Below are 288,358 nucleotides of genomic sequence, written 5' to 3' on the forward strand. Positions count from 1 at the left end.
TGTATAATGTTTTTCAGAAAATAGTCTACCACAGGTTCCTCTCAGAGGCTGGTGCATGAAAGGTTCCACTGGTACTTCAGGTGCATACCTTCCCTTGAGAGTGATAACATTTGGGCTTCCCACTCAGGCTGTTATGCCCTTGCAGAGGCTGTCTATTGTTATTATTCAAGAAAATTCCATAGGAGTACAATATGAATGTCACCCAAACAGGGATGTGTAGATCTTCTTCTTTTATATGACTACTCTTTCTTGCACATCAGTTGAAATGAGAGGCTTGTGTCTCATTATCTTGTAAAAAAAACTTCAGGGTGTACTGGGTCTGGCTGTGGAGTTAACTTTCTCTGAAGTGGCCCATATAGTGCTCTGCACTTGTAACTACAACAGCATTGCTATCACACCAGTGTTTTGTCTATTGCTGAGAAATATTGGCACAGCATCAAGATTCCTTCCAACCCTCCCTTTCTCCCCCCAAGCCAGTACGCTGGGGGTGGTGGACAAGAGGTGGGGAGGGGACGTCATTGGGGCAGCTGACCTAAACTGACCAAAGGGATATTCTCTACCATATTCTGTGTCAAACTCAGCAATAAAAGTTGGGTAAGGGGTGGAAGGGAACCTCTTTTGATGAGTTATCTGTCCTCTGAAACAACCACTATATGTATTGAGGCCCTGCTTCCTGGGATGTGGCCAAACATCCCTCATTGATGGGAAGTAGAGATTATATTTTTTATCTCTTTTTGCTTCCTCATGACCTTCACTTTTTTTTTTTTTTTAACTTTTCCTTTAATTAAATTATCCTTATTTATTTATTTATTTATTTATTTATGTTTCCAGCATAATTTCTTTCCCCCTCTTCTGAGTCGGAGTGAGAGAGAGGTTGTGGTGGAGTTCAACCGCCCAGCAAGGTAAAAGCACCATGCAGGGTACCTTGAAAGTGAAAATCAGTCAATGAAACCAAATTCTATTAAATTCAACCTTTGCAAAAGTAGTTGAAACAGAAAGCCAAGAACCGAATTAAAGGCACCGGCATATACAAAAACATTTTGGACTTCACTATCATATATTTGTTAACCTAAGCTGGTAAGTTTCAGTCTCTAGAGAAACAATTGACTCATTAAGATGTGAATTCAGATGTGGATGCTCTGAGGATTTCTTATTTTAAGTTAGTCCTCTGAACAGAAAAAGGAGAAAACCAAATACCAAAGCTGCATTATCTATTATTTAATTCTTACTAGTGTATATTCCTTAATGAAAGTACAAAAGAAATATTAAAATGAATTCCATTTCACTAATCTAACACAGCTTAGCTTTCCACTTTTTAAATAAATGTATATTCTAAACTGAAATTAACATTTCTTTTAATATGAGCCCAAAAAATCATTTTCAAGGAGAATCACTGAAGTCTCTTGTAATTCAAAGGGACAGAGCTGGTAGCTCTAATTCAGAGTAACTTACTTGGAAATATTAATTTTGATACCATTTTGACATTGCTCTGCAAGCAGATAAGGCTAATAATATTATTTTATAGTGGACCAAAGGCAGTTCTCTGCATAATGGCCTAAGTATATTCATTGTATAATTCAACACCTGATTGAAAACAAACAAACAAACAAAAACAAACAAACAAACAAACAAACTTTTAAATATATCTAAACCATTTGTATCTTTTCTTCAGGAAGTAATAGCAGAGGCACATCAAGAAAGAAAATTATCGATTATTTTATCTCTTTTACTCACCTATTTGCTTTATACGATTTCAGGAATTCGACATGTATACCTAAGAGTATGATTATGGAATGACCCCTGTTTGCAGGCAGGAGAATTTAAAATTCTTTCATGACACATGATATTAAGCTGAGGAAAGTTGTCTTGTCTATTTTTGTTTTTAGTATATATATTTTATGTTTCTCCACCCCTTCATAAAGTTTCACAGTACAGAGTGCCTTCCATGATACAAAATGTAGTGAGATCTCACTTAAAATCACCATGGACCTGCCTGAATCTCTGATTAGACTGCTCAAATGAAAAATTACATGCGTGTGCAGGTGTCTATCAGTCAACAATTCACTGTCACCACTGTATGTGTATATATTATATATAATCCACTGACAAAAAATAAAAAATAAAAATAGAAGTAATATTGGTAATGTGTATTGGTAAAGAAAGAGTAAATAACATTTTGCTGTTGGTTAACATTGCTTTTTTACCTTTGCAGGATATTTTTCTATGTTTTCTTACATTTGAGGAATTATCAATTCCAGAACACTGAAATAAGAAGCTGCCAGAGAACATTCTCTTCATAATGCCTAATGATATGAAGTTATGAAGTATCAAACTTTTATTTTAACCCTTGAGGTTAGATTTGTTACCATGCCAAAGCAATTCAGACCCCACTAAAGCTGCATTGAAGTTATTCTACATTTTCAGGGCAGAGCACATTGTCAAGGCACATTAATGAATCTAGTTTTTGTAACTGACTTTACAAAAGCTTTAGAGGGCTTCAGAGTAGAAACAGAGTAAAGTAAAAGCAGAGTTGCAAAGTAAAAGCAGAACTATGTGAGAGCTAAGCAGAGAAACTCACATTTTGGAGTTCCTCTATATGTCACTGAGTGAAAGGATTTCCTTTTGTTTTTCTCCTCTCATTTGCCTGCCACCTTGTGCTTTGGACAAAAAGAAGTCATGAGAAGTCATTCAAGATTATGGCAGCAAAAAAAAAAATCACCTTTGAGGAGCATTAGCTACCACACATTGAACATTCTTCAAATAATCTCCTTTTTTTTTTTTTTTTTTTTTTGTCTTCCTGAGTCATCTCATCATAAGGACTGTTCTGTGATGTTTAATTCTAAAGAAAAAAATATTTGACCATCCAATGGCACTTCTTGCTTTAATTTGCTGAGAGGAGCTAATTGGTAATCTATATAAAGAAAAAGAAGACAGTGAAACAAACGCAACAATTCCTAAAGGGAATGTTTAATTTTTTTAAATAATTTATATGATTTATTTCCTAGAATCATTTCACTAGAAGTTATTTCAATGGGTTAGGCCAGATACTTGGGAAAAAATTATGTATTACTTTTCAAACAAAGCTAATAAGCAGAAACTCTGATTTAAGCAGAAAATTGGATCCCAACCATCCTGTCTCTTATTCACAGGATTTTCATTGTGGAGTTTTTAGAAATTCATTACTTAATGATCTAACCATCTCTGGCATCATAATTGTATGAATTAAGATAACCAAAAAATCATGTAGAGAAATCCTACAAATTCAGACTCGTTTTAGGAAGAAAAAAAAAAAAGTAAATTCTTCTAAGTATGTCTTATTATATCAGTCTTTATCAATATCATCTATATCTTTATCTATACCGTCTATATCTATCTGTGCTTTGGTTTCTCAAATAATAAGTGTAGAGAGATTCCTTAAGAGGATGGTTCAGCATGTTAAATTAAAGTCATCTTCATTTAGAAGGAAGCTGTCTCTCTCATTGACTAAGAAAGTTGTGGAGGTTATCCTTTTTCTACTCCACCTCTTGTCAAGTGTTAGCAACTCTGAAAAAGAAAACCCACTAATCCATTTAAAATGGATTTATAATGGATATTTTATAGAAGTATAAAAATAAGCCAATAACATAACATAACACAAAATGATTAAGATTAAATATTATTTAAGCTCTTTAGATTCTGACCTTAGTTGGAGTAATTAGCTAACAGAGTATTTAAAGTCCCTTTCAAAACATGGCACAAAAAAATGATGTTTTCTAAGTTGTTGAAAGATTAACTTGAAAACTTTCCATATTCAAAGAATAGGGACTATTAATTTATTGTACGTTCACACAGTTATTGAGGTGTACATAGGAGAGGCTTATACTTGTATATGAGTGAATATCAACTTTTGTTGTAGGTACGATACCTTCACAGAAAAAAAAATCTGCTGGTGTGAATTTATAGTTCTACCGTCAGGAAAACATTGAGGCCAGGCAATGTAGTTCTTAATCATAGAATCATAGAATATCCTAGGTTGGAAGGGACTAACTAGGACCACTGAGTACAAGTCCTTATTCCATGCAGGACCACACAAAAATCAAACCATATGTCCGAGAGCATTGTCCAAACACTTCTTGAACTCTAGCAGGCTTGGTGCCATGACCACTTACTTCCCTGAGAAATCTGTTCCGGTGCGCAACCACCCTTTCAGTGAAGAACCTTTCACTTCTGTAAAGCCAAGAGCTGTACTCAATGATCTTTGTGGGTCCCTTCCAACTCAAGATATTTTATGATTCTATAATTCAATGACAGAATGCTTTAATGCATCCCTAAGTGCTTATGAGAAAAATTTGATTGTGGGACATGGAATTTATCATTCTGAGATTATAATTTCAAATTTGTATTATTTCTTTATCATTTACAATCATTATTCCCAGCAGCTGGCTCAGCATCCCAGTTGCCAGGCAGCAGCAAGGACCATCTGCTTCTGGTGCGTAGGCGCCTGTCCCACTGTCCTGGCAAGGTGGCAGAGTGGGCCTGAAGATGGCAGATGGGTTCACCCAAGAGCCCAGATCACTAGTCAAGGCCATGTTAATCAAGTCTGAGCTCAAGACAGGACAACAGGTCAGGATCAGGCCTAGGTAACCGAGAGTAACACAGTGTGTTAGGCTCCTCCCTGAGAACTGGGACAGCCCAAGGCTGGGTTTGGGACACAGCCTGCAGGTGGGTGCAGCCTTGCAGCTGGTGACTACCCCTATTATGGCATCACTGGGATAGAAACTGACAGTACTGGAGCCTGACAGAACGTTCATTGTCCTGGGCAACATGGGGCAAGCCTCAAGGGTGGACAGGGCCAGGCAGGGCTGGCAGTGCCCTCAGGGCCATAGCACCAATATTCAATGCACTATGTAGAATAGGTGGCTTAACTGCAAGTTTATTGCATCAAAACTTCACTTGGTCATTCTGGAGGTAAATAGCTTCTAGATTTCTATCTTGAGTTTTAATATTTTGAGGTTTTATTTTCTTGCATACATACTACCTGAAGACATTAGGATTAATCAGAATTAATGTAGATACTGTGTTCTTACAAGACCGGGGCTGTATATTTTCAGAAAGCAAAGAGAGAGGCTCTGTACTCATCTAAACATTCACCCAGGCAAAATGAGATAATTTCAAATTCCATTTCCCTTCCTTCCAGGTACCTATTATAATGCATAAGGAATTCAGCTGGCATGACAGGGCACCTGCACTATGCCAGAGAGAATGCTCAAGCAGAATATATCCCCTCCATCCATCTAGAGCAACAGTTATGATTTTCTAGCTTACAGTTTCCTGTGTGAAATCCTCCTGGAGCATATATCAATGCTACTTTATCTTCAGGATTAATTCAATGCTACTACTAAACCCTATTTACTCATCATCTTTGACGTCACATCCCAGGCATTTTACCAGCATCTCCTTTGGCATCTGGAACATATTTCCATTTAAACTGATTTACCTATAATTTCATATGTATGTTTATTATTTCCTTAATCCATTTTAAATTTTACACGTAAGTGCATTTATATATAATAACTAGAAATATCATTAAAAACTTTGTTAATATTGGGATTAAATTTAGAGACCTTTATTTCTACTTTAACAGTTCAAATAAATCAGCAAATTTAGTTTTACAACTAAACATTGAATAACTGAATTTGTTGTGTTTTCTAGTAATTGCATATATATATTTTTTTAATTATTATTTATTTATTTTTTTAACATGTACCTTTTTATTAGCATTGCCTTATTTTCTTTATACTTACTTCTGACCCACAGTTCCTTTGACTGAAAGGTTTGGACCTTTGAGAGACTTGTATAATGACACAACTTTCCTGAGCAATGTTTCTTCAACTTTCTTCAGCTTCTGTTCCCAGGATTCACATGTAATAGGAATTTTTTCTTGGAGCAAAGCACACTATGGAAGGAATAATTTTGTCATAATACTGAGCAGAATAGCAATTTGATGAAATGATATATAACCTTTATAAATTTTCAAGATTTAGTTCCATTTTCCTCTTATGTGTTTGAACTCTTTTCAAAGGGGCTAGCAGTATTTTGTTATTCATTAAAAAAATGTTCACTTTGGAATTAAATTTGCAATAGAGCTGTCAAACAGAGTTTCTGAATTGGAAGAGTCATCAAAACATCCATGAAGAGATTAAGATGAAGAGGATTATTATTATTATTATTTTTTTTTTTAAGGTTTTACTTTTTGTAGAGGACAGACAACAATCATCCAAGTGATGAAAATACTCTCTGGAATTTCCTAATTCTTGATGAGTGTTCTTCCCAGTCTGAAGTCAGTCAAAATACTATATCATTCACATGATTTTCTGTGTCTTTCCTTATTCACTTAAACATTGTAATCAACTGGAATATTGTTATTTCAGCTAGGTTAGCAAAGTTATTGCCCTCTAGTGGATATATTTATTTGCAATTGTATAAATTATACTAAAAAATAATTGAAAAACATATTGCTCTGTAATATAGAACTGTGAGACAGAACCAGAAAATATCCTTGATTGAAAAATATCCCATGAACTACTTTTGGGGAATTATGTGTTCTTCCCACCGTAAATTACACTGAGCATCTGTCTACATAGGTAATCTCTTTTGAATAAATGGGGCCTTCATAACTAAAGTGAATAATATTTTATAGTTTGGAACAGGAATCAATGAAAGTTTCTTTGGGATATGTTTGAATTTTTATGAAATATAGATTAGTGAGATTAAGATGTGGCTTCACACATATCGCAAGTATAAATGTAACAATTCTAACAACATATTTTGGGCATTTAATCTGTTTTAAACATGTAGTGGGTGTTGTTTTAATATTCAGACTTCATCAGTAAGACTTATTTCATCCAATAAAGGGCAACATAAATATTTGTTAAATGACTCATTATTTCACTAAACCATTTCTTAACACATAACGGGGTTGAAAATTTGACTGAGAGAGACTGATTTCTGTAAATTCCATTGCTTATACTTTGAAGCAAATGGTATTACTTTGGATTTACACTGTTGGGTCCTGAGTGTGCTAACAGGCTTTACTACCTTAAGCAGCCTCACCTGGACCTTTACCCACCCCTTCTGTGGTGGCAGGAGAGTCTAATTTAAGCTCATTCCTGGACACCCAGACCTGCCCAGAGTGATGCTGTAGGTGTCCATGAGCCCAGATATGCCTCCTGCTGTCCAGGTTTTTAGGCTTCCTGGACAGCCAGGCTGTAGGTAGGGTCTTCAATCCTACCTCCTAGGCTCCCCCTGGACTTGACTCATGACCTCACCTTGCCTGTGACTGCTGGTTGAGCCTGCTTCCCTTACTACCCTGCCCTGAAGCTGTGGGGCTGTGCCTTCATCATGGAAGGAACCGCCTTGTTTGTCCCACCTACTGTCAGCTTCTCCTCATCAAGAGCCCAAGGCCAGATGAGCTCTCACTGCTCCCTGTCACAGGGGTGAATAAAATAATGTTTCCCTAATAGTTTTACATTTTGTATAAATAAATCAGGCCCAAATTTATATTTGTTTTAATTTTATGAATCATATCTGATAATTTAGAGTTTTAAAGGCAGACTGGACTTCTACACATTGTAACGTGTAAAGAATTAGATAATTTTTCCTACCAGGTATTTCTTGCATTATTCAGAATATTCTCTAACCTAGTTGTTCAGCTTCCGTCATACCTAATGCATTCATAAAAATTACCTTTCACATATAAGCACACTTCAGAGATTTTTAACAGTCTCTAAAATGGTATTTAATTGTTATGTTGTATCTAGAATTTAAAATTTGTTTTCAGATTGCATCATTTGCCAACTACAATCTCACAGCAACTGTTGAGCTAGGCAAAATAAATACATTGGGACCCACAAGTAAAGTAGAAAAGACTGTGCAAGTAGATGTTTCTGCAACTGAAATATAAAATTAAGTAAATACAAATCATCCTTGGATGACATGGTGCTTACCCAAGGAGTTAACCTCTCAGGGTAGTGGGTGGGCTGCACAGCAGCAACCTGGTGATGAAAGTGTGGTCAGATATCATCTTGTATAACCTTGGAAAAGAAAGCAGAGGGAATCTGAAAAGCAGGTGTTTTGCCTGTGCCATAATAAATGATCAACTATACAGGTATCACCATAATGATGTAAAGCATCTGTGGTGGTTTTACCCAGCTGGGCAGCTGAGCTTGACTATAACCACTTTCTCAATCCCCCTTCTCAAAGGAAAAGGGGGAGAAAATAGGATGGAAGGAGCTCAAGGGTTGAGATAAGGACACGGAGATCACCCAACAATTATCATCATGGGCAAAGCAGACTCACTATAGGGAGATTAATAAAATTTATCACCTATTAGTAACAAATTAGAACAGTGAGAAACAAACAAAAATAAAACAACTAAAAACACCTTTCCCCCATCCACACTGTTCTACTTCCTCCCCGCTGAGAAGCACGGAGGAACAGGGAATGGGGACTGCAGTGAGTCCTGAACACTTTTGTCTCCACGGTCACTCTCTGCCCCTGCTCCATGTGGGGTCCCTCCTACGGGATGCCGCTTTTCCCGAACTGATCCTTCATGGGCTGCCCACATGCAGCAGATCTTTAAGAACTGCACCCACATGGCTCTGTGCCACAGGGTCCATCCCCCAGGAGCAAACTGCTCCAGCACGGGTCCCCCACAGGTGGGTGGCAGCTCCCCCCAGCCCCCCTGCTCCTGCGTGGGCTCCTCTCCACGGGCTGCAGCTCCGGCCCGGGGCCTGCTCCTGTGGGGGCTCTCCATGGGCCACAGCCTCCTCCAGGCCACACCCACCTGCTCCACTGGGGGCTCCTCCATGGGCTGCGGCGTGGAGATCTGCCCCATGTGGGACCCATGGGCTGCAGGGGGACAGCCTGCTCCACCCCGGGCCTCTCCACAGGCCACGGGGGAACTGCTGCTGTGTGCCTGGTGCACCTCCAGCCCTTCTTCTGTCTGGTTCTCACTCCTCACTCTCCCAGCTGCTGTTGTTCAACAGTTTTATTCCCTTTCTTCAACCTGCTCTCCCAGAGGTGCAAACAACATCAATTAGTACCTCAGCTCTGGGCAGTGGCAGGTCACTTTGGATCTGGCTGAAACTGACCCTTATCTAACATGGGGCAGCTTCTGGATTCTTCTCACAGAGGCCATCCCTGCAGCCCCCCACTACCAAAACCTTCCCACATAAACCCACTAAACCATCATATACATGGCTTCCTACAGTGAGCAAGGTGAGGACGTTGATCTCTCAGTCATGCATGCAGTTCCATCACTGTAATATTTCTGGGTCAGACCAACAAGAAAACCCTTTATATGCAGCTCTTGATAGCATGCAAGCATTGAGCTGGTCAGAATTAATTGTGATCCAACACTACATCAAAATAGTACCAGTAGAGTGTATTCCTCATGTTAAGGCATCAGTTGCTATTCCCGCTAAGTTTGAAACGTACCTATCTTGACAGTTTCACAACATTCTATGAAATTTTAAGATTAACTCTATGAATAAGATCAGCAAATCAAATTTACATCTATACACATGAGAAAGGTTATAGTAGTTGTTTTAGGAGATCTTCAGGTAGCTCATTTTTACTGAAAATGTATTGCATGCACTTCACATTAGATCTGTGGTTTTATATTAATTACCCTGATGTTTAAACAAGAAGAAATATGTACATCTATCTCATAGAAAGATTCCACTTTTTGGTACTTCATGGATTTTAACTGTTTTCCAGCATGAGAGATACGGTCATTTTATTTGTATATGTCAAGTAATGTCACTGTAGGGTTTGCTTCATCTCAGCAGGCTACATTAACATTATTTATTCCTCTGTGTAGTTGGTATATTAGTGCAATAGAAAGAGAAACACATTTTTCATTAGATAACACATCTTCTCTTCTCTTTCCAAAAGTGCATATGAAGTTTGCCATGTTGCATAAAAATGTATGTATTCTTTCAATACAAGTGCAACATGCTTCTCTGCATGGTATTACTTTCTACATTTTGTTACCCTTACAATCTCATTCTGTCCCCTGCCTTTTCAAACACCCCTATTATTAACTCAAGGTCATAGCTGGTATATAATGAATACTTTGAAGAATAAAAATATATACTGCTCAATAGATTGTCCAAGGAATTTTTCTTAATAGAAGAGGTACAAGAGATAAATTTGGAAATACAACAAAATATAAAGGCAAATATTTAATGCACTTTGAACTCATATCTCTAGGCTGTAATTAAATTACAGACCTTTGTTTTGAATTTCAGTGGACTCATGATTTCACCATTTTTCTTGGGAGACAAAATCCACTTTCTGTCCTACCTGGATATCAGACTTGGAGGGCAACAACAGTTCATTTTTTAGCAGAGTAAGGGGGTGACTGGATCCAAATATATATATATATATTCATTTTATTTTGTTGTTGTTGTTGTTTATAAACATTTTTGTAGTCATTTTGTAATTGTTTCAACATATTCCTGGCAATCTGCAAAGATCTTTTCTCCCAGTACGGTCAAGTGGGTAATGAAGCCACATAGTTCCATTTCTTGATCTCATCCTATTACTTCATTATTTCTTCCTCCCATTGTGCCAGTCATGATGTTCTCAGATGGTATCATTTTTCCTGCTTTTTCTTAGATACACCAATATCTCATCCTTACCACATATAATCAATCTCCTGTCTACAGCTGCAAAGGATATTCCTCATTTAGCTTGTCTCCTTTTTTTTTTTTTTTTTTTTTCTCTTTCCTTATTACAGAACAACATGAAAGTGGCCTTTAGATGGATGTCACAAACACAACCTTCCACTGAAAACAAAAGAGATGGATTCTTCCATTCACCACAAAAGTGCAAATTTCTCTCAAAGAATGGTAGAACAAGCAGTGGCATCAACAGGAAATGGTGAAAGACAGTGATGCCCAAGAAGGCTGATATTGCTGATATTCTTAAGGGATATATCAGAAATTTTAAGCTCACCTTCTACTGTTCTTTTGCCTGTCTGTTTTATAATTTTTCTCCACTTTTTTTTTTTTTTTCTTCCTCTATTCTCTACTATCTTACAGATAATTTTAGATCTATAGGTAACTGATCCTGTCTTCTACAACCAAAAGGAAAAGTAGCATTAAGGGAAGACTTAGTTTTACCCATCACCTAGGATTGCAATACAGACTGTGTACAGATTGCAAAACTTTACAATTTGCAACCAGAGTCCATATGGATGCAGCAGAAAGCAAAGACAGTAATACAGATGAAAAATAAATAAATAAAACAAAACAAAATAAAATAAATTGCTGTGTAATTACTACATTTTTAAAAACTAATTTTTCCTCACCTTCATCTAAACTGTTGGTGGCCCAGATATGAGAGATGTAGGATGATCAGAGCTAGTTTCAGTTATTTTATCCTTACAACATAAAAGAAATGAGAACAAATTCCTTTGACTAGTGAAGTGGTATGCATGATTTTAGAATGGGTCTTCTGAGGAGACTCTGCAAATGGAAAGAAGATCCAATGATTCTGTTCCTGCACTCATCAGAGGGTTGTTTCCATGTAGAAGTGGGAACAATTTCTGTTCTGTGTTGTTTCCCAGTTGGTCATGTAGGAGTGGGAACAATTGCTGATTCTTTGAGTAAAATGAATGAACATGATCGAAAAAACAAACAAACAAACAAACAAACAACAAAAAAAAAAAAACAGAGACATAGGAAAGATTATCTCCCCTCTCACTACAACAAAGTCATAGAATCATAGAATCATTAAGGTTGGAAAAGACCTTCAAGATCATCTGGTCCAACCATCACCCTGTCACCAATATCACCCACTAATCCATCTCCCTAAGCACAACATCAAATCTTTCCTTAAACACCCCCAGGGACAGTGACTCCGCTACCTTCCTGGGCAACCTGTTCTGATGCCTGACTACTCTTTCCGAGAAGAAATGTCTCCTAATTTCCAACCTAAACCTCCCCTGGCACAACTTGAGGTGATTCCCTCTAGTCCTATCACTAGTTAATCTGTGAGAAGAGACTGAACCCCGGATCCCCAGCTCAGGTAGTTGTAGAGAGCCATAAGGTCTCCTCTCCTCCAGACTAAACAATCCCAGTTCCCTCAGCCTCTCCTCATAGGACACTGTATGGAGCCACAGGAATAAACTTCTGGAGCTGCTTCAGTTTAATAGCTCAGAGGAGGAGAGGTGATACTAAGGAATGGCATCAGTAACCTCAGACACTTCAAGGGGGAGAGATGTTTCCTAGGACATTTTTGTCATTTTCTACTTACCTTCAGTTGAGGAAGTTTCCAGTTGCAATGTAATGAAATTGCCATGACTAGTTTTTGTTTACAGGTGCAGGACTCCTCTTCCTGAAACATTCTCTAGCATTTACTTTATTTTATTTTTTTTTAATGGTTAACTAACCAAATAAATATAATCATGCACACTAAGTCTAGTTCACTAGAATATTCATAGACAAACAAAACCAATAAATACAATGCTGAAGTGAATTCATAAAAAAAAAAAAAAATTATTTACAGAAATCATTCCCTGTGTTCACTAGTTTATCTTAATGCAAATTTCTGCAAATTGCTTGCATAAAGAGTAGATTACTGAATACAAGGTCATGCCCTTGCATATCTCACTTTGTGTGTTATTCTAAACAGTACTGCTGTCATGCTTTGTTTTTCTATGCCTTAATGTCTACTTCTCTACTCATGTTATAGGTATTCAGCTACACCAGCCGTGAGTCATTTGTAAGGCACTAAATGCTCAGCATGTTTCTTCTACTACATGTTTCTTCTTCCCTGTCTTCATTACTGAAACTACGTCAATGGTCTTGTTGGCAGTAGACCTTTAGGCTGAATAAGACACATAACTGCTTACAGTAAACGGCAAGTAGAAGAATAGTGAGCAATATCACTTATTTTGAAATGACCCACTTACAGCTACATGAAGACCAGGGTGATCTTCAATAATGTGAACCAAAGTTTAGAAGTTACCTGTTCATTAATTTCTTCCTCCTCCAACTCAGAAGTAATAACTATTTTAAAAAAAAAAAAAAAAAAAGGCAACAAGGTATTTTAAAGGATAGCTACACTCTGATTATTGTCATCTGTATAGGGTCCAGATAATTTTATCCTTTCCCATCTGTAGAGGCAAGTTTAGAGACTGTATTGGTAACTATTACGATGAGCTACGGGTTTCTGAAAATGAGATCACTTCCCAAAGCTGGATATGCTGTAATTACATCACAATCATATTATTGTCATCATCTTCTCAGAATGGCAATCTCATACCATTCCAAGCAAGTACATTTTTAATCATTAAATGAAAAGCTTTTAGTTACAAGAGCTAAAGAAAAATGTATCATCTGTCAGCAAAAATGACGGGAGAGAACACTAGTGTTTCAAAGAGTAGTCCTGTTAGTCAGCTTGCTACTGTGTTCCACAATAGCTCACAAAACTCCCCATCATGTGAGGATCTTTCCTGACTAGGAAAAAAAAAATAAAAATGTAACAAAAATGGAGAAATTAGAAACTTATCTGTAATGAATGAATTTGGGGTAAGAACTGGAGAAAAGCAGTTCTCTGGTCTCAGTTGATTCTTGAGGAGTAGAACAAGTAAAAAATACTTCCCATGGAATAATAATAATAAAAAAGTATGTGCACATATATATATACACACACACTTAAATCAATACAAATTTGCTGTTTGTTAAATGTTGATTGCACTGCTTACCTATAATTCATTAAAAAGGGAATTCACCAGATTGGTTATTTATTGAGTGTACTCTACTCTGTGACATGTACTCTGTTCAGGTACCCTAAATATCTTTATAGATATTTAGAATATAGATATAGAATTTTCATGGCCTCCATAAATAGCCTCTTCCAATATTATGTACTATTAGGAAAAAAAAAAAAAAGTCTAAATTAAATTTCTTGATTTGTAATTAAGTCAAATTTACCCCACAGTGACAGGGTGTAAATGTATGCTTTTTATGATACTTGTACATTTTCACAGATATAATTACTATATCCTCTGTAGTGAATTCCTTTCTAGGCTACACAAAAAATTTCCAGTCCAAAACAGAACCTTTCTTATATGCTTTCAAATCTCCTATCACTTTGTTTCAGATCACTTTCTATTTGTTTTGTCTTACAGTATGGTAACCAAATCTAAAATTCCAGTTGAGATCTTAGTAAGACTGAGTAAGGAAAAAAAAAAAGTATTACCCAAAGTTGTCAATTTTCCATCAACCATTCCCAGAATTGTATTTACCTTTCTTTTTTTTTTTTTTTTTTTTTTTTTTTTTTTTTTTTTGTAACATTATATTAATCTTAATTCAAATTATGGAACATCTATAGTTTTTTTTTTTTTTTCCCAGTCTTTCTTGCATTGTTCTTCCTCATTTTATGTTTGTCCATATCATTTTTTCACAATCATAGTACATGTATTTATCATCATTAAATTTAATAATATTTTTGACCTTTTCTCTGACATGCATTTATCTCCAGAATACTTACAAACTTCACAAAGAAAAAAATTTGCAAATTGCATTACCATGCCCTTCATTTCATTGTTTAGGTTGTTAAAGAAAATATGGAATTGACCTTCACAGAAGCAGTGTCTATGAATGGGTCAACTTGAACAGAAATATACCCCCCTTGTAACTAAAATTTACTTAAAACTGAGCTAGCACAATATTTTTTTTTCAACTTTTTTTTTTTTCTTTCTAGTAATTTCATTTGTACATGATAGAATGCTGTTATGGAGTTGTGAAAACTACATTAAGAAAGGAACTTTTTTCATCATCTACTCATGCATTGTCCCACATTTTCAGACTTGACTCCCTCCTGCCCTCCATGGAAAAACAAACAAACAAACAAACAAAAGCAATAACAAAACACAAAAACAACTAAACTGATTAGTTACTGATACCAAGTAATATGGAAATATTTGTTTCACTATGGCAACAAAATGCTTTGGTGAGGAACAGAACATTCATCTAGAACATATAAAGGTTACACAAACTTGGGATCTGAACCATAAAATCTGGCAAATATAAAATATGAACGGTTTTGATTCTATGGGAAGGTAAGAAAATTAAGATATCCCAAGAGGCAGTATGATGCCAAGTATCATTGAATGAAATGCTGTCAAGTAATTTAAGATCCCTGAGGCTTGGAAAAGGACATAGCTAATGATACTACTTATAAATAAATAAATAAATAAATAATGTTAAATATAGGCAGAATGTGGTAGCAAACTATATTACCTATATGATTACAATTTAAAGGTAAAATAACATAATTAGGAAAAATATTCACATTTTATTAAGTATTTGTGAAATAGCCTAATAAAAAGCATCCTTAATACACACCAGAACTACTTCTGGATATTGAAGTAATCTTGTTAGACAAAAGACTTATGTTCCATAGACTTTGCATTTACCTGAAATTCATACTAATAAAAATGAAAACAACATGTAATTTTCAAAGTTATTAGTGTTTCTTTCATCAAATATGTATTAATCTATTCTCTTACTCATTAGAAAAGTATTTGATTGTACTGAGTTGCAAGATATTATTTAGGTCAAATATAGATTTACTGAGACAGGTGCTTGAGGTTCACCCACCTGAAATAAATGTATCTGAACATCACTGAAGTTACTAATGAAGCACAGACTAAACATAAAATAAGAAATTTCCAGCTAAATTATTTTATGAACTCCAGTCTCAAGTTATAATAACAACTAACAAGCTCACTTATTTGGATAATAAAATATGGTAAACTTAAATTTATGGTAAAACCAGATAGAATAATTAAATGTAGTACAGTGGAGCTTGCTCAAATGATTAATGAGAAAATTTATTTTACATGATCTAATATTCATTAGATGTTAGTCCATATACATATATATACTATCATAAGCATACCATACATATGTACCACTCATTTTTTATACAGACTAGATATGTATGGACATCATGTGCTTAAAGTTAATATCTATACGGGCTTGGGGAAAGCAAGAAGTCCTTGTCTCGGAACTCCACCACACCCTCTGCTTTTTGGCAGATTAATGGATGCTCATAATGAAAAACTAGAGATTATATCCTCTTTATTGAAAGAATCTGGAATTCTGCCTTGCTTACTCTCTGTTTCTCTCTCACACATACATATATGTGTGCACACATGCACTCTCACAGAAGACAAATGCTAATATCTCTATTAGAATGAAAACAAACAAACGAACAAACCACATATTCCTCAAGTTGCTGTTGTCATCCTCTATCCTCCAGAAATTTTACTTGACAAACAAGTGAATGTTTTATCAAAATGTGCAAAACTTTTAAAAAGGTACAAATGTTTTCAGCTGCCTTTGGGTCTGGAGGGTACTAAGCCAGCTAAACGCCCCTCACACATAAAATGCACTCACTAAAGGTGTTTTTTTCACTGTGAAGGTCTGGACACAATAGCAATGGTAATAACACGAAATAATAGGAACAGTTAGAAAGGCTTTCAGAGCATGTAATAAGCTGGGCAACTGTGATATCAATCAATTCAGGTAAACACTGTGTAAAACTCATGTGATGGCTAAGCAGCTAAATAAATAGCAGTAAATGCACTTTAAAAAAATAATATATATATATATATATATATATATATATATATGTATGTATGTATGTATTAGTAAGCCCCTGTGCTTTTCTTGTTTTTCCATTCCTTTATTTTTGCTTTATCCTTTTCACCACAGGGCAATGAAACAGGTGAAGAAAGAACCTAGTATTTTCATATCTGCTTCTGTGCATACAGGTTTGTCCAAGTCCCAGAAAATTAATGAGAACTAGGTGTTCAAATCTGTTAGGTGGCCTTGAGACTTCAACCTGAAAGTATGAGCAGTATTTGGAAGCCTCTCTTAAGCTAAAGGTCTAAGCATAATTCTGCCTCTTCTTCAGATATGCATGAGTAAGAACATATGCTTGGGATCTCTACTGGGAGCCTCCTTAATGATATGGAAATACTGTACAACCAGTTCTTGTGCTTTTATGAGGTGTCTTGCAATACAGAAGTTAGAAGAAAATAAAATTGAGAAGACCAGAAAAATCCCAGAAGGAAGATAGAGAAAAGATTAAAAAACTGTATGTCTAAGATTAAGGAAGATATATATATATATATATATATATACACACACATATATATGTATGTGTATATATATATATTTATCTTCCATATATGTATATATATATATTTATATATATATATATTTATCTTCCTTAATATATATATATAAGTCAAAATACATGAACCTAGCGAGCTTTTTTAAGAAAGACATTGTAAAGCATTACAAGTTCCAGGATGGTGTTTGGGCTCACATGTTGTACAGAGCAAAACTGAAGGGGGTGTTACAAAACTCTTCAGTAGTTTTCTTGTGACTTTTCTGCACATGAGTTATGAAGGCCACATCCAACCGAATAAATAAGACTTTGTAAAAGATCATAACATAATCTAGCTACTTTCTCTGAATTTCTCCCAGAATACACACATAAAACTGGTCTGCTTATCTTCCTCTCCTGACAACTTCCCCTCTACTATTAGCCATGTACAAGCAGATTTTTCAAGGCTAATAACATTGTTATACCACCCCAGTTTATCACCCCATCTTCTTCCTTTATCATAACTTTTCCTTGATATAGTACTAGAACAATATAATAAGGTTAAATCTGTTTTTGTAGCTCTATTCCACACACACATACAATACAATCATATATACAGATGGGTTTGAACTGTACCTCCCCTTCAAAAATGCTACAGTAATTTCACTGCAGGATATCAGATTCAAAGGAACTTCCTACCCTTCCTCCCAACAACCACATCTACACCAGCATCTTCGCCCTTATGACATCATATTTAAAACTTTTTTTTTTTTTTTTAATTACTCTTAAGATAAAACTAAGGACACAACTGGCACTGGAATAGAGAAGAACAGGCAATGCCATGAAATTTGACTGACGAAAAATGTTAACAAGGCAAAATTCTGTTTAAGCTTAACTGATATAAAATCCCTGTTCCTTTCTTTCCGTCCAGGACAAATATAAATATGAAAAACAACAGTAAGAGTAAAAAGAAACTGTTACCATTGCTTGAATCCAGAAGTAAATGGTGTTAAAAACAGTATTTCATCAGAGGAGCTTAGGCAAAGGAAAACTGAGTCCTGTTCAAATTTATATTTCCCCTAACAACATCTGTTTGGGGCAACAAGATCCTGTAAGTGTGTAATGAATTTTTATACACTGTAGTCCTAATAAACATGTCTGTCCTTCTATTCTAACAAATTCATTTTCCAGGTCTTAACTTCCCTTTTTCTTCCCTACTCTTTTTTGCTTTGGGGTAAGTGAGTTTATAACAATACACCCACACTTCAATACTCCCACACTGAAAAACATTATTTCTAAAATTGTTAAATGTTGCTTTTTAGACCATCAGCACCCAGGTTACAAAGTTGAGACTGCAAACAAGACTTTAATACTAGTCTCAAGAGAACATACTTTATTTTATAGTCTTCTTTGACCTGACCACTATTTCCCAAGTGACAAAATTAACCTATTTCTACAATTAACCAATTAGAGAAAAGGGATGTTAAGATAACCCTAACATGGAAGTAAAAGTTGCCTATTAAAGGGGGGAAAGGGGGGAGGGGGTGAAATCAGGTTGTAATCAGAGGAACTTAGACATAGAAAAACTGAATCCCCTGTGCGTGATTTGTCACTTGAATAATAGCTGTTTCTATCTGATAGATATCTGTAATTTTGGGTATCTATTGCAAAAGGGAGTAATGCATAAGCTTAACCCTGGGTGAAATCTGTTTCTTGCAGGCTAACCTCCTCAGATACATTTTCAAGTGAGCCCTTTTAAAACATATTTTCTATTGATAACTCTGCTCTCTTTTTACAAGCAGTGTGAAGTCTTTCTTCTATAAACATTTATTCTTGATCCAAAATCTCATATATAAATGCTATAAACTAAAATGATCTTAAGGAATGTTATACGTGTCTATTTTAACCCATGTTGAAGTTGAATTTCCAGTCAGCTTAGAGCAATGCAAAACTTGGGATAATTACCTTTCATTTAAAATTCAAACTAATATGAAGTCCTTTGTATTTATGTTGTAGAAGCCCTCAAGTAACTAGACTTTTTCATACTTATGAAACACAACTTATGAAAAACACCTGTTGGTTCCTTTCTTGACCAAACCTTTCAAAGCTTAAAAAAAATATTTTATATATTTTTCAAAGCACTCTATTACCTTACAAGCCAATGACTATGCTTCTCAGAACTCCTGTCTGTCAGACTCACCTGTTGTTGCTCTACATTATTTATTTCTGTTTTGTGCATCATGTTCTTTCCTTAGCTTTTAAAAACATCAATATGGGGCACATTGTAAAAAATGAAGGAGATAATATTCAACATAAATTGTTAAGATCTTACAACATTGACTAGACTTCTATTCCTGCATTACCTAGTGAGTAATCAGCAGCACAGTCCAAAGGACAGCTGGACCATTCATACACCTTTGGCTGCATGGACCCATTTAGTATGTTGGGAAATTGCTGATGGACTTGATGTTTAAACAGACCTTCCTTGCTCTGGAGACTCAGACAAAAATCAGAAAGCATGGAGAGAATGTATTACAACTGAAAGGGAAAACAGTAGCATGAAAATTGTCATAGAGTAGAGAAAATAAAGTTTTATATGAGTACTTGCATGGAGTAAATAAGGAGTTGGCTGCTTTGGTGCATTTTTTTTTTTTTTTTGATCTATTATTCACTAATACAGTACTAACTCATGCAACTATTTTTTTTTTAAGATTTTATTACAGAAAAATAGATTATTTTTACTGTTATTGTGTAGTTCACAATGTTTTTGTTTCCAAGAGTCATTTTTCTTTAACACTGTGTCTTCTTTCTCTTTAAAATGTACTTCTGTCAGTCTTTAGCTACAGAATTTTATTTTCAATAGCTATTTCTCTTGGTGACCTCTCCTACTTTTAAGAGATTAGGAGATATCTGCTCTAGTTTCTGAAATGGATGCTGTCACTATGAAGACTAAAATAACTGGAGGCCTGACAAATGCCACACAAAAGAGATTTTACCCTTGAAATATCTCCCTGACACAGGGAAATCATTTTGCAGACTAGGTTATATACTTAGGTTAGGTTAACTTGATTTGTAACTCTCAGAACAAGCACCAGAGAGAGTAGCCTAATCTGAGTTGAGTCTGCTTTGTGCAGGCAGTTGGACCTGATGACTTACAGAGGCCACTGTGAACCTAAGTTATTCTATGACATTATGAATTTATTACTTATTCTATGACATTATGACTATTAGAATTAAACATTCAATGGATACTTAACTAATTTTATTTAGTTAGTTATAAGTTTTTACACTTTCAGACTTCCTCCTTGACTTCACCGGCTTTTGGTGAAAAATAGCAACCAAGCATGAACCAAAATATGAATTATTAGTGCATTTTATGATTCTAGGATCTTTCCTTGTGATTCTACTACAATTGTGTGAAGTTTCACAATATTACTTCTCCTGTCTTTACTCAGCTACTTTATAAAGCCATTGGTGGAGCTGTAAGACAACATAGGAAAGTGTACTAGCAGTATAAGTCAGTTCTAATTCCTGACTACATAGGCTTATGACTACAATGAAACTTGCACAATAAAGACCAATAGTGACCTGAACAGAGGCAATATGAGCCTAATTGTTGCAGGAATGCATGTTAAATGCAGTATTCCCTGTACTCTGTTAAACTTGTTGCCTTCATATCCTGTAGGACCTGCCAAATAGACACATCTATGAAAGCCACATTTCATAAGTAAAAGGTCATGTGTGTAGAAAATCTTTCCAAACTATATCTAAATATAGCAATCCATAGATATGTAAGATTTGTGATATTCACCCTTACTTCTTGCAGTTTATTGTATGTTTCAACAAAACCCTCTTCCTTTAAAAAGTTCCAGCTTGCACTATTAGCAGCTAAGCACCACAGAAGTCAGCAAAGACAACATGTAATATTTTGTGTTTTTTTACTTATCTTTTTTTTTTTTTTTTTTAATTCAGAATTGTATATGCAGTAATGTGGAAGATGTTTGCCCTGTATTCAAAGCTGGACATGGCATGCTCAATGATGCCTATGCCTGCTTCTAGTACATACTATAGTACATACTAGTACAATATAGTACATACTAGTACAGTACATACTTATGTGACTGCAGTCATACATAAAAGATATAATCTACGGAACCTAAAAAACTGAGCTAGTAGGTTGGTTGGGAGCAGCAGGAAAAGACCTCTCCTTGTATTTGAAAAAGGCCAAAAGGTTTTTTTGCTTGTTTTTCTTTTTTTTTTTTTTTTTTTTTTCAGTTTCACTTCCCTGCAAACCTGCTCACCATTTATAAATTACTGCTGGTAAGCAGTATGAGCAGTAAGAATAGAAAATATCACACTGCTATTTCATAAAGATAGAAATCAGCAAGACACTAATAAAGTACAGGACTTGAATCAATCAAGTACTTCAAGAAATATCTCCAAGTTCTTTCCAGTTCCATTTTTCTTCTTCTTTCCTTTTTTTTTTTCATCTTCATTGCTCTTTCCTGCCTTTTCTTCAATCTCTCACACACTCCCATACACAGATATCTACCTACAGCTCACTGCATGGAGTTTCAGAATTCTTTTCTCTTTCTCTCTACCTTGAACGTCCAAGAGATTCTGATGGTACTCCTGTATATTGATGCCCCCAGCTTACACATAAATATTCAAGGCCCTTTCCCATCACTGCTGGTGTTTCCTCACACAAGCATTCCTGAATGAAATTTTTCACTTCAAAGGTCATCTTTGTCCTTCATATGGACATTGCCTCATTTCTTCCCATGGCCACATATTTCTGCTCTTTTTCCTTACCAATCTCTTTCTTTATCACTATGGTCTCTCTATCTTTCTCACACAGCCTTACAAGCACTTGTGTGTTTTTGTTCTCCACTGTTCTATTCATACCATTGCTTTTCTTCTTTCCTCTTCTAATGGATACAGTGTAAAGGAAGAAGGTAATCATATTGATAGTCCCATGTTTTTCAGAATAAATAGTCAGAGCAGTCCTGACAGGGGCATAATTTGCCCAGAGGAGCTGTGCTCAAGGCCAGTTTGGATGGGGTTTTGGATAACCCAGTCTAATGGGTGGTATCCCTGCCCATGGTAGGGAGTTTGGAAGTAGATGATGTTTAAGGTCCCTTCCAATCCAAGCCATTCTATGATTCTATGATTTATGTATCCATTTTCAGGTATTACATTAATGGCGGACGTTACAAAATACACCAACGAAAACAGAGCTAGCACTTTCTGAGAGCACAGATAAAAAGAAGGTTCCTTAGAAGAAGAGGAAAAACAAAAAGCACAGGATAAGTGCTTCTTTTCCACCAGTTACTGATTCACAGAGTAATGAATTATCAGTTGTTAGTTCACAAAGTAATACCTGAGTAATAACCAGTTACTAATTCATAGAATAATAAAATGAATGAAACTACTAATATAATAGCACACCCCCCCCAGAAAAAAAAAAAGAAAAAAAAAAAAGATGAGATCACATATTCCAATCCATTATACTGAAAATGGAAGGTATAGCTATAATATTATTGCTTATCAAACCTCCATATGAAAGATATTCCACACTCCCCCTACGTATCTAGTTCCCAATATTACTACCTTTATATTTTAGGAAGAATAAATCTAGAAAAAAAAACAAAACAAAACAAAACATAAATTTAGAAATAAAAAAAAATAAATTTAGCAATAAATTTATAATGTTTTCATCTAACTTTAAATCTAAATTTTTTAAATAATTTAGTTGATACATTTTTCCTTCATCCTGAAGACTGAAAGAGTATTTTTGTCCTTTTCACAGCAACATTTTCCATACAAAGAAAATTTTCCATACTATTTCCCCTAGGCCTTGTCAGACTAAAGAAATGGTGTTTATTTCAAATTTTCCATGTCTTACATTCTAAATGTTTTAGTATTATTTTCTTCTGGACTCTCTCTAGTTTGAGACTAAACACTCTTGGCTCCACCAGTCCCTAGCAGAAAAATCATCTGTCCTATCAGAAATAAAGGACAACTATTAATACACTGTATGATGAGGTTGGTTGTCTTTTTTTTTTTTTTTTTTTTTAACTGTAGCATGTTGCTGACTCATATTTACTTTAAGGTCCATTACATCGCTCAGATTCTTTTCTGATGTGCTGTTGTTGTTTTACTGGTGTCATACTTTTTGATCTTTCTTCCCAAATGTAATTTGCATTTGTCAGTATTAAGTTTCTTGCTATGGTTTCAATACATTAATTTGTTAAGCTCATTTTGACTTCTGATGACACCAAAATGCCAGCAAGTCCTTCTAGCTTGCTTCCAGCTCTATATTTCATGATTCCATCATGCACATTACTAAGAATTTGAAGAAGAGAAAATGCCTTTTAGATCAAGCAGTTAATGTTAAAAAGAAAAAAAAAAAAAAAAAAAAAAGGAAAGAGAAGAAAAAAAGAAAAGTGTATCACAATAGGAATTCTGCTAAATTGCTAAACTTTTGGTTAGGCAGAACATGACATCTTCAGAGATAACTGCCTTATTTTTAAGATATCAAAAGACGGAGAACCTGCCTTATTCCTACATTCTGCTACTAAGTGTTATCAAAACTCTATATGTCTAAACTGCATGAGTTTTAATTCTGGTCATTGACCTCAACTACCCAATAAAGTAGACTTGTCTGTCAGGGATGCCTTCTATTTCCAGTCTGTTGCATATCCTGATCTAGTGCATCTTTTTTGATAACTAAGCATATTGTAAGTTTTCATATCTTGGAATCTTCTAAATTATTCTTTTTCTTCCTGTGTTTTTGTTGTTGTTGTTTTTCAGTACATATCTGAACAAGATGCATTACCGCAACAGCTTGTCTCACTAATGTCATGAGTTGCTCCACCTTTGACTGGGCAGCTCTGCTAAAACATCAAACAGCTTCATAAAACGATCTATTTATCATAAAATCACAATAATTGCTTATGTGCCTAAATCGGAAGGCATTTTTTCCCCCAATAATATGACCGTACATCTGAGCATATTAAAATGGATTTTGAAACTAAAAATACACTTTTATTTTTATTTATTTATTACTGACTTGCTTACATCACCGCTAACTACATCATTCGGGGAACTTTCCCCGCGGTGGTTCTGCATCCATCCCCGGTCACCCGGGGGCACCCCAGCGACCCCTCCACCTCTCCCCCCGCGGCCCGCAGGGGGGCGGCAGGGAGGCAGGAGGCACTGGGGACGCTGCGGGCCCCTTCCCCGGCAGAAGCGAAAAAAATAACGGGATGGAAGAGCCGGGCCGGCGGCGGCGGGGAGGCGAGGGACGGAGCGCGGCGGGGCCGCCTGGCGGGGCCGCCGCCTTCAAGGTGGCTGCCGGGAGGCAGGCGGGGCTGCGTGGATTTGGGATGAGGAGGGGGGAAAGAAGTGGGGAGAGAGGAGAGGAAGGGCAGGGAGCGGAGCCGAGCCATCCCCGTTAGGAGGCGGAGGCGGAGGGGGAGGAGGCTGAGGAGGAGGAGGGAGGGACGGACGGACGGAGGGAGGGGAGGAGGCTGAAGAGAAGGAGGGGGAGGAGGAGGAGGAGGAGGAGGAGGAGGACACGGGGAGGCGGCTGCTGCTGCTGCTGCCGGGCAGAGAGGAGTCGTGCCGGAGCTGCGGCGGCACTCGGACGCCACATTCCCCCCGTACGGGACTGGCGGGGAGGATGAGCGATAGCTGAGCCTGCTGCCGGCGCTGCCAAGTGCCCCTTCCTTCTCCTCCTCCTCCTCCTTCTCCACCTTCTCCCCTGCTGTGGGTGAACCTGCGCTACGGGCTCTTCACCGACCCGGGGAGGGGGCTGGTTTGTTTGTGTATTTGTTTAAGGAACAGAGAGAGAGGAGGAGAGAGAGAGAGAGAGAGAGAGATCTTCCATCCGTTGAAGCACAGTTCACTATGATCGTACTCGCATTCAGCACTGGAAGCCGGTTGGATTTCGTGTCTCGGTCCAGGGTGTTTTTCTTGCAAACCTTCCTTTGGATTTTATGTGCTACAATGTGCAAAGCGGAGCAGTATTTCAATGTGGAGGTAAGCTCAGCCGTATGCGTGTGCGAGCGTGTGCTCCCTCCGCTCCTGCTTCCCCCTTCCCTTTTCCACATCCCCTAAATAAAACCGACCCCCCCCAGCCAGCCATGTCATCGAGCAGCCAGGTCGGTGGCGGTTTCTTTCCAGCAGCCGGCAGCTAGCTCCTCTCCCTGATGGCTGCGTTTCCGAGGGGGATCCCGCTGCCGGCGGCAGCTCCAGGCTCGGTGCCGGGCTCTGGAGCGCTGCCCGTGCCCCCTGGGCCCCCCCGGGACAGGCGGGCAGCCCCCGGCCCGGCGCTGGGCACTACAGCTCGGGGAAGGCTCTCTGAATACCGTGGACCTAAGATATTACTGTATAGCTGAGGTTACCCCCACCCTTTTCTTCTGATCCTTCTCTCTTCCTTAATTTTTTTGGAAAGAAGAATGAATGAAAGAGTGTTGTGGGGACAGGAGGAAGGAAACTTGGGATGTGGGGCGCGTTTCTTTGTGGTGAAGTGTTTGGCAAAATAAGATCTTTTTCCCACTTAAAGCTAACAAAAAGAGTTGCCACTAGAAACGGTGAAACAAATGGCATAAAGGTGCAACTACAACACAAAAGTTAGAGGGTGTGGAGGACCAGGAAATACATTTTTTTTTTTTCCTAAGTGAAAATGAAGGTTAAAACATAGTGTTACCTAGATGGGGCAAATCCTAAGAGTTTGCAGCCACGGTGAGAATTCAGTGAACAGCTATTTCCAGTCACTCTTCTATATGCTCCCCGTTTTCCATTTATTTATTATTAAATATATATTTACATAATGCTAATGCTTCCTATTAAATAATGAGCTTTTACTGACTTTACAGCAGCTATTCTCTCCTCCTTTTCCCCCTCCCGTCACTCTGTTCATTCTGTTGTAAGCCCTTCTTCCTCATCTTTTTCAATGTGCTGTCTTTCTCTTTCTGTCTGTTCTTTTTCATCTTCTCATTACATCTCTCTAATTTGCTTGTGCTCTTTCCACTTCACGTATGCTGTAATGGTTTTGTTAGATCTTGGTGTGATTTCTCTTTCCTCTGTCCTGCCAGCCCCACTCCAAACTTTCTGCTGCACCCATACACCACCCTTAACTCACTCTTGTTCCTTGTCTCTTTCATCTCATGTTCCCACAATTCTTTCTCTCACAGAAATGAAGCCTTTGCCTTTTTCTCTGTCTTGCCAATATGTATACTGGCTTGTTTTATGTGAGCTCTTGTTCTCACTTAGAGACATTCATTCTTGCTCCTGTCTATGTCAAGACTACCCCCGCAGATGCTCCTCCATCCCTAAACTGTCTCCTTTTCTGTCTCAAGTCCTTACCTTTACTTTCTCTCATCCTGCCTCATGCAAGATCACCTCATACATACCAAAATCACTTTTTCTTTCCTTGTCTGCTTTCATTCTATCCTTTCCCTCTTGGATGGCAGTTTCCCTTGCCACATGCAGTCCTCCTTTCTGCTTAGCAACACGCAACCTCAGCTTCCCTCTCTGACTTCTTTCTCTGTGGAAAGTATCGTCTTTACTCCATCATTAAAATCTCTCTTGATCATACATCCTACCTTTTTTTTTTTTTTTTCCTCTCTGCTATCTGCACACTAGTCCCTCTCATTTGTTTCATATCACAAATGTACATCTCTGCTTCAGTATGACTGTAAGCACTTTGGGGCAGCACTCATGTCTTCTTATGCGTTTATGCAGTGTGTAGTCTGTAGTCTGTTGTGAATCTTGCTATGTAAATATTGAAGTCAACAATTTCATAGTGCATGTTAAAGTTTTCTCCTTTTGCTCCTGTCCTCAGCTGCCTTCTTTATGGATGAGCATAGGAAAGCAGCATGGAAGGGAGGAAGTTGCTCTCTGTAGACTCTCCAGGCTTCACAGGCTGGCCCCCTGCAGGGTATAGGGAAGAAATTCCAGCAACAGAACTTTCTCCTCCCACAGTAGTCTGCTTTGCTGGCATCTGGCTCTGCTGGAGAGACGGGCGGCAGATGGAGCTAGTGTGGGAGGAGAAAAAGATTGGTTTCGTCAAGTGGAATAGGAACAGGAGGCCAACTCCAGTCAGAAGGAGGTTTTATGAGGCAAGAAGGGAAACAGTTTCATTTTTGCCACCTCGTCCATATGGAAAACAACACGTTTGGAGGGCAAAAGACAATACCAGTAGCAAGAGACACTGTTGGGTGAAATGCAGTAGTGTGATGAGGGAACATATTTCCTCCTTCTGAAATATTCCATCTGAAGTTCTTCTTCCCAGTTCATCATATACCAGCCAGCTCTCTCAGTCTCTTTTCATATTTCAGTCTTTGAGCCACAGATTGCTGGGAGCCAGAATCTGTTTTGAGGGAATTTCTCTGGTATTCAAGAGTTGTCCTAATGTGAGGTTCTTCCCTAAACCACTGCTTTTGACTACTCTGTGACATGATCCTGTCTAGACAGACTTGAGTTTTGCCCCAGAACAGCCATTCCCATGTTCATGCTATTTGGATAGCACTGCAAATTCAACTTTCTTCTTGTAGGGAACAGCAAAGGCTAAAACCATGAGAAATCTGAGGCAAAGGTGTTGGCAGTAGCAGTGTATGTATTGTACTGTACAGCACTCTGTGTCAGCACAAGTGCATAATACAATTGTACTTGATGGTAAATTGTGTGAATATATGACAATTCTTATGGCAATACAAATTTACATACGAAACAGGTTTCAGGAAAGAAGCAGTGTACATTTAGTTGAATAAAATGTCCCTGAACAGATACTTAGGATGGTTGGAAAGCAGATTTTAATTATTTCCGGTTTCTAAATAAAGTACAGATAATACCTGTTGAACATTATAAAATACAGAGATCCTTTATTTCCTCTTATTATTCTGCCTCTGTTAATCCATTTTCCTAATTGAAAAGAAACATTTCTGTAGCACTTCTGGATTGTTTGTTTGTTTGTTTCAATGCCAGTTTGTTGGGCTGTGAGCCAGAGCAATTCTTAAGAGATACTACTGTAGCTCAAAGATATTAAATAAATGTTGCCTTTTAAAAGAAAAACATAAAGATGAAGGTTACAAGCTTGTATGAACATTACTGTTCTTTCTTTGTAATTTTATTGCTTCTGTGTAAAATTCTTCTAAGCAAATATCTACATGGATGAAGTCCTTAAGCTTCCAATGATACCTGAGTTGTCAATTCTGAATTGTGTTCATATATGTAGTATTGTATTTAATAGACATAGCTGAGTAGGATTCAGGTCATGAAGTATGGGACTCTGGAGGAGCACACTTGCACTCACAGGCAATGAGAGTTTTGTGGTAAAGCTGCATGAGAGGTGGTTGAAGTTGAATTGATAGTTGAAGAAGTCATGATGAAGTTTAAGTTTCACATACTGGTATGTGTAGGAAAATCTAACATTAATGGTCAAGTTCACTGGTTACCAGTGGTATTTTGGTGAAACATTGCTTTTAACATCATGTGAACAACTAAGGACTGTACTGGTAGCTTCCTATTTTCAATGTTGAATTATTGGTCCAGAACTATAATATCCATAAGCAATTGCAGTAACAGAAGGATATGGCTTTTGATGTAGGTTTTTCTTTCTACTATTTTAAATTATTTCCATACAATAATAGAGGAAAATGCCCATCAGTGAAATAGATAATGGAATAACAGTTATTAAACACATATTTAAATAGTAAAATTGATACAAACAAGCACAAGATAATTTGTTCTCAGAATCTGATAGAGGATGATATTCTGAGCCAGCCAGGCTTTTCTTTTTTCCCTCAAAGTTCCTCACTATAGTAATAATATGTCTTATTGGGATTGTCTATTTATGGTCTTTCATGAGTATCATTCATGTAAGACTGTATAGATATTTAAAATGTTTTCCTAAAACCAATATTATTGTACTGTTTGAGCTGGTATTAATCTGTGAGCTCATCTTCTAATATTATCAATTAATTTATGTATATATTTAAATAGTAACTGTGTATATTTAATGCTATTTATTTTATATAAAAAATAGAAAGCAATGTCAACATTATTTAAGGGTTATTGAAACAAGTACACCTTGGTCAGAAGACAGGATAGTCAATCATGAATCTAGAATAAGATTCGATTTTGTATTCTAATACTGGATATTCTTATTCCTGTGAGTAACCACATCAGCTGGGTATGTGCATAAAGCCTGTTAAGGAAAGAACTGCTTTTAGGTTCCCACCTGGTTTCATTCACTGTATCTGAGATGTGGGAAGCACTAGAGACAAAGCATGCTTCATCATCTCTCTCCTCAAGCAGGCAGTTACACTCTAGTTTCTTTATTCTAATGCTAAATTTATAGACTTGAATCCCTAGGGAAGGTCTTAAAATGAATCTTATTTTAGTGTGAGCAGCTCTTTAAAACAATAGTCTTTTATCTCCTCCCATTTTCAGATGTGTGACAGTTAAATTTCTTATTGTGGAACAAAATACAGTAGAATCAAAACTTCAAGAAAATACTATCAATTTCCTCCATGGTGATAAGTGCCTAAGAACCACATTGTTTTCATTGTTAATAAAGTTTATAATTAGCATCCATCTCCTGCCCAGTGGTAATCCAGGACCTTTTCTTTCATGGGCTCTGGGTCATTTAAGTTTGAAAGAAGTCCAGTTTAATTCTTCAGCTGGCAATTGAAAGGGAATAAACATTTGGGAGGGAAACATTCTTCCAATATCACCTTTACACACTTGTCAGCCAGTGGGCTTGCTTAGCAGGTTTGCAAGCACAAAATATTACTTTTCTAACTTGTTAAAATGCAAGCTCAGAGAGAATTAAGGAGAAGCAATTAAAGTGTTTTTGATGTAAGTAGTGCTGTGTGTCCTAAAAAGAATTTACAGGGTCATCTTCATTGTTTTTAGGTGCAGATAGTACGCATGATTCTCAGTTGTTCAAATTCTCAATCTTGCCCTTGGATAACATATCTATTAAATGAACTATCTCTTTGTGAAAACAAGAAGTTCAAGATGAAATTATTAGGGGGCTGGAGGGGATTAGGAGGCTTGGATCCGGTGATGGAGGTGGCTAGATGGAGAAATATTATTCAATAAAAATATAGATATAATATGGGATATTTCCTATTTGATTATTGAGGAAATACAGATGCAAAGAAAACCTTCTGTAAGGGTTTCTGATGAACAGATAAGGAAACTAATGTTCAGAAAGTTTTATGCCTAATAGGCAACAGAACTCATTTCTGTTACAGTAGGCAAATACCTACTACATGACAAATAGGCTCTCATTTAATATTATAAAATAAATGTATGTGGAGATTACTAGTCAGTAGAGTATATTCTCTGCTATAATTAAAACAATTCCTTTTTACAAAAATTACAGTAGATCAATTTTCTACTGTGTAGCATGAGATTATGTTGTTTAAAATGTTTCAGATAACCTTCTAGATTGTTTTGCCTCTTATTTTGTTCAAATACAGATTGAAAAAAATGGTCCCAGTTCCGAAGAGTTCACCACTGACATAGTGTTTTAGACCTTAGATGCAGGACAGATTTGTGTATAGTTCTATTTCATCTTTATTTTTCTATTGCATATTTCTGACTACTTAGTGATTGAGCATCACAATTATTTTGAGATCTAATTGAGAGCTTTTAGTTATTAATTGAGAGTTATTAGTTATTAGTTCCACTAAAGAAAAGAAATAAGATAGTTAAACAAAGAGATTTATGTAATCACCTTATTTACTGCAAGAGAAACCTGCCAAAACATGTATTCCTAATGTTTTCTGAAAAGATCTTACTAAAATAAATACACAATTTATTAGCTCAGCAAAAAAAGCCTGAACAATCCCAAGCTCTCTCCCCTTCCATTATTCAGAAGGCATCCTGCAGTAGAATAATGCTCCTGCATAACCATTCATTGTTTCTTCAGAGTGGATATACCATCTTCTTTAACTGGTTTAAGATTTATGTTGCTCTTTGTCAGTTTTATTTGAATCCATCTAAAAGGTCAGTGCTTGCTCTAGGCATCTCAGCTCTCCTTATGCACTCAGCAAGACTGAATTGTAAGAGTTTATAAAGATAGAATGCAGTATTATATGGATTTTAAACATTTTAAACTGCATCTGTTGTCAGTGTTTTAAAGTCTGTCTTATCCTTCTACTTTACTGTATGATTGTGGAAGACTTTGTGTTGATGCTTTTTGATGATCCTTAAAGCTGAGATGTAACTTTTTAAAATGACCTTTATTAAATTGTGTAATGCTCGTTACCTGCCTGTTTCAGATTTCAGTTTATCGTCTAACCTGTTTGCTGTCCTTAAACCACGCAATTGACCGTGGTTTGAAGGAGCAGGTTGAGTCTGTTCACTTTGCTAACTGTGATATGTCAAATGACAGATTTAGTTTAATTTTGTATGAGGAAGACCAGGATTAGTGCTGCAAACATGATTTTACTTGGCACAGAAATGGATTTGAAAAATAATTATGATTAGAGCTTTATCTTCTGAAGAGAGGTCATGCTATTTGGAACCTTTATTTATTGGTTGCTTGGCAACTGTTCATTCATGTTCCTGCTTATCATCATTCATTATAAGCATCTTTGCTGTACAGTAAGAGCAATTAAGTGGTAACAACTTATTTCTGTGTCGAGTTAAAATTGACAGAAATTACTGAAATAGGAAAAGAATATTTCTGTAGTTTTACTTGTTAACTGAAACTGCTGGTACAATGTTTATTTGTTAAGAGCTGGTTTATCCCAGCTGTGGAATTGCCTGCACTTCAGCTGTGATTATAATAGTCCTAGCACACCTTTAGGTGTTACAACACATAATTGACTTAGGGTCTTGTTCAGGTGTTTTTGTCATGTTTAAAATCACCTGTTAATTTCAAGATCAAGGCTTGACAAAACTTCTCCTGTTGATTCCACTGCTTAGCCATAGGCAATCCACTCTCAAGTGCTAAGGCTTGAACCCGGTATTTGTAAAGGGTTTTAAAATTCAGGGGTTAAAAACTGCTGCAACAGAAGATGTGCAGCTGAAGCAATGAGCCCAAGTACTTCTGTAGAACACTAAAGTCTCTTGATGCTTTTGGGAGAAAATAGTCGATTTTGTTACAATGTATGGAAACACGTTCATAAAATATATGATTTGACAGTTGTCTTGACTGTTGGATGAGAAATATTTTGCCTTTTTTATTAGTTCTTTAGGGATTGTATTGTGGGTGACCCTTGTGTGGAATAGCAGTGCAGAAATAACAGATGTGCCACGGATTGTTCAGAGAGGATGTCTCTATACATCAAGAGCAATACTGAGACAAATTTCTTATAGATAGGTCTTAAAAGGGCATCTGTCACTCTAGGGCCAGGGTGAAAGTAGATTTGTCTCTCTATTGCTACCTCTTGGTCTGCAAGTGGCTTTGCTTCCTTATTGGAGAACTGAGTTGGAATGCCCCCCTAGGACTGATACCCTCCACTTTAAGCTTCTAACTGTATTGACTCCCTCGTACTACTCATACCAAGCTGTGCTTATGGGGGACAAGGTGCTTGCTGTAAGAGAAACCTATGTGGATTTTCATCAGTTTTTCCCACTTATGTGACATGGCTATAGTAAATGAAGATGATGTTCAGCATATTTTCAGAAGCAATTGAGCTGGTTTCGTAATTGGATAGGTAATTTTAAAAGAAATGCTAACCTCAGAATCTATTTTTTATTATATTTTTTCCTCATGATCTTGTAGAGAAGCAGTTTTATTCCATTGGTCCTCTTCATTTTTGCTAACCTGTAATCGCATCTCCGCTTACAAGTGTGATATGCAGGTTGGCAAGGGGGAGACTTCCTTTTCAGAAAATTACCAACTCAATGGCAGAGGGAAAATCATCAATTTCTTTAAAAAGTAGATAGCAAAACAAAAGAAAAAGCAACCCTTTCAATGGGAAGAAGCATGCTTCCTTTAAATGTCTCAATAGATTTTTATGAAGTGTAGCAAAGAGGAAATTGCTTCTTTCTTGTACCGCATCCGGATCTGAAGGTGGTGATCCTGTCATATTTTTTTTCTTACCTCAGACTTTGGTTGTGTGATGTTCTTCTAGGAAATTACTTTGACCCACTGTCTTCTCAGAGCAACTGCCAGATTGTGTTTGTCTACATGCCGTGGTTTACATGCTGCTTGGAATTGTAGTGATATATTTAATTGCAAACAAAATAAATGAGCTGTCTTCCTCACAATAAAATTTATTATTATTACGAGCAGTAATAGATTTATATTGCTAAATGTACAGCATGATTTTGATTTTGGCAAGTGAGAGGTTTTTTTGTTGTTTTGTTTTTCCTCTTTTCTCATTAGCTCTATTTATATCACAAAAAAAAGAACTGCATTCCATTTTTCTATTTTCATTAATTAATTTAAATAATTAACAAATTCTGGCTTCTAATACCTCTGTCCTTCCTTACTTACAGAGTATGTCAGCTTTGGAAAGGTGTCTTTTTGTTGCATGTATTTTCGTGTATGTAGGAAAAATGAGGTGATGTAAGTGATTGAAGCAATGTGCTGGGGGGCTGGAGATCTGGTTCATGTGCCTGGTTTCATAATGAGTCTTCATATTGATAGCAGAGCTATCAATATTGATAACAGAGCTGTCATATCCTTAACTGAGCTTTCACAAATGTAGATTGGACTAATTGAGGAGTATTTGCAGCCTTTTCCAATACATGTCAAGAACAATAGAATGGAAATGATGCTAAAGAGCCATGAATGTTTCTAGATCATTCATTTGTCTCTGAACTGTTTCCCTTTTTGTCATGTAAAAAATAGTAGGGAAATTATTTATATATATATATAAACACAGCATTTCACTTAAGTCATCTGTGTAATGATGAAGTGATGAATATATTCAAGAAACAAATACCAGAGCAGAAGAAATGAAAAACATGTCAATAATAACATTTCAAACACTGTTTTATTTCTTTTTGTTTGTTTGTATTTTTTTAATATATGTACCAAAGCTAGATAGAAAATATTGTCAGTAGGATTACATGAAGGGTGTCAGAAAATGATTGAAGATACAGAGTATGACATTCTCTTTCAGGATGAAAGTTTGAATATGATAATTTTTAATACCCAAATACAAAACAAGTAGTTTGTTTCAAAATATCTTTCAGTGTAAAAGTCTTATCAAATAAAATGGATTTCAGATCAATCTGTGTTTTGCACAATGCAAAATTAAAGTACTCTGTTTTTAAACAAATTCACTTATTAAATAAAGTGAATTGTTCCACAAACATTCATGTTGCCTTCTTATCACAGTATCTAGCCTTTTTCTTTGTTTGTTTGAATATTTGTGGATTTCCATGAGTTGAAATAAAGGATTGACTTTTCACTGCTCCAGGTATTAATGTTTTTATTATACACCACTAATAGGCAGACATGCAGCTCACATACCCCCCCCCCCCCCCACACACACACACACACACTTTCCTGCCAAGTTACTTTCCTCAGCATCCTCAGCTTGTCTCTTTACAGGACATTGCCTGCAGCCAGGGAAAGTCATCAGTCATTATTGAACCATAGAATCATAGATAGAAGAGATGAGAAAGACTTGTTAAGAGTCTATTTCTCTGCCAGTGCTAGATTGCTTGCTATTGTATGTTTTCTGGCATTTTGTAAAGTCAAACTTTAAAATCCACAATGGTGGAACTTCCAAAATTGGACTTGAAAAAAAAAACACCAAAGTGCTAAATGTACATTATGGAAAATTACAGTGGAAGAATTCTTTTCAGTAGACTTTTCCTTTGGCTACTGGCAACAATAGTTCAAAGTTGTCTCCAGTTAAGCTGTTTCTGATAGAAGTGATGTCTGTTCTGCAAGCCAAAGTGAGAGCATCTGTGTATGAGAACAGATGATATGCACTGACTGGTAATTCTGTGCATTTCTTTGACTTTAAAAAAAAAAAAAAAAAAAGAACAAAATCAAAAACAAAAACCACAACAACAACAAAACAACAGGAGGAGCAGCAAGAAACAAAGGCTTTATTTAAATTTTCACTTCGTTTGAAATTTGTAGTGCAGCTGAAATAGACTAAGAGTACCTGATTTAAAAATATATGCAGTTTTGTGTGGATTGCTATCACTGTGTCAGAAGGGCTAGAATAGTTTGTGATGTTTTTGAACACCTCTCCTATGAAGACAAGCTGAGGTATTTGGGGTTGTTCAGCTTGGAGAAAAGAAGGCTCCAGGGAGATTTTATAGTGGCCTTCCAGTACCTAAAGGGGGCTACGGGTAAGCTGGGGAGGGACTCTTTGTCAGGGGGTGTAGGGATAAGACAAAGGGAAATGGGTTTAAACTAAAAGAGACTAGGCTTAGATTACATTTTAGGGAGAAATCCTTCACTCAGAGGGTAGTGAGGCACTGGCACAGGTTGCCCAGAGAAGCTGTGAATGCCCCATCCCTGGAAGTGCTCAAGGCCAGGCTGGATGGGGCTTTAGGCAATGTGGTCTGGTGGGGGGAGTTGTCCTTGACCATGGCAGGGGTTGGAATTAGATGGGCTTTAAAGGTCCAATCAAAACCAGTCTATGATTCTGTAAGTATTGTGCATTTTTGTATTTAAGTATTACCACCTGAAGAATAAAACTGGATATTAGTAGGAGTTTTATAGATATCTAGACACAACAACCTGTGAAGAAATCATTTTGTTTGTTTTTTTTTTTTTTGAGTTCACACATCATATCATTAGTATGTTCACAAACACAAACTTAAAGATGTTTGTGACACTTGTGCATGTGAGCTATCATAATGTCCATGCTCTGCATATTTTGTATCATTTGCCAAGCAAAAATCTCAAAATGTGTTATGTGGGAAGGTTGGATTGGTTTGCTAACATGCATCCTGATGCTGAGATTTGTGCAGGATTATTTGTATGAGATACATTTTCTAGCCAGTGTGCAAGCAGCAAGGCTGCCCTCTGGGTTAGATTGGAAAAAGGGATTCAGTTTGAGACAACAATACTTACATTTAGGTGTTCAAATGTTTTATGTATGTTTCCTGTGTATTAATAACAATCTGCTCCTGGAAATCAATGAAGCAGAGAGAATAATTCAGCTAATCAGCCATTTAATGTCGACATCAGAATGACTTGAATCTTTTTCTGGATTCCACTGTTAGTATTGACTAGCAGCATGATTTACTTACTTACATATAGGCATCTAGCACCATTTAAGGAGCCCAAGGGTGAAATATGCATAAAGCTGGCAGAAGTAATATAATATCTATGGAAGCTTTGTTTTTTTCAGATTAGCAGCTGGAAGTCAGGCTCTGTGTCCTAGGTCATCTCAGGTAGTACTAGACACTTCTGTTTAGGTACTCGAATCCTATTGCAGAGTTTAAGTGATGGTGGAGTGTGTCAAGACACCTGTATCTATGAGGCTCCCCCGTGTAGACATTGGTATTCAGATGTCTTAATTTGGTGTTGAATCCCTTCCCTCTGCAATGGTGGGTTTCATTAAATTTGTCTCTTTGGTGGTTAGCCCCTGTGGCCTATCTTGTTTGACCTTTAGATAACATTCTAGAAAGTCATGACCATCCTAAAAGTCCAGTGACATATTTGTTATTCCCTGGATAATGTAGATTATCATAGATCACACTAGACACTAGTATTTCTGGCAAAGCCAAAGAGCAGAACTCTCTTATGGTGGTATGATTTTCATCCTGTCGCTCTGATGCTCTACACATTATTACATAGATTTATCCCTTAATGCAAGAAGGCACTATTTCATACACATTTAGATTTCATGTATTTTAAATATTTAGTTAGGGATATAAAGAACACAACATTTTTCTACAGACATCAAGGCAGTTTTGCCTTCAACCTTAATGAGACCAGGCCTGGGCCTGTTTAAGTCAGTGTACAACATATTATCTAACTTAGTATATTTCTGCCCTATTTTATAAATACAATACTCCCAAGAGTTATTTGATGCCTTACCCTAAGTGATTTTAAAGGCTGTTTTTCTTTCCTAAACATAACAAACTTGAAAACAGCTATCTGATGCCCTTGAGGAGAGAGAACAGAATGTTAAGCATTTTTATGAAGAATAAGTAATTAAAAAATATATTTTAGAAGTATAAGCTTGCTAAATATCTGTGGTCTGATAGACAATCCCCAAGAAGATAAAAATGAAAATGACATTTTAATAATTTCTCTGGGTAGGAGCCATGTGTTCTCAAGAATAATTAGCAGTTTTCAAGTACTATACAGTAAAGTAACATGGATTAATTCAACAAAAATTTACATTTCAGTGTTAATGTTAGAGTTTAGATATCATCATAGTCAGGTATGTAATTTCATTGATTTATTTACACTACTTGCTTTAGATCTTCAGAACTGTGAAAACAACTTGATCAGAATAAGAGAATTATTGGCCATTTTATGTTTATATGTTTGCTTATTTACTTCTTTGTAAATTCAGATTTGCAAATACCTGAATATACTACCAGATGTACTATTTGACTGAGGTTTCTGCTATCATGTAATTGAAGGGAGAATAGATCTACTGTTGATTTTCAGGTCTGCATTTGGGGAAGAAGAGTGATTATATCTGCAATCTTCTATTCCAGAAGAGCTTCCTTTGTAATATTTAGCTCTACTTTATTGTTTTGCACTGACAGGCTCACTTAGAGAAAAAACAGTATTTTAGTTCCTTTGTGAATAATCCCATCATTTCTTCTGGCTGCTGAGAGAATTCACTTTTTGTCCTAGCAGTCAGATAAAGATAGAGTCATTGTTCTTCGTAGATTAATTGCTTAGATGTCTTTTCCACTGAGATATTAGAGAATTTTTCTCTACATGCAAGATCTTTCTAAAGAGTTGATGTCAATTTAAATTGGACCAAAAGATTTGTATTCTGTAGAAACATTTTCTTTCTCTAGTTTTGCTCAAAATAAAGAAAAAAAAAATCCATTTCATTGTAAGGTTTGTGTGTGTGTGTGTGTGTGTCTTTATGAATATTCCCTTCCTTCTCTAAATTTTTAGCAGCCAAGCAATGATTCTTAAGCTGAAACTAAGCTTTCAAAATGCTAGAACATCTGGTGATGTTTAGTAAAAATTACAAGTGGCTGAGACAGGAGAGCCTTAAGAAACTATAGCTTTTCTAGTGTTTTAACTAATAAAATAATACAATACAGAAATTCATCAAGCACATTAGCATTAACATGATAGCTAAAAAAGGACAGAATGGGGCTTTCAATTTTAAATGCCCTACAAAGAACGGTCTTTTTAGATTTTAACTTTTTAGAAATAAAACAGCTACATGTGTAGTTGAAAACTGTGTAACGGTGTTTGGTGTTTCGGTGTAAAATAATAAAAAATGATGTATTTTTTCTTCCTTGGAACAAAGAATTCAGACTCATTGAAAGAAGTCAGCAGCCTTAAGATTTATGTAGAAAAGGAGAGTACAAATATGCTTTTGCTCCATAGTTTCTTTTAATAGAGCTCATGCGTTGCCCATGTTTGAGTGATAGGGAGAAGCAACTGAGAGAAGGGAATCCACCAATATTTCCCATTTTCTTTTATGTAACTGCTATTTGTTTGCTTATTTAGTTATTATCCTAATCAAATATCTAATTTCAATCCTAATCAGGTATTTATTTCCAGTGGTCTTGACTGGAAAACTTTGATGAGATTCTAACTTCATGGAATTGGTCAGATTTTGCCATTAGTTTTATTGTATCCAGGATTTTACTCCATACTGTTTGAAAAGCCCTGAATCACTCAGTGTTTTAATTGAGTCAATGATCAGTATACTGAATACTTAAGGTGAATATTCATTTCTAAATTCATAGTCTCAACCTGTGCATAAAGGTTAAATTTAGTACAAAAAGAAGTAGAGAGAAACTATCTATGTGTAAAACTAATCTTGTAGTTAGAAGGAAGTGTAACATCACTAGAGGAGTGGCCACTGTGAAAGCATACCAGAAAGAAATTTTTTTTGAGGGGGAGGGTGGAATTAAATTGTGATAAATCCTAACCATTTAATGAAAGGCCTCTCTTGATATGGTTTATGTCATCAGCAGTAAGGGAATGGATTCTTTCCTTTCCCTATACCATGAGTCTAACAGTAATTTTCCTCATTGAGCTATTCATGTCTACTGACAGCTATTGACTGTAATGTTTATTCTTCTGCACTGGTCTGTATACCTTAAGAACTTAGAACAAAACTTTGGACTGTATTGCATCAGTTTACTTCTCCGCTTCCTTACCTTTTGTCGCTTACACTATTCAGCCACCATATGTGAAAGTGCCTTTTTCTAATAACATTTAATTCAATGCTACCAATTGTGAATATGGCCTGTGGAATCAACCAGACTGGTGTAAAAATCATAAAAAGGCTTTTAGAATATTTTTGGTAATATTTTGGTCTTCTGCATTATGAACTTTTATGTTCACAGTTTACAGATTACTTTTTCCTTTCCTGAAATGAGGACAGGAATTTCACAGTTAAAGAAACTTAATATTTCCATTATCTGCAGTAAACTGTCTTCATGAACGTCTACCAGATGTTTAAGGTGAAGTCTACCTAACACTCTAGTCACAATACTCACTTCATTACCACTTTCAGTTTTGATTGCCTTCAGAACTGTGTTTGGTGATATTTTTGCCTCTATTAAAACTTGCCACTTCAAAAGGCCAAAGTGCTTCTAACTGCTGCCAACACAAGAGTGTGATGACTACTACCATTATACAATTTACATAACACCACGAAACTGACAGTGGCTAGCTGGCTGGCCTTGTGCATCACCATTTGCTTGACCATGGGAGAAGCCTAACTTTGACTAGCCTAACATTTGACTTAACCATTGACTGCAGCTGCAGTGACTGGGTAGTGTTCCAGAGATGTAGCTTTTGTTTTTACACGATCTGTGATTTTGCTCATTGAAGGAGAAACTATAAAAGCTTTTACTGCTTTTAAACTAAGTTTGTGATTTTGTAACTCTAATTTTTGATGCTACAAAATAGAGTTTTGAAGTGGTGTCCTAGAGGTCCAAGATTAGACTTCCAAAAGCAGTACATTAAAGTACCAATGTCAGTATTGACATATACTTTTAGTCATAAACTAAAAATCATTTGTGAACTAAATAGGTTAATTTAGAAAACAGTATATAGATAATCTAAATCCTTCTTCTTGCTATGTAATCAGATGTTTTTTCTCTTTTTATATTCTTTTATTTTGCTCTTTCATTTTGTTTAATCTTGATGCAGGGGACAAATAATTGACTACTTAAAAACATATATTTAAACTTCAGAATTCCCTTAGTGACTGATTTCCTGCACAAGTGAAAATCAGGAGATGACCTTTGGAAGACCTGGTAATAGGGATTCTGCTTGTCCAAGAATGCAAACAGGAAGTTTAGCTGTATTTTAACCATGTAAGTCTGTAATGGGATGTATTTTAAATTAGCCACCACGTATCTCTTCTGTGATTCAGAAAATGTTGCTTAGGTAGTAAGGAAACAGCAAATCATGAATTTCAAAGTAAGAGTTCAGCAGAAGCACGCTTATGTCAGATAAATACAGTGGCTGGTTTGACTCTGTTTTGAAAGAACAGAGAAGAAACATTGCTCTTTGCTTCTACTAACAGAGTTGGATTTGGCTTCTGAGTTGCAGGTGAGTTCTGAGTTGCCCAAAGAGCCTCTAAAATAGTGGAATGAATTTTACCTGTTATGTCCAGATCTGACGTAAAGCTCTAATCACAAATGTTGGAGGAGGGGGGAAAAAAAAAAAAGCATTGTAGTTGCAGTACCTGATGTCTGTAGAACTAGTCCGATGTAAAATAAAGCAGATTCTGTACAAGAAATTAGGACTTGAGTTCACTGTAAGCTTCAAGTTATGTTGTATGGATTTATTCTATAAGAACACAGTATTGCAATATATTAGAGGTCTGACTGTGTTTATGTATAATATATTAAAATTATGAATCTCTTCTGGATAACTCTCTGACAGAGACTGTATTGGAAAGCTGATTGTTTTGTAGTTTCTTTGTTTTTGCATATTAGTATTTAATTTGGACTTTTATCGTCCAAGCATCACAAAGAAAAGTTAGCCCCAGACAGTTTTGTGGTGAAAGGAGAATTTAACCAGATTTTAAGATTTGAGGATAAAGGTTTTATTTCATGTTAGTCTGTGGTACAGTCATACTGGTCTATTGGAAAAGAGTGCAGTCAGGTTTTACATATGATCTAGAAAATTTGTCTTCAAATGTCTGAAATCATGTTGTTGCCATTTGTTGCATACAGTAAGTTTAGAGACAAAAACTTGTCTGCCCTGCATTGTATTTGTCTGGAGTCTTTGCTTTCATATGATCATGTCGTTCTTGGTTGCAAGTTTTGGTTTGAAATAGGAGGTACTAACTGTTGAGGAGATGGACATGTTTTTTCCTGGCATTGTGCTAGTACGGTTAGTGGTGATGCAAGTTGCCCAGCACTATGCTGAATTTGATCATACCAGAGCTAAAGTCCTACTTCCTTGGACTGTCAAGAAGAATGTCAGTGAGAGTTTATTTGAACTATATTTTTGGAAAGTGATGTGGGATGATCAACTTGTGTTATCTACTAGTAATCCTCTGAACTCCTGTAGTAGCAATGATCTAGCATTATTAACCTTGCAGACCGCATTCAGATTGTTACTCAGGAAAACAAAAAAACGAGCAACCTTCTGTTTCTTCTTCTTCTTCTTCTTCTTTCTTTCTTCTTCCTTCTTCTTCTCTTCTTCTTCTCTTCTTCTTCTCTTCTTTCTTCTCCTTCTCCTTATTTCTCTTTATAATGCTCAGCCTAGTGTACAGCAGAAGAATTTTCCTTAATCTGGGAAAGCATGCTTTTGAGAACTGTATTTAAGTAAGAGACTGATCCGTGTCTTGAAAAGGAGAAAGACCAGTGTTTTTTTCCATGCTTTTATTTTTATTTGTTTGTCATTGATATTATTAACCTCCTCTGATACCCTGTGAAATACTGCCTTCAGTTTACACTGTGTAAACAAAATCAAGTTATTGATTACTATTGTGCTTATTACTTGTACACAAGCCAAATGTTTCCTCTTGAGCTGGCACCCTCCATTTTCTTTTAACAAACCAGTTATGAAATGGTATGAGCAATTTTTCTAACGTCTGACCTTGTAGGTGAAACTGCTGTGTGGTGCAGCACTAATGAGCTTGAAATCAAGATAAATAAAATATTCATTGCATCATGCTTGTCTGTCATGTCAGCAATTTGTACAATAAATTTGCCATGTGTAGTTTTTTGTGTGTTTTGTTTGTTTATGAGATTGAGTTACTTTGTCAGTCTAAGTATCATACAGTGTTAAGGGTTTGTAAGCATGCATTTCCAATTTCTGCTGCAGAAGTGAAATCAGAGTTACTGCATTGCATTTCTTCAGATATTCCCTCATTCTCTGTGTAGATACAGCTATTGCCATGTAATGTGTGATGCTTCCTCTCCCCTTTTCAAGTTTTTTGTTTGGTTGTTTTATTCTGTAAGTAGAAGAAAGGATACAGAAACTACAGTATTCTGTCGAAGACTGGTAATTCCTAGTAACTGACAAATTCCTACAGTTCATTTATGTCTCGAGTGAAGTTAATAGAAGTTTCACTCTTGACATTTGTGTGTTTGTGGTCACCTGGAGTACCTTTCTTATAAAGCTTTCAGTTAAAGTATGAGGGGAATGTGTCTGCAGCCTGGGAGTCCTCTGCCACCAGCTAGAATGTTTCATGTTGGTTTTTACTCTGTGTTCTTCACTCATGGGATTAGCTCTTGCTAACATCAGTAGTACTGGCTGAACACTGTAGGCTACAAGGGAGTATTGCTTTCAGGATAAGCCTTTGGCAGATAAAAATGACATAATTTTCCAGAAATGTTTCTTGTATGATTGGCAAAGTCATTATTTTATTTTATTTAGAAAATGTCATAATACAAAAAAATATCAAGCGAGGCAGTGCAGATATTTGAACTGGGAGAGGCTTAGTTAGGGATGTTGTTTGAATGTGGTGTCTGACAATCAATCTCCAAGGCATTGGCAATTGAAGTCACTTATGGGGAAAAAAAGTGGAAGATGATTATGTTTAACTTACCTATATGTACCAAGCAGACATATACCAGGTCACTAGAAATATTTTTCTTATGTTCCATCATGATGTTAAATGAGGACATAATTTCTGCCTCAAGTTGAAATAATTCTCTCTCAAAATTAGTCTCAGTGATCACCAGCAGAACAAGCTATAAATATTGCTACTTTGACCTAGCTTCTTTGTTTGAACTACATGCTGGGACAAATTATTTGCACTTCCCTGCAAGTGGAGGAGGAGAGCATGATATATATTTCACCACTGCCACTCCATTAGCATTAGCAGTGTTACTCCTCCTTTCTTTGGCTGAGAACCAAGTGAAGTGTTTATTTTAAAATATGTGAGATGCTCATATGTCACTATAGTGTTCTGTGATGCTGTTTCTGATACGAAGACATCTCTCTGCTACAGTACAGAGTGAAGGATAGATATGCTGAAACTATCACTGATTCTACCTGCTGTGCCTTGCTAGTTACAACATTCGTTTCCCAATAGCAATCATACAATGCTACACCTGACTAAGAAATCCCCATATCCAGAGACAAATAAATAAATAAATAGCATTTGTATGTGTAGATCTGGACCTACATCACTTTTCTGCTTTTGTTTAGAGGCCTTCCTTTACTAACCTTGGAAGTTAATTTTACTGCATTTCATTTTGCTAGTCAACCTAGCATTTTGTTAAGCAATTGTAATAGTAGAGCAAAAACATAGGAGTCCGTGATTGTGCATACGAAGAAATATGGGGTGTCAAGATGAAGTGGAGTTGTGATGGTAGTCTGGAGGAAGAGCCTTACAATCTTTCAGAGTTGCCTAGCAGCTAAATATGACTGCTTTTTATTGTTTCTGCATATAAATGTGCCCTTGTTCAAAATGCTTGACAAACACTGGCAAATTTTCACAATGATAACAATGCTATGTAAAAACATTATCTGTACTTTCTGTAGCACTTTATAGGACATTTATTGAAACCTTTTAACATATATGCTGGAAAACATTAGTCATCACTCCAAACAGACTTTTCAGTCATCCTGCCACAGTCTTATTGTTCTTTTGAGTCTCCAGTCTGTACTGCTTTCACTGTCTAGACACGTTCACTTTTTGCTTAAACATCCCATTCAGTAAAAGCTCACCGTCCCTGGTGATTCCTATAGAATTTATCACATACCATAGGAGTTATATATAGTTCAGCAATAAAGTCATTTAACATATCGTGGTATGGATCCAAATTTCTGCATACATATTAGTTCAGGTACAAGTGGAACGTCTGGTCGTTAATCTCTGTGATTAAAAGCAAGTCACAATACACTGTACTTAATGATGCTAGTCTGTTTGTACGATGCTAGCACTGTAAAACGTCATCAGACATTTCATCTTTGTTTAGACAAAATTAAAAATTCTTACTTTGTCAAAGGAAAACATTTTTTATTATTTTTTTTTAGCCTAGCATACATATACGGATGAGGAAACAGAGTTCAGTTAATCTGCCGAAACATTACTATGAGAGCATTGTGAGGATTGGATGTCAATGGGTAGACCTGTGCGGTGTCAAGAGTTGGACTTGATGATCCTTAAGGGTCCCTTCCAACTCAGGATATTCTATGATTCTATGATTCAAGATGCCTAGCTTTGGAAGAGCAGTGGCATGCCACTATGTCATATATTCTCCTAGTAGCTTAAACATCCTTTGTTCACTATCATGTAAGCCATACTCTCTACAAGAGTTACACAGGAAAAGACGTATGGATCAAAAAACTAACAGCAGAGAGCACGAAGGAACCAGGAGATGGACAGAGAGCCAAACAACTTGAAAAAAAAACTGCCTTCTTCTGCTTAACAGTGTGTCTTCCCATGGCAGGTGACAAGGCAATTCTATCCCATTTTTCCCTCCCCTTAAGAACATTACAGAAGAAAAACCATTGCTTTTGGATAATGTGAAATCTAGTGCAACTCACACAAACAACTATTCATCTGTGCTTTTTTGTCATGTCCATGGCATGACTACTGTACATAGAAGACTGAAAAAGCAGGACAATTGCTGGACACCAAATCTAAAAGGACCTGTATCTGATGTCATCTATATCTTCCGTATAATCTTGATAACAAAATATGTACTATATCGGGAAATGTGATTTTTGTTAATTACTTTTATTTCCACAACATATATCCTCAGCATCCCGTGAGTCTGTCTGTAACAATGTTTCTAGTAGGTTTTCGTGGCAATTGTTCTTTTTATACTTTTCCCTGTGACCACTTATATTGTGTTATAAGGTAAAAGTGTATCAACAAGCTCTCACTTAGGCCTTTTCTTCATGTTTTAGAAATAAAGCAAATTAAGCTGTATATTTTTTTCATTTTTTTCTTCTTTTTGCAAGTAACAATTTGTAAATGTCAAAAAGATTTATTAACATCAATAGCTACAAGGATTTACAGAAGTGTGTGCTATTCATGAAACAACAGATCAAAAAAGCAGAGGAATAACAACTTTTTCCAAGCTATGTATGCTCAGGAGAGAATAAAAGGCCTGGCTCTGACATTACATGAAGTCTGATTCAAAAGTAACTCTCTTCTAGTCCATATAAAATCAGCATGAGCATCACAATCATTCAGCACATTTCCTCAGCTGTCCAACACTTGCTGGTGTTTGTGTTACCGTATCTGGATTTTTTAATGTTTGTAATGAGGTCTTCTGCTCCATGATACTCAGGCTGTTCTGTGTGCAGCCTTGGAGGCAGACCAGACCTGTCAAATCCAATGGAAAATAAATGTAATGGCCAGCTGGCTTGGAAGGCTGCAGTTAGATCATCCCAAATGAAAACTCCACCCGTAGGTCTGCCTTTCTCTTGTAATGGAATTTAGGCTTCCAGCAATAGACCATTCTATCCCTACCTGAGCTACAAGGTTTTAACCTTTGACTTCTTACCATTTCATAATTGAGCAAAGGGACTTGTTCTAATTTTCTGTTTAGAGTGCTTCAGAGCAACAGCAGACGTTTTTTGGGGGTGATTTAGTAGTCTCTCTAGACAAAGGAACTTTTGTCCTCTGTGTGATGAAATAGGGAAAAGGAAAAAAAAAAAAAAAAGGAGGTAATGTATTAGTAACTAGGTTTTGTGATCTTTATATGCCAAAATATTATTCTGAAAAAAAAATATAAAAATAATTAAAAAAAAAACAAAAACAACACACCATCTCAAAAAACTGAAAAGGCATGATTTTGAGCTCATTTAACTCCTTCATGATTATAAAGGGAAGACAAAACAAATTGATATTGTGGCTTTTGGTGGGTGGATTGGGATTTAAATTAGATGTGATAGTTCTGAAATCAGGGGTTCTGTGACTTTTATCTCCTCAGATTTTTCATGAAATGCATCGGTCCTCAGTTCTCATCTGTCAGATTTACCCTAGGAGAATTGGTCTCAAAATACAAATTGCTCACATGTATGTGATAGCCAGTGGGGACACTGCTGCAAAATGTTGTAGGGTTTCTATTTATGAAGTTTTATTTGAACACAGAGAATCTCTGTGGGAGCACCTGAAATCGAGAAGAGGCCTACTGTGTTCACACAACACTGATATACTTCAACTACAATTTTTAGAGATGAATCTGGAAGGGTAAGGGATAGACAAGAATATTGCTAGAGAGAGTTGAGCCTAGGCAGAGAATGAGATTATCAATCATAGAGAAAAACCTTCAAAATATTAGTTTATAGTAGATTCAAGGTTTTGGAGTCCTAACAGGAGTCTGTAATAGAGGCAATGGGAGAGTATAAAGACCTTCCAGGGCAAGAGATGCTCTTCTTCTGCATTCAGGGTTACCATAAAGAAGTCATGTGGTCCTCCAATTTGTGTGCTTTTGGTCTCAGACTGTAAGTTTTCCCGTTATCACCTATGCAAGGAACACCGTGGTTTGCAAAAGCTATATATATAGTACTATGTTGTATTTGTGTGATGTCAGCATTCCGCAGAATCACTCTTTCCAATAAACACATAATCTTGAGGATGTGGGAATGTGTTAGAGGGAGTAGTTTTATAAGTTTTCTGTAATAAACAAGCTTAGAAGTGAAAAAAAAAAAAAATCAAGAATTTTTTTCTAGGTGGTTGCAGATTTTTTTTTTTTAAGATTTTTACATTGTACATCTGATAAAAAACATTATTGCTTTTGGGTGATAGATCATAATGATATTTAATAGCAGGTAGGTGCCTGGAGAGCAAAACTGCCAAAACAACAATATGTAGCAAGAATAGAGGTTAGAAAGTTAAGCTAATTAAAGAATAGATTTTCATTTTGCCATTGATATGACCTACAAAAATGTTGTTTTCATGTTATATACCATTAATTCATTGAGAAATAATACTTCAGTAAACACCATTCAAAAACATTTTTCCTCTGATGTAATTTTGGGCATTTCTGAGTAGTATTTATTGTTGTTGTTTCTGTTTAGAAAATAAATATGCCCAGGTCTTAAGGAATGCTGAGAGAACTCTGAAAATCAGTATTTTACAGCAAGTTTATTTAATAGGGAAAAGGAAATCAAACCAATAAATCTTGTTTCTATTTTAGGATTTAATTTTGCCTCTACAACTGCATTTCAGATACAAAAAAAAAAAAAGTGTAAAGAACATATATCTTTAATAATTTGCCATCTGCAATGTATAGGATAACGCACTTGTTTGAAGAGGAGCAATAGCTCTTATTAATAATGAGGGGTTGGTATTTCTCTCATGTAAAATAATAGTTGTATCAGTTCAAATAGGAACTGCTTAATGATTCATTTGTCATTTAAATCTTTCAGTGCAGTTACAGCAGATGCTTTTATATCCTTATTTTGCTTCCTTTTTTTGTTTTTGTTTTTATTATACCTATTGTTCATTGCTAAAATGAACAAGGCTGCTCAGCTGATGCCATTTTTCATACGCTCTCTCAGCAAGGAGGGAACGAGAATGATGCTGCATGTACGTCTCCATGGCGACCTTGGTCTTGGCCTGATGCCTGCAGTCTGGCCTGCTCACAAAACACCATGCCCTGATGAATTATTTAGCTCTGCTGAAGAAAAAAAAAAAAATAAAATACAGCAACAGGCTCCTGGTGAATAACTTAAAGGAGTGAGGTGACATCAGTCTGCTTATACTGATGTGCTCGAGGACTCTCACCAGCTAGCAGAATGACCAGTTTACTGTTTTTCTTAAGGCTCTGCTATTAATCTCTGTCCATGTTGGATACCCACAGTGTCAATGGTTGTGAATAGAAAGCAACAGAATAATAATTCTGTGAGTTGACAGTCTTTTTTTTTTGTTAATCTCTTAGTTATCTCTGAACAGTTTTGTTCTTCCTCTACTAACAACATATTTTTATAGAGAGAAATGACAAGAGTTTGGCAGTATCATACACCAAATGGTGAAGAATAGAAATAGTTATGCCTGAATTGCTATGTGTTTCTGTGTATTTAAATGATTGTATCAGTTTCTTAAAGAGCATTTCGTATCTGTGAAGTGTTTTTGACAAAGTTTACTGACCTATATTCTATTTATGTATCGCTATTGTGCTTGGATTACATGTATCCCATCCAAAAAGCATATATACGGTTTTGAGATTTGAGGCATACTTGCAGGTCAGTAGTTTGATTAGAACAGAGGGAAGTTTTTGTTAATTCTACAGGTATTTACAGCAAGTATAAAGAAAACTTGTAATATTGAAGGACAAGGTACCAAGCATAATCTGATTTGGCGCTTTGGAGACAAATTTGAACACTGAGTCTGGTATTAAAAAGTTGACTCTATAGAGGATCATTCATGTGCATGTATGGCAGGCCAGGGGACACATTCACGTATAAGATTCAAAAGCCTACAATTTCAGAAGAACTCATAATTTTCTAAGGGGAGAAGATCATTTCATATTACCACTGACCAAACCTCTGTGTTGAAGAAGTGAAATGCTTCAAATATTTTATTCTCCGGTCCCTGGTGTACTTCTGCATACTTTTGAGCCATACAGTCTATGCCTTCTTGTACAACAGCACTAAGTAAGGATTATAAGTAAGATGTTTGACAGATTCAGTGGAGACCAAGTCTCTGTCAGCGGTTTGAAATTCAAGTATATTTTGTTGCCTGACTCAACTTCTTTCAGTTTTGACAAGGCAACATGCAATTGACCTGTTCTGCTGAAATCTGAACCTGCAGAAAAGGTGTTCCCTACCTGTCGTAGCGTGTAATTAGTCCACATAAGTCTTGAACTAACCTGGTGAAATGCTACCAGCACTACCTCTTATCAATAATGGCTCACAAAGTCACTGTGTGCCAAACATTCTCTCCATTCATTATTACAGCTTCAGACTGCGTCAGGAGATATTCACCATGGCTGCGTTAGCCTGTAAGTCCATGGCAGGACTCAGAATGAGATGGCTGAGATTCCTCTGTCCCCTCACACACATTGCTTTTTTTTTTTGACCAGAAGTAACTTTAACTAAACCAAAGTCTTAGCTAGCTAAGGTTAGAAGTATAAAGCTGCATGTTAGTCATTAAATCCTTATTTTGAAAGAGAGTAAGTCAGTCTAATAACCTCATTTTGCCTTTGGACTCACATTTCTTGAAATAAATCATGGAACAGTTTGCTAAAGGGAAAATTGTAAATCCTCTATGTTTCAAGAAGTCACATGTCAAGGTCTCCTGAGTATATCCAACATCTTTGCATCTGCCAGCTGCAAATAAAGATGAATTAGTAAATACAGCATTCAGTTGCTATCTAGAGAATACAAGAATTTGAAGAGCTAACAAAGTCATTGTAAGGATGCACAGTGTATTTCAAAGGCAGACAGGTAACAATCTAAAGAAAAAAAAAAATATTTTTTATTAGCCAAAAGTAACAGTCATAGAACACTGCAATGAAAAAGCATTGCTTTTTCAGAAGAACTACTTTAGCAGGAAGGAAACAGATTGCTAACTATAGGGAATTATAAAGTCCACATTCGCTGTGAATAATCAACAAGTACTATTTTCTTTCTTTCTCTCTCTCTCTCTTTCATTAATGTTGTCTATTAGCTTCGTTTTTCTTCATTTTTAGGAATATTTGTTATTCTTGGGAGATCTGATTGTGAGTCTGGGACTGGGACATAAGGCTGCTAAGTGGTTACTTACAGCTAAAATCTGTAGTTTACATACTCCTTTATTTTAGATGATATTACATTTGACAAGTTGAACATCTGGGTATTGTTATTACATGGATTCTATTTACTCCTGAAAAATCAAACATGTAAGTTTATACTTAGTTTCACTTTAAAAACGTTACAAAAAACATGACTTCAAAATTTAAAGCATCTTTGTAGAATACAGTGAAAACAGTTGTATATGAAATAAATCCCTTGAAACGCCATTGCAACACTTCAGATGAAATTGATTGTAAGATCTCATTAGACTGATCTCATTAACATTATTCAGAGAATTTGTAATTCTAAAAGAGGTACTAAATGATGGGAACAGATTTTTTCATATTCAATTTGCTTTTGAAGTAATAGCATCTAAATATTATATATTTTTTTCAGATATATATGTTTAGAATTTTTTTAGTGTTTTTTAATCAGTCCTGGTGCTTTGCATTGATCATCCAAGCTGATGGCTGCCTTGCTAAAAGGTGGGACCCTTCACCATTTTACTGATTGATAATTGCAGTGATTTATGAGATACATCATGGATTTTTCCAGCTCTGACTTTCAAAATAACCTGGATAAGTAAAAATAAATTCTACCAGCAATGTAGTATGTGTTTTGGTTTCAGATGATTCAGCATTACTTTGTTGTAAAGCTGACTATTTTAGTAGCATCTCCAAGTGCCATTTTGTACTGTTGAAATCTCTCAGTTTGCTGCTGATCCTACTGATCCTATTGAAGAAAGGATTTCAGACTCCATATCTTTGCTTCTCTGTTAAACACCTGCAAGTCATGGTCAGAGTACTTCCCTTACTGTGTTAAAATTATTTCTGGATGACTCAACTATGTTTAGAAGACTGGTATAGAAACCCTAATCAGTAAGCTTAAAAAAATTATCTTACTAGTTGTTAAAAATTTTAGGTGTTCTAACATCTGTATGTTTTAGATGTTCTAACTGTATAATTTTCTATTAACAGAGTATTTTCCACTTTTTCTTTCTTTCTTTATTTTTTTTTCCTGTTATTTAAAAAATAGAGGTGTCTGGAAGAAGGACAAAATGTATTTTACGGTCATATTATGAGGTTTGGCACATCTTTAGATTGCAGTTGTGTTTAATGAGGAGTTTCTTTAAGATAATGTGATTTTACCTGTACCACAGGAGATTAATTTTGCATTTTTTTTAAGTACTGTAATAAGAGCAAGCAAAATTCCCGGTTAAAACCCATAATCTAGCTTAGTGCATTTTTACTGATGTTTTCCTGACATGTTTTCTGACTCTGAAAACTTTTGTAAGTCAGCTTCAACGTAAGTTGCAGTCAATTTTCTCAGAGAAAATTGCTGTTTAAGTCAAAGGTAAAGTCCTGTGTTCCACTACTATGTTTGTCAAACATCAGAGATAAGGGAAGGGAGCTTTGACACTTTCTATTTTTTATTTTATTTTTTTTCCCCTGCAGAATTTTGTCCCATGTCCCTAAATTTAAAGACAAACTGCAAGAAAATATCCTAATTAACATTTAATGAACTGTATGATCTCATAGTCCTGCTGAAGTAGAAGACTGTAATCCATAATTTAAGAGTGTGAAATGCACTGTCTTTACTTTAGGCAATTAAAACCAACATTATTTAAGAAATACATTGCATATTAGTTAGTCTTGGCTTTCAAAACACAGTATAAATGGGATATGGAAGTAAAAGTTTCCACTGTCAGTTATGACTAAAATTGACACCTTAACTCTATTTTATTAGTGTAGTGGACTGAATCTGCTTTAGAGCCTGACTACCTTAATTCTGTCCCAGAATTTTCCATCAGACTGAGTTGAACATTTACATAAGTAAAACTGAGAAGGAGCAGCATGGGATAAGTCTCAGGACGCACCTGAGCTTCTGTAGAGACTGCAGAGGGGGATTGAGCACACAGAGCAAAAGATGCTGCCTGAAATTGGTTGCCTGATTGGCACAGCTGTAAAGGAAATGGAAGAAAGAAGGGAAGCAAAACATAGTGCACACCTTGTGCTTATGGACAGAACCTTGCTGAATCCTAGATTGTTTGTGATGGTCCAGAAATTGCTGTCAATGGGGGTGTACTTTTAGCAGTACAATAAGCACAAGCATCACCAAAAAATCACTCTACATCATTCAGGCTGCTGTTGATAAAATCAGAGATGATCAACTTCAGGGTGACATGAAGAGCATAACATCTCAAAAATACATTTATAAAAGCTTAAATGAATTCAAATTAAGGCATAGTAAGAATGGAAAAAATACTTGAGTATTCAAAGTCACAGTTTCAGAACATACTGACAACGTGGACTAAAGGGGCTGCAAAGAGGTGATTGGTGCTGTGGTTTTGGCTTTCCTTGTTTCAAATAGCTGGATTTAATCTATCCTCATTATTCATGTGGCACTGCTTTTTTCTTCTGGTAGGTGTGATTGTCTGGCAGCAGTCAGAGGTAAAAGTTAGACCTTTAGAATTCTTAGAATTGATGGCCATATCCATGAAGTTGCAAGACTAATGTGCTAGATACAGCTGGATTCTGTTATTGTCTGGTTTTTCTTGGTGGTGGTTTTGTTTATTTGTTTTTGCCAGATGCATTTGAAGCTTTGCTGATTTGAGAACTTACTTTTTAGTGTGATGGGAACCCAAGTCAACCACAGCTGCAATACAGATGTTCATAGACTTTTCCTTTACAAGTAAGTCTTCAAACAAAACCTGAAGGCTTTTAAATAAACAAGTAAATAAGTAAATTACTTCTAGGATTTCTAAGCATAAAACTAGATTAGTTAAGTTTCTAAGAAAATTCAAACAATTTAGGGAAGGCAATCAATATAAGAAGGACTAATAAACAAATGCCTTCCCGTAGTTGAACCTTGCTTCCAGACAACTCACTGACTCCTTGAGTCAGCACCATTCTGTGGGGTCATAGAGAAAGAAAGAAAAAAAAAAAGAAAGAAAAGAAAAAGGGGTCAAATCAGCTCTGGGACCTAGTTGTTTGCAATAGTTTCTTCACCTTTTCAATGAAGTTGAAAGAGTATAAAGAAAGAGTATTCTTTCTTCTGAGAAAAAAAATCCTTTAAGGCCGGTGATCCCAGTACCCGAGAAGATGTCTTTCCAGTACCTGAGAAGATGTCTTTCAGTTATTTGTGTGTTCTTGATTGTGATTGTCTGACTGTGGTGCATATGCATGCATAGATAGCTCATGGGTTTGGTGATTATATAGCTGGATGATAAAGATTTCAGGGTCCGTCTGCCCTTTGGGAACAAGCTATTTAGAGTCCAATAAAGTGCTGCATGTTATTTCTTTTCCTTTCATTCATTGTTCAGTTTACTTGGACAGATGTGTAGCTTGGACATAGGAAAGCACTTCTGGTGTGATGTGATAACTGACTTTCAGAACTGAGTACTTTTCTTTCTGAATTAGGTTATATAGATTTTGTAAGGTTTTGCCTTGCCTGGTTTGCATTTCCTAAATGAAAGCAAACTTTAAGTTTCCATAGAAATGAGTACAGCACACGTCTAAAAACTTTGAGTCAAAGCCTTTTTCTTGTACTATCAAAAGAGATTTCACAAAAATGTAAATCTGTGCTGGTTACAAGCTTTATTGCTGTCTAACATTTTGCAGTTTCTGGAAATATTTGTATATTCATTGTTACTCTGATTTTTTGAAAATAAATATTATATCAGCTACTGCGTGATAGTTTCAAGTTGTGCATTCATTAGTATGTCCACAGGTCAAAATAAACAAATAATAAGTTTAATATCTGTTTTTAATTTCTGATGGTTTTGTGTGACAGGTAAGCTTTGGTATCTGTATGAAGCAAAGCAAGTAAAAATGCTTGGAAGCTGAAAGGCTGTATATAGAAAAGCTTTGGCAGAGCATTGTTTGGGGGTTCAAGGAGGAGATGGCGGTTGAGATGGAAAAGTAAAGAGAGGATGTAAAAATAAAGAGAGATATGGAAGTTGCAGCATTTGATCATTACTAGTAGTTGAGATATATAGAAGGCATTTCCAGGTCTGTTTGCTATCCTGCTAATATATCCTCATATATACTGAAATGTTTGAAGAAGTGTGTGACAAGCAGTCTGTGATAAATTGAAGGCTGTCAGTCAGAAACTGGATCCAAAGAGAAGAGAACTATTTAAAAAGAGGATGGCAAGTGAGATACGCTATTCTTTCTGAAATAACTAGGGTGATATAGAAATGGGGATAGTTTTCCATTTCTTTTAGGATATGGAAATATTTCAAGGGCTCTCCCTCTCTTTGTCTCAGTTATAATGCTAAACCAATATTACTCAGACACTGCACAGGTTAAGTGAGAAAGGCAAGCTTCCAAGAGTCAGTGGGATGCGTTTTTTCTTTCTCAGGCACTGACATCTCATCACATGTCTTGTTTTAGGCTGCTTGTATGTCAGAGTTCTTAAAAGCTGAATGTGCATGGAAATCCTTAGAGTAAATATACCAGTGTCTTGAGAAGGTATTATGTCATAATAGCAGAAGTCCAAAATTTCTTAAGAGAAATAACTACACAACCTTGTATTCATGATCATATTCTAGAATCCTTTCATCTTATTTTTCATAATTTCTAATCATGAGGTTGTCCATTAGACACCAATTTATGGATATGTTCCCACAACATGATGCAGTGGTTGGTCTGATTATCTGTGGCAGAACTCTTCTATAATGTAACTATACTGCCTCTAATATTTGAGCTAGCTTGTCTAAAAGTACATTCTCACATACCTTGGAATTCAGCTTGCTACTTATGTAGCTTTGCTGCTCAGAGCCTCTCTGCATGCAAATTCAGGCAAACAGGTAGAAATACAAGCAGAAGAGTAGGAGTCTACTTTCATTAAACTCATTTCCTTTGTTGATGTGTCTCATGTTTTTTGCTGAAGTGCTCTCCTGTTTCCACCATGCTGTACCTCCTCATCTTTCCATAGCAGGGTGGCTGGGTTCTTGATTATTAGTGGGTGAACAGAAGGAAGAAGTTGGTTAATCTCAACCTCCAACAGTACCAAAGCAAGTCTGTCTATTCTAGTGATTGTGTTGTGTCCTATTTTCTCATAGACAGTATAGAATTATCATGGAAAGTTATCTGGAGGTTTTGTAGTTAATGCCTGTGTCTGTGCATAAAAAATCTACCCACCCAAGTCAGGGAGGTTTGGAAACAGCTGTTCCAAGTGAGCCCTTGAAAAGAAACAGAACATCTGTGGGGATCGTCATTAATTAGCTTCATACAAAGCTTCTTTTCCAGAACCTGTGAAATCTACCTTCACTTGGACAACCAGATTAAATAGGAGGAGAAAATCCTGACTCTTTCTTCCTGCACCAAACCTTCCAAACAATACCACCTGCCAGAACAGATTAGTAGAAGTTTGATACCTTTCCCTGCTTGCTGGAAAAACCTGAATAATCCATTTCTTCTCCCCCACATCCCTCCATCCTTTGTCATTACTTTATCTGCTTTACCTACTCATCAACCAAGAGTTTCTATTCTATCTCGATCTAGAGACAAGTGTTGGTTCTTACTGCATGACCTCACTCACATACAACAGTGACAGTGCTATGGTAATTAAGAATTCAGAAGCGAATTCTCTTATGTAATTACTTCTGAGATTCTTCAAAAAAATGAAGACCTATGCTTACACTGAAAATTACGATAAAAGATCTCGATTAGTGACTGGAATGGAAAAAGAGTGGCTCTCCTATTTCATGGTAATCATATTTGTTGCCTAGTTGTGTTTCTTTTGGCTTGGCTTGTGAGAAAATTAAACTAAGGCTTGTTATTAAAAGTTTGTATTTGATTCCTTTAGATATCAACTCAGTTGTTCTGAAGGAAGACCTATTACATTTTCATTAATGACAATTAGCTGTGGAATGGCAGTATTTACATGAAGAGAATTAGGAAATGAGCAGCAGTTTTCAAGCAGGAAGTAACTAATGCCTCACCATGTTTTACTGATGTTAGACAATCTGCAGAACATAAATAACATACAGTGCTTTCAGACAGGAAAACATCTTTCTCCTAAGTAATCCTGTTTAAGCATTCTAGCACTCAAATGGAAATTTAGATGAAATGTTAGTACTACAATTGAAAAAGCATTTTTCTAAAGCCTTGCAGAGAGCTGATCCCTTACCTTATAAATGTTTGGAGATGATATTTTTGTGCCTAGTGCTCAGGACCTGTAACACAGTTGAGGTTATTGGAGCTTCACAAGTGAGAAATCCTTGAACTTTATAATCTCCTCAGCAGCCAACTTCAATAGACAGGTTCAGAGCAAATTCAACAGTTATTTGGACTAGTTTGAGAATCACTTTTATAACCAGAGTGGTTTTGCTGGATTTGCTCTGAAACAGACAATTGGAAATTGTCTATTAGGTAGATATGTATTACATAAAAAATAATTATGATAACTAAGCAGTTAACCAATCCAAAGCAATCCTAGGGGTGAAAAATACAGTATGTTTTAGGGCTATCTTTATTTCAAGCAGAAAGTTGACACAGATTATAGAGACGTTGAGAAAACTGAAAGAATTTTGCCTGCTTAAACAGGATTAGATTACTGGAGCTGGAGATGTGCTTTATGTGTTAAATTATATGATATGATGTCAAGGCCTTTAAGGATAAAATATTTAAGGAAAATCAGTGTGAAATTTGGATTCCTGGTGTTCTGGATAATCCATCTCTTAAAATTCTGAAAAAAAAAAAAAAATATATATATATATATATATATATGTATATATATATATATATATATATTATTTGCAAGTAGTTGATGGAACACGGTTTGGTCAAATGGTCCTCACATGAGTGAAGAATGTTTAAAAGCAGACACAGTATGCTAAAATTGAAGATGTAATAAAAAAAGAGACTAATGTCAATGGTGCTTGAGAACGTAACATCTCTGCCAAAATCTCTAAAACTAATCTCTAATGTGTCCCTATCTTGGTCTAGTTTTATCAGTAGCTCCCAGTAGAGTTATTATGTTGAATGCAGGCAGATTAAGAAGACGTAGTATGCTGAAGATATTTTTACTGTATTGTTGGGTTTGTCACTTAGGCCAGAGCAGTTCCTGCTCAGGGATTTTAGCATAGGACAGGACAAGATGAGAGCCAGACAGAAATTTTTTAGGGATGAATATATGTTGGAAAATGCTAATTTGCTAAAATAAACATGCCATGATTTTTTTTTTTTCTACTTCTTTTCTCTTTGAATGAAGATTCCCATGGGCCCCAGAACTAGTGGATGGATTACCTTTTGTGTCTTTGTTCCTTTGGGTAAATCTAGACTGGTTTCCTTACTTTATTTTTTATTTATTTTTTTTCCCTGTGGAATGTTAAAGAAATAAATGCATGCTATTCTTCTTTAATTTAAGACATTTGTATTCTCCCTTTTTCTTTTTGTAGTTAGATGTGTATTCTAATGCTAGGGAAAAATAAAGGCTGTATTTGATGAGAAAACATCTGAAATAAAAAAGGACTGCTGATACTTGTTTTATTACAATAAATTTTAGTGATGTAATCCTTCTATGACTGAAGCATGGGACTTTATTGGAAAGCAACTTTCTCTTAATGTTGTTTCCACAGTGCTTATCAGCTGCATTTTTATTAACTATCACAATGACATAATGGGAGAGGGTGTCTATAGGGAGTACCTGTCCCACTGGAAAGTCCTTTCTAAAAACTGCAGCTCTTCTAAGCTTCTCATAGCAAAAGTTGCTAAAGTCTTTTGTGATCTATTAATATTTTTGAAGGTGTACTTTTGTGAACATATCTCACATGACAAGCTGTTAAAGTCTATGCTCTCTTAATATTTGTTGAAAATGCGTAGCAATGAACATATTCTGAATTTGTTGTGGGTGGCGCTTTTACGTTACTTCACTCTAGCTAACAGTTTTCAAAGCATGACAGTCATTTGTTGATAACATGCAGTTTATTTAAATTTTATTATATTTTCATTGGATGCATTGGTCCACAAATATACCCCCACTGTAAGATACAAAAGAACTCTAGAAGTTTTACTCTGTTAATTAACTTTTTTTTTTTTTTTAACCATATAGTATTTTAACAAAAGGATAAGCTTGGCTGTAACTGTTAATATAACAGTAACAAGTTGCCTGGCATTTGGAATAGTAACTCCATTATATTCATCCCACCTTGTCAGTGTTTCATGCGGCTGCTTATGGTGAAATCATTTAATCATTTGTTTTATAACTTAGAATGACTAAGAGCAGAAGGCCTTATTACATCAGATAAAGTGTTACTATGTACTGCAGATGCCATGCTAGTACAAGATGCACAGTCTATGGGGACATCCTCCCATATGGTCTGTGGTAAGCTAAACTCTTGGCTGATGCTGTTGCCCACTATATTTTGCATTTTTTTCTGTGAGCGAATGTAAATGCTGATTTGCAAAACCTGAGTAATAACTTACTTAAAGTTTATTGTCTTCTGCATGACTGGAATGAGTGTTGATTTTGCTAAGCTCTCTCATTGAGATATTCATTTCTTTTTATTTTCTTGTGTGTCTATTGATATTAAAAATGTGTGTAAATTCTGTTAAGAGGAAATAGCATTGTCTTTCTACAAATGGTATGTTTTAATTCCATATGCTGTTTGTATATCAAGCTTTTATGTTCTAAGTGTTACTGTAGTGTTTTGTTTTTGTTTTTGTTTTTTCCTACATCTGCATCTTGAAATGTTTGTATTAGCCCAATATAAGAGACTGCAGCTGCAGGATTTTATTTAATCCTGTTAGATAGCAATTATTTTACTGTTTGAGTCTTCCAGAATTATCTATCCATGTTTACTTTAAATTGTTCAGAATATGATTACTAGTCAGGTTTTTTTTGTAAGTAGGGAGCCAAAAATAGGTTGTTTTATTATTATTATATTTTTTAATGTATTATTACTATTACTATCATTATCTTTATTTATTTATTTATTTATTTATGGATCATCTTGAAAACCTTATAGATAGGCATTGCAATGAACTGTCTGTTAACCAGTTGTCTGGTTCTAATACTTCCTACAGCGTTAACAAACTTGATATTTGTTTCCCATGGCAGTAGATGAAAATGGAAGAAATAATTGCCTAATGAAATGTGATGTTAGAAACATTTTTTTGTTGTTGTTCCAAATAGAACCTTCAAGAAATTTCAGAAAAGGAGAAAAGTGTTGCAGGTGATTCTCAAATTCCACTATGGTTTTCATTAACTTTTTTTTTTTTTTGGTGTTGTTTGGATTTCCAATTACTATTACATAGCTTTATGTGGCTCATGAGTTTTGAGAAGTTTCTTGGATAATATTTCTTTTGAATTAAACAAATTTTTGCATCTAAAGAATCTAAAGAAAAAATTCTGGGGGAAGAATGCTTGTAGCCTGCCTTGTATTGAAGTGAAGAACTAGCCTTCTTCCTTGTAAGGAATGAAAGCAGTGCTTAAAAATTCAAAGATGCAAAAATAGGTGATGTTGCTTTCTCATCCAGAGATTAATAAATAAATAAATAAATTCTTAATAAATATCACTATTTTTTCACTAGAAATACATATAAATTGCTGACTTAGGTGAACTTGTTCTAAATACTAAGCAGCTCAGTATGGCTTCCTGTTTTTAATTTTCCTTCTTCTCTTCTTCTGTTGTCCACTCTCCTACACCATCTCTGTGCACCTTACTCTCTTTTCCACAGAATTTTACCAAAATTTTTACTCCTGAATGCTTTCATAACTGTCCTATGTAGCCAAACCTTCTGCCTTTTCTTTCCCTTTGTTTCTTGAAATTTACCTCTCAGTATTTATTATTCCTTCCATTTCATATCTATTTCTCTTTGTTCCTATCCTCCATGAACTGTCCCACTAACTGCCTTATTTTATTCTCAATTTTTAAAAGCATGTCCCATCTGCTGAAGTAACATCTCAAATGAGAATATGGGATGAAGCATCTACAGAACATAAATTGCCTGTCTGCAGGCACAGCAGGTCACAGAGAAATGGTTAATGGTTAAAGTAAGCCCGACACAGGTAGGTCTGCCAAAAACTGTTTCAATAATAAATTAGAGTACCAATACAAGTTTAAAAAAAGTACAATAGGCAAGCTTCTACTGAGAGATTAGTTTAGTTTATTTTATAGGGAAAGGATGGAGAGAAAGCTATTGTGTTTAGCTCATCCAGAGATAGAAATAAGCTGAAAAGAAACATGCTATTCTGCACTTTTTCTTGTCCTATTACAGCTATAGAGAACCTGCACTGTTTATCTCAGAACTCATCAGCTAGAGGCAGCTGTACCTGAACCTCTGACCTTAGTTTAACTTGACTGGGCTAAACTGTGGTTGATGAGCTACTGAAGAAGTTTAATCCTGCAGTACCAGCTAGCTATAGCTATTGCTTTGAGATTTGCTGTTTGAAAAACTATACTTTTCTATCTGTAAAATATTGCTTGCTGAGTCAAATACATGTAATTAAAAATGGACTGAAGTTCCATAAGTATGACCAACTGCTTCCCTGCAACAAAACCCCAGACCCGCTCCAGTTATTGAAACAATTAAATTACATGGAGGATTTTATTATGCTTTTTAATGTGGTAGGCTCTTTAGACTAAGTGTTTTTTGTTTTGTTTTTAATAGCTATTGTCAAATAGGGGCAAGCACATGAGATTTCTAGTTGCGAAATAATGGCTCCAGAAATACACCTTTTTTCTCATTTAGTAATAATAATAAGAGCAGAACTGGAGGCACTGTCTTCCAGGTCACTCATTCTTCCTTTTGCCTTTTTCTTTCCCTTTGAAGATCTATATTTTCAAGTAACTATGTGTTTTTATGGAAACTTGTCATTTGCTCCATATATCATTGATTTACAATGTTTTATGGATGCAATATTATTGTCTGGTTAATTTTATCATTGAGACATAAATAAATGTTGTTTGCTAGTTATTCCTTACATTTTTGTCTCTCTGACTCACTTGAAATCAGACTCTTCAGGGCATGAGCAGTGCAGCCTTTGTACAACAAAGCAGTGTTCTTTACTACATTAGGAGCACAAGAAACAAATTCTAGACCTTTACTCAGGTTCTCAAAGTTAATATGATCAGGCTGCTTTGATTGCAGTGTAGCCACAACTCAGCCAGATATTAGTCTCACAGGACATGTTTATTATTATCTAATACTAAATGTCAGACATCAAATCAGGTTTAGTTCTCAACTATAATCTTCTGCTGGGTTATAGTACTCAGACTCCCCTTATCTAAGATGGGTTGTTCTTCTTTTATTTTATTATGATATAATAATTTTTTAAATCGCTATTTTTGTGGGGTATACAACAATTATTTTTGGTTCTTCCCTTGTTACGCTGATACGGATAAAAGGTAATCACTTCCTAGAGATACACAAATATCACTCAAATGGTGGTAGTATGGAGGCAAAGATGTATGAGAACACCAAGACATGGTATGAGTTTAAATTCTTGTTAAACATATGCAGACAAGCAAATTTCACTTCTCTTCAGAGTACAAGAAGGAAAATCAATGTTTTCAAAATCGAGGAAATATAAATTAGTGTAAATATGTTCAATTTATATTCTTTGTCTGTATCTTCCAGTTTCTAATGGGTTGTTTCAGGGAATGCACTGTAAAATACAAACTTGTATTGATCGTCTTATCTAAAGATAATAGAAGAATATTGCTGAAGAGACAAGCTTTGTTTCCTTGAAATCCTTGGCTGATATTTGAAATGCATTCCTTAGTTTGCCTTTGTTTACATTTCTGAGAATGTATAGTTCTGAAACGATAGAGTTTATACACTTTATACACTGAAATTCCCAGTATTTGTAATAATAGACAGTTATAACTTTCTGTAAGCATATAAGTGAGACTAATGTTCACAGTTAAGGATGAGCACTTGACTGAAACTAGACAATGGAAACAGGTCATTTATGCAGGATAATAGGTTTGGTCTGAATGACCTCTACTTTAATCTTTAAAATGACTCTGTGTGATGCATGCCCAATACTAGAACTGCACTAATATAATTGAATAGGTAACATTTTTGACAAGGTTAACTATTTAAGGAAATATATTTCTGTTGTATATATTTCTATTGTTGTATATTTTTTATTTTATTTTTATTTTTTTATTATATTATTGTTGTATATATTTCAGTATATATTTCTGTTGTTTGAAACACCATTTCAAAGAATCATAGAATCATTAAGGTCAGAAAGACCTCTAAGATCATCTAGTCCAACCTTGTCCCTAAGTACCACATCTACCCTTTCTTTAAACACCCCTAGGGATGGTGACACCACACCCTGGGCAATCTGTTCTAACTCCTAACCACTCTTTCTGAGATGAAAGTTTTCCTAAAAAATTATAGAAGATGAATGAGACCTTAGAACAAATGCTGCAGATTGAAAAGAGTGGTATAGAGCCTTAAGATCTGATGTGATTTGGAAATTCAGGAAGGTAAATATCACCTGCAACAGAGGTGATACACATATTCATCTTTGAGGTATAAAGACTGATCTTAGCCTCTGGTTTAAAGCAAACACCACCCTCTCATGTTAATTTCAAATAAGAGGTCTTTGTTCTTTTTCTGTGGGATTCATTAAACAGATCTATAGACAAAGCCTCTACAGAATGATAATCTAATGTTGATATGGCAGGGAGTTAGCTACTTCACATAATCACCAGTCATGTGGTTCTTTCTTAGGCTTAACCCTTTAGTTTTGCAGTTGGCCTAAAGATGCTTTACAGAACAAGTGGTATCTTTTTTCTACAGAAACATCCACACAATTGCATCATGAATCTTTAGAGGAGCAGAGTGCAGATTGAGTTGATTTCTCTTTTAAGATGTCATGCATGTGTTGATTGCATACATGTAGAATTCTACATGTAAATTTGCACTTATAAGAAACTGTGATAGCATGTGAAATAGCCAGTGTATTGAAAATACATATATGTGTACATAATAAGAGATATTTATCTACTATCTGTTATATTTATTACATAAATATAATACATCAAATATACTATATTTTAAATTATATATAAATATAGAATATAAAAACAAATATATAACACATACATATTATATAATAAAGATACATAATCTGTAATAAAAATGTGTATTATATATATGCTCCCTCGTGGGGAGGTTGGTATGAATGCTGAATTTATAAGATTTCTTATCAAACCTGAAGAAAGAAATATGAATTTTTTCCTCTTCAGAGTAATAATAACTACAGAACAGATTTACATGTACTACAAAGCATTCATTTCTCCCTGTTTGGAATGCTTTAGCTATTCTTCTTGTCCTCTTTCTACCATTTACTTTCCACTCAGCACTTTGTGAAACACAGTGAACCATAGCAACTGCTTTTCAGTCATGCTTACTTTTATTATGCTCTTTTTTTTTTTTTTTAATTTTATTTTATTATTTTGGAGATACAAATAAAAAGAGAACATTTTAGAAATGAAATAAAAAGGACAGAGGCATTGGCTTCCTGGAATGTTGGAAACTGAAAAGATAAAAAAATAAAATAAAATAAATTCTTAAAAGACACTAAATAAAGTAAATCAAAGATCTCAAAATGTTCTGAAAAACCTAAACGAGTTTCATTGTTCCCTTCTGAGATGGTATTGTAAAAATATTGTGAACATTTTTTGCAACAAACTACTATATAAACCTGCTACCTCCAACTTTTTGTGTACCTTAGCACATGACAGTTACAAAAAGGGGAAGATATTTCCAATTATCCTATCAGCGGACATTTCCAATTAGCTTATCAATGTACATGGCTGATGTTATTCTCCATTTTGTAAACAGTTAAATTGAGACACGTTCAACTTCTCTGAGGCTATAGAGGTTGTTTGCTTTTCTGTATTATGCTGAATTGCAAATTTCAGAAAGGTAGTTTGAAAGAAATGCTTCATTCTTGCTTGATAAAATGTCTGCTACATTCTATTCGAGTCTTGCTTAAGAGAGAGTTGTAATAACCACCCCTTGGCAAGATACTGGACTGAAGCTGTTTCCTTCCCCCTCATATTCCACAAGACCCTTCAACAAACAATTCTTGAATCTTCCCAGTGACATGCAACAGCCTTGGAGCACAAATACTTGTGCAGTCTACATTCTGCTACTAACCTTCAAAACTACAAGAAATTCTCAGCTTTCTTCCTTTTAAATAGACCGGTTGACACAGAAAACATAAACTGCTTTCTTAGTCTTTAAATATATGACTGAATTATAACCTTATAAAACATTATAAGCTGTATCTATAATACACAGTACTGGGCATTATTAAGATACAGTTAATGAAGATAGTGTTTTAACAATCACTTATATCTGAGCAGTACTCCTGGTTATACCTATATGAGTCTTAATAGACATACTATGCTGAGGTGTCTGAAGCCAATATTCTAATTTAAATTTCTGAAAAGGTCTGATAGTGAGAATAGAACTTTTTCATAACCTAGCCATCTTCCTGATCTGTTTAAAAACACTTCACGACTGAAGGATGGTTTTAGGGAAGTCAGCAAGAGCTTATTACTTAAATGATTGATTTTTTTAATTGTTGACCTTGGACACAACTCAGTGCTGCACCTTTAATGGCACAGCCAAGCACTGCAAAATGCAGGTATTTGATTAGGTATTCAATAATTTAACCTCTGCCTACCTAAAATATTATGAATGGTAGAAGCTCTTTCTGTGCAGTCAAAATGATTGGCCGCCAAAACCACATTCTTTATTAATACAGCTGATACTTTATCCATAAATATTTCAGTTGAGACATTGATTTATGGTGAGGAGGTAATGTTGTGCATTGTACTTGTATACTTCTTTAAAATACATAAAAGTAATAAAACCACAATACAAGCAGAAAATAAAAAGTGTATTTGTATTCTCATAGAGCCTGTATTTACCCATCAGGTGAATGTAGTTGTATGGCCTTCTTCTTTACTTGGGGTATGCAGTCCAATGAAGTATGACACAGGTGCTTGACTGTTCTGCCCCTCCATGCTATTTGCATGTCTCCCTTCTCCAGCCTCTTGTATACTGAGGTAACATCCATCCTGGTAGCACTGTCCTGGTTGCCCAACTATCAGTCGTATGGTAATGTAAACCCAGCCTTTACTGATAATGCTCTTTCTGTAGCAAGAGCAGGTGACAAATTGTTATTGAATTTTATGAGCAGAAATAAACTTCTGTTTTATTTTGTAAATGTTGCTAGAGCTACATAATCCTCAACTGAAGTACAACTTTTTATCCAAGGTGAGTTTTTAGAAACTGAAAATGGCATCTCTTCAGAACTTATTTATTCACAGTGATTACAGAGAAGAGCATTGTCAAATATTCCCAGTCACTTCCTGCAGCAGCCTTGGAGCACAACTTCTGTTATTAACCTTAAAACAGTGTGTAAAAACTTTTTTTTTCCAAACAAGATTTGCACCTTGAGTTTGTATCTATACAGAATTTGGGGAATTTGCAGTGGACTGCAGACATATTTTAATATATGTATAGGATTTATAAATATTATCAGATAACTAATCATATTTACTAAAGATAATTATTAATGTCTATATTTACCAATGAGGACAGTAGACCAGAGAAGTGATCCTTGCCATAGTTGTCCCTTTGTTATGTACAAATTGGATCAAGATTACTGGATGTTAGAGAGAAAACAGCTTTCTGGATCCCATGCTGAGAGTTAGAAAGGAGTGGAAAGAGCTGGGGAGTTTTTTTTTTTTTGTTTGTTTGTTTGTTTGTTTTTTATTCTAATCTCATAAAAGATGTTGAAAAACACATTTTGGAGTTGAACCACCCTTTAAATTTGACTGCTGTCACTAGTTCAAGCATATTCTGTTGTACTGCATACTATAAACACATGATGGTTCCAAGTCTCCAAAAGGGTTTCAGTTCCTTGATATTTTGGGGTTTTATGTGTGTCTTTGTGTTGATCATAGTTCATTTGAGTCCTATTTTGCATATAGCTGTTGTTAAGGGTGTAAAAGTTCGTTTTTATACAACAAAGCTAGTGCCTCGTGTGGGAAGATATGTGAGAGAAATGAAGTGCTATCGGTATTGATTCCCATCGGGAACAGTGTGGATGTTCTCCAGGCAGGACCATTTACTCTGAACAGCTCTCTGGCAAGAAATCCAGTAGCAAATAGCAGGAGCATTAGAGCAAGGAGAACTTCCATTGAAAGAGATAGGAAAGTTTTAAGAGAAGCATTCTATTGACAAAGGTTATTTATGTCTACTGGAATATAAGAGGAGAGAGTGAGCATATCGTAGCTTCTGGCTGGATAAGCAAAGCATAGCTTTCTTTTGAAGTTTCATGATTAAAATTACATTCAGCAAGTTGTTTGCCTGGAGAATTTATTTATTTATTTATTTATTTATTCCAATTTTTTGGTCATTTTCTTTTTCAGGAGAACAACACTTCTGTGTATTTTAGAAATTCCTTTGCTGAACCTGATTTCTTTCTTACGAATTTTTCCTTTTGGAAATTACTAAGCCACATCTCTGTTATAGTAATGTATTTTCTAGGGGAAATGTATTTAATTAACTGCGACATTTAAAAGGCTTGAAGAGCTAGTTGTAGAGTTGAGGCAGCTGAATCTGAGCATCCTGCTTGTCTGAAATAACGTCAGATTAGAAGGTGCACTTGAGAGTGCCAAATTAAACACGGTAATCAACCATTGCTTAAATAGAGGGAGCTTTATAACCAGTTAGGTGTGTAATTCTATCACAACAGACTCATATTCTGTAGAGCTGAACCAATATGTGACACAGAGCTTGCTTTTGATGTTTTTGTCAAGAATGAACTGATTTAAGATGTGTGCTTATTGGAGAAACACTTGAAGAGAAAAATTATATTCTAGATTTTCAGTAAGCTAAAGAGATAACAGATTATATGTACAGACTAGGGGATGCACTGCTTGAGAGCAGCCCCACAGAGAGGGATCTGGGGGTTGTGGTTGGTAGCATGTTGAATATGAGCCAGCAGTGTACCCTGGCTGCCAAGAGTGGCAACCTATCCTGGGGTGCATCAAGCATGGCATTGCTAGTTGGTCAAGGGAAGCGATTGTCCCGCTTTACTCTGCACTGGTGCGACCACACCTCGAGTACCGTGTGCAGTTCTGGGCACCACAGTACAAAAAGGATGTGAAACTATTGGAGGGTGTCCAGAGAAGGGCTGCAAAAATGGTGAAGGGCCTAGAGCAAAAGAGAAAGTTTTTAATGTTACTGTTTGCATACCTGAAGATACAGAAACCAACAGATTGAAAGAAAGAAGTGGCTCTAAATCTTATATGAAAGAGACAGTAAACAGTACTTAGCCAGTCCATTGAATTCACAGGAAATCTAAACTTTGTCACTGTACAAGAAAAACAAAAATAAAAATTTGAATACTGATAGTATTTGCAGGGATGCATTATATGATAATATATTGATATTATCATCCTTCTTTAACACCAAATTTGAGATTAAAGAGGGACATAGAGTTTGTATAATGGTAAATTGGATGCATGGAGAAAGGGATCTGTTTCTTAATGGATTGTATAGTGCTGGATACTGCAGCAGTATTTTGCTCTCAGAGCAGCATGTGGTTCAATTAAGTATGAATCAAGTATTTTCTGAGTTTGGACCTCTTAGAATGAGCAAATGAGAAAAAAATATATATATTTTTCATACTTTGTCACTGGTGGAATTTCATCCTTCACGGATTTGCAATAGTAAATCTGTAATGGAAATAAATATTGTACTAATGGGAAACACAGTGGTGTGGACTTCAGCCAGACATGTCATTTTCTTGTTTCTTTTTGTGCCCTACTATGTGCCTTTCCCTTGTCACATAAGAAGACCGTTTTTCAGCTCCTGCAATTAGATGTCTACTACTGTCAAGTGTTCCTACCTACTTATATGTAAGGAAGTTGTCAATGCTGAATGAGCAAACTGGTACTTCTCGTTCTGCTATGCATCAGTAATATTTGAAGCAAATTGGAGTGGTCTGTCTCCTTTGGAGAGATGTTTTCTGTATTCAGTCGCTGTTGCTTGGGTCTACTGTCTGTCCCAGATAGAAGCAGTATCTCTAGCATCATTGCTCATGTAAATGAGTTTATTTAAGTTTGGAAAAAGATGCTAAATAGTCTGCAGGGTTACTTTTCTCTTTCACAGTAGAGAGATGCTCCAGATGCATTAGATCTACTTAAAGAGAGTGCTAATAAATCAATTCTCACTTTTAGTGAAGGTGTTTATACTACAAAAGAGGAGAGAAAAATGGTGTTAACACCGAGAAACTGTGACTGTGGAAATACAAATTGGTATGGGAATTGTGGGCCTGTAGTGTACATGCAACTGCTTTAGCACTGTATTTGGAAACTAACATTATTTCAAACAATCTCCTAACCATAGATTGTTAGGAGACACTAATCATCAGTGTTGTGTAGCTTTATATGGGAAAGTTATTTTTTCTTATACAACAGGAAATGACAGTTTCTAATCTTGCAGGTACTTAGGGCAATGAGCTGAATATACAGGAGTACTTTTAAATAAGGTGACAATATATTTTATTAGGGTTGTTTTAAGACTTTGTAGTTTTATAGGTCATATACATCAATGTTTATGCTAACCACATGCAAAGGAGATTTACCCGCAGTTGTAATTAAGCAAAGTCAGAATTTTAAACAGGATGGTGTTGTACTAGACTTAATTAATGACAGCTGCAGGACACTTGCTAGCACGTTTTTCAAATAAAAAGATAAAACCCTCTCTTGCTTAAGTTACACTTTTAATGCAGTTAGTTGTCTAGGCACTGTTTCCCAGACCGTTCAGAGGGAAAGAGAATAAATTGAATGCCAATATGGCAAAGCAAAAGAGGAAGTGTATTGTCAGAAGAACCTTGACTTTCTTGACTTGCCATAATCCAACATTAAAAAGTCAAAGACATACTACCTATTTAAAATGATGTGGTAGTTTTTGTTTGTTTCGTTGTTAGTTTTCGTTTGCTATACAGCAATTGGAGACATTGTTATGCAATCTTTTATGGGTACATTGTAATAATTAACTTTAAGGAGGGTAAATGAATGTAGAGGGTAAATTCTTTAGAAAGTGAGAGTTTTGTGATACTCAATTTACATACAAAATATTATGATAACTTTTTAAAGTTAATTGCCATGGTCAAGGTGATGATTATTCTGTAACAAATAATTATAAAATGTTTAGTAATTATTGTTAGGCAAAGGGAAGAGGAGACACGCCAGACATATTTAAGAATGACACGTATGTATAGGTATTATCTCTGCTCTTTTGGCCTCTACTTTCCTTTCACTGTTACAGTTATAGTGTATATTTGAAAGATATAGCACAATTCCCATTGTGTCATTATCAAATTACTAATTGCAAAATTATGACTATAGGGATAGCTTATAGAAATAACAGCTTTCTAGAGTGCTGTTTATCTCAGACTGGTACACATGGTTGGTTTTATGTTAGATTCTTAGGTATTGGTCTTCTTCAGAAAAAAACAAAAACAAAAACTTAAAGGGGACTGAAAACCTTGTATAATATAACTGTTTTGAAATCATTCTTTCTCATAAGAGCACTGCGGACCTCTACAGTTTGAACAGGAAATCAGATTTCCCAATTCATAAATTCCAGAAGAATCATGAGATTATATTTTATTACATGTCCAGAGGCAACGGAGTATAAACATTTGCACAAAGTGACTGCCCTTCATTTACTCCTGTTGTTCTGTTGCTCAAGTCTCCCTGTGTTGTCTCTGAGTTTCTGTGGATAACCTAGCAGGAGCTAGCAATGTCCTGGAAGACTGAGAATTGGTGTGGTAATTGTCATAGTAGTCAAGTAAACGCTGAAGTGGCCTGTGAACCCTAGGTATACAACAATAGGGGGCATTTAGCATCTGTTTAATAATTATTGCATATCCAGAAGTGAATCTAAATTGGGATGAGATGTTGACTCCATTGAAGGTAGAGAGGTCTTGCGGAGAGATCTTGGCAAATTAGGAAGTTGGGCATTCACCAACCATACGAAGTTTAAGAGCAAGTACTGGATTCTGCACCTGGGAAGGGGCAACCCTGGCTGTATGTACAGACTTGGGGGATGTGAGGTTGGAAAGCAATCCTGCAGAAGAAACCTGGGCATTTTGGTTGACAGCAAGTTGAATATGAGTCGACAATGTGCCCTGGCAGCCATGAGGGCCAGCCATACCCTGGGGTGCATCCAGCATAGCATTGCTAGCCATTTGAGAGAAGGGATTGACCATCTGCTCTGTGCTAGTGTGACCTCACTTCAACCACTGTGTGCAGTTTGGGGTACCACAGTATAAAAAGGACATAAAACTGCTAGAAAATGTCCAAAGGAGACCTACAAAGATGATGAAGAGTCTAGAGGGCAAGACATATGAGGAGTAGCTGAGGACCCTTGGTTTGCCCATGAGGGTGGGAGGCCTTGTGGCGGCCTGCAGCTTCCTCATGAGGGGAGCAGAGGGGCAGGTGCTGAGCTCTGGTCTTTGGGGACAGTGACAGGACCTGAGGGAATGGCATGGAGCTGGGACAGAGTGGAGGGGGCAGACTGGGTGTTAGGAAAAGGTTTTTCACCCAGATGGTGGTTGGGCAATGGAACAGGCTCCCCAGGGAAGTGGTCACAGCACTGATCCTGCTGAAGTTCAAGAAGCATCTGGACATCATTCTCAGACATACAGTTTGATTTTGGGGTCCATGTGGAGCCACTAATTGGATTTGTTGTTCCTTGTGGGTCCCTTCCAACTTGAGATATTTTATGATTCTGTGATTCTATGAATCTAATATTTATTTGGAATTAGCTGGTTGTGCTGCATAGAATTCAACACAGATGTGAAGATTATTGTTGAAATGTGGATTGGAAGGGTATAGTATGCTTTTAAAGCTTATAATATCACATCAGTCTTGTAGTCAGAGAGCCTCTGCCTTCAATGACAGCAGAGTGACACCCTTGAACTGTCATAGGGTTTGGATAATAGGATATTTTTTAGTCTGAAGTAGAATTAGCACAGTTGTAACAACAAATTATACAAATTAATATCATAATATGTCAGGAAACAGCAACAACAAGTTTAGAAGTGAGAATATAGATTAGGATCTAGAAACAGGTTTTATTAACATGTTTCTGATAGGTTGCTCTTGGATTTATAATTAAACTAATTTTGTTGGAAGAACCCACAATGGGGGCTTTCCATTCAGAGAACGAGAATTGATTGTGTCTCTGCAGCTGATCTGAAGCTAATCTCTTTGATCTAAAGCCAGGACAAATGAGGATTTATACATCTGAACAACAGCTAAAGCAAAAAAGTGCCACTATCTGATTTACTGAGTAAAAAATTAAATAAAACTTCACAGTAGCAAGACCTTTAAACAGGAACTTTACATTGTTCAAATTCACCCTTACAGAATTTATTTTTTTATTTTTCCTTTCATGAAGTGGCTGTAGGCATTTCTAGGTTCAGGGCAAAGCCATTAGTGTGTGAAATTAGTATAATTAACTTTTGGATGTTTGCTAAGAGATATTGATATATTGCTTGATTATGACTTCTATTTATTTACATCAAAGGTTTAGTGTTTTAGCTTTACACATAATTACATCTTATTCTAGTCTAACTTTTTTAAACCAAAATAAAATGGGATTAGAACAAAACAAAACAGAACTGTTCAGTCTTCTGTAACGTTTTATGTTGAAAAATGGTGAATTCTAGATTAGGGGCAGATGTTTTCTCTTTAATGTTCTGAAGAAATATTCCTGCTCATTTATTCGATAGTATAAGAAAAACTTTGTCAAATTACTAAATGCAACAACTTTACCTTGACAGAAATAGAAAGGTAATTCTTACAAATTAGTGTAAAAATTAAACAAATATGATGCTTATGAATTCCAGGAGAAGCAAAGCAATAACTAAAAGCTGGGATTGGTAGCCAGATATGTTTCCTTCGTTAAACTCATGCTTCAAGCCCAGTTGTGCCAGGGAAATAAAAAACAAAGTTCAATAAGCCAACTTCTACGATGTGCCTATTATATGTATGCAAATTTCTTGGGCTTTAATCCTGCAAACTGTTTCAAGCTCTTAACTTAATGAAATAAAAAGGTAAAAACATAGTAACTGTTCATGGAATGTGGAAATCTAATGCCATGACCAGTAAAATATGGCTTCAGTGTTGTTTTGTCATGTTAGTAAATCATAGAATGAAACTGATCTTTGTCAATTTCAAGTGCACTTTTCAGAAATGAGCTCTTGAGGAAGAAGTTTTTCAGAATTTGTGTTCATCTACTTCTTGTGTGAGCATCTAGTCTCCTCGTAAAACAAAAAATTGCAGGGAATAAATTACAGATTACTAGGAATATTATGTTCCTTTCTTCTGTTCTACAGCCTACTAAATCTCACACATATCCTGGAACTGACTCCAGAAAAAAATCAGTCCTTATAGAAACAATGAAAGACAGATATTTATTTATTTATTTATTTATTAAATTAAAACCATTAAATAATGAATGTATGTGTGTGAGAAATGAAAGATATAGTTGAGAGCAGTTTATCTAGAAAGTTTGGATCACCTGCTCTAGATAAGAGAATTGTGACATAATCCATATTAATTTGCAAAGCAATACTTTTTGCTAAATTCCTGTAACTGGTAATTTCCCGTAACTGCTTTATTTTACAGCACTCTAATTTTTAGTGGATGTTTTTATAATTCCACTTTATTCTGCAGTTCCTGCTATAGTTCAAACTTTTTAGCTCTTATCATAGATCCAATTCCTGGAATCCACTGCTGGATAGCAGACTATATGATTTTAGTAAAAATTTATACATAATACAGTGGCATTTAGTTTACTGATAAGTCTGTCCTTGTATAGACAGTCTGGTAGCAAGGATCTGATTCCAGTAAATTACATTAAATGTTAAAAGTATTATTTGTTTGAGTGTCTACAAGTCCTCACAGTAAGACTTTGACATCTCTCTAGACTGATGACCTCTTTTTGATTCTCACAAGCCTGTTCCTCAGCTAGAACATCTCCTATAATTCTTGACAAAGTTCATATAAACTGGAACAGATTCAACCATTGTTTTAATGGTCTCATTTTAAGTTTCTGTAGCAGCTTAGTGTAATTCTAGGAACAAGATTTTCTTCAATTTGTAGAGTGAACTTTTGGAACATGTTATTGAATTTCTATTATATTTTCTGCTCATGAAAGTTTTTGTTTCTTTTTAGAGGAAACTGTAAGACATTTTACTTTGTTGGTTCAGGCAGTATAGGCTACTGCAGAAACAGATCAGAGCAAAATTATTATTTTAACATCAAGGATGAATAAATTTCTCTGTGACAAAGTCTAAGATGGATTCAACCTAAGATCTCATCTTTTTTTTTTCTTCTTTTTTTTTTTTTTTATCGTGGAATTCTTGAATTTCCCTTTTAACTTGTATAACATATACTTTTCTTGTCATTTCTTCATAGACTATGTTACTCTTCTCAAAACTTTATTTAAGTATTCTTGCCACTACAATATGATTTCTGCTTTGAAATGTTTAGCAAATTAGGGCAATGGAGTGATAGTATTATATCACCTGAGGAAGTCTGGATCTTGTTGAAGGTAGGTCTTTTGTTGATTTTTATGTTTTCCTTACTTTTAGAAAGCCATAAAACTTGACTTTGGCCTTATGACTTTGCCAAGCATGTTTTGCAATTCTGAAGGTTATGGTATTATAGAATATTTAAGTCAACTTCTAGTGAAAACACATTCTCTCTCAGTGTTTGTACCTTTGCAGCTTCTCTTCTTCAGTTCTGTTTATTCTTTGCACCAGAGCACACTTCTCATTAAACTGTTATCATTCGATTCATCGTGAAATTACTGGAACAGGCTAAACTATGAAAAAATGTTTCTCCATTAAATTCTGTTCAACACTGTGTGAGGATTTTAGTTTACAAAATCACAGAATCTCTAGGTTGGAAGAGACCTCAAGATCATCGAGTCCAACCTCTGACCTAACACTAACAGTCCCCACTAAACCATATCCCTAAGTTCTACATCTAAACGTCTTTTGAAGACTTCCAGGGATGGTGACTCAACCACCTCCCTGGGCAGCCTGTTCCAATGAATGTTTCAATGTTCCAAAATATGCAAAGTAAAACCAGATTGAGGCAACGTCCATGTAAAACATGGAATACAATATATTCTTTTTTACTATAGTTATGGGTTATACTGATAGCTGTGTTTTGTTGTTGTTTGTTTGTTTGTTTCCTTTTGTTTAATAAGGCTAGTTATTTTGTGCTGGGAAAAAACTTTATATCTGCAGTGTGATTAGGTTTACATAACCTAAAACAAACAAACAAACAAAAACAGAAGCCATCTCCTACATCTTGTTGAAGAAAATGTAAGAATAAACGTAAAGGAGCTGGAAATAAGGTAATTTTAGTGGAGCTTTTCAAAAGACATTAGAGAAAGCCTTAATCTCACCATATTTAGATCCAGCTGTAAACCACAGAAAACCTGGGTGGACTTTCAGTAATAACAGCCTACGATTGTACCAAGAACAGGACAAGGAACTTAGCTTACCACCCTCTGGGGAAAATTTGAATATTTTTAAGCACATAAAAGTCAAAATGATTGACATTTTTATAAATGTTTATACCATAGAGAGATTGTTAAATTGCCAAGCATTTACTAATGACAATGTAAAAGAAACCCTCTCTTAAATCTTAAGTTATACTGCAGAAAGCATAAAATGTTTGAACTCACCAGAATTGTATATAAAAGTAATTACACACTGAGAAAATTTCACAGGAATGCATCACTAGCTTAATTAAGAGTAAATTGCACAATTAATCCCATGTAAATAACGTCACTGTAGAAGTTGATAGTTTCAGAGTCAGTGTTTCAGTTTGTTTTGCAGCAGTGTATGTGGTGCATGATGAAAATATTTTATATTATTGAAATTTACTATTTATTAGAATTATTTCATTAATTAATTTTATTTTACGACAATAGAGTGCTACATTTCTGACTCAGATGCCAGTCTTTTAAGTTAGTATTTATCTGAGTTAATAAATCATTTTTTATATAAGCAATGGCTTTAGAATTTTAATAGATCCTGTTAAATGTTCATTGCATTTTTCTAATACATAGGTAATGCAAAACATGTAGACTCTTTTAAGTTTAATTATACCCATTTCAATAACACAAATGATGTCATTATTTTCCAGTATACATTGCTATTTAAATGTTTGCATGTGTGGATGTATATGTTTATCAGCATATATGCTTATAAAATGATTAGGTTATTGTATATTTTTTACACAGGAAGTTTTTACAGAATCAGTATTTCAATAAATATATTTATCTCAAAAAAGAATTGTGACATGTATGTTGCAAATTGCTCACCTCCTTTCAAAGACAAACTTGTGATGGTAGGAGTCATGTTGCTATAGTGGCACTTTGTGTTGTATTTTTTACAATTTGTACAATAATCTCCACACTGAGGCTTCAGTGAATGTCAGCAGCTAGTTACACCAGATGTTGTCCAGTGAACTGAGCACATAATTTCAGTGTTTTTTTTACTGTGGACTAATTAAGTTATTTTAGTAAAGTCACACATTTTTTCATTATAAGATTTGTAATTCAGAATTTCCTCCCAGTTCTGAAGATAGTTTAATAAAAGTTCCAATCATAATGAGATCAAGGGACATGACATGACTGACAGGTGTTCACATCATACCTGGTACTTCAGAAAGCATAAGGGTACTTAAGATTCTGTTACTCCTGCCTAAAGCAAAACCAAAAATATGTTCAAATCCTTAAAAAAATGCATCTGTAATAATCAAAACCAGGTTTGCATTGTTTTAAATATCAATATGGAAATAATTGATCAATTTGGTTAACAAATTTATTGTGTTTATATGTTTTGTAAAGACCTATTTTTCCTTCTTTTTGATTTTTCTTCTATTAATATTAAATACAATTAATAAGAATCTTCTAATAATGTTTAGGAAGGGAATACACTGCTTTGTCAGCTTGTTGGTCGTCCTCTCCCCTCCCCTGCCCTCTCTTCCTCTCCTCCCTTCCCCTCGAAAGAAGATCAAATTATTTTTGAGTAAAAGTATCACTGGTAGGCTGAAGTATTCCCAGAACTGAAAACTGAGGCAAGAACCTGGAAATTGCAGGACAATATCAAACAGTGCCAGACATTGACAATTCTTTACAGAGATGCCTGCAGGATAAACTGGAAGATATCTTTAACATATATTAGTGTGTTCCATTACATTGCATACACATTAGTATCCATTAGTTGGTATGGGTCACAAAGGTACTATGAATTAAATCAGAAATGGACTACTGAGGTATGGTGAGGTATGGTTTGTTTAGATAAGCTAAGGAGAAAGAAGTTATACTTCTTTTTTGGTCAAAAAAGTTATATATATATATATATATATATATATATATATATATATATATATATATATGCATATATATATATATATATTTTTTTTTTTTAAGATAAAAAAAGTATCCTTATAGCTGTCTGACATTTAAGGCAGGGAAGTGTGAAGCAGACATCTTGAAAGCACACTTTCACCAGCTTGTATAGAGAAGGGAAAAGTAAATAAAGGCTTGCTGTCATTCTTGGAATCTACTGTAGCCAACTTGGTTGAAGAATAGAAACAATAAAGACAATGTTGTTGAATCTATGGAAGAATAGACAAGGACTGATGTATGAAGAAATGTACTTTAAAGTGTAAGGAAAGTTATTACAAATAGCATTTCTCACATTTGGCTATGACTAAGTAATTTCTGCAAACATGACAATCTCTGCTTGGAAGCTAATTTGGGTGAAAGTGTCTGTAAAATGACAAAAGTTGTGGTGTTAGGAAAAAGCAGCAGTAGTGGCAGAAGATGGACAATAGTCTTCAAAGAAACATATTTTAACAAACTTGGGGACTTGGTAGAAAAGGTCACCTGTGAAGATAAAGTAAAGGATCAATAAGTGAAGGATAGCTGGCAGTTACTGAAAGGGAATATGTTAAAAGCAGAGTAGCAAGCTATTGTATTGAGGAGGAAAGGCAGGAAATATACTGTGAAATACGGGTTCATGAGGCTTCACAAATAAGGTACATGAAAGCTTTGAGTAAAATTTTCTGAAAGTGTTAGAAAAATAAATTAGAATGAAAGAATGATAAAGGATTGTGTTGGTCCTTTGCTTAGCAAGGAAGAAGGGTAAAAAACATTTAAAAAAAATCCCACTCCGTTCTGCAGGCACATACTTAACAAAATAAAATTACCAAATAGGTACAAACACAGAATTAGAAAGGAAAAATTTTAAAGAATATTAATGTAACATGATGTATTCATGTTGACAGGGTCCAATTTAATTTGCCTTTAAGAATTTAAAAAAACAAATTCTTAATTGCCTTTAAGAATTTAGAAAACCAACTCAATCCCTGAACTATTAGCAAACATGTAGCTTTAAAAATGGAATAGCCTACTGTAGAATTATAGATGAATGAGAGTAACTTCAACATCTGGAAAATTAATAGAACAAATTATTATGCATTCAATATGCAGGTATCTAGTAGATAAAAATAATAAAAACAGGTAATATGTTTTGTCAAATACAGTCTCATCAACATACTCTACTTTTTCTGAAAGATTTTTTTGAGTTAATTGGATGTAGAAAAGGATAGGATTAATTTTGACTTCAAGGAGGGTTTCTTACACTGTCACATGAGGAACTCTATAAGCAAATTAGAAGAACATGTAGATGAAATTAAGGCAACGTGCATAATTACACCTTGTGAAGTGCAAAATTAAACGTTGGAAACTGTACTTAAGGCTGAGTTATCAGTGGACGATTTTCAAAGAGGATGGACTGTGCTGGTCCTGATTTTGTTCAACATTTTTTAAAAGTATTTGGTAACAGACTAAAAAGTATAATTATAATTATGAATGAGTTCTGAGACTTTTGAATCATTTTCAGCAATGGGAAAGAAAGGTCATTATGGTGTGGCGTGGCATGGCATGGCATGGCATGGCATGGCATGAATAGAATAGAATAGAATAGAATAGAATAGAATAGAATAGAATAGAATAGAATAGAATAGAATAGAATAGAATAGAATAGTTCAGTTGGAAGGGACCTTCAGAGATCATGTAGTCCAACTGCCTGACTTCTTCAGGGCTAACAAAAAGTTAAAGCATATTTAAGGCACATTAATGATGAGGGTATGAGTGCCTGAACACTAATGAGCATGGGGCATCGACCATTGTAGGAAGTCAGTTCCAGTGTTTGACCACCCTCACAGTAAAGAAATTTTTCCTTATGTACAGTCTGAATCTCTGGGTAAAGAGCTAATAATTAACTTAATTTAAAAACAAAAACAAAAAACACAGAACCAACCAACCAATCACAGTCCATTGCTTTAGATTTGCTACTGAAAAAATAAAATAAAATTACATTTTGTAAATGAAGTGAAGGAAAGCTGATATCAATAAACAGTGTGTATTCTTTTGCATTGTGGATTTCAGTGTGGATTTCATTTTTCATTTTTAAGAAAAATAATCAGTCATGAATAGTTTAGATGTACCAATATCTACTTTGGAGATAGGGAAATGACTTAATTATTCCTGTACTCTCAAATGGCCTTACTTTTCTATTATTTTTTTTGGTAAAATATAATGTCAAAATTCTGATTTTGCCCATATTTATATTCTTTTAAAACTTCTATTTAGATTGATGTGTGAATTTGGTCTTTGTATTTGTGGAATCGGACAAGTTACTTCCAGTGTGATGCCTTCTTAATTAACCAGTTATTCTAAATAGGTTAACATATAGAGAATGGAACAGAATTTCTGAATCAGCTCAGGATGAGTCAGACTTGCTAGACTGCTGCTATTTATTACACCACAGATACTCTCCACAGTTTTGCATGAACACTTTTTTGTCTTGCAGATGTTCCAGATGTACATCTGGAGTACAACAGTCTCTCAGTTGTAGACTGAGAATATCACCTCTCCAGGCTTCTTTTTTGTTTATTTTGGGACTGTTTGATGGAAGTGGCAATCACCATATCTGAATATATCACATTAGAGCTCACTGAAATCACAGATTTTGTCCCATAGACAATTCCAATATTTTGGCATTTGTTTTCTGTCTATCTCCCTTACTAGATCAGATGTTCACTATGCCTAGTTTCACTTAGGTGAGACTGCAGTGTCTCATGGAAGATGAAGTTCTGACAGATTAAGAGGTATTTCACAACTGACTCATAACAAATAACTTTGAGTTTTCCATTTGCTTGCATGACTTTTGTGACTTTTGTATTGGAATAAGAATTTAAGCTTTGATAGTTATTCCTGATTTGCTCCTGTGTTAGCAAAAGAACCATAAGCATCGAGCTGTGAGATTCAGTAAAGAAATGTCTATGCATCATAACTGGAAGGGTTTATTTTACAAAAATGTTTTGTCCTTTCATTTAAAAGCTGAAAGGTTTATATGAAAGCATAGATTGATACATTCTATTTTAAACTTGCTTCAATAAAAGGAAAAGAAATGAATGACAGATACTTGGAGTAAAGAAAGATGCTACTTGAGGAGCTGCACTAGTGTAATCTTTTGTTTATTTTGCTCTTGCACAGCTCATAAACAATACTTAAAGGCATGCAATTTTTAAGCAGGATTTTTCTGTTTTTCAAAGTTGAAGTGGTTATGTAAAAAGGTTATTTGGTTTGCTGTTTTTACTTCTAGTAAAACAGCCATATTTTCTATTTAACCTATTATACTCTGTTGTAGCTTATTTATTCTGAAAAATAAATAGTAGATCACCATGTCATGTTTTCCAATAGTTGTTTACTAAAGCTATAAAGTTCCTTGAAAGCATTTAAGTATTTGTTGTTTTGCGGATAATGAAATAAACCTGACACAAAACTTCTGTCCATTTAGACAATAGCAACCATTTTTCCTCACCCATTGCAATGCTTTTGTTTCTGGTCCAAAGAATGACGAGTTTTCATTTTTCACTTATCTTCATTGATTAGCTTTGCATTTATTTATTTATTTTTATTTTTATTTTTTAGTATATGGCTGCTGTCCTGCAGGCAAATGGTGGGAATTCCCAGATCAATCAGTGAGGCAAAACCTTCATAGATGCTACAAGCTATTGCTTGTTTCTTAGCTTTATATGTGTTTTCATTGGTCTCATTTGTGGATCTTTTACACAGGAAGTGACAATCTAATATTTAGCTTTTTCTTCATTCTTCAGAAAAATAAAAAAAAAAAATCTGCTTTCATTTCCTTTTTCTCGGAAGATCCCAGGCAGAAGAACAGTAGAAAGGCTTCTAGGAGAGGTATACTAGAAGTACCTGTGTAGTGGAAAATCTACATGAGCTTGCTTCCTTCTTCTAACTACTGCTGGGAGGTTTCTATTCATGGGAGAGTATGGAAGGTCACTATCAGGGCATCCACAGGCCCTGAGAGCAATGAACTAAAATAGGAGTTCCCTGTTTTACTCCCTGCCTTCTGCTACAGATAGCACTTCAATCATTTCAACCTCTATCTACAGCTATCATAGCTGGATTTTGACTTATCAGTATACTTCTGGTGTTAAACGTCACACAGCACTATCTCCAGCCTCCCTGCTGCAGAGGAATCTACTGCATTGTCTTTCATCTGTGACTTTAAAATTCCTCAGGGCTTTGGCCTTGTTAATTCGGTATAATTACATATTTTAAACACTGTATAACTTTTGCCAGTACCAGATTATATAACTGAATGCAGAAAATTATACTTTGTGATAACTTTTTTTTTTTTTTTTCTCCAAGAAGTAGGATGATGTTTCAATTTATTTGTTTGGATTAGGGAAAGCCTTATTATACTGCAACCCCTAGTTAAGCATATATGAAGTTGATTAAGTAATTTACTATTTTGCCTTTTTATCTTTCATTCAATCTATCCCATCTCAATTGGACGTACAGGGCATTTTGAAGTTTTATTTTATGTCAGCTTCCATATGTGGCAACAGCAACAACAAAACGGTTAATAGTTAACAGTTACTCAGGTATTATGGGCCACTCTAATAACAGTAATAGCATTCAGTGTTGAAAACAAACAAACAAATAGTATAAAGCTTGGTGATTCTTTCCCCAGTATTTTTTTTATTAAGACTTGCAACATGGAGGACCAGCTTCTCCTCCATTACATCAGTATAAAACATCTAATTCCATGAGGGCCATCAGAGTTACTGAGGTATGTTTTTCACCCAAGGGCTGTGGGAATAGGGGGATAAGGCACCTATATTCTAGATAATTTAAAGGGAGTCGTAGGAGTGGTTTGGGTTTAGTCAGAACTTGTTTGACCTCTTACCTGGTCAAAAAAAAAAAAAAAAAAAAAAAGCAGTATTACTATAAACAAAGGTGACAAGCAGGAATTGAAAAATTGAAATAGGAATGAAATAAACTTTCTGTTATTAATGAGAAGATTATGTGATCTGTATGTAGGTCATGCTATGTATTCAGTCAGCACAGTTAATTCTTCTCTGGTCTTTTTGTGTGGTAGCAGGGCTCAGAAGTCCAGAAGCCATGTGGAAGTAGTTGTACTGTTTCTTGATTTGAGCTGACTCTCCATTTGGGTGTTCTTAGTCAGCCTTCCAAGAAAGAAAGACACAAAGTGGCAGGAATGTGAAAGTAGAGGGAGTTGTGAACAGTGTCAAAAACAGGAGAATGGATCAAAGGTACAATGTTGGTAGAAATCACAGAACGTCTGAAGGTTCAAAGGCACCTCTCCATGCACTGGGGAGTCCAGAAAAAGAAAATATTAATTCAGATGTGGTCTCTGGACCATATCAATGAGATTACAGGAAATTTCTTCAAGGTTTAGAAAAAGGGATCCCCCAAAAGAGGAAGAAGCAGAACAATTGTACTGGAGTGAGTAAGGCCTTGTATGATGGCCCTAAGCAGAGCTGGCTTGGATGTTTTTGCACCTTCAGCAGATGTTTTGAGGGAAGGGAACAAATTTAAAAAGCAAGGAAAAATATTACAGAGGTAATAGCAAGGGTAAACAAGACAGTGCTCCAGTGTATGGCTTTTTTTTTTTTCCTTCACCCAGAAATATTTTGCACACATTCATATGAATGCATGTGGAGTTTTTGAGAAAGAAGACTGAGTAAATGTCTCCAAGATGTTCTGTAGGTGTGCTTAGGATCTCTCATAGATGCTCTGAGAAAATGCATTGTGAGCTGGGTTGAGTCCAAAAGATCTGTGCTTGCATTGACGTAGTGCTGAGTTTTAACAAGTGTACTTCACATGTATATCTCAGGAGGGCCTTTTTAATTCAGGCTTATCTCCATGTAAAGCAGAGTACATCTTGTTTGGCTTGTAGGGCAGGCACCTCTTTTAATGCACTGTGTAGACGGATATGTGTTGTTGCCAGAAAGGTTATAATATGTTATGGAAACTCTTGTCATGGAAAAGGCAGGAACTGAAGGTGGTGGAAAGTTGGAGGGAAGTGACTGAGTACTGCGCTCAAATTTAGTACTTTGAACCCCCAAGGAGGGTAGTGAAAGAGAAGAGGTAAAATTTTCGTACAGTCTGTAGAGTCCAAATGGGGTCTAAATAGGAATAGTCCAGGATCACGTGTGAAAGATGAACGAGGCAGAGGCAGAACTGTGAATACAAGTCTAAGGAAGGAGAGGCAGTTGGATGACTGCAGGGAAAGCCTCAGGAAGAGTATCAATCATGTTTTATGAGACAAGTGGGTAAATAAATGGAAGTAAACTATGCAATCACATAAAAGGCTATAAAATGCATGCCTTTTAAGAAGGATGACTGTTTAAATAGCTGGTTCTTGACAGAATGTCCGATTCTTCTAAACTCAAAATGTATTGCAATTTATTGCAATTTATTTAATTCACAAGGAAACCATGGTGAGGCGAGGTGCAGTTGATATCAACTCTCTGTATATTTCTATTTCTGTGTAATCACAGGGCAAAGAGATGTAGCTGTTGAAGATTTTTCCAGCTGCAGTTTCTCCCTGTACAGTGTAATTACCACACAGCTGCTTTAGAGCATACTTCAGGTTGATCATATGAATTTAGTTCTGCTGATGCCTGCCTGTATGTTTTTATTTGAGAGAGCTTACACATGTCATTCAGTAATGTTTCCTATTTTCATCTACGGTCAATATGCTTATAATGGGAAGTGGCTATAAATGGCACCACCAGGTGCAGACATGAGAAACCAAGCAGAAGAATCCAATCACAATATACCCTCAAGTTTTTCTTTTGACAGGAATGATTTTCTTCTGCAAGATACAAAGCCTGGGTTTCCAAATAAGTCATTACAACAATCTTGAGAAAAGGTGTTATATTTCAGCATTATTGTTTGTGAGGTTTTTGGTCTTTCATAGTGAAAGTCTAATGCCTGTTGCAGGGTAGGAAGGTGATGGGGAAGTTGAGGTTGTGGTGCTATGTGGTTGTTCTTTTGACATGTTTGGGAGATGTATGAGGTTACATGGTAACCAGCATAGTAACTTGTGATACAGATGTCCTTTTCTGGTCAGAGACAGATCTGCCTATAAAATGTAGTCCTCACTTTCATGCTGCTGTTGGATTAAGTGATAGGTAACTCAGTTTCAGATGTGTTCTCAGAGTGGAAACCCTGAAATACGTACATGCTTCTTACACTCCTCAAAGCTGTCAGCCTCCAAATGCCAATCCACCAGCTGCTTGTGTTATTTTTATTTCCTTTTAAAATTATTTTCTTTACATTTTCTTTCAACAGCACCTTCGTGCCTCCCCGTCTTCCCCCCCTCCCCCCATGCCCCCCTTTCCCACTCTTCCCCAAATTGAGAAAACCGTTTGACAGTGATTTGGTATTTACAAATGTGAGAATAATTTATAAAACCTTAACTGGCAGTAAACCACATATATCCTGCAAAGGTGTAGGTGAAAAAATAAACATCAAAATATTTTACACACATCACAGTTACATAGTAAAATGTTTCCTACAGGCATTTATTGAAATCTATTTAGAGCAAATACAATGTTTTGGCTTAGAAATACCTTTGCTTATGTAGATCTCACATAAATTTAAGCACATGCTATTTTGCTATTCTTGGGTTTTGTGTCTTACATCATACTCATATCCCATTGGCCTCTCTTTGCCCGTCTCCCTCTTTTCCTGTGATCCCATTTCTGAAGTGTCTTTCCTACACATCCAACATTTCATTACGTACAGCAGAGGTCTCCAAGAATTAAGTCTCCCATCTGGGGTGTGATGGTTTCCTTTGCTTAAGTCTTTTGTGCATTATGTTTTGACCATGGAATTCACATGCCTCAAGCCAGTTTATCCCAGAAATCTGTGAGATTGAATAGCTGAGTGAGCAGTGAATAATGCCGGGTGATCAAATATTCTGAGAAAGCTTCTTGGAAGGATGTAGACATGAAACAACAGAGCAAACACTGAGTCAAATTTGTTATTAAATTACATATCATTGTAATTGGTTAGAATTGCATGCCATTCTAAACCTGTGTTATGTCAATAATTTCTGCAATATTCCTTCACAAATACCAGAAACATTTGGGGATGTGCAGTTTCTCTAATTTACATATTCTTATATCTGAGAGTAGTCAGTTTTCCTAGACTTCGGCTGCATCAGTTGAGATGCATTTTATGTTTCAAAAGCAATAGCAGAATGTTACTTTATTTTAAGTTGTGTCATCACAAGATTAAAAGAGAATGCCTTGTAACTGAAATTCAAATCTAATTTCTTGACTCTTTTTTTTTTTTTTGCATCTGTACTAAAGACGGTACTGTCAAGGTATCTGGATCTAGATCAGAAACTGATCTGCCTTGACAGTTGTACCATCTGGAAGCTCTTACCTTTTGAAAGTGAAAGATTTTTTATATTTTATTTTATTTTATTTTATTTTATTTTATTTTATTTTATTTTATTTTATTTTATTTTATTTTATTTTATTTTATTTTTTCAAATAAGAGATATTTTGATTTAGAGTCACAGCTGTAACCAAGCACTTCTTGGCACATCTTAAGTGCTGGATGGTACTAAAATGACTTCAACCCCGGTTGGTTTCTCAGAGTCAGTCTCCGTTCACAGGTGAAAAGACTATAAGGAATGTGTTTTGACTTGCAATGGTTGCCTGAGGTGCCAAGGGGCTTTCAGGACAGCAGCAGTTTTTCTTTCTTTTGCCTGGCATTTCTGCTTTATGTATGTTTGTTCATTGGGGCTGGCGAGAGCTTGATACAAGCTGTCAAGATTGGAAGGCTGAATGCATTTCACAATCTAAAAATGGGTGAGAATTACTTTTGATCCTAACTGGCTGGAAAGCACTGAGCTTAAATGGGAATGTTGACTGTTTGCAGTGATTACCATTGCATAATAGATGTGGAGGCAGCACTATAATGTAAATGTCATAGCTGGACTTTTTTGTAAATGGTGTAGAGCTGCACCCTGTCCAGCAATGAGCTGCCATCAAGTCTGAATTGATCTTGGATGTCGCAGAACAGTTTGTTAACTGTTGTTCTTATCCAAAACAAGGATTACAAAACTTTAGCATACATTTTTCACAACTTGTACAGTATCTATTCAAAGCAGCATGGAAAATAATAATTATATATATATATAAATATATAAAATACATTCCACCGCCTTGTTCACAGAGGAGATGGAGTAGATGAATGACAGCTCTTGAGTAGCCAATAAATGCCGCCTCCATCACCTGTGCAGAGTTTGGCACAGAGATGTGCCAGCTGCCACCATCACCACATGAAAGAAAGAGGTGGGACAAAAGACTTCCTAAGTGTGCCTATGACCCAGCACTGACACTGCAGGAGTGGCTGCTCATTATACCAGGGAATCCATGTGGAAGAAATGGCATGTTAGAAAATATAATAACCAACAGGGACTAGCCAGCATGGAACTAGCCAGGGACTATGAGGCATTTCAATGCATTTTGCCAATAATTGCTTTGTTTTCATGTGCTTAGTTTTGGTTAAAGAAGCCCATGGCACAACTGATGAAGTAAGACACAGTTTTACCTGAGGTCAGCCTTAGGTGACTTCCTTCTCCTTACCATCTACTGGGACTTGGAGATACTAAGCAAACGTGCATGTACAGTGACATCATACTGTCCACATTTGTGTTCACATCACTCTCCACATTTTGTGCAGAGGTATTTGGAAGTATTTTTTTTAAATGAAACTAGAACAAATAGTAGAATTGGAGGTAACTTTTACAGATTGTGCTTATTAGATGGCACTAGAGCATCTAAGAGAGGTGATAAACTTTAAATCATACTTTGTGGGTATATTTGACTCCTCTAGACACTGCAGATGTAGTTCTATGGCTGTGACTTTCATAGGACTGAGCATCTCCTTCACACTCTGATTTTATTTCTTGTTTGTACTTCTAACTGTGGACTGCTATAATAATGTAATTTTCAAGGGGGTATCTAGTCAGGATACTAAATATAACTATTCTTGTTTTAGTGCTAATGAAATGAAAAGAAGAAACAAATATAGATGGATTAAAGAAACAGGGCAAGTGATATATCCAGATAGTCTAAGTGAAATTATGTTGGTAGAAAAAAAAGATACCATGAACTATTCAAACATACATTCTTGAATTCAGTGCTACTGGGTGTTCTGTCCTGCCAGGTAAATAATTATCATCATACATAAATTATTATTGTTTATTATCTCAACAGCAGATAGTAACCAGGGATTTGGGGCCACATTTATTCTCTTTTGTAGACTTCTGACTGATCAGTTAGAGCTAGTGTCAGTTGGCTGGAAAGCAAACTGCAGTTACTACATGGTACCATAGAGATCAAGCAATGTTTAACATTGATTTCAGTGGCAGCAGGCCCCAGACTGTTATTCTGTACCTTTCTCTAGTGTTACTTTTATTTTCTTTTCTGCATTATTTTCTTTAATTCTGAACTACATTTGTTGAATCCGTGTATACTTCTTGTGTTGCCCTTGCATTTTTCATGGTTACCAATGTAGCTACAAAGCTGCTACCACCCAAAAGTAGCACCAAACTTCCTTGAAGAGTCAAGCATTGCTTGATTGATGTAGCTATTTTCCAGATGTCCACAGAAAAAGTTGAAGTCTGAGCAAAGCAGAATGTAAGTAATTCTACCTTGCTGTCATATTTTGAAGAGGCTTACAGAAGGTCAAAGTGTTCCAGCATACCAGAGGCACCGAAAGGTTGATGAAGGACATGCAGGACATTGCCTACATATAGAGAGGTCTGAGTAATCCATAAGGGAATAAAGCAAAGTAGGAGTTTCATGGAGGTTGTTGGACTGAACAAAATTATATCTATGTAATAAAAATTTAAGCTTATATCCATATTTCAATTAAAATTAGACATTTTTTAACAATTGATTTAAGGCATTATAAAAACTGTTTTAAGAAGAACACTATTTTCTGAAGTATTCTTTTTTGACAGCTTTTCTAATTCAGTCTTTCTATGGCATTAAATGGTTTGATGTAGTCTTCCAGAATGGGGTATTATGCAAATTTGAAGGTGACAGCATGAAAGAAAAATCGATATTTACAAACATGTTAGTGGTTGTTTTTAGTATTTTGAGACATCACCCTGATATTGTGATTGATCAGACTAAAGGAAAGCATTTTCTTTATCCAAGCTGCTGAATTCTGTTGTGATGGATGCTGCAAGCAAGGTTGTCCTTCTGCATTGACCTTTCTAAAGCTGAACATGTCAGATTCTCATCACAGATGGCATTGCTGAGAGGTCCTTTGTCAGATCCCTTGTCACTGAGACTGAATTTTGGGTCAGTAAAATCGAGACTAATAAAAAGCTGTAGTACTTGGTATTAACTGAATATTAACTGAAAATGTATCTCAAAATCATTTGTCATGCTATTAGGTATCAGAAACTTAATAAAAATTTTGCCAGAAAAATTAAGTAAAATTAGAACTTAAAAAACAAAGCAAAACAAAACAACAACAACAAAAAACTGTTCATAGTTTACTTAAATAGTGAAAATGTTTTAAAGTAGGATTTATTATTTTTTTGATGAAAATGACAGTAAGCGGTTGACACAGTGTTTAGCTCAGTGTTGCTTTTGAGAATTTCACAAGAGTAAACATCTGTAAACATTGGGATTAAAGACTACTTTAATCCCAATTTTAATCATATCCCATTTAGATAATAAACTTCTGTCTTTCATGTGCTTTAAACTAAGCCTTTCCTCATGTGCAAGTCTGCATGGATTTGTAACACACAAGAGAGGACCTCTGGGTCTGGATTTAATTCTAAGTTTCCACAACCAAGTGTTGAAAAAACAGTATAAATTTAAGACTTTGTGAAAACCAATGTGTTTGCAGTTCATTTTATTAATTGAAGCATAGGTATCAACAAGGGCTTGGGTGTTACAAGCAATATTAAAAGCATTACTTTGCTACATCAAAGTACTATGAAACAGAGGTCTTTTTCTAAGTTTATACAGAGTTTGTTGTAAAGATGGAAAGTACTGAAATGAAAGCCAAGACATTGTTTCTGGGATCAATTACAGTAAAATGATAGTATTTAAGGTGTCATATGGATCTATGGGTCTTGTCACTGATAATAGGGCATGAAAAATGTCTAGTAAGAACTGCTCTTATGGAGACTCCCTGACTAAATTTTAAACTTCTGCCTAGCTGCCAATTTGTGTCATTTTTTTTAATGTAGTATAAAAACTAATGATTGTATACCATAATAAAAGTTGATGCCAGAGAAAACTGAAATTCAAGTATGTTTTATCAAATGAAAAGCATTTTAAACAATAGAACAGGGAGAAAAGTACCTGTGGAGGAAAGTAAGCAGAGTCAAGTGATAATCATCAAAGCATTTTGAAAGTACGAGAAAGTTAGTTTAGCTGTAGTAAAAATAAAATGTGAATGCATTGTGACATTAATAACTCATTTCTGTTTGGCCACAAACACTGTGAATGCATGTACGATATTATAATTTAATCAGACTAGTACCTGTAGAGTCCATCTGCAAGTCCAGCTGGAATGTCCATGCTTTTTGCTTTTATCAACTTATTAACATAAAGAAGAGAAACAACATTTGGTTTTAATAACTTCCTATATTTGTTTATACTTCGAATGCATTGTAATATTTATTTGTGTGGACTTTAGTGCTGTTTTTATTGTCTTGGTTTTATTCCTAATTTGAGAAAAAGAAAAATCAGTTTATATTCACAATCATTATAATGTTCAGTCATGTGCAACCATCTGTGAAGACATGCATTTTATATACTTCTGTACATTTTATAATGTTTCAGAGAAGTCGTCAATTATATAGAATATAAAAATAGGGGGTTAACTTAAAAACAAAACAAAACAAAACATAGCTAACAATCCTTCATGATATAACCGTCTTGACCAGTCAGAAATAATTAATAATGAAATACAATACTTATCCCATATACAATTCCTCCTGACCTACTGAGCTATCTTCCTGAAGAAGCCTTGATTTAATTCTCCGGGCTTTAGATTTTAGTAAGGCCATTTCCAGATTGTAATTTGTTGCTTGAAACTGACTCTCTGAATATGTGTTCAGTCCACTATTAGGTTTCTCAGTCTACATCTGAGATGCTGCTCTGGTCTTAACCAGCTTAAATTACCACTTGAGGACTTCTGAGGATTTGTTGCTGTGTGTAATTATCCATGTTATTCTGTCCCTGCCATTTGCAAGTTTCCACTTTGCAAAAACCTAGATGCATTTAAAATTTTACGTATAAGGGCACAGATAATGGTTTAAAGATTTGCTAGTTAGGATTACAAAGATGAATGCTTCTCTTGCATATCTGCTTTTCTATTTAGGTCTTTTTATTATTTTTGTTATTGTGTTTGTTTTCCTAATCTGTTTGAATCTATTCTTTCAAAGCTGATCATATTCACATTCACCACAGTATAAAGTGTCACACACAATCACTAGTGAAGACATTGGAAGATATAATGTTACCAACATTAGCAGGTCTCAGGCTGGAGACAGAATTCACAAAATTGTGTTCCAAATCTGCAATCCCATTACATGGAAGAGAGAAGAGTGTATTTATCAGCATGATATGTAGCACACCTTCAGCTTCCACTCAGAAATACTGAAGAGAGAAGTTTGTGACCTCTAGTCTCTTTGAGTTTTATCAAGCTAAATAAACTTTTGCATAGCTGGTTCACTCTAGTATTTGAAAAGCATTGCCAGATAGCTGGTGCTAAGGGGTCATCAGATTTTCCATGGTGATCTTGCAAATGAAGCATTTACTCATCTTCCCAGCCTTTCTCTGCCACATTCCCTCACAACAGTCTCTTAGACTAGAGGCAAAAGGTTGAAGCTCTCCACAGCCTGTGCCATCTGTAATACTGTGTGAATAGGAGGAATGCTACTTGAAGTAGTGGGAGGGAATGTCTCCACAGAGAAGAGCACAAGTAGTGGTAAGGCTTTGAATTCCAGTGGCTAGAATAGGAAACAGGTCTTGGAACAAAAAATGCTTATTGCTCTTTCTGTGAAAGAAATTTGCATCCATACCTATGTGATCTAAAGATCTTTTGGAATAGCAAATATTTGATAGTGTTTGTTAAATATAGCAAAATTATGGATAAATTGAAGTTCTGGAGGGCAATTCCTGTATACCCTAGCATGAATTTTTGATTATTTTTTTTAAATACCTCTATGACAAAGTGCTGGAAAAGTAATTCAAATAATATCTATTATATCTAGAGCACTAAAATATAGCAATATCAATTTTTTTTAATATCAAGATTATGTGGATGTTCTTTAAAAATAACCTTCTAAGTAAACTAAGCTTACTTGTTAATTCAGAACTGAGAGCAGAATTTTACTGGAAGAGTACAAAAGGTAATTAGTTGTAAAGGTTTTACAAGATTTAATTCAAGTGTTCCATTATGAAAAGTGACATGTATATAACTTGGTATGTCAGCTGTCCTGTGTGCCCTACAAAAATAAATACAATAAATAGCTCATTCTGACATTGCAAGCATATTATTATTATTATTATTATTTTTAACCCTATGGCAGAAAACTGGCTAAGATTGTTTGAAGTGATGCATATGTGTTTCCACCTGTCTAGACCTTATGTGTGCAACTGAAGCATTTATATAAACAACCCTTGAGCCAATTCATTGTCTCAGACCTCAGTAGCAGACTTTTGATCCATGTTTTTAATTTATTTTTTTTATATTATTTTTATTTTTTTACCTACAAAGCAGTTTAGTACTCGCTGAAAACAAACGAATATTTTCCAGTTCTTTCCAGTCCCTGACTAGTCTATGTCCTGCTATTTGTCAGTCCTTGATGCTTTATTTTGTTCAGGCTTCTGCACTCTTCCCTGGAGACATCAAATGCCAGACCTCCCAAACTCTTGTGATATATATCGCTTAAATATACAGCTTTCTGTTACAGTAAGCATTACCTCTTTGCTGTCATAACCACATGTGCTCTGTGGGCCTGAGATAATGTGAACAGGCGCGCACACACACACACACAGAAAAAAGGCAACTAATGATTTGGAGATCATGGTATGCACAAATTCAAGTCTAGTAGCTACAGTCATGGTGATTGTTGAAATATCCCATCACATCCTACTCTTTATAAAGAAAGATTATCTCTAAGATTGTTACATCTAGGAGGAAAATAACACAAGGCCTATTATCACAGAAGGCTGTTGATCATCCTACTGCTATAGTAAAAGTCATAGGATTTTCCTGAACTAATTCTGCTTCGAAATAAAGCACATCCATTTAGGGGTGGAAATAAATAAATAAATAAAATTGATTTTCAACTTGCCAGTGAAAATAGTATCTCCTAAAACTGTGAAAATTATTTCAGTAGCTACTTATCCCTGCAAGACTTTTTTTTCCCCCACTAATTTAGTTGAGAATTGAGTTTATAGAAATAAGTTATAAAGTGAGATGAATTTTAGAGAGATATTATTTGCTTTTAGAGAGATATTATTTGCTGAGTGCTTATTATTTCAGTACTCATTAATAATAGTGAGCACTAATTATTATTATTTGCATAGTACAGTTCTCAGAGTGTGTGGATTGGAGTGAATGGTTATCAATTTATTATGGGTGGCAAGTGAAATTCAATGCTGATAAGGTAATGCACGCTAGAGGGAATAATTTGAATTTCTCATACACGTTGCAGATTTCCATGTTAATTGCAGTCACTGAGGGATGAGACTTGGGCAATGTTTTGGACAGCTCAGCAAAAACATCTGTTCAATGTACAGCAAAAGGAAAACGCTAGGACATTTAAAAAACAGAAATCTAAAAAATCTGAAATAATGTAATTAAGTTAATCTGTTAATTTGTTACCATCTTCTTAAGTACTTGTATGTTAGGTTCTGATGACTTCATTTCAGGACATCAAGAAAAGACAGAGTCCTAGTAAATGGGGAGGAAAAAAATGATAAAGGGAAAGTCTTTTTTGGAAGGGACCATATTAATACTGCTTCTTTTGAGGGCAATAAACAGGATAAGCCTTAAGAATAAGAAAAGTTGAACTGTGTTCATAGGCATACCTTTATCTTTGCAGAACATAATGTGGATCAGCTGAAATGGACAGTAAATTTTTAAATGGAAATTTATCTGTAACCTTAATTAATGGGGTGAAAATGAGTTTACCCCAGTAGCCAGGCTATTCAATAAATGTCCAATAGGGATTGTTTCCTAAGACAAGAAGTGCATAGCCATTGAGACGATCCATTGTGGCATTTCCCATTTTTACTCTATATTTATTTTGCAATATATTTACTCTATATTTACTTTACAATATATTGTGCATCAGTTTATGTTATAGAGATAATATTCCTGAACATATGATCAGTTAACAGCTTTTGATATTAACAGATTCTTCATTTTTGCTTTACTTTGCAGTTACCTGCAAAACTTACCCATTACTGAAGCAAGACTGCATTTCTGCTCTGTATAGGGAGAGAGAAGGGAAGGGAAGGGAAGGGAAGGGAAGGGAAGGGAAGGGAAGGGAAGGGAAGGGAAGGGAAGGGAAGGAAAGGGAAGGGAAGGGAAGGGAAGGGAAGGGAAGGGAAGGGAAGGGAAGGGAAGGGAAGGGAAGGGAAGGGAAGGGAAGGGAAGGGAAGGGAAGGGAAGGGAAGGGAAGGGAAGGGAAGGGAAGGGAAGGGAAGGGAAGGGCAACTAGAGATTAAATAATTTGATGAATCTCAAAATGCCTCTTGGTAAAGGCAATCTTGTTTCATCAGGCATACCTTGTTTTTTGGCAATATAGCTTTGTGAACATATCTCACTTATTATCAGTAAAACAGAATGAGGAGAAAAGTCCAGTTTTCCACCTGGCAGCTTCAGGTTCCTAATAGACGATGTACTTTATGGAAAGGATACATGAGATGCTTCCATGACTATAGATACTTCAACAGCTACTGGAAAGTTGATTATAGTTTCTGTTAATGTGATGTCTTAAGGTCTTCAAATCGACATCTGACTAATAGGTGTTTGATAACTTTGAAGTAGTTATTCTTCAATAGTTATAGGATAGAAGAACTTTCTTTTGCATTCAGTTGCAAGCACAGCCTCCATCTGCTTCTTCAGACTTTTTGATATGAAGAGAAAGAAAAGAAAGGTCACCAACACTCTCTGAGACTGCATTTACATCCCAGTGTTTGACTGCTACAGATAACTTTCTTGACAATAGGATTACAGAGCTTTTACCATCTAGGAACTTCTCTTTAAACTCCTGTTCATAGCCATGCTCCTCCTTATAATGCAATCAAAGAGCAGTACTTTAAAGAGTACTTTAAGTACTCTTCTGCAGATTCAGGAAGTCACCTTTACATAGGTTTCTGTTCAGATAATGGCTGCATTATTAAATCCACTATTAAACTAAAAAAGACCTGAGTCGAATGATACACTTGAAATGCTATTATTATTTTAAAAGCTGATCAGAAACATTAGTCCAAAACTAGAAGAAAAGGCTAGGAATTTCTGCTTTTTAGTAACATGAATTTCTCATTTGTTAAAGAAGAACTTGTAAAAACTTGTAACTTTATCACTTTTCCTGAAACTGGATAATGCTTATATTGGGAGAAAGAAGAAAAGAAGAAAGATTACTTTTTTTTTTTTTTTTTTTGTGAAAAATTTCTTACAGTTAAAAATATGTCGCAAGCATTTATTAAAAAAAAAAAAAAGAAAGGAATCTTAGAAAAGGTATGATGCAGTTCTATTGTACAATGTTAACATGAATAAGAAGATGGTCCTTGATAAAAATGAAATTTATAATGCAATGATTTGTCAGCTATCATCTTAAAACTGAATGCAAAAGCATACTGTTAAATTTTTCTTTTAGCAATTTAAAAAATAAAAAATAAATAAAAAAATGCCCAGGGTCTAAATATGCTATCATGCAGGAAAAAAAAATATATATACAGCAAAATACTACATCCAGGATATCTACTTCCTGTTTGAAGGTCTCAGTTGGAAATTCTTTGTCTATCTGTTCTTTTTTGGGGTAGGATGGACTAGAGCAATATATCCTAACCAGTTTATACTGGGACAATCATAATCTGTACTTCTTTGTTCATTATACATGGGTCCCAGGCTTGATTTTTTTTGAGTACTGGTACCTTAGTTGTTGTTCTGATATAACTTAATTTGGGAGAGAGCTTAATATTTGCAGGACTTCATTTGATTGCTAACGTCATTTTCTCTGACCTCTTTCTCTCTCTATATATATATTAAAATATTTTTTCTTGTTTCTGAGACCAAAATTTGCAAAACAAATGTTATCTTGAGAATCTAAGGAACCTGTTTTGGCAGGGGGGTTGGAGCTGCTGATCTTTCGAGGTCCCTTCCGACCCTTTTGATTCTGTGATTCTGCGATATGTACGCATGCACGGATAAACAGTTGTAAAAAACCTTGGCTTTCATAAATGCAAATGTCCTTATTTGCAGCCAGACCTGTAAAAAATGTATGCAGACTTCTTAAATTTGTCTTTTGTTGCTCAATGGAGTTACCGTAGCTCAGATTTTGCCACTACTTTATGGCACATCAAGTTTAAATAACTTGTGTTAAACTCGGAGCAAATGAGTATCAAATAAAGTACTGCTTGGGATACTTAAATGTAACATTCACAGGATAAGCATGCCAATGACATTGCTATGACACTACAGAACCTGCTGTGTTTATTAACTACAAATGCAATTTTAAAATGTACTAGGTTACTTGTTTTTCAAATTATACTTCTTAACTGTATGGAAGATCATGCCTTGCAGGAAAAAAAAAAAAAAAAAAAAAAAAAGGAAGGAAGATAACTCAGATTACCCACCATGCTAATATATTTTTTCCTCTTCTTTTGTGCTGTTTCAATTCTATCTACAAGCTTGAGCTAGAAAAATAAACAATATAAATAAAAAATATACAAATTTTATAAAAATAAAAAATATACAAAAAACTCTGCAATGTCTGAATGTCTGAGCTCTTGTAAATGTTACCTGTGATAAATGAAAGGAAATTATTTTATTGAAGAGACATTTTTTATATATATGAAAATATAAATAAATGCTACTCTTGCTGTTGGTTGATAGAGACGAGACACTGCTGCCAGATACTAAGCGTCTATTGGAACTTCTGGCTATTGAGGGTACTCAGGAATTCACAGCATCAGGTCCTAATTAAGCAAAGCTAAAATTGTTCTATTACATTTTTAAATTGCAATACACATGACCATAGCCCATAGGGGAGCTAATAAAAGATAATTCTGTGGTTGGCTTTGAAGCAATTACTGTATGTCCCTTTCTGCCTGCAGGAATCACCTTGTCACATCCCTTACTTGCATCAATCTACCACTTCCCCTTCCCCCTTGCTATTTTTGTAATCCTGCCCTTTAACAAAAATAGAGTTTAGAGGGTGACATAAAAAGGAGAATTGCAGATGTACTGAAATACATGTATATGTAGTCTTTCTGCTATGTGCAAAAGCATTACAGACAACCGGTAAGTTAGCATACAAGCAAAATAGACTTGCATGTCAAATGAAGAATAAGGATTTTTTATCTTTTTGAAAGTAGGAGGCTAGTACAGCTAGCCTGAGTTGGTCATATTCTGTCATTTATCTACACAGACGGTTTTGTGGAAAGGGAATGTTTTACTTCAGAATTGATATGGTCTTTACCGTAGCAGGCAAGACATCTTTCTCTACTTTCTTTCTTTTTCCTTACCTTAACATCTACAGCAGGTGTCAATTGTAACAGACTCTGCAGTGACTTTGAAGCAATGATAATGTCTCACCCATACAAAATCCACATTTTCTTGCTACTTAAGATTTGAAGTCTAGCCAGAAAAGCTACTATATTGACCTATTGCAAACCATGCTGGAACAGAATTTATGAAAGGTATGTGATCACTGTTGAAGATGATTTGTGAAAAAAAGTAAAACTATTTATCCAGTCTTCTCATTACCTCTTCAGTTGTAGGGCACTTTGTAGTGCCATTCAAACCATATGTACAAGTGGAAAATGTAACAGATGTCATTTGAATAAATTATCAAAGAGAATCCGTAGAAGCAAGTATGCAAAAATAAGCTGGACTCTGGTTGATCTCTACCCTCCCTGTAACAGATTTACCTTCTCCCATGAGTATTTTCTATTGGCAAGTTGGAAGTGGAAGTGGGGAGTATTCATTACAGATCAATATCCCATGGAAATTCCTTTGCTGCACCATCTTCAAAACTGGGGAGTAAGTCAGAAACTGAAAGAGATTGGGACTTACATAAAACAAGCCTACATCTTTGCTGCCTTTTTCTTTTCATTCTTAGAGTTTCTGATCAGATAGAGTTACTATGTAGTTGAATGAATTGTCTTCATTGAAAAACAGGAAGTGAGTGACTGAATTAGAAAGTTGTCCTCCTTCCTCCCAACTGGATGCATTGTTCCTAAGAAATTATATGTTTTAGGGATTACACTTCCTTTCTGCTCCCTGGCAGAAGGAACAAGTCTTTTTTGGTTGGTCAGTTGGTTAGTTTTTTTGTTGTTGTTGTTTGATGTTATTTTTTATTTTTTTTTTTAACTAGGTGTCACAGTTTATTTATTTATTTTTCCACTCTGCCATTTGGACCAAATAAAGTCATTTCAGAAACCACAGTATTACCTTTTATGCACTACATCCTCTTCCTGTCTTCCCCTGGGAAGGGACAATCTAATATTATCTGTATATAATACTGTGCCTTATAAAATCCAATGTTTATCTTCTGCAAGGAAAAGTTTCTGCAGGAAAACAGGAATTAGATTTTTCAAAGAGTCATTAGAGTACTGAAGAATATCACAAATCTTACACTAACCTGAATGTGAAAAAAAAAAAAAAAAACAAGAACAAAAATAAAAATAATAAAAAAAACTTATTTCTAAAATGTGGAATGATATGGATGGATATTCAGACAGGAATCTTTAAAGTTTATATCTGAAATAGCTGATTTTGAAAAACAGAAAACAGGAAAAAATACTTTTAATTTAAAAGCATTTTTACAGTCAATTTATATTTAAAAACTCTTCCTTTGACCAGAGGAAGCACATATACTGTCATAAAAACATACACTGCAAGTGGTAGTGACATCAGTAGTTGCTGAAAAGGCATAGAAAAGAATGAATGAAGGAAGGAAGGAAGGAAGGAAGGAAGAATAATATTCACCAAAATAAGGGATCTCTCTGTTCAGTTGAATGTCTCCTGTTTCCACTGGAGGCAACCTTGCTGTTCTGTTTAGTGTATCCAATTGTTTTTCAAAGACACAGACTTTCAAACACTGCTTAAATGGAGTACCATATGAATTTACATGCAATCTTACTTGTAAAAAAACAAGTCACCAAAAAACAAACAAACAACAAAAACAACAATAAAAAAAAAACAATAAAAAAACAACAACAATAAAATAAATTGCATTTCTGTTCTATTGCTTTCTTGCAGTTTGAGTCTAATCCATACTATGACAACATTTAATATATAAATATCTCCATGGGAAATATTTGCATGGAAATTTAATGTATACTTTTATGATTAAAAATATTATTTATTCTTATGTTTATAAAATTATAATAATAAACTTGGTAATGAAGAAAATTAAATGTGATACCGAGAGGAAAAAAAAAAAAAAGTTTGGCCAAGTCACATTCCCTATAGATGTTTAACTTCACTATTATAAACTTAAAAGTTCATAAACTATAATAGTAGAGTTATTTTATCTAATGGATTCAAATACCAAGTGTCAGATATGGTTTGAGTAATCATTTCCCAAAAGGAACTTTGCAGCATGACCTTTTGATTTTATTACAATGGACTATCTTCCTACGAGCCTTTATAAAGTAGCACAACACCATCTGTTGGTACATTATGTATTTATGTATTTCCTACGTGAACGTCTTGGAACAAAAATACAGTACTTTTATTAAGATAATTTGAAACAACCACTTGGGACATATTAAAAGGACCATGCTGATTAATATATTTTGTTTAATGTACTGTCAATATCATAGAATCATGGAATCATAGAATGGTTTGGTTTGGAAGGGACCTTTAAGATCTCCTAGATCCAAATATGGGGTGTTGCTCAAAGCCCCATCCAACTGGGCCTTAAACTCTTCCAGAGGTGGTGCATACACAGCTTTTATGGGCAACCTGTGCAGTGTCTCACCACCCTCATTGTAAAAAATTTCTTCCCTATATCTAATCTAAATCTACCCTCTTTCAGTTTAAATCCATTAACCCTTGTTCTATTACTTGTTATATCCTTGTTCTATCATTACATGGCCCAATAAAAAGTCCCTCTCCATCTTTCTTGTAGGCCCCCTTTAGGTAATGAAAGGCTGCTATAAGGTCTCCCTGGAGCCTTCTCCAGGCTGAACAACCCTAAATCTCTCAGCCTCTCTTCATAGGAGAGGTGCTCCATCCCTCTGATTATCTTTGTGGGCCTTCTCTGGGCTCGTTCCTACAGAATCACTTCCCTCGACCTGATGGCCATGCTGTTTTTGATACAATGGCTTTCCGGGGTGCAAGCCCACATTGCTGGATCACGTTGAGGTTTTCATTAACCAACAACCCTAAGTCCTTCTCCTCAGAGCTGTTCTCAGTCCATTCTCCACTCCTGTATTTATGCTTTGAATTGCCCTGACCTAGCTGCAGGACTTACTGAACTTTCTGAGGTTTGCACAGGCACATCTTTCAAGCCTGACAAGGTCCCTCTTGATGGAATCCCTTCCCTCCAGTGTATTCACAGAACCACACAGCTTGGTGTCATTGGCTGACGTGCTGAGAGTGCACTCAATCCCACTGTCCATGTTGCTGACTAAGATGTTAAAGAGCATCAGTCCCAATACCAACTCCTGAGGAATACCACTCGTCACTGATTTCCACTTGGACATCAAGACTCTGACCACAACTCTGACTGTAACCATCCAGCCAATTCCTTATCCACTGAGTCATCCACCTGTCAAATCCATTTCTCTCCAGTTTAAAGACAAGGATGTCATGTAGGACAACATCAAATGTTTTTCACAAGTCCATGTAGATGATGTCAGTTGCTCTTCCTCTATCCACTGGTGCTGTAATCCTGTTGTTGAAGGCCACCAGCTTTGTCAGGCATCCTTAGTGAAGCCATGTTGGCTGTCACAAATCACCTCTTTATTTTCCATAGTTTCCAGGAGGATCTGCTTCATAATCTTGCCAGGCACAGAGGTGAGACTGACTGGTCTGTAGTTCCCTGCATCATCCTGTTTTCCCCTCTTATGAGGGGTTTTGCTTCCCATCTTCCCAGAAGTGGGAACTTCACCCCATTGTCCCCCACTGCCATGACTTCTCAAATATGATGGACAGTGGATTAGCAACTGCATCCAACTGTTCCCCCAAGATCTACAGATGCATCTCATCAGATCCCATGAACTTGCACACCTTCAGGTTCCTTAGATCGTGATCTTCTTGTATAGTGGGTAGTTCTTCATTCTCCTAGTTCCTACCTTTGTCTTCTGTGTCTTGGGCAGTGTGGCTAGAGCACTTGCCAGTGAAGACTGAGACAAAAAAGTTGAGTACCTCTGCCTGCTCCATATCCCAGGTAACTAGGACTCCTGTCTCCTTTTGGAGAAGGCCCACAACTTCCTTTTATCACCAATGTACCTGTGGAAGTGTTTCGTGTTGCCCTTGATGTCCCTGGCCAGATTTAATTTTATCAGGGCTTTAACTTTCCTAATCTGATTCCTGGCTGCTCAGATGATTTCTCTGTATTCCTCCCAAGCTATCTGTCCTTGCTTCCACTCTCTGTAGGCTTTCTTTTTTGTGTTTGAATTTGTCAAGGAGCTCCTTGTTCACTGATGAAGGCCTCCTGACAATTTTGCCTGACTTCCTTATATGCATAAACTATATGTATATATATTATAGCACATTACACTACAGCACATGATTTAAAACTGTGCCCTTGAAGACATGTCAAATAACCATGATTTTTCAACTTAATTTTATAGTACTACAAAATTTCTATTTGTCTGATGTTGATGATGATGTGCATGACTACAGGCTTTAAGGAAAAATCCTAAATTACTGTTAAATCTTACTGATATGAATGACTCTCTTTTGAAATATGTGACTCGCTGCAATGATATTCTCAGAGCCTAAAAGGCTGTGATCATTTCCACCACTTTGAGACTTTGTTGCTTGTATAGGATGGTGATGGAAGTAGTTAGGCAGTCTTTATGAATTCATTCATAAAGAAATCATAAAATGCATTGCTTTGGTTGGTTAGCATATCTGTGTGAGGGCTTTTCTCTACTCCTGTGGAATCTAAAACAAGATAAACAAATCTGTAGGAGCTATGAAGCAAACTATGTTTTCTTGGTTGGTGTTCAGTTCCTTGTTTACTTTTAGAAATAATGAAATGGAAGAAACAACTCTGCAATGAAATACTGTGATAATAAGCACAGTTAAAATAGTGCCAGCAATACACACATGGATTAGACTAAAAAAAAAAAAACAAAAAACAAAAAACAAACAACTAGCTTGTAGGTAAGTTAGTGAAAAGCTATAGGGATCAAATATACCAATATCAAGGCAATCACAAAGTAGGGTTTATCCCTCAACTTTGGGTAATCTTCTGGAGTGTGATGAGAGAGTCATTTTTAACACTTGCCTTCCTTGAGACAACCATAGATGACAGTTGCATTTAGAAAGCATTTTATATGTTCCAAACCCTGTTGGATTCTTACAATGCTGGGCTGAGGAAAGTTTAGAAGCATCACTTATTCTTATCTTTGCTGCCAAGAAATCCAGTTAATTTTCCCAGGAACACATAATGGGCCTGTGGCTCAACCAGGATCGTTCTGACTCCAGCCTCATCATTTTTTTCTTTGATATATGCCAGTCAGCTGACCTGTCCCATGCTGTTCTGGCATCCAGGCATCTGAATAAACCCCCACAGTTACAAATGACAAGAGTCAGTAAAAAAGAGAAAGCAATCTAAACTCAGCAAAGATCAAGGATATTCCAGGTGTGAACACATAAGTAACCTTTCAGAAGATTCACAGAGAGAGACAGATGCAATGAGAAGCAAATGTTTACAGGGACAAATAAAATGACTTGTGGACTTATAGTGACGAGATCATGGGATATTGTGGGCAATCTCTGTACCATAAAATGTCTTTGATGGTTATCGAAGAAATAGACCACACTTCTTGTAAAATGTATTCTAGAAAACAGAGTGCTTAGCTATCAGGGAAAAAGTAGCAAAGTTCCACAAAAGTGCTTCCTTAGTTTGAGATTCATAAGTAAAATGTGCTGTAGAACAGATAAAGTAAAATGAGAGCTTTGTGGAGAATTAAATTCCCTGAATTTATTTTCATCTTTGAACACGAGGACTTGTTCCCTTAATCTTACAGCACTCTGCTAGATAAGTTGTTATCTCCAACACTGTCCCCTCTTTTTTTTTTTTTTTCCCAAGTGATTGTGGATGACAACTAAGAATTCCTCATTATTTTTCTACCTTATCTTGTTTAAAAGCTTAAATTACTCAGCACCTATTGTACATATAACACCTGCCAGTGTTTCTTTTATGCTGCATTTCATCCTCTTTTCACATGATCTTTACGTCTTTCCTTCCTCTAAATTGTTTCTTCATTTCACATTAAACTAGACAATATTTATTTATGATGAAGGAATTTACTCTCATTCTAGGTTTCTTAGTGTAGCACAATAGGACTCTGTAACATCTATATGTCTTCTACTGCATAAACACTAATAATTAGTGTTGTTCCCATGTTGATATTAACCAATTCTCTATCAGTCTTTTTTTTGTCCTCATGTTAGTAGTTCTTGTGACTTATGAGCAGAGAGGGTCCATAAAATTGTTCAGGAAAACAAGAATGTAGATATCTTTTTCCTCCTGGATAACTACTACTCTTCCCGTTTTGGAGATCTTGGAATAACATTGGGTACAAGCATGTAAGTTATTATTCCAGATGAAGACCCTTCTTCTCCATGAGGAGAGCATCTATCTAAGAAAATCAGTCACTAGAATAATTTGCACATAATTTTTTTTTTGTTATTTTGTTATATTGTTTATTTTCAATATTTGAACATAATTTGCAAGGGGTGTATTCTTAGCCAATGTTAGTAGTCTTGCATTTCAACCCAAAGTTTTGCTATGAAGTCACTTGAGAGGGGTTTGTTAGAATTGCTTACTTAAATTAGCCACCCTTGGGACAGATTCTTGTTTGCACCTATACACCTTTCCCTCTGCGACCTAAAATATACATTTACTTTAGGTGGAAATACTGTACACAGTAAAATAGTCTATCCTTTTGACAATATGAGAAAGAGCCTGGAAAAATTTTAGAGTAATTGTTACAAAAGACCTCAGGGGGAGGGGGGAGGAAACAAACAAGGAAACAAACAAACAAACAAAAATGCAATAAAATACCAATAAAGTAATACTTACCTAGATTTCTTGTCCCTCAGGGACTTTCCCCTGAACCAGTATGAACAGGTTTGAGCCAGTTTGAATAGGATTCTGCAAGTTCTCAGGATGCTTCAGTTTAGAATCACAGAATCACAGAATGGTTGAGGTTGATGGGCCCTCTGGAAGCCATCTGGTCCAACGTCCCTGCTCCAGCAAGGACAATTAGAGCAGGTTGCCCAGGACCATGTCCAGGCAGCTTCTCATGATCTCCAAGGAGGAAGACTCCACAACCTCTGTGGGCAACCAGTGCCAGTGCTCTGTCACCCACACAGTACAGAAGTGCTTCCTGATGTTTAGATTGAACCTCATGTGTTCCATCTGGTGCCCATTGCCTCTTGTCCTGGAACTACACACCACAGAAAAGAGCCTGGCTCCATCCTGACTACATTGTCCCTTCAAGTATTTGTATACATTGATGAGATTCCCCCTGAGCTTCCTCTTCTCTGGCTGAAGAGTTCCAGATCTCTCAACCTGTCCCTCATAGGAGAGGTGCTCCAGTGCCTTTATCATCTTCATAGCCTTTAAAGTATCAGATAAAACTCTTAAGCAATCATGACTTATACAGCCAGATTATTCAGCACAGCATCCTTAGCATTGCTTTTCAAATTTTCAAAGAAGCTATAGAAATTCTACTATGATGTAAGGATGGTGTTCCCTAACATAAGCTGTATGAAGGAGTATTTACATCTACTAGAACTGTTAGTTTTATTTGTGGGGTAGTCTTTCCACTGATCTGGGTCCATGCCAGACTTCTTCAGAGATTTCTATTCATGACTGGAGAAATATTCCTTGAGAAACTAATGAATAAGTTTCACATTCTACAGTCAGCTATAAATATGTATAATGTTATGGGGAATGATCAAGGTACAAAGAGTTTCTTTCCATGGCAAAGATTCGTATCGTAATCGTTATAACACTAACCCACTCCCTGTACAGACACTCGGTAAATGAAAAATGTAACTCCTGCCTTGGGAACTGGGTAATATCTGACCCTTGTTCCAAGCATATTTCTGAGTCTCTCAAGCACAGCAGTACATGCAGTTCCTACCTTTTCTACTTACTGGGAACCTCTTTCGTTACTGCAGCTCTCAAGGTACGTGTTTTTTCCATATTCAAGTGTGACAGTAAAGCAAAGAATTTAGCACATTTAAACTAAAATAGAATCATAAATATTGGGAAAACAGCAATCATTTTTTAATATATTTTGCCTATATAATTGTGCTGTATCTTTGGTTCAAGTCACTAACTAGGCAGGTCTTATGCAGTCTTGACTTGAAGTGGAATTACTCCTCACTGCAAGTGTGAGCTTTTAAAATGATCTCGGTCACCATATATTTGCATGGGGCAATTCCAGGCTCTGTCCCCTCTCTTCTGACTTCCTGTAGGAAATATACATGAACATGTACTGGCAAATGTGGTTTCATACTGAGACTTACATAATATGAACATTCAGTTTCCCACCCATTTTGTAGTGGGGCATAGGAAAAAAACCTATAAGGATATACATGTTAAAGCTGTGGAGATGCCTCAGATAATTTTAATGAACCAACTGTAGCAACACTGAACTAGAATCATAGAATCATAGAATATTCCAAATTGGAAGGGACCCGTAAGGATCATCAAGTCCAACTCCTGACACCACACAGGTCTATCCAAAAATTCAGACCATATGACTAAAAGCACAGTCCAAATGCTTCTTAAATTCTAACAGGCTTACTGCAGTGACTACATCCCTGGGGAGCCTGTTCCAGTGCATAACAACCCTCTCAGTGAAGAACCTCTTCCTGATGTTCAGCCTGAGTGTCCCCTGTCGCAGCTTGACACTAGTACCTCAGGTCCTATCACTAGTCACTAAAGAGAATAGATCAGTGCCTGCCCCTCCACTCCCCCTCATGAAGAAGCTGTAGACTGTGATGAAGTCTCCCCTCAGCCTCCTTTTTTTCAGGCCGAACAGACCTAGTGACCTCAGCTGCTCCTTGTACGTCTTCTCCTCTAGGCCCTCCATCATCTTAGTAGCCCTTCTCTGGACACTCTCCAATAGCTTCATGTCCTTTTTGTACTGTGGTGCTCATAACTGCACACAGTACTTGAGGTGATGCCACACCAGCACAGAGTAGAACAGGACAGTCACTTCCCTCGACCAACTACCAATGCTGTGCTTGATGCATCCCAGGATATGGTTGGTCCTCCTGGCTGCCATGACACGCTGTTGGCTCATATTCAGCTTGCTATCAACCAAAACCCCCAGACCCATCTCTGCAGGGCCACTGTCCAACATCTTGTCACCCAGTCTGTATATATAGCCAGGCTTACCCAGTCCCAGATGCAGAATCTGGCACTTGCTCTTGTTAAACTTTTTAAATGCAGTTGGTGACTGCCCAGCTCTCCAGTCTGTTCAGGTCTTTTTGTAAGGCCTTTCCACCCTCAACAAAGTCAACAACTCTTTCAAGTTTAGTATCAGCAGTAAATTTGCTCAAAACACCTTCTAGTCCTACATCCAAATCATTTATAAAAACATTTAAGAGAACTGGCCCTAAAATGGAGCCTTGAGGGACCCCACCGGTGACCAGCTGCTAGCCTGATGTGGCCCCATTTACCACAGACCTTTGAGCCCTACTCGTCAACCAATTATTCACTCATTGTCTGATGTTTTTGTCTACCTGTATACTGTACATTTTGTCCAGTACAATCCTATTGGAAACTGTGTCAAAAGCTTTACTGAAATCCAAAAAGATCAAAACCAAAACCAACCAACCAAACAAAAAAAACTGCAGCTGGGAGAGTGAGGAGTGAGAAGAGTGAGAACCAGCCCTGCAGACCCCAAGGTCAGTGCAGAAGGAGAGCAGGAGGTGCTCCAGGCACACAGCAGCAGTTCCCCTGTGGCCTGTGGAGAGGCCCGGGGTGGAGCAGGCTGTCCCCCTGCAGCCCATGGGTCCCACATGGGGCAGATCTCCATGCTGCAGCCCATGGAGGAGCCTCCGGTGGAGCAGGTGGATGTGGCCTGGAGGAGGCTGCAGCCCATGGAGAGCCCCCGCAGGAGCAGGCCCTGGGCCGGAACTGCAGCCCGTGGAGAGGAGCCCACGCAGGAGCAGGGGGTATGGGGGGAGCTGCCACCCCTGGAGGACCCGTGCTGGAGCAGTTTGCTCCTGGGGGATGAACCCCATGGTACGGAGCCATGTGGGAGCAGTGCTTGAAGAGCTGCTGCCTGTGGGCAGCCCCCGCAGGTTCAATTGGGAAAGGACAGCATCCCGTGGGAGGGACCCCATATCAGAGCAGGGGCAGAGAGTGACCATGAAGGAGCTGCGGAGACAAAGCATTAGGGACTGACTGCAGCCCTCTTTCCTTGCTCCCCTGCGTTACTCATAGGGAGGAGGTAGAAGAGGATGGGTGGGGGGGGGAAGGTGGTTTTAGTTTGTTTTGTTTCTCACTTCTCTAGCTTGTTAGTAATAGATAGTAAATTTCTTTAATCTCTCTATGCTGTCTGTTTTGCCCGTGACAATAATTGTTGAATGATCTCCCTGTCCTTATCTCATCCTCTGAGCCCTTTTTATCCCATTTTCTCTGCCCCTTGAGCCCCTTTCACCCTATTTTATCTCCCTTTTCCTTTTGAGGATGGGGAGTGAAAGAGCAGTTGTGGTGGAGCTTGGCTGCCCAGCTTAGTAAAACCACAACACTGGTCCACTATGAGCTCAAATCTACTGCTTCAAAGACTACATCTAAGTTTTTACTACAGTGTGGTCTGCAATCTAAATATCCTATAGGCTTTTTCTACTTTTAAGACCTTATTGCAAACTCTCTAATTCATATTAAAGATTACAGATTCTAATGTCTGAGACCATGCCAATGAATTAATTTCTGGGCATTTGTCACAATAATTCAGAAGAAAATAAATAATAATCTTTCCAGTTGAGGAAGAGTTAGGTCATCTGAGAACTAAATATTGTAAGTTGGTATTTTGTCTTTGCTTTGGCATGTGCGAAATGTGAAACAAGGTAGTTGCTTGGTTTGAAGGTAATTCCTTCTTTAATTTTGTACTGGGTCTGGCTGGAATGTTAACTTTCCCAGCAGCAGCCCATACAGTGCCGTACTCTGCACCTGTAGCTGGAACAGCAGTGTTATCACACCAGTGTTGTGTCTACTGCTGAGCAGCACTGGCACAGCATCGGGCCTCTCTCTAACCCTCCTAGGGGGTGGGCAAAAAGTGAGAAGAGAAACATCACCCGGGCAGCTGACCTAAACCAACCAAAGGGTTATTCCATACCATGTGATGTCACACTCAGCAATAAAAGGTGGAAACAGGAAGAAGAGGGGAGGGGTGGGCTCTCGTTATGAAAACGTTGGTCCTCCTCCCGAACAGTGGCTAGGTGCGTTGAGGCCCTGCTTCAAGGACATGGTCAATCATCGCTCATTTGTGGGAAGTAGAGAGTAATTTCTTTCCTCTGCACTTCCACATAGCCTTCATTTACTTTATTTGTTTATTTTCCTCCCTTCTTTTTATTTTCCCTTTCCCCCTCCCTTTTCCCCTTTCCCTTTTTATTTCCCTTTAGTTACATTTTTTAGTTCATAATAATCTTTAATTAATTATTATTATTATTTCCCTTTAATTAAATTATCCTTATGTCAACCCATGAGTTGTTCTTTGCTTTACTTCTCCCCCTCTTCATCTAAAAAGAGGGGGAGTGAGAGAGCGGTTGTGGGGTTTAGCTGACCAGCACGATAAAAACACCACAATTTAAGATCTTTCCTGCCCTGCTCTACAATTTCCAAGAAGTAGATTTATTTGTGAGCTTCAAAGCATTCCAGATTAATGTATTCTGAATGTGCAAGCTCAGTTTTAGTTGCTAAATATTAGTTATCCCAAGTTAAACCGTAGGTAGCAAACTGATCATGGCCATTAAGCTATTATGTTGTCTATCATAATTTGTATTCGCATTGTTAGTCTCTTCTGATAGACTAGGTTGGATTCTCATAGTCTGTTTGTTCTGGTATGCTTTTTGGGGGAAGGATGTCACTAAGAATTTTCTCTCACAACATAGTTACCATACACAATATATACTGTGTATACAATTATCTGTGTTCTGTAAATTCACATTGGTGTTAAAAAGGGTAATCATCAGTAGGGAATTGGTGGAATCAGAGATAAGAGGTAGGAAAACCAGAAGAAAATTCCCTATACTGCTCTGTGCAAGTGCTTACTTCTGTACTACTTACTCTGGCTATCTATCAAGTTGCCATTGAAAAGTCAGTACTGGCTGCAGAAGTTAGGCCTGCAACTAAAATGTACCATTAGCCATTAAAAACTTGCAACAATACAACATTGCTAGGAGGCAAGCATGGCTGGGACAAAAATATATATATATATATATATCGTTGATATATTATTCTTTAGATTCTAAGCATATTGAATCAGTTTCAATAGTACTTTATAAACACCAGGGCAGTTTCAAATGGTATCACAGTAGCAGTAACAAGCTGATATGCAAACTCTAAAGCAGATAGATATTAACTTTGTTTGGAAATTGCAGATTATTGCAGGGTGTACAATTAATTGGCCTACATGGAGAACTAAGCTGGCTATACAGTTACTAATTCTGAACTTGGCTTATTTATCTATATCATAGTAAAACTTTCAAGTTCTTTTCAAGGTGATATCAGCACCTAAACTGCTAAATCCTGTGGCGATCAGTAAAAGTTAGATTCCTAAATATATGTTTTTTGAAAATATAAATCTCCTCAATTACTCAGACATTTTAAATAATTTCACTTAAATTGTTTTTAGTAGAAGTACCTTAAAAAAAACACAAACAAAAACAAACAAAAAAAGTTTGAAGTTAAAAAATCTGAGTTTTACTCAGTACCTACAGGAATTTTGTTTTTATGATAAAATCTGAGAAAGGAACAAGAATACATGAATAATAATGATATGCAGCTGCACTAATGAAGGTATTCATGAAATTGTTTTGATCTGTGCTTTCTGAGCCTGTTTGATTTACTAAGGTTTCAGTTTTATAGAACATAAATATACTGTAGCTTATACTGTGCAGTCTTTAAGTAACGCTGATGATTCATTGATAAATTCTATCTTAGAAATCACAAAGCTCTCAGATACTCTTCATAATAATCTCACTTCTTAATCTTTTATTATGATATATTGATTGTCTTTGTTTCTGTAACCGTCTGGTGTCAACATGGTGTTTTTAAGAGTACTCTTTCTTCCCAAACTAGCAAAGATCTGAATGACTGAAGTCCACCACTGTATTTCATATATTTTAAATTAACCTATACTTTCTCCTTTAAAGTAGAAAACATACAGATGAATGACAAAGTGATATCTATTCTGTAGCTAAATTATTAGTATAGCATAGCGTTAGTAGCAGATACAAACAAAGATGAAAAGATCTCATCCTGTCAGGAGACACACAAACTATCAAAAAATCTTAGGCATATGGCTAATGACATCTTAAATCTGGAAGTTAATACAGCTCATGTTCTAAGTACTTATGGGTTCCACAGATTCTTGCAAAATCGGCAGTTCCCCTACAAACTCTTAGCGTTTCTCATTTCTTTACCTGTGAGCTTTGTTTACTTTATTTTTTTTCCTTATACTTATGGAAGAAATGAAATTATGTAGGGGGAATTCTTCTAATGCAAAAGGCACATGTAGAGCATGGTTTTATAATTTTAAAATGTCTAAATAAATGATATGTAAGTCTTGAAGTTCAATTAGTGAGAAAAAAATAGTTTTAGTTTAATTTTATTTCTGTACTTTTGTCCAAAACCAAACCTTTGAGTGTCCACATCCTTCTGAATTACATCTAACAGTCTTCAGTTCAAAATCCAGTGTTTGTTAATAGGACAATAAGAACCAATATACAAATCTAGGGCAAGCAGATGCTTAGTGAAGATAGATTTTAGTTTCTAGTTTCCTAGAAGTTAGTGTGAACAATGAAAAGTCTCTGAGATTAAACAAATGGCATTAATTTAGTTTATTTTAAAAGACTAGAGTGACTCACAGAAGAGAGTTCTAATACATAAAAGGCTGCTGCAGAGGGGAAAAGAATAATTAGTTCCCTTCACCAGGTAAAAATGAGAAGCTATAGGCTTAAGTTACAACAAGGGAGATTCAGTTCTGAGGCAAACCTCGCAGAGCATGGCAAAGCATTGTAATAGAGAGGGAAGTGGTGGAGCCTGTTGTCTTGTAGCTGTGTTTTTCTGTGGTTACCATAAGAGGTTAACATGGCTGTCAGATTGCTGCTGAATAAGGAAGCTTCAGAAGCTTCAATTGAAATAGTGGTATTTTATCTTCCTTTATTGTATAAAGAAATGTGAGATATCACTTATTTTGGAGTCCATGCAAAGTGTCTCTGTTGGCATCCCAAAGATTATGTGTTAGAAGGATGTACTTCACTAGTTCCTTTTTCCAGGACAAACAAGTTCCTCAAAATGATAAATGACTTGCTAACATTTTTGAAGTGTGTTAAGGCAGAGAGACATTTAATTTCATTACTGAGTGAGGGAGAAAGTCTTCTGGCCATAATTTCTTAAATAGGTTGCCTCAAAATTACAAGGCTGTGAGAAAATTGTTTTAATTTTTTCTCCTGCTGTGGCTGCCTCATTCTTTTCCTTTCTGATATTTTTGCCACCTTTATATTCTGGACTTAATTTTAAAGTTAAGTTTTTCTTTCCTAGTTCCCAGCATTTGGACTGTATACAATGGAGTCTTAGACACATATTTCAGTCACCTCGCATACTGATCCAAGGTCCTTCAAAATCCGTTAGTAAAAAATTGGGAAATCTGAGGAATGACACAGAAACCAGATTTGTTGTCTCTTGTCTTGTTTCATGCTGCACAATACTACAGAACACTAATAGCTTTTAGTAGTATCTGAGCTTGCTTTCAGGCATTCACTAGTTATTAGCCTTGGAGGCCAATTAGTCTGAATTTTCAGAAAAAGGAACTTGTTTTCAGACTGTCCTCTGACTTTCCAGTCATACTGTGTCCTTTATTTGCTATTTTGAATTGTAAGGGAAGAGCCAGGTGGTCTACTTCCTTTATTCAACATTAGGGAGTGATTATTGGGTGTCCTGTATTTTTAAAAGGGAATAGGCTCCTGCTGTTTCTGAGCCACCTCTTTTTCTTTTTCTCCTGTGTCTGCAGTAGTACTGTTCTTAATTCCAGTTTGTCCACTCCTCTGCCTTTCTTTCATGAGCAGTGTTCCCCAAGCCCTTTTTTCTCTCTCTTTCTCTCCTTACACCCTTTCTAATTTAGGTATCTGAAACTTCAGCTTCTGGTAAATCTGGTAAATTGTAACCCCATACCCATCTCCTTCAGTTTGCCACAGTAAGAATGTTTTTCAGTGGTGATAAGAGGTCTCTCAAGCCTACCAAGGAAATTTTTGTGCTCTTAACACACAAAAGAAAACTTTATGGAAAGCCCTACTGTGTGTCTGCATACCAAATTAATGCTGGCAAGAAGGTGGCATCAGTTTTGGGAGCAGTGATATGCTGCTCAGAATTATTTTTCTTCCTCAGGTGATCATTTGTTTTAGTATATTTTGACATTCTCCTTGTCTTTTCTTCAACGGCTTGATGAATCTCAAAGTAACCCCATCCTTAAATATATTATTTGTAAGTACTAATTCAGAGGAACTCTACAAATTACCTTGAAATCAACCCACTCTGCATCAAACTAATTTGTTACTTTCACGGTTACATTTCCATGTATTATATCTTGCCAATCTTCTACCCCAAGCTGGCCTTTCAGAGCCACCCTCCAGTAACGGAAGGAAAAGCAGACTTCCAGCAGAAAATGACACATAAGCTAAATGGTGTGATGACACAAAATAATACAAAATGTAAAGTTCTTAAGTTCATCCTTGAAGCTGAAAAGTGCAAGAGGTCAGGAGAATACAAAATTGGATGTAGCTATAGATTGTAATTGTTCAGTTTAATGGGAAATAAGAGCATCATTCTATTAAATATAATTCTGTTCTTATTCTGAAGGGCTCCTGTATATAGAGATAGTGTGAAGGTGACAGAGGTTAGGCTACATCTTAATGCTGTCTGTATTGTGTCTCCCCATTGTGCAGAGCTCACAAACATTTTTGAGATTGTGTATGTCTCTGGATATGTAAACCTATTTAAAATAGAAATATCCTAGTTTAAAACCTGAAAATTTACCCTATCTTTAGTGCTGGTTTGATCCTTTAATTGCACTATGCCGAAGTTAACTTATAATTCATGTTCACTGCGTAGTAAAGTTAAACATGACAACAAATTTTTCCATCTTGAGGTACTTCTCTGGAAAGCTTAGGGTATTGTTTAGATATGTAAAATGGAAGTGAACCACAAACATGATTATCTTTCTATGGACAGGACTCTGCAAGCTAAACTTAAGGTTGAAAATTGCTATTGCATGGTTTGGTGTCAGGATGTGTGTAAACTGTGTGTATAAACAGATAAATAACCCAGCAGCATTGTATAAGGTAGACAAAGCCCATGGCACACTTATAAGGGGAGAGTAGGTGGATAAAATTTATTAACGTAACAATTCTGAATCCATGAATGTGATAGATCTGAGAGAGGTGACTGAACTTCTTTATTCATTTAAGAATGGAAAAACTGATTTATGGGGTTGCATGTGCTTTCTTACTGTGGAGAGTGAAGCTAAAGGAGGACAATTTAACCATTTATTGTGTAGTGGCAATATGCACACTTTTCATTGTAGTGAGTAGTTCTACTCAGATGAGAAGCAAAGACGTTTTCAAAGATATATCAGTTCTCTCATCAGCTTAAAAGTCTTACACTGTTTTGTATAGGCTGGATTTTGAGAATGCTTCAAAACATTAGGGATAACTGCAGCTACTCATTTGTGAAACATTGCCTTGAGAGGACAGCATGTTTCAGAGAGTTTTTCCAGGTGTACTAAGATATTGGCTGTAATCCACACAGCTTTCAGTTATTTGGACCATGCCCTCTCCTTCTTACTTGTACACAATTATGAACATAAAGAGTTGGCACTAAATCTATCTGGATCTGAAAAGGAGGATCCTCTTACCAGGGAGATTCCTGTAAGCGTGCATAGACTACTCCTTCCCTCTTTCCCAGCCACCTGCTTTGCTTATGAATATGTGAGTTTTATATTCATCCTGGAAAATGAATCTCTTCTCACCCTCTCTTTCGTATTCCTTGAGAGTAGATAACAATGCAGTGTAACTGTGTGAGAGCTATTGTGGATTTATTATAGTTGGTAAATATTATTATGTATCTGTTGGACAGTCAATTATATGTGGCATATATTGTAGATTTTACATTTTGCCTGCTTTAAATTTTTTTTAAGTGCCTACAGCAAGGGATAGGTGGTTAAATTGTAATTTCAAATAAATAAGTACATTAAAAAAATAATTGAAGGAGGCAGTTTCAGATAATAAAGAGAACTGGCTCCTGGGTAAAAAACACTGTAAGTCTGGGAACAGCAGAATCTTTAATAAAGGAGAAGAAATGAAAGGCCCAAAGAGTTTCTTCTCTGGAAAAAGAAGAAAAAATAAAAGGCAAAAAAAAAAAAAAAAATCCGAAGACCCAAACCTCCAATAAACTAACAGGATTTAACAGGATTTATGCTTGATGAACCAGAAACTTCATTATATATCATACAAAACTAATTACAGGGGAACACTTTATTTACCTCTAATTTCTATTTAATAGCCACTGCACTTGTCATTGCAGGTATGGTTACAAAAGTATGGCTACCTTCCACCAACTGACCCCAGAATGTCGGTGTTGCGCTCTGCAGAAACCATGCAATCAGCTATAGCTGCCATGCAGCAGTTCTATGGCATTAATATGACAGGAAAAGTGGACAGGAACACAATTGAGTAAGTAACTGGTACTGAACTGCTCTTGACTTTTCTGTTGCAGGAAGAGTAAAATAGAAATGGAAAAACTATATGGCAAATGAAGTAGGGTGACCCGGATATCCAAATAGCATTGCATATTCAGATGGGGAGCAAAAATGTTTCTGCCTCTCCTTGACTTCTTTTATTTTCATCTTGTTCTGCTTTATTTTATAATAGGAGATAGTCAGCTGTCAACTGCTGCCTGCTTTTGTGCCCATGATTCTAAAGAAAATGTTTCAGGCTTAATTAAAGAAAAGGAAGATTATCCATGTAGAACTGGAGATATCTTTTTGAAACTGCCAAGAATTCACTAAATGTTTCACAGTGGAAAATCTTTAGTGTAAATTTCCTTATCCTCATTACACACAAAGACACACAAAAGATAGCACATTCCACTGGTTCATTCATTTCATGGTTTCCAGTAACAAAAGACCACGTGTGCTAATTTTCACGTGCAGTAAAACTGGATTAGTTTTGCATGCCCTCTGCAATTCTGGTCATGTAAAGGAGGCAGCATATGATTTTGCTGAGAGACTAAACATGGCCAAATGCTGTAGAAGGGGAGAGATTGAAAGACTCTTCCAAACGGCTCTATGCTATGACAAAATTTAGAAATGTGCAAAGATGCAAAATAGAATGAGTATAATAGAAGATGCAAAATAGAATGAGTATGAAGAAAACTTATTTGAGGGTAGGAGTTGAAGTGTTGGACTCATTCCAGGTAAAATGCAATGAAGGTAATCTCATGATTTTAGAAGAAGTAACTTTACCTGAAAAGCAAACAACAAAATAACACTATAGAACAATAACAAAATAACATATCCAGCATCACTTTATTGACATATGTTTCTACTGCTTCTCAAAAATGTTTTGTTTTGTTTTGTTTTTTGGGGAAATCCTCTTTAATTTCCCACTTACTAGCCTCAATCTGATGTCATCTTTTGTTACTCTTTTCTGGCAAAGTAGCTGACATGAATGATTATTCAATCATTTATGGTTTAGGGAAGAGTCTACCTAAAATGCTGGCAGGATTGGAAAAATCATTTTATTCCACTGGCACATGCATTATTGCATTGAAAAGCAATAAAGCAAAACAGATTTTAGGGCTGCCCTAAAGGGAGGTGAGTTGATCAGACATCCCTCAGTTCTGGAATTTAAAGGACCTTAGAACAGACATTGCAATAGCAGTAGGCTCAAGAAACGCCCTGTGAGAGAGCCATGTGCAAAGATATGTTTATGGTCCAGCCTGCAGGTTGTAAAAACTGGGCTCTTTATTCACCTTGTGATCGATCTTTGAGGGGAGAGTGCTACTACACCCAGCACTAGTAGTCTTATAAAGACACATTAGTGGCAGCTTTGTAAGAAGCAATATATTTCACTAAAAGGAAAATGATCTGTTCAATTAGCAGTACAGAGAACCTAGAAAGTGGTAAACGAAAGGAAAAGGGGAGGCCATCTCTTGCTTTAGAGCATCAGTCAGCAAGTTAAAAACAAAAACTAAAACAAACAAAAAATATTTAATTGCAAAAGGAAGTACTTTATGTTTTCTAAACTGGGAGTGTTGGGCAGCATGCCAGAAAGATTGTCTTCATTTCTTCTGTTAAATAAGAGACAAAGAATACAGCAGTCCAAAAAACCCATTTTATAGTTCGGTGGGTCTGAATCTTCCAAACACGAACCTTCCATTCTTTTCATACATATTTTTCTTCTCCACAGAAAGATAGACTAAAGCATGGTGATTCTTAGGTACATATAATTAATGCTTTATGAATTCCATGTTTACTTACACATTTGGAGTTGTATTAACTTGAGCCAAGTTGGGAACAAAACTGATTCTTAAAGACTTGTCACATTTGCATTAGTCTTGAGAAAAAAAAAAAAAAAATTAAACTAAAGTGTGGCCTCGAGTTACCATCAGCTAACAGCACTGAATATTCTAGTGAGAAGTGGCAACATAGCAAAGGATATATATTTTTTTAATTGTTCATTTATGGCAGTGATTTGTAAACATTTGAAATAATTTTCACTTTTGTCTATATATAAAGAGAATGCATACTCTCTTTTGACTGGAAAAGTTTGACAGTTTACCATTTGCTTCTCTTTGATTATTATGTTATAATCTCATGCAATGCTGGGATTACAAAATAAAGACTGTAGCAGGAACCTCATAGAAACATGTGCTCATCTTGTGCATACCTGCTTCTTTAGCATGTCTGGAGAAGAGATTACAGTCTGCCTCTTAGTCTGCAGAAGGATGAACAATTAAAAGAAATTACTATAGTAATTTGACAGGAATCGACTATGGCAACATGAGCAGAGAAATAATGTCTTGCAGCAGCAGCATCAAAGTCTCCTGGAGGAAATTTGTTGTTCTGAGAAACAGTTAATCCCTTAATGAGTATTTCGGCATGCATAAATATGAACATCTTGCCCCTACTACTCATAATTCACTTGTTTTTGCTGTATTTTTAAATTCGTTTCCCAAGTGATTTGAAAAAAATGATACATGTTTTTTGCTGGGGATATGGAAATATGAGTGGTAGAAATAGATACCATCATAATGACATAAAAAATGAGGGACATTCTGAATAGAATTATTAGAATGGAAAATGAAGTCAAAATACTCTGATATTTGCATGGGGTGCAACAATATTTTACGCAACTCGTTCATATATTACCAAACTTATCAATGACAATGACCCACCAATCCAAAAAGAAAATTATGAAAATGGACCCACAGTTGGCTTCTTGGTCTTTCACATTCCTGAAACAAACATATGAAGCAGAGGAAGAGTAGTTGCTGTCTTTTCTTAAAACTTATACATGTTTATTTCCAACATGTGTTTTGCAGTTTAAAGGGGTACATTACAAACCTCTTGGTATACAAATAGAATGGTAGTATATAAGATGCTGAATAAATCTCTGTGATAGTAACAAAACATTCATTTTATTTTAATGTCATCCTTTACAAATAGGTGGCAAATGTGGTCACTTTAGTTCTCAGATGAACTTATAACCAAGTTCCATATATATATAACCATATATGTATAACCAAATTATAACTTATAGGTTATAATTAAAATATGTTTTATTTCAATGAGCAGTGAATTATAAATTTTGAGCTGTTGAAGTCATATCAGTAGTCTGTTCTATTGGTTGTTTTGTGTTGTTTTGTGTGTAAATGTTGTTTTATGTGAAAAAAGTATATATAAATTCTTGTTGCCTCCGCAAACATTCAGTACCTTGCTGAGAAACCATTCTCAGTCAGAGTGTTGAAATACCTTACACCATTTTTTAACTGTTTTCTGTTACATAGAGGAGTGCCTGTACTGATAGTAAGAAAACAATAGGGAAAAGTAAAAACGTTTAGAAAACACATCTCTCTTCACAAGAAGTTTCAGGGTGCCATTAAGAAGTTATCTGAAATCAGTTTTTCCAGCCACTGAGTCAAATTGGATTTTTGGTGTTCTCCCTTTTTATTTTCCTTTTGTGGTATTGGAGTTTGTTTGTTTGTTTGTTTGTTTTTTCCTAAAAGACCACTTCCAACCATTTAGTTTCTCTGACTCTCTCTCTCTATATATACATATATAATAACCATTGTACAGTTTTGATGAGGAATAAGCAGGGAAAATAAATAAAAGATGGCTGTCAAGAGTTGGACTTGATGATCCTTAAGGGTCCCTTCCAACTCAGGATATTCTATGATTCTATGATGCTATGATTTTTTAATGTTTTGACTCTGCTTTAAAACAAAGTACGACTTTTCACAATTTTTGCTTTAAAACAAAGTACAACTTTTCACAATTTTTGCTGAAGACGGTGAGGAAGGAGAAAGATTTTCTTCCTCTTATCCCCCAAAGATATGATAAGGCTTGAGTTATGAAAAGTTCATTTCTCTCTCCTGGAGAAACGTTATAATTTTGCTGCATATTTTTATTTTAATCTTTTCAAATTTTCTGTGAGTCTAAGCTGTTTTAGTTCTCTTGACATATATAGCTCTTCAAGCTTTAAACTAATGGACCTAAGAGAAGAATTTGATGTAAGATTTGATGTCTACAGATAGAGTACATTAGTCACAATTAAGCCTCTTTATTGAGTACCAATAAAATATTAATATTGAAGGGCTGCTGCATAAAATATTTCCACAAGTTCGGAAACAAACATATGAAGGAGAGGTAGGCAGTCATTACCAGTGTGCACCTTTTAAAATAAAATAATATATATATTAAATAATTAAATTCCAACACACAATCAAGAACATGGGAAGCATTGATCATATTATGCTATAAGCAGTATATTCAGAAGAAGATAAAAACGAATGTTTTATACATCAATTATCCCTCAGATGGAAGAGCACGTAACACAGTAAGTATCCACAGATTTCATGAGCATTAATGATTACGGACAGAAGCCTTCCCCACAGTCAGAGTAAGACCTGTTAATGTTTAAGAAACTATTTTTAGCATTAATAAAAAAAGAGAAAGTGAAAATTATGTGCCAGAGATTGTTAATATTTTGCCTCATTTCTGTACTAGAAAGGACTTGACTCCATTACTAACAACTTAATAATTTTTTTAAAACTCCGACTGCCAAATTTAGCTCAATTAGTATCTGGGTAATAGAGCAGGTGACAGTCCAACACTTCAGCTGCATTAAACAAAGAAAATTACATCTTTCCTGAAATTTTACATGAAGATAACTTGCTGAAAGCTAGTGAGCCACTTGTGCAAAGGCATCCATTTACATTTACATTGGGATTCATGCTGTGTACAAACCACAGTCCCAGTCATTGTATAACCAACAGTAAGAGTATCAACAGGCCACACAGAATGACAGCATGGAACATCCTCTGCCCGTTCTAACAAGGATGAAAGCTTGACAGGCTGCACAGCACTTCTGATAGGTACATGCCACTTCAAAGTCAATGGAAAAACAAATTGTGACTGCTTAAATTTCAAAATTTGTTCAAAATTTGGGACTATTGTTTTGTTTAAAATTGTTTGTTAGTATTTCTAGTAAAATAATATTATGTTGAATTCTGAGTCCATGCTACCTACTAGTCTTGTTTTGTTTGTTTGTATGTTACTTGTTTGTTTTGGTATTAAATCTTAAGCATAAAAAATTTTATTCTAACTTTTTCTGGAGGAGTATTGAACTTTGGAAGTAACTTGAAAGCTTGTTTCAGTAACAGCTTGTTTGTTTGTTTGTTTTTATTATTATTCATCTGTGTGTGTGTGTGTATGTGTTTCTTTATTGCTTGCTACTTTCTTTTGATGTAGTGCTGATCCTGTGAAAACAGGCTGAGAGAATTGATATTGTTCAGCCTGGAGAAGAGAAGGCTCCAGGGAGGCCTTATAGTGGCCTTCCAGTACATAAGGGGGAGCCTACAGAAAAGCTGGGGAGGGACTCTTTGACAGGGGATGTAGTGAAATCCATGGATTTATGAAAACAAGTGTGTCTGATTTCACTGAAATTCAAATTTCATTATCCCATCTCTAAAAAGTCATTCCATATGCAATATAGTCTGTCCCGTAGTAGTAGTTATCAAACTTCCAATATGCATCTCATTCCTTGAGTACAGAACTGAAGAATCAGTGATTTCATTGAATTATTTACTATACACATATATATACACTAGTACTATATATATGTATATATATAAAATAGTCCTTTGCATTGCAACCATTCCACATTTTGTTATGAACAAAACAATAACATTTCTTTATTATACATATATTTAACTAAGAATACCTACAGGAAAAGATTAAATAAATTGGCTGGTTTCTTTTTTTGTTTGTTTGTTTCTTTAATTATTTTTTTTTAAGTTTTGTTAACTGTACATATTTTTAAAAGTATCTATATTCTAATTAGATGAAATTTCAAGTGACTTATCATCCAATCATAAAGCTGGTGTGTGTATATATTTACAAAACAATGCTTAAATGCCAGTTTAATGGTCAGAAATTCATCCGTGCAAGCCTGAAGAACATTACCATTGTTGTGGTATATACCATAGGAAAACTGCAGCTTTCACATCAGTAATTATCTGGCATGAGTAAAGTCAATGAACTGGAAAAGTATCAGGGGAGTCTTTTACTTATATAATATAAGTCTCATAAGTCTTTTACTTATACAATAAAAATGTCTTTAATCTTACTATCATCCTGGTTGTGCTGCAGATATTCAGTTCACATAAAATCACCATTTCTGCTGAGGTTTGTTACTTCTAATCAAACTAAAGCGTTTATACTTCAAGCAAGAAACAGTTCTTTTACTAACACTTCTGTTGAACTTATTCTTTTGAATAAGACATTATTGTAATTTTGATAAGTTGGAATGCTGACAAATTTGAGGTGTTTGAAATATTTGAATACTTTAAAACTTTGAAGGCCATTGCAAAAACAGCATTTCTGTTGAAAGCCTAGTGCTATGGAAGTCGTTGCTTTTGTTGTTTGTATATTAGATATTTTCAACTTGATTCTGTGCAGAACTTCAAATATTCTTAAGCAGAATTCTTGTTAGATATCTCCGCTAGTTATTTACAGTTGTGAATAGAGCTGGTACCCTTCCTTGTGTGGAAAGACAGTGACATACATGTAGTAGGAACATTTAATGAAGATCTTAAAATTATTATGATGTTAGAATGTTTCAATATGCTGAATTTTAAAAAAAATCTGGCAGTAGTAACTAGTGATTTGATTAAATTTGTGTATGTATACTTTAACTTCACCTCCAGTAAGCAAGCCAGTAACACAGATAAGAAGTACTTTGAATGAATCAGAATAAATTACTAATTCTGAAGCACTTGTGAAGTCTTTGTTGAGAAGTTGTAGCAAAAGAAGGGAAAAAAAAAGGGGGGGGGGGGAATAAAAACAAATAAATTTGTTTCTGAATGCCATGAGATGCAATGAAGCTCCACAAAATATACATCAAGTAGCAAGATAACTGTTCTTCTTGTTAGTCATTTTTGCTTGTAGACACAAAATTGATCATACTCTAACTTCAAAAAAAAGTTTGATATCTTTATTAATTGAGTGCAGTGATTATGATTTTTCTTTCATGCTGTTTCAACTGTGGTGCTGTTTCTTGCAGCTGGATGAAGAAGCCTCGATGTGGAGTGCCTGACCAAACACGAGGTAGCTCTAAATTTAACATTCGTCGGAAACGATATGCGTTAACAGGACAGAAGTGGCAGCACAAACATATCACTTACAGGTACTAAAAATACTAATGTAGATTTATAAATCCTACTAGTAGCACTGAATTTTAATTAAAAGTAAATATGAGGTTCTGAAATATTTTTCAATGTTTCAAGAAGTTTGTTATTAATACGTGATGTAAAAATGCTGATTTGAATACCTCTTGGATAAATACATATGTAGTACCTAAGAACCAGGGGATTTTCCTGGATTAAAATTGCATGCATTTAGTAAGCACTAAATTCTCAGAAGCTTTCAGCATCTAATTCACACCCAGTATGTCCTTAACCTTACCTTACAACCCTCTTGGCAGCTTCTCAGAGAACATTTCTCTGAAAGTAGGAGCACTCTAATGAAACTGAGATCTCTAATTTAAGTATGTAAAATAGGTTATTGAAGGAAGTCAGTCTCCGTAAAATGTAGGTGCCTACAGGTCTGTTCTGAAGCACCAATGAATTTGATTACATTTTCGTGAGTCACTGACCTAACCATTTCCTGCTTACCCAGCAATGAGTATAGGGATACATGGGGGCTGTACATCTTTGTAACTCATGAGTCTGGCACATACTTTACACAGTATATTGCCTATTCTGTAAAATCTGATCTTTCCAGGGAAACTTAGATCCATACAGTGTACTTGCCAGAGTTCTGTCAACCAAAGTAAATGTCATGTATGTAATGTAGTATGCATAGTTTGTCAACAGACTGATTCCCACACAGCCTGTTTGAAAATTTACACATCCCCTCTGTGATTTCTGTACTATCTAACAAGAGTAAGTTACAAGGGATAAACCTGTTTTTAAATTCACTGACTGTTACCTATATTCATAACTCCATATAAGCATAAGATTTTAAGTACATAAGCTCTAATGGTCATATAGACTGATCTTCATGGAACTGAGAAGAGAGTTTTATTAGTAACACTATATCAATTCTGTGGCTTATGTTTGAATTGTAGAATTTTATTTAAGGCATTAAACGCTGATATTACTTCAAGCAATAGAGAACTGACTACCTTGTGATTAGTATGTTGCACTGGCTTATGTTCTTTATTGTTTATGTAACAATAAAGAAATAAGAAAATATAATGTAATAAGAAAGCACTTCTATCTGCATTTTAAAATTTAAACATAGCGTGTACATGTATGCATACATATGAAAAGAATTCAGGGTCATCTAAAAATGCTTTTTTTTTTTTCCCATCTCATTTGTACTGAGTCCAATTTTCTATTTCATTACAGGATTTTTTACAACAGTCTAAATCTTACCACTTGTTCATCTTCCATCACCCAAAGCATTCATCATAATCCCAAACAAGGGTGCCCAGTTTTAAACTATGTGGCAACTATCTAGTAATCTCTCTCACTTTGAGGAATTTATAGCAGTTCTTTACCTCCTGCCTTCCCTTCCCTCTTGTAAAATGTTCAGTCTCTCATTTTGACAGGACCTCCAGTCAACAAGAGCTTTAAAGTGAATAAACCTGTAATACTTTTGTAGTGAATTACAGACCAAAAGACATTTAAACTAGAAAAGCCAAGTTGCCTTAGAATAATATATATATATTTTATTTTTTTTTCTGAATATAGGAAATTCAAAGCAACTAACAACAGGAAAAAAAAAAAAAAGAGAGAGAGAGAGAAATAAAATAGAGAAATAAAACTCCCATTATTTTGTCCTTCCTAGTGGTTCCCTGCTGACAAGATTAATTACAGTTAACTCAATGACCCTTTAAGTTGCTTTGTTCCCTAAAATTTTGAACGTATCTCTACCATCACGTCTGCTCCATTTTTCTCGGTGCTAGTCTCTTTGTAACCTGCAGATTTCCAGCTGCATTCTGTTTCTGACTAGTCAAACCTTGTAGTCTTAACTGTCTAAGTTTAGGAACACCTCCAAAGGGAGGATAATTTCTTTTTCATATCAGTGTCTGCTACCTCTTCAACTTTTCTGGAAAGAATAGAACAGAAACACAGAATAAACAATAAAAAAAAATGCCATCAATCAAGGTAGGGTTGTGAGACACTGGAACAGGTTGTCCAGAGAAGTTGTGGATACCCCATCCCTGGAGATGTTCAAGGCCTAGCTGGATGGGACCTTGGCCAACCTGATCTAGTGGGTGGCATTGCTGCATATGGCAGGGAGGTTGGAGTTAGATGATCCCTTCTAACCTGAGCCATTCTATGATTCTATCATTCTGTAAGGTTATCTTATCGTAGCATTTCACTCACCTGCTTTTCTGAACAGGAAGGTTAACTGCAAAAAAAATGTATTGCATTGACATTACTTGAAAAAGAGCCCAATAAAGATGAGCAGAACATGAACCTTAACAGCAGCTCATAGCAGGTGTTCTTAGAAGTTTATTTATTTATTTATTTATTTATTCTTTTATTTTATGTTTTTCTGGGGAGCTTTGACTGGGATAGAGTAAGGCAAACTTTTCAAATGCTAGATGCTTATTTCTAGAAAGTATTTAATATAAAACTGTAAACGTATAAAGTTTTGTTGGGCTCTGTGAAATTCACAGATGTAGAGTTTTTTCTATGTATGATCAAATTGGTGCAACTCTGATGTTGAGGGGAGCACGCTGAAGGAGTTCAAAAGCTACATTTACCACTTACTGTCTCTCTAGCTAGAGGATATCCTGGATGCTGGATTTAAATGAAATAATTATCACTTTAGGCAAAATATCAAACCATTGTTTGAAAAAACAGAACTGAGATCACATATAAATGCATTTTAATCTGTGTCTACTTGTGTTTTCAGTCTAGATTTTTTTTTTCTTTCTTTCTTTTTCCCCCAAGAATTGCTCCTGGCACCTGTTAAATTTAAATGATTAAATGTTGTTAAGAATATTTTTCCCCTTAGATTGTCTCTGTAATCACAGATAAGGGGATCAAAATGGATATACATGCTACTTACACCACTTTTTTCCTGCATTTCCATGTTTTCAATTTGTAATTTTTCAGGCTAGGAAGTTCAGCTCAAATTTCAAGATGGAGCTTTAAATAAATCATTCACCAATATCATTTGTGTTAATTGCTTCCTTTCTGGCCACATATTACAGTTTTAGCTTAGATGATCATTAGTCTTAGACAGCCATATATCCACAGTCAGTGTCAATATGCAGAATTCCAATATTTTTAATGATAGCATGGAATGGATATTTTGCTGCATTAGTTATACTTTCTCTCCTTCAGGGAATGCAGCTTTCAAATTATTTGAACTGGTGAATAGGGTGTTTTTTTTAGAATTCCTGTTTCTAATGAAGTTACACAGCAATAGTAGTTCTTGTATCTGTTCTGTGTGGTATAGTTCATGCTTGCATACCTTGTAAACATTATTTATACTTATGTATTATTTATACTTCTCCTATATACTAATACAACTTTTACGAAAGGAGAAACAGAAAGTGATTAACCTTTTTAAACAGCCATAAGCATATAGGACTAGTGAGAACTAGCTCCATTACAGAACAAGAAAGATCTTAATGGCAAAGTCTTGTCTCTTAGTGTTTTAGACTGTATCAGATTACAAAACAATCTCTGACTGAACATAATATAGATTGAGAGAAGAAATTTATGAAACCTATTAAGGGATTTTTTATTTTTATTTTTTTTAAGGTGATGTTTACAAAGACACTTGTAAGTCTCTCTGAAAAAGCAATCACCTTCTCTGTTGCTAGGGAAGTAAATCACCCAGTATTTAAAAGGAGTAAGAATGTGAATCAATAAACCACTTGTCTTTGTAAAATAGAGCATGAATGTTTATATGCCTATTTTAGGCATATAATTAGATAGAGAATTATTGAATATAAAGTCCTCTTCATCAGAAGTCTGGGCATACTATTCATAATTTTAACTCTAGCACTAAGAGAGTCAGTCATTAGCCAATTTTTCAGATTATTCAGCCTGCAGAACACTTATACAAATAAAATTAGAGAATGCTCTCTGAAAAGTCAAACTTTGTCTTGAATTAAGACCCTCATTTAGAACCTTTAACATTTTAAAATAAAATAAAATATCAATTTAAAAGCTATTCTGCAGCTTTATTCTTCTTTCTTGAGAAAGAGAAAAAAAAATAATTGATTGTTCAGCAATATATAACATTAATTTAATTGGTAGAGAAAGCTTAACTGCAGATGGTCGGTGGCCTTGGGTCAAACAGTAGATTAATTTCTTCTTCCTTTCCCAACAAGCTGGATTCATCCTTGACTTCAGCTCCCCCAAAAGCAACAAAAGATGAAAGATTTGTACATGCCTACCTTTAAGTTGTCCAGTTAAATGAATTAATGCTTGTTGGAAGCTTCAGTATGTAATGAAAGGTCCTATATGTCTTGTTAAAAATATACCATATTATTACTACATTCTGAATGACCCACATTGTGTGGAACATGGAAAGAAAATTTTCTTTTAAGTTTGAAAGTCACACTGAAAAATAAGATAAAGCTAAGTTAAGAAAGACTTTAGAAAGTATTTTTGATTTAAACTAGCAACACGTTGGATTATAACATAATATTACTGCCACAGAGGACTATTAAGAACATATTTCCTAAATCAAGGAATTGCATTCCTTATTAATTCTAGTTGTCACTAAGAATTCTGTATGCTGAATCTCCTTGATTATATTTTGCTCATGAATTAAAAAGGGCAGAGCCATCAATATTGAAATAAGAGCATATGTTTTGTGATGGGATGATTTGCATACTGTATTTTTTTAAATATATGGTTATTGCAGTGTCTAGACATGAGCATATTCTCTTTCCTTTAAAAGTAAATAAATAAATAAATAAATAATAATAATAATAAAAACAACAGAAATAAGGGATAAACATTCTCTGTGTTTTTGTTGTTGTTTTCAGAGATGACGAGAAGTTTCTAACTTTAATTAATTTGTGAGTAACTGAAACATCTGAAAACCAGTCTTCAACATGGAAGCAATATTCTGTGCTTTAATTCAGTTGTATTATCTTATGCCTAAGTAACATATTTTGAAACATGCCAGAAGCATTTACAGGACTGGCCTGTATCATTTTTCCCAACATACACACGAGGCTCACAAGGCATTAAGTCAGTGGAAATACCCTACCATGTGCTCTAGAACTTTAAATTTCAAGTCAGTAGCCAAAATCTTTCATTTCTCTCTATCAAAGTACACACAGAAAGTAGCACAGTACACACACAAAGTAGCACAGAAAATGCATGCAGATTTGTATTGGGAAGTGATACTTGCAAATGAGGAAAGCAAGCTGACTGGCATGGGGAAGAAGTTCTTAGGGTTCTCTGAAAACAGATGTTTTTAAAATGACCCACATGTGAGTTCTTATCATTACCACTTACATGTTTTGCTGGAGCTCTGGTGACTTGTAGTTGCATGCTCTAGAAATATAGGGATTTATACTAGGGAGACTAGTTCTTTTCAGTAATGAGATTCTCATAAACTATTAGACTACCATAGAGCTTCATATCCTGAGGACTAAAGGGCCAGGGATCCTATGATTACTGAAACTAAGCATTAACTTTCCTTAATAATCATGGATGCAAAATTACAGCCTAAATTTTAATAGATCCTTGTGTATTAAACATTCTTATGCCATTATATATGTATTTCCCACAAGCTTTCAAACAGAAAAACAAAAACAAACCAAAAAAAAATTTGGACTTATAATCAACCTTATGCTACATGGGAAGGTTTCTGGTATTTACCTTAGTTCTGTTAGTACCATTATAGGCAATGTTTATGAATCTGAATAAAATGAAGTACTTCCATTCCTACCTGCTGATTTAAGCATATATACCCCCTGTTAAAGCTTGGTGCTATCTCAAAATCTAATTTCATAGCAGTGATTCTTTCCCTTTTCTTAAAAACAGTTAGCTGTATTATGTATCTCAGCATTTCTAACCACTGAATGTAGAAGTAAAGGCATGTAAAATATACCTAATAAAAGGTATATAAGGTAATGAAAAGTCCCAATAACTGTACTTGTGTGAGAGAATTCCTACTTAACAGTCAATTAAGCCAATTAGCTGTGCTTTTGCACAGTTTAATTTAAATTAAAATGCTTTTCACTATATGTACTTTAAGTGTAAGCCCTTTTCAAATAAAATTTATCTCCATTGTATAATATGAGTTCTCATTTCTTTTATATTTGACTACTTCAACAATTCTGAAATAATAAAATCCTTAAACATTATTATGTTGTAATTGTAAATATTTTTTTTTGGTCTTGCATTTTATTCAGATTAATTAGTAGTAAAATATGACATGGGTCACATTCCTGTAGAAACAAAGTATTTTAATAATCTTAGCTTTGTATCTTGGAAACCTCATCTTTGTCACTTTTCAGCTCCTTTTAACAAATTATAGGGAGAGTATTGTCCATGAAACAGAAGAGCCAAGAGAATTATAGATGTGGCAACAGTAGGTTGACTTTTAATGTGATCACAGAACAAGGAGATCAAAAACAATATATCTGACTTCGGCTTAATCAGCTGGAGCTGGAGCTATATGAATCAAGATCACATTTTACATGTTTTAAGGTTATAGCTACGAAGAGTTAGCAAAGTGAGACTGCAAAGAAGTTGAAGCTAAGAAAACCCACATCAATGAGAGATTAATGAAGTTACTTGATGGAAAGTGTCTGTAGATAAATGATGGCACAAAATGCAGTATACCTTTAACCAGAGGTGATCTATTTGTTTCAAATAGGAGTAAGACTGGGATGGGAAAAAAGGAAAAAAAAAAAAACAATAGAAGAAAAGCTTTTTTTTTAGGTTTGATTGACAACAATGGCAATGTGAAGCTAATGTTTCAACAAGTTATTTAAATTTAAATTATATTTCAATTTATTTTATCTTAACTGCTTCCTATCAGTTATAGATCTAGAAATGGCTGACTACTTCATATGGATTACAGACTGCATGTTTTTACCTATTCAGTTAAATTTCCTGATCTTTTTTCTTCTGTACCCTTTCTTTCTCTAGAAAAGAGTTTCCCATTTGTGGGAAAATGGGAATTTTTTTCCAAATTTTGGGAAAACCTTAAAATGTTTGAAAGAAATGACATTGTAGAAATATTTTCTAAATTTATAGTTAATTGATATATTCATGTTCTAGAAAAAAGTCCTAAAAAGTCCTTAAAAAGTCCTCTTTCATCATTATAGTTATCTAATAATTTGAAAAGCACTCATTAGTATCCAGTGTAATCATAACAACAGGGTAGTAAGATATTGTTAATCCTGTACTCTGGATTTACTGCACAAATGAGCACAGAACCAATTTAAGAACAGTATTTATTACATGCAGGGAAGAATAAAAGTATCAAAGTCTACAGGCCATGAAGGAGTCTGTCACTGAGTTATTATAACTCTTGTGAAGACTGTTTCTGCTAAGGTAAGCAATAATGCTAAGCTTTATGCAAAAGTATTTTGAGCTTTATCTAGCATTTGCTGAACTGTCTCTTGGGTTTTAGTTTGGTCAGAAGTGTTGATTTTATATACAGGATTGTAGCAATTTACATGAAAGATATAATGAGCTGCTCTAAAGACCATAAGAAAAAGAAGGAAACAGTGAAATTTAATGGCAAATATGTGATTCTTAATACACTGTATTTAATTTTCAGATGAGTGATTCTACACAGTCATGTGAGGTATATCCTGACAGCCTTACGAGGCTCCTGAAGCTGCTGCATCCAAAAATCTGTCACTGAAAGATGGAGAATTTTTTGGAGGCTATTTTGGGTGAAGAGGGGGAGGAGTAGAAGGAAAACCCAAAGCTTTTCTAAAATCAAGAGGAGGCAGAATTTCAGAATAGCAGTCTTCCAAACAAGACTCTTCATGTATCTGTATAAATACTACTTAAACATGAAAAGTGGATATCACTGATGATTTTTTTTTTCTTTCTTTTACAAGAGATGGATTTAAAAACTACTATGACTAAAGCAACTGCAAGGTTGAAAACCATGTTTGCGTCAAGCAGCAATAATAACCACAAAATACTGTATTCAATGGATATATGTCTGTGATTATCTAAGAATAACAGCTTTCAAAATCTGTGCAAAATATCAGTCCGTATACTTGTTTGTAAAAAATGGCATCTAAAGAAATATTTCAACTTATTTTCCTTTTACTTACTAAAAAAATTCCATTGGAAGGAATTGCAAGTACTGTCTTCAGCTCCTTTATAAGGTTTCATTGCAAATCAATTCAAGGCCATCACTGGAGATTTCTCAGTTGAATTTCTTTCCTGTGAAATGATCACTAGACAGAGAGGTTATGAAAGCAGTTCTTAGGAATACCATTTTCTTATTATGATGGCTTTTGTCTTGCTATGTTACCACCTTGCAATAAGAATGATTCTGAGTTGGCATGTCCCCAAGTTTTTTTGAGCCACGTTATATGGATACATTGAGTGTAAGATGCCTAGCTCCTCTTTTCATGTTACCAGTGACAGCAACTACTATTTTAGGTGACTCCGATCTTTAAGACGTAGAGCCACGTGAAAAAAGACCACATAAGACTATCTGCTACTGAAGTGATATGTCTAAACCAAAGCCTTTTAAGTGATGAGCCTTAAAATCCTTGATAGTTGATACATTGTATGGATTTATTTTGTTACTACCCCTTTGAAGATCAACACCACGAAAGAAATGTAAAGTTGTTTGGATTTCATATCTATATTCTATGCAAGCTTCCCAGCTAGAAAACTTCCATGCTGGTGTTACAAATAGCATTAGAATTTGCCCCTTTAGGATTGAACTTGACTTGTATTAAACCCATTAAAAAGGACAATCATTTCTGGAAATATTCCTATATTGGAATAAATATTGATTTATTTAATTTCTTTAAAAGCTACATTTTTCATTACAATCTTACTCTCTCTGGAAGACCATTTTGGAAGCCAGAAATCTGTCTTTCTCTAATACAGAATGTATGCTCTGAAAAATATTTTTTCTTGAGATGTAGAATACTATTTCAAAAGTAATTTGATAGCTGAAGCTCCTAGAAAAAGTCCCTCACTATAGGTAATCACCCATAGTTAATGTGTGTGAAACTAGTTGAATGGCTCAATTTTTCATTTATAATCAATGACTGAAACTTAATTCTGTGCACTGAAAAGCAAGAAAATGTAAAATGATGAGGTTCAAAATGTGAGTCAATTTCTCTTAGACCAAGCAATTGATCAGTTTACCACCAGTACAAAATTCCAATCTGTTTTTGTCCAATCTCTTTTCATCAGTTTCCTTGTATCCTTTTGATCTGTTTGCATAACCCCAAAGTGTGACTTTGATCCATTACTGATTCCTAAACAGAAAACAATTAAATAAATTGAATCTATCAGCGGAAATTTTACTACATCAAAAATAGCAGTTTTGCTACATGTATTCTATTTTCTATAAAAACCTGTTTATTCATTTGCTGTATATGCGGCAACACAGGCTCTAATCCCTCAGTGATCTGTGCTCTGGACAATTTATGTGCCTTACAGAGTACACTGTAAAATTAGACTAATGCAAAACGTCATCCTCATTGTAGTGATATTTTTAGGAAAGCAGCACATTAACTGTTAAGTTTCTGGTAGTGGCAGTGTAAGTGTGCTTTTGTGAGGTGTTTTCATTTAGTGCTATATGGCATTCTGGTTGTGAAAGAAATACAGTACATTCTCAACGTGTGGGTAGGCTACAAGCTCTAAAATGTCTTAAAAAAAAATCACAAAGTAGGGAGCTTTTAGAGAGGGGTTATGCAGGGCCTGATACTTGGCCCAGTGTGTCCAGTAATTTTTAACTACCTGAAAATCAGTACAACACTAATCATAAAGTTACTGATGAGTCAGTACTATGAGGAATACGTAACTGTGAGGAAAGGTGTTGCTACCCCATCAGGCACCTAAGTACCACACAGTTGTTCACTCACTCTTCCCACAGTGGGACAGGGGAGAGAATTGAAAAGGTAAAAGTAAAAAAAATCATGGGTTAAGATAAAGACAGTTTATTAGGTAAAGCAAAATCTATGTGCACAAGCAAAGTGAAACAAGGAATTCATTTACTACTTCCCATTGGCAGGCAGGTGTTCAGCTGCTTCCAGGAAAGCAGATCCTCATCAAGCATAACTTACTAACTTAGCATAAGTTACTTAGGAAGACAAAAGCCATTTCTCCAAATGTCCCCCCTTCTTTCACCCAGTCTTTTATTTCTGATTATAACTCCATTTGGTATGGGATATCCTTTTGGCCAGTTTGGGTCAGCTGTCCTGGTTGTGTGCCCTCCTAGCTCCTTGTGCATCCCCAGCCTCCTCACTTGCAGGGCAGCACAAGAAGTTGAAATGTCCATGAGTCTGTGCAAGGATCAGCAACAACCAAAAACACTGGTGTGTTATCAACAGTGTTTTCATCAAAAATCCTAAAACACAGGAGCCTCTAAAAACATATGAGCCTCTAAGATGAAAGTTAATTCTATCCCAGACAAAATCAGGAGAAAAAGGCATACAAAGCAATCTGAATCACAACATCTACATTGTGTAGGATAGGGCCAGGCCCAGGTGTCAGGATTTTTCCTCTCTGAGTGGTATCTGTGTGGCAGGACTTTGTAGATCTGACAAAGTTAGTTTTAAAAGAACATGATGAAACTAGAGGAATTCAATAAGTATTTTACATACTATATATGTAAAATTAAATTAGACTTGAAAGGTTTGCTTCCATTTTTATAAACTTTCAGTATCATATAATCAAGTATATGAATCTTCTCAGGCTGACTAGTGAAATATTTGTGATCTCCATCAGTACATCGTGTTGTGTTTCCATCAGCACATCGTGTTGTGTAAACTTACAGAAATCTTACATGCATTCCAGAATGCTACTTCTAAAACTTGTGATGGATGGATGGATGTTCAGCAAAGCACATGTCAAATGGAAAAAAAAAAAAAAATGTGCATTTGATTGCAGCAGTTTCAGTACAGACATAATAATATAAGTCTTTGTTGTGCGCATGAATTGAGTAAAAATTACAGAGGAAATTGGATAGGTCTGAATCTGATTATTGGCAATCTTTTCTTGAATTAAGTAATAAATTTAAATAAAGAAGGGTAGTTTTGTTTGTTTTTAAGATAATTCCACTGTAATGCAGTTTAGTTCCATTTTGAACTCAACAGTGATTATGACATTTCTTTGCCTTTCTTTTTTATGTGTGTGTGTAACTGTAGATGTAGTAGAGACCGAAATTTTTAACTATAACTTTTTATGAATTAGCATAAAACTGATTTTCTATAAAATGATTTTTCTGACAAATTCCACAGTTTTATGAAACATTAATAAATGCAATCAGATTATTAAAGAACATCTTAGCCTGTTACAAAATAGAAAGGCTTTATTTGTGATAAGAAATTATCTATCCAGTTCCAAATGAAACAAGAACCATTTTTGAGGCTTTGTAAAAATTGGTTGGTAGTCACAGTATGGAGCTCTGCTATTGTTAATGGGCTCACTAAGAAGTTAAAAAATCATTTAACTGGAAACATTTTAAGCTTTTGATAAGAAATGACACGCCATTCTTCAGCTGTGATGTATTTGAATTGTGGTCCAGGAGGTAAGCAGTCAGTGGCTGATTAATCTGGTTATCCCACTGTTAAGAATTTTTTCATTTAAAAGTATTTTTAATGTTCTACAAATAAGATTTTTGTACTGCTCAGAATAAGTCAGCTAACAGATAAGGACAACTAGTGTAAAGGGCTAAATGAATTAACACAATAATTTCTCAACTGCTTGTTTAAAAATACTTTTCTTAAGGAATATAAAACCACACTAGCATGTTTTATTAAAATCTCTATGTTTTTAATAATCTAGTGAAAAGTGGATGTGAGCAGTGTCACTTACCACTCTGTAAAATTTAATCTATTTACTCTTTCTCTGTTTCTTTCAGCATTAAGAACGTCACTCCAAAAGTAGGTGATGCTGAAACTCGTAAAGCCATTCGCCGTGCCTTTGATGTGTGGCAGAATGTAACTCCTCTAACATTTGAAGAAGTTCCTTATATTGAATTAGAAAATGGCAAGAGGGACGTGGATATTACAATCATTTTTGCATCAGGTTTTCATGGAGACAGTTCTCCCTTTGACGGGGAGGGAGGATTTTTGGCCCATGCATATTTCCCTGGGCCAGGAATTGGGGGAGACACTCATTTTGACTCAGATGAGCCATGGACTTTGGGAAATCCTAATCATGATGGTAAGAGAAGATTTCAATTTAAACAAAATAATTAATATTAATTAAAGCATCTCATGAATTTTCAGCTATTTCCATGCTTCCCTGTCCTTAAGTCACATAGTTTTCTACCCTAAGTTTATGTTGCTTTAGAAATATCTTCAGTTAATCGGTCTATTAGGAATCTTCAACAGAAAGTTTCTGTCTAAATGTAACTTAGAGCGTGAAGAAGTGTTTCTCTTGAAACACATTAAATTCTTGTTAGGAACCCTTGTGTTAATTCAACCATTGTACTGATGAGTGTTTACATAAACAAGTTGCATTTTGTACTTGTTGGCCATAGGGATTTTATTTAGGTTTAGTGAAAATGGAATGTTCATTAGAAGTGATATGAGAGATTAAGAATGACTGATACTTCTCACCAATACCTATCTGTATAAAACCTAGTCTTCTGTTTTACTTAATGGTGATGCAATAGTAGCATTTAAAGTCAACTCATAAGGGTGCTATTCCAAGAACAGAATTAGTGCTTCCCAATAACTTTTGAACCTTTTTTTTGGAACTCATCAGAGAAAGCTGGGGAAGGACTCTTTAGCAAAGAAGGTAGTGATAGGACTAGGAGTAAGGGTTTAAAACTAGGAGTTAGATTTAGGTTAGATATTAGGAAGAAATTCCTTCCTCAGAGGGTGGTGAGGCACTGGCACTGGTTGCCCAGAGAAGCTGTGGATGGCCCCTGATGGTGTTCAACGCCAGGTTTGATGGGTCTTTGAGCAACCTGGTCTAGAGGGAGGTCTCCCTGTCCATGGCAGGGAGTTTGGAACTAGACGATCATTAAGGTCCCTTACAGCCCAAACCATTCTGTGATTCGTAATTACTTATTTAAGTTGTAAATGCCTCAGAGTTAAAGAAGTGACTACAGTTGGTACATCTAAAATTTGCTCAGTGAAGACTACAGATATTCTTTAATGATACTATTTGCAGAAGAATAATATGGCCTTTGCTGAGCTCCAAGTTCATGTGATTAAATTACTGTTATTATCTAATAAACCTAATTTAAAGCTATCTCTGCAGAACAGTATCAAGGAAAAACTTTTTGTAGACTTATTGTGCATTTGCTGCAGTTGTCCTAGTAGATCTCTCTAACTCATTTCCATAGTTTGAGAGAGTCTCTTCAGCAAACAATGACATATAGAAGAAGACATACAGATGCACAAAGAGGATGCTATTGGTACACAAAAGATGATAAAGACGACAATTAAGTGCAAAACTGTTGTATTTGAATGTTAAACCAAATTTGTGAACAATTAAGGACTTTATTTAACTCATTTCTTTCCTCTCTTTTTCATCTTCCGAGTCTAATTCAGAGCTCTTTGTGTACCAGTATTTGTAGCCTTGTGCTTACAACAAAGTCTCAACTTAATAGTTCAGGGGTATAAATAGGATATTGTGATGATTCTGATGGGAAATACTTGCATTGTGTAAGGGTCAGTGAAGCAAGAACAGTATACTGCATTGTGGAGGCCTTTAGTAGCAGAATGGGTTCAAGAAGCTTATTTCCTATGGACTGAGCCCCAGATTCTTATTGAAGCAAAACATATTTCACTGCTTATATTTGCCCTCCACAAGCTCAGATCAAAGAAACAGCAGTGGGAGTCTTCTGTTTGTGCAGCTCAGGTAAATAGTCACAGCATTGTGAGGCTAAATGAAAGTGTTCTTATGGACTCTGTGGGAGACCAACACTGCACATAATGTTCTATCTTTTTTAAGTTATTACTTAAGCACACAGGAAAATCTACAGACGTGTATGTTGAAGGCAAGGTGTCAATTTAAAATGTGATAACTCCTTTGGAACAGTTCCACATATGGATACTTTTAGTCTCTATGAAAATGTGCGACCTTCTGGCTATCTTCTTCTACTTTAACTTAGATATTTTTCAGAGTGCAAAATGACATGCATTTCTTAATGTGTTTTCTTGTGGTTGTGTTTTGTAGAGTAGTTGTCAAGAGCTATTTCTTGTATTCACTCATTTTAAAATATCTTGAAGGAAAAAATTAAGTGAAAGTAAAATGATACTATCATTAAAACTGTGCTTTTTTGTATCTTAGAGGACTGACCTTTTATAAGAAAATTTTTGTTATCTATGTCATGAAGTGCCAACAGGTATCACAGGAAATATGTTTTGCAAGTGTAATAACATACTTTGATGTGCTCATATATCCTTTTTGAGGGAGTCAGATTTCTGTTAAAATGGGATAGTCAAGATAGAAAACCCACAATAGTTTATGACTGCAAAATTTCTGCAAAATACATTGAAATTAAAATAAATATCTTATCAATGTAAATGTTCTGAAGAATTTTGGCAAATTCTAGTTTCACTGTTGAAATTGTATGTACATTGGATCTTAGGTCATAGTTATTGTCTAAATGAAAGTATTACGTGATTGTCTGCCTAGAAATATCAACCTAAGTACAGTTGATATACGTACTCAGAGTTGCTATTTGTCCGTGACTTCCAGTTATCAGGTAGGCCTGTGCTGATGATCTTACTGCATTTGCTGATGATCTTACTGCATTAGCTTAGGTCTAGCAATCCTGAAGGAATGTCCGCATTTTTGTTTTTGTTGTTGTTTTGTGACTGGAAAAAACATCCAGGTGGAAAAAGAAGACAAGCATGCCATTTGGGATTGACAGGAAGGAAAGACTTACAGCTCTCTTAGGCTCCCTATCATCTTGAGCTCAGTCTCAGAACACTGAAAAGCAGAAGGTTGAAAAATATATTTCTGATCTTAACCATGAGTCATTTTTCCTGGGCGAGTGTCATTTTTTTAAGCTTCATTGCTGCCATAGTCCTTCAATAGTCAACTCCATGTAATGTTGTTAGAAATCCAATACAAGGGTAAAAACCTTTGGTCATAAATTTTTGGTTTTGTTTTTGAATTAAATCTCACCCCGAAGAATTTTTTTCTCTGATTGCAATTCTATTATTCCAGAGTGATTTGAAAACATAGATCAGCTTGCAAATTTAGCAGCAAAATGCAAGTCTTAGGTCCTCTTGAAAAGTACTAGCCTGATTTTCCACATTTTAGTGTTCTGCTAATGAAAACTGCTTGCCATACTCTCTAACTCAGAAAACACAAGCAACTCCTTGGAATGCTTTCAGGGACAGTTTTCCTTTTTAAATTATTATTTTTTAAATATATATATATATATTTAATGAGCACAAAACAAGAATATAAAGTATCATACACAAATTCAGTACTCATTACTTTATATTGACTAGTTAATAGCACTGTCCTCATACTTTGGGTGATTTGTTGTTACTGGGTTTTTGTTGTCATTTTCTTATCATGCTTTCTTGATTTTATTTTGTTTTGCTTGGTTTCAATAACGTTACAGACTGAGGGGTCGTTTTCAATAGAAACACATAATCTCTGCATCTTAGTGCTGCTTTCCATTGTTATCACTTCAGGGTCATTTTTTGTGGCTTGTACACCTATTTTAACAAGGTGGTGAAAAGGGTCTATGCTTTGAGGGGTCTGCACTTTTCCCTCATTCTGAGGAGCGAATAAGACTTTTGTAGGAGTAGAGACTAATGGGCCTGTTACTCAGAAAACAAACAAACAAACAAACAAACAAAAACCACTCTGGTCACACAAATTAACACTTGCAGACTCTCTATAATGATCTTTTTCTTTTTTTCTTTTTTTTTTTTTTTTTTTTTTTTCTGGATACCCTATAAATTGAGTACAGCTGGTACCTTAACTCCAGCTAAACTGTAGGGAACTCTTCTCTGAATTTCCATTGTGCTGCTGGTGATTACAAACAATATTGGTTTTACCTTGCTGGGCTGCTGAACTTCACCGCAATTGCTCTCACTCCCCATCAAAAGAAGAGGATAAGAAAGTATTCTGGAAAGGAAAAAAAAAGAAGGGGGTGGGGGGGGAGCTCATGGGTTGAGAAAAAAAAATATTTTAATTATTTAATTCAAGGGAAAATAAAGAGGGAAAAAACAACAACAAAGACTGCTTGAAAGCACAGAGACACAGAGAGAGGGGAAAAAAATCTTTTTTTTCCTATTTCCCTGAAGAGAAATCCTATTTCCCTTCAACTGTTTGGCCACGTCCCGGGAAGCAGGGCCTCAATACACATAGCAGTTGTATGGGAGGACATCTTCATAGTGAGAGCCACCCTCCCCTTCCCCACCCCCCACCTCCTCCACCCCTTTTCCCCTTTCCTACCTTTTATTGCTGAGTGTGACACCACATGGCATGGAATATCCCCTTGGTCAGTTTAGGTCAGCTGCCCTGGTGATGCTCCCTCCACACCTCTTGCCCACTCCCAGTCTGCTGGTTGGGTTTTGGAGGGAGTCCTGATGTGGTGCCGGTATTGTGCAGCAATCGACACAACACTGGTGTAATACCAGTGCTGTTCTAGCTACAGGTGCAGAACACACCATTGTATGGGCTGCAGCAGGGAAAGTTTAGTTTGTTTAGTCTCAAGATTATTTTGGTAGCACTTTGCAACTGCAGTAGGAGAAGAGGATGGAAGAAACAAACATTGAAAGTGAAACACTAGTCAGGAACAGGAAATCAGAAAGGATGTGAAAATCACAGGAAAATATTTCACAAAGAGCACAGTTTAGATTAATAACAAGACAAACATATACATGTAAAATAAGGAAATAGAGGTCATACAGGATGGACAATTAGAGATGTAAACAACAATAAAAAAATAAAAACAGATGAAAATAAGCAATGCCAACTGACATAAGTATTTATTTGAAAAATCAGTGTTTATTAAAAACAAACTTTTTTTTCTCTTAAATTTATATGCTGGAAAGAATAAGAAGGAAAAAAAGGAAAAGGAAAAAAATCTTAATATATCACTCTGGAGGCGAGGAGAAGATTTCATTGTCCCTATGACTCCAATCCATTTAGGTGATATACATCACCACATTTTTGGAGTGAAAAGTATTTAGACAACGAATGATGTATCCAGAAAAGGACAATGATGTCTTGCTAAGAGCGGCAATATTTTGGAGGTATAGTATTGTCAAAATCCTTAACCAGAAGTCTTTTTCAAAATATACTTTCAGTTGCAAATATTTGAAATCACTGTATAGAAAGTCAGAGTCATTGACAGGGACGGGAGGAGGCAGGGACTGCCTCTACTGTTAGCTGCTAGCATAAAAATGTCTTCCTGTACTGAAGCTGATGGTAGTGTTCTTGTTGGTTTTAATGGGGCTCTGTCACATGTTGTCTTCATCTGGCCATTTTTAAATCTGGAACACGTAAAGTTTTAAGGTACTGCAATATAATTAAGGGTTGAAGTATCAGATTCTAGTAGAATAACTAGTGTGCTAGATTTCTGGACATGCTGCTTCATTAGTAGTTGTGAAGCTTCAGAGCCTCCTCCCCTATCCTCCAAAATACTGCAGCATGATGTATATACATTCTCAAGGTCTTAGGGATAAGATGCTTTCCCTATTGTAAAACAGGCAATTTTATGTTTCTACTTATACTCTTCACATTTTACTTTGGTTTTGAGCAGCAGTGATTATAAATCTGTGGAAGTTTTAAATAATATCTGCTGAGCATAGATGTTTGCTACTGGAAAAAATGGATGATATATTTCTATAACAACGCAATTATAAATAGGACTTATCTTGCAGATCTGCTTTGTCAATAGAATATAGTAATAGAATCAGCAGGATCAATCAGAAGGACAATTTTCCCATGTTTACTTCAAAAAAATCAAATTACAAAGAAAACAAAACATATGTTTTATACAGGACTCACTAGATCTGATCTCATTGTGAAATATGATTTCATACTTGTAAATGAAGGTTGCTTAGGATCCCACTACTGGACTTTTGAAAAAGAGAGGAGGCAATATCAGATCTCAGAGTTGCTAAATGCAGTGTACACATTGAGGTTGCTTTTAAAGTGATAAAGTCCACTTGAAATGATAATACGTCCCCTATTATAGGATAACTAGCTAGAGTGTTCTGGAGTAAGGGGTGTTGCTTGCTTGCTTGCTTTATTTATTATTTTGGAAAGCCTTGAAGAGGACAAGTACTAACCTCAATTCATTTTGCACCCTTCCCATTAACTTAACAGTGAGCAGTACCAAAAGCTAAATGAATCTCAGACCTTCCATCATTTATAATTTCTGAAGACATAAGAGAGGAACAGATGAAGAGACTGAAAGCAGTCTTCTGAACAGTGACTTCAGACAAAGCTAGATTATCTTTAGAAATCTGCGTGTCTTGACTAGTTCTGTTGGTAAATACCAGCAGACATTTAGTAGATGAAGTTTGGGTAAAATCCTGATAACCTTTGGCAGTCCCAACCCACTGAAGCCAGGTTCCTAACTAATGACTATGTTCAGAAGCTTCATCTTGGCAAGCAGTAGTTGGGAATGAAAGGGCTGTGATGATTTTTGGAGTTCAACGTCAGTGCTGTCTGTTTGTTGAATGAAACACAAACTATTTCTATCAGGTGGGAATGGTGACTGAGATGCAACTGTTATTCCTCCTCACTTTTACCTTATATATTTTCAATCAATCTCTTCTACCTGGATTTATTTTATATTTTATTACAAACATAATTCCTATTAAATATAGTAAAGCTCTCAGATGGAATCCTAAAAATTATGGCAGAGTAAATAGATCAGAAAGGACTTTCAGAGAGCAGCCAATCATGGATGAAGATATATTTTAATAGACAAATCCATCAGTAATACATATCATCATATTTTTTTATAGCTTCTTAATGTATATATGTCCTTTCTCCAGCTGAGAGTAGTTGAAAACATTTTTTTGCAATCTGCCAGAAACTAAATGGCTTAACTTAACTTAAAGCATAAACTCCTGCTTCAACTTCAAAAATTGCATTGGTTTATCAAAATTGATTTTAGATTTGTCTGGCAAAATGCACTTAAGTTAGTTTAGCTCTTCTTTAAATCATTTTTTTTTTTTTTTAAGTGAGTGTTTGAATGGAGAGTATAGTACTTTTAACTAGATTAATTTAAGGTTGACCTACTTACACATGTGCAGCTTTTTAAAACAGCAAGATTTAGAAGTAGCTCTTGGGGAAAACAAGGATGTCTCGAGAGCTTAGACTTCAAGCAGATTAGACATGATGCTTAATGTACCAATTGCTGACTAAAATCTAACTGCAGAAGTCTGACTTCCAGTGGCAAAAAATACTTGGCAAAACTAAGTATAAGCTCTCCTCAGATAAAATAGTAGATCAGTAGAGTTCATTTGATACTCTTATCCTCATATTAATATCTGCCAGAGAAACAGAAATAAAATATACATGCATTTGTTGTTGTTGTTGTTTAATGTCTGTAGCAAAATTACTACACAATACTGAAATTCTGTAGAATTCTGCCTTTAAACAAAATAACACAATAAATAATAGTAAATGATATTTTATTACAGAAGTACTAGGTATTTTTGGTGTACATTTGCTTTTAAGCATAAGGAGAACATGTTTGTAGCATGCTTACATTCATGTGGAATAGTTGCAACTTTTATATACGTGAATCTGTCTTTGGAAGAACAAGTACAAAACTCTTCATAAGGATTTGGTAATTTTTTGCTAACTCTGTAGTACTCAAAAATTACAAGTTTTACAGACAAACAAAACAAAACTCTGTCACTTTGTACTATGCAGTTGATAGATCGTTCATGTTGCCAAGCAAAAGCTTTCGGGATTTGATGCAAATACAGTATCTAATGTAGATAGATATTTGGACTCTAGTTAGTGCATAGATTATGCTGTGGGCTCTGTTTTGGCAGCCAGAAAAAATTTATGAAAATCTTAATCTCTGAAGTGCATAGATCAACTTGTAGTAAATGTCTTTTGGCTGCCAATGTCACAGTGCAGCAGATATATGCTGCTGGAAATATGAACCAGTGGAGTTGTGAAAACCATGTCTCCTAAGGGAGATTTGCGTCTCAAACAATGCATGTCATATGCTGTGGTTAGGTAAAAAGCAAGCTGAGCACTTCAGATTAAAGGAAGCTCTGTATTACAATTTTAACATTACTTTCATTTCATAAAGCCTAGTGCTCTTGCTTACTTGATTATTTTAATAAACTTTTATTCATACTGAGTTTAATCTGCAATCAAGCAGTGTGACCTAGTAGTCATCACATGCTTGTTTTCCAGTTCTTTACTAGGATAAATATGTAAAAGCTGATTGTGTTCCTTAAATATATATATATATATATAGTATCATACTTATCTTATGTAAATACTTACGTATTTTAAACACAGAATTAACAACATGGGTTCCTAGAAATCAACCTATCCTTAATAGGGCTATTAGCTGATACCTAGGGAAGAGGATAAGAGCAAGGGCAAGCATATGGCAACAAAAACCCTGGCATATTCACTCCTAGCTTCCAAAAATCTGTGACTCATTGACTTTCTGAGCCAGAGGCCATATTTCTGTGTTTAATAGCCTTTGAGGGATTTCCTTTCATGAACTGGTGTAATCTCTTTTTTAACCCATGTAAGCATTTAGTATCCACAACATCCTGTGGCAGTGTGTTTTATAGTTTAAGCAGATGTGAAAAGCTATCTGTTCTTGATTTTTAAAGTTGCCATTTATAAATTCACTTTAGGTACACTGATACTCATATTATAAGGAAGTATTTCCCTAATCATTTTATCTATGTCATTAATAATTGTATGGATCTCGGTCACATCTTGTTTCCAGGCTAAAGATATCTAACTTTTTGAAGTTACAGCTTTGTTTATGTATGGTTACAAGGTTAAAGAAGCCCAACTTCTGTTTTAAACTAAACCTATTTGAATGTGAAAATGAGGTAATTAGCAGTATTATAAAATACAGCAAAGAAACAAACAATTACATTTATAGCATATCACAATGCTGAAGATGCCCGAAAATATTTAAAAGAACTTTGCAAGCTACAGACAAATGGAGCAACTGATGATTCTTTTCATTTCATGATTCTCCCTGAAATTCAGGAGTCAACTCGTACACATATAATATTTTTTATTGCTAAACCTCAAGGCTTTCATTATTTAGAAAACAAATCACTCTTTCCCCAATAGTAAGTGTGTGTTATGCTGTTAGAATTTAACAGGGTAATCTGTTTTCAGGCTTCACAGATTTTACATGGATTATACTTGTTTGGTGTGCATACACCCACTTGTTCCATGTCCAGTCACCCTAAGTTGTTGCACAAAATGATAACTCTGAACCATTCAGTGTGTACTTAAAAGTATTACTATGATATGTAGAGCTATGGATGTAGAGCTGCACTTGCGAATAGAGAGGCCCCTTCAGTTATTGAAGAGATGCATTATATGCATCCATAAATGGCCCTGGGTAGCTTGTGAGGACTCAGTCATGAGGCATAGCAATATACAGACATGAGAAGTGGATCTTTCTAATATATCCCATGTACTGCCTGGAAACCAGATGTTGGAAAATATTAACCATTGGCAAGGTAATTAACTCATTTTCTATTTGTTGTTGTTGTTTGTTTGTTTGTTTTTGCTTTCATGGAAAACCATTTTAGCTTTGAGAAGAGTGCTTAATTTACATGCCGTTAAAAGGGAAACTTAAACACTGGCAGTCAGTGAAGGCAGGGACATGGATGAATCCAGCCCCATGTTCTAGATGTGTGTTCAGTTGGCCCATTTTAATATATCTCTGGGGCTATCAATATCATACTCTCAGCTTCTATCTTGACCTAAAATTGTTAAGTACACTAATATGCTATCTGAAAGAGAGGCTGAGGAATAAGTCAAAGAGATGGACTTTGTAGTATTCCTAATTAAAGCAATGGAAATGTAGTCTGTTAAGCACATCTTACACAGTGTTTTTAGTGTCTATAGCTCCAAGGCGGTATTTACACTGTGGCTTATTTGCCAAACAGAAATGGTCATGATGCAGGCAGTAAATCAAAAATGAAGTGTAATAAGATCTACTAAGTTGCATATTACTTCCATCATTGTGTAGGCAAACACAGACCGTTGCAAGCCTATGTGGAATAGCTAGGGAAGCTGCAAATTCAGGTATCCATTTGAACTACAACTGGAGGTTATTTCCCACATACTAGGGCCAGTAGAACAAACTTCTTGCATTTGCCATCTGTCTTAATTCGCTATCAGCCAGTCTTAAACTGCTAATGAGAACTGTTAAAACTAAAGTGATTGACTTTGCATGGAAATGAATGATGAAAGTTCACACTGCCTGTTACATCGACTTCATTGCCAAAGGAACATTTAGCTGAAAGACAGAATGGCCCCTCACAGACAATTGCAGGTATGTACAGAAAAGAAACAGACCACACCATTATTATTAATGTATAATACAAAAGGTCTAGAGGCCTTTGTCTCTAACAGCTGGTTATACAACAACAAAAATTTTATTACTGTCTTCCCAAACTGGATTCATTGGATCAGACACCTGTATACTGAGAATAGTGAGTTAACATGGGGAATGTAGTTGAAAAATATTTGTTAAACTCATTAATATGTTGAAGCAAACGATGTGTCTTTTCAATGTGTCACAAAAAAAAAAAAGTGCTTTTTTTTTTTTTTCTTTTTCTGTAGCGGGGTAGAAAGATTTTTTTATTATTTATTTATTTATTTATTTATTTATTTATTTATTTATTTATTTTGGGGGGGAGAGCAGATGGATGTAGTTTGAACAAGTGCATATAGAAAATGTGGGTCAGCCTTTTCATGATTATTTATATATCCTAATCCCAGAACCCCTAACATACGGTTACTGTGTGAGAAAGAGAGGAAAAGAGAGAAAGAAAGAGAGAGAGAGAGAGAGAGAGAGAGAGAAAAAGAGAAAGACCTCACACACAACAAATAAATCTATCTCCTACCTTTCCTCCTCTTAGCAGAAAGTTTAGCAGATTTTAAGTCTGGGTCCTGAATCTGAGAGAGCTTCATATAAATCTTCTCCATGACAAACAGTTATTGAAAAGGGGGAAAAATTAAATGATTTAACATATTCTAGTGTTTTTTTATCCCCTATACATCTTTTTATGTTCTCCATCATCTATCAGAAAGACAGTATTTCTTTAAAATGTATACTGTAAAAATAATTATAACAGCTCTAATGCTAATTATAAGGAAACTGCTTTATGAGATTTCACACCACAGCCTGAATTTCGTGGTCGAGGGAGGTGATTGTCCCGCTCTACTCTGTGCTGGTGCGGCCTCACCTCGAGTACTGTGTGCAGTTCTGGGCACCACAGTATAAAAAGGACATGAAACTGTTGGAGAGTGTCCAGAGGAGGGCTACGAAGATGGTGAAAGGCCTGGAGGGGAAGACGTACGAGGAACGGCTGAGGGCACTGGGCCTGTTCAGCCTGGAGAAGAGGAGGCTGAGGGGAGACCTCATCACAGTCTACAACTTCCTCGTAAGGGGGTGTCGAGAGGCAGGAGACCTTTTCTCCATTAACACTAGCGACAGGACCCGTGGGAACGGGGTTAAGCTGAGGCAGGGGAAATTTAGGCTTGACATAAGGAGGGGGTTCTTCACAGAGAGAGTGGTTGCACACTGGAACAGGCTCCCCAGGGAAGTGGTCACTGCACCGAGCCTGACTGAATTTAAGAAGAGATTGGACTGTGCGCTTAGTCACATGGTCTGAACTTTTGGGTAGACCTGTGCGGTGTCAAGAGTTGGACTTGATGATCCTTAAGGGTCCCTTCCAACTCAGGATGTTCTATGATTCTATGATTCATTTCAGGTCCACTTGCTATGGATGCCTTATGAAAATCGATACTGTTAAACAAGCCAGGTCAAAAAAAAAAAAAAAAAAAAAGGAAGTTACCTCTTTGATCACAAATAAATTGCCATAAAAGGCAAAATTAGTTCACACACACACACACAAGAATAGCTTGAAACTATATTTTTATCAGTCTGAGATAGTAGACATAATTTAGGAAAGAGAATTATCTGTGAGTATTTTAAAAAATACTTATAACCCTCAAATTGTCCCATTAAATAGAAAGTTGCATTTTTGCTGTTCAAAGAGGGTGCTGGACTCGGGACTCCAAATCTCATGTTGGATCTTAGAGTCTCTTAGAGTTGGCTGCTAAGACTGCTTTGTGGAGACTTTCTACAAGACAGTGGTTCTAAGATTTATTTTTTTCCCACAGACATTCTATAGGATGTCATTATTGTGCCGACCCCTCTTCTTCCTGTCTTTTCAGAGGCAAACAGATTGGAAAAATCACACTCCCAATTACTATGCATATTGTCATTGTTTCCTGAGAAAGAGACAGGAACTTTACATAATTGTGTATTTCTTTATCTGTTAGGAAGAAAATTTATATATTGTTGTAGCAAAAGTAGAATGTAAGCTAACCCTAAATATAAGGAAACCTCATATATAACTTTTTTTTAAGAACAGCATATGACTGTCTAATGAAAGACTTTCTCACAATGTCTGTGTTCTCAAATCTAGAGAATAATTTGTGCTTTACTCTGTCAATTCTGTACTTCAAAATACTTAAACCATATGTTCTTGAGGCCATATTTTTTTTCTAAGTCTATATTTAGATTCTTTCCTAAGTGGTTTGCATTTCAAAAAATGCTGAGCATTTAACACCAGTACCTGGAAACATCTACAGTTAAAATATCAGGTTGGGGAAAAGATGAAAACAGAAAGATCAAAAAGAACCAGCTAAATTAAAATAATAATATTGTTTGTGCAAAAAGCTTTGTTGTAGTGGACAGGTTTAAGTCTCTAGTTCAAGTAAACGATGAATGCTTCCTGATTTTGTACACAGAATTAAATCTGTATCTTGTAGTTTATAATTAATGTTTTGCCATGGGCCTAAATGAAAAGACCTAGGTCAGAAACCAGCAGAATCAGGGGGTGGAATCAATCTGACCAAATGTTGATGTTTATATCTGAGTTAATCTCATAGAGTTCCTTTGTAGTTAGAGATATATTGCCTGCAATGTTGAAACCATGCAATTTCAGATTAGAGAAGGAGAACTGAAGCAATAACTGCTTCCAAATAATAGCACCAACTGGGATACAAGGAAATCTCAGAAGCAGAGATGCCTGCTGGGGGAACAGTTCAGTATTACGCTCAGACAAGGTAGTCACTGGTGCAGACTATCCCTGTTGTATGACAGGACAAACACCTTCCTGTTGATTTAAATATGGTAATACAGAAAGGATTGCACAACTTAAATTTTGAACATGTCACAGGTAATATGGTAATATGTAAACATATATTTGTTTTCCATTACCATAAGAATTATATATATCTCTGTTCTGTTGATGCAGTTGGAGAACTGATGGAACATAAGAAAATGGGGTAAGCACTGTGTCCAAGGAAAAAAAAAAAAAAATATATATATATATATGGAAAATTCTATCATGATTTTTTCTCTTAATAGGAACTAAACAGGCAACACAACTATAAAGAAAGAAGAACCACTCACATAAAATTCCCAAATATAAATCCAATGGTATGTCACTTTATCTTTAAAAAAATCTTAGTCATATATATGTGTTAAGTAGGATACGAATAACAACCTGTACCTGGCTTTAGTGTGAATTAAATTAGAGCATGATATAATTAATCTCAGTAGTTTAACTGAGACTGGGTAAAAAATTATCTCTGCAGAGTGCCAACACATGCTTTATACATAAATTAAATTGTACGTGGTTCTATTTCGGTGATTTCAGTGATCTGCAGGACCTGTACAGATTTCTGCCCCATGGCAAGTTACATCTATTGTGAATATTGGCAGCATGACTTTGACCGTCCTCCTGGTAATTGCACATATTTCTCGTTATAGTTGGATACACAGGACGTTAGAGGAAACGAAGAAGAAAAAACAACAACAATAACAAAAACATCTCTTCAAAACAAAAGTAGCTGCGGTGTTAACAAGCCAACGTTTTAGCTGTGTGGTTTTGAGTCAAAATCTACATTTGTTGTTGTCAAAGTCAATGATTTGATTTTAATATGGACTCAGCCTCAATTTTATTTTTATCCTTTTATTTTTATCCTTTCCCACCCTGGCACTCACTCAGGAGTTGTAGAAGGATGTCCATTCCCTGCATATGAATGACCCTTAAGGACAGGACCATGCAAGAGAGCTGATAAATATGTGATACATGCTCTTTGTCACACACATATTCAAACATTCAGTCTCAGCATGTGTTCATTCTCACAGCCTTCAGAAATAAGTTTTAAATACTTCTACAGCTTATTGTTCCCACAGCAACAACCAAAAACAGCAACAAAGAGAAGACAGGAAAAATTATAAATAGATAAGGCTGCTACAGTATGTGCAACATTTGCAAATGCATTGAGACTACTGGAAAAATAGATTAAATGTTATTTAGCATCCTAGTCATTTGTAATGTTCCAAGAATAACCACTGTATTTTCAAACCTTTTGACTGGTGTAAGTTTTATGAGAAAAATTAATTTATAATTTTATAAAAAAATTAAAAATTACAATATAATTTTAATTTGATTTATTTAAAATAATTAGGATCTAAAGATGACCATGAGCACATACAAAATAGTACTTTTCAGTCTGCTAAGTGACATGGCTTCATTACTATCTGAATGCAAATGCCATCTGAGAATAATATAAAAATTTGGTAGTAGATCTGCATGCTGAAGCACTTAATCCCAGGAGATCGACAGAAATTAATCCTGGGAGCTAAAGACTCAGCACAAGTGTAGATGTTCTTAGTCTTTTTAGGTTCACTGTCACAGCAGGGTTTCCTCAAAGCATGAAACAAAACAGTAAGCAGTATATTTGCAGAACCTTATTTACACCTTTTGGGGAAGCAGCATGCTCTAGTACCTTGCTTACCTCCCTAGGATAATTTCCAACTGCTTGACTTCTCACTTTTTAGAGATATTGATATTAATACATGACTCAGAGTAATTTGTAGTATCTTTTATTACTAGTAATTAAAAGTATGAGAGAAAAAAAAAAAGTGGAAAGATCCTTACACCATGTTGTTTTAGAAAGAAAATTAAGAATATCTGAAGTAATTAATTATACCCATTTCAAGTTATTTACTAGATGGTTGTATAAATGATAATAAATATAAGTGGTAAAGCAAAAAGTCTTACCTTCTGCATGTCCTCCCCCTTTAAAGCAGAGGCTGATACGTTTTATAAAAGAATGTGGGCTCCATTCAAAGATATTTTTTATCAGACTCTTGACTTCTTCTAAATTATTCCTAGAATATGCAGAACCAGTAGAACACTGCCTGAAAAGACATACACTCTTCTAAACTCACATATCCTTAATGAGTTTCAGCAACGATCACTGAGTCACCTTAAGACAGTCCTGCTGAATATTCTCTTGTCAAATTTCAAGCAAGCTAGTTTAAATTTCACACTAATCTCCTGGTCAGTTTAAAATAGAGTATTTTTTAAAGAAGTACACACATGTGGGCGTAGGTATACTAAATGATATACAGAGTGTATTAGTACATGCTTTCTATATATAATAAACTTCGTGTGTCTCCCTACTGTTTCCAAATATATATACATTTCAGCAAAACAATCTGCAAATATTGCAGTCTATGTATTAGCTTATATATAATGACAGAATAAATGAAATACATTTTTGTGTCATTCTTTTTAGTCACAGTGTAAAAATGACTAAATGGGATTTAGTATTTAAGTATTCAAAATGCACTGTATACACAAAATAGGTACACCAAGTTCATACAGAAAATGGATATACTCTGTATCATAGTTTGTTTGTTTTTTAATTTAAAACCAGAAAAACAACAACAACAACAACAAACAACAGTTTTATTCTTCTTTTGTCAAAGCTATGGCACCATCTCTCCTTTTTCTTGGAAAATTCTTCCCCAAATAACCATAAAGCTAACAATTTTCAGTGACTGATAAAAGTTTGAGATAACATCAAGCAACAGTATATGATTTCCTAGGCTGGGAAATGTGGCACTGTTATTTGTGTAAGAGCATGCCTATGATTTATATCTAGGACCATTTATACTCATATATAGCATACATACATTGTGTTTATGTAAGAGCATACATACGCTCAATTCTGCTGTATTCAACATGGTGACAGAGAGAAAAAGTCTTCTTTTATCACTGACTGTTGAAATATTGCATTCAAAATTCTGTCCTGTCTGGAAATAAAAATAATAACATAGATATACAACTTCCTTTTTTCTGTATGCTACATGCAGTAAGAATCTTATTCTAAATTTTGCAGCATTTCAGCAAGTTTGGATTAGCAGCTTTGATCTGGTGATTTGATGGTATAAATAAACCAAACAACAAAAATGCAAATTGTAAATATGTCAGACAAGTTCATGGGCAGTACATGTGTAATATTCTCTGATGAACTATGAAGTTGCCTCTAGAGTACTGGTTTGCTGGTAATAGATATGAAATGGGAGTCTTTCTTGTACAGATTTACATTTCAAATTCATATGCGTTTAATCTGAAATATTCTGTGTCGTAGAATAAGATTTGAGAAAAAAAAAAGAAATGGTCTGTGTATAAAGTAGTTTTGTAGCATTCCCAGTTTGTTTCACATTTGAAATTCATCTTCTAGCTTTGTTTTATTGTTCTCTGGATATAGAAGTCTTCAAAATTTAGGTCACTTGGCATTTGAAAGATGGATAACTTTTGAGCTCATAATGTATTGTAGCAGTTACTATCATGTGCCAAGGAGAAGAACCAAGTGACATGCCTTGGGGTGTCATTTAGTACTATGTAAAAAAGATGGCCAAGTGACAAATCTAACAGTTGGTAAGCCATTAGGGTATTACTTTTCTAAATTAAGCTCACATACCATTTAAAGCAGGAAATAATGTCTCCAGTACTAGTGTTTCTTAATAGCTTGCTGTGGACAAACATATTAGCTTTGTTTCTCTGTAGACATAAAAAATAGTGTATATATTAGCTACAGAGGTTTCTCCTTACACTGTGCTCCACCGTGTTGGCTGCTGAATATTTGATATATTAATACATATTTATATTCTGGAGTTTGGGCAGTGATTGTAAAGTCAGGCAGATTTAGTGCCTAAAATAGTTTATGGCCTCAGAGAAAAGTGTCAGTATAAAAATAATCATTTTGTCTTAGTTTCTTACAGTATTATTATTTTTTTCAATGTGGAATTAAACCTGAAATAAAATAAGAAAAACAATCACAATATGTTTGATATTATATCCTACCTATTCTGAATTTCTATGTTAATAACAGAAGACCAGGGATGCACAGATTTTGGACTTGGGAAATATATTTTGCAATACTTCTCTATTACCCTATAGATAAATATAACAAGATGTAACTGAGACTATCACAATGAATATTCACTGCTGCATATCCCGAAGTGGCAACTTTTAGTTTAAAAGCCATCATAGTTGTATGTAGTTTAATTCTTTTTCTCGTGACTTTTTAAAGTTTTTGAGATGGTGCTTCATTTTGCCAAGTAGACTGAAATATATTTTTCTACATACATAATGTATATGGATATACAGAATCATTTGGGACTCTCTCCTTCAATGGTGAGGACTGAAAATATTTAAAAGATGATATCCAGTGTAAGTATGATAACAAAGCTGTCTGGAGCTTGTACTAATATTCACTTGCCTGTATACTCCATCTTTCTCTGACTACTAGCCAAGGAACTGAAGTTGTCCTGTTAATCAGCCTTGCAGACTCAAATACACTTCTGTGCAGTCTGGAGAGAAAGAATGAGCACTTTTAGGATTATCCTTCTGCATTCTCAGTAGATAGTTATAGTAAAATTGTGATGCTCAAGGCAAGTTATCTCCCAAAAGCAAATAGGGACTGACTAATTGGTGCTGAATTAGAGAGATCTAATCATATGCAAGAGAAAAAGAATGAAAACTATTACAGTAGTAAGTCCTACCTGCAGTGGTCTCATGCAACACATTCTGAACTGGTTTAAGCCTCAGTTTCAACTGCACTAAGTTATTTGGGTCAGTTTAAACTCAGGATGCCCTGGAGACAATCATGACTCTTGATGGAAATAGTTATGAAAAATTGAACTATTTGACTATAAGTAGAAAATATGTTCCCTGTTAAATCACTCTGTCACCCCAGGCAAGAATGTTATTCTCCCAGTTTTTTCCTGTGACCTTCTCCTTTCCCCTTTACCTGTTTACTCCAAGGGCAGTTCTATCTCTAGTTTACCACATTTAATAGCTACCTTGATATCTACCAGTTGTATTGCAAGAGGTAGAAATTACAGAGTCCATTTGCCTTTTTCCCTTTTTCCCTTTTGGGCTTAGGTTTTTACTAAGCCTAGAGGGGCCAAGCAGATACTGAATATTTATTATTTTTCACATATGACCCCACCCAAAATACATAGGAAGAGAGACAAACACCCCTTGCATAATACCTGTTCTTTGACATAGACCCACTATCACAGTAGGAGTAGAAGTGCTCTGCCATATGCGCATTGTCTGTGATCCTGGAAGGAACACGTGCCAGTGGCAGTTTTATTTATTTACTATGTATATTCACTTCATTGTGTAATTTATGCAGCCTCAAAGTCAACATGGAACAAGATATAGGAATTCCTAGAGATCTTTATAAATAGTCAGTGGGGACTGAAGACCAAAGGATGTATTGATTCTTCAGGCATTGTATAATTGGCACAATTAGAGAGAAACAGTACACTCTTCCAAGACTATTTTATTAACTGTAGTTTTACGTAATTTAGAAATGGTTACAAGTTCACCTCCCAGCCCTCTCACTTCAAACAGTAGGTGTTGAGTACCACACGTAAAACACTCTTTAATCTATTGATACTGATCAGCGTAGCCACAGTGTCATTATTTATATTATTAAACATTCAAATATTATTAATGTAAAACTGTATGAAAATGGTTCAATAAATACTGTATGCAGTTTGATAGTTGAATTATTGATACAAAGACTTAGACTGGTTAATATTCTTAATTATGATGATAGGAGCCCAGGTCTAGGAGACAAATTTGCCTTTCACAAGGTCTGATGAACAAAAGGAAGTTCCATTTTACACACACAACTTAGAGCTGCACAAATAAATAATTCATTCTAATAAACCTGTGTTGAAACTCTAACTTTCATAAAATGCAGAAGAGAACTTTGAGCCTTGTCACAATACAATAGCTATATATCTAATAGCTAACAGCACAGTAATATCTTGTTTCATGTCTTTTCATCTTAAACTATCATTTTTTTAAAGGATATTAATTATTCCATTGTGAGTGCAGAATGAAAACATTTACAGGGTTGCTCCTGTGCATCACTTAAAATGCTGAGGTTAGCTACAGCTGTTGTGGCTATGAGATACCGTCAAGATCAGTTTTGACTGGATATAGAAGGGCAAATTCAGATATCAAAAGCATTACTGAGAGGGACAGTCAAGCTACTCAAACCTGTTACAACAGTGCACGGAGAATCTGCTTTACTATGTAAAGAACTGCACACAGATATATATACACATATAGTCAATAAGATATTTCATCTGAAAACCACTTAATTATAAATGGTAGGATACATTTTTTCTCATTTCTAAGTGCATATTATTTCACATTAATTTTTGAAAGGTGATTTTTCTGCACAGTTATACTGAATAAAGGAACACAAGCATTTAGTTTTCCTATTTCTGGATTAAAAACAAGAAAGACATGAAAAGACTCTGTCAACTAAACAGAGTTTTAACTGTGAATGTTTCCATGCTTTCAATCAAACATTTATTTTACAAACATCAGCATGGTTCCATACATCATGAAGACATCTACTGCCAAGTGTTTCCCCTTTCATAGGTACTTGGAAGAAAGTTTATTTCTTGTGTCAGCAAGAGGAAATACTTGAAAAATTGAAACACTCTCAACTATGTTCTCAAAGTTCTGTAAATATATGTCTTTTTCTTTTTCTTTCCTTTTTTTTTTTTACTAAATCCAATGTTTAATATTCTTATTATATTATAAAAGTACTTATAATCCCAGTGCCAGCAGTGGAATATTACTGTCTACCTCCAAAGGATTTACAGAATATAGAATGAAAGTTAATGTTTAACATTTTTGCATCTCAATATTGATCTGTCTACTGGACCACAGTATAGACTTTACATTTCAGTTTTACTTTTTCACCATGTATACTGGTATTTCAACAAGAAGCTACCTACTCTAGGTGGAATCCCTTTCGCTTATGTCCAATGTTCTAAAAGTTATATGTTCATCATAAGCTGGTAACCTAAGTTATGTTCATCATAAGCTGGTAAATTTTTGTGTGGGATAGGAACACTTCTGAGGAATGATTCCTCCCGTTCCTATGTGGTGAAACTGAGCAATATATTGGATGTAAATCCTCTCCAAGTGACCAAAATCTTTTTGATGTAAAACATTTTTTCCAAAGTCTCATTATATAACAGGATGACTACAGACAGAATCTGTACAAAAGACTTATAGAAAGATCGTGCATTCTTAGATGAGTAAAAATAAACAAAATGAACACCATAAAGGTCGAGCTCTGAAACCTTTATAGAAATACTTCTACTAACTTTGATTTGTGTTTACTTCATAGAGTGCCATAATTCTACTGGTAACATTTCTAATTGTTTCTAATACCCTGTAATAAAAATGAAATGTGTATTTTTGGAAGGGAAAAAACAAAAGCAGTCATTATCAGCCTATAATATGAGTCTGATATTTTATTGCTTAGTCTGACATTTTATTGCTTAGATCTACATAAATCAAAAAGTTCTAATACTTAAGAATTTGAAAAATAAATGAAATACAACGAAATGCAACGAAATACAATGAAATACAATGAAATAAATAAGGGAATCTTATTTTGAGAATGAGATAGCAAGACACTCATATTTCCCTCATTAGAATTTCAGTTATGGTGATTCAGAAATAGACAACATGTACAAATAATCAGCAGAGACCTGATTGCTGATTGCTTGGATGACTAAGTTCCCTGTAGGGTCTGTCCTAAATAGGTATTCCTCAGTCTGTGAAGTTAACCACACACTTCAGAGATATTTTCCTTTTGGAACTATGACTTAGTGCAAGCATTTTTACTTAGGCTAACTAAAGCATAAACCTGATGTCTAAAACTGCACACAAGCCTAGATGCCAGATATGACACTTGAACCCTGTACTAACCATGCACATCAGTTTAAAAAGATAAACACTCATATGGTATCCATATGAGTATCATATGCTTATAATATGATTAGTTGCCTCTTAAAAAAAAAAAAAGTTACCTTTGCTACTGCATTACCTTAATGTTTAATTGTTAATTAACTAGTAAAATTCAAATTCAATGAAAATATCTTTCAAATGAAGAGTCCTCCACTTGTGTTATTTCTGTTACTATGCTTATTGTTTCATACATTATTTTCCCTTTCTTTTCTCCACAGGAAATGATCTGTTTCTAGTTGCTGTGCATGAACTGGGACATGCTCTGGGCTTGGAGCATTCTAATGATCCCACAGCAATCATGGCTCCATTTTACCAGTATATGGAAACTGATAACTTCAAACTACCTAATGATGATTTACAGGGCATTCAGAAGATATATGGTATGTCATATTTTAATTAGGAAACAATGTTTTCACTTAAGAATAAGTTTGACAACCTCCTGTCCACATCACCTCTCTAAAATAATTTGTTGGGGTAGGCTCTGCCACTTGTTATCCCAAATGCCTTCTTGTGATAATGCCAAAAATTCTGATGAAGTTCTTTTACTTGTTTTCTCACTGTTCACAACTTGCATTCAAATTTGCACTCAGCTGGAATGGTAATCTTAAATGTTTTAAAAGGCCATAAAGAAAATATCTGCAAAGAGATCCCAATCTATTAAAATATTAAGATATGCAGGCTTTAACCATAATGAGCTTATTTCCACAGTACTCGAAGCTAATATAACTGTATGAATTGATTGCTGCTTGGTTATCAGTTTATCAGTTATAATACTGAACAGTTCCCTGGGTAGATCAATTTTGTGGTCCCTGAAAGCCCTTTTTTTTTGTGATAAATATAGCTAATTGATCTCAAAAGAATGTGATTATGAGTCCAAGACTTTGAGCTACACAGGGGAAAAAAAGACCCACTTTTTAAAATAGTTTTTTTTTTTTTTACATCTAGCGAATGTAAATTCTGTATGTATTTGGGAATGCAAGGTAACTGAAATTTTAAAACCAAAACACTACATAGCCCTGTATGTTAGGAAGTATTTTGCTTTTCTAGAGCTGAGCAATGGTGATAACAGATTTGAGTGTTTATAAGAATAAAGGGGAGGGCCGATGAGGCAAATGTCATGGTGAGATTCTACTAAGAACCACCCAACCAGGCTGAAGTAGCAGGCAAAATATTCTATATGTGGCAGTTGGGAGAACTCTCACAATCGCTAGCCCTTGTTCTCATGGGGGACTTCGTCTTACCAGATGTCCGCTGAAAATACAACACAGTGGAGAGGAAACTGTCTAGCAAGCTTCTACAGTGTGTGGAAGATAATTTCCTGACACATCTGGTGAGTGAGTCAGCTAAGGACAGCGCCCCTTGGGATCTTTTGCTTGTTACCAAAGAAGGACCTGTGAGTGATGTGAAGGTTGCAGGCCATCTTGGGCATAGAGATCATGAATAAATAGACTTTTTGATTCTTAGAAAAGTAAGCAGGGGGTTAGCAGAACTACCACCCTGGACTTCTAGAGAGCAGACTTTGGCCTGTTAGGGAGACTGGTTGGTGGAGTCCCTTGGGAGACAGTCCTGAAGGGCAAAGGAGTCCAGGAAGGCTGGACACCCTTCAGGATTGAAATCTTAAAAGATTTAATTCCTGAAATATATATATATATATCTCACATGCCAAAAGACAAGTCAGGGTGGAAGACCAGCCTGGCTGAACAGAGAGCTATGGCTAGAACTCAGGAAGAAAAAGAGGGTTTATGATCTTTGGAAACTCAACTTGAGTTCAATCTGGCTACTGCTGTTAAAGACAATTAAAATGCTTTTATAAATACATAAACAAGAAAAAAAAGGACTAAGGAGAATCACCATCCTTTATTGGATATGGGGGAAACACAGTGACAAAAGATGAGGTAAAGGCTGATGTACTTAATGCCTTCTTTGTCTCATTCTTTAGCAGCAAGACCAGTTGTTCACCAGGTTCCCAGTTCCCTGAGTTGGCAGATAAGGATGGTGAGCAGAATAAATCCTTCATAATCCATGAGGAAATTTTTAGTGACCTGCTCAACTTGGATGTATAGATATATGCAAGTCTGTGGGGCCAAATGGAATCCACCCATGGGTACTGAAGGACTCGGTGGAAGTGCTCGCCAAGGTGCTTTCCATCATTTATCAAGAGTCCTGGCTATCAGGGGAGGTCCCAGTTGACTGCCAGCTAGCAAATGTGATTCCCATTCACAAAAAGAGCCAGAAGGAGGATCCAGAAAACTACAGGCCTGTCAGTCTGACCTTGGAGCTGGGGAAGCTCATGGAGCAGATTATTCTGAATGCCATCACATAGCACTTACAGGGCAACCGGGTGATCAGGTCCAGTCAGCGTGGGTTTATGAAGGGCAGGTCCTGTTTGATGAACCTGATCTCCTCCTACAAGGTGATAGACTCAGTGGATAAGGGAAAGGCTGTGGATGTGGTCTACCTAGACTTCTGTAAGGCTTTTGACACTGTTTCCCAGTATTCTTCTGACCCTGGCTGCTCACAGCTTGGATGTGTGTACGCTTTGTGAGGTTAAAAGCTGTCTGAGTGGCTGAGCTCAGGGTTGTGATGAATGGAGTTAAATCCAGCTGGAAGTCAGTCATTAGTGCTGGCCCCCAGGGCTCAGTACCAGGGCCACTTCTGTTCAATATCTTTACCAATGATCTGGACAAGGGGATTGAGTTCACCTTAAGTTTACAGATAACACCAAGTTAGGCGTAAGTGTTGATCTGCTTAAGGGTAGGAAGGTTCTGTGGAGGGATCTGGATAGGATGGACTAATGGGCCGAGGCCAGCTCTATGAAGTTCAACAAGGCTAAGTGTCCGGTCCTGAACATGGGGCACAACAATCCCATGCGAAAATACAGGCTGGGAGAAGAGTGTCTGGAAAGCTACCTGGCTGAAAGGGACCTGGAGGTATTGGTCAATAGCCATCTGAGTATGAGCCAGCAGTGTGCTCAGGTGACCAAGAAGGCCAACGGCATCCTGGCTTGTATCAGAATCTGTGTGAGCAGCAGGACTAGGGAAGTGATTGTCCCCCTGTACTCAGCTCTAATGAGGCCACACCTTGAATATTGTGTTCAGTTTTGGGCCCCTCACTACAAGATGGACATAGAGGTGCTGGAGCATGACCACAGAAGGGCTATGAAGCTGGTGAAGGGCTTAGAGAACAAGTCTTATGAGGAGCAGCTGAGGGACCTGGGGTTATTTAGCTTAGAGAAAAGGACACTCAGGGGAGACCTTATTGCACCCCACCTTAAAGGAGGCTATAGTGAGGTGGTATCAGTCCCTTCTCCCAAGCACTAAGTGATAAAATAAGAGGAAATGGCTTTAAGTTGTGCCAGGGGAGGTTTAAGTTGTATATTAGGAAAAATTTCTTCACTGACAAGGTTGTGAAGTATTGGAACAGGCTGCCTGGGGAAGTATTTGAATCACCATCCCTGGAGGTCTTGAAAAAGAGTGTAGATGTAGTGCTTAGTGACAGGGTTTAATGGTGGGATTGGCAGTGTTATGTTAAAGGTTGGACTAGTTGATCTTAGAGATCGTTTCCAAACTAAATGATTCTGTGAAAACAATAACAATATTCTGCTTATAGGCTGAATCTAAGACTAACTCCCACATTATTTTTCCTTACACTTCCACAGCCATAATTTTTTTCCTGGTTTTAAAGACTGATTCTATAGCTGTTTTGTTTGTTTTGTTTATAATATATATATGTATATTTCCTACAGTGAAAAATACATGCTATTTCTATGTTAATGCCATGTATCCAGTTGTATGATTTAGAACTCCCTTGGTTAATATTCCCCAATTAATTTTGTATTAGATTTAATTTTATACTTACAGTTATTTTCAGTTTAGAGGTTTAACTATCAGGGTTAAATTGAATATTATCAGGGCCATTCCTTGCATATCATTACTACTACAAATGACACCTATATTGATGTAGAATTACCATACTGCTAATTAGAACTCTGCTGCCATTATGATATATTTTATATTAACAAGCTTTTTAAACATATTGTATTAGTAAGCACTGATATATATTTTCATAAAGCTTAAATAGCAATTTCAAAATGATTAGCTTACTAAGCTTTTTTTTTTTTCTTTTTTTTCCCTGTGTGATTAGCTAGAAGGAAGGTTGTTTCTCATGGTCTCATAACTTGGTAGTCTAGACTTGAGAGCTAGACAACAATACATTGCCAAAAACTAACCACTAAGCTCTAACAGCTGTGGGCTATACGTTAGGAGAAATGTGTTACCCCTGGGATGTAATATCTGACATCACCAGCAAATGACATATGAAAACTTTGGTTTGGGGTTAAAATCATTCCAACATGAGCTACTGCAAACTGATTCCTTTCCTCGTTTAAAATCAAGAGGTGATCGGGAATCATACGCCTCAATAAAAATGTCACGCCTATTAAAATAATTACTTTGGTCTGCAATATTCCTCAGAACACCATTATTAACTGTAAATTATAAATGTCACAAACCTTAAAACTGTGAATGAAATAAATGCCCTATTAAATTGTATGACAACTATTTGGGGAGTTTACCATTTCCTTACATAGTCTATATTTTTCTTTAAAAAGTATGCTTATTTTGAACAAGTATCAGAAATTCAAATGGCATTTATGAAGTTTTAAGGTTGTCTTACTATTAAAATGTCTTTCTGAAGTTGCTCATGAAAAATATGTTAGTTTTTTTAACTCAAAATTGATTTTGTATTTAAATGATTTGGAGAGATGATCCAAATTTAAATTTTCATTTGTTTCCAGAAATATTACTGATTCAACTGAAACTTGCAATATTGCTGTACATGGAAAATATAAGTAAATGTACTAGTTGGAAGGGACTTTAAAGCTCATTTAATACTAACCTCCCTGTCATCGGCAGGGACACCACCCACTAGATTGTGTTGCCCAGGGCCGCATACAACCTGGCCTTGAACACTTCCAGGGATGGGGCATCCATAGCTCCTCTGGGCAACCTGTTCCAGTCCCTCATAATGAAGGATTTCTTCCTTATAACTAATCTAAATCTCCCCCTTTTATTTTAAAAATGTTTCCCTTCTTTCTATCACTATCTGCTTGGGTAAAAAGTCACTTTCCATCTTTTGTATAAGCACTCTTTAACTACTGAAAGGCCACAATGACATCTCCTTGCAGTCTTCTCTTTTCCAGGCTGAATGCACCCAGCTTTTTTCATAGGAGAGGTGCTCCAGCCCTCTAATCATCTTTGTGGTCCTCCTCTGGACACACTCGAACAGGTCCATGTCTTCCTTATGCTGCAGGCCCTTGCTGAGGGTACCACTGTCTATGTCTGTTCCACTGTCTACGTTATTGATAAAGATATTAAACAGCACCAGTCCCAAGACAGATTGCTGAGGGACACCACTCATTACAGGTCTCTACCTGGACATAGTTCCATTGACTATAACTCTCTAGCTGTAGACATCTGGCCAATTCCTTATCTACTGAATACTCCAACCTTCAAATCCATATTTCTCCAATTTAGAAACAAAGATGTCATGTCACAAGTCCCAGAAGCCCAAGTAGATGACATGGGTTGGTCTTCTCTTGTTGACTGATGCAGTCACTCCATCACTGAATGTCGCCAGACAGGTCAGGCACAATTTGTCCATGGTGAAGCTGTGCTGACTGTCCTGAATCACTGCCTTGTCTTGTATGTGACTTGACATTGCTTCCAGGAGGATCTGTTCTATGATCCTCCCAGGCACAGGGGTGGGGCTCATCAGTCTGTAGTTCCCCTGGTCTTCATTTCTACCCTTTTTAATAATGGGAGAGATATTTCCTTTTTCCCAGTCACTAGGGACTTTTCCAGGACTTTTCAAATATGATGGAGAGAGGCTTGGCAACTACATCAGACAGCTCCCTCAGGACCCTGGAATGTATGACATTGGGTCCTATAGACTTCTGTCATCAGTTTCATTAGGTGGTCTTGAACCTCTTCTTCACTTACAGTGGAAGGGACTTTACTCCCCCAGATCCTGTCCAGAGATTCAGAGAATTAGAATCATAAAGTCATAGAATGTCTCACGTTGGAAGGGACCTTAAAGATCATCTAACTCCAACCCCCTGCCATAGGAAGGGATGCCACTTGACAGATGTGGAAATACTGACAGTGAAGGCTGAGCCAATGAAGTTGCTGAGTAGCCTTCTCCATGTCTGTTGTTACCAGTTCTCCCTTCTTATTTATCAGTGGAGATAAACTCTCCTTGGCATTTATTTTCTGACCTTTTCTGTACCTACAGAATCCCTCTTGTTATTCTTTGCATCCCTTGCCAAGTTCAGTTCCATCTGTGCCTTGCCTTTCTTGATCCCATCCTTGCATATCCTGAATGAAATATATATAAATATAAATATATGAAAAGCATCTCTCTAGGAAGGCCATTCAACTTTCAGATAGAGAACTTGTGGGTGGGATAGTTATTTTACCTTTCATCTGTAATATACCTGTATATTATGACAGAAAATGTATGTACAAGAATAAAACTTTTTTTAAAACATTATACAGAGTTTTAGTTATTCCTTTTCAATACATTTATCCTCAGAAATTCTTTTAATTACCAAGTATATAGCTTTGTTAAACTCACCAAAAAATAAAAATTAAATAAATAAAGAAAGAAAAAATAAAACATAATTAATTTAAGAATTTTGAAGAAAAATGAAAAGTATTATTATTATATATATTTTTTAAATGTGGATGCATAGGATTTGAAGTCCAGTTTTAAAACCGTCTATACGTAGCAAAGGGAAGTGTGGAAAGGTACAAACATGTTCTGAATAAGATAGTACTTTGCCTAAAAATTGGGTCAGTAGAAATTACCACACATGTCATACCATGCATATGCAAATTGATAGGCGGAAGTTAAAAAGATGGTTTATAAACCCATTGACTGATGATAGTCTTATTAGGAAAAGTTTTGTTTGTTTATTCCCTTTATTTTATGCAAGAGACAATGATTCTTTCTGAACATTTCTTATTCAGTTGGTAAAGTATACGTAATGAATAAATCCTTTGAAGGTTTTATTGGATTGTTGTTCCAATAAAGAAGAAAGATCCTGAACAGAGAAAAATAATTATTTTCTTCATTAGTGCTTTGGTTCTGTGATATTCCTTCATTATACCCTTTAGCAACATGAGAAAGGCTGATTAGGTCACTTTTTCCATTCTCCACCCGCTGTACGATTTGCACTGCTTACAGCAGGGTTTCTTTGTACTTCTTCTTGAAATGTCACTGATAGCCATGTAAATTATCCCTTGCTACTATTTTTAAAGGTCCACCTGACAGGATCCCACCACCAACAAGACCTCTGCCAACAGTGCCCCCACATCGTTCGATCCCTCCAGCAGACCCACGGAAGAATGACAGACAACCTAAACCTCCCCGGCCACCCACTGGTGACAAACCTTCCTATCCTGGGGCCAAACCTAACATCTGTGATGGGAACTTCAACACTCTGGCTATTCTTCGCCGGGAAATGTTTGTTTTCAAGGTAGGAGGTTGTGAATTTTTCAATGCTACATCAAATGTCTACATTTCTACTTTTTTTTTTTTTTTAAGCAAACTCTCATTCATCATGACTCCACTTTCCCAGCCCTCTCACAGTTAGAAAGTTCAAGAAAGAAATTAAAAAATAAACATACACATAGCTTGAATATCTAGCAAGGGACTGCTGTAATGTTCTATTTGGGGAAAATACTCATGTCAGCAGAAACTCTAATGCCTCAAAATGCAAGGGTAAATAAATGCTGCAGGTTATGGAGAAATAAAAAAGCATAAATCAGCTGATGAGTAGAAGCTAGTAAGAATAACTTTGCTGGGAATACAGCTACATTCAGACATACAGTAGATATAGTGTGTCTTAATTTTATTTATTATTTATTTATTGCCCAGCACTATAATTCTAACTTTATGATTAGATCTGTCATTTACAATGGATGTGTGACATTGTGTTGTGGTTGCATTAAACCCACAACATCTCAGTAAAGGTCTTTGTCACAAAAATACAAAAATCTTATTGCAAATGGGTTGCTGTTTATTTCCAGTCATCTTGCTCTAAGCTGATAAATGTAGTATATGTGACAAACTGAATTAATCAAACTGATTTGAAAGGCAGTCTTTTGATAGAGGGACTTTGCTAAAGCTCACGGACATCAAAACTATCTTAGGAAGTATAGTTTCCAAAAGACATTGAATGTTGAAAAATAATTACAAAATCTTCATTATTCAGTGTCTTAAATCTTAAGACAATTTGCTGACAGGTATTGCTGTGTTCTAGAAACATGAAAGAGGATAATCTATTATTTTGAACTATTGCTGTGTCAAATGTGCTTCAGCAATAGGAAGCGTGAGATCTTTGTTTTGTGAATATATGATATGATTCAACATTATACCTAGGGCCTTTCACATGAATGGATAGTCCTTTTTCCTTCAGCAATATCACAATTACACATGAATTTGTCCTAAAGCATGAAGCTCCCAATTCAATATTTTTTTTTTGGTTCTTTCTTTTTGTTGTTCTTTCTGGTGGGACCATTTCCCCCTTAACATGTTTTCTTTTTATGTACTTTATTGCTCCAGATAAATCTCTTTAGCAGTACTACTTAGACCTTCACTTTCTGTAGCATAATTTAGAAAAAATATTTACCAATAGCTTTACATTATTTCATCGCAATCATTGATGTGTAACCAATTATTGATGAATAACTTCACAACCCAATTATTGATGAGAAACTTCATAACCCAATGAGCAAAAAAAATATTTTTTCCCAGGAACAGCTAAATATTTTGTCATCCCTGAGGCTGTCAGCCCTTTTCATTTGAATAGATGGTACATCTTCAAACTCTGGGAGGTCTTGAACTATCAGTCTTTTTATGACTAAAACTCAAAGGTTAAAGAAGAATCTAATTTTCTAACTTGACATTAAACAGGATATTAAAATATCTACTTCAATCTCATATCATCCACCTCAAGAGCAATAAAACATTCTCTCATTTATTTTAGACATAAATCGATAAATAGTGAAATGCTATCCCACTAATACAAAATTTCCTGTCTAGCCAAGTCAGTGTTCCTGGATTGACCACCATTACTGATCACTCTTTACTATTCTGTTTGAAAAGAAAAACTGTGTTTTCTTGGAAAGTTGTTTGCTGCTTATTGCCTTAAAACTACATACATGTGAAACGCTACATATTTACTATATGGCTTATATACTTTCTAGTGTGTGTTTATGTTCTAAAACTAAAATTTTATTCCTGATGTCCCCACTCTAATGAAGAAACATAGTCAAATGTTATCAGAAAAAAAACAACCAGTAACAGACTGTTTACAGGTGCTATGTCTAGAGTTTAGAATTACAAAATTCAGTTGCTTCAATCTTAAAAGCAAGATGTTGTAAGGCAAGAAAAAGATGACAGTTGTCTGGATGAATTTCTTTAAGGATCCCACAGTTCTCATTTTCTCTTCAGAGTACCTGGCAGCATAGAAAGAGATAACTTGGGTTAGCACACTGAACAATGGAATTTAGTTAAGTATACAACTCCTGTTTTTGTGGTCTATGTGTCATTGAATCCTTGGGTTATTAAGCCATTCTGAACATTCTGGTTCAGAAATTAAGTTGTTAACAACTTTTGTCTACTAAGACAGTCTCATTACCTGGTTGTGATTCTCTCTCTCTCTCTCTTTCGTGTGTGTGTATATGTGCATGGGGAGGGGCATGAAAGAATCAGGAAAGAGGAGAAGGAATTAGAGAAGTCAGAAAGTCAGGGGTTGTTATTTTTCTACTTTCCTTTGCAGAATGTCAGTGGCAGAGGGCAGGTTACAAGTGAAAGCTTAGCACATCAGAATGTAGCAGGAGCAGGGCAAGAATTCATTCTCAAAAGGTATAAACTGGAATAAGGAATGAATTCAAGGAGAGCATCCAGCAATGGAGGAAATGAAGCAGGGGGTTCTGTTGTCTGACACAACTGAAAAAGGCAATCGCCTTACTCCTGCCCCTTAATGCTAGTACAAAGAAAGCCTGGGAAGGCATGAGCAACAGGCTGAGAACCAGATACAGGGAGGTGGAGAAAAGAGGGAATTGATGTCAGTACTGTACCAGGTGGAAACAATTAAAGAAGAATTATGACCTTCATTGGAAGAATTATTGCTGGATAGTTCCCAGATGAGTTAAAATTAATCAAGTTGGAGGCTAATCAAATGATATCCTTTGCTTTCTTTCTCTTTATCCACAGGTCTGTGACGACTGTGTAGTAGCAAATTTTACTGCCTTCTGAATAGCATGTGTGCTGTGTACCAATTTCAAAACAAAAATATATAATATTTTTATCTCATGGGCCAGTTTCAAGATCAGATACTCAATTTGTTTAAATAATCCTTGAAATTGCTTGGGAGCTTAGCCACAGAGTTGAAGAATGCAAGCCCTTTTGAATAATTAAATTCTAATTTAAGCATAAAACCGAAGCACAAAAGATAGCAGTTTGAGTTTGAGATACACTGTGGATTTTCATAGTAGATGACAATATTAATTTCAAGAAGATTGCTTCTGCTGGCTGTTTAGCTATTAGGTATGCTTAAGTGTATCAGAATATTAGAGGCAATTGCTGTGTTCTGTCAAATTGATGAGCTTTGTTTGTGGTTTTAAGAATATTCAGTATTCTCAAATGGCTGGTACCAGAGTTAAACTGAGTAACAGTAAACTTAAAGGGAAAATGGAATCTACATTTTTCCTTTTTTATTGTTTTCCATCAGTTTGACAAAATAGCAGTCCTAGCAACACTCGATAAAATTTGTGTGGTTTAAGAAATGAAATAAAGAAGAATTTACTTTGTTCTTAAAGTAACATGACTGGTAAATACAGAAGTAAAGCAATCAACCTGTTAAAGATTCACCAAGGATCAGCAAATAAAATTAGAATTTTGCAGGTGAATTATTTTGGTAGAAATTACTAGATTTTATGGGGAAAAAATATTTTGCAACAAATATATATGGATTAATGCTATATAAATGTATTCCCAAAAGAATTTTTCCTGAATTAATTAAATTAGGTGTCCTTAAAATGTCACGGCTAGCTATATGGCATGGAGATGTAGTATGATAAAAAAAATAATAATTAAAAAAAGAAAAAGGAAATTATTTTAAGTATTGGCTTCAGTTTTCATCAAATGATATTTGAAAATGTATGAAGTTTGTCTTAATTGAATGTAGTTTTAAAATTATTGTTATTATTTATAAATGTGCTTGAACTGGTAGAAGCAACCATCAGGACAAGACTTTCTATGCCAAAATTCATGAGTGCCAAGCATTTATCCTGAGGTTCCTGTTAGCTTCTGCATTTATGCTGAATGCAATTAGTATTAGCTGTCACTCTCATTTCCAGTATTTTCTCCAGCTGTTTTCTCCCTCTGTTTAGTTAGGACTCTCCAGGGACATAGAAAATGCTGAAAAATTGAGGAAAAAAAATATAAATTGGTCCTCCTTTTCTGGAAAAATTGTGCTAAGTTTCCACTGTCAGCCTGCCTGCTTTTAATGGAAAATCTCCTCAGCCACTGTATACAGTAGTATGTTATATTTGACAATCCTGTCTTCTTAAAGTCTCCTGGAAGTACCTCTAGGGTCCTCAGTGAAAAGGATCCCCATCTTCTAAGGTCACCAGATAAGATCCATTAGTGAAGATGTTTACAACATGCTTTTCCAATTTCCGTAGGGAAAAAAAAAAAAAAAAAAAGAAAAGGGAAAAAAAAAAAAAAAGAGAGAGAGAGAGTTTTGAAGATGATATTGGATGTCCTACCCATAAAGGTACTTATGTTAATGCTTTCTGAATACTTTGTACTGTTAATTAAAAAAAAATAAAAATGAAGTTTTCAAGGGGTTCAATGGTACACAGAAATTACTGTCTCAGATGTACTATCTGTCAGTATGCAGACAGAGTCATACTGGTTGTTTATTGTGTGATTTTTGAGGTGTGTGTGTAGCTTGTGTTTGACTCTATATGTTGATTGTTCCTTGTCAGCAAAATTACCTCTAGCTCTGTTTCAACAACATGTGTTCCCGCTGTTACTATTTTTTCCTTTATCCTTCTTTTAAGTTTATACTGATTTTAATAAAATCTTTAGCTTTTGAACTGGGTACATCTAGAAAACACCACATGTGTGAAATTGTCCTTCAGGATCAGCATGTGAGAGAGACTGGTCACATTTCTTTGGTTTTTTGAAACAGGATTTTGCTTCGCAGAAGAACATCTCATAGAGGTTGCATTAGTACTTTCTGCTTTGCTAATGCTAACTCTTTAAGAAACAAATTAATAGATCTATTAATGGATCTATTTATGATCTATTATGGTCATATTATATGATCCATAATGTTTTTAGTAATGTTTGAAAAGTTAACTCGCTCCTTCATGAATACCAGATTTAACCATTGACATTTAATAGGATTTTTGTTGAAATGTAATGTAAGTGTAGAGAAAGAAGTGTGTCCACCATGGAAAGAGCATTTACAGCTTAGAGAAATGTCTTCTGAAATGTTAGTGCTACAGATGGTAGAATATGGAAACAATTTTAGGAAGGCCTTAACAGGCTGTGTTTTACTATTTTATAGTAATTTCTCCACAACTTGAAGAAATTTGTTTTCTGACTCTTCATCTGCTAAGAACCACTGTAAAAACAAAAAATGAAGTGCTAAACAAACCAAGCTAATTAGGCTGTCATTAGCCCTTGGCATTAGTTTAGGCTGCAGTTGCTTTCATATATAACTGTATAGATGCCATTCAATATCCCTTTTGGAATCGTGTATTTATATAGAGTATGCTGTTAAACACAAAAGAAGAAAAAAAAAAAGTTGATTGATATGTATTAAACAAAAGAGGAATTTTTAAAGAATTTTAGCACTGACTATTTAATCATTAGACTGGTTGGTGTAATAAAAAAAAAAAAAAAAAATCTGAGGGACAGAGAGAAAATACTACTAATAAAAAGTAGAGATAAAGAAATAGACACAATAAGAGACTTGACTCCACAGAATTTGAAAGCATATATAGTTTTTCAAAGGTCTCCTAGACTGTTTGTGTAGCTGTTTTGCTCTCATAATGCTGTGGATGTCTGGTCTGTCAATTGCAGCCTGGGAAAGTTCAGCAGAGGATGCTGTGGAAGTAAACATTTCAGGATCCGAGAGAGAAAATCACTTAACATATCAACTGTAAAAGACCAGGAACGGGAGGTCAGAAGTAGCTAAGACTGCAGAGGGCAGATTCCTTTCTACCTCTTTTTCATATCTTTACAACAGGAAGAATAACCTGATGGGATTTGCTATTTTTGTACTCATTAGCGAGGACGGCAGCTTTAATTCATGTAACTCAGGTTCCATGTCGAAAAGGAGGGAGAAAAGCGGCAAAAGTTCGGGGGGACTTCAATGTATCATAGTAGACCAAGCCCATTGGAAATGTACAAGATGGATGTTTTATGGCACAAAAACAAGTTGTATGATGTCAAGAAGGACAAAAGCAGGGAAGTGCTGGAATGCTAAAAAGTCATAGTTCATGTATTTTTGGTATATAGGTACTTTCACTGGCTGATGACAAAATATTTTCCAAACTTTATTTAAATCTTTTGGTGTGTTTCTACATTAGGAAAGGACTTTAGCTACCATGTTTCACAACTTTAAAATGCACTGTCTGTTCATCACTGTATGGGAAACAGGTAGTATACTCCATCCAGCTGCAGGGAAATCTAGACAAGAATGTAATCACATGAGTGATTACTTCCCAGAGTAAGACATTTAAAAATCCTCCCACTCACCTTTGAAAAAAATTGTTATGGACAGAGTTTTATGTCCATCTGAAAGATGGCAACCCAGTCATAGCTACACCTATTAAGTAGCACTTACTAGCCTACATTTGTGCACGTATGAGTATCATGTATAGAAAAGTATAAAGAATTATAACTATATATTATATATATATAGGGATATATATATAACTATATATTATATAGTTATAGGGATATATATTACTAGGGATTTATTTACAAGAGTGCAAGTGTAGTGTTAGTATGTTATTGAAACTCATAAGCAACTTGAACTGATTAACAATCTGTAATATCTGGCTAATAAAATTCCTATTATTTATGTACTGGCCCATTATAAATCATAACTTCAGAAAGATGCGTGACTCAATATCTACAGCAGAGCCTTAGATTTGTCAGACAGAAAAGTACTATTTTTTCCAAGAAGGTTATGTTTTCATTGGCGAACAGTGTAGTGTAAAAGGATTTGATCAGCAGCAAAGCAGATGGCACTGAGCTTCTCTCATGTCCATCATATGTGCTTTGCTTTTAATTAGATACAGTCTGTCCTCTGAGGCCAAACAGTTCTGCTATAAATGTAGTTCAGATTTTTCTGAAGGTCAGCCAGCCCTTAGACAGTGGTGTCTTTGTGGGCACCTTGATGGTGTACTACACAGTCCTTTCATTCAATGCAAGCAATGTTACCATGTTGTTAACACGTCATTGCCCACACCATCTTGACCTAAATAAACCCTCCCATGCAAACTCATATTATTATTTCTCCTGAAGCCATTTTTTGAGTGACACTGTGGTACCTGCTGTTTGACTATCTCCTTAACACAAGTTTGAATGATGTACTGCTGAGACATCACCTTAAATTACATACTAACATCTTTCTGAATTCTATTTTCCCTTGGTGAAAAGTAAGACAGAAACACTTGTTTAAATGCAATTTAAATTCAATTTAAACATAGGAAAGTACCTTCCCATTGTAAACCCTTACAGATCAAACACTACAACAGGTTGTCCAGAGAAACAGTGGACCCTCTAGAGCCTCAAAACCTTTGTGGAGCCTCAAAACCCGACTGGACACAGCCCTGGGCTTCATCTGATTCTGCTTTGAGCAAAGGAGGGGGTTGGATCTTCAGAGGTGCCTTCCAACCTCAGCCTTATTGTGATTTTATGTAGGTATTGAAATGTGATGACTAGAAAGGAATAGATTTGCAAATTGTCTCTGCATCATCAGCTTTCCCCACTCTCCTCCAAGGGAGGAGACTGAGCATTTCTTCATACTCCTCTGAATCCTCCATAGATCCCTTCCAAACTCAGTCATTCTGTGATGCTGTGAATCCATTGAAATTTGACTGTTTTACTGATTCATGTCCCCATTGCATGTGATCCATTGTCTCTTTTAGGCTACAGCTCTCACAGGGAGTATCTAGTGAGATTTAATCAGGGGTCTGTTTTGTGACTGCTATTTTCAGGTCAGGAGAAGGGGCCAGGCACAGCAGACGTGTATGCAGCTGCTGATCACAAAGCACTAACAGAGGGGACTGTGGGGAGCCACCATCTCCAGCTGTGCAAGACAGATCCTCTCCTGTCTCCTTTCCCTGTATCAGCTTTCGGGAGAAATCAACTTCCATTTCAAGGGTCAGGCTCTGGTCTAAACCACTTTATTCAAAGACTAATCCTTTCCTTCTGTTCTCATGATGAACCATTACACCCACACTTTCTACCCCACAGAGTCATCACATTAAAAAGATTTTTCACAATGGGGTAGGCAAAACTGAGCTCAACAACATTTCTCAAATACTTGTATGAACCCATATAAAAATGTAGTGGTATGATGTGGGATGTGTCTATAAAGGTTAGACAGCTAAACATGAATGTTAACAAATTCTTATTTCTGACTTAGTTTTAACCTAATAAATTGTGGGGAAAAAAATAAAATGTGAGACTAACTATTTGGAAGCCAAAATTCCAAGAATTAGTCATTTTTGTATGTGCGTGCCTGTATATTCATAGAGCTGGTGGAATCTGAAGATCTCCGTCACTCTTTGTAAAAAGATACAGTGGGTCAAATCTGTACATATTCTTAGGAAAGTACTTGTAACAATATGAAAAAAAAAAAATAAAAAGGAATTACAGCTTACTTCACCCAAAATAATCCATAAATGATAACATGCTTATATGTTGTTACTTGTGGAATATGTAGACTAACAGAAATTGCTATTTTAGTTAGCCATTGAATATAACTGTCCCCCCTTCTTTTTCCCACGTATGTCAAGAGTTTATTCTGAAACCTAGATGACCAGTAATTTATTTGTGCTTAAGATCAGAGCAAGTTAAATATAACATCAAGTGAAAGAAATACAGGAAAATTATAACTCTGCATGCCACTGTTAAAGAAATTGAAGAAAATAATAAAAAATATAGATACATAAATAAATATAAAAGACTTTGATCTGGCAAATTTATGTCTTATGAATAATGTAAGGTAAACAGAGAATCTCAATTAGGAAAATATATGAACATAAAAGCCCTTGGTGAGCATACGCATTTGAGTAAGTACTAACAGTGCAAATTAAAGGTGAAAGATCAAATCCTGTTTTTCTTCTCACGGTTACAATGTTTACTTGTTACAGTTGCACGTAACTGTGAACCAATAAATTTTTTTACTTGCTATTTTACTGCAGCAAAAACTTAACAAAAAGCCTTAACAGAATACTTGGGTACAAAATGTATTTAATCTTTTTAAACTTGACTATTTTCAGAGAATAAGTGTTTGGATGTTCCACTAATGAAAAAATATTTAATTTGCAATAGAATAGCAAAAAAATAATAAAATAAAATAAAATGATTGCAAAATTTCACGGCAAGGAATTATTTAAAGTTACATGGAGGCACCAGCAAGTGTTATCTTGGAATATTAACAGTACATTTTAATTGGGGCTACATCTTAATAGAACCAAAGGGAGTAATTGCAGAAACATTTCAAGCACAAGATTTAATTAAAATTTCTTGTTGTACAAAATTGTGGCCTTTCAACTAATTTATGTAGAGATTTTGGGAAACAATTGTAATGATTTGTAATATAAGCTTTTTCAAGCAGTGTTATTGATTAGTCGTGGAAATATTTGCTTAATCTTGATTTGCAGCTAAGGCTTTATTTTCCAGAAGTATTTGTGTGTTTTAATTATTCATTTATTTTTTTTATTTACTGCCCATTCAAGAGGTTAAGGATCAACAACAGAAGTTTAACAGAGATGAAAAGAAACTCATCTCATTTGTTCCTCTAAATTAGTTGTTCCCTGTGCAAAGCACTGCACTACTAAGCAGTTGAAATCTTAAATAATTAAGCAAAATCTATGAACAAATGAATGAAAAACCATTTGCAATTTGAAAATGTATTAAAATATAAGGAACTTATAATAAACATTTATCACAATTCTGTATCTTCTTTTTTATAAGTCATAGCTTGAATGTTTTTGAAGTGCATTCTTCCTTGCCTACTGAGTGAATTCTTGGCCCAGCTAAAACTAATGTGAAAAATTCCATTGACCATAACAGAGTCAAGATTTCACCAGAGTTCAGTGCCTTTGATATGACAGGGAGACTACCAGCTATAGATAATAGATATTAGGTAAAATAACACAAGAAACAGCATATTAGCTTGTAATATTAAGCATATGAAAGCAAGAACTGTTTTGCTATATAATATGATAATATTGCTTGTCCAGTCTATAAATTCAAATGGGACAGAGAAAATTTTAAGTAATGATCTGACAAATCTGTTCAGTGAGAGTATCTTCACTGAGAACAGACTGTATTATTAGATCAAACAATATACTTGATAATAGAATTCAATGATTTCCCCTTCTCCCTAGCAGAGCACCAGTGTTCCTTTTCAATCTTAACACGATGGGGCCTTTGCAGATGTTTTGGTGATGTTTTGGTGATGTCCAGCTCTATAGTCACCCACAGTCATTTACTGCTTTAAGTGGTAAATTCACAGTTTATTTGTAATCATATTTATTCTACAAAATGCACTGTTAGAAAGTCCTTCAATTTCTTTAAGATTTAATCCCTGTACCTGAGTGACAAACCAAAAACAATCAAATTTGCTCGGTCAGATAACAACAGAACAAGTAAGAGTGGTTTTAAACTAAAAGAGGAGAGATTTAGATTAGAGATTAAGAGGAAGTTCTTCACTCAGAGGTTGGTGATGCACTGGAACAGGTTTCCCAGAGAGGTTGTGGATGCCTCATCCATGGAGGTATTTAACAACATGTTAGATGAGGCTCTGGGCAACCTAATCTAGTGGGTGGTGTCCCTGCCTATGGCAGGGGGGTTCAAATTAGATGACCTTCAAGGTCCCTTCCAACCCAAACCATTATATGATTCTAAATATACATCATTTTTATATCTGTGTTATTGCAACAGGTATCATTGTTGGTGCTCTTTGCTGGATATTCCTGTCTCCATGGCCTGCTTTTCTCTTTGTCCATTTCTGTCAGTCTCAACTCTGGTTGACATCAAGAATATATCTGTTTAGCCACAGGTTACAGTGGGAACCACTGCAAAATCTTTCTAATCCTGTCACTTCCATGGGGAAGACTTACTTAGTAATGCAGTATGGTACTCAAAGCCTGATTTGGTACCAAGATAGATTTTGTTGTTGTTGTTGTCAGCACAATTTCATAGATTACGAGCACTAAACTGTGATCAAACAGCATATATTAGTGTCTTAGCTGTTCAGGGGCTTGAATCCAAAATGACTCCTCCTTACATCATGTCTTTCTCTATTTTCGTATGTTATCAACATATCAGAGCTTATTGCTTCATTCATTCACTAAGCAACATGAAAGACTGAATTATCAGAAATCTGTATTCGTTGTATGTATATTTTTAAAAGCTGAATTTGATTATGTACTGGTCTGTACATCTTGGTCTGGACTAGTCATTTGTGTGAACTTCTCTGTCTCAGTTCATAAAATCATAGCATCACAGAATATTTTGGGTTAAAAGGGACCTCCAAAGATCATCTTGTTCCAACCCCTTGCCATAGATGGAGAGATTTTTCAATAGACCAGTTTGCTCAAAGCTCCATCCAACCTGACCTGGAACACTTCCAGAGATTGGGCATCCACAGCTTCTCTGGATAGTCTCTTCCAGTGCCTCACCAACCTCATAGTAAAGAATTTCTTCTGAATATCCAATCTAAATCTACCACATTTTTGTTTAAAACTATTACTTGTCCTATTGTTACAATTCCTGATAAAAAGCCCCTCACGATCTTTCATGTACACTGCCGTTAGTTACTGGAAGGCATAGAAAAGGCATTTTGGGACATAGGGTTGAGATTTTTTGGCCTTCAGATCATTTCATTAGTTGACTTCCACAGACAATGTTGATAATATAGAAACAAAGAAGGAAGATTAGGAAGAATTTCTTTGAGTTTAGAAAGGTTGTGGTATAAAATTAAATACATTCTTACATTCTTTATAAATGTCATTTATGACAATGCACTCTAGAGTACAAAGATCATGGCATCAAGGCAATGAAAGCTGTATTAATACATCTATGTACTAATACATAGATGGAGTACTAATTTCTATGTTTATACAGTGTCAAGAATAGTTTTGTGACAGTTGTTTCTGATTAATCATGGTACTCCCCTGTCTTCATGAACTGTTGGCCAACAATAGTAATAACATATATTTTATTTCCCCAGTAAAAAGAGACTTGCTGTCTCTTGAAATGATACTAAATGATCTCTCAGACATGCCATCGTTCACAGTCCACAGGCTTATTCATGTAGCTAAAATTATTTTTTAATGAGTTAATCCTTTTGTATTCTATTTGGACTTTTCCAGTCTTCTTTGTTTGCTGGTGGTAGCTAGCTGGGTCAAAGAAACTAGAAATGAGTAATTATGGCTTTGGCTTAATCATCATTTCTCCATTTATCAGTTTTCAGTGTTTTTCCTGCCAGTGAAACCTTTGATGAAGTGGGTCATACTCTCTCCTGCATTATCTATGAACTTCGGGTTATCTAGGCCCAGAGATAGCCCACTACATAACCTACATTCCATACTGAATCAATCTCTATATTTGGGGGGCAAAATTATAGACAGGGGACTGGGTTTGCTTTCCTCTGGCATTTTTAATTTTCAGGAAAAGCCTGATGACTCAGACATATTTGTATTCTGCTCACCTGTCAGACAGATGTCCATATTACAAGTGATAAAGCAATAAGGATAGACAGGTAGAGAAAACCCAATTATCTCAATTTAATTAGAACAGTTGGTCTGTTTTCTTTGGACAAAGTTAAGCCTGCCCTGAACCATTTTCAAATATTTCTATGTCTATTCCTATGAGGAATCAACAATCAAAATGTGGAATCAACACAGTCAGACCGATGAGAAATAGATAAAATATAATTCTGAAAATAAATAAAAGTCATTGTGAAAAAAAAAAAAGACACCCAAGAAAGAAAGGAAGAAAGAAAGAAATCCTTATTTTCCAAATATATATATATATATATATTTTTTTTTTTCTTATGGTCCAAGATAAACAGAAAAACAAATTAAAAAACAAACATGGAAAAAAAAAACATTAATTTTTCTGAAGGATAATAGGCACTACAGTTGGACTTTGGGATAGATTTGTTTTCAAAGATCTGTGCTATTATAGGTAAAACAGAATAGCATACCGCCAAGGAATACCATGCAACTGGGAACACATTTCTGAAAATATATTTATACTAATATCTAACCTATTCCTAGGGAATTGTGCATGTTTTCAAATCCTCTTGCCAATTTTATTTAAAGGGAAAAGGTAGTCCAAGATCATGGATACTCTTTCTTAATGGAACAGCAAAGTAGGCTATAAAAGGATAATTTGAATAAAAATAGACATACAGTATCATTGTTGACTTGAGGGATGAAGGAAGTTGTAAAATTAGTATTACTGAGATTTCAAATAGAATAGAGGCTCACAGGTTTGTCAGAGTTAAGCTAGCAAACTGTTACAGAAAAGCATTGGTTATTTGGTTTCCCATAGCATCTGGAGGGGAATGTATTAATGTAAGAGAAGTACCAAGAAGTAGGTGTTGGTAACTAGAAAAACTGTGACTCATTTAAACGTGATATTCAACATATATCCCATGATATTTCCAAGAATCATGATAATGTGTTGACACAGCCTGTGTAAATGCAGGCCTCTCAGAAAGTCGTTCTTCATTCCAACTCCTTTTACACTGTACTTTGTAAAGAGACAAGGAGAGTTACTGCAAAGCAGACATCTTCACCTCACATCTCTTCAGCTCAACTACTTATTAAACCTTTTCACACCTTTTAATTCTTTAACCCCTACTATATACCTACTGTGTATACTATATACCTACTGTGTAGGTATATAGTAGGGGTTAAACCTTCTGTATGGGGTCAAACCTTCTGTATGAATTCCCCAAGGATGCAGGCAACAGAATTGGGTTCGAGAAAATTTACAGATTGCTTACATATTGTTTTGTGCAATCACTACTAGGGAAATAACTAGTCAACTGCTCTGTTGAGGCCTAATGTTAATCCTGTAGATGAAGTGTTTTGTGCATCACATACATGTGCTGTTACCTACAGAGCATTAGAAGGAATGGGATCATTTCAGAAATTCCTGGCAGAAAGCCTAGATTAGATGTCTTCACAGGTCTTTTTTGTGTCTCTCTAATAGCTGACTGTTTGTTCATATTGAGTAATCATCATGTGGCAATGAGAACATTTTATGGAGTATAAGTCTTTTTAGTTGTTTGGACAAAATCAGAATGAACTGAAATGCCAAACTCAGTTAGGAATAAAGAGACCAAAAGAAAATAGCTTAGCTACTTTTTTTTTTTTTTTTTTTTTTTTTTTTTTTTTTTATCTTCTTAATTTGTTTTTAAATTAAATTATCTAGTTGGCAAAGCTATAGTATTAGTGGCATGACTCATACTTGAGTTGTTACCATTAATAAGTTCTGGGACATCAGAAAAGCAATAGCACCGAGGACTATGATCTCCAGCTGCACCATTGTGCAAGGTCTGTAACTGTCAGATTTGCATTTGGAATAGGTTCACTAAGCAAGTTATGGTATGGAAGACTTTACAGGAAGAGCTCTTGGATATCTTTAGCTCTATCATGTGTGGAAATCTTCCACATAAGGCCCCAATCAACCCGTTGTATTTGTTACAGATCTCAGACTGCTGAATTTCATGTATAAGACCTAGTGTCATCCAGCCATTGTTGGTAACCAAAGATACAGTGGCACATTTTAAAAGTATACTGTATAATAGTTTTTCCTTGAACTAAAAGCATTCAATAGATACTTACAGGTTTTGATTGCTTCAGAGTATTTTTGAAAGGTTAATGTATACAAAGAAAGGAAATGCATAAATGCCATTGCTACTGTCTACATAGCAAAAACAGGACAGATGAATATGCATCAAAATGTTTTATAAGAAGCTGAAATAAAATTTGATAATGAAGAAACTATAAAATATGTATATTTGAATGACTAGTAAGACTGAAAGAATTAAAACAAAGGGTATAGTTAAAGATTCGTTTGCTAATGAAAACAGAACAGGAAAAAAATGAGGACACATTTCAAAATTAAATATTAACCAAACGTGCATCAAAGTGTTCGTAAATGAATTACTGCCATGGAATAACAAATACTAGCAGCAGCCCTTAGCTGTGCCTAATTTAGAATGAAATTGTTGATATGGAGTAATTAAAATTTGTTAGTTTGAAAAGTAGAGAAGATTTTCTATATTAAAAAAAAAAAAAGAGAGAGAGAAAGAAATAAAGAAGTAAAAAAAAACTGTTTTCATCTGCACTGGCAAGGGCAAGAACAGTCATTAAGTTAGGAAAATTAACTCAGAAATTAAGTTAACTAACTTACTGCATTTAGTTAGTCCACTCCACCAAGCACAGACAGGGAATGGCCAGGGTTTACATGAAAGCACCTCTTTCAAAAGAGAACATACAGCCATGGCTGTGGATGCCTCTGAAGATAAGCTATTTTCACCATATGTGCAATCATTTAAAAAGGTAATTTGTCTGGCATTTCTGTATGAATAGTACCAAGCCTGTTTCCTTAACAAACAAATAATAAATAGCCTGCTTAGGCACTTTTAAAGAATAAGATCTGCTTTTAAGAGTTGATTTTATTTCTAACACGTGCCTCTGTGCATCTTATGCATCCATTATTCAGGGAAGCACATATAGTGTTTGGATATAGTAATTGTCTCAGAATCGCAGAACCTAGTCTAAATATGAGTAGGTGTTTTTTAAAGCTTGTTGAAGAGTTGCAGAATTCTTGTATAGCTTGTTGTCAGGCATTCAATATTATTATTTGTGTACTAGAAATAAAATCAGAAATTCCTGGCAAATATTACAATATTGAGCATTTCAGAATTGTCCTACTGTGGAAACTAGAAGAATTATACCTTTTCTAATGTAGGAGGCTACAGTAAGGAGTACTCCAATTTTGTCCAATTCACTGCAAAACAAATGAACGTCTCTTCTTAACACTATTAAAAATAATGTAGATACCATGTAAAGGTATTATAAATTAATTATAATGAACAAATGTTTGTTCCATTTAGGACTTTCTGAGAATTTAATACAGATCACCGTTTTAGAAAATAACACTGAGTTTTAAAACTTTTTAACTTTTTTTTTTTTTTTTTTTTTCTGTTGACATCCAAAGAGATATAATTATTACTTAATTCTTTGGTGTGAAAAAGTCCTTATCTTCCTCAAATCTGATCCTAAACATTGAAGTGTTTTGAATGTAAGAAAATTTAAGTAAGGAGCAATATTCTTGCCATTTCTTAAACAAGTTTTCCCGGGGGCTGCCAGGCCCAGTAGTGTTGTACAGTGGGGCCGTTGGAGCTGACTGGTACTGTCTGGAATTGGCCATGCCTGACATTGGGCAACTCCAGCCTCTCATCACAGAGGCCTCGCTGCCAGCACCTCGGCACCGACACACAGTAAAAAATAGCTAGAATATACTTCAGAGAAAATGTAAAAGGAAGTTTATATAGAAAACAAGAAATTGAAAGGTAAAATAAAGGAGGAGAAAGTACACATCTTGGGTTTACCATTGTCCAACACTAGAAGTAGGAAAAACGGGTTGCAGCTGATAGCATTTTATTGAAATTGCTATAAAAGGTCAGGAGAGTTTTCAGAGGGCTTACTGACATTGGCTAATCAGCCATACTTTAAAATTTGATGGTATTTTTGCTCCAGCTTCTGTCGTAACTTCTCTTATTACGCTCCGTCTTCCTGGTGCATAAGACAATAGCAGACTTTGGATGAACAAGAGTACACATTACAATTTTTTTTTAATTTAGTATCCGTGAAAGAGATGTATACAGCATATTATAAACTGGGGGGGGGGGAGGGGGAGAATTATTTATTTTTTAAATAGCAGTTAATCAGTCCAGCTGAGGATAAACAATTAAAGCCACGTGCAATGTAGTACTTACTATAAACAGCAAATGGGTAAGTCTACCAGTATCTTACTCCTACTCACAGGTAGCTACTTTACTCCTGGACTTGTTTGGCATAAACATACTGTTAAGAAAAAGAGTTCATCGTTAACAATGGCTTTATTTTGTGTGAAGGATGGTTTAAATCTAGTGAGTTGGTCTCATCTCCAGCAAAACGTTCAGGATCTCGCCATAGGAGAGGCTGAAGTGTTTCTGAGCAGTGTTAAATGGTCTGAGTTCACACAGTGGTTTCTCAAACCACATTGTTACCCCATTATAACCATGCTGTTATCTCAAACTCATTAGGAAAGATGAATTGTTTCTACCAGTTCAAATAAATCACCGTCAATGCATTATACATTCATGTGTTAAAGAATGGATAATGGTCCTTGGTAGTTTTAAAAGAGTATGTTTTGTTCTTAAAGTGAATTAGCTTAATAATAAGCTGAGATAAAATATTCAGTCTGCGTATAGAATAACCTGTTTAGTTAATTGTTTCCTAAAACAAGCTAGATTGTTAGTATCCATTTAATGTCTGATTCCAGTCTCACTAGAGCCAATTATTTTCTTCTGTGTAATTAAGTAGGAACTGAAGTGCAGCTATATCTAAATCTATACATCTCCTCAAAAATATTATGTAAAAAAATAATAAAATAAAATAATAATAATTTAAACACTCATAGCTGAATTGTGCTAATATTTTTTTCTATTTTTATATCCCCTAAACTAAATTTTTCTTCTGCTCCATTAAAATTATTTTGCAGAATGTTACTCAAAATCTTTTTTTTTTTTCTATTACATATACATTTACTATTATGTATTCCTATCCTTTAAGTTAAGTGCTATAAGTTCTAAATTTGTAATGTTGAAAATAGATGTTATGAAAAACACAACCAAATGACTAGGAGTGAAGCCTATGAACCCACATGCTAAGACTCAGTGGCAGAGACAGTATTGACTCCTAGACCCAGATCCCAGACATCGGGGTCCCCTGATGAAATTCAGATGATATTCAGATGAAGTAGATGTGAAAAAGTGCCTTTTGAGATTAGATCAAGATTTTCAAAGGGATAGTTCTGATATATCTTTACTTGGATACAATACATATAGAACATATTAAGGTGTGTAATATGAAGCTTTCATTCTCACAGTCATTTGAAAGATAGTTTCTAAAGGTTTTGTTCTCTGGTATCTTTCTCTGTACATAACTGGAACTCTTCTTTCTCTGTAGAAGAATAATTTAAATTTACTAAACATCATAGTTTATTATTTACCACGTGCTGTTTTTGCAACTCTCAGATAGGAAAGAAATTGCAATAGTCATTTGTCTGAATTTTTCAGTTTGCCTCTCAAACTTTGCATAGCTTCTGGGTATTTTCAATCTTCCATTGAAAAAGGCCTGCTTTTTCATATGGTAAGATTAAAGGAGAAGGCATGACCCAGTCTGAAACTTTTATGTGTTTTGTCAATAGTATTAGCCTACAATATTAATTGGAAATCAGTATTTAGTTAACATCAATTTAGGGCAGATGTTTAGGGCACATTTATTTGCCTTTTCATGGGAAATTAAATAGGCCAAGCAGTGATCCCTGTGGAATATAGCCATGGTAAAACTTCTTTCTCTAACAGCTGTAGATACTCAGTTTTTCAGTTTTGCATCTCATTCTATCTTTTGATGGTGGAATACCTGTAGCAACACTGTATATATACTTTAACATTAAGTCAGAGTATTATTGACTAGTAGAAATTCATACGGTACTTTCTATATAATGTAAAGGTATTTCACAGAGTTCTAGAGATTCCAAATATTTCTTTTATATTTGTAGTCAAAATATCATAATTTACAGCTGTAAACATTTTCATCTATCCCACCATCTGCCTTAAATCTTTTTTTTCCTTGTGCACCCAGAGTGACTTTTAAGATTCCTTTTAAAACCATCACAAGACCTAATTTCTGCTTAAAGGCAACTTAATCTTCATTGCTAAGTATGTACGAAATATACCATTCAAAAAGTTTCCAATTTTTCTTCTATTTAACTCTGTACTTTTTAAAGAATGTGTATCACCTTGGACAGTTTTTCCGTTTGTGGTGGTTTCACCTTGATAGTTAGCTAAACTCCACCACAACTGCTCTGTCACTCCCCTTCATCAAAGGAAGAAGGGATAGGAGAAATTATGAAGGAAAAAAAAGGCTCATGGAAAAGGCTCATGGGTTGTGATAAGGATAATTTAATTAAAGGTAGAAGTTGTGGGGGGGAGGGTAATTAGGGGAGGAGGGAGAACAAGCCAAAGCCACACCAGAAGCAAAGAGAGAAAAAATGTGTTATTCTCTACTTCACATCAGCTAGAGATGCTCAGCCACATCTTGGGAAATGAGGCCTCAATACATGTAGTGGTTGTTTGGGATGACATGTCTTCATAACTGTCTCCCTTCATAAGAGCATAAGAGAAGTCTTTTCCCTTACCCAGCTTTTATTGTTCAGCGTTACACCACATGTCATGGAACATCCTTTTAGTCAGTTTAGTCTGGATGCTCTGATGATGTTCCCTCCCCACCTCTTGCCCACCTCCAGCCTGCTGGCTCTTTTGGGAGCCAGGGAGAGGGAAGAGATGGAGGAAGTCTTGATGCTATGCTGGTATTGCTCAGCAATAGGCAAAAAAATGGTGTGCTGTTCTAGCACAAGAAAAGTGCATCTAGAAAGTGCTGTTCTAGCTACAATTGCAGAGCACAGCCTTATATGGGTCACTGCAGGGAAAGTTAACTCCATCCCAGACAGACCCTGGTGTTTTTTATTAGGTGTATTTTAGATCTCTGAGTCAGGGTTGGGGTGCTGCATGTCACAAGAATTCTAGGTGGGATTCATCAAGTATAAAATAAAGGGCAGAGCTTTAGAGATTTTGCAGCACATTAATGTTTTACTGTTGGTGATGGTTGTTGGTTCAGAGATGAGGGAGAAAGTGAGGTTCTGAGAAACAAAAAATCTCCACTAATTTTGCACTAAAATCCCTACAAGTTTTTGTTGTTGTGGTGGTGGTGGTGGTGTTCATTAGCTGGTTAGTTAGTTTGTTTTGTCTGTTTTTATGGATGAATCGAAATATCCGGAGATTGCTTTTAATTCTCATATCAGTTCTGTCACTTAAGGATCATGAAGAATGTTTAGGGTGAGAATAAATACCAGGGAATGGGATTGAAACTCTCCTTCATTGATGTACAGATTTAAACATTCATTAAAAAAAAAAAAAAAAAAAAAAAAAGCATAAATGTTAACCAGCAGCAAATAGAATGTTTTTGAGAATTCGTAGAATCAAACATGAAGAACACAATTTCCTACAGTCATCACTGAAAAGCAAAAGTTTATTTAGTGTAAGAGTATTATATATTATGCATTATGAGACAGATTTTTTTTTACTATAATAGTCTTCCATTCAAGACTGTCCACAAAGAAATACTTTTATGCAGAAGGTACTTGCTATTATCATACACACAGTACTACATTTCAGTCCCTTCATCTAATCACTAAGCTACATATGTACTGGGAAAATTACCTAGAGTGTTTACTGAGAGCAGAATGATTTATGTACAATCTTTATTCAGTTTATTTTCTCTAAAAGGCTTTGTTGTCTTTTTTTTTTTTTTTTCTCAAAAGTGTCCCATATTCTAAATAAAACAAATTCTGTAACAGTCAATCTGAGTGACTGTTCCTGCTTTTCATTCTACCAGTTCTCTTTATCCATAATAGTGTTTCTGAAGTAGCTTGTAATCTCCTTGCTCAATATCTATTTTCTGATTCTTAGATATATTACTCTCTTTTCAATTCCATGTTGGTTGTTTGTTTGTTGGTTACAGTTCTGCTTTTTGAACTGGGAATAATTGTCCAAATTTAACTTAGTATGTCTATGGTTATAATATTAAATGATCCTTTATTATTCAAGATCCCAGCTGCAAGTGAGTGACCCATGTATTTGGAGCTATTGGGTAACTACAGATGCTTACAAAAAAAAAAAAGCATTTGCTAGCCAGCAAGGAAAGGCACTAAAAGCTTTGTACTCAATCCATGTGTTTTTTAGGCTTGGAATTGCAATGCATGTGACAAGTCATATGTTCAACCTGTCTGCAGGAGTTAATGTGTTTTGGGGAAATAAAGTAATTAGAAGTATATTAAACCAATATAGTGGGAAAGACAAACAGTTTTTCAATGCACTATATTTCTCAAAAGAGACAAAATTGTATTTATTCAATATAAGCAAATATGCTGAGATGTGTTTTGTCAGAGAAATTGTTTCAGGCTATTTACTTTGAGTGTAAAGGAGCTTTCTTAGAGTGAGTGCACTTTCTCCAAGACTATTCTTCTTTCCAATTTCAATAATAGCTAACTGCATTCAAAATACATTTTCATTACTTGTATCTGTTTATCAAAATGCAGATGATAAAATTGCTAGTAAATATAACTTTGTTTAAGAAAAAATAAGTAAATTTAGTCATACGTGCTGAAATGATCCATTATTTCTATAAACAGAGCCTATCTGATACCTCAGCAAGATCCTTGGCAAGCTCTGCATCCACATGTTAGAATTAGTCAGCTTGTTTTCCAGAGTTTGAACTCTGGCAGTGTAAAATCATTGGGTCTGTTATGTTCATATGAAAATCAGCCAGGAAAATTAAATTTACATAAGCATATTATTCTATCAATGTCCACCAACACCTATTTTGCCCATTCTTATATATGATCCAGACTACCAGTTCTGTTTTCACACATTTACAGATACTTGCTCAATCTCGTCAGTCTGCCTATCTCTAAAAATACATCTATTAGCAAATAATGTGCCTGCTTTTTTTCTATTTACATAGGAACATAAAAATGCTAAGATCATTCCCTTCCGAAATTTTAATTCTGTTTTCCCAGTTTGGGACTACACTGTGAAAACCTGAAGGGTCTTTACTGATGAACAATATGTTCCTTCTTATTATGATGACATGTAAATCAACTGAAAACATCCCAGAAAAATAATGAACTCATTGGATGTATGAACTTCTCAGAGCACTTGATTGAGACAAAAAGCCTTTTTAATATTTTTAAGTAACCACTGTAGTTCATGAACACCATAATGAAAATAATAATAATAAATCATGTAATAGCTACTTGAACAGAAAGGTTAATTTAATTTAAAAAGAAAAAAAAAAAAAGTGAACAAATAGTTCTAGAATTTTGGTACAGTACCTGCTAGCAGGTAGCTCTCTTCTCACTCAGTACTTAGAAGACTGTAAACTGTAATACAATTTACTGACAACAGAAAAATATTAAAGGAATTCAGGAAGTTCAGTGGGTCAGAATCTCTTGTAATGCTGGTACTGCTCCATTGAACTCCCTGAAGTCAGTTAATTTGTGCCAATGCTCATCAGAAAACTGATCTTGGTATGCTCAAAATTATGTTTCAGGACACAATATTTAAACACTAAAGGTAATGGAATAGGAAGATCTTATTTCAGGAATTTCTTTTTCCTAAACTTTGGTCAGACTTATAGAAAGGTTTCCTGAAAACAAACAGAAAGATTGTAGAATGGATTTGGTCTACAAGGTAATTTTAACAAGGATCTTGGATTAGATTTTGCAGTCAAAGTGCAGCTATTGTTGGTGATACAGAAAAGGAAAGAAGGCAAATGAAGGCAGAACAGCGAGCAGCTGTGAATTTGCTAATTGCTTATGGCTTTTCACACTGCATGTTGTTAAATTGTCATATATTTATTTCAGCAGATAGCTGTGGATGCTGTAAATTTGCATGTGTTTAGGAAGGAATTCTTAGCAGTGAAGTGCTAATACCAAAATTATAAAATTTTGTTCGGGAACCTCCTGGACCATAAATGATGGGTGACTGGGAGAGAGAAGCATCATCACCTCTCTCAGAGGTGTTATTAGAGAGGTTTCATAGCGTGTTTCCTGTGTTTTTATTGTTGTCTGTTAATTTCCTAGTGATTTGGGGTACAGGATACAGGCCCAGGCAAATCCTGATAGTAACATATATCAGAAAGAGAAGTTCACTGCAGCTTGCTACTTGTTTGTAATTTTTTAAACTTCAGTAACTGATTTCTGAGATAATACCTGGCTTTTGAGAGCTTTGTAGGAATTTGGAGAAGACAAGAACTATTTGACCTATTGAGACTTCCTGTTAAATCATTTTTCCCCAAGTCACTGCTAGATTGATGATGCCTTAAAAATATGATGTGAAAATGCATTTCAAGTGTTAATTACCATTTCAATGAAAAAGTACTTCCAAATCATCTGTTTTGATGACATTTCCCCTAATTTTATTTTTTCAAAGCCCTTTTGTCTTATCTTCATGACCAAATAACAGAGGTTGACATCTGTTCCAGCATTGAGAACACTTAAAATTAGGCCTCCCTAAACGTTTTTATCTTTAAGCTGCATTCCCTCACTTTTGCCTCTACTGGAATTTGGTCAATTTATCCTAAAAAAAAAAAAAAAAAAAAAAAAAAAAAAGTTTTGCTGACCTTCCTAAAACATTTTAATACAACTAACAATTAGAAATAAAAAAAAAAAAAAGAAAAGAAAGAAAATTGTAAATAGGAGTATAATGAGACAAAACTAGTGTGACTATGAGATATAATAGAGTTTTATTACTAGTGAAATAGCTAGATGTGGGGGATATTATTTTCAGAGTTGCAACTCAGTGGCAATCAATGTTATATTTTTCAAATTGTATAACCTATTCAAACATTTTTTAAAGTTATCCTCAGAAATTTGGAACTGAAAACAACTCTTTCAATCCAAGACTCATTTATGCACATGACTAAGATGTATTTTTGTGTATGTGTTGAGCAGTTTTGTATTTCTATAGTTAATACTTTCAGTGATGATTTATAAATTGATGCGTCATTGTAAAGATGAACAATTAAATAGAGTTGTGATCTCAGGTTAGGAAAAATGATGAATGCAGTTCATCATAAGCCTGCTCCTGTAAAATACTAATCTTCTCTCTAAGCTGTGCCAGTTCCCACAAGAGCACAGATTTCTTTTGCTTTGCAAGTTGATCTGTACAGAAAGAAGGCTGAACTGCCATGTAAAACAACTGTGACAGATATCTGACAGGATAGCACTTTGTCATTTAAAGGGGGTTGTTTTGTTTTATATAACATTAATATTGTAAGACTGTGAAAATGTATCTAAAAAGTGAAATATCCTATTAGAGTTCCTTTGCCAACTGGAACTGTTTCTGTTGTACCTCTTCAACTCTTACAATAATGCTGTCTTTATCAAAACCCACCTAATGTGTCATGTACTCATTTCTCAACTTCAATATTCCTCATTCCTCAACAATGTACCTTCCATATGATTCTCACTTAAAGCAGTAGCATATCTTAACAGGGAGAAGTTATTTTAAGTGTCAACAACATACGAGAGATTTACCAGGATACTGGATTTAAAACCTATAATTGGCTGTATTATTAATTTTTGCGCATGTAAAGACTGCAAATCTTCACTACAGTAAAGTTGCCATCAAATTGTAGTTCTTATGGGGCTGTTGTAGTAAAGTTACACTACTGTAATGTTAATCTACCAACCTTTCACTCTTAGGAGTCACTGCAGAAAAATGACTTGCAGAATTAGTTGATCACGTGTACATACAGCTCAGTCTATAAGCACTTGTAGTCAGCCTGCAAATTTTAAGTCTGGTCCCTTACCAGAATGATGTTGAGAAGGTTGCATCATCTTGTACAGTACTCTGTACATTCTGACAAAGGTTATCTGCACCACACACAGAGTTCACATGGGAAGCTTATTCCAGCCTTAGGGAACAACTAGTTCTGACACATTGGTAATGTGGGGAGGTGACACATATGCAAATACAGATATAATTATGCAAACAGCCAAGGTTCTGCTCTAAAAATGCGAGGATAGGCTGTTCAGTATTTCCAGAACAACAACTGATATATACAAATGCCTGAAAGCACAGTAAGAGGTGTATATTTGGTTTCCAGGATCAGTGGTTTTGGAGAGTCAGAAACAACAGGGTGATGGATGGATACCCCATGCAGATTACCTATTTCTGGAGAGGACTGCCTCCCAGCATTGATGCAGTTTATGAAAACAGTGACGGGAATTTTGTCTTCTTTAAAGGTAAGAAAAGCCAGACTTTGTGGAATACTTTTGACTGTGATGCTTTTTTTGGAACATACTTAATTATTTGTACTAATGGTTTGTAAATCATGTTAGAAATTTGTAGCTAACTAAAGCTACATATGAGTTATGTTTTGTCATCCTGTCTACTGCAGCTTTAATTTATGCTTACCCTTCAGAGTATCAGATCATTTACTCTGATATATTCAGTAAAAGTTTAGAAGCATAAATACAAGGCATTGCAATGCAGTGATCTACGATGAAATATTTTTTTGGAAAATCTGGATCAGAAGCAAGAATAAACACAGTTGCCTATGTTTTCATATTGTTCTCCTTGCTCTTCTTTCTTGTTACAAATGATATTTGCACATATATATTTAAATGGCATCTGATCTACATATATGTTACTGTATTGCACTGTACTTATTTCATATAAGACCTCTGATATTAGGAATTTCAGGTGGGAAATGAATTCATAACAAATATATTTTTCACAGATGTATCAAGTATTTTTGTAGAAGTATAAACTCCAGAAAATGTTGTATGGATTGAATTATTGCTAATACATGTAATTCTTTTCAGTTTCATTCCCAGTGTCAGTGGTTCTTTAAATCTAATTTAGATTTAAATCTAATTTAGATTTAATGATCAAATTGACAAATTTGTATTGTCCTATATGATAAATAAATACCCATATAGCAATTCAAGAGTGAAAAACATCTAAAATATGTTTTATAATATAATATTTTAGGAAAATAAATAAGAAATTTCATAGGTATTTGTAAACTTCAGCTTTTATTTGTGTTGTGAGTGATTCACTTGTTAACTTATCACAAAAAGGTAGAAATAATGTTTTTCAAATTGTTATATCATAAATTAGTCCTTTTTTTTAGAAGCAGAAACATTAACAGGGAGATAGAAGTAATATTTCATTCACTATGGAAATGTTATCACCTTTAAAATGTTAAAAGGAAAATGCCTAATAACATGCAGAAATACTACATAATAGTACAATGAAGATGAACTTTACGTTCTACTAATAGCCAAACTATTTTTTGTGTGTGTGTGAATTGTAAAATAAATTACATTCCATGTAGTATTTTCTATTTGTATGACTTCAAAAGAATATATACTTTTATTTATTTGCCATAAAATAAACTTAAAGTCATAAACTGGGAAGTCAGTAAGATTAGGAATCATGATCAAAGTATCACCAAATCTGCATTCCTCTATTTGTTTTTCATGTCTGCTGGTCATACAAGGATAGAGGGATTATTCTGTGCATTCTTCTTTGCTCATCATTGTTACACAGAGCAAAGGAACCATTCTGTGCACATCAGACCTCTTCCTTGATAATTCTGGGATCCCCACTGCCTGACCTTCAGGCAGAAATGATCAAGCTAGCCTTACCTTTCGTTTCCTTTCCTTCCTGACCTAAAAATATTTTATTATTTAAATCTTTATCCAGTGCTGACTGACTCCTGTTAGGCCCTGGAGGAATGGGTTGATTCAACAATCTGCATGTTACATACAACGAAACAACAGGAGGGGCTAAGAGGATTTTGTTAATGTTTTTGCATGTGAAATGAAATAATCTAGATTAACTAAAGCAAATAGAAGCAACACAATAGTGTTTCTATAAGTCAGAAAACTGTTCTTTTCCATCTTCCTTATCCCCAGTGTATGCTCTTTGAGTTCAGACCAGATGATTTTGTGCCTTATAGATGACATCATACACTTGGATTTTGCTATAGATATTTTTCCACTTGCTTTTCATTCAAAAGTCCTTTATTTGTTGTTGTAGCGTTTTGTTTTGTTTTTCAGTAACATCTGTATTGTTCCGTTGTTTGCCAAAGTCAAAAATACTTCTATTTTCTTTTTTGATTTTTTTTTTCTGAATTTTTGCTTCTCTGTCATGAAGAATAAGCTCTTCATGATTTCCAATATCTACCTGATGGTGTTTGTCCACCAGTGTAATTCCTGTTTTCCTGCTGCCACAGAATCAATAGATTCATCTGAGTATTTTCTATGCATGTCCTTGAAAATTCCTGTTTACCAAGGATCTCAGATGATTTGTGAAACATGATAGCAGAAGTCTGTAGGTAGCAATCCTCATCTCATTTCTTCCATTCCCTTACAAAATTTCTTCTTGGGAAAATAGTATATGTCTTCCTCCCAAGGTTGTTAGCAATAGACAAGCTGATTGTTGCTGAGATGATGAGCAAACAGAACATGTTACCTAGGTAGAATGCTTTACCAATGGAAAAAAAAATGGTGAAACCAAGTAAGTTCTAGGAGGAGCTCTAAATCTGAAGTTTGTAATACAGATGTGTTCACAAAGCACAGATCTAAGCCAACATTTATGTCCATTATTCAGAGGAAAAAAAATAAATCAATGGAGTGAATGCCATCACCAAGCTTGGACTGGGTGAACATCACAGTGTGCTCAGAAAACACTCTCCAGATCACCTCACTTCTCACTTTAAGACTGATCCATTCTTCACCACAGGAAAGTGTCGTGATCAAGTGACAACAGCATTGACTTGCAGGTTTTTAAATAAAGCTTCCAATACTTCTTCTCAAGTTATCAGTAACATCCAAAGTCTTCCAATAAATGATAGGCTATTCAATCTCAGCCATGTTCTGGAGAAACATGTCAGTGTGTAAATATCCTCCCTTCAGAATCCTTTCTGAAGACACACCTTACATCTCTATTGCTCTCTTTCACTCACTTTGGAGGCTTTGTTCCTATGGTAAAACAGGGTCTGGACATTTTCCATGACTGAACAGTTTTCCACTTCTGCTTTCTTTTTTGTGGAGCAATACATCCACTGTCTGGGGTCAGAGGAGGGAGAATTAATACAATTTATTCACCTGTGACTACTAGTGAGTAATTGCAACTTTGTTTTTGCTTGCATGCCTAAACTGTCATAGGTTCAGGACAAAAATTATTCAATCTTAGGCCAATAACACTTCCAAGATACACTCAGTGTAGACCTTGTGAAACATCCAGGATAGGAACATTCTGTTGATCTCTTTAGGAATCCACAAATCTCATTTACTTTCAATAATCTATGCTCTATTTCCTTCTTATGAGGACACTCGGGTTGTCTGGAGATGAGAGAGCGTGACCTTATTATATGAGAAGGCGTGAGAAGGAGATGAGAAGAATGACCTTACTGTTCTCTATGACTTCTTGAGGAAAGGAAACAGACAGGGAGGTGCTGGTCCCTTTTTCCTGGTAACTGATAACAAGATATGCAAAAATGGTGCAAAGCTGGTCCAGGGGAAGTTCAGACTAGATGTAAGAAAAAATTTCTTTACCATGACAGATATCAAACACTGAAACAAGCTTCCTAGAGAGGTGGTTGATGCTCCATGTCTGTCAATGTTCAAGAGATATTTGGACAATGACCTCAATAATATACTTTAACTTTTGTTAGCTCTGAAGAAGTCAGGCAGTTGGACTAGATGGTCTCTGAAGGTCCCTTCCAACTGAACTATTCAATTCAATTCAATTTGATTTGATTTGATTTGATTCAATTCTATCCTATTGGATTCAATTGAATTTGATTTGATTTGTTTAAATCTTTACCTTCTGAGACACCAAACATTGTTTGAAATAGTCGATTTAAATGATAAAGTAAGTTTAGATCTTCATTACTTTTTTCTTTTTTTAATTAGTATTATATTTTTCCTATTTATATGTAAACAGTTGTATTTTTATTAATAGGCTTCTGTTTTACACTACTAGAAATATAAAATAGTACAGGTATTTTAAATGTATGTATATATATATATATATATATATTTAAATGGGAGCCATGTTGTAAAACATTAGCCATATACAAATAATCTGGGATGGCAACTGAGGGTGGAATATTTATTTATGATCCTTTGAAACATCTGTATAGCTTAATTTTTTACTGTGAGAAATGTAGTTATTCCTTATGTGTGCTATTTAAAGTCTTTCAGTATGTTTATACCTGTTCAACATTAATCTTCTGAGAATATTGGTGGAGCATTTGACACCACACATAATATGTTAGATATACATCAAAAATATAGCTAAATCAAGTTCAAGGCTGTTGGATCAAGGGTCTTCTTCAGTTTTGAAATTTCCTTGGTTTTGATTTTTTATCTTTACAAATTTAACTAGTTTCATATACTTCTTTTTTTCATTGATATTTATTTATAAAAGGAAAAATAATTGCAAAAATTCAGTGACATGCTTGTAGTGCAAAGCTATAAAGTGATACTTGCTCATTTTTTGTAGCTTAAGATAACTGGCCCGCATCCTTGTGACTCGTAATGCTTATAAAGTACTTAACTGTCTGGTGGACAGTGGCTTATAAAAAGCGGCTGTTTACATTCTTGTTAGTATTCAAGGCTGGTGTCTATGTTGAATGATAATAAGAAGATGGCTCCAGAACTATACTTTTTATTATTTATTATTATTATTTTATTTTAAATGAGGAGATGTGAATAGTAAAATTTATTCTCCATACCTGTGGGAATTTATGTAGTGCTAAAAGTGAAATTGTCAGGCCATCTGTGCTATTGAATGTTATGGTAAACCAAATGTAGCAATAGAAAGGCTGCTGTAAAACACAGTGCCACCATCATAACTTTCAACTGCATTTATCCCACTGCTTGGCAATATTATTTTGAAAAATAGATTTACTATAGCATTGGATAATGGAGCAGAGAAGTGCCAGAGACGAGATGTGGGGAAAAAAAGAGAATGAGATAAAAGGAAGCAAAAATAGTAACTTGGGGATACTAGTGAGAAGATGCTTGATCCTGGCTTGCAAGACCAAAGTTAGGAACAAGAGTAACTGGAGAAAAAACCCTCCAGAATTAGATATTCAAATTCTAACTGATTTCAGACAGAAACCAGTTCAGAATAGAAGTCCTAAAAGTTTTTATAATCTTGGCTCATCATAGCACATGTGGTGATTATATGCTATATCCTGCACAGGTCTTGCAGGATATTATAAGTACATAGACCATGAACAAACATGAATTGGTTGCTGACAACCCTGGAGCACAACCATTCAGCATTCTGATGCTAAAAAGGAATGGTTATGGTTTCTAAAATCTGCATAATTGTTTGCAGTTGTCAGTCTGGAGACTATCTGGAGTTAAATATTAGGTATTTTAAGAGACATATTGCAGTAGAGATAGCCTTTATTTCCAGCAATTTTTTAAGAATGTCAAAGATAGATACTTAGAAACTTCAAGTAATTGCAGTCACAGTTCATCTTTCTCAATTATTTTCCTATGGTGATGATATTTAACAAAGCATTACTGAAAAAATGTAAGACATTTTGACTTTTTTGTCACTTGCTTCATTCTCAGCTTGTGACCTTAACATTCTGCTTGTTGGTATATTGGATCTTACATTAGGGAATAAATGCAGAGAGATGAAAGATTCTGAAGGCTGGCCAGACTTCATGAAACATGTGGTGCTTTATTAAACTCTGTGAGAATAACAAACCTACCAAACAGACCTTGAAAAACAAGTCTGTTAAATAAATACAGTGCTAATTTCTGTCTGGGACATACAGTAGGACTCTGATCAAGCATTATTTATGTATAAGAAGGTTGAAACTATAATTATTTTAGTCTTGTTATGTATTCTCTATTTCCATTGTAATCACAGTTCATGAGGTATATTGACTATTTAATTGTGGAAGTGGAATATGAACCAAATGAAAGCTTACTGACATGCGGGTTCAGTTTTAGTACATTTTACGATACATAAATATAATTTAGAAGTAAAGGAGTTAATTTTCTTTATAGTCATGCCTCTTTTGCACTGATTTTCAGCTTTAACTCCTAATACTGAATTTGAACTTTTCTGAATTTCTCTGATCAAGTCACCCACTTTCTTCCAGCTGAGGGACAGATGCTAAACAGGAAAAAAAAAATAAAAAAATTAAAATGGGCAGTCAGGTGGAGCATTTAGGTTTCTTGTATACAAACATTCCCACTAACAATCAACAGAGTTGTAGCAGACTAAATATATCTTCCAATGTTAAACTCTATAATACATAATAGTTAGTGTTAGAATAGTTAGAATCAATAGACGTTTTGCCCACGTATGTTAAAGCTCTCAATGCCCTACTGTCTCCGTTTTTGGAAGTGTATTTTATATAGTTAAATTTACCTTTTGTCTATTTACCCCAAAGCAATTCGCTTTCTGTCAGAAATTTTGTGAAGAAGGATTTAATTTCTCACTTATGTCATGTTTTTCCTTTCTTTACCTGCTTATACTTCCGTATATATGAACATGTAACAGATATGTTACCTTGCTCAGTACTGCTATCCACTAAAGTGTGCGCTCAACCACTGTTTTGTTTTGCTGTGACTTGATCTTGTTAATAGCTGAATTTGACTTGTTGGGTATGGCTGGTAATGATCAATTCCTAACAACTGACTTTACTTTTATTCCTTGTGAGGCACAAGAAAAGGTAATGGCATTACATACATCACAGCATATGCCTCTCAATGCTGTGCAACAGCTGTCATTTTGAATGATCTTCTGAAACAGAAATGAGCTGGCTCCATATCATTTACTGGATGCCATCTGTTGTTCACACCATAAGTACCAACTACTGAGGTCCAAAATACATGGCTTCTCTTACTGTCGCATTTGAAACTGCCATTATCATCTGAAGTCTTCTGTGTCTGGTCATCTGAATTGGCAGAAGGATAAACCACATGGAAGGAGAGACAATGAAAGATTAGAGATGCTCACCTTCATCATCATACCCTATATAAGTGACTTCTGTAGGGAATCTCAGTAAAGGTAAACGTCAGGGTAGCACAGACCTTAATCCTTGGTCAATACAGACCTTAGCTTTTTGTGACTGTTCTTAGATCTCTATGTCCCTTTTATTTTCAGTACTTCAAATGTCTCTGTATGTATTTGTTCTTAGAACCCTTTCTTCCTTCAACTGACAGAGGGAAAAGATGGATCTGTTGAGCAAACTGTAGTCTCAGTATTTGGAAGTGGGTGGCAAGCAGCTGTGAAGAAGCTGATAAAAAATTTATTCTGGAAACCCAGCATGGGAGGGACTGAAACTATATCCCTTCTCCTAATTAAAACTGTGATAAAACGAAAGCATGCTTTATATCACTTCAGTACAAACAGGGATATAAAGCAAACCTCCCGTTAAGCAAATATTTAATACCACTGAGGGATAGCTAAAATATAAAAACAACGGCAAACCAGTGTTCTGGATTTTCCCTCTTCTTAACTCTGGCATACACCTGATCCTATGTCTTTGGAGTGATACTACATTTCCTTATAAAATAATTATGCAGCACAGCGCCTTAACCTCCTAAGTCTGTGTAACAGCCTGACTAGCCTTACAGGTAAATATAATAATTAATATAAACAGCCATGATTTTATCTTTTAAGATCTCTTTCTAAAAGTGTATGAGGAAAACATATTTTATCATAGAATCTTAGAATGGTTTGGGTTGGAAAGAACCTTAAAGATCACTTAGTTGCAAACCCCCTGCCACAGACAGGGACACCTTCCACTAGATCACATTGCTCAAAGCCCCATCCAACCTGTTTTTGTTGTTGTTTTGGTTTGTTTGTCATTTTTTTCCCCTTAAATTTTAAACCTCATCATAAATAACACTGGACAGCCTAAGGTGAAATATCCAATAGGGCTGTATAAACATATACAATAGGCCAATCCAGTATTTGTGTACCTTCCCTAGACTTCTCTGTAATGTAACTCAGAAGGGTCTACATCAAATCAGGCAACCCTCTCCTTCAGTGTTGTTATTACAATTAGCAGCACTTTTCAGAAACACAGATGAAGGTAGTCCCTTAAAGAGAAAATAAGCATGTTTCCTACATGATGGAGGCTATCATCTAGCTTACAAAGAATGTCCCTGTGGCCTAGATAACATAAAGCAAAAAGAAGACAGGCCCTAAAGCAAGTTCTTCAGATAAATACTAAAACACAGATTATGCTCCATTTTCCCTATTTCTAGGGGGCATAGGAGGATCTTTATTACCTTTTTTTTAGCCTGAGATGTCTGTGTTTGAAAGAGAAATTTTTACTGAAAATACACAGGTAAGATGTGTATTTTGAAGATTAATTAGAAGAAAGTAAAAACATACAAATGAAAAGATGGTTGCAGAAATAGGTCAGCAGGCACAGTACGTTTAAAAGACAGGGAAGAGCCTAGAGGACAGCAGAATTATTGGGGATAGCACTAGTCTAAAGGCTTATAATATGAGGTAATGAATTTGGCGACATGAGTTCATTGAGGAAGAAGAGCTTGGATAGGAAGCTAGAGCAAACTGAAGGTGGGAAAATGGAGTGTTAAGAATCTCGAGAGAGCACAGGGAGCATCCTCTCCAAAATTGTTGCAAATTCTACTTTTGTAGACACGCTCACTGCTAGACCGACAATATATTCAGCAAGTAACTGAAACAGTAGGGATTCAACCACTGAGCATTGCTGTCCAGGAGGCACTACGCCTAAACTGATATTTAAAACAGATTAGGTAACCTTGTGTAGATATTTGCATACCAGCTAGCATCACACAACTACCTTGTGTTATCATCATACACTAAATCAATTGTGTGGTTTTCAATGATCCACTACGCAAAACCAAAGGTTAAATGATATTGCCACTGGTACTAAAAGCAACCACTCATTAATTTCAGAAGCACAGCATTTTCACCTGAGGGACTTCAGAACCTTAGTTTGCAGTCTGTAGGTCACACTAAGGATATGAATATGAATGTATAATATGAAAAAATATTTTAAAATCTACCTGTACATTATGCCTAAGTAATTTAACTTTTTCAGGAGAAAAAGAACACAGACATAAAAGTATTCAGTTTATATGAGGATAAGAGTTTCTAGTTTTCATTTATTTATGTTTTCTTATCTCATTTTGTCTTAAAATTAACTATTTTTTTCCTCATGCAACATTATATACTATTGTATTGTACTGCTGTAAATTCATTACATTACCGTTCACAGAGACCTTTAAAGATGACTTAATTTTCACTCTGGGTTTGATCTCAGAATAGATGGTATTAGAATATGTGGTCCTATTTATGGTCCTTTTGGATAAGAGATGTTTTATAAATACAAGGTATCGGTAATATATTTTATTTTCTAAGGTATTTTATTTTGCATTATCTGCAGTGATATAATATTTTTCATTTCAAAGTTTGTAGCACAATTACTGTACCCTATGGGAATCTTATTTCTTTAGAATGTATTCATTTCAATACTGAGAGTTCTGAAGACTAACACCTATATATGTATGTCTTTATATATGGTTTTGTACAGGTAACAAGTTCTGGGTTTTCAAGGACACTACTCTCCAGCCAGGGTATCCTCATGACTTAATAACACTTGGAAGTGGAATTCCTTCCCATGGTATTGATTCAGCAATTTGGTGGGAAGATGTTGGGAAAACCTACTTCTTCAAAGGAGATAGGTTGGTATATGAATTCTTCAAGGAAACAATTTTGTGGATCTCAACTAAGCACGTTAATCTTTTCTGTTATTTCTCTAAAGAAGTTGTGCCACTTCAACAGCTCAGTGTTTTTTGTGGATGTTATTAATTCCTCCTGCAGAGGGCCATACTTCTTTCATATTTCTTATAATCTACATTATCATTATGTTAGCATACTGATATGAAGTGTCTCTTTCCAGTGGAAAGTTATGATTTAGAAGTCAACAGGCATGTCACAGTTGTGACAAATTTAAATTTAAATATTCCAAGTAATGTAATTAGCTTGCACTCTCACTTTATTTGGGTAGTTTCCTGGTGTTTAGTCTTATGTGCACTATTACCACCTTTTTTTCCTCATTTCTAAACTCTAGCACATAAACAGGCAATGATTCATTTGAAAGTTTTTAAGGTCAAAATGGCTTTGTTGCTACTATTTAAAAATGAGATAAGAAAGGAAAATGACAGCTAACACAGGAAGCTAGAGAACAATTTAAGCAGTTTCTTAGGAATTATTTTTAAATTAAGGCTGTGGTTTCTTTCAGAAGGGACACTTATTTTTATGATTAAAAAAAGAACAAAAGAAAAATGGTAAAATCTGAGTTCTCCTCCAGTCCTGAAACTGACTTCCACTTGTCACTTATTGTCTCCATGTCTTCATTTCCATATCTGCAAAAATAAAGGAAAGAATATTTGTCTACTTTATAGAAATGTCAAGAAAACCCATTGGTTTTTGAAGCTCTGCAAGTTATCTGAATGATGGATAAGTTCAACTTGTTACTATATTTGTTTATTAATATGTTCTGGGTGCTCAAGACACCAATAATAATAAACAAATAATAAACCAATAGAAAACTTATTCTTTCCTAATTATTTGAATGTTTATATTAGTATTGTTAAAAGTATGATTGCTGCTGTTATTACTGTATGGTACTTAGGATTATGAGACATTAATAATGTTCTTGGATGTCTTAAGAAATTAATTTAATGCACATCACAGAATATTTTTAGTTTACTAGTTTAGTAGATAACATAAGTAGATATTTATCATCTTTTAACAGTACAATAATATTGCTTTACAGACTGCCACAACCAATTGTATTGTGAAAGGTTTTGTTTGTTTTTAAAGAAAAATAGTTCTTCAACATCTGGTAAAGAAGGGAGAAACTAAGTCAAAATTTAGTGGTGTTTGAAAATTAGCGAAGAAAGACACCTGTATAATTTGCTTCCTCTTGTTCAGAAGATTGATTATTATATTTTTATTTTTCATGTAAGTTCATTTTCAGATAACAATTTCCCACCTCCACACACCTGGGAAAGTATGTACAGTAGGAATCTGACGTGACCTTCACTTAGTCTTTATTCAGCAGTGTCCTTTTATATTTCCATGCACAAACAGTTACTTATAGTTAATAGTTTCCTAAATAATAATAATAATAATAATAATAATTGGAAATAATATTTTAATAATATAAAAATAACCTTCAGTAAAAAAAAATATGTTGAAAAAGTTTAAACTTAGAGCTAACTAGCAGAATGAGACTCAGCATGATATAAATGCATTGCAGTATGTAAGAAGATCGAAGAACATGAACCTTGCAGAGATAATTGAGCTATTATGGGATATTGACCACCAGTAGGAATAAGCTCATATACCACTAAACTTCTCAATGTGTATCTTTTATATCACAACTTCTTTATTTTATGTAAAGTTAGAGTTGAATTCTGCTGGTTTTAGTAGTATCTACTATAGGGCTGTATTTAATCCTGAGTAAGGTATAGATGTGGCAGGAGGTAGTATTTAAAGGAAATCAAAACATTACACTAGCGTCAAAATAACAATGTTCCTGCTTATGTAACTCAAGGACATGTACACTTGTTTTGATGGTAATCTTCAGTAAAGGAGCTTCAGGGCAGAATCTAGACAGAGTTAAATTTGCCAGAACAACGGTATAAACAAAAAGCAGTTGGAGCAATAGAATAACAAGCATAAAATATTACCTATAAAATTAAAAATATAAATATATTTAGAAGTTCAAATAGTAAATTATATTATAATATTTTTATGTCTAAACTAATTCATGAAATGATCATTATTATTACTTGAAGTGATCCATTTACACAGAAAAGATAACTCTTCAAAGTAATTCTATGAAAGCAAAAGAGGGGACAAAAGACTGCAGAAAGACATTTTACCCACTCTTATTCCTCTCCTTAGAACTGAATAGTGTAGGACAAGATGATAACATGCTTGCTGCACTTCTTGACACTTGGCCTTGTTTATGACCCTGTTTGGTGTGTTTTTTGCACTTTTTAGTTTAAATGAACCTTTTTTTTTTTTTTTTTTTGATTCATAATGTTTAGTTATCTGGTAGTTTACAATATGTAATATACAATATCTGGTAGTTTACAGTATTAACTAGAGGAAAGAACGCATTTTAGCAAATGTTTTTCTATATTTATTTTTACAAAATCACAAAGTGCGTTTTCATTTATTTTCTCCCTTTTATTCTATCAGTCTTTAAGATATAGTAACACAGTTTATATAGTTGGTAAAGCTCAAATCATTCAAGTCGTCACTGGGGAGTCTGCTTGTGAACATTTTGCATGCCAGGGAAAGACAGAACTAGGCTTTTCCTTACCCTGTGGACATGCTCATTGTTCCAGCACTGACTGAAGAGATAGTATCATGATAGGTCTTTTCCTAATAGAGTTTCTCATCAATGCTGAAAAGACAATGCTTTCAGGACTTTCAAGTGTGTACTGACTGTGTCCTCAAAGATGTTTTTTAATGGCAACATATATGTTTGAAAGTCCTATAGGACTGCCTGTTTCCATCATGTAGAAAAACATAGAGGCTATATATGTAAATGGAGCTCACAAGAAGAGCTCCAGGTTGGAAGAGAAGAAATGAAAATGAATGGAATTAAGCAAGAAAGAAAGGGGGTTTTGGGAAAGAGGGATAGAGGAAAACGTAAGATAATTCATAAGAAATGCAGATAAAAATGGAGATTAGAAAATAGAAGATTAAACTCAGTGAAGAGTGAGAACACAGAAATGAGAACAAACAAATGTGTGCAAGCTAAGGCTGAAGAAATGCAGAGTCAGGACATGAGTTATAACTATCTGCATTAGTATTGATTTCAGATCTTCGTTTGCTATTTCTACATGTTGTTTCATTCTCCATGTAAATTCTAAAAGATGTTCCATTTCAAAATAAACAACATCGTTTTGTTGGCTGGTTACTGGTGCATGTGCTACTATATTAAGAAATCAGCTTATAAAAATGATTTATGCATTTGAAATAAAAAAATAAATGCAAATAGTTCTTAGTGTAATTTACCAAATCTGCCACCTTTTAATTTCACTAGAATTTTAAAGCCAGGGAAATGCCAGACATCACAGGGAAATGTTTAGTCTATTCTGTTTTTCAGAAAGATCAAGAGATGAATTGATTAGTTTCTAAGAACCTTCACAAGGAAAAAAAATATTGTCCACTTAAGGACTCTTTAATCTACCAGGATATATCATAACAACCATTTCTAAAAGCTGAAGTCAAATGGTTCAAATTATAAAAAAGGTCAAGAATTTAGCAGGACTATATTATTAATTCAGGTGATATGGAGAGTTTTATAGCCTTTATAGGTGATTTTTCACAAGAATAAAGCTGAATTTGGAAAACTCCCAAAAAACTATGCTCTAACTTAGTGTATTTTAAATTAGTGGAGACAAACAAAATATCTAATAACCTACCCAAATATTATAGCAATATACACAGAGAAACTAAGGATACTCTATGATAACACTTAGATGCATATAGCAGTTTAATCATCTGCATAAGACCAAAGGAAGTATCAACGTTATTTCTAAGTGTAAATAAAATCAAGATTGTAAATATTTATCTGAAGTTCAGGTTGCCTAGAATTTGCATATTGAGGCTTTTTAATTAGAGAAAGACTGGTTGACAATGATGCAGAAGTGCTTTTGAAATTTTCTGTTGCATCGTAACTATGTAATAAAATGACCAGCTACAGTAATGTATATTCATAGGGAGTCAAGTTAAGCAGTTAAGCATGCTGGCATTTTTGTGATTAAAATGTTAGTTAAAACATTTGTGTACCTTTTTTTTCATATGCTGCTTCTCTTTGTTTCACTGTGTTCTAGACATCAAAATTACTCTGATTAGAAGTGGGACACAAGTTGATTTAGTTGTCAAAGTGCAAAAATCTTTTATCTTTCTTTTTTCAGTGTACGTGAAACAGTTATCTAGTTTGCAAATACATTTTATTTCTTTGTTATTTGGTAGTATCTTCAAAGAAAAGAACTCAGGTGTTTTGTGACTATTGAATACAGCAAATGTCAGAAGGAAAGAACTATGTAGTTTCTTGCCTGTTATGTTATATTTTTTTTCTTTGTTTTCTTTTTCTTCTTTAAAAAAAAAAAAAAAAAAAAACAGGTACTGGAGGTACAGTGAAGAAATGAGATCCATGGACCCTGGTTATCCCAAACCAATCACAATTTGGAAAGGTATCCCAGAATCTCCTCAGGGAGCCTTTGTCCACAAAGAAAATGGTATGCAAACACATCTCTGTTTTAATAATTTACTAGTTTACTAACACCCATTATGTAAGATAAAGTAGCAGAGCAGTGATTGACTATTTGTATTAAGTAGTGGAGGAATTTATGAACAGAGGAAATATTTCCTGCTATAGAACTTGATTTTGTGAAAAAGGCTTTGTTTGCTTGCATGTATCACTTAACACAATGAAGGGAAAAGATCTTTCAAATTTAGCATAATAAACATTAATTTTCATTCTTTTTGTTTGTTTTATTCTGTCTTAAATCATTTAATTATTTCTGTTTTCTGCAGAATTAAAGAATGTCTTAGAATGAGTTTTCTAACCACAGTATATCTCCATTTTGCTACTGTCAAGGCATTGGCTGTTTATACAGTTTAGAAGGTAGTACCTTTATTCTGAACAACTAGAACAGGGAAAACAGATTTTTATCTGAATAGACATCTTAATCTGATATATCCTTAGGAATCTATGTTATCAAAGATGTCATAAACCCATTATACAGAAATGCAAATCATGGGGATGTTAGTATAAGGTGCTATTACCTGGACCAAGATGGATCATCACGTACAGGAATCTAGAATTTCAGTTTGCCACAGTTCCAAATGAATGAGAGCAGCCAAAATCTCATCTACTTTATGAGAATTCAGTGCTACCCAGGGCTACTGGCAGGCTGTCCTCAGTTGCACAGAGTGTAGATACCTTTGATGGGAATAAAAATATGCATCTGTCCTCATTTTTCATTGTTGGAAGAAAGTTGTATGGCATTTATGATTTATTTATTAGTAAATTTTGAGTTTCTTGTGCTCACCTCACAGACAGCACATATATGTATTGCCATATTATTTTAATTTCCTTTTAATAATTAGGCAAAAAGATTTCTTGCCATGTATAGATCACTTCCATCTAGTATTTCAATCTCCAACTTAAGTAATTTACTATAGTTTTTTGTTTTTGTTTGTTCCTTTGTTTGTTTGTTTTTCCCAAAATATATCTAATTGCTTCCTTGCTTCATCTCTGTTACAACCAGAAGTAGAAAACATCTTTGGATTCCAGCATTTTGGCTAGACTAGTTTTTTTTATGTTGTTTTTCTTTGGTTTATTTTATTTTTACTGGGAAGTAGATCAGGCATGATGACATTCTGCGTATATTACACTCAATAACTAACTGTCATTTGTAAATACACATATATGTTTGGAAATGGGCACAAAAATTATGTATGCACACACAAGCACAATTGATATAACCTCTTCCCTTAATTACTTTTTAAGCATATTTCTAAAGATTTACATCCAAAAGGAATTTAGCATGTATATATGTTTATATATAGTGAGGCACTTGAACAGGTTGGCAAACACAAGTTGTGGATGCCCCATCCCTGGAGGTGTTCAAGGCCAGGATGGATGGGGCCTTGGCCAACCTGATCTAGTGCCAACCTGATCTAGTAGATGGTATCCATGCCTGTGGCGGGGGGGGGAGGGACGGGGGTTGGAGTTAGACGATATTTAAGGTTCTTTCCAACCCGAGCTATTCTATGATTCTATGATAGCTGTATGTATGCATGTATTTTTTTTTTTCTTATTTTGATTGCACTTCTTATAAAATGGTTTCTCTATTGAGCTCAGGTACATGTGTCTATCATTATGAATGCAAATTATCTTAGTGTAACACTCAGATGAGTGGTTTTCAAAGTACTACAGGGGCAGAACACTTATTACTAAGGCAAAAAAGACTCTTCATAATGTCAGACCCACTTCTCTTTTCTTCCCCAATAGCTTTGATAGTCTGTCTAGCAGCCTTTGAATGAGGAGGGTGGTAAAACATGACATTACATTGTGAAGAAGGTGAAGGGAAAAGGACATTCTTGGGCTTCTCAGGAAGCCTAAAAGGACCCTAGGGCAGAAAAAAAGGCATAAAATGGTATCATAAATTTCCCATTAAACCACTAAGACATTTTTCATGAAATAATGACAGCAGGCATGTCTTGAGAAATAGTTCAGATCTCCACTGCTGCTTATATGGAAATACCAAGAAACAAAAACAGATACCAATATGAAGTAACACAGCTTATCTAGAAAGAATTTGAGTGCATTTTGTCTGGATCTGTTTTCCTTTCTTTGGGTAGAAGAGCTGACATACAAGCTTATCTTCATAGTTCTGTTGATGACCATTTGAAAGCATATCTTCTAATTAAACCAAAAAATTTTTAATTTATTTTGGCTTTCCCTTGTATTTTTATTGTGCAAACCATGCAAATTAACACCTACAGTAAGTCTGATAATAGACAAAAGGATTTCCTTAGCAATTAATACTAACTAATGTCAGTATTTTGGGTTATAGGTACCTGATATATACAAGTTTGTAGATTATATATATAGGTAAGAATATAGATATAGAGATGTCATATCTCTATATAGTCTCTCTATATGTATTAGAATATTTTTATAGATAATACATCAAATTGCTTCAGATGAAGTACTTAACTGGGAGAAAAAAAAAATGTAAAAAATCCATCGATTTGTATTCAGCCTATAAACAGTGGGAGGAAATTCACCCTTTGTGAAAGTTTGCTGTATTTGTTTGTTTGTTTTTCCAGATTAATACCATTTTTCATCTGGGATAATACAGTAAAAGATTTTTGTCAGGGAGTCTCATTCTCTCTCTCTCTCTCTTTTTTTCCTTCTTTTTTTTTTTTTTTTTTTTTCCCCATGGAGGCATATTCAATTGCATCTAAATAATCAAATACCAGCACCCTACAGAAAATTTAAATGTGTACACCTGTTTTTTTGTTTGTTTGCTTTTTGTTTTTTGGCAAAGCTGCTTTTATTTCACAGTTTCCTTCTTCTGAAGTACAGTGGTAGGCTATGTGACATTGAAGAGACAGAGCTCTTATTTCTGGCTAGCTCAGCATAGTAACTTATTTCAGTAGACTTTTCATCTTGAAGAGCTTGAGATGCTTCCAAGTGCATGCATAGAGCTGGTCCCAAGGATTACAGCTCCAGTTGGGCTTTCAATGTATAAACAAATCACCTGGACCCTGGCCTGTCAAAAATAATATATTTTTTTGGGAATTCCTTTATTGTTTGTGGTAATGCAGGAAATAAAACCTTTCTATTCTATAAAAAATAGGGGAAAACAGATTTTCTAGAGACAGGAAAGAAATGAAACTTGGAAAGTTTTGAAAGGCCAATCAGTAGGGTATATTCCTCATATTTTTTATCTTTCTAATTGTAATATAATTTGATACCAGTAGTTTCAGTCATTGGGTGTAGATGGCATGCTTGATCTGATATGACCGTGAATAACTGTGATTTTTCTTCCTCAGGCTTCACATATTTCTACAAAGGAAAAGAGTACTGGAAATTCAATAACCAGATGCTCAGAGTGGAACCTGGCTATCCCAGATCAATCCTCAAGGATTTTATGGGTTGTGATGGACCAACAGACCGAGACAAAGACCGACACAGCCCTCAAGATGACGTTGACATTGTCATCAAATTGGACAACACAGCCAGCACTGTGAAAGCCATAGCCATTGTCATTCCTTGCATCCTGGCCTTGTGCCTCCTTGTCTTGGTTTACACTGTGTTCCAGTTCAAAAGGAAAGGAACACCCCGCCACATACTGTACTGCAAACGCTCTATGCAAGAGTGGGTGTGATGTAGGGTTTTGTTTTGTTTTTTTTTTTCTTTCCCTCCCAGGAGTTTGTGGTAACTTGAGATTCGACACAAGAGCTGTTATGCAGTTTCCTAGCTAGGAGCAGGCATCTGTCAGTCTGAAACAAAGCTGATCTTTAAAACCCAGGGGGTTGCCTGTCCTGCGCATGAGTGGCGATTTGCTCAGCTGGGAAGCTTCCATGATACAAAGTATCTGCTGTTTCTTCAGTCCTTTGTCTTTCTTTGTCATTCAATTTAGGCCTTTCCTCTGCACGCCAAATGCCCGATATCAGGATTAACTAATGAAGAGGAAAAATAATCTCAAATGTTTCTACATTTTTCCCTTAAGGCCTGTTCCCCTTTGAAAAAAAATTTGCTGAAAGTCAATTTTTTTAGAAAAACACAACAACCTGCAATGGAACTTTCAGGAAAGTGAGAAGACCCAAAACAGCTTTGTCTCCAAAGAGGATTGCTTTCTGTCTGCTAAGGATAAAGTCCTACTCCTACTTCCAGTTTGTCAGGTGGGAGACCCAGATGACACGCAGGACTTCAGACTGTTCGGACAGCCATTTTCCAACAAACAAGGGGCCAAAATATCTGCAATATAGTAACAGCCTTAATAATACATTCATTTTGTGTTTTATACAGCTGCTCTGGGCTATGTCCTCAATGTTTTAAACTCATTTATATTCATTACTATATTCAAGCGGAATCTTTTTATTGTTTTTTTTGATTTTGGGTTGGTTTTCCTGCAAAATCTTTCCCAAGCTGTACCAAGCCAGCTGCCCCAGGCCTTTCACAGGTCTGTCAGGAGCACTCATTCCAAAGCATGGTAAAAAGCAGTGTGTCTCTGAAGTGGATTTCAATGAACTTAAAGCAACAGTCATGGTGTAGAGAACTTGACACTGGTATTACTTTGGTGTAACCCTTTGAGAACTATTGCATCAGTTTGCAGAGTCTGGTGGATGTTAATCTTGGTTGTCATTAAATTACAGGATTGTGTTTTGGAAATACAGATTTTAAAAGAAAAACAGTTTTGTTTTTGTTTTGTTTTGTTTTGTATTTAAAACGGATTTCCTGTGACTGCAAGTGAGTGTTTTTAACTACTTGCATTATTGATACAAAAACATTTATAACATAAAGAGAAAACAAACTATATTTACCAGCTACTTTCTGGTTAAATGAACCAAACCTATTTTAATATCTTCTACCACTTACCAAGGATTTTTCTGAACTGGCTACAGTTTTATAGCTTAGCCTTTTATCTTAAGCATCTTGAACTTCTATTTTAAACTATGTTGCATGATAATTCAATTTGCCTCTTCAGAGGTAGAGTTACAGTTTCAAAGGAAAACTAAAATGATGACTCTGATATTGCATGAATATCCTCTGGTGTGTTACCCCCTTGCATGTTCACTATAGTTCTCAAAGGGTTAGTCAAATCTCTGGCCTTTAGCTGAACATGATATCACCGACAGAGCCAAGGGACCACCAAAGCATTTTGTCATTACGTGTAATTTGTGCTAACAGCAGTATTGTCATTTTCATGTGACCTGCAGAGCAGGTTTGTATCAATATTTTTTTCCTAGAGAAAAGTCAGCAACTGACAGACCTCTTTATTGATTTTAGGAGCTGCTTCTTGCAGTGATAGGCTTTACAGTCACTGGGCTGTGAACTTATTAAAGATGGTCAGAATGATGCACCCCAAATGTCAGACACCTGGTTTTTTATGAAAGCCAGGATTTGAGGGGAGTAGCTTTTGCAACAATGAACAGCTTGCCTTGAACTTGATTATTGACCTGTTGACTGTCATTACCAAGTTAAACATTGTCTTCTGTGAACAGCTTCACTGTCTGAATTTCCTTAAAGTGTACTGTCCTATGTCTTTGCTCTTTGACCTTTAACTTGCAAACTGGCACAAACTGAATGGAATCCGGTGTTGCTAATGATCTAAGATGGGTTTAATTTCTTAAAGGCCTGATGTACATTATCCAAAATTAGAGAAAAAAATGTTGAAGTGTTTTCTTAGGAAAGAAAAGACAGAAACAAAAATATTTATGATAGATCTGTAGAAAGGTATTTTGCTATGTATACATGCACACTCTAAAAATGAACTACAGTAGAAATGATTTTTTATTTAACTTGAATACAATTTTTCCATATAAAGTTATCATTTCTACAGATAGCTAGTTATTAATGAAAAGGTTATAGGAAAGTATTAAAATACTTGAAATGGCCAGTATTGGCTTTTACATAAAATGAGACTTTTGTACTACATTCAGCCAATTTCTTACTGATTTCTTAATTCACATAACTGGATCACTTTTTAGAGAGTGTAGGTATATATACACATATATTATGGTTATTATTTTGGTAATGAATAGCTTGACTGCCTTGAATTTATATTTATATTGAGCATAGCATGAAAAATAGTATGCCTTTTTGTTCGACTACATGATTTTATATTGATTTGAGGACTTTATGAACATATGTGGCATGCTATAAAGCATTGCAAATTGTTATTTCTTAGAGCATAAACAGATATACATATGTAACGGCTAACAGAAATGAAGATTAGAAAAAGATATAGTTTTACAACAAATATGCAATGCAGATGGCATTTTTGAGATGTTTTGTAGAGGTACCGCATACTGTAGGTTAGAATTACACCAGTATCAGCCCATAGCATTATTTAGTAAATCCAATTCAGTTGTTGCTGAAAATATATATTAATTGACAGTTAAGTAACATAGGGTATTTACTGCACATCTGCTCATTTGGTGAATTCGGAATTCAATGCCTCTTTGCCATATATATTAATATGTGTGTGTGTACATGCATTTGTGTATTTAGAAATGCATACACACACTCACATACACATACATGCATATTTTAATTCATGCATAGATTTTTATTGTCAACAACCTACTATAACTTATATTTTGCTACAGACAGAACAAAATGATTCATCACCTGTTCCAATTTTGTCCCTTGGTGGAAAATACTAACACTATTTACTCTGCATTTGGTTTTCCTCTACAACAGGAGAACTGGTTTTATATTATCTTTAATTCAGAACAGCATCTCATCTGTTTTTTTGTTCACTTGAAAAATTCACTTCAATTTTTAAATATCTTTCATGGCAGCTTTAACTTTTTGTGCAACTGTTTCCCTGAGAGTAATGAAGTGCTGAGCATGTTGACTGTTGTTTTTTGATAAAGTAACAAAAATGTTTGCATTTGGAGAACTTAATTTTAATTATGCAGGAAGGTAAGTGTGATAAGTCTAGTGCTTGGTATATGGTACATCATAGATACCTGAATACACAAGTTGATTATTTTCTTTTACTCTAAAGTGCATATATATTATATACAGAGAGGGAAAAGTAATATTATATTGGCATGTTTATGTCATGCAGAGCAAGATTTTGTCAGCATTTATCTTATATACTCCTATTTTCAGTAGATTATAATGCAGTCATAAAGGTTTGTTTTAAGTAATAGATGTAGGAGCAATTGTGGTCAGTGGAATTTCCAAATATATGTTGGCTGCCTGAATTATGGAAATTCAGATTAAATTAGTGGTGTTACCTGATTTAGTTTTGAACTCAAACAAGTAAAAGTTCTAATACGATGTTATTTTTTGAACAGTTGTTTTTCTACCAGGGCCTATAATTACAAGCACTAATCAAAAACAAAGTGATTGAGTTCTGCAATCTGGGTTCCTACTCACGTGTCGTAACTTTTCACATAACATTTTTAATAAACTTTTCCATATTGCTACTGTCACAATCTGTACTGTGGAAAAATACAAAACTGAATATTCATTGTGTTAATCAGTTACAGTCTATCAAGCTGACTATACGGGGCTGTGTATCTTCAAAATACTAATGTCTGTATGACACAGGAGGCCAGAGTAGATAACATCACCATTTCACCTGGCCTTTTAATGTATAAAACTATGAAAAGGTTATTGACTGTAACATATTGACACAATTTTTTTTTTTTCCAAAAAATACACTTAAAAAAGTATGTAATTGTATATTTACTGGATAGCCTGAGATTGAGAGACTCAAATGGCTCCAACGGAGCCCTTTCAAGTCTCCTGAATAAATGTAATACATGTTTTATATCTTCCTATGAATTTTTGTTCTTTTTCTTTTATTCAAAGTGGAGAAAAGGGAGGGAATAACTAAAGAAAAAACAAAAAAGCTACTTTTGTGAATGAAAATGACAGAAAATAATATATTCAAACATAAGGGGCAGATTTACACTTTCTCTTGGCAGTGTACTTCACCTCCCAGTTGTTTTGCCAAGACTCTTGTGCTATGAGCACTGTGGGTTAAGAACAGAGTGTAAGACTTAATTTTGAAATTTCAGCTTTTTTTGGCTTACTTCACAATCCTAACATCAGTTAAATGTAGCTTTTGGTACCAAATTATATAGAATAGAATTCTAGCTTGTTGGTTAGAAAAAATGTGTGTAGGGTAGAAAGTAGGTCTGCCTAAAAGCAACGGAAACATTACATTCCTATTCTTTTTTTTTTTTTTTTTTTTTTTTTCATTTGAACCATCACTAGGGCAAAGCTTAAAAAAAGCCTTGTTCCACTGCATTTTTAAGAAAGTAGAAATGCAAACTACCACACCATTAGCAGCCTAAACTGGAGATAGCACAAGATAACCAGGCTGAAGAAAAATATGACTGCAGGGGCTTGCTCTGTCCTGGCTTACATATACATGTATTCTTAGAATGAGGCCTAAGTTTTACCATCAATTGCAGAGGTGGAGGAAGCTTTGTAGCATAGTAGTAAGAGATTTGATGCAGCCATTACAGAACAATAGCTCCCTGTCGCCTTTTGTTGTTGTCAAGACTGTCTTTAGATAGCTCTATTTCCAGAAGTGTAAATAGAATACTGCAGCCCTATGAGCTACAAGGAAAATCATTATTATCAGTGGAAGGAACAAATGTCACTGGCTACTTAGGTGTGCAGCTATGCTGTAAATGAAATAATGTTTTGTGTGAGTCGAGGAACAGATAACCTTTTATTGAATACAATGCTATATCTGTGACTGATAGACCAGTGCTGTTAAGTTAAGAATACTTCCTTGGCTCAAAGTTCACAGACTAGACAGAGTGGTTCGAATAAGATAAGACCATTTAAACATATGTCAGTTACAAAATCAGGTGTAAGTGAACCATGTAACATATAAATATAAAATTAATATGTTTATGCATATAAATCACTGATTTGTCAGCCAATGATCTCATAAAAAAAAAAAAAAATGTAATGTGTGAGTCCAATCTCTCTAATCCATTCTCATGACTTATGTCACAGACTGGTCAACATTGTCATCAGTACCATAGATGCTGAAAATGTCTGGTAAACATCAAAAGCATACCACCACTTGTTGTGGACTGGCTCCATCTTACAATTGATCTAAGGTAGACTCTAGTGTTAGACAGCATAGATTCTCTATGATGTGTTATTTGAGGTATGTATGTAACTAAGAAAACACAATGATAACTGGAGTTCATATTTTGAAGGTTCATCAGTATGTGACCACAGTAAGCATTTGTTCATCAAATCAAAATGTCTTTCCAAGTATGTAGACAGCATTGAACACAAACATCATAAACAGGTTTTGACTCTCAGCATTCATAAGCTGTAGCATATCATCTACAATTTGTAGTCAGTTGCAGCTGTCTATCATCTTGTTGAGATATGACATTCTATGTGAGGTATTTAAAGTATGTTGACCCTGTGGATATAGCCTTAAGTATTTCTCTGGTTTGCCCATAGTACAGATGAAATAAATTTGAGAGACAGGTAAAATATAAATGAAGAAACGTTGATTCAAACTAACATACTAAACAGGATTTTCTACACTTGGATGTGCATGCTGCACAGTGCTGCTTGCTGTCACACTACATAAACTCTAATCATTACATATGCCAGCCATTTATGATGGCACAAAGCTTTCCAGTCATACAGCTTAGTTTCTTCTGCTTCTGTAAAATGACATTGTCCACAGCTAGTAATTATAATAGCCACCACATAAACTAAAGTTTGCTATTTAATTAATAGGCATCTCTACCCTATGAAATTGCATCATATCCTTTTTATAACTACACCCTTAATCTCTTTGGCAAGCTCTCAGCATATCTTAATTCATAGTCTTTCATGCCCCATAAATAAATAAATAAATAAACAAACAAACAAACAATAAAATTTGCTCTTGCAGTAAAATATATACTGAGCATTCTCTTCATCTTGCTATCTGGCACTGACCCATGGAATAATCACTTTTATTCTGTGCCATGCGCATGTCCTGGGTCAGACATTTGCCCATCCATCATTTTGGGAACTGGGTTTCTGGGAAGTAGGATTAGCAACAGAAGGCTGGTATAAAATGGCTTTCTGCAGTAACTGCTTATACCTTAACATTATGACAACAGAGTTTGAAGAGTTTTTAGGGAAGTATTACTTCCCTAATGTATTACATACTGGTAACAATGCACTGTAACTATGCCAATCAGTGCATGCTCAGCTGTGTTCACCACTTACAGAGAGTAGCGTGTTAAATCAGAAAATAATATTTCTTATCCATATTTCCATCCTTATATAATGACATAATTTAAAACCTTGTCTACACACATATTTGTACTTACATGGCTATAAATAAAATTGTCAGACTTGTGGAAGCTGACAGTGCTTAGGATCAGTATGCAGTCAGTGCTAACTCATTTATAAGGTGTGAAAAAAACTGTTTCCCTTACTATGATTTCACAACCTCAAAGAGAAAAAGGAGGTTGGCCAGTAGTGTAAAATGGTGGTTTAAAATACTCTTTATTTTTCAGTATTAACACTTACATATTATATGTAGCCCAAAAAACTCTATTACACAACTGATATATTCAAAATTAAAAGCACAGCCTCATATTTAGGCATACAAAAAATCTGAACAGATTCATATACAATATATGCATTGCTTGGCTATTGCCACAGAAATTTCAGTGCTCACACACTGATCACATTCATATTTTATGGGATTACCATGTTGAAGTCAGCTCTGAGCAGTTTGTTTGCTTAGACAGAGAGTTATACATATTAGTAAAGCACTGTTATACACATTAGAAAAAGATACATTTGATGATGTGTATTCAGAAGACATCACCAGCAACCTACAGCACTGTTTAAATGATCATGGCAAACCACAATTCACACCTGAAAGGCATTGCTGTGGACTATATTTGCATAGCTCTGTTACACCTTACATAATGAAGTACTGTGCACTCAGGTCATGAATCACAAGGCAGATAAAAACTATTAAAAACAAACAGAACAAAAAGAACAACCTTCAGGACATTAATTGTCAATACTCACTCAGCTCACAGAAATGCCTGAGATTGCTATACCCAAGACAATTTAATCCTGAGTAGCAATCCAGTATCGAAGGAATGTGTGATGACACAAATAATCTATCCTCAGTTCTTACACTGTGTAATGCATTTGGTGAAATATTGTCAACTAAGTATATGTCTAACATCCATCCTTAAATGTGTTTCTGAAACCAAGCAGACATCTTTTGTCAATTCATGCTTAAAAGTTTGGACTTGTAGTGTCATTCACTATTACTGTCTTACTGTGTCTGAATGAAAACGATATTATAGGGTAGACTGAGGACTATGAATCTCCCATACAAGATACACAGGCCATCATCTGCTATATATGCACTGCTTTGAGGGTTGTTGTCCTTGGTTCACAGTGATGACAAATACAGCTTTTTAGGACCATTGAAATCTTTCTTAGAGAAAACCTATATTAGTCATGAATTGTCTTTCCAAAACATCTAGGATCCCCAGGAGAGCAAACTAGGTCTTTTGATCAAAGACAGCAGGCAGACATAGAAAAAACAGGGGAAGTGCATTTCCTTTTTTCATTTCTATAAGAATATAAGAAAAGGAATGAGAACACTTAGCTTCATAACTGCAAGTGCAAAGCCTATTTGATGGGTAGGGAAGGAAACAAAGATGATGACTGACACCACAGAAAATTTCATGTACCCACTACCTTGGTTACTGACATTGGAACAAAAAGACATATTATCGGGAACTCAGTGATAGCTTTGAAAGTATTATTGATTTCCAAGAGCTTGTTACACTTTGGAAAGTCCACTGAATTATATATTTGATGTCATATACTACTGGTCTGTCAAAAAGGCACCTCAGTAGAGTTGCTCTAAATCTGACCACAAATACATAGCGAACACACTAAATATATTCTACAATCGTAAATTGTTCAAGAAAGGATTAGTCAAACCATTATCATCCTGAATCTATGTGCAAAAACTTGTCACAGTTTAATGTTTTTACCCTTGTTTTTAGAAATTAGAACCCCATAGTTATCCATCACTTAAAGAACTCTGCTGTATGAGATATTGAAAGAGAAAGAAGCCTTTACCTATGTTAGTCTATATTACAGACAAGTATCTTTATTTCTGTATCTCAGTCCAGAAATATTTGATTTAATAGAAACACACTTATAACCTCTGGATGGATCATGTATCACTTTATTTTTTTATTTAAATTGATGTTGATGATTCAAATGTTCAAATTTCTGATCCCTCCCCCCTTTTATTTATTTTTTCCACTGTGCCTTGACATGTTTTCTGACTGATTGATACAATTTTTAATGTATTGTGATCTTGGTAGACAAGTGAGAAATGGTCTCTTAACTCTACAGATGAAGAAAATAAAATTTTGTTGTCCACCTCATTAATCATATATATTTTCACAGTCTATCACTGGGAAATGCAGCTTTTTGTCAATGATGTAAAGCTAGTACTTTCTCAAAAATACATCATATGCACATTAGAGGAACTTGGAATATATCTTTCACTAAATCTTGTTCATTGCCCAGTATTCCAACAGCTGAGCTCCAAGTTGTTCATTTCAGATTACTAAAGTCTCTGACATCCATTGGCACAGCCATCCTTTAACTTTTATAAAAATTTTGTGGCACAGCCAGCACTAACCATCATAGACTTCACGTTTGCATCTCATGGCTATTCCATTGGTCATAATGTAACAGCAAAGAGCCACCATTTTTGATGCCAACCCTTGCACACTATTTACATCCATGGTTTATGTTGTCTGTGAGAGGTGGGAAGTCTAGAAAGCTGTATTTTGAGAGTATTAGTACTACTTGCAGTGGTACCAATTCTTGTCTTTTCTCTTCCATCTTTGCATTCTTATGCCTGTAATTTATGCCATTGCTACTCCCACAATAACTGTAGGACCAGACCCTCCTCTACACCAAGTCAGTTCGTATACAGACATCAACAACCATTAAATTATTACTCTGGCATAATAGACTAACACCATTGCATGGCTGAAAGTTTTCCTATGCACTGTTTTCTGAATGATCCTAATTTTTAGGTATCATAAACAGTGTATTTATGAAGAGCTCTACCTGTCATCTGCTAGCGTAGGCTGGGAATTAGATTTGTTATGCAGTTCATTCACAGCCTGCAGTGAAAGGTGCAAGTGTTTGACTTCTGCAGGTTTACTGTACATGGTGTATTCCTACATGCTCAGAAGATGTTTAAGGAAGGTTATGTGTGCTCTTTGCCAGTTCTGTGGTTGGTACTGTTAGTGATTAAAGCGTGTATGGCTGATTTTGTTTGTGTGTAGTCAATCAGTTTGATATGTTTATGTACAAGAAGGGTACATGTCTTTTTTTTTTTTTTTTCCTACTACATACACATTCTTGTTTCCATTACTTTCCAAATAACATTCACTTTTTTTTTTTTTTTTCACTCCAAGTGCTGTAATCTTTTATCTGTCAGAACATGATTTATTTTATTATTTTTTTTTAGTCCTGTTTTTTGGGTGTGCTTTGTGATTTTAGAAGCTGATTCTAATTTCCATGTAGTTGCCATTCTTTCCTCCACCTAATTCCCTGTAATTAGAGTAGAAATTAGTCTGGTTCCAATACATTAGCTAGAATCTGCTACAATTATGAGTCTCTTCCCACACCATGAAATCCTTGTTTATCCTCCACCTCTGAGAAAGAAGAAACAAACTTTTCATCTTTTTTCGTGTTTTTCATGATTTTGGTACAGTTTCTAGGATATCTCTGAAAGTGGTTTTATGCATAACATGTAAAACCCATACATTCTTAAACACCAACTCTTTTCAAGCTCTACTTCTTGAACCATCCAACAGTTGCTCACTTAATTTACAAGGCCTGACAAATAACGCAGAATATAGATGTAATGATTTCTCTGTGTCATGCAAATTTCTTATCTTTATTTTCTTTTCTCAGCATAGCCCCATGCATTTCATGCCCATGTTTGGCTCATTAGAATGTATGTTAGTAACAAAATAACTGGAGCTTTTTTTTTTTTCTGCAACTAAATGTCATTTTATTATTGTTATTTTATTTTATTTTATTTTATTTTATTTTATTGGCTCACACAGCATTCTATACAGTAACCTTTTTATAACTGACATATGTTATTCCTTCAGGTAGCTTTTACTGACAAACACAAAGTTTGTTTGTGTGCAAATGCAAGGCTGACTAAATGGTGCTAAAGTGTATTATGACTGTCAGATATAATCAGGCTAAATTTTGTGGTGCTTAGACTGATTTTTTTCATTGATTTTATTGATCAATGCATTGAACAGTGTTTTATTATACACAAGTTGTCTTTTATTAGTAAATCAAGACCTCATAGTGCATTGTTAAACAAAATGGGTTAACTAATCTATGTAACAGTTCACCAAGCTATTATCTCTTTAACTCCTTATAACGTTGTGTCATTAAAGGTCAAGGGGTCATGATAATAATCTCATTGCTGTAGACCATTAACATGACTGAACATTTTCAACAAAGTACTTATGTTTACAATGCTATAACCCTTTGACTGCTGCGGCAACCTTTAACCACAGAAAGTCACATGCTAGAATCATCATTAGGGTTCTTGCCATGGCAATCAAAGAGTTAAGGGCTGTGCAGTGATTTGTTTTATATTTATTAATTTATATTTATTTTTTTTTTCATTTGAGAAGGGGGGAATTGGGGTGGGGCAGTTCTTGTCTGCTGTAAGTGTCTTAACCAAGGGAAGGGTTAAAATGGCTTTTTATACTATTGCATCTTATGTACTTACCATCGTTTCATTGTGTTGTAATTAAAAAAAAAAAAAATCTGTCAATAAATAAGAGAACAGAAAAAAAGTTTCCTAAAGGCATTGTGGTTTGCTTGGTACATATTACCATAAGATTTATAGTTGCTGTTCTTTAGATGCTGTATAACATTACAGCCAACTTTTGCCTCAGAAAATGAATAAATAACAGATACTGACAATATAGAGGTATTATGGATATATCTGGGTATAAAAAAAGGCAAAAGAAGAATTAGTTAATTTTTCAAATCAAAATAGAGTAGAATCTCTAGATTCTTTAGAATAAATAGAGTTTATTCTAAACTCTAATTCTCCTATAGAATTTATAGGAGAAAGGTGGAGTGCCTAGCTTTGTACCTACTTCTGTAATATTTGAAGCACCATTCATTAGACTTTACTGATGCAGACACTATAAAAAAAATGATGAACAAGTGGCTAAATTTCTTCCCTTTTTTGTGAGCAAAAAAAATAATAAAAAAATTAAAAAAAAAATAATTATAGTGTCAGTAAAAGGTGAGTCTAATCATTCAGCCTGGAAATTAGCTTCCGTGTAGCTTTGTCTGCAGGTGATTGACATAAACACCAGTTCTGAATGGAAGGGTTTAGGGAGTGTCTTAAATACCTTAGCATCTTAAGTTCAAGGAAGTGTTTGGTTTCTGAAAGAGAAGAATTAAAAAAACTTCCAAGCTGATCCATGTCTAAGTTATACCATTCACTTCATAGGTGAATATGCTGCAAAATGCAGAAGATGTTTACTTATTAGTAAACATCTAGCAATCACAATTAGCACAAGAGAAATTTGATATGACAATTCAGTCTGTTTCAGACCTATTCTCACAATTATTTGGCAGGTAATTCATTTTTTGTTTTAATGTTTGGGACCAAATTCAGAATTTAGTTTCCAGGAATTATTCTCTTCCAAAAAATCTTTTCAAAGAGGAAACACAATCAATACTGGTTTAACCAATTAAACAAAATTAACTATGAATAACAAATATTTCTAGTCACTGCTTGCCAACCACTCTCATATTACATGTTTGAGTTATTATAGTGAATAAAATCAACTGAACATCTGGATACTAATAACTGACAATGGAATTAAAACTTATGAATATATTATTTATGACATTCTTCAGTTCAACACAATATCTGGTGGCATGGCAAAAACTTGTTTTCTGCTCAAAATAAGCTAAGGATAAAGGAAATTAGTGTTTTACAGATCACCTAGCAAGTCAAATGGCAAAACACTGGGTGCTTACCAATCATGAGGACTGAAATTTAATGAATATTAGTCAATCCTAAAACTTACAAAACATGTAAGTCAAACTTCTTTTTCTCCATGTATATTGCCAGTTCACTGCTGCACAAGTGAAAATGGGTTTGTATTAGAAGTAGAATTCTGCAAGGCTATAATGTGCATTTGAATTGTGCTTCAATAGGAAAAGAAACTAGACTCTGATCAATGTCAAACCAAAGTCCATTTGAGTTGCTTTCAGCCCCAGAGGACATAAACTATTATCCTCTATACAAACATTCAGGATGCATAGGACTTTTTACAACACTTAAGCATTTTTACTTCCATAAAGAGTAAGAAAATCAGGCATAGTCAGCATGGATTCACCAAAGGGAAGTCATGTTTGACCAACATGATAATCTTCTGTGATGAACTGACAAGCTAGGGAGCTGTGGGGAGAGCCGTGGATATTGCCTACCTGGACTTCAGTAAGACTATTGACACTGTCCCCCATAAGATCCCCACAGGTGTATGAGCTGCATGGGCAGACAGGGAAGTGGATCAAAAACTGACTGAATAGCCAGGCCTAAATTGCAGCAGTCAGTGGTACAGTCTAGTTGGAGGCCAGTAAAAGAGCAGAATACCCCGGGGACAATACTGGGCCCAATCCTGTTCAAAAACTTCATTAATGATCTGGAGAATGGGGCAGAGTGTAGCCTCAGCAAGTTTGGAGATGACACAAAACTGGGAGGAATGGCTGATGGAGAGTCTTGCTGCCATCCAGAGGGACATGGACATGCTGGAAAGATGTGCCAACAGGTACTTCATGAAGCTCAACAAGAAGTGCAAAGCCCTGCACCTGGGAAAGAACAAGCCCGGTCACTGGTACAGGCTGCAGGCCACCCAGATGGAATACAGAAAAGGACCTGGGGGTCCTGGTGGACACCAATTAAAACATGAAGTAGCAACGTGCCCTTTCCTCTAAGAAGGCTAACAATATTCTTGGCTGCATTAGGCAAGGTGTCACCAGCATTAGGCAGTGTCACAAGAGAGGTGATCCTTCCCATCTGCTGAGCCCTGGTGAGGCCACAACTGGAATGAAGAGGCTCAGGGAGGATCTTATCCATGTCTATAAATATCTGAAGGGAGAGTACCAAAAGGACAAAGCCAGGCTCTTTTCAGTGGTGGTCAGAGACAGGACAAGAGGCAATGGGCACAAACTGGAACACAGAAGTTTCCCTCTGAACATTAGGAAGCAGGTCTTTTCTGTGTGAATGATGGAATATCTCCTTGGAGATATTCAAAAGCTGTCTGGACAGGGTCCTAGGCAACCTGCTGTAGGTATCCAGGCTTGAGTAAGTGGTTGGACCAGGTGACCTCCAGAGCTCTCTTCCAACCTCAGATATTTTGTGATTCTGTGATTCTGTTTCATTATTTGTCACATGAAAAGCAACATACAGACTTTCACTTAAGTGCCTCCTTCCTTCATGAAATTCCTTTTTTGTTTGTTTGTTTGTTTTTGTTTTTCTGATCTAAAATGTTCAAGTTATAATTCAGGAGAATCAGAGTGGAAAAGTTGCAAAAGCAAAGCAACATCCAACAACAATTACAAAAATTATTTGAAGAACCAATATTTTCAAATATGTTTTTGTATTAGTATTTAATTTCTGGAGAGTGTCCAAGCTGAAATAAGTATTGTTTCTACCACACTGGCAACGTTCAATATATTGATGTGAAGTTTGGTTTGCAACTCATTTATCCCTTCACAAGTCACTGCAAGAAACAACTCCTAAAGAGAATGCTTAATTGCCCAGATGTTTGTATGAAATTACTGTCATTAATCTCTGTATTGATTATCTTTCTTTTCTCTTCCAGGATTCTTCTATTTTTATATATTCCCCTGCAGTGACATGCAGAGGCATCCTTGTTATCTATGACTTGCTCACTTGCTGTCTAATTGCATGCTAAGAAATGTATTGTGCAGTACTTTTGTGTTATGGTTCACAGACATTTTTTGCTTTGATTTTCAGCATTAGACATTCTTACCATGACATTTGACAAGTGTGGCTGCAGCCTCCTGGTTTCTACACTGAGATCCTGTTACCTTGTCACACTGACCAGTTTCCTGCTGCATGTCTTTGCTCATGTTTTCATTATAGCAATACATTCAGGTTGAAAAGATACTGAAGTGGTGCTTTTTGTTGCTGTTGTTTTTTATTATTTTTTCTTGTTGTTCATTTGTAAGAAAATACTATATTATCTGTGAAGGACTCTATCTACTTTTACAAAGAAGATACAGGGTATCTCAATACTATACTACCCAAATCTCTCCCAGGTCCCATTTCACTGACTGTCCACATTGTGCGTGAATTGTGGTTTCTCTTTTGGAGTGCACTAGCTAGGTCTTTTAGAAATAAAAAGTATTTTCTTTTCAAAACAGCTATTCCAGAAACTACTCTGGCCTACTGAACAAGACAGCATCATCCCATTGATATCATCCCAGCAGGCATAAAACTTTCAAACATAAGGCATCTTCTGAAAATACTTCAATTCAAAAAGAATCAGAATCTCTTGGTTCAGAAATTAAAAAAAAAAAAAAAAAGTTTCTAAGACTTCTTCGGATATAACCATATAACCGACACCTGGTCATGCACTTTTTAAACTTTGAACCATAGAAAACTCTGAGTTAAAGCAAATTTAGACCTTCACCAAGGTCAGTCTAGCCTTTCAGAAGATCATGTTTAGAATAGAGGAACTTAAATGCCCCTCACAAGTCTAGGAGAGGGGACGACTACCAGCTTATATCCCCTAATCTGTGCATAAAGTAAGTACATTGACACTTTATTCAACTATATTTGTGCCCTAGATGGTGGCCTTCAGAAGCTGTTTCCTCTCTACATTTAATAGACAGCAAAATCTGTGAGTTAATTTAAGAAGGCAGTTTCTCTTGGTAAGACGTGCAAGTTAAATAAATTGTAACCCTGTCATTCTTCAACTAGAAGAACATAGATGCAGACAGTAGCAAAAGATGCTGGAAAGTAATGTTCAGAGATGCTACACAATTAAAGGAAATAATATGTATGTCAGAACTGTCAAGGATATGTGTACAGAGAAAAGAACAAAGGAAACTGGAAAGGAAGCTCAGCATAAGTTTCTTCATATTTAAATATTTGATGTGCTTGCCTGCTTGGCAGTACTATAATTGTATACTACCACTGGACAATAATGAGGCAATGATAGAACCAGAGTCTCTGTCCTGCTTTCAGCTGGGATGGAGTTAATTTTCTTCCTAGTAGCTGGTATGGTGCTGTGTTTTGGATTTAGGATGAGAATAATGTTGATAACATGCTGATGTTTCAGTTTCTGCGAAGCAGTGACTTTTCAGCTTCTCATACTGCCCTGCTACCAAGGAGCCTGGGGGTGCACAAGGAGTTGGGAGGGGACAGAGCCAGGACAACTGACCCAAACTGTCCAAAGGGATATCTCATATTTTATGGCATCATGAGGAACAATAAAGATGGGCAAGTTGACCAGGGGGTGGGCGGTCACTACTTGGGGACTAGTTGGGCATTAGTCAGTGGTGAGCAATCTCACTGTGCATCACTTGCTTTGTTTATTCTGTTTATTTATTTATTTATTTATTTATTTTCCCAATTCTTTCCCCCTTCCCATTGGGTGCAGGGAGGGAAGGTGTGAATGGCTGTGTGGTGCTTGGATGCCTGCCCAGTTAAACCACAATAGTCCTTTTCAGGTCCAGTGTGGGGCATGAAGGGGTGGCGTAATGAGAGATCTGACAAGAGAACATAAAAAAAAAAAAAAATGTTATAAGCATGATATCCATTTAATAGTTGCTGGTAACAATGTTGATTTTTTTTTTTTTCCTTAGAGTTGTTGTGCTTGTTCTCAGAGTTGTGCTGAGTTACACATTACTTGCTGTATGTGTTTCCTGTTGTACCGTTAATCATCTCTGGGGGCTGGTTTAAGGTTATCATTTTGCTGTACTGCGTAACACCGGCTTATGAATGTGGTATTTGTACTCAGCATTGCTGTCATTTCATACTTGGGGAACCATCTCTCAGAAACTATTAATAAATTGCACTCTTTGCCTTTTCTCCTCAGGGAGACAATATATGGGGGAGATGAAGAGCAACACTTTCTCCCACTTCTTCACCCTCTTTTTTTCTTCCACCTCTCCATTCTCCTCCAGGCTAGTTACAACACCTCTTGAGAATTTTGAATATCCTTGGGATGTTCAAACAAGTGTGCTCCTATTGCTCTGTCCCCTGAATGTGTTTCAGGTTTTATTTTATTTTATTTTATTTTATTTTATTTATTTTATTTTATTTTATTTTATTTTATTTTATTTTATTTTATTTTATTTTATTTTATTTTATTTTATTTTATTTTATTTATTTTAATGTTAAACAACTATTTAAGAATGCCACCCAAAGATCTTCCCTAAGGCAGAATAGCTATGAGTGGCAGGGAGTGTGGGAGGATACGGGCAGGAACCTAGAACAGTGGGCACTTCCAATAATTTGAAACTTCACCCCCCAAAAAAATGCAGAATAATGAAAAAAATAGTAAAATATTTGAAAAAGTTACGCCATCACCCTGGCAATTCCAGATACACAATTCACTGCAATGTGTTAGGGTTTGGCCTATGCCTACTGAGCAGTACTCAACACTAATGCAGCTCTTGTGACAGGTCATGCAACCACTCCAACCCCCATACCAGGCCCTGAAGCAACTCTAACTGCTGTGACAGGCACTGCTGCTGGACCAGAGAACCAACCCGTGCTGGTATCAGTCACCCCTATACACAAGGGTTAATTCCCTACTAAGAAGCGGAAAGAGAAAGAGGAGGAGGCAGGCCATTTAGAAGCAGGGCCATCATGGGAACAGGAGGAGGAAGAGGCAGATCTCATACATGTAACAGTCACCACTTGATCCCTTATCCCAGGGTAAGCTGTGAGATATGTGACATTCAAATGTTGTCCAGATGAGCACACTGTCACATGGCTTCTCCGATGCTGGGATAATGAGACCAATAGCCTGGAATTAGAGGGCAGGAAAGCTAAGGAACTGGGATCCCTCTCTAGGGAAGTGGGCATTGACAACGTGATTGGAAAAGGGCCACAAGCCCTCAGCCTCTGAAAGTAACTCGTGTCAGGTGTGAAGGAAAGGTGTCCCTTCAAAGATGTTATATGTCACACAGGCAAGTGGACAACTACAGAAAGAGGTATACAGTACCTGAGGGAATTAACTGTTCTGGAGGTGGTGTTATGGTGACCTAGACAATGACCTGATAGATACCCAAAAATCCAGATGAATTCAAGTACATGCTACATTTGTGGCAGAAATTTGTACGAAACACACTGTCACATGCCAACTCATTAGCAGTAATGACTTGGAAAGACTAAGAGGAACAAATAATGGATGAATTGGCTGTCCAACTCCGGCAGTACAAAGAAAGTCTCTTTTCCCCCTAGGGGCTTGCATCTTTCCCAAGAGGTCCAGCAACTCAAAGAAAATATATCTTCCACCCCAGCTGTACAAGCTAGTATCTCAGCTATTCAAAGTGTTCCACTGTTATAGAGAGGATATAGTGGATACATACCATGTGCCACCTTGTGGTTTCGCGCATGTGATCATGAGGAAGACATGCAGAAGTGAGATAGGAAATCTACCTTGACCATAAAGGCACAAGCACATGAGTTGCAAGGAAAAACAATCACAAAAGGCAGTTCTTCCAGGAAAATTAATGCTCCAGTTTCTGGTTGGCAGTTCCCTAGACAGAATAGAAGGGTCAGTCTTACTTTTGATCTTAACAAAAGGACTTCTGATTTTCATTTACAAGAAGTGACTAATGAATATTATGACCAGGACTAGAGGGGCTCCAACCAGGTGGAGGAAAAGGACAACAGGGTTTTTTGGACAGAATGGATCAATGGCCTGGCACATCAGACCCACAGAAAAACAAGGCTCCAGTGGACACCAGTGTATAGTGTACCCTAATGCCATCAAGCTGTAAAGGAACAGAACGCATCTGCATTTCTGGAGTAGCAGTGGGATCCCAACAATTGGAGGCTGAAATGAGCCTAACTGTGAATGAGTGGCAAAAAAAAAAAAAAAAAAAAAAAAAAAAAAAAAAAAACACAAAAACATCCTTAGCATAGACTAGCTCAGGGGAGGGTATTTCAAGGAGCCAAAAGGAGAGCCTTTGAACACTACAAATAGTATAGAGAAGACACATTCATTGAGCTATCCTGCATGTACATCAACTAGCAGACTAGGACGTATGTGAGAGCAAAAAGAGGCTTTGCAAGGGCAGCGTTGCTGAATGCCCTCTGACTGTAATGTTGAATGCCCCTTACAGCTTTTATGCATTCAACTGTGAGTACAGTGCTTTGCTCATATGCAGGGTTATGTCATATAGCACAAGCTCTTATCTTGCTGAGAAATGTTACTGTACTGTGTACTCAGGTCTCTAAGAAGAAGAGGGAACAGACAAATGAGGGCACAGAGCACACTACCAGTGTAATAAAAAGATGGAAGCAGGAGAAAGATAAACATTCTATGAGAAATGAGAAATGCCGTAAAGAAGAAAGGGTTTAGAAAGGATAGTTATGAGCTTTACTTTATAGGATATGGAAATTAATTTAGACAGTGGAACTTCAATTTACCTTTCAGAGAAATCTGGGCCATGCATGTTTTTTCTAGTTGTGTTACTTATTAAATCCAGGTACAATAGGTAGTTAAAGAGGAAGCAGCAAAATAAATCCAGATAAGCTGTACTGGAAAAGTATAAAATGCTTCAATGTGAGATGATTTCTCAAATCCTTTGATATGAAACGAACATTGCCTAATGCCATAAAGTCCTAATGACCTTTGAAAATGCAAACGGGGAATTGTAATCTCATTTAAATGTTAATTAAAAGAATTGAACTTAAGTGGTTCAGAGAGACAAGAAATTTAAAGTTCTGAAGATTAAATTATTCCTTTGATGGGCCAGGCTGCATGGTGTTGTGCAGTACGTATGCCTCTGTTGATGTGAGCTGCTGGAACAATTCCTTGAGGGACAAAAGCTTTATTCTAACCTCTCCCACCTCTCTCCAAATTATACTGGCACAGTCATACACGCTTGTTTATCTCAGAAGCTGCATGGCTCATGCAGAGATTCCTTCTTTATACATAAAAGTAATTATTTTAGCACTGGTAATCTTATTCCCCTATATCTCCTTCCTTTTAAACTCTTTTCATGGATTGTTACAGCATCAAGTCCCAGTCTGTAGTCCGGCAACTACAGGAGTTCCTCTAAAGCTGATTCTGTCCATCTGCATGGCCCATAAAGTGGTCTTGCAGCTGCTTTTGTAGTTTTGTGGCTGCAGCGAGGGAGATACCTGGCAACATTAGCCTTACTGGAATAAGATTTTACTTCCCAGAACAGAGATTAGTTCTTTGACTCCTGGTGAATCACATGATCACCACTGGCTAACTGTTGTCATATTCTGTACTGAAATAAATAGAATTGCCAGCACTGAATTATGTCTCTCTTTAGTGCTCAACTCTGTGCACTAAAAATATGATTAATAACAGTCAACTTGTCGAGCAAGCTGACACTTAAACTGGTTATTAAGCACTGGGAAGCCTGTGCAACTCTGTCTCATGCCTGTGCCTTAGCCACCATCCTTGGGAAGAGCTAGGCACATGTGGAGCTCAGGGTCTAAAGATTTCCTTTGTTGAAATGGGTAAATTGCACACTTGGAGATGGGTGACTCATCTGAGTATCAGCCCTGGGGTCTGGAGATTTCTGGTTTCCAAAACATGTTTGTCTCAAGGGGTTGGCTCCTCCTAGGAATTAGATGGTTTTCATTCACTTCAGTCTTCTTTCCTTAGTGTCTACAAAGAAACAATTTAGATATTTAATCTCCAGAGCCCTTTGTCGTTCATATACTTAACTCTGAGACAGAAGAATGATTTTAAATGATTTTAAATACTTTATTTCTTCAGTATTTCTTAGTATTCTATTTGCTTTAGCATTCATTTAGGAAATATTATTGCAGCCATTGTGAATCTGATTCTGAAGTGCCTCTCCACTCAACATAGAAGGCATTTAGGCATATTCTATACAGATTCTTTGCAGTTCTTCTCAAGCTGGGTCACTCAGATATTCTGTGAGGGTTCTGTGTTTCTGCATTGCTCTAGCATTGTATTTGTCAGACTAAGACCCTTATGAGTGGAACAAGCTAGCTTATCTCCTTCCCAGGCACCTGTTAGTGGCTTACAGGCTGTTAGCCATTGTATTGTATATGTCATTGTTTTAGTGCCCAGGTACTGGCAGCGAAGGCTATAGGGAGGCCTCTGTGAGGAGAGGCTGGGGCTGCTCCATGATAGATGGTGCCAGCTGGTTCCAGCTGGCTCCAGTTGTCCCACCACGGGGCACCACTAAGCCCAGCAGCCAAAGAGGTGGCACATATGTGAAAATGTGTTCATGAAAGGATAAAAATACCACATAGGCCAAGGACTGTGGAGAAAAAGTGAAAGCAGCCTTGTAAACACTTATGTGAGAGAGGATGGAGGGGAAGAGGTGCTCCAAACACCAGAGCAGATATCCATACTGCAGCCCATGGAGGACCCAGCCCTGGAGCAGTTCATAAAGGAGTGTACCCTGAGGAAGACACCCACACTGGAGGAGTGGAAAGTGTGAGGAGGGAGGAGCAGCAATGAAAAACTGCTGTGGGCTGACCACAACCCCCATTCCCTGCACTGCTCAGTGGAGTGGGAGAGTAGAGGCATGAGGAGTGAAGGATGGAAGTTGAGCCTGGAAAGAAGGGGTAGGGAGTCAGTGGAAGCTGTCGTTTTAATTTGTCTTTGTTTCTCACTATCCAAACCTATTTTAAATATCATTAAGGTAATTTTCCCTAGTCAAGTCTGTTTCACGTGTGATGAAGTTTGGCAAGTGATCTTCCTATCTTTGCCTTGAGGCACAAGCTTTTCCATCCCATTTTCTGCTCTCATCTTGTTGGGGGGGGGGGGGGGGAGGGGAGGGGATAAAAGGGAGAAGGGAAATAGTTGACAAGAATAGTTGACAAGATGATGTGTCAAATATCTGCTTGAATTAATATAAGAGATCTGAAGGAAACGGAAAGATAGCTGACATGACTTGTGCTGTCTTCCTAAAAGTGCCTCATGACTGTAAGGTGATTATGGTGACAGCAGTTTTTTAAAGTGCTTTTTGTGAAATCTGAAAAATTTTAATCAAGTAAACTATGATGTCTATTGAGAAAACTGACCTTAGAAGAAGGATTAGTAAATGTATGGATAAATATGATACATGGGAGAGGAATCAGAATGGCCTTAGTAAGAGGCTATCTTAATTATCTATCAAAGTTCTCAAAACATGTAAATAATGCTAATCAAGATGGTATGCTTTTCTGGCTTTCCAAGAGGCTTTTAGTAGGATTCCTCTGCAAAGACTCTTAAAGAAATTTAAAAAAGGAGGCAAAGTCCTCGTATGGATGAAATGATTAAAGTACAGAAAACTGAGGAAAGAATTATTACTGCATGTTCACAATGGAAATACATCATAAATAAAAATCTGTAGTAGTCTCTGTCAGAGACTGTGTTATTCACTATATTCATAAACAATCTGGGAAGAGTTATATGGAAAAGTGCTGATAATACTAACAGTAATAAAGACAAGGAATGAGTGTTAATAATGGTAAAAAGAAAAGCTGCACAATATTAAGCAACTAGGAAATGGCATGGCATATAGATGAAATGAAGTACAAGTGAAACATGAAAAAATAAATTTTGTATATATAATGTTGTTTTATGCATATTAGTATATTATTAACAGTGTTTGAGAAAAGCTTTTAGGAGTATGATAGGGAGAGATCTATGAAAGTGCCAGTTCAATGCACAGTAGCAGTGAAGAAAAGCAAATGAGATGTTAGAAGTTGTTAGGAATGGAATAGAGAACAAAACAACATAATAATAAAATCATTGTAGTACTGTGTAAATCAATTATGCATCTTGAATTCTATTTGAAAATCTGCCTCTGCTTCTCTCCTTGCATGTTAAAAGTACTTATTAAGTAGCAAAATAATCATGTTGTATGAGGTAGTCATGTTTGGATAAAGGCTACAAGGATGATCAAGTCATCATAGATGTTTCTATTTTATAAAGAAAAACTGCTTATAGAAGGACTCTATAATGCCAGGGGAGTTTTAGGTTGGATGTTAGGAAGAACTTCTTTACTGAAAGGGTTGTTAGACATTGGAACAGGCTGCCCAGGGAAGTGGTGGAGTCACCATCCCTGGAGGTCTTTAAAAGACAATTAGATGTAGAGCTTAGTGATATGGTTTAGTGGAGGACTTGTTAGTGTTAGGTCAGAGGTTGGACTTGATGATCTAGAGGTCTCTTCCAACCTAGAAATTCTGTGATTCTGTGATTCTGTGATTCAAAAAAGGCAGCTGAAGGGAAACATAAAAAAGTTTTAAACCCCTCTGTTATACGAATAAGTGTATAGAAAGTTATTTTTCACTGTCTTCTCCCTAAGGGAATTAAATGAAATTAACAGTTCAAAAGCTTAAAGCAAGCAAAAGTAGATACTTTGCACAGCACACAAGTAAGATACTGAAACATTTATTACAATTTATCATATATACTAAAAGTTACTCACAAGTATACTCAAATTTTGAATAGGCTCAAAAGGCAACTTAATATATGCAAAGAAGCAAAATCTCAGAGGTATTCAGTGCAAACCACCACCACTGGCACAGAGTCCTTTGGACAGGACCTGATAGACTGTGAGGCAGAACTGAGGAAAAATATAAGAATAGGCAAATTTAAGGTAGTATCTCTGAGAAAGCAGTTCAAGGTGTTGGGCTAGATCCCATACTGTCATTAATGTGTTTATATATTGAGCTGATAAACAAGCAGCATTTGCTATAATTGACTCAGTGAAAAGTAAACTATCAAGCTTCCCACTGCTTTGGGTAAACGAGACTGCAAATGTAAAACTGAAGGATCTTCATTTACTGAACCTTGTATTTCATATCAACCTACACTTTAGCAGATATACTTAATATCAATATTTAAATGGAATAAGTGCATTTAATTTCTTTCTGCTTCTTGACCAAAACCAGACACAATGATAATCAACCACTTGGGGGATGATGAATTTTGAGATAATGATCTTGAAAATATATCTTTGAGAACTACTGTAACAGTCCTTCTCACCATTTAATCTTTATGTAGAGGAGTTAAATTTGTCTCAAAAACAACTTTGAAACAAGGATTCCTGTGTATCATATAAACATATAATAAAAATAACCCTTTGAATAGTTTACACATATCTTGCACAGCACTGGTTAAGTTAGTCAATATACTCAGCCAATCATCTACTCTGTAACAAATTCAGTGTGTTTGTGTGTATGTGCAAACAGGAAGGTTAAGTAAAACCTATGTACATGTTGCACAGTTTTCAATGAATGAGTGAATAATCTCAGTTTCTAAAGAGAAAGAAAGATTTTTCCCTAAGGTGTAAGGAAATAATTCAAAACATGTGATGTAGAAAATGGCTGATAAAGGAGGACTTCCTCAGATAACTTATTTGGAGATCAACACTCTAATATGAAAATTTAATATCAAGTTCCCTTGCTTTTAATGGATTTAATACCCCTTAATGGATTTAGTAATGGTAATAAGCTATGAGCAGAAAATAGTATCTTGGGAGCAAGCTAGGTAACACAGGCAAATTTTGCCTCGTAATTTTGTCACTGGGGTTTCTACAGTACTTGCCTTCTATACTAAACAGATAGTCAGTTCTTTCACAATTTTTCATAAACAAATGAACAAAGAAGTGTCAAGATGGATAGTCAGTGTGAATGACAATTTTATCCTTCAAGAATTAAATTTTTCAAACTGAAAGTCTTCCCCTTAGTGAAAACTAAGAAGTTTATTCTGAGGTTTCATATATTTCCCAGTGTTTTGAATAAGGCCAAGGAAAAGAGATTTTGTCAGCAGACTACATATTAGCTACACAAATACAAAATAGAACAAAAATAAAAATCAAAACAGAATGAGAAAAAAATGCTGACAGAAGAAACAGCACTAATGTTTCCACCCACCCCCATTTCTTCCCCTTTCAGTACCCTGGGAAGATAAAAAGAAATGGGTTCTTTATTGATAACACTTGGGCCTGATTTTTTGATACATAACAGGAAACATATTGTACTGTATTTGTACAGTACTATATTGATTCCATGCATTAAGAGTTTCCTCAGGGCTCTTTTGTGGAAAAAAATATTTTTCCCCTTGCATTGGACAATTGTATATCAGAGTCGTGTATAACCTTCTTTTACAGATTCTGAAAATGACCATGCTCAGTACATGGCATGGAGAAAGATGCATTTGGGCTTTTAGTACTACAGTCAGAGTGGAATTCAAGAAAGCATTAGTATCTGCTTCCAGGCCTAATTCACAGGAACCAGTATGGTTTTTGTTTGTTTGTTTGTTTGGGAGGGGGAGATGGGGAGGAGGTGTTTAGTCTTTAGCAGATGATCACAGAGCCACAGAATCACAGAACTGTGTGGGTTGGAAAAGACCTCAAGAGATCATCAAGTCCAACCCCCCTGCCAAAGGAGGTTCCTTAGAGTAGGCTGCCCAGGTAGGCGTCCAGACAGGCCTTGAATATCTCCAGAGAAGGAGACTCCACAACCTTCCTGAGCAGCCTGTTCCAGTGCTCTGTCACTTCAAGTATCCCATAACTCTATAAGAAGTATCCCATAGACTCTATATTCCATTTTGCTAAATGGAAAAAAGAGGGAAGATGTACACACTTGATTTATGTTGTAGCTGAAGTTCTTAACCAACTTATAGAGTAATAGGCACTTGAAAATAATCTACATTTTCACCTTTATTCCAATGCTAAGAAATACAATAATCTCTCATGCTATGTCTATGCTCATATATCACAGAATCACAGAATTTTCTAGGTTGGAAGAGACCTCAAGATCATCGAGTCCAACCTCTGACCTAACGCTAACAGTCCCCACTAAACCATATCACTTGCACTTTCTCATGAGACCCAGGATAATCTTGTTTCACTCTTCTTATCAGTCACAAAGCGTCTGGATGAACCTCCTCAAGGCTTTGAGAGTTTCTGTCAATGGCCCATTAATTACATACCCAGACCTCTGGTCTTTGGTGTTGCCCCGTTATCTGTGGCTTCTTAGGGTATGTGCATCTGGGAGTTTATTAATTCTCCCAAATCTTTCCCTGAACTTTTGTGTTGAGGATCCACTAATGAGACAACCTCACAAACTTAATCTGTGCACATATAATTTATTTGATTATTCAGTTTATTTAGAACTACTTCCTAATATATACATCTTTATGAGAAGTTAGCAAAGAAATATCTTTGCAAAACTTCCTGTATTTCCAATCTCTGCTGGTGAACACAAGTGCCTGTAATGATTCCTGCAAAGATTCCAAGAACACCGATTACATCTTAATGTTGCAAATGTCAGAATCAGTTAAAATACCATTAAATGGAATAATTTTTTAGTATCTATGCAATAAGAAACAGCTGATTTTCAGTGGGTAACTAGACCTGTATATGTGCGCTTATGCAGGAAGATATATTTCAAACATATATACTTATACTAAGCCCTTTTTGCCCCAGATGTGTGAGGCATATAAACAGGAAGACTAAATCCTGTTCAGCAGGGAAAATTAAGTTGACATGCCTATGTATGTTTAAATATTTTCCTAAAGAGAGATGGGTTGCTGAGTTTTGGCCCACTTGCCCAAAATTGTGTTGGAGGGGACAGATCAACAATAAAACAATTATGAAAAGCTGTGATTCTTGATGTACTGAAAGTAATGATCATCTTATAATCACCTACAGTCTATTAGTGGAACATTTTTTATGAATTAAAATATGAATCACAAAAGTGAGGTAAGGCAAATATCTCTTCTGAGATAATTTTGTACCAAAGACAAGTTATTATCACATTGTTGCTTCAGGATAATTATCTTAGCAACTCTAATTCTTTCATAATGTTTTCTTTTTCCCCATTATCTACACAAACTACTATTTTTTATATTGCTAAATGTCTTGTAAACATCACTAAAAGATAGCATCAATAGCTTAGCAATTTCTCTGGTTTGGGAGATATGCAAAGTAGAACAATTAGGAGAAAAAGGACTCCTCTATTACTTTGTCAACTTCTCTCCCATCTGCATCTCAGGGCTATGATGCATAATACATTAGATGAACAAATAAACTGTTCACTAGAGACAATTGGACAACTGCTTTAACTTACTTTTTCTTACTACTATGGCTGAAGGGATTGATGTAGAAAATTCCATCTACATCATCTGATGTAGAAAATTCCATTCTCTTCCTGCAAAGAATGGCCTGCCTAACCCTGGGAGTGACAACTATGAAGAGCCACAGGATGCAGCTTTCTGTGAGAGACAAAGAAGATGAAATTAGCCAGGCCCATCCAAAGTTTTCAGAATGCAGGATGTTCAGGTGTTGATGTTTTCTTGTTTTGTTTTGTTTTGTTTTGTTTTCTTTGTTTGTTTTGGTCATTTTGTTTTGGTTGTTTGGTTGTTGGTTTATTTTGTTAATGGAGGTATGCACGGGGGGATGTGCTGCCTGGTACAGGCACATCACTCAGTGCTGCAGTGTCAGATCTGGCAGGGTCACACCAGCCCTGCTGCTGATCTTTCCTAAGTCTCATCTCATCATTAAAATTTTGATATTCTCTTTTTTTTTTTTTTTTTTGATATTTCCTTTTGACTCATCCTATGCTTCAAAAGGTAATTCCCTGGCTTAACCTGACTTGTTACTGTGATCAGTGAGATGGTCTCTTAGGCAGTCTGGGGAGTCCCGCTCACACTTCACTTATTCACTTACAACTTAACAGTCCTATATTCACTTACAACCTGCCATTTTAGTCAAGGTGTGAAGGTGTGCACCACTGTAAGCACACCAAGAGTAGAAATATCTTACAACTCATATGAAACCAAATTAGAAACCACTTTTTTTTTTTTTTTTTCCCTCAAGGACTCTCACTGTTAAGATATTTGAAATGAAACATAAAACTGTAAAGAAATTCAGGAGAAAGCTTTGTATGTAATGATATATAGAATAATAATATACAAGTTATATGTACACGTGTATTAAGGCCTTATAGAATAACTGAATACTTTCCATGTATATATATATAAATACATACATATATATATTATTCTTTTTTCTTTTCTGATCTCTAACAAGCTATACCATGGAAATATTTCATGGTCCTAGTAAGTAAAGTTTATACTTCAAATTTAAATATTTTATTCAAATAGAATTATGCAGTCAATGAATCTGCTCTTGTGAAGTACATATAAAAATAATTTTCCTTCATATTCTGCATTGCTTTGAGATTTCTTGGAACCTAAAAGTGCCTGGGCCTCTGGAACTCATCATAAATTTAACGGTGACACATTTAGTCTAACTTCCCCTTTTGGAGCCTCCTCAGTTAACAAACATCTTCTAAGTCTTCCTAGAGCGTACACCTTTGAGTTTCAAAATGAATGTTTTCAGTCCCACTAGAACACAGAACAAAGATCCCCTTTTACTTGGATGCGATTGAAAGACATTTCAGTTCTTCCATCAACACTAAGAGTAGCCAACACATGTAGCCAGAGAAATTTTTCCTGTGCCTGTTGGCAGTAGGATAGAGATCCTAATGAATCCATTATCAGTAAACATACTCTTTTTTTTTTTTTTTTTTTTTTTTTTTTTTCAGATTGTGGATCATTACATGAAATGTCAGTTGTGCATGTGAATGCACTACTGTTCTTACTCTGAAAAGCGTATTTTTTCATAAAAAGGAAATTTCTCAGTCTGCATTTTGGAGCCTAATTTATAAACTGAACCTTCTGTGACAGAAATAAAGCATTAAAACTATATTTTTATGTCATTTGTCATTTTAAGGAAACCTAATACAGAAAAGATTATATGAGATAAATGCAGAGTCTAATTCCCACCAAAATGGCTGCAGATTTAACCTTTCATACATCCTGGTGCTTTCTTTTTCCCCTTTCTGGATCCCCTAGCTTTAGAGGGACACTTTAGCTCAACGGTATATGATTTATAATAAACCTGCAGATTATTCTGTGCAATTCTTAATCTGTTAAAATAAGTTTGTGTCTACAAATGTAGACATTCCACAACTGATTTTGGGAGATATTAAAATAAAGCTTTTAGGATCATATGCCCTAGGTTTTTTGAACATGGGGAGAAGGTATTTGCTTCACATTCGCTTCTGAAGGTATACATTATTTTAAATAATCATACTAATATAAAATAAATGTCTTCAGTGCTGGAAGATTTAATTGAACAAATATGCTTGAATAATACTATTGCCATGTTGCTGATGTTTTTAGTTTAGAGAAAAAATAAAAAGTAATTCAATTGAACTATGCTTGTAGTGAAGAAAAAAAAATCAGTGAAGATTTTGTTTCCTACAGATGATACTTCAGCTACTGCCAACAGAGAAATAACTCAAAAGAAAAAGTATTTCACTTATTTTAAGTGGTTTGTACTTATAAACTAAATATTTCTTTAAAAGCCTGTCAGTGATAATTGTTTCACTTCAGATGCAATGATAAATGACACTGAAGGTGAGTTTCAGATTATATGGAAACTCTAAAGCTATGGAGTGCTTTCAAAATTGTATAACAGTTAAATTAAAATACTTAAGATGTTGACATTACATCCAAGGTTAAGTCTGATCAGGCTCTCTTTTCCTGAAGTATATAAAGTCCAATTTATTTTAATACCAGTGATTTGTATTGTTACCTGACATAATGGGGCCTGAGGTTTAATGGATATAGAGTTATTAGAAGTTTATGTTGATCTTTTCTAGCAACTTAATTTTAATTCTTAAATTTGTTCTGCAGGATGAACAGTCTCCTTGATGGCAACACTTGAGTAGCTGTATGGAACTTGTGCTTAGTGTATACAATACTGATTTTAGGTAAACAATATTATTCTAGCCATTTTACATAATTAAAAATATAGATAGATTATTATAAATTTCTGGCACATTTCTTCATTGCTTAAATAACTTTACCTCCTAGAAACAAGTGAAAAATTCACACAATTTAGCTATTGGTAATAGCAGATATTGCTTCACCATTCTGAAAAGCAAAGCAAAGAAAGGAAAAGAAAGGAAAGGAAAAGAGAAGAAAAAGGCAAACTGCATGCCACCCTATTCATTAACTTTCCACGTATTTACCTGTTTTGGTGAATGTCTAAACTAGATTAACTAGATTGCCAACTAAGGCAAGCCTTATAATAAGCTATCAAACAACCACTTGTGTTGTGCAAGCTCACTTTTTTTTTTTCTTTTTTTTTTTTTTTTTTACTTAAATGTAAAACTGTTGTAGTAGCAACTTAATTCAAAGTGTTTTGGTTTGGTTTGTTTTCTTTTCTCTTAGCTTAAACAAAATTTTGCAATGGTTGATGTCTAAGAACACCTGCCCTAAGCTTTAAACTGCTTGCTCTCTGTTCATACAGATTATTTTTTTCTTTGGTTTGTTTATTAAACAAACTTCAGGAAATCCAACAGCCATGTCAATTTGCCTTGAGTCTGAGAACAGGACAAATCATTTTATTGGGTTCTTAGCTGCCTGTTGAGACTAAAGCTCCTCTGATTCTGGAAGCAGTGGATATGTAATATACATCATGAGATGTTTGCTTTTTCTCACTGGAGAAAGCAAGGCAATCCAAACAGAGTATTATATGAAGAAAGGTGAGTCACTGTGGTGTGCATCACCAGATTCCTACACAACACAAAAAGGCTGATTTACCAGAATTATAAACAATGAATCTGGGACGCCTGTTCAGTTCCTGCGTATTTTTTATTTTTGAAAAAAATAAAATAAAAAAATAAAATTAGTCACTTCTTGAAGGCATAGTTGTTTTTTTAAAGTTATGTTTTAGCATTATTTGAATATATCTGAATCTCTTGTGAGAGTGAATATATTAGTTTGCATAGCTAAATGACAGGCAACAATGTAAATACCTAGTTTAGAGGGAGCTAGAAAATATATCTAAACACTGTACAAATACTGAAGGTCCCACAGATTCCTTGTTAGTTAACGTGATATTGACTCTATATTCCATTTTGCTAAATGCAAAAAAGAGGGAAGATGTACACACTTGATTTATGTTGTAGCTGAAGTTCTTAACCAACTTATAGAGTAATAGGCACTTGAAAATAATTTACATTTTCACCTTTATTCCAATGCTAAGAAATACAATAATCTCTCATGCTATGTCTATGCTCATATATCACTTTAAAAACTAGATATTCTCAGGGAAGAGGAAGATTTTATGCCAAAGAATTTTCTAATGTTGAATTTGAGCTTAAATAAAAATAAAATAAAATAAAATAAAATAAAATAAAATAAAATAAAATAAAATAAAATAAAATAAATATATATATAAAAAAAAAAAAAAACACATTTTAATCTATCACATTTATGTGTTGTGTCCATTAGCTGTAACACGAGTGATTATGTGTCTGATTGTCGATGATTACTGCTTTTAAGACTAAGGGAACTGCTGGCCATTCATGATAAACAAATATTTTTTTCCAACACTCTGTTGTGTGCCATAAAAAACTAAAAAGGGTAGCATACGAAGAATCAACTTTAAATTGTTTATTATTATTATTATTATTATTATTATTATTATTATTATTATTATTATTATTATTATTATTATTTTCTCCTGGATGAAAATATATATAAAATGTTCTTTTGTCTTCATTCCTTTTTTTTTTTTTTTTTCTTTTCAGGTGCAGTCCTCATCTCTGTAATGTAATAAGTGCAGAGCACTATGGGAATAGTCTGACTTGAAGAATTACTGCCTAATGTAGTTTAAATGAGAAATTCATATTATGTGACCTTGTCTTTCAAACTATTCTCAGAAGAGGAGCCAAGGTTTGTTTCAAGCAAAAGAATCAGAATGCCAAAGAGAAACAGAATGCACCACTTCCTTTTCCTTATAATGACAGTTTCATTTCTAAATTGTAAAAAGTAACCTAGTGATCAGAAGGACGTAAAGGAAAGTGTTTCAAATGTCCTGCTGCTGTGTATTACTCAAGAGAAGCCATCAACAAATACTGCCTTGTAGCTGGCACAGTTAAACTCCCAGTGGATAGGGGCTTATTGAGAGAAGTGGTACACTGTTCAAGCAGAAAAGGTAGATTGATCTCATCAGGTGAAATGGTATGTGATAAATCAGAACATCTATGATATATCAAGGATATATCTTGATGTCAGCTGCATTCCTGTCCAGCTAAACAGGGAGGGACATTTCCAGAAAGGAAGGAAAATTGTGGCATGGCAAAGTCCATGAAATGTCAACTAAATTCAAACATATGGGCTATAATGTTATACATATATGCATTGTCCATCTTAAAAAGCTGAAAGAATATTCTTACCAGATCATGTCTCTACGGTGGAAAGCTGGCCTCAAACTGCACAACAAAGTAACCTTAAATTTTAAGTCATCTCTAGGGTTTTGTGGCAGTATGTATTGCTGAGGAAACCATTTATACTTGCCTCACCTAAGCAGCTTCATTGGTAAGACAATTAGTCTCCTACTAAAATAGAACCAGTGTACATCACAAAGCTAAGCTGCCAGAGTATGTTACAATGAGGGATGCTCCAGTGCTGAGAATGTGTCAACATCATTGTTCTAAACAGAAGTTGAAGAGAATAACCTATATCTGTAGCTTCAAAAATAAAATAAAATAAAATAAAATAAAATAAAATAAAATAAAATAAAATAAAATAAAATAAAATAAAATAAAATATAAAATAAAATAAAAGCTTATTTTTTTTAATAAAAATACAACAAAAACACAGGCACCTATCTGCAATAAAAGTTTTATTTTATTTTATAATAAAATAAAAGTTTTATTATAAATAAAGTTTTTTTTTATAAAAAAACCTTTATTATAAGTTTTAATAAAATAAAAGTTTTATTTTATTTTATTTTATTTTATTTTATTTTATTTTATTTTATTTTATTTTATTTTATTATTTTATTTTATTTTATATTTTATTTATTTATTTATTTTAACAGGACAGTTTTTCAAAATCCTTTCATACCAATATTCTACCTTTATAGTTAAGAACATGAAAAGTTGAACATCTAATGACTGATTAAATGAAACACAGCTGCACATTCAATTCAGTGGCAGGTCTGTGCTTATAAGATGGAGGAGAAAGGAAACAGAAATGAAGGTCCAAGACAACCACAATTACAAGATTTTCAGAAAAAAAAATAAAAGATACAGGTACTCTTTTTGGAAAGCAAAAACACAGGCACCTATCTGCAAGAGAGGTCTAAGCCTCTGAGACCGAAGTGCCCAGAGACATGGTGCCTGGTGCCTTGAATTCAGCTGTGGGACAGATGTAAGGTTTTATTTGTGATTGTGATGCCTGAATGAAACAAAGGCTATGAAGAAGAGTTTTTGCCTCCCTCTGTAACCTAAGTGGATTAATGGATCTTTTTGATCTAAGCATTAGGCTTTTGGGTAAAAGAGACACCTACCTATATGTGACATCAGAACCAGAAAACAAGGTCTGGAAATATACTAAAATAATCATTAGAAATAACCTAAACATGAAAACAGATAATCTGTGAATTTTCTTGACATCTGCAAACAACAATTGATTTCTATTATACACTTGATGGCTTTGAATTACTGTTTAAAGCTTAGGCATCTAAAGAATTTAGGTGTCTCCAGAGATAGCTGGCTATAGCACTTGGAGTGCTTTTAGGGAATTTATATTTTACATGCAAACATCTGAAATGGTATCTAAATATTTAAGCCCTTGTGAGGAACTCGTCCCTGGTAATTTACAGTTATAGTTTAAGTTATAACATTTAGCAGATGCATATGCACATTAATAAATATCTTCAATTCAAATGCTCCAATATGCCATCTCAATTCCTACAAAGAGCTGAATAGGCAGCCTTAATGACTGGCACTTAGTTCCCAGTTAATCAGGTTCTCATCATGTAGTAGTACCAACTAGTCATTAAGGCCCTACTATTACAGGAGGGTTATTTAAATAATGCCATCAGCAGATGTGTATGATTGAAAATTTTATCAAATTAATACAACAAAAGAAAAAAAAAAGCACACAGAAATTTAATTGATAAAGTTGAAAGCTAAGGTCTTGCTCTTTGTGTTTTACAACATTTTAAATCAGAAAACAGAACGATACAAAAACAATACGGTGTATTAAAAATGGATTCAAAACTGCATGTCTCAGAATGCTATTTTGGAGAACCATCTAGCTGTGCGACTATACTGGAGCCCCATGGGGATCTATTCTTGATTGTACAGTACTTAATATTTGCCAGTGATGTGGAAGACATAAAATCATTACTGATAAAGTTTGCTGTTGACAAAGATTGAGGGAGTGGTAAATAATGAAAAATGCAGGTCACTAATGTAGAAAGCTGGATCATCTTGTAAATTGGGCACAATCCATATGTTTCTGTCTGGCTAAGTGTGAGGTCATACACCTGGGAGTAAAGAATACAGGCTGAGCTTCCAAGATGAAACCCAGGAAAGACTGAGCCTGAGAGAAATCATAGTGGGGATTCAGCTGAATGTGAGCTTCCTCAGTAATGCTTTGGTTTGTAGGGATTACATATAGAAAGCTGAACACTGAGTAGTATCATAGAATCAAAGAATGGTTTGGGTTGGAAAAGACCTTAAAGATAATCTAATGCCAACCTCCCTGCCATGGTCAGGGACATCTCCCACTAGATCAGGTTGCCCAAAGCCCCATCCAACCTGGCTTTGAACACTTCCAGGGATAGGGCATCCACAGCTTCTCTGGGCAACCTGTTCCAGTGCCTCACCACCCTCATAGTGAAGGATTTCTTCTAATATCTAACCTAAATCTCCCCTCTTTTAGTTTAAACCTATTCCCCCTTGTCCCATCACTGTCTTCTTGTGTAAAATGTCACTTTTGTGTAAGCCCTGTTTAAGTACTGAAAGGCTACAGTGAGGTCTCCTGGGAGCCTTCTCTTCTCCAGGCTGAACATCCCCAGCTCTCTCACCCTTTCTTCATAGGAGACGTGCTCAAGCCCTCTAATCTTTGTGGCCCTCCTCTGCACCAGCTCTAACAGATCAGCATCCTCCTTGTGCTGGGGCCCCCAGACTTGGACACAGTACTCTGGGGGCCTCACAAAGGCAGAGTAGAGGGGGACAATCCCCTCCCTTGACCTGCTGGCCACTCCTCTGTTGATTCAGCCCAGGAGAGAGTTGGCCTTCTGGGTGGCAAGCATGCACTTTTTTTTGCTGGTTTACGTTTGTTGACTGATGCAGTCACTCCATCACAGAAGGCCACCAGATTTGTCAGGCACGATTTACCCTTACTGAAGTCATGTTGAATATCTTGGATCACCACCATGTCTTGCATGTGCCTTAACATTGCTTCCAGGAGGATCTGTTCCATGATCTTCCCAGGCGCAAAAGTGAGGCTCACCAGTCTGTAGTTCCCTGTGTCTTCGTTTCTACCCTTTAAAAATGGGAGCAATGTTTTCCTTTTTCCAGACTTTGCCCTACTACCCTGACTTTTCAAATAAAAAGAGAGAGGCTTGGCTACTCTGTCAGCCTGTTCCCTCAGGACCCCAGGATGCATGTCACCATACCCCATAGACTTGTATCTGTTCAGTTTTATCAGGGAGTCTCAAACCTGCTTTTCACTTACAGTGGGAGGGACTTTGTTCCCCAGCCTCTGCCTAAAGTTTCAGGTACTTGAGGAAGTCTGACTGCCAGTGAAGACTGGTAGGAAGCATCTGAAACCTCTACTAGTGTCTGTGACTGCTGCTGCTGAGGTGGAACATATGCCCTTCTCTGATGCTTGCATTTTGAACAGGAATATTGATAAATAACATGTTTTGAGTAGAAACAAGAAAACAAAAATAAAAGAACACTGAAGCATAGGATATTCAAGGATAAGGCAGCTCTCAGGTCATTATCTCTTACACTCTTCTCCTCAGGCAACTTTCTTCTTACAGTAATCTTTGGATTACAGCAACTTCATTTAAATCTTTCTTTCTCTTACATCTAGACTTTTTACAGCTCCCTCCCCCCCCCCCCCCCCCCACTTTATTTCAGTAGCCCTCTCGTCATTTTCACAGATTACCTGTTCAAGCAAAGCTTTTCTGATGGCCATATAACAGACCTTTCCCAGTAGTGAGACTTGACTTCTAATATGTAGTTTCACATAAACTCCCACTGTCAGAGGGCATGTTTTGCCAAATTACTTACCTGTCTCTCACCTAAAGGTAGAGTAGCCTGCAAAACTGTCATTTGGGATCTGACATGAAAGGCAGATATAAAATTAATAAAAGATGAGTTATGCCCCAAAAGGCCAGGATACAAGGTTCAGAACACTGGGTTAGAATAGTGTGCTTTAATGATGGATTGTCAGTATAGGGTTCTGTTTTTTTTTTGTTTCCCCCTTCCCCCCCGCCCCCCCCCAAGCAAATTTTTCAGTTCCTAGTGTTGTTAATAAAGTGAGCCAGAGTAGCTACCTTCTGAAAAATGAAACAGAGAAAATCACAGAGTAGATTCAAAATATCTCTAATAACTTCACAGGAAACATAAATGTCATTTCACTTGTATATATTGAAGCCAAAACACAAAACCCTAAGAAGTGAACTGTCACACAGTGGATTTGACCCCAAAATAGTTACAAGTAAAAAAAATGGAAAAAAAAATACCAAAAATTGTACTGAATACTTTTGCTATATTCAGGTGTCTGAACACTGGATGAAATATGAAGTCGTGCATGGTCAAGCAAAATGTAACAAATTCTTAAGAAAGGATTTGAAGCAAATTATTATTTTTGGCCTGAAAAAATAGGCTGATGCTCATAGGTGTTACTACCAACATAATAATTACAATCTAACACAGTTAATATTTTCCTAGCCAGATTCATTTTTTTTTTCTTTCTTTTATGTCTGCCAAAACCCCTCCAATCTCTCCAATACCCACACAAGAATATAGAGAATAAAGACATTAAAAATCTGTGACACCTGTATATTGTACTGCACCTGGGGACTAGAAATAAGAGCATCCACCTAAGAAAAGGCAGAAAGCAGAGACAGAGCTCCACCCTTACACAGAGTGAGACTTCCAGTGAAAGAAGAAAGCTGGGAGCTTTGCCTTGCATCAGTTCACTTATCTTGTACTGAGTACATGATGTTGTGTATTTTACACTTTTCATTTTACACTTTATACTCTTCATTCTTAAAGTAGAGTCGCATGCTGATTTACTAGTCTTGGATCATCACTTTCTGTATGTTCACCTGTCATTGTTATTTTATTTAATTTTAACCCAGAACTTCATCCAGTTATCCTTCACACATTTATTGATTTTATTGTAATAGTTGTAGAAGAGCTCTTATATGTAGGAATTTCTGTCTTAATCTATTTCAGAGAATAAAACAGTCTCATTATTTCCTTACAGATAAATTTTCATTTACCAGATCCCATGCATGTTTTCTGGTTCCATCTTCCTGAATGTCTTCTCAAGTTGATTTGTTTATCTTCTGTTAGAGCAGCAGCTGGTAAATTTTGGAAGAGAGAACTGTAATTAAGGACAGAGTCAGAGAAAAAAATTTGAAACAAAAATGACCACATCCCTCCTTCAGCAGTTTTGTGATGAGAAAATGATGACTTTGAAAAAGAAAATAACCTGGATTAGTCCCAATTTTGGTACACAAAGCTACCTACTAAGACATTTAAGCAGTGAATAGAGCATCCTGTTACATTTGGCTTTGTCAAATGCTAAGTAAGGCCATTGTATATGAAAAACAAATCTTGTTCTGCTTACACATTGGGGATGCCACCTTTTCAGTTTTCAAAACAAACCCATGGTAACAGAATGTTTCCTCCAGATGGCAAAAATGTCTTTAATTCTGTCTCACAAATAAATTACAGTACTTTAACCATGTTTGTTGCTAAAAAAGTTGTTCCTCTTCCAGAACTGCCGGATGGAAGGAGCTATGTTTTTTATATCCATGGATGAAAATTTGGACTCAAATTCAGTAGTCTCCTGTCATTGACTTGAGTGGAGTGAGAACTTCAGAAGTTATACTATAAAAGAAGGATTATAACATGAAGTTAGCACAGAATATGATGTTAGTACAAAAAGAACTCAGAGCTTCCTTTTACAGGAGAAATAAAGTACACAATATAATTAATTAACCTGAAACTGATGAGAGCTGCTGTGGCCCAAAGTCGTAAATACAGATTTGATTGTCTTTGGTCAAAGGTAGCAGACACACATTAACATATCTTAAAGTCTCTTAAACCGTAAACATGGAAAAAATGCAATCTTTGTGACTGATGACAAACTAAGTCTGCATGTATAGGAGAAACTGGCTCAGCTACTGGTTCCATAGTTGTGGAAATGTGCAGGTAGGAATGAACTCCCTAGTCCTCCCATAAGAAATTGGCATCTTGAAAGTGGAGACTGGGAAAATGAGTATTTGCCAGAAGAAGGAATAAGTAAGTTTGTTTTGGCAAAAATCAGAAAGAACCGCATTTTCATATCTGTAGACACTGTACAGAGTGACATTTGCAGCGTTGGGTACGTAGAACAGGGAAATGACAAACACAGTTTGAGGGAAACCTGATAAAAAGGGCTGTAGCTCTCTCTCCCACCTTCCCAGACTTGAGTATGTATGTAAGACCAAAACTTCCTTATAGACCTGGTCATTGCACTAAAAGTTCCTCTTTACTGTTTTCAGGGCAGTAGATGTAGAATTAGCTGATTTAGGATTCAAGCTTTTATTAGTATGGCTATGTCCAATCTAGGCTTTTCACTTCCAAGGATAGTGCCCTAAACAATTGACAACACACTTTACGCTTTCTCTTCAGACAGTACACCATTGATTAGAGAGCCATGTGGGAAGTCACAGAAGATATCTGAGAGATAAATTATTATTTTATTGGTGAGGAAAACATTCCTAAAGGAGAGGGAGACATTGCATTTCAAGGCATTTTCTGAATTTAAATTGCTGCCTTTAGTATATCTCAATGTGCGTCTACTACTAAAGGAGGAACAGCCCTTGTTCCTTTTCAGTGTTACATCCCTGTAAGTTTAGCAGCCACTTGTATACAAATGCATTTCTTGCCTATTTCCTTACAATATATTTAGCTGTAGTTATTATAGCTGTACATTATATGCTGCTCCATATATTAAAATAAATGAGAAAATGAAAAGGAAAATTGCACTTATTTGTAGAAGAAAGATTTTTTTTTTCTTTTTCTGTGAAGGAAGCAGAGTATACCACTTGGTGCGTGAAGGGTGGTTACAAATAGCAATATATACACACACTCAAACCTTCCCCCTCACAGTTGCACTTCACCCACACACTCTGGCTGCTCAGTAAGTAATTGTATTTCATTAAATTCAGCTTCTACTGCTTCACTAAATCCTGATGTTCTTCCTCAGACCAAACTCCTTTTTATTTGATTGTAATTAAGCTTTTCTAAGATCATGAGAATCTGTGCTTGTTTATTTATCATTTAGTAATGTAATTGGTATAACAACTTCTGCAAGTACTGAAAATTACCACAGCTAACTGGATGGGGAATTTTCAAAGCCCATAATATAAGTGCTACTGTTGTATATTTACAATTTATTGTAAGATTGTTTAGAAGGTCTGTGAGCCCTTTAGCAGTCTTTACCAAAAGGGTTGTTAGACATTGGAACAGGCTGCCCAGGGAAGTAGTGGAGTCACCATCCCTGGAAGTCTTTAAAAGATGTTTAGATGTAGAGCTTAGGGATATGGTTTAGGGGGGACTGTTAGTGTTAAATCAGAGGTTGGACTCGATGATCTTGAGGTCTCTTCCAACCTAGAAATTCTGTGATTCTGTGAAGTACTGCAGTGATGATTGCCTATTAAAGGTGCCAACGAATTCTGCTTTCAACATCAGGCTTGGTTTCCAGCACAAATGGAAAAAAAAAAAAAAAAAATGTGACTGAAACACAGACAGATCCAGAAACAGATTTAGGTATGAGAGCATGATATGCTACTATTACTACAAAAAATTGCACCTAGTGTAAGTCATTAATTGAACCTAAGCATGTAAATTCTTGACATGTAGTAAGAGCTTGTATGTTCTTGTAAGTTCTTGTGTAAAAATAATAAAAAAAATAAATAAATAAAAAAAATAATAAAAAAAAAACAAAATAATGGGGTTTCACAGCAGCCAACACACTGAACAAGGTGACATCTAAACTGGCCTGTAGGAAATAATGCTGCAACACTGCAGTCCAAATGTAGCAAAACTGAACATGAGACATACAAAAAAAAAAAAAAAAAAAAAAGTGATTTTATTCTTAAACAAAAGTTATTTCATTCATTCACACACAGTCTTACCCACATACCCAAAACCACTAAAACCTATGTGTCCACGTAGTCCACATGGCATGCAGTCTCTAAGACATTTGTACTTGGGTGGTCTAGGCAGGAGTCTCTGCAGTGACACAGAGGAAAAAGGATGCTGTACTCTCACATCTCCCGAGGTTCTCTTGTGCTGTTTTTGGATATTCTTTTAGTGTACTTTGGGAGCTGACAGCTTTTTCAATCTTTCACATCTGTATGAGCAATGAGACTTTACTCAATGTCCTGTATCTATTAGGCTGGTTGTCCTAGGCAGTTACAAATAAATATGCTTGGGTTCTAATGGACAATTAATCTGGCTGAAATGAGCATATGACACTTATAACCAATCTTCTGGTCGGTGTTTCCTCCTTTGGGTGTTTCCATCTTGTTTTTACCCTGCTGGGCAGCTGAACTTTACCACACTCACTCCCCTTCTGCTTTCTTTTGCAAGGGGAGAAAATATGATGTGAAGGGCTCAAGGGTTGAGATAAGGACAGGGAGATCACGCAACAATTTTCATCACAAGCAGAAACTCAAAATAGGGAGATTAATGTAATTTATTGCCTATCACTAGCAGACTAGAACAGTGATACACCAAAAGCAAACTAAAAACACCTTCCCCCCCTATTCACCCTCTTCTACCTTCTCCCCCTGAGCAGCACAGGAGAGCGAGGAATGGAGTCCCTGCCATGGCATGCCATCATTCCCAAACTGATCCTGCAGGGGCTGCCCACAGGCAGCAGCTCTTCAAGAACAGCTCCTACATGGTTCTTTACCATAGGGGCAATCCATCAGGAGCAAACTTCTCCTGCACAGGTCCCCCACAAGCAGCAGCTCCCCTCAGACCCTCTGCTCCTGCGTGGGCTCTTCTCCATGGGCTGCAGCTCTGGCCCAGGGCCTGCTCCTGTGGGGGCTCTCCATGGGCCACAGCCTCCTCCAGGCCACATCCACTTGCTCCACCAGGGGCTCCTCCACGGGCTGCAGTGTGGAGATCTGCTCCATGTGGGACCCATGGGCTGCAGGGGGACAGCCTGCTCCACCAGGGGCCTCCCCACAGGGGAACTCCTACTCTGGCTCCTGGAGCACCTCCTGCCTTCCTTCTATACTGACCTTGGGGTCTGCAGGGCTGCTTCTCACTCCTGGCTCTCCCAGGAGTTGTGCAGCAGTTTGTTTTTTTCCTTCCCCTTTTCTTAAGTCCGATCTTTCAGAGGCCCAACAAATGTTGCTCACTGGCTCGGCTCTGGCCAGCAGCAGGTCCTTTTTGGAGCTGAGAGGAGCTGGCTCAGATCTGACATGGGGCAGCTGCTGGGCTCTGCTCATAGAGGCCACCCCTACAGCCCCCCTGCTACCAAACCCTTGCATGTAAACCCAGTACGGCTTCATATATTACCACTCTGACTGGAGTGTGTGCATAGTGTGCAGGCAGATATGTATGGCCTTGGAGACAGGTTGGAAGAGTCCATGAGACTAGGCTGGACACTAGACAGACCACTGAATTTTCTGATTGTTAACTGGAGGGACCAAGATGTCCAAGCCAGCTACTGGGCTGGTCATGGGGTCCATGATTTTACTGTGGGACCCACTTGAATATGTGCATGTCACTGTATGCCACAACAGGAGATATGAAAGTCCCAGGACAAGTTACTAGATAGAGTGAGAATCTAGTATCAGTTACTGGATCCTCTACAGTGTGTGTGTGTCTGGCCATGCGGATACACATATGGTATACATGTGTTTGCATACCTGTCAGGATGACATGCTCAGCCTTGTTACTGGTTGGACCTGTGGATATGGAGCTGCAGCCATCTAACCTCTATCAGGCTGCTGGATTCAGCATCTCCTATCAGAGAATGGTTACTTTCCTGTTGTTTTCATCCTCCATTCTTCCTGCCAGTGAGATTTCTATGTGCAATAAATATGATTGATGTTTCTTTTTTTAATTACTTCAATTATCCAATATATAGCATCCTAAAGAAACCCCATTTTTTAGGAAATGCAGAGTACCTGCCATATAAAATTCCTAACCCTTTAAGCACTCTTTAGCTGGACAGATGAACATTGTGGCATACAAAATGACTAATGGTGTTTTAAAATGTTCACCAGTATTTATATAGTGCAATAAGATGGGAAAACAGTTTCCAGGAGAGTAAAAAAATGGTTTCTGCCTTGAAGAGTTTATAGTCTAAACTTAGACCTGACAAGGTGAGTGATTGCAAACAAAAGAGCATGAGGGTTACAATAATAGGAAAGTTGCATTTGGCATGTTTTTTTTCTCTCCTATTTACACTTGTTCCTGTCCATGGGAGCAGTTTATGATTACTTAATTGGAGTGAACATAAAGGTGGTCACATGGTAAAAGTGTAAGGGAATTAGAGGATCTGAAGGCAATGGGAAGAAACACAGGACAAGAGGAAGGTAAAAAGAATAAAATAAATGAATGGGTGGAGAAACAGTCATGAAGAGCAAGGTAGAGAGAAAGGAGAAACAAATAGGGTGGAAACACAGATCTGCTACAGGGAATCAACAAGACTAGAGGAATAATAACAAAACATCCATTACACATCCAAGATACAGACATTTAAAATATCAATATGTTATGTGACTGGAGGTATCTGGGATGAACTCTATAGTATGGTTGTAGTATAAGCCATAGCTGAGTGTCAGAAGCTCCTTATTATCAATGCTGGAGAACAATCTACAGAGGAAGCCATAGCTTTCTGTTGGCACATACATTTCTGAGCACACACTTCCAATATACATATATTTCTTATAATTCAACACATTTATTTCTGTACTAGTATACTCTGTACATTATACACAAAACAAGAAAGTTAAAAAGGATGAGGTAAGTATGAAATAAACATTATTTTTATTATTTTATCTATTAATGGCACAAAAAATATTTTCTTTCCACAACCCTCTGGAATCTCTTTCACACATCCTGGGGTGTGTACACCCCACTTTGGAGACTGATGCTCTGAGGTAACCCTTAACAGGTTGCAAATATATATTTCTGTATATATTTCTATATATTCAGTATATATTTCTGGGCTAAAATTAATCTGCAGTTCAAAAAGATATTTTCTCTCCTGGAAGATGTCACTAGAAGACAGAAAGCCAGTAGAATAGTGAAATTGGTCTATAAGATGCTAGTTCAGTGGGCTCCATTTCCTGGAAAAACTCCCTCATGAATTGAAATGTATGTCTACAGCAAGAAGGAAGGGTTCTGAGATACAAAAGACATTGAAAACTGTACTGAGTAAAATAGTACAAGATTTTTGCTAAATCCAGGTTGGAGCTAAACATTCAATCACTACAAATGGCTAGATTCATGAACTTGCTTTTCCTAGTAGTAATTCATGACTCTATAGCTCTCTATTTTCCTATGATTTACAGTCAAGAAGAATCCACTGGAAAGAATGGTACACATTTTGTAATGTAAGTTTTGCAAGTCAGAAAAAAATGTCACAGTCTTAGCTAGCTCAGAGACATATCTAGTTCTTTATCAATACTTGAAGAATATTCATACAATACTTGAAGAATATTCATAATTGATATATGACAATGTATTAGGGAAATGTATTTGTACAAAAAATTATGTACTGGTTATATGCTAAGAAAATTTGTTTTTAAACAGTCTAGACAGAAATGTGAAAAACCATAATGAGAAAGATTTTAATATGGCAAACAGAGTCTGCAAAGTCTCAGGACATAGATTATCTGCCAAATAAAATCTGACGTATATTGTCTATATGGACAGTATCCAAAATTACAGTTAATGAACAAAACCACTGACAACCAAAAGTTAAAATCAGGCTTGAACAATGTGCTTTGTTTAGATTAAAAGATATTATTGAACTCCATACACAACACGGCATATTGTGAAAAATGCTTTACATTCTTTATAGGGCAACACGTAAACTGTAACAGATCAAAATGAGAGCATAGCCTTTTAACATGTAGAAGATTAACATTTTGCTCTTTCTGCAAGTTATTTCCTAGATGACACCGTGTTCCTGTAAAAGTAAAATAAAAGACAACTGAAGCACACTGGACCAGTGGAAAAAATACTACTTCAAGAGTGGATCTGATAATAGGAGTATAGATTAATTAGAATTTATTAAAATAAATTTTAAAATATAGTCAGATAATTTTGAAAAGACAAGTTATTTCAATTGAAATTTCAGTTTAAATATGAAATTATTATGTAAAAGTGTGTGGCCTGGAAAGTGTTAGAGTGGAAAAACGAAACAGTGATGACTAGGATCCAAGGTTATGAAAAAACATTTTCTTGATTTCAGTCACTGCCATTAAACCAGGAGTAAAATAGTCCTGTTCCAATAAATGCCAGATCCCATAGGCTTGTAAGAACAAGATGAATCCTACATACTTTTCCAATACTATTCTTATGAACTGTTAGGCTCTAGTTCACAGCCATATAAACTGGAATAGATGTGTTTTTGCTACATTGCCTTTTAATATTTTTTCTAACAAACTATATGCAACACTAGGAAAATTTAATTAGTTGTAGTTTTTATTACATTTAAAAAATGGACAATATATAAATATTTTAATGCATGTATGTGTTCACTGATAGACCTTTTGATGTTCTCTAAAAACTTGTGGTCAAAAGGAAAACATCAGTATTTAATCTCATGATATTTGGGAGTTATATATGTAACTCATTCTTAACAGATTTTGTAAATGAGTCTATTCTACAACAGGATCTGAACATTTCCTGCTTTCCTCCTTCATTAATGACAGATAATTATTGCAGAAAAAAAAATATATGCTAATCAGCAAGATAGATATTAACACACTAGACTACAAACTTTATTATTCTTCATGATGCAGTATGTAATCCACAAATTCTTAGACCACTGTATGAGAAAGAACAATAACCTTTCTCCCATGGGCATATTTCTGCTTGTTCGTATAAGAATAAAAGAACATCTGTACTGGTAGCAAACAGTCCCTCTAGCCATTGCAAAAGATTCATAAAAAGTACAAGGAGGATGTAATCATATAACAATATTTCTGTAGCAAATCCTCAAAAACCTTAGCAATCAGAAAGAAGCTCAGGGAGTTGCTAAGCCAAGGTGGTTGTTTTTTTTTGTTTGTTTGTTTGTTTTGGTTTGGTTTTGTAGTTGTTGTTTGGTTTTGATTTTGTTTTTCTGTGAGCATTCTTCCTTATTCTAAGATTCCCTTGGAATTTCTAAAAAGCGTCTCATGATGCAAATTTCAGAAAAAAATAATCTCAGCAATAGAAAAAGAGGACAAGTAGCTCTTGAGAATCAAATGGGATCTTTATATTGGGAAGATTAGTAAGGTCTTGTGGCTGATCTCTGGCTCTGAAACCAGCTGGCAGAGACATAGTCCATTATTACATAGCATTAAACTCTCCTACCATTCAAAACAGGATGCATGAAATTATCTATTATGAATGGATTCTGGCCTATGAAAATCTGACAGGGTTTCAGCTCAAATCAAACTTATGCTAAGGACCATGCTAGCTAGCAATTTTAAAACTGTGCAGTTTAACAGCTGATGAAGCTTCAGCACCCATTTCTTCCCTGACGCTATCTAATTAACTATGAAAGGTGAAACCTCTGTGTTTCTTCTGGTGCTTTAAGTTCTGCAGGACTGTGCTAGAATGGAATTAAATAATCTTTTTAGCACACCAGTTACTATTATAAAGAAACTTGTAATCTTAGGGTGGGAGGAAAGTCTCCAATTATATTAGAAAATGCCTTTATTTTAGGAAAAACGTTGCTGTCTCAATTAGTAGTAGCTTGTGCATACTGAAAAGATGATAGCATCGTACTAAGCCTTAAGAAAAATATAATTGCACATTAAGATCCATAGAATGACACCAAAGAAAAATTGGTCAGCCATTCAAACATGGATATATCTATTCATATCAGGATCTGCAGAGATGTCAGAGAGTTTTTGTGACCAGTGGTACAGAACAGGGTCGACCCATCCTTGTGAATAAAAATGATCTTTCTCTCTTGACTAAAGGAGATTATAGACTACTAAAAACATCCCAATTGCTTAGGTTAGCAATTCTTCTCCATTTGCTCTTGTGTAGAAGACAAGGATTCTCACCCTGTATTTACTGAACACAAATTTTTCCATCTCACCATTAATGACATATTTAGGGAAAACAATGCAATCAGGACACATTCATTGTTCTAAAATGGGCAATGAGGCCTTCAAGCTTATGAGCTTTATGTAAAATTCCTGACCAATTAGAACATACAGATTAAAAACTGGAAACTTACTATTACATTTTCAGACAGCAGCACATGCATTATATCTTACAGTCTAGTGTGCCTGGTTGCATCCCAATGCAGCTCTTTGCAAGATCAAGCCTGTACCAGGCATAGTCTTGAAGTCAATGAAGCTTCAAATCAATATATGGATTTTCTGAGGTGAAACCCCTTAAATGATTTGTACACAGTATTGTGTATAACTTCAAATACACAGTTGCAAGCAATCATGCACAAAAAATTACTTTTCATTGTCTTGCTGACTGGTTATATTTCATCAAAATCATAATGCATTTAAATTGATAGCAGTGGAAAGTTTTTGGCATATTCTAGTTTTGTTAAGGTATGCCAAAAAGCAGAAAATCATGTAACGCATTTTGAATCAGTAACCCTTGTTATTTGTTGCCTGCTTCTAGTCCCTATAACATTTCTCTTTTTCCTAAAAAAATCAAAATTATCAAAAGTCTAAGCCCCTTCAATATTAGAGAAACTTGATGCTGATGTAAATGTATTCTTTGAGTACTAGGATCTATCAGCTTTTGCAAACAATTAAATTAATAGCATGCCTTCCACAACAACTTTTACGGCTGGCATCTGTAGAACTTGCAACTGACTGCAGGAGAGTTGCATGTATTACGCACTTTCATTTGCACTCACATTGCACTGAAAAGTATTGTAAGCTGTGTTAAGGTATGTAGGAAAATGGCTCAGCCCTGGCCTAAGATTAGCCTAGGATGTGAAACTACTGGACATGATGTGACTACCTGAACAGATGTGAGAAATAACAGCACAGCAAGGTCATGATGTTAGCTGGGGTGATCTGGACAGATTCTCCTCTTGAATCACCTTTGCTCAGTCCTAGCTTCAGGAAAGCAGTATTGTGACATACTTAAGAGCCCATAAAGGATCCTAAACCACCCAGAAGCAATTTGTTTCTAGTCTCTTGGTAACATTTAACATACACGGAAGGAGCAGAGTGGGAGAATCAGCCCAGGAAGAGGCTCTCTACTTCTAGAAGCAGCCCTGTACACGTCAGAATTAAGTCCTGCTTCCTGTTTGGCTTTATTTTACTATTATCTTCAAACAGAATGATACTTGCCAAAGTCTTTTCTCTGCTAAAATGCAGGATGTTTCACGCTGTTCATAAACTTGTATTGTAACAGCAATTATTGCTGAAGAGATAACACCTAAGGTGTTTGACCTTATCTAGACTTATTTGATTACATTAATACTTCATGATTATCCTACTTAGAGATTACATAAGGAAGGTTATACCTGACACTCCAATTCTGTAGCCCATTTGAAAGGTGTTACTTCTGTATCTTTGCCATGCAAAGTTTATCTATCGATTCTTGTCTCAGAGTCTTTTACAGTAATTTTGTTAAGTGCTCAGTAATTCATACTGTGTGGAGGCATTGTTTCTGTGTTCAAGGAAATCATAAAAAGGCTTATTATTATATTTTGACCAACTGATTGTTTTTGCAAAATTAGTTTCCTCCTTTATAGGCCTGTGAAGAAGGCATTATGTCTGCATCTGAAAGTAATCTAACTACTTTATAATACATGTTATCTCCATTTTATAGGGGCTATGTCATGCAAAATACTAAATACTTTGGCTTTGATCCTGCAGAGCACTTACATGCATGAGACATCACACTGAAATCAAAGGGATGTCTCAAATATACAGAGATAAAGACATCTTTAGGTGCCAGGTATGTGTTAAAACACTAAGGATTTAGAGGAATTAAAACATACAAGAACATTATCAATACTGGAGATGGGCTTAAGCCAAAACAAACAAACAAACAAACAAACAAACATATTCAGAAAGAAATGATGAAATCCATCCAGAAATCTTAAGCACTTAGACAAACTTCCTCAAGATCTGTGGTATGTACATTGAAGAGTTTGGCCTAAACTTGTGTTTAATTGCTTTACATAAGAACTGGGTCATGAAGCAAAGTTTACTCCTATGGTCTCAGAGAGGCTCAGGCAATTAACACTTAATACCAACTGTTTGGAATAATTTTACCTGTTCCATGCTGCTCAGTGATCTAGATTGCTCTGCCTATGACTGCTATACAGTTATGCAATACCAAACAGTCTGTCTACTCCCTTGACAGATTTATCATGATCCTTTTCAAAAAAGAATCATCTCTTTTCTCTCTTTCCTGTAGTTAACTTGCAAATAGTTTATTTTATTCTTCTAAGATTGTTTACAGAGCTTTCCCTGGGCAGACATTAAGTCAGATAGGAACACCAGCTCCAGTGAAGTTACTCATGTGAGGAGCTAAGTACTTGTGCGAGGACATGAATATCTTCTCCAGATTTTAGCTGTATTATATTTACTAGCCACAAAAGAAACAATTTGTTTACTGGAAAATTCTTAAGAACAAAATGTAAAATTTAGCTGTATTATATTTACTAGTCTGGACACACATGATGTCCAAACTGCACATATATAAGTCCCTGATGGGATTCATCTGTGAGTGATGAGGCATCTGGCTGATGTTGTGAGGCCACTTTCTATAACCTTTGATCGATCATGGTGAATAGAAGTCAAAACCATTTCCAGGTAGATGAAGAGCAAGAAAATTAGGAGTAGTCAGCATGAATTCGCCAAAGGGAAGTCACGCTTGACCAACATGATAATCTTCTGTGATGAATTGACGAGCTAGGGAGCTGTGGGGAGAGCCGTGGATATTGCCTACCTGGACTTCAGTAAGACTGTTGACACTGTCCCCCATAAGATCCCCACAGGTGTATGAGCTGCATGGGCAGACAGGGAAGTGGATCAAAAACTGACTGAATAGCCAGGCCTAAATTGCAGCAGTCAGTGGTACAGTCTAGTTGGAGGCCAGTAAAAGAGCAGAATACCCCGGGGACAATACTGGGCCCAATCCTGTTCAAAAACTTCATTAATGATCTGGAGAATGGGGCAGAGTGTAGCCTCAGCAAGTTTGGAGATGACACAAAACTGGGAGGAATGGCTGATGGAGAGTCTTGCTGCCATCCAGAGGGACATGGACATGTTGGAAAGATGTGCCAACAGGTACTTCATGAAGCTCAACAAGAAGTGCAAAGCCCTGCACCTGGGAAAGAACAAGCCCAGTCACTGGTACAGGCTGCAGGCCACCCAGATGGAATACAGAAAAGGACCTGGGGGTCCTGGTGGACACCAATTAAAACATGAAGTAGCAACGTGCCCTTTCCTCTAAGAAGGCTAACAATATTCTTGGCTGCATTAGGTAAGGTGTCACCAGCATTAGGCAGTGTCACAAGAGAGGTGATCCTTCCCATCTGCTGAGCCTTGGTGCAGCCATACCCGGAGTACTTTGTTCACGTCTATGCCCCCCCAGAACAAGAGAGACCTGGACATACTAAAAAGAGTCCAGCATAGAGCTACCAAGATGATGAAAGGACTGGAGCAGCTCTTCTCTGAGGAGAAGCTGAGAGAGCTGGGGCTGTTCCAGCTGGGAAAGTATCTCAAAGAGGATCTTATCAATTAAGAGAGGGTGCAGAAAAGATGGACCTAGTAGCAGGACAAGAGGCAATGGGCACAAAATGTAGTACAGGAGGCTCCCTCTGAACACCAGGAAGCGCTTCTTTACTGTATGGGTGACAGAGCACTGGCACAGATTTATTAGAGAGCTTGTAGTCTCCTCCGTGGAGATCCTGATGGCCCTGCTTTTCCAATGCGGTTGGACTAGAGATCTCTTTCATCCTCAACCATTCTTTGATTGTGTGATTCTGGAATTCTAAAAGACTATCAGTATGTCATGTTCCATACAGAAATATATGTATGATAAAGCATATGTAGGCATAGCTTCAGTTGCTATGCAAGCTTTAGCAGATCATCTCTTTACCAATACGATCTTTCAAAGTTTACATTACTCTTAACATATGAAAAATGAGTGATGAATATTCAGTGAGATAAATGATACTAACACATGTTTAAACATCAAATTCAGATTATCTTCTAAATTTGTTTATAAACCTGTATATAGGAGTCTTCATTTCTTTCTTAAAGGAACAGCACATTTTATTCCTGTCTTATCCTCAAAAGACGGAAAGCATATGTTTTTAATAAGCAAGGTCTGCCTGTGCTCATTCAAATCCACCATGTTTTACATGTTTACATCCTTCGTGTGTTTTCATGTACAGTCTTTTGCACCTGTCCTAAATTCTGGCAATTTCTGTATTTAAATGTGTTCATATGAGCATACGGTCAGCATACAGAAATAATGCTTATTTCTGGCAATCTATTTGCATGTTCAGTCATTCAGAACTGTAAACATTCAAGTGTCAGTGTATCCAAAGACAGGCCTGGCTGAAGTATGCACAACAGAGAAGGGCCAGGTGAGGCATCTGAAAAACTCAGCTAAGACTAAACTTTTATTCCATATCTTCAGAAGTGATAGTAGTATGCTAGTGGGGGAGGGTATAACAAAAACTGAGGCACAGTTAGAAAAATGCACCAATAAAACCCCATTTTATATATTTGGTTTATTTTTGATGAATGTGTACAAAAATATTGATTATATATAACATATTTTTTTTATTGCTGATAAGAATTGTGCAAAATGTAGGGCTACTTTACTCATAGCACCTCTCTAACTTTTTCATTCACAGAAATCCAAAAAAATAATAATGAGAAAAAAACTTATGTATGTATAGTTTGGCTAAATGTTTAAGTGAACATTAACTCTAGAAAATAATGCATTGCATAGTCCTGTAAATAGCAGAGTGGGACTAAATGTATTATTATTTATTAATTGTATTGCAGTTGTGCCTAGCAGGCCCTGTTATATTAGATAATACACAAACACCCAGTAGGACACAGTGCCTAAAGAGATCACAGTGGGAACAAGGAAGAGGAGGAAATAAATACCTTGCACTAAGGCCACACAGCGTGGAAGTAACTGAGCTCGCATTAGAAGTCTGAAGCCCTATTCAAACCTGATGAATTTAGCAGTTTCTCTGGTAATTTCTCTGAAATATACCCCTGTTTCAGATCTGGTAGGCATAACAAGAGCATTATTTTAGAAATGCGGTCTGTTTTGCAATGTGTTGAGATCGGCCCATTTGCAACTGTTAAGAATCCTGTAACACTCCTGCATGTATACATAGCCTATAACAAACCTATACAAAAGGTAAAACTAACCACCCAAGGATGAAACAGAATGCAGACAGTAATGGACCATGAACATCCATGCTCTTTATGCACACCACTCAGCTCCACAGCAGCAGAGACCCATTTTTGTTTTGTTATAGGTTTTCATGACGATATATTTTAATGTGAAAACAATACTTTTCAGCACCTCAGGACTTTCCACAATGAGATTGAACTCTGCTTTGCCTACTTCCCATTCACTTACATACAATGAAATGTAAGCCTTTTTGAGCACTGGCTTCTGTTCATTCTGAATCACATAAAACTAAGCTTGTGCTCATCACTCATTCTCCTATTGAAGCCAACCCCATCTGGACTCCATTTTGGCTCATTGCCATAATGAAACTTGACTTCCAACACAGCCAACAAACCTCTTTTCCAGCCCCTGTGCTGGTCAGGAGCCAACAGCTATGGAAGAGAGGTCAAGTCTGGAGCACAGGCAAAGAAGGACACAAAGCCAACATCACTGTGCAACTCACTGTGCAAAGAGGGGGAGCAGCTCTTGCCACAGCTCCAGGCTCTGCTCATCTCCATGGCACAGCGCCTCATGTGTGCCACAAAATGGGAACCAAAAATGAACCGTTGGACAGTTAGAAATTTGTCTGCTGGTTAACAGGAATTACACAGAGACAGACATTAACTAAACCAAGATTTTTTCGTGTGCATATATCTCTTTGCAGACCAATTCAACAAAGATAGGCTTAGAGTTTAAGCTTTTTATCCTTTCAATTAGGCTTTATTCTCCCACAAGATCTATGTCACAACCTCTCCTGAAGAAGTAATGGATGGCTTGCCTCTTGCTAATCTGAAAATAATGTTTTTACAGTGCAGAAAAATCAGAAGTAATTTCTGTTCAGCACAGAAAGAATACTTTAATTTGTCTGCAAGACAGATGTTTAGAGAGCCTTAGAGTAAACACCAGTGCCATCTGCATGACATGTCACCCTACCCAGATGGAAAATTGCTACTTAATACTGGCTATGGGCAGAGCTGTGTAAAAATACCATAAAATTTCAAATTAAACAATGTTGTAAAATCCATTTAAACTACCAATAAGTACTTCATAATTTCCAGGAGCCTGAAGAACAAAACAAACAAACAAACAAACAAACAACAACAACAACAAAACCTTTACAAAAATTAACAAAGTTGTCATAATATCAGAACATGAGTCTATATTCGTAAGTTCTCAAATGGATGAAGAACATTTTTTTTCAACTAAGAGATTTTTAAATATGCTAAGTGGAAATGCTGCTGAAGAAAGCTACAGCTTTTGTGTTTATCCTGGCAGATACCCTGATTGTTATCTCTCATTTTTCTAACAAGAATGGAAGTAATATTGCATAAGAATGATAGGTAGATAGGAAAATCTATTATTTCTTGGAAGATAAGATTCTGAGATTAGCCCAGATGTAATGTTAAGACTCTATCCTGTCTGTGGCAGTTAGCAGGAGATTTTAAAGAGAGAGTATGTTGTTTTTCTACCCACTGTTTTTTCAGTGGTCAATTAAATCTCTATATTCTATCATAAACCAAAGTTTGAAAAACAAAACAAAACAAAACAAACAAACAAATAAACAAACCAAAAAAACATTTAAACGAGTTTAAAAACTGTATTCAGAGACCCATAGAGGAAGAATAAATATTTTACTATTGGCTCTGTTGACACAGACAACACCTGCAATGGATGCAAAAGTATTTTTCTACCGTTCCCAAATGTAACACTCAGAGAGACAAGAAGTTCTAGGAACTACAGTCCAGACTTGTTCTGATTCAATTTTTAGGAATACAAGAGAACCCTCTCATAGTGGCAATGAATGAAGTGAAGTTCTTTTGATGCTGAGAACAAAAGTCCCCAGGTGCTCCTTGGCTTCAAGGCACATTTCTATTTACAACGGCCTCTCATTTCCAGGGAATGTGTTCTGTGTAAACACATCTCCTGTGCAGTGTGGCTCCAGTGTGCAGCTGACGACAGCACCTCCTTCCTTCCGTTTTTCTGTGCCCTGCAGTCCAGAGGCCAGTGTACCCCCTCTGTACTCTGCTCCCTCCAGAACCTCAAGAGAGCCTCTTTTGTCCCCCACCACAAGCATCTCTGAAGTCATCCCACCTCTTCCTTCATCATCTACCACTCCACGTCCTGCCTGCTGCTGGAGCAGGGAGCAGAGAACAGGGAGGGCTTCCTCCAAGTATATCTACTGCAGCCTGAATTGTGAATCTGGGGACTTGGTATTTTATACAGAAGAATACCTCTAAATAAATCTTCCTTTATTCTAAAAAGGGAACAGAGCTGAAAAAGACACTACAAGGCTCTCACCTACACCTTGACAAGTCTACTAGTTATGGACAGGGAAATATCCACAGGCAACCCAGACTGTTCATCTAGGCAATTTTGAACTGCTGACAGAAATCTTGCCCTCAGTATCTGTGTTCACTAGCAAGATGATTGTAGTTTTTTTCTGGAAGTCCCACTGAAAAGCTATGTATCAAAAAAGAATTCACATTGCCTTTTCTTTTAGTAAAATATGGAGGGATATATGACATGAAATATATATATATTTGAAGGATTTTGTTTCTAAACAATAGTTGTATCATAAAAGAAAGAGCTATTAGAATCAGAATACATCATAAAATTTAAGAGGGTCCCATGCTGAAAGGCTAGTAGGGCATAATGAATGCTAACTGTCTCTGCTAACTTCTGCCACAGATCTGCTGAGTTTAAAAGCATAACTGTAATAATGAGTTACACAATATTTCCTAACTGCCCACAAGGCAAAAACTCAGATCGTGACTGAAGAGTCACACCATGTTCTCTCTTTGCTTTTCTCTTCATCATACAGATTCTGCAGGATGAATTTCCTTTCAGCTACATCTCTCTATATTCCTGTTGTCATCAGGTAGATTCTCCAGCTTAAATGTGGTTGTCTCTTGCTTTGCACAATGATTGGTAAAGGAGCTGGTAAACGTTAGTGCGCTACACTGTTTTTTCTGAGTTACAACAGCATTTCAGTATTTACCAATGGGTACTTCCAGTACTCACTTTGAAGTCTTAATTCCAATTTTGTACACTGTTTCTGTAATGTTTATGAATCTGGTTAATCAGTTGCTCTAGTCAGAATAACTACCTTTATGTCAGTGACTGACAGTAGCTGAAACAACAGCTAAAATTATTGCTCCTTTGATTCACTTTTCAAAATGCCATGGAACTGATCAAGTTTGTTAAAAATTTCATGAATTTCATGTGACAGTGTCTGAGCTGAAGGAGAATCAATCCACGTGCAGCCTCCAACACAGCAGGGTGTTACAGAGCTTATGGCATGGTGTGAATCTCCCCAGTGAAGTGCATTTTCCTCCTCTTTGCCACAGCCTAAGGTGACCTTGCTGAGTCAGGCACTCTTACATCCCTTTTGCTTGCACTAGCAGGCTTGCGATATGCCTAACGTGCCTCATACTGTACAGAACACAGATACAGCCATGTTAAATTGACTGACTGAACTGTACTGCTTCTTGGGGAGATAACTGCCTTAACATGGACGTGTAAACTCCTTCCACCCTGTAAGAGGCTTCCTGTCCAGATGGGTAAATTCCCTTAAACAGTGCTTATTTGCTGGTAGAAAAAATACTTCTTCTGGCAGAGGAGTTTTTTTCTGACCCCTCTGAAGATCCTTTCGAAGTTCACGTTAACAACATGGCCTGAATTTTCTAGTATGCAGCTACAGCATACTCAGCATTATGTTTCAGATTTGGACCAATATTTGGATCATATATGGGATTGTAAATTATACTGGTAACTTAAGTATTTTGGACCTTCCATTTTATCTGTTGTTGTTGTTGTTCTGTTCTGTTTTGTTTTGTTGTTGTTTTCCTAAATGTAGTATTTACCTCACTATTTTTCTTTTTTTTTTTCTTCTTTTTTTTTTTTTTTCCCTTTACCATTCTCAGATGGCCATTCAGTATTATGGTCATTTATTGTGTACTAGTTATCAGGTAATCTCTGTAAATTGAAGTAGACAGTCAATAAAATCATAAATACTTTCCTGAGCACCTTAAAGCCTCCCAGGAAAGAGAATTAGAAAATGTCTAGAGGCAGGAAAGGGAGAACTTCTAAAACCAGGCACAAAGTACCATAGTTGAGCTGTCTTGTTAAGGAGATTTACATTAGGTGCTCCTACACAAATCAGAGGTGATTGCATAATACCACATACAAAGTTGCCTACTAAAATTAATGAAATTTGCATAAGAAAAAGCTATTTATAAAATAGATGGTGATCTGCCTTCTTACTGACTTGCCTGAGATTTAGAACTAAAGACTTAGAAATCTGAGCACAAAAGGTTATAGATACTGTAATTTGTACATTGATATAGCTTCTATCAGGGCTAACCTTTACTACTATAACTTGTTTTCCTAGAAAAAAAGAAATAAGAAATCTCAGATAAATGATTTTCAAAGGCACAGATGGACAGGCTTTGCTTGAGCAAGCTGAAGAATGCTTTGTTATTGGGGTTTTCCTGTCATGTTTTCCAGTAAATATCTCCAAACATTTGGTGACTTAAAGGAATCCAGACTACAAGTTGGTGTCCAAGTTACTGACCTTAGAGGTAGAAACCTCAGGCTTGCGTACACAAAGAAGCACAGAAGAAAATGTTTTGTCTTTCAAGACAAAATCTGGAAACACAGATCTTAGAGGACATGGAGTTTGTCTCAGCTGGCTGAGCCCTCACTGGAGTACCGACAAGTACAACTGTGTGTTCTTACAGTAATCACAACAGCAGCATCAATCATTCCTTTACAGCAGGGCAAAGATGCCCAATCCATTTCTAACAACTGTCTCTATCTTCTGTTGCACTTTATACAAAAGACTTTCCCAAATTGTTTTGCATTTATCACTCCCACTATATGCTTTCTCTGGCCTTTCAGTCTATCTCTCAGACATGTAAACTGTGTTTTAGTGTTATTATGAAGCTGCTACTATCCTTTCTTATATGTTTATAATTTGACTTTGAATTAAATAATAAAAAAAAAAATCTACCTTCAAAATGCTATTTTCAACCAATTTTTATATTTGAGGAATCTAGTAATAACTAAAAGAGGAGTGGAAAATGTATTATACTTGTTTTTAAATCCTTTTATTTCTTTTTCTCATAAAGGATAACAATGAGGAAAAAAACACTGCAGAGTGGGGTCTGGTGAGAGAGAAGTATAATCAGGGTAGCTCAGACTTGAGGGAAGAGGTTAATTTTCTACATAAGATTAAATCCATTCTTCATGTAGCATAGGCTTTGTATCCCATGAGCCATGCTTTGTTTCAAATTCAAAGAAATCTAAAAAGTCCAAGCACAATACATATAATCATACCCTAATCTCTGAATTTTACCTACTGTGTATCAAACGACAAATCAGTTTCCCCAACTTTCTTTAAAGGGTTACAAATGTTTTGATTACTTGGATTTGCTTTTTAATCTATACTGAAATACAAAATCTTTCACATAATTCTTACAGGTTCTTCTGAAATGCACTTAGATTTGCTAGGATGCAAACATTTTACAAGGCTGCAACTGTAGTGGTTCCAGGTATTAAATGTGGATAATACTTACTGAGCTAGCAGGAAGGTTACCAGGACCAGTGGCTTTCTTTACATAACTTTGAGATACCAATCAAAAATACACAGAATTGTATATACTATGTTTCTGTGTTTTGAAAGATCATGAAAAAGCTTAATATCTGGTTGTTTCTACAGTTGATGCTACCTATATAAACAATATATCTAACTTCTTTACATCACATACAGAAAACAGTTGGTACAGAAACCAAAGAACAACAACAAAAAAAATTGTCCAGGTTGTTAATACTTTTCAAATTTCTAGTTATCACGTAATTCTAGGTGTGGTTGATTAGAATGCATGCAATATTTCAAGCAACCTTCCTACAGATCTCTAGCTAAATATAGATCGATTTTTAGGAATTTATTATATAATTTAAACAAATTATTTACTGAATTGATTATTTAATGAATTATTTAATTAATAATTTAATATTACTGTTTCCATAAACATTGTAGAAGTGAAAAAATGTTAGAATTTTTGATGGTAAGTCTTACTTCTTTAACCTTACAAAAATCCAAACTTAATTAATCTGAGTTGAATATTAAAAAATAATAATAATAATAATTAAAAAGATATATTGATTCACTTTTACACTGTATCACTGTATTAGAATAAAAGCTAGAAAGTATGTGACAATTGAACATTAGAATAACTGTTCATTAAATAAGTAGAAAATATAATATTTCCTTCTACTCTTACTTTTGGCACAAAAACTATTGACTTACTCTATTATCATTTAGAATTTACTTTCAACTCTCTGAGATGCCTGTTACTGCAGGTAACAGGCTTGCTTGTTTCCAGCCCCAAGCATTGTAATAATGAGGTTGCAATATATATTGGAAAAGCAGATGCTCCTCAAGTTGTGACACACTGAGTTCCAGCAAGACTCCAGGAGAAATTATTTTACTGGTTCAGCTGATGGAGAATTCAGATTTCCTGGTCTGATATTATTTTAGAAATGCTCTTGTTAATCTGTGCCTACAAACCAGAAGATTCCATAGCATGTCTGAACTGAGCTAGGTGCAAGTAACATGGGTTGGAGCAGAACTTCCCAGATCTTATTTTAACTATCAGGATTGTAAACCTTCTTAAGTTAAAGAACATTAAATTAATGATAATAACAATTAAAAAAAAGGGGGGGGGGGGGGGGGGAGGGAGGGAGGGAGGGAGAAATAAGAAAGAAATAAACTATTCTATTTCACCTAAATTCTCAAGTGAGAATACTCCTAACAGAAAAATAATTTTAAGTTACAAAGCTGGGTTAATTGGTCTACATCACGGAAAAATATGTTAGGTGTCATGACAATGTAGAATTTTATTGAGTTTATTATTAATTAAACAGTTCAGAAATCCTTGTTCTGGTCATTTTGCTAATGTCATGCTAGCAATGAATATGATTCACTTCTTTGTGAAAAAAATGGCACTGAAAACAAAGTCCTCTAATAGCAAACATTGCTCAAATCATTGTACTGATGCATTAGAACATAAAACTTAAAATGTCTGAGCTAGAGAGAAGTAACAGTATAGCAGGCATTTTTGAGTGATACAAATTGGTATTTTTGTATTTCAAATTGACTTGAAAGCTTTAAAGATTTTGAAGGTGGTCACCACAGTATTTGGCTATGTACCAAATGTTTGCCTGATTATTTTTTCTCTTTGTTATACTAAGATGGCTGTTAAAGCAGAAGTATTAAGATAATTTTTAAAAATTACTGTTAGGAATATCACATCTGATTTTCTCTCATTTTACTGAGAGACAGAGTATGTGAGAAAAGTACTCAAGACAGAATGGCTTCAGAGCAGCCCTGAGGGGTAGGACCTGAAGCTGCTGGTTGATGCGAAGCTCACCATCAGCCAGCAATGTGTGCTTGCAACCTAGAAAGCCAACCATATCCTGGGCTGCATCAAAAGCAGTGTGGCCAGCAAGGTGGGAGAGGTGATTCTCCCCCTCCGCTGTGATCTTGTGAGATCCCACTTAGAGTGCTGTGTTCTGCTCTGGGGCCCCCAGCACGAGAATGACATGGACCTGTTAGAGCAAGTCCAGATGAGGCCACAAAGGTGATCAAGAGGCTGGAGCACCTCTCTATGAAAACAGGCTGAGGGAGCTGGTGTTGTTCAGCCTGGAGAAGAGAAAGCTCTTCTCCAGTGGCCTTCCAGTGCCTAAAAGGGGCCTAAAGGAAAGCTTGAAAGTCTTTACTATGAGGGTAGTGAGTCACTAGAACAGGTTGTCCAGAGAAACTGTGGTTGTCCCATGTGTTCAAGGCCAGTTTGGATGGGTCTTTGAGCAACCTACTCTAGTGGGAGGTGTCCCTGCCCATGTCAGGGGGTTGGAATTAGATGGACTTTAAGGTCCCTTCCCAAACCAAACCATTCTGTTGAATAGATATGATTTTTTGCACTTTGTTGAAGGAAGAAGATAGATCTGAATCAAAGGCACATTCTCACTAAAGATCTTCTTGAATGTTTGAATTAACAAGTTGTTTAAAAAGTATTGACTAGGAAAGTAAAGCATTTTAAAGAGTCCTAAAGCATCAAATGAATAATGTTTGGGTTGAAGGTTTGACTTGTTTACTGATCTTCACATTCTCTTTTTCTAGAAAATAAGATATAGTCATCTGAATTATTAATGTAAAAAAGTAGCAGAATACTAGAAACAATATATTGAATCTCTGTTTAAATAAATAAATAATCAAACTGTCAGAAATCCTTAAACACATTACAGGTCATCATGCATAAAAGAACACTCTAAACTCAGGTGTTGCTGAATGCCAATTATAACACCTTCAAATACAAATGATGCAAGAGGTTAATCCCCAGGTTTCACTATCAGAGGATCCAGAAATCATTTCCTTTTGTGACCAAAGGGATTTCTGGGTTTTAAGATAGGGGAATGAGCAGGTTCAGTGCATAAGCCCTGGTGGGACAGAAAGGCTTTTGCAGCATTGAACTTTATCCTCTATTATTAAATTAACATCACTTTGGAGTTTAAGATGAAAGGGCTGGTTACCAGAAAACAAACAAACAAACAAACAAACAAACAACAACAACAAAAAAAAAAAACAACATGCACATTAATACCTGACCTGGAAAATGTCTCCATGTTCTGCAAAGGTCTGTCATTTTTAATTTTAAAGCATATGGAAATATAATTAGGCTGGATTTCTCATTAATAATGGAATATTTGAAATGAGACAAAATTAGGCCACCTTCAAGTCCCTGTAATACAGCATGCTTAATTTGAAAAGTGATGTATTTGTCTACAAAAAAAAATATGTAATAGAAACATGCATAAAGGTACAGAGAGAGATCCAAGAGTGAGGTAAGACTTTCATTCAAGTTAAGCTGATTTCAACTGTTTGGAAAACTGGTTACACTACGAAAACGCTCAGTTTGTATTAATACTTTTAAAGAAAATTCACATAATATATTTTGCGCTTGTGTAGCATCTTCATTCTTTCTTTAACACCAGCATCTAGAACCTTCACTGAACATAGGATCACAGAATATACACAAGAAATGGAAAAAAAAGAGCCAGTGCCTCCTGAAGAAGTTACATCAAACTGAAGGAATACAAACTGGGAAAGAGAAAACGAGGTAATGAGAGGTGATTTCCTCAGAATTCTACATCTCCATATCATGAGTGACAGATCCTAATCTGGTTCCAACACTGATATTGTTGTCTCTGGACTCAGAGATCTGTCTCAGGATTGCCTGCTTCTTGAAAAGGTCAGTGCACAAGACTCTTCTGAAGACAAAAAAAGTTTTCCCAAAGTGTTCTGCTACTGCTACTGGTAAACAATGGTTCACACAGTTTTTTCTAGTCCCTGTGTATGGTCAATGTTATTGAGTAATGAATTAAAATGGAGAAATCCTACTGTGCTGAGCAAAAATAGTTGCAATACATGAAATTTTATAATAGCGCGAAATCAAGGCAGAAATGAATAATCACCCACAGCTTTAAAAGTCTGAACAGCAAGTTGTATAACTGATTTTCTGCTGTTTCTTAGGAGGCATAATTGGAGGTCTGCAACTACCCATGGAAACTACACTCAGTGTTTACTTCATGTTTATTTTTGCTCTTATGAATGAACATTTCCCTGTTCTGTATGTTACATCTATTTTACTGCAAAACTTCTTTTCCTACTGTGTATTATTTTCTTGTCAGTCTCATCATTCAATACTGATGAAGATGAGTCAATCACAATGCACCCCAAGACATAATTTTTTTGATCACAATTTCCATTTAACATAAGTTTCACTCTAATCACCTCTGAACTATATTCTTTTCTGACATTATCCATACAAGACATTTAAAATGCTTGCCAGGATAATAGTTTTTAATGTAAGATGTTTAGCAATTATGATTTACCAGAAACCTTAATGAACAAGCATTGGTTTTGGCTATCTAACACAGACAAGCTTCACATTTTTGAAGTCAGAGGAAAATACTTTCCTCTTTTTCTGAAATGAAATCCAGAGATTTATCTACAAGTTGGATTTCAGCCTCCTTACTCATCCTTTTTAAAGAAAAACAAGTTCTGTGAGTAAAAATGTAGAGTTAATTCCAATGTGATTTGTGTGAAATACTGGAGCTAGGATTGGAGTCTAAAATTCGTTCCACCACAGTCGTCATCAAACCAGTAGTCCACAGTCAATCTCTCGACAGATTTATTTAAAAAGATAATGTTTAAGACAAGTCTTGGTAAAGTTCCATTAATATGTTCCTGTTATTAATCTATGAAGAAAATAGGGATAAGTGGAGGATTTTTTAGTTTGTTTTGTTTTATTTTGTTTTTCTATTTAAGGCACAAACAGTTTGTAAGAAGTTTATCTGTACTTTCATTTCCTAAGGAAATAAGTCTTATTTAATTTAATACTTTAATATATGTACATGCATCTATGCGTGAACCCCCTTACAGGCCTTTAGAGCCCTCGTCCAATCTTAATCATATTAAATGGAAGCAAAAGACCTTTTTTCTATGAATCATAAAAATAGATTCTTGTTTAAAGCAGATAAACTGCATTAAGGAAAGATTATAATGTGAGACCATTACATTTCATAGGCGGAATCCCACCCAGGAGCTCACACTCAATATATAAATCAGTAGGAAACTGAGCTTGTTTACTTCTGCTCCTCACAACCTATCACATTTATTGTAGTTTTCTATGCTGTGATCATTTTAGGAAGGCAACCTTTGACATTAGTTATGCTGGTGCTTCCTTCGTTGGAGAAGAACTCCACAAACCACTTCATACCCTTGGCTTTGTTTGTATAACATCTCCCTCATATATAGCATTTCCCATTTCATGTTCTTTTCTCATTCTTTTCTTGTTGTCAAGGTTACAAATTCTCCAGACAAGTCAAATGATAATAATAAACAAACAAACAAACAAAAAAAAAACCCACAAACACTATATTATGAAAAAAAAAAAAAACGAGGAAAGACATTGAACAAAGGCAGGACTCTTGGTTTTAATCTGCAAAGAGTAGTTTAAACTGCTTAAACACAGTTTTATGAACTGTGGTTTGTAAGATCCAATCTTTTATTATTTTACATAATTGAATTGCGGGTTCTTAGTTGACTATGTCATCTCATTCCATCCTTTTACGGACAGATAGGATTATTTTTCCTTTAATATTCCCAGTGTTTTCTAGGTTTCATATAAATCTTTCACTTTTCAATGTGTTTTCCCTCTCTCTCCCCCAGCTGTCTAGACACCTGGTTCAAATGTTTTATAAGCCTTCTCCATTGCTGTTTTGATGATAAGGGACCGAAAAAAACATAGCCAAAACTCTTCTGACTTCTTGCCTCAATGCAACCAGTGTTTGCCACTGATGCTGTCAGAACAAAAATTCTCAGAAGGAGACAGTCTAGGGATTAGGATTATTGTGTGCAGTTTTCAAGGGAGTTTTCAACTCCCCACTGTACCACAAATGTATTATGTGATCCTGAGGGCATACCCACAGAAGGACTTAGGCTTACAAAGTAAGATTTACACAACACTTAGAAATCAAACCATTCAGTACAGAAATCTTCATAACCCAATAGTTGTCTGTTTGCTCCAGTAAATTTTCCACAATGCTTGAAATGCTGCATCTGAAAAAAAATGCACAGAAATAGAAACTCCATGAACAGAAAATCTATCAAAGAGAAAAAGAATTGCTAAACCTTTATTCCATGAAGTGCTGGGAAGAATAGTTTTTAAATCAATGTCCTTCAAGAGGTCTTTTGAAGAAGATTTTACTGTATCTGACATTTTGGCACTTTTAGAACAATAAGTATTCTGATCACTTAAAAAACATCTTTATTCCTTTTGCAGCAAAATACACCTTCAGCATCAAGTAATTTTCCAGTAAAGATTTCCAATGTGAGCATCTTAATTGTGCTATTTATCTTGAACTAGACATACATTTGAATAATAGTCTGTGTTGCTGGCAAATGATTACACACCAGGTCTGAGAAACACAGGCACTAGAAACCACAGGAGATATAGCCAATAGGAACAAAAAATAAAAAGGAAAACTTCAACAAATTAACCAAAGTAAATCCTGTCCCATAATTTGCTATGCAGACCTTTTAGAGCCTGTTGCCTGTTGCTTCTTTGGAAGTTTATTTATCTGTCTGGTCTGTGTGGGAGCATGCACTATGTACTTTTCTGAGGGAAAATCAAAAAAGGATTTAAAGGGTGCCTTTTAATCATAGTTCAGACTAATTCCAGATTTAGGTCTTTGTCTTACCTCATCCGAAGAAGATGCAGATCCAATGGATTTTGTAATTTATTATTTATAACTAACTAAATGTGTCAGGCCTGGTACAATGTTAAAAATTAATTTCTGGTGATTTTCAGGCATAAATGATTTTAGCCTCAATATTTCAAAGGTTTCTTGCTTCTCATGGAGGCTCTATATTAAGTGAACTGAAATATTAAAGTTGTTCATAAAATACTGGAGTTAGTATACGAAAAAACACTCATCTTAAATGAATGATTTAGAAATTACTTAGGAATCAGAACTAAGTTAAACAGCAATAAGATGACCTTTCATTTAAATCCAAATGTAGAATGTCTGAAACATTGACATAACTACAGCAGAGTTGGAGGGTTTGGAACAAAAGATCTTTTGGAGAACAGCTGCCATGGGAACTGGGTATGAAGAACTGTCCAATTCATTTTGTCTGGATAACCTCCAAGTTTTGTGAGAAGACAAAAGAATAAAAATAATAAATAGAAAGAAGGAAGGAAGGAAGGAAGGAAGGAAGGAAGGAAGGAAGGAAGGAAGGAAGGAAGGAAGGAAGGAAGGAAGGAAGGAAGGAAGGAAGGAAGGGAGAAAAAGAGAGAGAAAATTTTAAGCAGCTTCAAAAGAATCCTAGCTATCATATTAAGAAAAGGTTCTTTTATCTACACGATGTGAAGAGTCCATAAATACCTGTACTTTGACAAATTATAGAAAAAGCTAAAAAAAAAATGTTACAGTTATTTAGGGTCTTCTTGTTAATCAAATTGGAGAACAATTATATAATTTAAGTATCCCAATATACTTGTCAACATACATGTATTGCTTTAGCACTGTTGGGCACCACCACAACACTCTCTCACTCCTCTTCACAGAGGAACGGGGGATAGAAAAAAACAAAACAAAAAAGAGAGGTCATGGGTTGAGATGAGGACATGGAGATCACTTACCAACTACCACCATGGCCAAAACAGACGACATAAGAGAAATTAATGTAATTTAGTGCCTATTGCTAGAGAAGTGGGAAACTAAAAGCAAACTAAAACCATCTTCCCCCATCCACCCTTTTCTATCTCCTCTACCCCAAGTGGTGCAGAGGAACAGGGAATGGGGGTTGTGGTCAATCCAGCCCAGAGCATGCTCCTGTGGGGGATCTCCATGGGCTGCAGCCTCCTCCAGGCCACATCCACCAGAGGCTCCTCCACAGGCTGCAGTGTGGAGATCTGCTCCATGTGGGACCCGTGGGCTGCAGGGGAACTTCTGCTCTGGTGCCTGGAGTAACCAGCGTCACTCACTGGCTCAGCTCTGGCCAACGGTCCCTTTTGGAGACACAGGCACTTAATCTAACATGGGACAGTCTCTTCTCACAGACACCACCCCTGCTACCATACACATAAACCCGGTACAGTATTGTTGTGATTCTGTTCCAGAAATCTCATAATCATATTCAATGAAAGCAAAATTGCATTAGGATTAAGAAAATTAGGCAGTTAAATACTCTGACAGAGAAGAAACAAAGCCTTCACTAAAATTTCTTATAGTTTTTGTCAATGAAAGAAGGGAAAAGAAAATCATGTCCAAAGTATTTTAGGCTTTAAAAATTGGCAGTTTGTCTAATATAAAAGTGTGGACTTTGGATGTTTCAACCCCTTTTTATTTTCAAACTCTCACAATTCAAGAGGCCAAAAACTTCTCCTGAAAAAAAAAAAAAAAAAAAAAAAAAAAAGTTGATAATATTTCAATATGTAACTTGTCCTGGATGTGAATTCTTTCCTTGATTCAGGAATGTTTGCTCGTATGCTGAGGGGATTACCCCATAGTCAAAGACTAAATTGGTTTTATTCTGTACAGATTGTCTCTCAGAAAGATGTATGTACAACTCAGTTTCTGCATGTTGTTAGAAGTATTGCATTATTTTCAAAAGTATGTCTTCAGATAAGGGACTGTTTTATTTTACCTTTGTTAAAGAAACAGTTAATTAAAAAAAGGCTTCCCAAATCACAGCTTGGGACCTTGAGGGCCAACAAATAAAAGATCAGAGCTTTTTACCGGTCTGATATTCTTTGTGCTGTTTTAACACATAGCACTCTTACATAAAACTTTCCTGATCAGCAATCAGTCCAGGCTCCAGAAGAGGGATCTTTAATCCCTTTAGATGTCTGAAGTAATTTATTCTATCTTACCCCAAAATGTTTGATCAACAAAGCTTTTAATCAGGTTAATCAGGTGAGACTTTTTTTTTTTTTTTTTAATATGTATTAATCATTTCTGTACAGGACCACAGTTATATTGAGTTATTAAACCAGTTAAACTGGGGATTGCTTTTGCTCTGTTATTTTGATTGAGAAAAAAAAAAAAAAAAAAAAAAAGATTTTGAGTCAGGCTTGTGGGCGCTATCATAAATCATATACCTCCATACTGCACAGCTTGGAATTAAGAAGAAGAGCCGCCCGCTTCCACACCAAAACTTCATACTAACTCTCATGAAGCTGCTGGACCATTCATTTCATGCAGAATCAGCAGGCCTAGAAGAAATGGTTCTATGCAATCCCTAACAGATGGTGATGCTTAAAACAAGGCTGACTCAGCACTGGGGCTACAAATATTTCAAAATACATTGAAAGATTTTTATTTTTATTTACTTTATTGGCTCAGAATGTGTTTGACAAAAACATGAAAAAGAGGAATTCTGTTTCCTGAAGTGGACTGATTACTATTGATATGACATCCCTGGAAGACAGGTTCATTCCTCTCCTTGTCAACGATTGACATTTTCATTTTCATGCATTGATGTTTTTATCATTGCTCAATAATATCCTACAAATAAGAATAACAATATCCTGTGCAAGACTCAATTATTTATATTTAGCATATCCTGATAGCTATACAAGATAACCATGTGTAGCAGAATCACAAAACTGGACTGGCACATTATGATGCTTAACACTGATGAAAGAAATAGATACCACCAGATAGAGAACAAATACAGAATGGAGATTAAAGGAGGGTTATGCTTTCAAACAGCACAAAACATACCATATTCCACTGGATAACATGTCAAATTGCAGTCCTGCTATCTTTGTTGCTGATTTAATTGCAGGCAAGTCAAATTGCCTCTGTTTCATTCTCTACTCTGTGTGTTTTTAAAAAGAAAATTCTGTGCATCTGAGATTGCATGTGTGAATACACAATGGAAACCTAACTTTTTTGGGAGATTATTATATGTTTCTGTAATAAAAATTAATATTAATGAATGACTAAAGTGGTAACTGACAAATACTCCATAAATTATATCATCATTCTTTATTTTTAACAGCTTGAGAATGTGCAAGACACATCCATAACATTGTTGGCTCACCTTCAAGATCATATTTCCTTGTTCTTACTCTTATAATGTGGAATACATCTTGCAGAAATCTCGTGCTACAAATCTCTCTATGCCTGCAAACTCCATCATTTGCAGGCAGATAATACAAGCATAACTGCTGTCACATTAACACATTGGTTAATTTTTCAGTTTATTAGAATGGAGCACAACTAATTCTGTCATTGGGGACAATGTTAAGGGACTTTCTTTTCGGGATTCTCCCACGTCTGTATTTATTTATCTGATGTCTTTTCCTTGTAAATTCTAGGTTATAATCACAGCATCTCATTCTGTATAAATAAACATATCATAAAAAGCACCTTGCCCAAACTCCCCTTCCCTAAATTTCATTGTGAAAAAAAGACATGGATTTTATGATGACTTATAAATAACTGAAAAGAGAAGAAAACAGTATGTTATCTTCGAGATCTAAGAGCAATGTTATGATGTAGAAACAAAACAGCAGATAAGAGCAGATAAAAGAGAGAAAATAGTTACTCCCCTCCCTGCCCCCCCCCCCTCAAAAAAAAAAAGCTGTGATCACATGTTTTTTACTGTCTCAGATGATGTAAGGGTGTTTATAATTCTAATAGCTTGTGATATAAGCACCTAGATACTCCTCATTTCACTTTGTAAATTCCAATCTGTCCTAAAATAGTAATAACAATAATAATAACAATAATAATAATAATAAATAAATTTCCTATGATGGACATCAAATGAGGAAGATAAGGCTGGAATCTCCTGTTTTTACTATCAGATAAATTTGTTTGACCTTTATGACTGTAAAAATATACAGTTATTTCTCAAGTACTTCCTATACAAAATAATAACATTCCAAGAAATTGAATGTTTTTTTTTTAGATTTCATTTCCTTGGCCAGCATGCAATTAGGAAGATTTCAGAAAATGACCATTCCCAGCTTAAATTAATTTAGCTTAGAGCAAATGTCAATTATGTGAATCTAAATGTTTGTGTGAAGCAAGTAGAGTTGATGACTACCACAGTGTAGATTACTCATTTATGTCTTCTTCAGCTGGTGTAAAACTTTCAAAGGGATAAAATACATTCCATACCTCAGTGTGTAGCAATCTCCTCATCAGAATGTAGATTGAGTGAATAGAAGAAGCTCAGTGATGACATTTTCATTTTAGACATTCCCTTAAATTCTTCATTTCATTCTTTGACATGACCCTTTGACGGATTTTGTTTTCAGTTAAAAACTTCTAAAGATCTGTTAACTGAAAAATAAACAAACAAACAAACAAACACAACCCTTTCTTCAAGTAATGCTTGAATTTTAGTCATTTGAACTAGTGTTTTTAATTTAATTTATTTAATTTATTATGTATAAATAGTGAAAAATATTATAGATTTCTTTGGCTTCCTCAACAGTTTCCATCATGGAAAAAAATTCTACTTGTATAGTTATTCATAGATGTAAACTATTCTTTTAATATCTAAGAACTATTTCTAAAGTATTTAATAGTAAACTTTGACTAGGTGAATCTAAAAGGCAATGGATAGTCACAGCGACTCAGTTGTGCATTCATCTACAGGTGGTCTTTCTAAATGAGGCTCAAGCTGTTGACTTTTATGTAGAACTTGTATTCAACTGTCTATTTAGCAGAGTACTTCATGTATTATATTTTCAAAAGTGGCCAGGAGGTTGAAGATGTTTTTAGAAAACATGATCAGATAACAACTTTCAGTCTTGTACTTTCTGGTACTAGAAAAGGTGTGATATTGGGTTCCAAGGAAAAATGAATGTATAATCAACAAATTGCTTTTGAAAACCTTGACTCGGTAACTTAAAGCTATAGTCTGATCAGTGAGCTTGGATTTCTGGATTATTTTACCTGTTTTTTGTTTATCTGACAATCCACAACTGCAAACAAATTCTAGTAGCTGAATGAATGCAAAAATGATAGTAAAAGAAAACAATGTTGCCGACAGAAGGAAGACACAGACGCTCAATATGAGTGAACAGTGAACTTCAACTTTAATGTTCAGTCGCCTTTTATCTAGTTTGAACATAATCAACACATACATATTGCAGAAATTAAGCTCAGGATTGGTTAACACTTCCCGGGCTTTTCAGTCTGGTCCTCCTTCTTTTGGCTACCTGTCCCGCCTTAGGGACTTTCCCGATCGCCCAAGGGCATCGTGTCCTTGAGCCTGATTGGCTCTCAGCCAGCTGCATACGTGCCCAGGCTCATGTGAGTTGAGTACCGTGCTTCACTAGCCCATTGTCTCCCAACTGCTCAACATCCACATGTCCTGCCTCACTTAACCATTCCTCCACAAAACAAGAAGTTGATGGAGGTTGCAATACTTTAATGGAGGTTAGATGAAGATCCAGAGGGTACACATTTAAGAACAGCAAAAAAATATATTTCATAAAATTGATGGTATAGTCACATGTTATGGGTAAACTGACCTAATGGCTCATTCTTGCGAAGGTGGAATATCTTACTCCCCACACTTCCTTTCTCACTTTCTGTTTTACATCTTTGGTTACATGTTCTTGACCTGGTCTTCATGCTGCTGCATAGTAAGCCAATTCCATTGATTCATCTGTCAGAAATGTATTTAGTTTTGTTCTGATTTTTTTTTTTCCCTGACTTACTGAGGTGAATTTATTCAGAGTTCAGACAGCGACCAAGTCTAGCACGAGGAAAAGGTATGCATCACTTGGCTGGAAATGAGGCTAAGGGAATGCAGACTGAGGAGCAGATGACTGGGAATGAAAAGAAGAGAGTGATAAGGAGACTTCTGATATTAGTAAAACAGTAGGATGGAGCAACAGTGTGGTCAAACAATATCCACCTTTCTGGAATAATAATAAAAAAAAAAAGCTGTCATTTTGCTACTTTATATTTAGTCTACTATACTAGTTAGAAAAAGATGCTGAATAAATATATTTAGAGAAGTTTAAAGAACGTTCTGAACAATGAAAATGTGCTAAATTAATAAAAAAAGTTAGGGGAAAGAATTATTCGTATTTTAATTTGTTGACTAAAATGTAAAAAGAAATTCTTAAAAAAAAATAAAATAAAAAGCAATTTTTATGAATTCTCCACACTTTTTTTTCAGATTCTTCATTTGGCCTGAAGTAAAGTTCTAATTACCTGATTCCAGAATATACTAATCAATAATATGTGACAGCATTCTACGTAACTTTTCTGAAATACATTCTATATTCCACAGTAAAGGTAAAGCAAACATAACTCTTTCTCTCCTTCCTGTTTTCTTTACATGTTGGTTACATTCTCTGGCAGGGACTGAACATGGACTTTGCCATGTATGGCATTAGTGGTACCTTTTATCCACCTTTTATGCAAATGCTTTACTGTTCTCTAGCAGATATAATTCTGACATATATGAGTACCAACCATCAAGGCCTGAAGAATTTTTGAGAGTTTACTCATAATTCAATAACTTCCCACTGAAAATTATTTAAGATAGTCTACTATCTTAAATCTACTTACATCTACTTATCTTGCAATTTACAGAATGAGAATCTACAGCAAGTCAAAGGGCCATACCAAATTCAGCTGCCTTATGTTTAGACAATATTCTTTAGGAACTAACCATGCATTCTCAGGGAAAAATGAAACCAGTGTTTTGTTGTTGACAAGTGCTGTTTTTTTCTAAACAGATGGTAAGAACTTATGATATTTTTGATACCTAATTAGATCGCTTTACTTTTTTAATCCTACTAGACTATATTTGCCACAGTTGCCTTCTCTGCCCGTTATGTTACTGGCAACTTCTAGTTTTCTAAATTCCCTTTGTTATCCCATAGTTTCTGAAAATTGAAAGCATAAGCAAGCCAAATTCAACCAGCTCTTCCAGGATGTTTTAGTTCATGTTTTTCATACAATCTGATTAAATATGTATCTCTATGGCAGAAGATTTTTACTGTTCTCTGGGGCTAGTAATGGGCTGGAAAAGCATTTTGTTGTCCTCATCTGATGCATATATAACATTCTGCTTCTTCCTAATTATAGAACATTAATATTTCTTGAACAGTCATGCCTTTTCTTTATTACTATTACCATCTTACCATCTGTGCCTAGTTGTAAGATTATATCATCTACAAAATTATATATTCTCACCTAATATTCCTTGTTGCTTTTCCTCTATAGTTATGCACTTTTCTCTATGTATTGTGCACAAAAATTATACACCACATACAGCACTCTGTACAGAAGCTATCCAACCATCTTTAGAGAATCAAGTCCTAAATGTACAATTTCCCCTTTTATTACTGAGCCTACTGAGAATGATGTTACTACACTGTAGTTTCATATTACTTAAATTAGTCCTATTTGTAGTGTTTTTAGAGACTACTATAAGTATCTAGGAATATTTTATATTCCATGTTTAGATCTCAGTCTGACATTTATATTACATGTTTCAAACTCTGTCCCTAAGGGTTTTGTTAATTGCACTACAAAGATCTGCAAGTTTACTTGTTTTTGAATTCACAACCTCATAGACACTTAAGACCCCATTTCCAATAAACTCTTATGAATTGAAATAGTTAAAGTAATTTAACTTCAGAGATATACATCTTGCTTATTTTTAAGCTTGTTCACTTGAAAGCATGTGCTACTTATCTTTTCAAATCTTGAGTAAAATTTCAGTGTATCTAGCCTAGGAATGCACAGTATCTTGCTCCTGTAAATCAATCCCTGACCTTTCTGCTTGAGACCAGGCCTATCTTCGTATCGCCTGTAACTGAACTCTTCCAAATACTATCAAGTTTTTAATGGCCTGATTCCAAGCTCTGGGTCACACCTCTCAATTCCTCACAGGACTGCCTTCTACTCATTGTAACTCAAACTAGGGTAGCTGTCCCAGATGAGGGCGGACAAGGTGATTAGGGGCTACCAGTACACTCAGGGCCCTGACAGTAGAAAGGAGGAAGAAGAAGAAGATGTGCATAGGTGTGACACAGGGGACTGTTTCATGGATGATGACAATGTCAGTGGCAAAAGGCCAATAGGAATAGCTATTTTTGGTATAGTCATCAGCACTGAACCCTACCCTATCTAAGGTTTCCTAGTGAAACATGTCAATTGATCACAGGGAAAATGGTAAGTACCTTCTAGGGTCATGGTATTTAAAAAAATGATGATGATACTCTGGTTCTGTATAAAACTCACAGTTGTATAAACTATAAATGCAAACTCTTTTAGGAGTTAATTTTCTTAATCAGTGCTTTCCTGAAAGGAGAGCATTCATACCAGTCATCCCAGATGCAGGCTGTCTCTGAATGTCTAGTGCAAATTATTTGGGTATTTGATTTAACCTATATTTATATAAACAGTGTGTTTTTTTGTTGTTGTTGTTGTTTGTTTTGTTTTGTTTGTCTTTTTTTTAATTTTTTTTTCCTTATACATGACATTTTACAATTGTTTCTTTTATTATTTCAATCTGAAACAATCAAATTATGCCACCATTACTCATTTAACCGCCAGGCCACGTTTCTTCCAGAATTGCCTGTTTCAGTCCACAGCTGCTAAAAAGGTGATGAGTCACCACAGATCATACTGAACATTGTGCTGTCATCAGAAAAATCTACCTATAAAATCTTTCACTGCTAAAAGCAGAAACAAAATGAGTTTTGTACTTGAGGAATTTGAACAGAAGGACTAATGCAACTCCAGCCCTGCAAGCTAGAACCACTTAAGACAAGGAGGAAAAAGACAGACTGCCACCACTCAGACATAACTGCAATGGCAGCCCTTTGTTACCATGTGTGTCCTACAAATTCACAGACCTGTAAATAGGAAAGTGGGAAGTGGTAGGAGGGCTGAATGAGGAGATGAGAGAGGATGAGCTAGAAAAAGAGGCTGATAGGCATTACTGTCCATGTGTCATCTTACACAATTGCCCTCATAAATTTAGAAATACATATGATAGACCATATTATTACCATATCGTAAAATGAAATTAAGCTTTAGTTATCTGTGATGCTTGAAATTTTCACAGGAGGAACAAAATATATATTTTTAATGCGCAATTAACTTAGGAGATTGGTAATGACCAAATTCTTATTTCTGTATTATTGTCATTTGCTGACAGGGCTTGTGGGCCTTTTCAGTTGAACCAGAAGTTTTAGGAAAAGTTATAAAAGATCTGTACAAATTGCCTCCACATTGTTCTTTGACAATCAATCAGAGTACAACTATCCACTATTACATGTGCTTGTAAGTACTACTATTGATATTTTTGTTTTTTTTGTTTGTTTGTTTGTTTGTTTGTTTGTTTTAAATACATGCAGCAAGTATTCATAAAAGACCTTCCAAAGACAGTATGCATTAATTCAGCATTTAAAATACAGGGTTTTTGGTAAGGTCTGTCTTTCAGTTTAATATGCTGCTTATACAATATAATCAGATCACTGGCAAGATTAACATGGGAAAAGATAAATTTCTCAAGCCAACCATCAAAGTGTGATTGCATTCCATATAGCACACACCAAGTTCAGGACAGCTAAGAAAGCCAATATTTGTGTTCCAACAGTATGAGAAAGTTGTTTTTGGACGTGATAGCTAAGTGTGTGAAATCCCTCATTATTTAGCTAGATTAAGCACCAAGCAAAGCAACATTTAGTGTCTGAGTGAAATAGCAAATTCCAGAAAGCTCATAAAGGATTTCAGCTTCAGTAGGCTCAGGGGCCTTGGCATGCTCAGGGGCCTAGACACGCTACATAAATTTGATTTATATGGGCCTTTTGGTAAGCAATCTCAAACTTAAAATAAATAAATAAATAAATAAAATGACATAGCCTTTTCTACAAATACATTCCTGCTCCTTAGAGGAAGGGCCTCCTGACAATTTTATCACTGTTCATACTGGTATGCAGAAGGAATGGCTTTCTTAAAGTGTTTGCTTTCAGAGTATGAACATAAGGACCTAGAATAAACACTAACTTTTTTTTTTTTTTTTTTTTTTTACCATATGAATATATGAGATAATTCAAAGTCCACAAACCTAGTGAAAAATGACTGCCTATTCTGTTGTTTCACTAAATTTTAAAGCACCTCTAACAAACTAAATGTAAGAGGTTTCTAGAAGAAAAAGGCAGGTAGTTTATTTATAATTTCTATTTGTCCTGTAAGGATTTGTTTTTCTTTAATTTTGTCTGTAGAGCTCTGTGCTTTTTTGTGCTTGAGAGAGTACTTCTTGATTTTCCAGATTTTATGTTTGTATGTAATTGTATATGGATATGTATACATGTGTATATGTTTATACATGTCTCGCTCCTCACTCTCCTCAAATATAAGTGGAAAAGGTAAAGCAGGCTTTTTTTGCAGGTTGTAAAAGTATGCAGACTATGTTATTTGGGGTCTCTATTAATTTGTTCTTGTTGAATAATTTCTTCAAGGAATGTTGTCAGAGCAGACGGATTTAATAGCATGACATTAGTTTTACAATTAATTCATCAATGTAAATCTGAATAAAAACTAACAATCAGACAGAGGTTTAGAGGCTATGGTTAAAATTTATCTCTCAGCCACTCAAATATCATACCATTCTAATATCTTTAGTTCACTAGTTCTTCAAACATGAAAAAATACCTACGTATTTCAGGATAACTGAAACAGATAAAATTTCCACTCCAATTGTTTTATCTTTACTAAGTCCATAGCCCTTTAAAATAAATCTCATCAAATCCCAAAGCAAAAGAAAATTATTTTTTTTCCTTTTAAGGCCACCTATTTTATATTTTTTTTCCTTTTAAAGTTCTGATACTAAGAAAAAGATATTGCTAGCCAACATTTAACTTATCACAGTATGCAATCTCTTTTAAACTTTCATTGAAAAGTTCAGCTCATAATTACAAAATAATTATGTTTTGTAACTGGTTTCTGATTAGTTGTATCCTACAACATTTTTAATAGTTTTGGATGAAAGAGGAATAGAATTTTCTTTAAATACTGTAGATGGGAAAGAAATAGGATAGAAATTCTTTATGATGTTTTTATCATTTTGAACATTGCTTGACTTTAATGGGAATATCTAAAGAATAGGGCTGAGAGGTAATAGGACTCCTGTGCTGGAACAGGGCATAACATTTGATATCATGTAACTCCAAGTTACTCTCCATTGTATCCGTATCAACTGCTCATTTCAAGGGAAGTATTTGGTGAATATATATTTCTGCCTATGGTTACTGTGAACACTAATTATGTTTCTGTCTAGGAAATGGAAAGTCTGTCTGTGATTCAACTGATAATTCACAGATTCAATCACAGATAATTTAAGGCCTACAGTGAATCAATGCAAAGTCTTAGATTTGCTAAAACAAAGATGAATATACACATATTCCATGACCATGTACATTCTTTAATTAGGTAATCATAGGCTTTTTTTTGTTGTGGTAGTTCCCAAAAGCAATATTGTATAACTTGAATAACCTGTAAACAAAGATCTATATTCAACATGCCATGTAAGAAATGTTTCTTAGTCTGTATCCCTGGTTAAGGCACTGGCTAAAAGAAGTGAGAGGGAAAACAAAACAAAACAAAACAAAATAAAATAAAATAAACATCTTAAAATATACAGAAATACTAATACTCTAATATACATGTATTAACTAATAGAATAAAAGTTAAGACCAAATTGACTAAAATTTAGAAGAGCAAACTGAAATATGGACTACAGTAACAGTAAGATAGTGAAAGTCAGCCACAATGCAATGGCAAGGTTAAATATCTTCATTAACAAAAGTGTCTTTCCACAGTTAGTGCTATCGAATTGAATCAAATAAAACTGAGCAGTTCAGTTCAGTTGGAAAGAACTTTCAAAGATCATCTAGTCCAGCTGCTTGACCTCTTCAGAGATAACCAGAGGTTAAAACACATTAATGAGAGCATTGTCCAAATGTCTCTTGAACACTGAGCATCAACCACCTCTCTAGGAAGCCTGTTCCAGTGTTTGATCACCCTCACAGTAAATAAATCCTTCCTAAGATCTGAACCTCCCCTGGAGCAGCTTTGTGCTGCTCCCTCATGTTCTACCATCAGTTATCAGGGAGCAGAGACCAACACCCCCCTCTCATAGAATCATAGAATAGCTTGGGTTGGAAGGGACCTTAAAGATCATCTAGTTCCAACCCTCCGGCCATAGGCAGGGTCCACCTACTAGATCAGGTTGCCAAGGGTCTCATCCAACCTGATCATGAACACCTGCAAGGATGGGGCATCCACAACCTGTCTGGGTAAGCTGTTCCAGTGCCTCACCACCCTCTGAAAGAAGAAGAATTTCCTCCTAACCTCTAAACTACATCTCCCCTCTTTTAGTTTAAAAACATTCCCCCTTATCCTGTCATTATCCAACTGAGCAAGGAGTTACTTCCCTTCTTTTTATAAGCCCCCTTTAATACTGTGTCCAGTATTAATCTGTCCCATGTGCAACACCTGGCATTTTCTGTTTTGAACTTGATGCCATTGCTGATGGCCAAAAATTCTAATCTATCTAGATCCTTCTGCATGGCCTCTCATCCCCCCAGGGAGTCAAAAGCACCTCTCAGTTTAATATCATCAGCAAGCTTGCTGAGGATGCATCCCACTCTTGCATCCAGATCGCTGATAATAATGTTGAACAAGGTTGGCCTAGAATATATTAGTAAAAGTTAGAGAATTCAGCTTGATACATTCAATATGCACCTAAGTGATTTAGAGGAGGATAAAACTACCCTGGCTTTCATTTCCATGTTTCCAAGTTACACAAAATTATTTTGGCCAGAAAACATTATAAAGTAAGAAGATCTAACATGGAGAAATTTAAATGGAAACAATATGTAATTAGCAAGTTTGCACTTACACAAATTCTAAAATAAAGACAGTACATTTAGTGGTGGCATTTTATACAACACACAATAGAAAAATGAGCCAAACCACTTCTAACACAAATTACACATTTCATGGAAAAAGCAAAATATTGGGGTATGCCAAGATTATAGAAAAGTAACTTTTACTTTCAGCAAAGCAGCAGAAAGCTGAAGCAAAAAAAAAGTTGAGGTAAATTTTTCACAAGGCCTAAAACTGAGTATGAAAATACTTCATAAACACCTTAAACTGAATTAAAAAAAAAATCAGATCAGAACAGCTTTCCAAAAACTCACTGTCACCCCACATATAACCTTTAAAAGCACTAAGCTGCTTATGTTTCCTGGAAAAAAAAAAAAAAAAAAAAAAAAAACTCCTTCAAGTGCCTACAATTATATTTCTGTACATGCTCAGGAGTGCTACAGTTGTACTTGTGCCCCACTTCTGTCTCTCACCTCTGCCTGCTTCTGATATAGAAGCCTGGCAGTTCTGTGCTCCCATTCATTAAACACCCTCTTGCTTGAAACTCAATCTAAAATGGCAGTGTCTAGTTCCAAGCACAGAGTCCATGTTGATATCAGTCTGATTTAGCATGTCCCTACCTAGAAATGGTATACTACTCTTCAATGAGTCAGAAGAAAGTGCATTGAACTAGTAACCTTAACATTCGAGGAGATTGCCTGTAAGCACCAGGCTGAGAGCTTTTCTAAGTGCTGAAAAGCAAGTGTCACCCTTCCCAGCTTCTGGAGAAAGACCTCTGTGCCCCTTAGGATGCAAAATGAATGAAGAGAATATGGAGAAAGAAATCTCTCCATATCTAGTGATGAGGCTAAAGCTTGATTTGTCTGCGTTACCTATTTAAGTGTCTGAAAACCTTTTAAATCCCAAGTAGCTGGATTTCCAACTTTTTCTAATTGTTCAGGTGCCTAAATTCAGTATGTATCTTACTATCTAACCTGTAACTTCTGAAATAATTTAGTCTTAAAAATATAAGCAGATTCAGAAGTGCCTCTTCTGAAGTAATAGTACTGATTTCCACTTATAACTCTTCTGCACTTCATGTTTAGACTGACAACTATCCCAATCCTAAAGACACCAAGTATTTAGACTTACTGAGATCTACAGTTAATATGGAAGGCATAATACTGATATAAGGGCATTCCCCACAATTGTCTAGGAAGCGGAAGACCTTTGGGTTAGGTACTCTATCTGCTGCTGATTTCAACATGTACATTGTATGGCCCGGGAAAGTATATGCTCTGCTGGGTGGATGCTGATTTTCTGTTCAGATGGGAGTTCAAGAGTCTCACAGGGACAGAAAGAGACAAAGTGAGAGTCAGTTAGAAAGAAAGCCATTGTTTGGTCTCATATACTTGGTTCCCTGAAGCTTTGTTGATTGCTCTTTAGTCTCTGTAACTCTTGTTCCTGATATTAAGTAGCTTCATTTAGGGTATTAAAACATCTTCCCATTCCTTTCTTTCACACAATTTCCAGCTTAGGCTACCTAGTTAGGCTAAGACTGTTGAGGAGAAGTAGAAGGGAAAGTCGAGTTTTCAAACAGAAAGAGGAGTCCCTGGACTGTGATTCCAGCTTCCTCTAAGTGTCTGTAACTGTCTGATATTCATACTTAAATAAAGCTCAAAGAGCAGCATTGAAGAACTTTCACCACTTAATCAAATGCTGTAACACCTAACGTATGCAGACACTTGCAGACAGACCTACTCTTGTTCTGCCTGTATCCTGAGCTGGTCAAAACTAGAAACTGCTTAGCCACACTGGGCTGATACTGTGCCAAAGCTAATAAGCCATTGACTTACCAGGTCAGGCATAGTGCCATAGCAAATCTTCTATGTGGCTTATGGGTCAGAATAGCTTCATGTAGCCAGCCTCAGAGCTTACACAGAGCAACTTGAATCTGTTTCTTCATGTGCAAGGAGATATGACCTGGAACATAGCTCCTTCCTGGACCCTTTCTTTTTGTCTGGGCTCCAGAATTTTATGCCGGAGGACACATAATAGCCCAACTCCAAAAGCTGGAACAGAGGGTATAAGATACCAGAGGGACATGTTATGCTGCAATATCCCTGCAGCTGTGAAATGCCTGGACCTGCTAAGTTCTTCCCCTCCCTGGTGTGGCCCCATTGCTACCTGTTATGCAAGGGATTGGCATCTTTAGCCAGGAAGCATAGCTGCCTGAGTCAACATTGTCAATCAGTTCAGGAAATCAGGTATGTTAGATTTTTGTTGCATCTTTGAGCCTGAGTATATTAAATTCTCCTGGATTTTGGCTTCATGGTACTGTTTGAAAACAATATAAGACCCACTCTTTCCCCCTTCTGTTTTCCATTCTCTACTTTTCTTCCTTTCTTTCCACACTGATAACTGCTCTACAGCCGATGGAGCTAAAAGAACAGATCATTTTTCACAAAGGTAATTTTACATGATGCCAGCACCCTGAAACTGCTGTCCAGTTACAGCTATCCTCCAGTGTCAGGGAACACCAGAAAGAGAGTACAAGTGACTATTTCACAGGACAAGTTGTTACAACAGTAACTTAGATTGGCTTCAACAGTTTTGGAATGTTAGAAAGATGCACTTCCGTATTTAATTTCAGACACCTAATCTAAATGGCTAAATTACAAAATCAGTCTCTTCAGACTTTGACATAAATAACCCAGAGAAACACATACTTTCCCACAATTCATTAGAAAAGGAAAAAGATACAAAAGCCCTGAACTGTCTTTTGGAAAAATAAATAAATAAATAGATAAATAAATAAATAAATAAATAACTCCTCTCTCTGAAGTCTAGAAAGTCAAGAATCCTGATGTGAATACCTAGATTGGGTGCTTAGAATTGCAGACTGAGCATTTGCATGATCTCACTGAGTATCAATCGTCATAACTAAAAGTGGTTTATTCTTAAGGCCCCTGTCCATGGAGAAGACATGAATGACAGAGAAAAGAGGATCAAGAAGGAAGAGAAAATGAGAAAAAGGTTTCTTAAACTGATTTCTCATTCCAGTAGGCTTGAATCCCCATGCCATTCATCCATCTTTCTTATTTTCTTTCAAAAACATTGGACTTGAAGGAAAAAAAATTAGTCTGAAAACAAAACACTTCCCCTGGTGAGATGGAAATCTGAATAGTGATTCACACTACTGAGCATACCTATCAACTGGTTGAAGTACGTAATGATGACTGTCTGTGCAGCCATCAAAGAGAATTTATGCACCTGCATTTTGAATTTGACACTGATGCAAAGGGGAATATGTATGCATGAGATTGCTGCATGGCCAATCTTCACTATTTTCTTGATTGACTGATTGGCTGACTCACTACTGTGATTTGCCTCTTACCACTTAAAAGATTCTCTGTAGTATGATTGTCACTGAGAGGGGGGTTGTTTTTTAGTAGAAGCAGTCATTTCCAGCAATCAGGGAAAGAAAAGCAGCCATAGCAAACACAACTAGGAGAAATGACCTTAAATATCTTGTTAGTACTTAAAAGTTCTGGAACAGAATATCCACAGCAGAGTGCAGAGAGCATGGCCAGGTCTTCCAAATTCTTAATGGCAGCTGAAAGTTTTTCCTCTTTATTTTCTGTGACTTTGTATTCAGCCTAGGTTTTGCTGAAAAAATAAATGCTACTTACCAGTCTTTCCACTGATGAATAATTGCAAATAGATTATCTAGCCATAAATAAAGCATTTTAGTTATAGCTGTTCTTTAATATGAGGAGTTTGGATAACCCTGTAACTGCTCTGACTGCTATGGTTACCTCTATGGAACAGTAAATAATAGAAAGCAGCAACTCATCTCTGGCCCAGCACAGCTCATGTTCCCACAGTTAAACTCTCCCAAAACAGAAAGGCTTCATGCAAACTGTCCACTGGGAGTGGTTTCTGGACCATATTAACTGTACATGGGTACTTCCTATGAAAGTACATGTACATGAATCAGAACTATGTTAGGAACTGCATTAACAATTTACAAGTTGAATTTAACCTATTATTATTATTATTATTATTATTATTAAATTGGTTTGGTCACAACTGGTAAGATAAGGAACATGCTTGAGAGAATAAAATAAAATGTGCCTAACTCTACACATCCACATATTCCATCTACATTTTGGCTATAGCTCAATTACAGTTTCTCATTTTGTTTAGTCAAGGGAAATATCTACTGGCAGAGGTGGAACAGGCACAGCTTTGTTCATATCCTGTAAACCGTAACAGTCTGGATTTACAATGAGGATTTATCAGCTTAGCCATCCCATTCCACTTTGATGGTATGAGAGAACAGCCTAAATTTGGGACTGAAAGTGGATTCACATGTGCATTTAATGATGTTAAGAGGTAGTGCTCAGACTAGCCACTTTGAGAAAACTAGAGGCCAGTATGGGCAGTCATTTCCATTCTTTCACTATTCATGTTGAGAAGGAAGAGGAAAAATGTCTTCTTTAACTTTTCTTAGCAGGTTTTAGAGGGGACAGGTGTCCTGTAGCAACATTTTATGCATAAAGACTAGTCAAGATTTGAGTCCATCCCCTTTAAGAATAATATTCCTATGAACAATTAACTTTGTTTCTCTGCATGAAGCTACTGAGATTCCATGTATCTTTGCCACTAAGGGAATTTTCTGAGCAAAAATTCTGTAGAAAAAAAAAAAAAAAAGTAATCTGCTCTACATTCCAGAATGACAATCTTCAAGTATATCTCAGCCTTTGAAAGGAGAGTGCAAGTCTGAATACTACCAAGACCCTTGGAGACAGAGGAGATTCTCCCTTAGCCAGTAGTAAACAGCCATTGCAATTGTGTAACCTGAGCAATTTACCAAACCAAACTGCTAAAGCCTATATGGTTATGCTCCCACAAGCTACACTGGCTCCTTAGACCCTTGCTAGCATCAGACTCAACATTGCTGGTTCATGAAGGCAACTACAGCATTTGTTTCCCCCCATTTTTTGCTGCTCTTCTTATCTTTTCAAACCCTGTTGCTGCTTTCAGGTCTCAGGTCTCCTTTAATCTTCTTGGTTAAATTGCTTTAATCTTGGTTTAATCCATTTGACAATGGATTTTTTTTCTGTTTGCCTTGCCTTTCTTCTATTTGGGCAGACCTCTTTAACAGGTCTTTTTCCTTTCCATTTTTTTTTTTCTTTGGTTTTCTGTCAGAAGCTTCCTGTTCCTTTTCTTTTTATTACTTTCTGTCCTTCTTACTTCCCAGATAAACCCATAGATAAGTCAAGCATAAACAAGAATCTTCTCCCATATTCTGTTAATGTGAGATATTTGGCTGGAACAGAATAGACTATTTAAGGACTGTTGAAAGCTGTCAACTATAAAGGTATAAAAGAGAGTTTTGTTATTCTGATGTTTTAGCTTAAACCATTTCTAGTAGTGAGTGCAACTTTTCACACAGTAGAAGTTGATGACACTTTGTCTTTCAGTCTCCTTTTTCTCTTTGCAATATGCATAAAGACTTCTCTATTTTAGCAAAACTATGGCAGACTAGGGCCCAAAGAACATTTTTGCATATGTGTTTACACATTTTTCACAGGTGAAGAAGAAAATAACTTTTTGGAACGTCTCAAGTGGAATTTTGGTGTCAAATGAATCTGCGCAGTTAAGTCATTGCATTATATTTTATTTATACACAAGAAATATGCCATTTTAAAAGTTTATGTGGTATAGATACTTAAGTCCTAACCACTAGTGCAAAAGACAAAACTTTGACAGTATTTCTTTTCAGGAAACATTTAATCTTTTTTATTCCCCTTTGGGAAGAAGAAAGCCATAAGAGAGGATGCCAAGGTACACATGCATATATCATTTATTATGATCTGTGGCAGAATATCAAATCACAGAGAATGGTTACACAGAATCCTGAAGGAAGGGTTTGGGTCAGCCAACATTCTCATTTCTGAAAGTGAATCCGATCTGTCTTACAATGTGACTTAAAGATATCTTTAAAATGTAAGTGTAGTAAGATGTTGTAAGAAGTTGGATAATAAGCCTAGAAGCTGTGGATCTCAAATTAGGAGCTGCTGTTGATGATGTTTCAGCAAAAACACAGTACGGGACAGATGTACCTCCCCAGATCTCCAAGTCTTGCACTTGGTAAATTACTGGTAAACATGAGTTTGTTTCTAAAAATACATGTAGCTACAGGAGATAGGTACTATGTAGGCTTTCATTTGGGCTCATTAGCTCTGAGTCAAGTCTCTGGCTATGACTTAAG

At 35.7% G+C, this 288,358-nt stretch overlaps 1 protein-coding gene across 2 annotated transcripts; it reads left to right on the top strand.

The window, feature by feature from the left end:
* The first annotated feature begins 24,704 nt into the window (after window positions 1–24,704).
* On the top strand, window positions 24,705–214,946 carry MMP16 (matrix metallopeptidase 16). Of its 2 annotated transcripts, XM_027452438.3 has the most exons (10): window positions 24,705–25,218; window positions 114,191–114,339; window positions 121,453–121,575; window positions 133,464–133,768; window positions 155,178–155,339; window positions 162,279–162,496; window positions 187,311–187,449; window positions 196,788–196,938; window positions 201,410–201,525; window positions 204,857–214,946. In XM_027452438.3, exons 1-10 carry the CDS (start codon window positions 25,087–25,089, stop codon window positions 205,189–205,191), a joined length of 1,830 nt encoding a protein of 609 aa, XP_027308239.1. In that variant the 5' UTR covers window positions 24,705–25,086; the 3' UTR covers window positions 205,192–214,946. The 2 variants fall into 2 exon arrangements, with proteins under 2 accessions (XP_027308239.1, XP_027308240.1); XM_027452439.3 differs by lacking the exon at window positions 114,191–114,339 and having other exon boundaries at window positions 25,079–25,218.
* The last annotated feature ends 73,412 nt before the right edge of the window (window positions 214,947–288,358 follow it).

Source organism: Anas platyrhynchos, chromosome 2, assembly GCF_047663525.1.
Source record: "Anas platyrhynchos isolate ZD024472 breed Pekin duck chromosome 2, IASCAAS_PekinDuck_T2T, whole genome shotgun sequence".
Classification (NCBI taxonomy): domain Eukaryota; kingdom Metazoa; phylum Chordata; class Aves; order Anseriformes; family Anatidae; genus Anas; species Anas platyrhynchos.

What these genes read in the sequence shown, in the direction of transcription:
- MMP16 (XM_027452438.3), top strand. Translation starts at nt 25,087, where the DNA reads ATGATCGTACTCGCATTCAGCACTGGAAGCCGGTTGGATTTCGTGTCT. An exon ending in GGGCATTCAGAAGATATATG is followed by an intron (nt 155,340 to 162,278) that starts GTATGTCATATT and finishes CTATTTTTAAAG; the next exon opens with GTCCACCTGACAGGATCCCA. An exon ending in TACTTCTTCAAAGGAGATAG is followed by an intron (nt 196,939 to 201,409) that starts GTTGGTATATGA and finishes AAAAAAAAACAG; the next exon opens with GTACTGGAGGTACAGTGAAG.